The 288,358-nt window shown below is 38.0% G+C and overlaps 5 protein-coding genes and 3 long non-coding RNA genes across 13 annotated transcripts; 4 read left to right on the forward strand and 4 right to left on the reverse strand.

The window, feature by feature from the left end:
- Window positions 1-257: 257 nt before the first annotated feature.
- On the reverse strand, window positions 258-10,192 carry PNN (pinin, desmosome associated protein). Its single transcript, XM_068683254.1, has 9 exons — window positions 10,003-10,192; window positions 9,673-9,744; window positions 8,807-8,875; window positions 7,207-7,279; window positions 7,022-7,116; window positions 4,900-4,975; window positions 3,024-3,179; window positions 2,799-2,937; window positions 258-1,777 (listed from the first exon to the last, which is right to left on the reverse strand). The coding sequence occupies exons 1-9, from the start codon at window positions 10,113-10,115 to the stop codon at window positions 495-497; spliced, it is 2,076 nt and encodes a 691-aa protein (XP_068539355.1). The 5' UTR covers window positions 10,116-10,192; the 3' UTR covers window positions 258-494.
- A 651-nt stretch (window positions 10,193-10,843) lies between these two features.
- TRAPPC6B (trafficking protein particle complex subunit 6B) lies at window positions 10,844-16,191 on the forward strand. Of its 2 annotated transcripts, XM_068683271.1 has the most exons (7): window positions 10,844-11,047; window positions 11,124-11,191; window positions 12,108-12,225; window positions 12,862-12,945; window positions 13,420-13,513; window positions 14,082-14,130; window positions 14,784-16,191. In XM_068683271.1, exons 1-6 carry the CDS (start codon window positions 10,967-10,969, stop codon window positions 14,111-14,113), a joined length of 477 nt encoding a protein of 158 aa, XP_068539372.1. In that variant the 5' UTR covers window positions 10,844-10,966; the 3' UTR covers window positions 14,114-14,130; window positions 14,784-16,191. The 2 variants fall into 2 exon arrangements, with proteins under 2 accessions (XP_068539372.1, XP_068539370.1); XM_068683269.1 differs by having other exon boundaries at window positions 10,845-11,047; window positions 14,082-15,894.
- A 241-nt stretch (window positions 16,192-16,432) lies between these two features.
- Window positions 16,433-24,210, reverse strand: GEMIN2 (gem nuclear organelle associated protein 2). The gene is made up of 10 exons (XM_068683272.1): window positions 24,020-24,210; window positions 23,596-23,680; window positions 22,312-22,401; window positions 20,652-20,711; window positions 20,368-20,478; window positions 19,731-19,775; window positions 18,922-18,990; window positions 17,489-17,599; window positions 17,225-17,283; window positions 16,433-16,897 (listed from the first exon to the last, which is right to left on the reverse strand). The coding sequence occupies exons 1-10, from the start codon at window positions 24,139-24,141 to the stop codon at window positions 16,858-16,860; spliced, it is 792 nt and encodes a 263-aa protein (XP_068539373.1). The 5' UTR covers window positions 24,142-24,210; the 3' UTR covers window positions 16,433-16,857.
- A 929-nt stretch (window positions 24,211-25,139) lies between these two features.
- SEC23A (SEC23 homolog A, COPII coat complex component) lies at window positions 25,140-54,180 on the forward strand. 4 transcript variants are annotated; one of them, XM_068683251.1, is made up of 23 exons: window positions 25,140-25,276; window positions 25,517-25,684; window positions 26,912-27,280; window positions 27,803-27,855; window positions 31,032-31,273; window positions 32,546-32,603; window positions 32,848-32,934; window positions 33,586-33,822; window positions 33,925-34,004; window positions 34,709-34,853; window positions 35,185-35,343; window positions 36,275-36,390; window positions 38,129-38,252; window positions 39,367-39,447; window positions 41,540-41,629; window positions 42,636-42,742; window positions 43,798-43,951; window positions 44,760-44,837; window positions 45,083-45,244; window positions 46,820-46,906; window positions 48,269-48,424; window positions 49,016-49,081; window positions 52,820-54,180. In XM_068683251.1, the coding sequence occupies exons 5-23, from the start codon at window positions 31,053-31,055 to the stop codon at window positions 52,907-52,909; spliced, it is 2,298 nt and encodes a 765-aa protein (XP_068539352.1). In that variant the 5' UTR covers window positions 25,140-25,276; window positions 25,517-25,684; window positions 26,912-27,280; window positions 27,803-27,855; window positions 31,032-31,052; the 3' UTR covers window positions 52,910-54,180. The 4 variants fall into 4 exon arrangements, with proteins under 4 accessions (XP_068539352.1, XP_068539353.1, XP_068539350.1 ...); XM_068683252.1 differs by lacking the exon at window positions 27,803-27,855; XM_068683250.1 differs by lacking the exons at window positions 25,140-25,276; window positions 25,517-25,684; window positions 26,912-27,280 and adding an exon at window positions 27,432-27,529.
- Window positions 54,181-64,999: 10,819 nt separating this feature from the next.
- Window positions 65,000-66,824, reverse strand: LOC137858167 (uncharacterized). The gene is made up of 2 exons (XR_011097541.1): window positions 66,793-66,824; window positions 65,000-66,043 (listed from the first exon to the last, which is right to left on the reverse strand). It is a non-coding gene; the product is annotated as an uncharacterized lncRNA (long non-coding RNA).
- Window positions 66,825-66,903: 79 nt separating this feature from the next.
- LOC137857132 (uncharacterized) lies at window positions 66,904-217,260 on the forward strand. The gene is made up of 4 exons (XR_011096982.1): window positions 66,904-67,027; window positions 114,748-114,828; window positions 196,181-196,260; window positions 215,129-217,260. It is a non-coding gene; the product is annotated as an uncharacterized lncRNA (long non-coding RNA).
- Window positions 217,261-260,133: 42,873 nt separating this feature from the next.
- Window positions 260,134-277,066, reverse strand: LOC137857133 (uncharacterized). Of its 2 annotated transcripts, XR_011096983.1 has the most exons (5): window positions 276,910-277,066; window positions 274,699-274,781; window positions 272,906-273,031; window positions 271,789-271,826; window positions 260,134-260,691 (listed from the first exon to the last, which is right to left on the reverse strand). It is a non-coding gene; the product is annotated as an uncharacterized lncRNA (long non-coding RNA). The 2 variants fall into 2 exon arrangements; XR_011096984.1 differs by lacking the exon at window positions 274,699-274,781.
- A 6,184-nt stretch (window positions 277,067-283,250) lies between these two features.
- CLEC14A (C-type lectin domain containing 14A) lies at window positions 283,251-285,709 on the forward strand. Its single transcript, XM_068683281.1, is given in 2 exon segments — window positions 283,251-284,008; window positions 284,010-285,709. Coding segments are annotated over 2 exon segments (1,587 nt in total). The 5' UTR covers window positions 283,251-283,687; the 3' UTR covers window positions 285,276-285,709.
- Window positions 285,710-288,358: the final 2,649 nt, after the last annotated feature.

Below are 288,358 nucleotides of genomic sequence, written 5' to 3' on the forward strand. Positions count from 1 at the left end.
AAGATTCCCATTCTTGCAAGGAATAGAGGGGAAAAGCAAAATTTTAAGTTTCCTGCAACACTGCCTCCTTACATATGATCTAAAAGGGGAATTTAAGTGTCAACAGGACATCTCAATTTATTTAAAATGCACATTTATTTCTACAAAAAAACAGTTTATGATACAGAAGAAGTGATCACACCAACTTAAAGATTTACCTATTAAAATATACAGAGGATCTTAATGAGTACAGGATATTTAAAAAAAAAGATGCAAAGGAGTGTTAATCTTTTATTTTTACATTTTCAGGAACTTCACATAATTTTGGTAGGTAACCTTTTACAAAATTATGTAAAAAGTACAAGAATGCCTGGTAAACAGTCTGCATTTTTCCAAAAGATTTTTTACAGCATGCAATTCTTAAGGCAGCCTTCTCCTCCTCCTTACAAGGAATCCTTTCAACTCAAATAATCTTCTGCTGCAAAGATTAGGCTAAGGAAGCTTGGTCTCTTCTGTTAACGCCTTTTGTCTTTCCTGTCTGATTTACGGTCTCTTTCACTCCGTGAAGTTCTCTTGCCTGACCGACTACTTTCTGATATAGATCTCTTTCGGTCAGATCTTGAACTTTTATCCTTTGAGCTTTTTGCATCTCTACTCCCACCTTTTGAGGACTTGTGACTTCTATCTACTCCTGAAGCATCCCTTCGCTTCCTATCTGCACTCCTCCTGCGTTTTCTGTCTCTGTTATGACCTCTTCCTCTGCTCCGACTTCTACTTTCACTACTGCTAGAACTACTGGTGCTACTGTCCCTACTAGTACTTCCACTTGTAGTGCTGCTGCTGCTGGAACTACTCCGACTGGTAGTGCTGCCAGTGCTGGAACTACTCCCACTAGTAGTACTGCTTGAAGTACTACTGCTACTACTGCTGCTACTACTACGACTATGACTCTTAGTTTTGTTCCCTGCCCTACCCCTGCTTCTACTCCTAGTCTTAGTTTTAATTTCTATGCTCAGTGTCTGACTCTGCTCTGTCTGTGCCTCGACCACCTTTACAGACATGACAGAATTTTCATCCTTGTCTACCTGGGGCTCTGCATCCTGAACGGACTGAGACAACTGAGGTGACTGTGGCAGTGGCACAGACTGCGGCTGGCATGGGGCCTCAGCCACAGATTCTGGCTGAGCTTCAGATGCCTTCTCCTGTTTTTCTTCAGTTTCAGCTTCAGTTTCAGCTTTGATACCTTTCTCCTTCTCAGGAGAAAGAGCATTACCCGATTTTTCTGGCTGAGCATCACACTCCATTTCTGGTTCCACTTTGCCATTTTCATTTTCTACAGGTTCTACACTATCTGCCTCATTGATTTCAACCATATCCTGCTCATTATCCACTGGCTGAGTATTTTCATTTTCCTCCTTTACAGCTGTGACCTCTTCATGCTGACCATCCTGTTGCTTGTCATTTTCCCTCACCTCAGCAGCCTCTTCTACTTTAATCTCCATTTCATGTTTCTGCTCTTCCTCCTCCTGTTCTTTCTCTGCATCACTATGCCCTGAACCTGTTTTTCCCTTTTCCTCCCCTACCTCCTCCATTTCTACATCATTGTGCTGATTACCTGTCTCCAACTCTTCCACCTGCTGAGCCACCTTACCCTCTTCCTGCTCCTTGTTCTGTTCTTGCTTCTTTTCTTCGTTCTGCACCTCCTGCTGTTCTTTTTCCTTCACAGATTGTCTTCTGGGCCTGGCCTCCATTTTGTTAATCTGCTCTGCAAATTCATTGCGCCTGCTTTCAAAGAGTGCTGGGGGATAAAATAACAGTTTCAGACAGGTAACTGGAGAAGCTGAAGTCTATTTTCTCCTTAACTATAAGCTAATATGTTATCAAATTGTTTTAACTTAAGAACTGCATCGTTATTCATTCTGCAAGCCATTCATGCATAATGAAGAAGACCACTGGTTAACTTAATAAAACAAAGCAAGTTGAATAATCGGCTTAGCTGAGAATCAGAACAGTAAAATCCTAAATCTAAGCTAACAGAGTTTTTAAACTTCATTAAAATCACTCCAACCAACAGTGTGTCAAAACAATACCTACATTCCCTGGTATATAAAAAGGTTATTCTTCCTAAGGTGATCAAAGGACACTAAAAATCAGCAGAAAGCAGATTAGACATTCAGAAAGTTTTAATAATGTAAGCTATTCAGACAGGTGAGTTAGCTTCTTTTATCCCCCACCCCAGACAATGTAGAAAACTTCTTTAAAGAAAAAAAAAAAAAAAAGATAAGCTCCATTTAATCAAAAGAACAACAGGACTACCATCACCCGCAGTGTTTTAAATTGTTTTGCAAAAGGAAAATATAGTCGTCCTGTGAAACAAAGAAATGAACACACATTAAAGGTAAAAAAAAAAAAATCATCATAAACTTCTAGTACTGTGCTCAAGACAAAACTTCCCAGCCCTCTATAAAGAAACCTGCATTTCCTCGGGTCTCCAATCCATAAAAACAGCCTTTTTAAAATGGAAGTTGTTGCACTGGCATACACCTAGATACTAAAGTTAACAATAAGGACATTTTAAACACATACTTCTGAGTTTATGTATATTCCTCTTGACTTTTTGTAAGAGAGTCAGAGCACGACCAACAAAATTAAGTCACTGAAGAAGTTATATTGTTATTTATGATGAACATCCATGCAAGAATATATACTTTGTCCTGAGCATGAAATTACTGTATCTAAGCACAAAGACTTAAATTTGTGCAGCACACACCAAAAGAAAGCAAGAACAAAGGCAGTCTTGTATCATAAAGACCACTTACCATTCATCTTTTTCTGTGAATCTTCCATCAACTTCTGTGTAGCAGGACACATTCTGCCAGGTATGTAGAATAAGTGAGGTTTTGTCTTTGTCCTTATGTATTTAATTATTTTGGCGTTATGTTCATTCCATTCTTCTTGCTGAGAAGTTAAAGGAAAGACCTTAAGACACCCAAGAAAACACATTCTAAACAAGAGAAAGATTTGAGAGCAAAACTAGGACTTACCAACTGAGCAAGCTCAACCTTTTGTTCCAGTAACCGCAGCTCTGTCTGTTTAGCACGTCTTTCTTCAAACAGTTCTCGCCTCTCATTTTCAACTTGCTTTCTTTCTTCCTCTGCTTGCACTTCAAGTTTTTGTTCAATTTCTTGTCGTCTTTTTTGCTAAGATAAATAAAGAACTATCTTAATATTTTTCCTAAATCAAGAAAAGCATTCTAGTTTGGTCTAACTAAAATTATTTAAGGGCATTCCAAGAAAAAAAAAAAAAAACAACAAATAAGGAAGTCTACTAAATTACATGTAATGGAGGAAGAGCACCATCGTTTGCTGGCATATAATTTTTTGTGGTGGTTAACTATAAATTAATGTGCACCTATGGCTATCTGTCTTTCTATCACTCACTGTGGATTTGAATTTTCAACATGACCTGTAAGATTTTTTTTTTCAAATGGTAGAGAAAAATAGATTTCAGGAACTCTGCCTGGAGGGAAGAAAGACAATAAGCAAATGGAGAGCTAAAGGCTGATGTTTGTGACCAACAAAATAAATGACACTGCAAATACTCTGAGTACTGTTGTCATTAATTAGAGGATATTAATTATATTATTGTAATGCAGGAGGAGTGTCCTGTCTGTATGTCCTAGACAGCCATATGTCCAGATTATAAAATAATTGCCTAAAAATTTATATATAGTTTAGTGCCTGGACAAAAAACAGCTGTGTCATAAAATTCCTTGGGCTTCCACTTTGACTTATAGCAAGATTTTATGTATGAAGAAAGTAACACATTCTCAGAAATATGCTGCAATGAAGAGGAACTCCTCAAAATCTTTTTATGCAAACAAACTAATATAAAGTATACCGGGACTCCGTATTTCCAGACCATCTCTTGCAATAGCTTCCTATTATAAGGCAAACAGGCAACAAAGAACTTTGGTCTTCTTCAAGCACTACAGTGCTAGTTAGATAAAGCAGTCAGATATCCAAATACTGAATCTGGGGGTAATCAATATCAACACTGCAAGTCAGCTATACTAAAGCCACACAGAAGAGATTTTAAACAGATTTGTGTCTGCTTCCACAAGACTGCTGAAAGCATTTTTTTTTTTTCCATAAACATTTAAAACACTGTTTATAATCTATAGGTTACTGTTAATTGAATAATCCATTTAGTTTAACTGTAAGAAATACCATGACCTTCACAATTCAAAAGGTCATACTAAGAATAAAGTTACCACCATCCCAGATGTAAGTTTTTTTTTTTTTTTTTTTTTGAAGTTACCACTAAGCTATGCAAAACCTTTGCTTCTGTACAATTATATATTCATTTATAAAAAGAGTAATGCTTATTATCTGTACTATGGGGCAAACAGCCACTTGTAGTCAAACAGAAGGCATAACAATGCCATGCCTTTCTGTATACTTGGCTATAATTTAAACACCCAGAACACATCAGGGTGGGCATTGATTCAGCAATACCATTAGTCACAGAAATAGCCTACGAACAATAGTCTACCTGATTAAATTCCAGGTTATTTTGAAATGTTCCAAAAATAATGTCAATAAAAAAGAAAATCTATTTTGTATTTTAAATACTTTAAAGATGAACTGAAATAAATAAAACCCAAAGCATTGCCTTACCACTTCTGCAATGGTCAGAAGGCGTTGTAAGGTCATGAAATTACGTTAAGAGTGCCTTTCCTCCTTTCCCACCCCTAATTCCACTAAATTAAAGAAAAGAAAAACCCTTTTGCATTCTTAGCAATTTGCTACACCTGCGACCCACACCACAGGAATTTTCATTCCTATTTAAAGCAGCTTAATCACACCACTTTGCTTTATTATTTACAATCAGAAATTTGATGAAATTAAGATTAAGTACCCTCTCAGTAGCAACTGTGGACTCCTGCTTAAATTTTTGAAGAGTGCCCATCAACAAGCCAAATATACGTCGATTCCTGAGGGGGGAAAAAAAAAAAAAAGAAGTTTGAGTTTCAGTTCAAGTACCAAGATTTTTTTTTGTATACACAATCAAAGAAACTTTCCCACCTCAGAGATGTTTATTTTTAAAGGCCTAGTACCAGTCAAGGCTGCTAGCAATAGAACACAAACTGACTGTGCCAACAGTTGAAGATATAATTTACACTGACATATCATGTTTTGCTTAAGAGCAAGACACAGCTCTTATTCATAACGCAGCACGCTTAGTACTGGGAAAATCAGGAGCCTGCACATTTCACATATGAGAAAAACAACACTAAGTAAATATAAAAAAAATCCAAAACACGAGAACTGACAAAAAGACTGAGTAAATACAGTGTGAGGAAGAACACTCCCACCCCACTAAGAGGATTAAGGAGAAAAGGAGCCACAAGGGAGCGAAAGATTATCTGCCACAGTCTACCTAATAATATCTTATACAACGAGACATTGAACTGTTGGATGAAACCACAATTGCTCTCATCAAGTTATCAGTTGTTTTGAGAAAATTTGAAGTAAAATTCTTAAGGAATTCCTTTCTTTCAAACAACTGATTTCCTGAATTTCACCTTCTCTTTCTTTCCATTTAACCTCAAGTAGTGCTTTAACAGCAAGAAGCTGACTTTCTTAGTAGTTGCCTTGACCTTTCACACAGTTAGAAAAACGAAAAGTGTACTCTTCTCTCAGTACCACAAAGCTCAACTGCAGTGGCACATACCTAGCATGGAGAGGGAAAGGTACTTTAATAGAAACAAAAATAAGAATGGATAAAGAACAGAAAGCTATGGATTACTTGGTCAAGAGTATGACATCCCAGATGGACCTGAGCAAAACCAGAGTCCACTGGATGCTGTCCCCCTGAAGAACCTCTTTCTACCGTAAGTCATACACAGAGCAAGTGGTTATTTTTTACCCTTATCTACCCAGAAGACTACTGAAATGGAAAATGCTAAAACCTGCCATTCCAAACAGACAAACTTTGTGTGCCAGAAACTCTATGAAGTCCACTAAGGATTCTGAAATCCTTCTGTAAGGAAAGCATTTGGGAGTAGGTGATGGAAGCAACAGCAGTCTGTTATGTTGTAAACTGCAAAAAATCAACTTAAATGCCATTTTTCATACAAATTAATCTCTGGTCCTTATCAGAGAAGCTTGCTATAGTTCATTACTCCAGCCCTCACTATATTTGAGGCATAAGGTAATATGGTACAAGGTGAGCTGCAGACTGAAGCAGGCAGAGTCCAAGATGTTAGATACAATTGCAAGCTTGCTTCTCCAGCACCTCTTCCCAACACAACTACATCTCAACAAGAACTTTAGCAGTGAGCTACCTTAACACACACACACAAAAAAAAATCTAAGAAAAATTATATAAGTAGGAAGAATCTAAAGAAAAGGAGGCAAAAGGAAAGCCAGACTGTATGCACAGAAACAAGCCTGAAAGTATTAAGAGAAAAGAAACACATGGTAGAACTACTCTGCAAAAAGGAAAACCCCACATCCCAAAGCTGACATCTTCAGTCAACAAAATAAGTACTGAAGAATCACCTGTCCTGACTTTATAACTGGTCTTGTAAGATGCATCTTCACTAGGTTCTCTAGGTACTTGAGGAACAATTGGTTACTTCCAAGACACTTACAGAATTTTCTACAGTGCAAAGCACAACAGAGTGGATGTCCCCAGATTCAAATTTCAGTTTTGTTTCCTATTATAGCTCTCCAAAATGTTAAGTTGCTAATGAAGTTGTCTTAAAGATGACCCATTACAATAACACTAGCAAACTTACATGTATTCCTTTAGAGATTCTGCTCCTCAGGCTATCTGCCAACTACGTGAAATGAATGATACGTTGTTACTATTTTTTTTTTTAAATTGAAACCAAATTTATACCATTTTGGTTCCTCTTCAACCCCATATTTTGATATATGACACCATTTGTATATTTCTTTTCAAATCTAAAACTATTTTCTAGACTACCACTTAGAAGCACCACCATTAGTTCTTACAAGAAATTTCTACATACCTTTGTTTTCCTTTTTCATCCATATTTTGATCTTGTATTAGGTCTCGACGTGTTCTCTCTTTGGAGGTAGCAACAACAGAAGATGGCAACGCAGGCTACAACAGCAACAACAAAAACTACTTAGTTCATGTTCCAGGTAAGCATGTTTTTTTTTCTTTTCTGTACAGCCCCCTGTCACCTATTACCTTTTTAATATCATCATCCTCTGCGTCGCTTTCTTGGCGTGATTCTCGTCTTGTCCGGCGTTCTCCGCCCAGCCTTGGGAAGAAAAAGCATTAGTCGTCATTGGAAAACATATTTTAAGGACAGCACCTATTCTAACAGTAGAAAATACAAGTCAGCATGTATAGTTAGTACAACCAATGATTCCAGTAAAATCTGTCATTGGAGCAGCGAGGAGGTAAGTAGAGCTTTTGCAGACAGAATCTATTGCTGGTGTTAAAAAAAAAAAAAAAGATTGTGACAAATGAGAAAAAATGGTTTAACTCTTGATCTAATTTGCATAGTAAAGTTAAAAAAAGGAAGAGCCCACATTATGACCGTATTTAACTTTTGAATAGTTCCCTTTTTCTTTTTTTCCAGAATCTCTAAAATGGTTATTTGTGTAAGGAAAATGTAAGAAGTTTTTAAATGCATTAAGATAAAGAGGTAAGTATGATTTTTTTCAAATTCAAAATGCTACTGAAATTATCTAGCTGAATACCTGGAAAATGGGTTAGGGCAGACAGAGAACTTAGTTGGGAATTGAGTACTTGGAAAAGCTGAAGTTTTTAAACAAAGAACAACAAGACAATCTGTAAGTAAAAGTTATTTTCAGCCTTCATTCTCATCTTTGTGGCATAGCCCTTTATTACTGGTAAAGCCACTTCAAAATATTCATTTTGTATAACTCAAATTCAAAAGCAAGCCTTGCTTTTTCAAGAACTACCATTGCATGTAAGTGGTCTGAGAATGCAATTCACTATAATCAAAGCCACAGTCGATGGATTTGCATCCAGTTTTGAAAGCTTGAAATCTGAGTCTGTTGTCAAACTGTATGCATTAAGGTTAGCAAAAGGGAAACCTCAGTAATGATTCGATTTGTGTCTACTGTACAACAAATCCAGGCTACTAAGCAAAATGTAAGCAGATGGTACACCAAGTAAAACAGAATTCCATAAGTTTTTGATCACGCTGTTAGAATCTGGCACTTAGTTCCATAAGTATATTCAGAAAACTCTACCCAATACACCACAGCCTGCAACAAAAAGGTCTAGTTAAAGGGGGAGTTATCTGTAGGAAGGACAAGGGACAAAAACTGCTTTACCACTGCATTAGAGAAAGTACACAAGAGAAAAGCACTCTTCATTAAAGCAAGTGGAAGATTTTAACACCTTTGAATTTTGAATCTATTATAAACACACAAAGCTCTTGAACTCCCCACACGGTTCCCTCCCCCAGTGATTCTAAAGACAGCACAAAGCCTTGAAGCTGGTGCAAACTAAATTGTGCATTTACGTCTCATCTCCATTGTGCAAGAATATTTTAATTATTATATCTGTATATTGACACTCTAATCTCTACATTACTAAGAATCTTTATAGTGCCATAGGATTTGGAAAGATTTCACCATAGACAATTGCTATAATCAAAAAACATTTCTCACACGTCTTTTACTGTCTTCAAAGATCACGTGTTAAAGTCAGCAGTTATAAAATATTTAGAATTAAGAACTGCTATTTAAGTTTACTGCTATAAACTCTCATTCTAATAACACAAGTTCTCTACATCAGTTTTTGCACCTACCTACTGGATGCGCCTTCAAGATCCCTCTGTTTGGCTGGGGGTCCTCCTCCACTGTCCGAGAATCCACGCCTAAAAAAAACCACTCCTGATCTCAGAACAAGCCATAAGTTTTACTCAGCTCTGTAATCACGTGGCAATTACTACAATAAAGTATTTAAACATAATGTTTGTTGATAAACTAATTTTAATTTGAATTTCTACACTTATTCAAATGAGCAGCTACCCTCAGAGAAGCAGCTCCATTAGATTCAAGTATTCCCATTTGTAAAATTTCACAATTATGACCTATACAACAATCCAACGATGAAATTTAACAAAAAAAAAATCCACCACATAAAGCATTAAGTAGGCATCCCTGACCAAAAATCCATCCTTCATTCTCACTCTCCTGGGGGTGGAGAGGGAGAAGGAAAAAATGGAAAATCCACAACAAAACACAAGTGCTTTTACCGTCACTGCTTTAAAATTTCTGTTGATTTTAACTCTTTCTATTCTTCCTAGAAAACCTACCAGTTCCTTCATTACAGAAATGCATCAAACAGACAATGTCCCAGATACCCCACACAATGCCCCCCTTCATTTCGAAGTTCCACCCCAATTTTCAGGTAAAGGGCTGAAAGCTTAGGGAAAAACAGGCGTTCAGAACTGGTACTGGTGCAACTCAGAATGAGAGGATCCCTTAAATTTCAGTGCATGATACAAAACTCCAAATGCCCTTGGAGGCCTCCCACTCAGCTTTCATGCCCGCTTGCTAAAACACCGACTCTTCAGAGCTCACAACGAGCAAAGGGAACAGGGGAAGAGAGCAAACCATCGCCGCAGGGAAGGATAAAGGAACCCGGCGGCCGCCTCCCGCGGCTCCTTACCTTAGCAATAAGCTCCCTCGCCCTCTACCTCCACCAGGGCCTGAGAGGGCCAGCAGTCTGTTCTGAGGGGGCCTGTGGGAGACAGCACCGTCAGCGGGCTCTGCCCGGGAGCCCCCCGGAGACCCTCCCTCCACAGAACCCGGGGGGAGCGGGCACCGGGGCCTCCCCGGGACCCCTCCTCAGGCACCCCCCGGGCGGCCCCTCACGGAATCCCCCCTCCCCCGCCCCCCCCCTCCCAACCGGGGGACCCATCAGCCCCCCCCCCCCCCTTACCGGGCCGCCCCTCAGGGACCCCCCACACACACCGGGCCACCCCCAGGCCCCGCTCACCTCACATCGTTGGGGTCCCTGCCCGTGAGCTTGCGGATGTTCTCATCGACGTGCTTGAGGCTCTCCTTGGCCTTCTCGAGCTGCTCCTGCAGCGCGCGCACCGCCACCGCCATCCCGCCCGCAGCGCGTCGCGGCCTAACCGGGGCCCAGCGCGAGGCACCGCTGGGTAACGGGGAGGCCCCGCCCAGGCCGCAGGGCCCGCCCGCAGCCAATAGGAAGGCGCAAGGGGAAAGGGAACGCCCCTCGGGGAAGGCCCGCCGCACGCGCGCACCAATCAAAGGGCTCGGAGGCGGATTGACGGAGCGGTGAGCCAATCGAAGGAAGGCTCATCTCGCCAGCTCGACGAATCACCGAGCGGGGCCCGCCAGAGCGACGTCGCTCCCGGCTAACGAGAAGCACCAACGTCACTTTCCCGTGGCGGGGGCCAATCGCCTCTCCCCTTGAGAGGCCGCTGTGCCGGGCGAACCAATAGGGGCGGGCGTTACTGAAGGGCGGCCGCGGGCGGGCTGGGGCGCAAGCCCTGGCAATGGCGCTGCGGTGCGGGCTGCGTGTCCGCGGCTCGGCCCGGCCTCAGCGCCCCGTGGGCCTCGAGAATCCATTTTTGAGCAAACCACCCCAAATCACACACAAAAATAATAAAAAACATAAACATAAACTTTTTAAATTTAATAATAAAAAGCGGTCTCTGTCTCTGACTCCCGATCCCGTCAGCAGCGGGTTCCCCCCGGGGCTCCGCGCCCCGCTCGCTGCCCCCTCACAGCCCCGTGCCCTGAGGCGATGCCGGCGGCGGGCGATCGGCTCCGCTTGGGTCCGGTCCGGCCGCGGGGCGGCGCTGGGGAGGCCGGGCGGCAGCCGGAAAGGGCAGGGCAGGGCGGCTCGGCTCGGCTCGGAGGGGCCCGGCAGCGGCGGTGGCGGCGGCGGAGCCGTTGCCGTGGCGCCGGGTGCGTGTGAGGGGGGAGCGGAGATGGCGGACGAGACGCTGTTCCTGCTGCTGCACAGCGAGATGGTGGCGGGGCTGTACCGCGCCGCCGAGCAGGGCGAAGGGGTGAGCGGGGACGGGGACCGCCTGAAGGGACCGGCCGGCGGCGGGGAGCCCGGGGCTGACGCCTTGTGTCTTGCAGGAGAACGGGCGCTGCACCACCAAGCTGGAGAGCATGGGCTTCCGCGTCGGGCAGGGGCTGATCGAGAGGTGAGCGAGGCCCCCGCCTGCTTTCTGCCCTGTCCCCCCTCAGCCTGCAAGGGCCAGGAGCTGCCCGCTCCCTGCGACACAGCGAGGGTTGGGCTGTGCGCCTCCTGACACCTCGCTCCTGCTGGCGCCCCTGCTCGTACACCACGTTTTTTATGTATTTCTGTCATGAAAGCAATCACACAGGGTTCACGGTTATTTATAATCCTTTATAAGTGCAGTTTTTCTTTGTAGGCCTAGTTATTCGGCGTGTTTCCTACTTCTGGTAGGATTTTTTCATGATTTTCTCTCTTTTTAACATAATTTAATGAATGGCTACACCAGGATTTTCTTTTCCTAAAGCACTCGGTCCTTGGAGCTTTGTGACAACCTCCTCAGCTCCCTGGGCCCTTTTGGGGTGCATGGTGACTTGCTGCACACCTCACGTCAGTGCCCTTGGTCAGGGGTTGTGTAGAGGATCCCGAGCTCCTGAAGTCATTTTTTCCTTGACCAAAGTGAAGCTTTAGTGCCACATGAAGATCCTCAAGGAGGATGCAGGGGGTAAATTCTGAAATGAACAAGGGAAAGGGATTGTTTTTTAGGAAACTGGAACAGGTTTTACTTGTTTGTTCCTATGTCTTAGTGCTTCTTTTGGTATTGAAGGAGCCCTTCCACACAGTAGTGGAGGCCTGAGCTGCATATTTCGATAGTTAGTTGAAGGTAAACATTATGAAGTGTTCTCCGTCTTTCTGCACTTCAGCTGTCTTTAATGATCATGTAATTCAAACACATCTTTTCTGTTGTATTGCTGCAGATATTAAGATAACACCTTGTTACTCTTAAGTTATTATACATGATGAAAGCTGAGCAATGCTAGAATGACACTGTCAAGTTGTTGAGTGTACCTTTATTACTGATATGTTTCTTGCTTCTCTCTTAGGTTTACAAAAGATACTGCCAGATTCAAAGATGAATTAGATATTATGAAGTTCATTTGCAAAGATTTTTGGACAACTGTATTCAAAAAACAAATAGATAACCTCAGGACCAATCATCAGGTACAAGTAATATAGAATATTTCAGTGACAAAATCAGTAAGGCTGTTTTGAGTTACTACGGCATTTTGTGTTTGTCTTGCTCTAAAACTAATTACCTGATAAGAAACCCCAAATGTTCTTTATTTATATAGATTTTTAAAAAGCATTTGTTAAGGTTCATGTTGGTGTATAGTTGGAGAATACAATTTAATAATTGCTTATGATTTAGTTATTGCCACTGTTTGAAAAGACTAAATGCTGTCAATTTCATATGTACCTTGTGGAGTTAGAAACTGACAGGACAGTAATGCTTACAGTTAATTAACACATACAGGAACTTTTTCATGCATCTCCCAATACACTTCAGTAGAAAACCAGTGTGGGAAAATGATATTGCTGCCTCAACATGCATTTAAATAGGATGGATTGCATTTAAATGCATTTAAATGGCCACCTTTAAGTCATTTTTATTTTGAAGAATATTTTCATTTTTCAGTGGTTAAGATACTTAGTTATACACTGCTGAATATGCTGAATATAACTGTATACAAAACAGCTGAAAAACTTTCCAAGGTTTGCTTGTTGGTGATGTTGATTGGAAAAATGCAGAGTACACATTACTGGATATTCTACTAAATTTTTTTTTTTTTTTAACAGGGTATTTATGTCCTTCAGGATAATAAATTTCGACTCCTGACACAAATGTCTGCAGGAAAGCAGTATTTAGAACACGCACCAAAGGTACCCTTTATTTTTATCCTTAGGATCTATGAGTTTAATTTGAATAATCTTGATTTATTAGCTTGAAATTTTGTAGTTGGATGGATACAAACTCTCCAAAAGGGAGGCTGAAATTAAATCTTCAAAAATCTTCAAAAATGTGTTAATTTTAGAAATGCACCTTGTTTCAGAACAGTGTTTTTGATCTATGGTTCAGTAATAGCGATTTTGAAACTTGCTGTTTTCATGTTTGAGTTACTTGATGGTGGGAGCTGGCTTGACTGCAAGTGGAAAGTCAGTGAACTGGTGTTTGTATTTTGCATGCAGTTAGGGGAGAAACTTCTGCCACTGTCACAATGCACTGCTAGAGGATAGCAAAACCGCCATAATTTTATATGTCAAAATGTTAAATCTTCAGTTAATCATTACTTAGTTCCAACCTTTTGCAACAAGCTTCACCCTTCAAACTTCTTTAAAATGTGACTTTTTATTTAGTTTTTAGCATTTACCTGTGGACTAATCAGAGGCGGCCTATCGAATTTGGGAATAAAGAGTATTGTAACAGCTGAAGTTTCATCAATGCCTGCATGTAAGTAGTTCTCAGTATTCAGGTTATTAGCTCACTTGGTAACTTTCCTTACTGACTTGATGGCTGTGCTCTACTGTTACAATAACACTGATGGATGGTGAACCTCCATGACACTAAGTGGAAAACCAAATTTAAAAGTTGTGTTCGCATTTGGAAGCATCAGATACGTAAGGGTACTGGAGGCTACTGGAGTAATTGAAGAGAAAAACAACTAGATACGTGCTTTTTATTTACAGAAATCATTAAGAAGGGTAGTAACTGAAATCTGTTGTGACTACACAAGCTGATTAAGATGGATTTGAAAATTTCTATAGGCTTAGCAAAAAAGATATAAACTTAGCTGACAAAACTGCTGTAGTGTGGGACATGCAACAACTTAAAAAAAAATTGTTCAATAAGAGCTGATTTTAAATGTTAAATTTGAATCATGGCTAGATATTTCACAACTGAGCTGTAAGAATTAAATGTTCTGTAGTATTTTTTTAACAAAATTGTTATAAGGTATTAATCACTTGGAAAAATAAATCTAATGTTGATACTTTGATCCAACTTGGCTTTTTCTTTGCAGGTAAATTCCAGGTGATGATACAGAAGATGTAGGGCACATTCAAATCTGGGTATCTACTTTAAAAATCCTTTGTCTGTGGTTTTGGTATCTTGGTTCAGCTTTGTACATAGCTTGTAAATTATAGCAATGTGCAGGAGAATTCCCAAGTATATAATAAATGTTCATCAAAATAATTTAATGCTATCCTCGTATCTTGGTATGAAATCGATTTTATACCAAGGTATTAATGTCTATCTGGGTAAAAACTGTCTACTCAAAAGTTTTCAACAAAAGATTTCTGTTACCAGAACAGACCATGGGCACGTTTTAAGAACTGAGTAAGAAAAACAATCAAGACTCAATTGGAAAAAGAAACTGTGTTTTGTGTCACCTTACATGAATGCCAAACTGCTGCCTTTGCACATGCACTCCTAACTGTGAGGCAGTGATTGCTTTTTTATTATTATTCTGAGGAAGCAGTTATTGTTACAGCCTTCATTAATGGTGCTCAATGGAGGATTAGTTCTTTTATAGGACTTACATAGGGCAGTAGGAAAGAACACTTATTTCAACAAAAATAACAGCATATCCCCCCTACCTAAAAATCTGTTTTTTGCATCAGAACTTTACAGACAAGGTCATCTACTACTCAGCAAAGACGGCAATTTGTTTTAGCCTGTTGTGCCTAAATTCAATATTAACATAATTGTTTTTAATTGCTAGCTACAACTCACTTCTGTAATGAGTGTGTACAGGAAGATGATTAGGCCTGCAAGAAGCTGTAAAGACATCACCAAGACTCTTGAGGATATTGGGTTTGCTAGATACTACTTGTTACAAGATTTGTATAACAATACGTATCTTGCTGTAGGTAAGCATGAAAACATCTTGTTTAAACTTTTTAATGAATTTTGCTGTAAGGCTTTTCTGCTGGCAGGGTCAGGACTTACACTTTCAGAAATGTGAGAATGCCTCATGATACTGAATCAGTTTCTGCTTTGAGACCAGTAATTAACAGGATAATTATAAAATAATATATTTGAACAACACTTTTGTCTGTTTTAACTACCTTCTGTGTTGGAATAAGTGTATGTTGTCCAATTGCATGGTTGGGCAGGAACAGTGGAAGCTGTTCTTCCTTAATCTCTAAGGGAGATCTAAAGTTTATAATGGATCGAGCTTTTTCCAGATAGCTGTTACAAGCTGTGTATTATAAACATGATAATCAGGGGCTTATTATACTTGAGCTTAATATGTGACCAAGTTCTGATCTTTTCATGTACTGTGAATGCTAGTTCAGAATAGTTATAACTGAAAAATTTGACAGTTCAGAAACATCTGAAGGACAACTCAGTCTGTCCCACTGTTTATAGACCTAGCAAAGATAACAGTAACCAGGGATCAGCCGTGTGACTGAAAATACTGGGCTCTGATAGGGGTGGTTTACAGGAAGGCTGTGGTTGTTGTCCACCTGAATGTTGTCCACATTCAGATTTGTTTGAAATTATAAGGCTTGAGAATTAGCTAATTCTTGCTGAGTGCATTTAATGGGTTCTTCAGTTGCCAACTCACCCTGCTTTTAACATGCTACAACTATTACTAAAGGGACTAACTTGCACTGTGCCTAATAGATGGACACTTCAAAGGCCCATTTTAGGCCTATGCAACATGGTAGATATTCAGTATCAACACACAGAATCATTTTGTAATTTGCTTCTCCAGAATTAAAACTCCTATAGTTGCTATTAATGCACTTCAATTTTTCACTTGATAGTTGAGATTACTGTGAACAATGCCAATAATTTCAAGATGCATTAAAGGTTTATCAATAACATGTTGTGCTTAATGATCTGTCTTTTTTAAATAGTCAGGGACTTAATTGACATCTGCTTCCTGTATATTGTGAAATTCAATTCTGTATAGTGTCTGCTGTTACCAGCAGAATTCAGAGTTCTTTTACCTTGGATTTTACCAGAAGCAGATACTGATATTCTTGGCAAATCACTCCATGTTAAGTATATATGAAGTCAAGTCAAAATGGTGAGCTAGTATATTTGTCAAGATACTAGACAGAAAATAAATTTGTTCCTTCTGTTTAATAAATGCTTCTATTAAAGAGCATTGAATATAACTGTGCTGTTTTCCCAGGTTTCTGTAGCTGTTTACTAAGAAGTAATGAGTATTATTACTCAAGAAGTCTTTCATATTTTACTAAAATAATTGTTTCAGTAAGTCACTGGCTATAGTTGAACTGCTTAGCAGAACTTAAGCTCAGGAATTGATGCCTGAAAAATCACATTTAGTCCCAGTTGTGTAGGTTTTTATACTAAGGCAGTTTTTAAATACTATGAAGAATGAGAACAGCCACAATATTTAAGAACACTTAAAATATGCTTCAGTTTTATTAAAAAAGCCCTTGAGGGGAGTGTGTTAGATAAAGAACATTAATCTGTAATGTAACATCTTTTTTTTTTTAAACTTAGAAGTCTTTATCTAAGGCAGTGTCCACAGGAACACTCAGATGGTAGAAAATTCTAATGGAGAATGCAGTTTACTGAGACAGTAGCTTGAGAGATGACGACAAACACTTCACTGACCATTTTATGATGATGATACTGGAGATACAAACAATCTCATGCTAAAGATCAGCTTAAGTTATTCTTAGCTGTGCCAAATATGTTGTTACATTGAGGGTGTTCTGAAGGGTATGTATTGTACTTCAGGTCTGATCTGCACAATGTCTGGTAATGCTCTTTATACCACAGCAACACAAAATAGTTGGTATTCCAAAAACAGTCTAGGAAGGTTCATCAGCTAAATCACGTTGATCAAAATACCTAGTGGAGAGAAATGGAATATGGTGAGAACCTCTAATGCAACTTACTCCTTACTTTGCTTTGAGTTGTTAGACTGCTTGCTTTCTAGGTCTTATTTTCCTGTCATATTCATAGCTTCATGGTTCAGGGAGCTCATCCAAGGAAACTGACCATTTTACTTAGCTTCATTTTACCCTCAGGTTTAGCCTAAGTCCTTTTAGCTAAGTATATTTGCTACGTACACCCAGAGAACTTTGATCGACTTCCACTTTAAAGGAATCTAGGTTAGGCCAAGGGTAATCACACATTCATTATGGACATACATTTTAGATCTGTAACTTGCATTACCTGCTAACTAAGCAGATTATCAAGTTCAGAGCAGATACTTGCTCTTCGTTCTTGTTCTCCTGAAAGAGAAACAAATACCAAAACAGTTCTGCTGATAACCATGTCCAATAGAAAAACAGTTATCCGCTGTGTTATGTGCTTGTAGTCATCCCTTCATTCTCAAGCAGGTTTCAGATGTGAGAAATTACTTACCAAGACTTGAAAAATCATTTTCTTAACAGTTTGCTAAGTTGAAACAGTCCTCTGCACAACATTAAATCTTACCTCTAGTACTCTGACTTCTGAGCACCGTCTTGCCAGCTGTCGAATAAGGGAGTGAGCTTCAGGTAGCAAAGGCTTTTCAAGGCATGCCAACAACGCATAAAACCACCTACCCTGTGTAAATTTAAATACGAAATTTTTAATTACAGGTATTTTCTTAAGTTCTACAAAAGGAAACTTGTTATACATAGCAGGTCTGGACTGTAGATCTCAAAAATCTGAGTCTGAAGATTCCTTTAAATGTTGCCAGAACTGAAGAGTTTGAAAGCCAAATTAGAGACTGCAGAGTAGTGTCTTGTGTCTGTAGATAAGCTTCTTGTGAACAGTAGTCCTGGATTTCCTTCTATTTTTCTGGAGTAAGATATAAATTAATACAGCTTCCACTATTAATCTAAAGGAAGCATTTAGTAATATCTAAAGATTATTGCATAGCTATTAAATTTTAACTTCACAAACTATAGAAAAATATTCCTGAAGAGTGAACATATAAAGTTAGATCTTTACGGTATTAATGCTGTTGGGTCAGACTTAAGATTTATACCACTGTGAAAATGTATTCTTTGCTTTTTACTTGACTGAATTTTACCACATCCCTGCAAATCTAAATTCTGCCAGTCTAACTTCTTAAACTAATTCTAGTGTCTAGTGGCTCTCATTATGAGAATAAACTAAGAATCAATGTGTGCATCCTCTGCAGCATATTGGTCACTAAAGACAGGACATGAAAAGTTTTTAAGTAACTCAAATTAGTGAAACAGTGTTTAGTATTATCAAAGTAATTTTTTATTACTCATTTACTTTGTGGTACTGAATGAGATGCACCTACCAAGGTCTTTTGTGGGTAAGATGACGTTACACAGCTAGTTAATCTAGTTTTGGCCAACTACATGGTACTATACCCCAGCATTCTTTTCTTTTTTTTTTTTTTTTTAAATTAGATTTTAGATTGGATCTGTTTCCACGCTAACACAGATAAGCTTTCTGGTCTGTGCTGCACATGGGAAGACTAAATGCATCTCTTCCTGCAGACTACCATGCATCTCCCAACTGTAAAATGGAGGTGTTGGCAAATACAGCGTGCAGCACACTGACAACTTAAATTGGTCAGACCCAAAGCTGCTAGACTCTGGCCCTCTTCTCTCCACAGCACTAATACTCCTCTGACCTTGAAGATTAGGCTAGTGTGGAAAACAGATGAAAAGGAGTGGTTTTAGCAATACCTAAAACATCCGAATCTGTTGTGTTTTGAATTAGCCTTCCAAAAAGTTGTGTGAATGTTCAATCTAGTATCAAGTGAGTTTTGAAAGCAACTGAATACAGTACATTCATCTAGAGATCTCTTTAGAAAATAAAACAACTTCAAGGAAAACAATGCACAATTTATCCCTTGTTTAAAGCAATCACATGCAAGTAGTTAGAATAAATTAAATAGTTACCAGTTCAGGAGTAAATTTTTTCTCTCCAAACCAGATTATCAGGTATTCTAAGACGCTGGTTACTGTTGCCTTCAAAAGAGGAACAGAAAGAGACAATCTAATACCTGCAAAGTTTTGTTTTGCTATCCTTCTACCTAATGGATTATACTATATAAAAACAACCATGATTTTTGTCTTTAAATATGGACATAACACATTTCCACTTAAATGTAATTCTATATGGTATTTAGTTCAGGTTGAAATTAGACATAAGGGTGAAGCAAGTGTTATAGCAGCAGTTCCTGAAAAAAGCTTTTTGAAAAATAAAGACCTTTATATAAAGCAATTTTCCGTATTAATAAAAAGTTATGGATAAATAACTACAAATTAGAAAAAAAAAGACAGACTGACTGTTTCTCTGTAAGGGTGACTAGTGAGCAACACAGTAAATGTGTTTCTTCTAGTCTTGCAATGTATGTTAGAGTTGACAATCAGCATGAAGAACTGCACTTAAAACACTAAAGGAGAAATCTTAAAATACTGTAAGCCCCTAAAGGGGCATTCAGCAGCAGTTCAAACACTAAAATGCTCTATAGAGCAATTACAGCAAGAAAATAGACTTACAACCATTCATGATACATGTTCACTAGTAAAATTGTTTGTGGTTAAAGGTGAGATCAAGTGTTTTCATTGCAAGTGTACATTGAATAGCAGTTATAATAAACAATTACTTCCTCTAACACCGGAAAAAATAGGTAAGATTTATGCAACAGATGGAACATAGGAAGTAATAATTTAGGCCACTACGCTATTCTAAGAGGGAGCCTTACCTGATTCATTCTGCTTACAATACTTAGCAAAGGAGGAAAGCCCACCTGAAAAATAGTCAGGTTGGAAACCATTTATAAGAACATTTCTGTGTTTTAGTTCTAAATTAAAACAAAAATAACAATTTAATGTGACATTCAGACATTTGTAAAGATTTTGAATTCTATTCTGAGCTTTGATATTTATGAAAAAAATATTCAAGCAAGTTGCAAGTTTAAGATAAGGTCCAATCAAATTTGATATCAAAACACTGCTTTTGCTGTTATTTCTAAAGCTTTTTTTTTTTTTTTTTTTTTTTTTTTTTTTTGTTTATAGAGTAGCATGTCTGAGGACAGGAACCACACTCATAAAACACTAAAGCAGACTGTGGAAAAAGCTTTCCATTCATGTCAGTTAGCAAGAAAGTGTGTTTTAGCTGGGAACAGATGAGGGAACTCTTCCTACATCTTGACTGAAGGGATAGACTTTTTCTCTGCTTCACTCTGCTGCCACTTAAAAGGGAAGAAAAATGGGTCTTAACTGGGCTCGCAGGATGGTCTGCCTTTTACTTAGCACAAGTTGGTAACAAGCAGTAGCATTGTTCCTGGTAGTTATTTGTGAAAGTAGCAGCTGAAAATTAGATGGAACTCCTATACTCACCTTCATGTAATCAATTCCTAGATTTTCATTATCAGATAGTGACTCTACTTCTGAGTAGACTCTTTCACCCAGGCAAAACTTCTTCCATCCTTCTTCATCTTCTAATTTTGGCTGAAGTAAATAAAAATAAATTAAAACTGTGAAATATTGTTGACTTGAAGACACCGAAGAACTAACATGGTAATACTCACAAGCTGTTGCATTAAACAGTACAGCAAGATTAACCAAACACAATTAAATTTAATGACTAGAAAAAACACAGAACTGTTAGGAATTCTACTCACCATATTAACATTGCTGTCCAAATGTTGTGACCGCCAGTGACTTCGGTGCTTGTTCAGACTCTGAGTAATTAAAACAAAGCCAAATCACAGTTTAACTTTACAGTTACTATCTCCTAGCCATAATTGCTCTTCATTGTTCTTAATCTTCATAAAGAAGTATTTTTATGGTGTTCTATACATCATTAAAGGCAGTACTGGCTAAATATTCCTCAATCTTCTTAATATAAATGTAATTGTTACTTGTACAGGCTTTTTTGAAGTAATGTTAAAGCTGAAGGATTTTTTTAAGACTACTGCATAAAGCTTTAAATTGAAGTAGTAAGCTCTACTAGTCTAACAGATTTTTCTTATGCTTGTTATTACCAAAAGAAAAAAAAATGGATAGTCAAAGAGCAAACAAAGCTAATAGCCTGTTTCGAACAGTGCTCTGTATCTGATGCCTACTGAACTGCGAACTATATTCCTTGTATATTTCCACTGACAGGGATGCCATATAAAACAAATTCGGATGTTGAAATTGGCCTGCCTGATGGTTTTCTGTATTGCAGAGCGAACTTTTAATACTGGAAATATTTTTACCCAACCCAACTTTTACTCTAGCAGTAAAAATGACCTCTAAAAATGCTGTAACAACACCTGATGCATTATGTGACAAGTGACTTTTGATGCCCTTTTCTCTTAAGTATTTTCTAGGATAGTCTCATATTTCATCTTAATTTTGGTACAGGTGAGAGGACAACTTGTGTATAAAAGAAATATCTGTAGTGTGAATGTCCTTAAATGTCCATTTCTTTAGCTCTGCTAAACTCTAAGATTGTGCCTAATACACAGTATGCAATGTAACACCTTGTAGAAATAGGAGTTAGTTCAGTTAGTGTTTGCAATATAGATGCAGTAGCACACATCTCCACCTTCACTGATTTACCTCCCTGAAAAAAACGGTAAATGAGCTCATACAAAGCTCAATGCCATAGCAGCTTCAGTGCAATTCAGTATCAATGCATTATAAACATTCCTTCAGCAGTACTGGAGATGTACTTTACATGTTGTTATTATCTTTTGCATTTCACCCTGTTTGAACTGTGGATAAAGCAAGGTACAAACGCAACAGGAAAGATTAAGTCTGCGCTAATACTGCAACCTTACAAATAACATTTTACCAACTCGGTATTTCTCCCCATAACAGGTCCCCCAAATTCCAACAGGATCCCAAACGAACTGTGTGTTCTACATACACAAATCTCACAGTGCATTAGAATCCACTTGTTATTCAGTTGATGTTGAGTTTTACAGAACATTCCTGATAGTGCTTAGGTTTTAATGTAACTGCAAAACATCAGTGATTTCTTTCCTCCCTCAACTACTCTGTATCATTCAGTCTAAACACAAACATTTATGCTGTGTTTGAAGATTTTTTTTTTTAAATCTTTAAACATGACACTCAGGAAGAAGTTTCATCAGAAATTTAAAAGTCTCATAGTAGATACTCATATTTTTTTTTTCAGAAGTTAATACAGTTGCCTAACAACTTTAGTATAGAAATGTTACGATTTGTGTTAGATAAGAGATAAGGTCGTTCCCCAAAAAGCACACGTGCTCTATCTAGACAGTGCAAGTTGAAAACATCCCCCCACTCTCCCTCACACACACCATTTTGTACCTGACGAACGGCTGAGAAATTGGCTACTTGCTGCTGCTGCCACTTGAGTGTTGGAGAGTATCCTTCAGGAGCAGGCTGACATCCAGTAATCTAAGGAAACACTGGCAATAATTACAGTGTAAAGAAAGCTTTATAAAAAGAATTCTTAAGAACAAGAGAATTAGTCAAGTTTACCAGCAGATAAAAATAGGATTTAAGTACTCACTTAAAAAAGGTAATTTTTTACAACATGCAAGACTGATCTGACAGTTGGTCTAGACAAAATTTCTCCTGTTTGACTCCTCTTCATATGCAAAAGAAGGAAAACCAAGCATTCAAAGTGTGCTGTCAAAGAATTACTTAAGGTCATCTTTTTAGCACTTGTTCTACCTTAATTTCCCTGTAAATAAAAAGAAGGGTGCTGTTTCCTTATCTTGGGTAGATGCTACAAATCTTAGAAGTTCTACTTGCTCATATAATAAGTTGAGCAAGACAAAATGCTGAAAAAATATGTTTTAGGAAATTAACTCTGACAGCTGAGTAGATACACCCTCTTTAAAGATTAGCACAAGAGAATTACTGTAAAGAAGTCTTTTTACAAATTTTTAGAGATGCCATTACAAAGAGAGGAGAAAAATGATGAGAATGGTTGCAAGTTACATAGTCATACACCAGTATTAAAACCTTTTATTTAGCAATTTAATAGTTAAATTTCAGATGACACAGTTTTTATTAAAGACAGACACACTTGGTCACTCAAACTATTTGAAAGCAGATTAAAAAAAGACAAACAGGTCAACATGACAACAGAAACCTACTTGTAATGGTAAATCTCAATAAAATATTCTACTAAAAAGGAAAAATTGGTGCTAGAATTTCACCTTCAGTAAATCTTAGGTGTATTTACTATCCTTACTACCTCACCCTAGATATATATTAGAATTCAAATACAGGCTTTCTTCCAAACCTTATGCTGATTGTATGATAAAGTTTTTGTAAAATGTAATGCAATATCTGATTTCTTCGGGCTGTAAGTGTCTGCTGTGCATCAAGTGGTATGGATGGATATTACCAGTTTAAAATCAGTTACAAAGACTGTTGTCATCCAGGTTCAACTTCAATCAACTTCAAACCCAGAAATTCAATTTCATTCAGTTTAATTCTGTGGGTGTTTTAAAAATCTAGCAGTGCTATTGGTTTACTTATGCCAACAATTTCCCCAAATTAATACACACATCTAATATTAACAAATTCCCTCTACTTGTTCCTAAAAACAGCAAAAGGAGTAGAAGAGCCCAGACTTACTGAAATGTTCACCGTCTGCTTCTTCCTCAGTTTTTTGGGGTCTATTTGCGCCACGACCACATCTGGGCACCGAGCCGCTTCAATCCTACAAAATCAAATTGTAGTGCTGCATTTTTTTCCGTCATTGCAACAGGTGGTTAGATACTGAATACCCCCGAGATATGGCTCCTGCACAGATCTTAAAGTTTGTGGAAAAAAAAACAAAAACAAACGAGCTACTGGCTGTACAGGCGACAGCACTAGCGTCCTTGAAGCGTGCTTACTCCTCAGCCGCCCCGAAGCGGGACCGCGCATCCCACGGGGAGATTTTGGGATGCCAGCGGTCAGGCAGCGGCACTTGCCTGCCTGCGGCCAGCCGAGCACCGCCGGCTGCAGCCCCCCACAGCCGCCCAGCCCCGCCGCCCCCCGAGGCGCCGCCACTCACTGCACCCGCCGCAGGTACTCCTGCGGGGTCCTGGGCGGCACGCTGGGGTCGAAGTCCTCGGGCAGGTCGCAGTCGCCCACGGGCAGCAGCCGCGGCATCAGCTCCTCCACCGCCGACTCCATGGCTGCGGCCGCCCGCGCTCCGCTCCGCTCGGCTCCTCCTCAGCGGCCGCTCTCGCGAGAGAGCCGCGGCTCGGCGCCCTCAGGGAGGCGGAGCGGCGGCGGGGCCTCAGCCTGCCCGGGGCCGGCGGCGTGGGGCCGGGGCCGGCCGTCAGGAGCCGCCCCCAGCCGCTGGCCCCTCGGGGCTGCTCGCTGAGGAGACCCCGGCTTGCGCGGCCCCAGCAGCACACTGAGGGAGTTCAGCCCCAAAGCACTGTAGAAAATAGCAGTGCCAGCTCACTGCCCGTCAAATCTTCCTGTGCTACCTTGTAAACCTGTAGCAACCCCTTTCAGGCGCTATGCTTTCATTCTCAAATACCTTACTTTTGGCAAGTGGTTCCGTCAAACTCACCCGTTAATACTTAGTCCATCTGTGGACAAGTGGTAGTAATAAGAATTAACCCTTCCTTGAAATGCTTTGCAATCTATGGTTGAAATTATTTGTCTAACTGTTAACTGTAATTGTAACAGTTAATTGTAATTGTAAATGTAGGCTGAGTTTTGGAAGACTCAGGCAAACTTTCATTTTGTTGCTGTAAGGGTTTATCCAAATACTATTGCCTGGCAGTGTCCATATCCCAAGTGAAAGTTGAGGTACCATTAGCACAACAGTGGCTTACTCTGTGCAAACCAGATGAAAAGCAGAAGAATAATGCTGTAACTGTTTAAATAATTTTGACTGTGTATTATCAAATTCTGATATGCAAAATTTCAAATTGTATATTATTTTTCCTTAATAATTCTTAATAATGTGCCAGATCAGTTTAGTGCTACCCACCACCCATATAGTAGATCAGAGTAGCTCTAAATAGTTCTAAGTTTTAAGAAGCAGTAACTTTTTTTTTTTTTTCTCCTTTGTATTAACATAGTTCTGAACAATCATCAACCTTAACTCCTCCTCTCCGATGACTTTTGTTTGTTTTAAGGTGTTTCCAAAACCACATACGTGTAACAAAGAGATTTAATGCTGAATTCCGGATCTAACATCCTGGTGGAGTATGTGACCATTGTAGCCATCACTTGAAATAAAACCTGCTAACCTAAAGCCACGGTGATTTCTCTTTGGGAAGGTTGATCAATAGTCAAGAAAAAATCTTTGGTGAGTCAAGCTGTAAAAAATTATCTTCTAAAACTTTGGTAATATTTAGAACTTATTTCTTTTTATTTGTTGTGAAGTCAAGAACTATGAACAGAACAAGATGCCAGAGATACAAATGTACTTTAAATATACTTCCTGTATTGAGTTTTTTTTCTTTCTTTTTTTTTTTTTTTTCTTTTTTTTTTTTTTTCTGGACCTTTTGATACTGTTTAAGCCAAATAACAATTTAAATTATTACAGATAGTCTTCCAAGATCAACAAAATTGTTACTTACAAGTTTTACCACAATGTTGATGCAATGGCTAGTCAATATGATTCACTGGAAGAAGAGGAAAAAGAAACTGGAATGGAATACTGTTTCTTCTCAGCTGCCTAGGCATTATTGAAGAATACTTTCCCAAAGAAAAGGTGAGTTGCCGTCAGTGGATATGCACTGCTGACTAAAAAATCTGACTCATAAACTAAAAAATCTTCATTATGAAAAATAAAATACTATTACTGTACAAACTAATAATGGGATATAATATATTTTCTCAGAATGTGTACATACAGTATTAGGACCCAATTTTCTGCTCTATTTTATTGCCTCTTTACTTTTTTGTGGTTTGTGCCATCATGGCAGCTGCAAGACTTAAAGGTAATTTAAAACATTGGATTGAGTCACTATATAATGAAATTTAATTGCACTAATGACTGATTAAAAATACTGTATACCTTTTATATGTACTCTAAATTTTCCAGTTCTTCCTTCTTTCCTTTTAAGCATTTTCAAATGTTTCAGCTGTCTCTTTTTTTCTTGTTGTTCTTAGACCTCCTAAAGTTCTGACTTTGGGAATTGTGTCTTTTCATTGCATTTTTCTGAAAACGTTCAACACAGTACTTGATTACTCTTGAAATTAAAACACTGAATTACTTTCAGTGCATCTGTTTGAAAGTCATCCTGTTGTTACTGTTTTTCCAAACTGAGGAGGTTACATGTCCTTGGCGGTCTTCAGTTTATCAGTTTAATACTCCCACAGCTGGGAGTGAGATTCAAGGACATGGAAATTTAAGTTTTAAGTTTTCTTAAAGTTTTCTTTAAGAAAAGTTTTGCTTTTTTTTTTTTTTTTTTTTTTTTTTTTTTTTTTTTATCTGCTCATGTTTCTAGGCTAAAGAGGATGGGCGAACAATATCAGAGATGGGAATGGCATAGAAATTCTACATAAAAATGTTTGACGTAATAAGTTAGGATAAAGATGTTTTAGTTGTTATTTGGTTGATGGCCATAGCATTTTCAGAGTCACAGTGAGGGAGGACATGGTATATACAGGAGGATGTTTCTCAGTCCTCCCCCTTGTCTGTATCACTGGCACTAGGATTTCTCAGGAAAGACAGAAGCTGCTGTTTCAGCCTTTTGTGGCTGGCTTGTTTAAAAAGCCCTGAGACCTAGATATCACTGTAACTTGGGTTTTGTGGGGAAAAAAGAAAAAAAAAGACAGAGCCAAGTTAAGGCTACATGAAGCTTTCTGTGAAGATATTAAATAAATACGTTCTCTTTCTAAATATTTCAAAATGTCAGATAGAAATATTATCTCAGGATGAAAAACACCAGAAATACGTATATTTTTAATTAATATTTTTTTTTTTTTTCCTCAGGGAATCTGATAAAAAAACCCTTCCAGATTAAGAAGTTGACACAAACACATGGACAATGGGTGTCACGCAGAGTGAATTCAGGGACTCTCAGCAGCTCGGCTGGCTCAGTCCTGAGGATTTATGCCAGACCCTAGCAAAAAAAAGAAGACGAGCAGGGCGAGGTAACGGAGAGGTAGATCCACACGCAGGTGGAGGTGCGGACAGGAGGTGCCTCAGCCAGCCGGTGCCACGCGTGAAAGGGAGAGAAGGCGAAACTCCCTCTGGCGGATGGGTGCATGGATACAGCATTTCCCACACGCACTTCAGAGGAAGATCTTTAAAAGAAAGCTGCAAGCCGAATACTTGGAAAACAAGCAGCCCCTGAGGCCGGTAAGGCGCAGCACAGCCGGTGCGGGCTGACTACCACCCTCCCCGGGCTGCTGGCCCGCTGCGGGCAGAGCCTGCCCGGCCCGGCCGGGCACAGCCCGGGGCTGGGGAGCGGCGGGGCTCAGCCCGCCCCCGTCACGGCCCGGCCCGCCGCTCTCTGCCCCTTGACGTGGCGGGGACCCTCCCGTCAGCCATGTTGGCTGCGTCGGCAGCGCTGCCGCGGCTGCGTGAGGGAGGCGGCCGGGACGCGGGGTGAGCGGGCACGGCGGGGCTGGGGCTGGAGCCGGGCGGTGGGAGCGGGGGCGCCTCTGTGGGGCTGGGGGGCACCCCCGGCCGGCTGCTGGGCCGGGAGCCCCCCGGCGTCCTCTGGGGAAGGGTCCCGGCACCCGCTGAGGTGGAAGGTGGGGGAAGACGCTGCCCGGGGACTGACCGTGGTGCCCTGAGAGACGGCTGAAGATACACAGACGTCGTGCTCAGGCTGGCCCTGGTGCATTCGGATCTCTTTATTATTTTATTATTTTTCAGGTGTGTTGTTATGTGCTCAGATTGCTTATAAAAAGTCGGACAGAACTGGGAAGGTAGGTTTGGCTGATGACCCTGTGTGAGTAAATATGTGACAACTAGATACTTATGTTGTCACTTTGACCGCTTGTGGTTGCTTTCGATACGTATTAAATCATTCTCCTCATACAGACCTCTTGGAACTGGAATAGATTTGTATCTGAAGTGCTAATGGCTGTAGAGAGAAATATTTTGGTTTTGTATGTGCTTCTAAGGATTAGTGGATATTATTTTGGTATTGGGACATGTTTATAAGTGGTGGGTAAAGGTGCTGAGCTTGAAGCAGGAGCATTTAGAATAACCTGTTTTGAAGAAACTGCATCATTAGTGTTTGTACTTCTAGAACAGCTATTTAAAATAATGTGATTTCAAAGTAAGGTATTTCAAAACTGTTCATCCGTCTATAAGGTAGTTTTATCCTTGCTGAGTGGTGTGTCAAGCATGTTTGATCTGTATAGTGGTTAGAAAGTCCTAACTGCACTCTTGCATCCAGTCAGAGTAATTGCATCAATACTATTACTTACCTGAGAATGAAACCTTTATACTCAGCTTGTGACTTTTTATGCAATTCAGGTGTGGCTTCTTCAAGTGTGATACAGGGTGAACTTGCTGTGGTGCAGGAGTGGGAGGTGAACAGCCTCAGCAGTGGGAAGAAACAAGCCAGGAAGGACTGCTGGTCTCTGCTGGGTGTCTTATCCTGCAGCCCAGCTGGAGCAGTGACACCCCAACACAGAGCTTTTGCTGTTCAGCTGCTTTGAAAATCAGTTCTCTGTGGTTTTCCGAGGTGGGCAGTATGTGTTTTGTGATTGTCAGGCGGATGCAGCCTTTGTTAGGTAGATCAGGAGGGTTTGGTCTTCTGGTCTCATATCACGCATCCTCGTAGCTATCCCAGAAAATGTAAGATCAAATATGTAAGTTTTCATGGCTTTTGGAAAGGAAGAAAAGGATGGAAGAAAAGGTGGAGGAAGACTTGATTATTAGGAGGTTCTGCCTTCTGAATAGGTAGTGCCTGTTAGAAAGTAACAGTATTTAACTCATTAAATCCAATAACTCTTTTCTGTATATGTACGTGTACTTCATTAGTCACTGCACAGTGGTGTTTGTACGTTGCCCTCTGTGGTGCAGTGACTGATTAGTAAAAATAACATTCATGTAAAGCCATTTCAGATGAAGCTGGATTAACATGCGGAGAAAAGACTTCAAAGTCTAGCACAGGAATTGGGAATTCATGTTGGAGCTGGTGGACTTTGTAGCAGATTCATATGAAACTGCTGAAGTGGTCTCTTAAGTTGCAATTTTCTCAGTGGTTTTAGGAGATAATTTTAAAAGGAGAGATGATTCAGTTATTTGGCTTGTGCTTATAGCTAAAGCTGTTTCCTCATACGTAGTGTTGTACCACTATCCCATTTTTCAGGGATAATGTTCTTTCACCTGTTGCATAGAACAGTGATGGATTTTGATGTATTAGGAAACCTATTACATTCTGCATCTGTTTCAGATACCAGACTGTCTTTTCTACCTTAGTGGAGTTATTTTCATTCTCTGATCCCTCTGTTCTAATTCTGGCTTCTGGGTATTACTCTCTCCTTGTTTTTGTTCAGTTTTGTTCCTTGCCTGATGGCCTTGCAGCTCTGTGAGTAACAGTGGTGGTGGAAAAGCTCCTGTGCACAAATGCTCTGGCTTCCAGTGTTGTAGTACTGTGACATAGGATCTTCTGCTAGCATCAGTGAGGTGACCTGCTCATGGAAGTGTTGACAGACAATATTATCATAATATTTCTGTTACAGCATGGAGACTAGTGGAAAACTACAAGAGAGGAGATACTTTGTAGTTAAGTTTGCCTGTTTGTTGCGTTTTGTAGCTTTTTGATTGCTCTTTGTATCTTTCATGACATGCTAACAGCTGATTAATTCCCTGTTGTTTTAACTGTGGAATGTAGGGTTTCTCTTTGTTTTATGGATGGCAATAATCTGTTTGGTTACAAGTCATCATTAGATTGAAGCTCTTAAGTTTTTAGATTGAAGTTTTACTTGATTTTTTTTTTTTAATTATTGTGGAAACTAAAGGTCCAATGGTCTAATGCCATTATATTGTTTTTGCAAAGAGAGCTAGGTCTTTAGAAGTGGAGAGTTTTACAGGAGTCTGCCACAGCTCGTGTAATTGCTGGGCTAAGCAGGTCAGTGTGCTTGTGATTCCTGATTTACATCCCCATGCAGGAGGATGCCTGCCTGTCTAAAGCTGTTCGTTAACTTAGTGCAGTCTAAATTGAGACCTAGGAGTATTTTCCCAGGCTGTCTGTTAGGTGGCTCATGTAGACTTTTAGAGTAAATTCTTAATGATTTGGTAGTGGAGGTTTAAATATAGTTGCTGGAAAAGAAACTGTACAACTTAAGTATCCTAAAATGTACCGTGAAACAAGCAGCAGAAATTCAGAGATGGTGTGAGCATAGCTGAGTTTTTTAAGGGGGTCACTTCTTGCTGGCCTCCGCATATGCTCACAGGTTCCTGTTGAACTTTTCAGATGTATCTCTGTTCCCCAGTGCTCCAGCTTGTGAGTTACTGTTGCTGAAAGTCTTGAAAATCTTAGGCTGCTGCCCAAAATGTTAAGTTTGAGTTCAAAAAATTGCTGAAGGCACATCTTGATAAATAGTGTAGTGGGATATGGTACATGTACTTCTTGTAGAGCTATTTCCCAGCATTGCTACAGGAATGTACCCTTGTGGAGTATGATGTTTTTATTCCTTTATATTTACAAATGTGTTGCTTATTGAAAATGGCTAAGTATGGTTATGAAATTCTTACAAAATTTGCTACAGCAGGAAACAATGTAGTAACACTGAGTAGAAATACTTTTTTTTGCTATTTGATTTCTAAAAGAAATTAGAGGAGTAGTTTGCAAGAATGAAAGATTCTTCAAGAATGAGCAGAATTAATAATTAAATGGATTAGCAAAAGGTCTAAAGCACTGTGGTTTTTTTTTTTCCCCTATGTCTTTTTTATAGCATGTTAAAGTTTTGTATATTCTCTGCTCTGACCTACCCGAGAATTATTGCTTTAGTTATAACATTTCTTGCCCGTTTGTTGCTTATATCAAGAACTGATCAAAAGATCACTGCCATCAAGTACATTCACTATTTAGTATTTGCAATGCTTGTATTTCCACATTCTGCTTATGGTTATCTTTTTATTTTAGTGCTAAACAGAGAAGCTGACCATGACAACCTTCCTGGAATTTATCCAGCAGAATGAGGACAGAGATGGAGTTAGATTCAGCTGGAATGTGTGGCCTTCAAGTCGTCTTGAAGCCACAAGAATGGTAGTCCCAGTGGCTGCCCTCTTCACACCACTGAAAGAGCGGCCAGATTTGCCTCCTATTCAGTATGAGCCAGTTTTGTGCAGTAGGACCACGTGTCGAGCTGTTCTGAATCCCTTATGGTAAACCTAATGTATTTATGTTATGTCAATATCTTTCCAATAACAAACCAATATTTAGAGTAGTGCCAGTTGAACTGTGCAAAAGATGCGGTTTGCTGGAGTTCAAATATTTCTCACATCTGTATACAGTTCAGACTTCTGGATGTGAAAATCTATAAGCATAAACTTTTAAGGTGTAACGTAATTTAAACATGGTTTTCACTTAACTAATTGTTTCAGTGTACTTCAGTACATTATTTTTTTCTGGAAATGTGTGTCTTGTGAGTTAGTATATTACTGCGTTTCACCTCCAGGAAATCACTTGGGTGAAAAGTTGTGCTATCTACTTGTAATTATTGGGCCCTGGTATAGTTTAATTTGCAAGTAAAATAAATGACGTTTGTTACTAACCTTAATTTGTAGACCCAAGCAGGTTGGGTGATTTAACTTACCAAAACAGAAGCTAAAATAAGATGTAATAGATAAATAAATAAATAAATACACCAGAAGCAGGCCTGAAAGAGGGTAAAATCAGAGTGTATCAGGCTAGCTAGTCTGCAGCCCCTAGAATTAGCATAGCTCATTTGATCTTAATAGAGCTGTGTGTGTTTACAGCATGCTTGGATTTATGGAAAGATGTAATGATAGGTTTAAAAACCTTTGCTATTTTAGACAGAAGATGCTTCCTGTCTCCTAGCAAGAAGTGTACCTCGAAAACATATAAAATTTTCTTTCCCATAAGATGTGAATAGGACTTCGTAAGATATCTGTATGGCATGAAGATACAAGTTGCATTTTTTAAAGCTATGTGAATGCAAACAAAGATGTAGCTGAAAGGGGCTCACCCTTTGGAAAAAAAATCTTTTTTGCACAAGGGAAATAGCTGTCAAGTTGGAACCTTTTTTATTAGGGCATAATATATATGCCCTAATATACAGCGGAGTCCCAGACTCTTAACGGGAATAAACTCAGAAAAGAGAAAAATGCAAAAACAGAGAGGCTTAGAATGATTTCCCTAACAACGTGCAGAAAAGGTCTAATAAAAGTGCTGACTGTGTATTTGTAAATTTCTTACTTGCTCCCTTTTCTTGAAGATTGTCATTCCTCTCTAAAGACAACGATTTGCCTCATATGTGTGTAAGACTGAATTTTATTTTGAATTTTTAATGGGGGTATTTAGGAAGAAGCTTTTTCAAAGCCAGTATGTTTTTGAAAAATTAAATGTATTCTAAGGTCATTGGAGAAAAACAAATTTTTCATACAGTCTAAACTTTTCTTACTGTATTTTTACAGCCAAGTGGATTATCGAGCAAAACTCTGGGCTTGCAACTTCTGTTACCAGAGAAATCAGGTAAGAAAATGAAACATTCATTTTGTAAGGTAAAAGTGAAAAATTCTCATTTTTCAAATAATAGCTGTGAACTGAAATTGATAGTGATAACACAAGTATGTAACTATATCATCAGAGATGTTGTTAAAAAAAATCTCAATGCAAACAATAGTGAGCTTCTTTTGTAGAGGGAAGTAGCCCATACATATGTTTTTGCTGAAGTTCTAATCTTCTATTTATGCTTAATACTTGTTTTTATTTGCAGTTTCCTCCTACCTATGCTGGCATATCTGAAATGAATCAGCCGGCTGAACTTTTGCCTCAGTTCTCTAGCATTGAATATGTAGTACAGGTAAAGTCATTAAATAAAATCTTTAATATTATCTATAAGCTAACAGTGTACAAAATGAATTAATTTTGATTTTATTTCTTCACTGCATTTTAATGACTGAGTATATGTGCTTGTTAGTAGATTGAAAATTTATGTCATCAATTGGAAATGGAAAACAAGTTTTTTGTCAGAACACAAAGATAGCTAATAAGACTGCTGTTTTTTAAAAAAATGTAAAAAAAAAACAAACAGAAACAAAACAAACAAACAAAAAAAACACCAAAAACTGTTTTCTTTTAAAGACAGTATTTCTCTTAGGTCTATTGCTTTAAGTTTCTTCTTAAACTAGGAGTTTAATTTGTGTTTGTGCTAAGGGTTTTCTTACTGCTGCTGCTATCTTGAACAATTTCAACACAAAGGATTTTTTTTTTTTCATAGTAAGCATTTAGTTTTTGTGCAGAGTTTATTATGATTTGGATTTTGTTCCCCTTCAGCCTTGGATACTGATTATTACTTGAGAGGGAGGAGGGAGGTAAATTAGATGGTACACTGACATTATTGGTATGAATAAAATAACAAAACTTACTTATTGTGTACTTTATTTGTTCATTTTTGATCCTGTAAATATTTCAAGATTTGTTTTTCATGTGATGATATTTTTATTTCTTACAGCGAGGTCCTCAGATGCCTTTGATATTTCTTTATGTTGTGGACACATGCATGGAAGACGAAGACTTGCAAGCTCTGAAAGAATCCATGCAAATGTCGCTTAGTCTTCTGCCACCAACTGCATTAGTGGGTCTCATTACCTTCGGGCGAATGGTGCAGGTTCATGAGCTTGGCTGTGAAGGAATTTCCAAAAGCTATGTCTTCAGAGGAACAAAGGACCTTTCTGCAAAGCAGCTTCAGGTAACACACAAAAGCAAAGGAAAAGAAGTTATTGAGATGATGATGAACTTCAAATAGTCTGCGAACAAATTTTTTACTGAAATCTTATGTATTTGACTGCAGGAAATGCTGGGACTGACAAAAGTAGCTGTTTCACAAGTCGGCCGGGGTCCTCAGGTGCAACAGCCACCACCTTCTAACAGGTAATGTGCTTAAAACATTTAAAAACTCATCTTGGCTACACTGATTGGAGAATTTATGTTATGTGATAATGGAAAAAATCAACCAAGAGTTGAACCTTCTGGTTGGTCACAAATTCACTTGGAAACCTGTGGCTGTAGCCTGTTTCTGTTCTGGCAGTTTGTACTGGGAAGAAAAGACATAAGGTGTGGTAGTCAAATTATCTAGATGACATTTTGGAAATGTTCTGTGTTACGTAGTTATTTACAGATCTATAGTAATCCTGTGTCCCTGTTGATTGGTATGCTGGAAGGTGTTAATGGCTGCTTTAATGCCTGTCTTTTATGTCAATGTCCAGTTTTCTCTTTTGTTTTTCTGTATTCTGCTCCTTGCCCCTCCCTTGTTGTCTCTCATCTGGAAATTGTCCTCTGATGTTTGATTCTCGTGAGAGAAAGTCTTTTTGAGATTCTTAGGTGATTATCTGCTGTGTTCTTTTGGCTAGGCATGGTTCTTTCTGGATAGTGGCTACATTTCTAAGTCAGAAAATCTTTGTTTTACAAACTCTGTGTTGAAAACTGCATTTTCTTGGTGAAGCAGAGGCATTGCTCTGAATCCAGACTAGAATGTCTCATATTGTAATATGTGTCTTCTTTGTTGCAGGTGAGCAACTGGTATCGTTTTTATCTTAAAATTACAATCTAAATCAATGCCATCTGTTTCTTGCCAGATTCTTGCAACCAGTGCAGAAGATTGATATGAATCTTACTGATCTTTTGGGTGAACTGCAGCGGGATCCTTGGCCTGTTCCACAAGGGAAAAGGCCCTTACGTTCTTCTGGAGTGGCTCTTTCTATAGCTGTAGGACTCCTTGAGGTAATAGCTTTAACTACAGTTGAGCTAATATGTAAATAGATATCTTGTAGAAAAGCTGTCCCAGTCAATATGTAAAAACTATAGTAATCGATGCATATTAGATTTGTGTGATGATTCTGTTGAATATCATCCCACACATGCATAGCATATTGCAGGTGTTTAAATATACATTTTAATGAGGCAAGTTTGAGGCTGAATTAGTAAAGAATGTACGGTTCTGGAGGAAAAAAAATACAATTATTTTTAGAATCCTATTAGTGTGGTAAAGACCTGCATAGCTATTTTTTCAGTTCAAAAACTGATGGTTTAATTTGTCTGTTATTTCCTGCAGTGCACTTTCCCTAACACCGGCGCACGTATAATGATGTTCATTGGAGGACCAGCTACACAAGGACCTGGGATGGTTGTAGGGGATGAACTGAAGTTACCTATAAGATCCTGGCATGACATTGAAAAAGACAATGCTAAATATGTTAAAAAGGGCACGAAGGTAAGAGAAGATAATGGGTGATGTTTTATGTAGCTACTTTTAAGTAAACATTTGTTGCCTGGCACTGTAAGATACTGTTAGTAGTGGTAGCAAAGGTGGGAGTTGTGTGTTTTTGTCAAAATGTCTCTGGATGTCAACAGAAACTTCTCCAAAAATTTCAGTATATTGACTTAGAACTTTGTCCAGCTCTTATTAAAGTTCTTTGGAGTAGTTCCCTGATTTACATTGGAGCAGATTCATATTACTAAATCTAGAGTGAGGCTGTCTGCTTCTAAGACAGCCTCAAGAGCATCTCTGTAGTTTCAAGGACAGTTAGTCAGTAGTGTTTAGGCCAATTCCACTTCATCCTAAAGGTACATTTGGGCAGGTGAACTTCATCCAAAACCTATTGAATTAATCTTGACTGATTATAATGAAAGCCAAATTATTACCTCAGTCATGGGCGCCTGCCATTGTAAATGCTTGAGATTAGAGAGGTAAATTTAGATCCAAATCACAGAACTGGTCATTAATGCACAGTTGAAAATGAAAAAATCAAGGTCATTTTTTACTTTAAGTAGCAACGATTGGTCTTCTAGGGTGTGTCATATTCTCAGCCGGTCAGAAAATAAAACACAGATGTTGAAAATTCCAGACTAAAATTCAGGAAAAAAAAGTCCCTTCCAACTCAGGATATTCTATGATTCTATGTGTACTTAGTCACATGGTCTGAACTTTTGGGTAGACCTGTGCGGTGTCAAGAGTTGGACTTGATGATCCTTAAGGGTCCCTTCCAACTCAGGATATTCTATTCTAAGTCTTTTATTAGAATATGATGCGAGTAAAGTCAGATAATGATGTTTTAGAAAAAAATGTGGAGTCTAGGATTTAATGTAAAGATGAGCGTTCATGTCATAAATTGCTATGAACTGTATTTTCATCTTGGATTTAGCATTTTGAAGCCCTGGCTAATCGGGCTGCAACAAATGGTCATGTTGTTGACATATATGCATGTGCATTGGATCAGACTGGTCTTCTGGAGATGAAGTGTTGTCCCAACTACACTGGGTATGTGCCTGTTCATTTTTAAGTAGCATATGAAGATGTTTTTACTTTTTTGAACTATTTAACAGGAAAACTTAGCAAAACCATCCTACTTTTTTTTTTTTTTTCCTCCAAACTCCGTTTTACTGTGACGGTTGCATTTGTGCTGAAATTTGTCACCATAATTGTGTGTTTATCAGCAGGCTTTGTACTGTTTTTCTTTTGTATGATCTTCTTGAGGCTTAAATAACGTGACTATCCTAAACGCTTTATCTGATGTACTTGTGTGTGTGTGTGTATGTAAGTCTTAGGTTTCAGTAAAGATAAGGACCTGTTATGCTTTTTCTTGCTGTTCAGAGTGGTACAAAACTCCGTGTTATTCCTTCTGTCTTGTTTATACCCTTCTTCTAGATACTGTTGCACACAACTTCAGCTGATGTCTCAGGTGATTATCAGGTTGCATAACTGATAAATCTTGTTGCTCCTGAATTTTGCTCATCTATCCAGTTCTGTGTTTTACACATGCTCTTATATTCCTCCAGCGTGTCTTGCCATCTGTTCATTTTAATCTGATCAAAGCAATTCAAGTCTTTCTCCTGACCCACTCCTCTGTTTCCTGTCATTGTGGATGACACACTCTCCCTTTCTGTTATGCAGATCTACAGCCTGGGATAGCTTTTGACCATTGGTTGTATTCTAACCACCTCATTCATTTTGTAAATCCTGCAAATTCTTCTTCCATATTTTTTTTCCACACTGAGTTTCAGGCCAGCTTGACCATGCAAGCCAGTGCTGAATAGTTTCTTTTCAGAGCTGTATGTATAGCCTTCACATGGGAGTTTCCACTGTTCAGGAGCTCTATGTTAACTCTACCTGTACATATGACTTATTTTTTGCGTTGACTTTTCTGCATTAAATTCAAGCTATATTTTTCTGTATATTAGTGTAATTTTGCTCTTATTTTTTGCTCTTGTGACTTACCATACCCTGTTTCTGCTCTTACAGCAAAACTAGGCTTCATGTGTAGTTTGCCTATTCCTTCTATAGCTGTTCCAATTTTCTATTTGGTTACGTTCTATCTACAGGGAGGGGTTTCTGATTCTGCCCATGTCCGTTGTCTTCCATCTTCAAGTAAGATGAAGAAAAATTTGTGAAAACTTCTTTAACTTCTTTCAGAGTTCTTTTGACCTATTAACAGATTTTAAGAATGTTATTCATTAATATTCTTGAATAATAGTAGTATCTCCCATTATTATTTCCTGAATGCAGTATATGATATTTCAGGATGAGCAGCAATCATTGCAATATCCACAGAAGACTGCTAAACATAAAAACAAATCATGCTTTTTAGGCATAGATTTAAGCCTGAATGAGTGCATATACAAAATAAAATGGTGTGGAAATATGTTCGGAATATTTAATGTTAGAATTAGGTAGCTGACTGCATGAGAAGGTTATGAGATATTTGTAGTGCTCAAGTCCAATGTAGTATTTTCCCAGTGAAAGATTTTATTATATATTATAATCACAGTGACCTTAATTTGCTGTTTGGATGAGAAGCTCACTTAAATTCATCCCTAACATTTAGCAGAGCGTTAACTTCATGATAGTCAAGAAGACAAAAACATACCTCACCATGAACTGTCCTTAGTTTTAGGCTTTAATAGAAATAAGCTATATAAATCCTAAGTAAAAATAGATGAGTTATCATGCAATTATTTTGCACATAAGTTCTTGTTTTTTGTTTTATGTTTTTGTCTAGAGGCTACATGGTAATGGGAGACTCTTTCAATACGTCTTTATTCAAACAGACCTTTCAGAGAGTATTCACAAAAGATATGCAAGGACAATTTAAAATGGGATTTGGTGGCACATTAGAAATAAAGGTAAGAATAAAAAATGCAACGTGTTAGGGAAATACTGGCGTAGAATGGCTGTGAACTTCAGAATCTGTCCTTTAAGGAATTTTTAGGAACACAATTAAGAGATTACTTATGGTTGGCTTGGACACAGCTGTTACTACCTCGTTACCTCTTTGCAGTTTCATGATTCTGTAAATGTGAGTTAGATAAAACGTTAATTCCTTTTTACCCTGCATTCAGTGACAGCTGAAAGGAAGACTGAACTAAAATTAATCTGTGTTAGAAACTCACAGTGCTATGTGCTTAGATTTTGGTATCAATAGTGAGCATTTCTTGGATTAGATCCAGGTTCTTTATATAGTGCAGGAAAACTTTCTTTTAATTTTCCATCCTTATCAGAATCCATTTGGGCACTTCAACAATGTTCATTTTTATCTTCTCTCTTGGGAGAAGGTTAGAACTGAATGTGCTCTAGGTTGAGATGTAGGCTGCCGTTATCTTTCTTGTATTGCAACAGTGCCTTGTAGAAGAATATGGGACTATTTTCTTGTTCAGCAAAAGTCCGTTTAATTTTTAACTACCTGGACAAATAATAAAATTCTTTTTCATATGAGTGTTATTGTGAAATTTGTTGGATGATCCTGGGAAATGTGGTAACAGAGCCTTGGTTATAGAGGAATGTTCAAACAGGAAAATTACACTGGAAGAATGTAAATAAGTGGATTTTGTTTTAAGATATATATGTTTAGAAGATCCACGCGTTCTGTGTATTAATTCACTGTGGGATATGTACAGGCTTATCCTACAAGTCTCAAGTTTTAATCTCTTTTGAATATTGTAATGACTTTGCTAGAAAATGAACATTATGCGTTTTAGGTTCTCAGAGAAGAACTTCTGTTATTTATAAGCATATATTTTAATATACATTCATGCTGTTATTTCATGTTAAAGCAAACATACATAATTCAGTGTTCAGTGTGAGCACGTGAAAAATTTCTCTAAATGTATCAAGCATTATGTGTATAATCTTTTCTAAAGGTATAAAAAGTCTGATATGCATTGAGGTTTTTAATTAATTAATGTAAATCTGAGTTCTTAGTGTGGCGTATTAATGTATGTTTTTCTTTAAAATTTGAAGACTTCAAGAGAAGTAAAGATTTCTGGAGCTATTGGGCCCTGTGTCTCTCTCAATTCTAAAGGACCTTGTGTCTCAGAAAACGTAAGTGAATTTTGCTGAAATTGAAGGTAATGTTCCATTGTGGACAAGTCGGATTTAGGACTTTTAGATCTGAGGAGAGAGAGGCTGAGCTTCTTCCATAAGTGGAATAAATTGTGTTCATGTTTTAGAATTTTAAATTAAATGCACTCAAGGGCTGCTCTTTGGGTAAGCTCATGTTCACTGCTAGATTAGATTTGAGTTGTATTAGACCTTGCAGGTCCCTTGTTACTTGGTTATGTTTGTCAGTTGATTGGTTGCTTTAAAATGGGTATGGATATGCTGTTACAGCAGGAACCAAATAAAAAGTGAGTGATTTTATTGTTAAAATGAAAGCTTATCCTTTTATCCAAACAGAGAGCCATAAAATATTTTCTTTAGAAAGACTGAGAGAACAGGAGGAGACAAGTATGGGAACATCCCCTTTATCTTACTCCCCACTCCTATTTATATAGCTATGTCACCAAATATTCATTTAATGAATTGCTCGGAGTATCCGGCTATTACAGGCTCCTGAAGTAACTCCCCTAAATTTACAACAGACTTAAATAATCACTTATTTTCTTATCAAATAATATTATAGCAGTTTAGTTGTATATTTGATTAGCAATCAAAAAAAAAATCCTACAAGTAAACAGATGTCTTAAATTTCAAAAGTCTCAGTTTTTGTTCCTAAAAATCTGCGTAATAGAGCACTTGACAGTGTGCAAGTGCTTACAAGTGGCCTACTCTCAAGCATTTTTCATAGCTGATTTTTTTTCTTGTATTTATGGTTACATCTTCTTGAATTTAAAAATCTCAATATAATTAACCATTTTTTCTCTCAGTGGTCTGGCACAGATTTTCTTGCATCATCCTCTGAATGATTGTGTATGTTGCAATAAAAGTTATAATGCCTCCCCAAAGCAATTCCAAAGTCCTCCCCAAAGTACATCTCAATATTTAAACCACATACTTAAATTATAGGGGGTAATAGAAAATTTAATTGTGAATTTGTATGTGTTGCTTTGCAGTTACATCATAATTAATGTCTATTTCAAAAACCTTGTGTTGAAGTTATCTGAATTAATATTCAGAGGTAAAGTGTATGAATAAAATATAAGTATATGCAGCTCATTTAAGATGGTAACTGGACAACTGATTTAGCCCTAATACTTTGAGTACAAGCACATTGATAACTGTTGACAATATAATTTTCCTTGAATGTATATTTTGTTTATTTTTGATTGTTCGCATATGAATGACTGATTTGGCTTTCTAAAATTGGTTTCTCTGGATGTTTGTATTGTTTTGATGACAAAAAGGAAATGTCATTTCAAATAGGTCACTATGTATACAGATACCCCATTAGTTACTAGAGACTATGTGACTATATACTTAAAATGTAAACTACCTACTACAAGTTCATGATGGTGTGCATTGGAAATGGTGTTTCACTTGAGCACATTTTTTGTTGTTAATGTTGTAATTTAAAGTGATTCACTAAATGGAAAGCTGCCATTTTTTTTTTTTTTTTTTTAATATAAAATACAAATCCTGTTTCAGCCAAGTACTAAGAAAAAAATAACTGTGAATGAGACATTCAGTCTCTCTGATCTCTACCATAACGGAAGTTGAAGCAGGGATGTAAGAATTCCTGAAATACATGCTGCTTCTTCTCTAATCTTTGTATGATAGTATGATGATACGTATCACTCTTTTTAATTCTTTCAAAATGTATACAATTTTAAAGATTGTTGATTTTACTGGGGGTTGTCACTTACTTTCAGGACAGCCTTGATGTACAAGTATTTCTCCTTGTTTTAGGATTTTTATCAGATACACTCTTAAAGTTTCTTTCAGCATAGATATCTCTGCCTTGCTTAATCCTCAATTCCCAGCACAAGCGCTCTATGATTTTCTTGCTTCTGACAATTTTCCCATTCTCTCTCTCTCCACTGTTGCAAGTGTTCTCTGTCTGAGAAGATGGCAGAATGAGCAGGGAGGAAACTTGTGACAGAACAGTTGTAAAGCATCACCTGTACTAGCCAGATGCTGTGGTGTAAACACAACAATAATTCTGTTTTATAAAGTATTGTATAAAATCTATTTACAGGAGATTGGAACAGGAGGTACGTGTCAGTGGAAGATTTGTGGACTTAATCCTACTACAACACTTGCACTTTACTTTGAGGTGGTCAACCAGGTATTACATGTTTGTCTACTTCTCTTGTAAGCACAATAATTAGATTTTTATGTGACTTCTGAAGCCTATGAGTAGGGTTTTTTTGTCATTCTATCAACCACAGCAGCAGGGATACGACTGATATTGCTATTCTGTGTTGCTGATAATCCAAGCCCAAATCTTTCTTTTCAGAGTATTATTTAATGAAATATGTCAGTTGGAACATATGAAAGTACTGTAATCCATTTATTTTAAAGTATTTTTCAATATTTCTCTAGTGTTTCAGTTACAAAGTAATTGTTCCATAATGTTACATTTTAATTAAGCTTTTATTGCTCAATTTGTAAGTAAAGTAAGTAAAGATTGTCCCTGATGTGTTTCAGCGAAGCCATGCAGTCAGGTTTCCTCTCTCCCATGGGGGTTACTGGGAAACAGGATAAAAAACAGGACAAGAAAATGTACTGTTCCCTTCTAGTATTGTCCCTTCTTCCAAATGTTTGCAGCCAGGGAAGTAGTATATTGATTGTGATCTCCATATATTTAGTATACCCTATTGTGTACTTTATTGGAAGGGTGTAGGTTTTAAAACTTCAGCTTACCTTAGCCAATTCTTACTTTGCTTTTCATATATTTATTTTAGTCTTATTTATTACTAACTCTCAAACTGGTCTGGTCATGGTATGTCATATTTGATTTCAACTGTCCTTATTTGAAATTACTTACCTTGTTGACAGTATACAGACCTGCATTTCTACTGATTGATAGACTTTTGAAGTTTCAGTTTACACCTGGATCCCAGTGCACAAGTTTTGATGTTGCTTTACGGAAATAATTTGTCAATTTTTTAGAATAGTATCAATTTTGTTGTCAGTCAACTGACAACAGCATCAGTCAACTCATATACAGAATTTCAGCTGCCTTTTGTTAAGAACTTTATCATTTTATAATAATGTGTTTATGAATTTTCAAATTATGCTGCAAGATCTTTAAAGTCTCCTCCATGTATTTTTTTTCCTTCCACTCTTAGCACAATGCTCCAATTCCTCAAGGAGGACGTGGTGCAATCCAGTTTGTGACTCAGTACCAGCATTCCAGTGGACAGAGACGTATCAGAGTGACCACAGTTGCCAGAAAGTATGTTTTTTGTTTTTTTTTTTTTCCTGTGATGAATCATATCTGAAAAAGAGGATACGTGTTTGCCTTTTAATCTTTAGATTTTATAAACAGTCGACTGTTTCGATTATGTAGTGCCATAGGTGGTGAAGGTATGATCATACCTTCGGGACAATTGCCTGTATTGTTCTGTGGGCTGCTTATTTTCCAAGAGCTTGCAGTGGCTGTGTAATCGTGCTATGGGAGAGCTCTGGAGTAATCCAAATGATTTGGGGTAACATGAAGAGGAAACATTGGGTGAAATTCTGTGGCCTAAACTGAGGAAATGGTTAGACTGAAGGAATGATAAATGTCACCTCATACCTTAGTTTGTGAGTGCTAGTTGCAGTTCAGGGGCTTTGAATATACCTGTTCTTCTGTGTGAATTTACCTGGTGTTTACCTGCAGCTTCCTTGAGTCAATTTACTTAATTTTGGAAAGTGATCTTTAATATTATAGAGGCATTTTGCAGTGTCAAATGATGTTCCCTTTAAGATGAAGGGGATTATTAATTGGTAAGTTGTTGGAAAACTCAGTTTATTAAAAAGCAATACCCTTGATGTTAATAGGAGTATCACATTAATGTTCGTTGTATTAGCAAAATCATCTTGATGAAAGGTAAAAGAACAGAGTAACGGTACACCTTGTAATCTGAGAAGAACAAAAAGTAGATTCCAGAACATGTATACAAGAAAGCTGTTAGTGTGGAAATGTGTGATTAGCTTTGCAGTGTTTTCTGTAACTTAACTTTTTACAATTTGTCAATTTTTCAATACAATAACTGTTTTATAATTGGCATTGCTTTCTCTCACATAGCATTTCTGCAGATAAGGGACATCTCTAGTTTAAATAAAAAAAAAAAATAAAAAAAATAACTGAGAACTGCTCATTGATACTTGGTGGATTTTTGAAGATACAGCATCAGTTTACACGTTAAACTGCTAACACTTTTCATTGCCTTAATTTTGAAGGGATATTTTGAAGATGGTCAGCTTTCCTTTCATTGTGATGCAAATATATGTATTTTAATTTTGCAGCTGGGCAGATGCACAGACACAGATTCAAAACATTGCAGCATCTTTTGACCAGGAGGCTGCTGCAATTCTCATGGCTAGATTGGCAGTGTATAGAGCAGAAACAGAAGAGGGACCTGACGTTCTTAGATGGCTGGACAGACAACTTATACGACTGGTAAAAAGGACTCAATTAAAATAATTAAATTGGTTTCTCATCTCTAGACAATATAATTCTTAAATGACTTGTGTTCAGTGGTTGTTTCTTAAAAGTAGGACTGGGGCTGGGAGGGGCAGTGGGACTGAATGCTACATTTCCCCAAGAGTTAACTGAGAGTTTCTATTTTAAATGATGCAATAACATCTCTGGTTTTAGTCCATTTATTAATATTCCTCAGTCATCAGCAGCTGGTCACTGCCAGCAACTGAGGGAAAAGCTAGCATGACACTAGCAGCAATTAAAGTTTTCTGTACTTTCTGGTGCCTCTAGTGATATTGTACATTAAGTATTTTAAGCAAAAAACAAAACAACAAAAAAACAACCCCTCCCCCCAAAACCAAACCAAACAAACCAAACAAAACCAACCAACCAAACAAAAAAACACTAGAAAACCATTTATTTATTTTCAAAAGTTCAATTATTTTTTTAAATGGTAGTTATTATAACTAAGTTATTAATAAATAATTAGTTGCTTTTTTATTAATAAGTTATTAGTTTAATTTCCAACATTCTTCAGGGGTGTTTAATCATCTAACTCTCCTTGATGATTTAAATAAAAAACAGAAAAAAAAAGATTGAAGCTTCATGTGCAAGGAAATCACTGCTTGATAAGAAAAGAACTGATGTCATTTTTTTTTTTGCCAGGTTTCCTTACAAAGTGTAGGCACCTCAAATCATATGTCTATTAAAAACCAAAAGCTTACAATAATGGCATGATCAAGCTACTGTGTTTCTTAGCTTAGATACATTTTTCTTTTTACTCCAGTGTCAGAAATTCGGAGAGTATCACAAGGATGATCCAAGCTCTTTCAGATTTTCAGAAACCTTTTCACTTTACCCACAGGTGAGTAGAAAGAAGGTCCTGGTCATGGGCAACCTGCTCTAGGTGTCCATGCTTTAGCAGGGGGTTGGACCAGGGGATTTCTAAAGATTCCTGCCAGCCTTAACCATTCTGTGTTTCTGTGACTTGGAATTCAAATTTACTGTGGTACTTGGAATTCAAAAGTACTTTGTTTTGTGGGAAAAAAAAATCTCTCCTTGTACAACTGTATTTTGTGAACGTTCAAATAAATTATTTTTGTTTTGCAGTTCATGTTTCACTTGAGAAGATCTCCTTTCTTACAAGTTTTTAACAACAGTCCAGATGAGAGCTCGTACTATCGTCACCATTTTATGCGTCAAGATCTAACCCAGTCACTTATCATGGTTCAGCCAATTCTCTATGCCTACTCCTTCAATGGACCTCCAGAGGTATCCATTATGTGTAGACTAAAAGATCCTGTTTTGAGAGAGACGTGTTGTCCTTATTGTTATACATGTTATAAAATGTATTGTTTTACAATTTATTACTTGAGAAACAATATTCATTTTATAAAGAACAAACTATGAATGAAGTATAGCTAAGACTTCTGATATAGCAGTCTTTAGAGGATAAGTCATTTAGTTAAGAGATCATGTCTTATACTAAGGGATAATTTTTTTGTCAGTTTTTGAGAGCAGTTCTTGTTTTTTGTGGTGCCAGAATGTAAACATTGACAAAAATGATTTTATTTCAAAATGTAGTTTTACAGTAGATTTTGAAAGAAGAGTTGTTTAATTTGAAATGTATAAAAACTCCCTCCACCTTAATGCTCTCATCCAAAGCTTCTAATTTTGATGTGGCTACCATATTTGGTACAGAACCTCCCAGTTGACCATATCATGGCATATTCTGTATAAACCTAAAATAAAAAGATGATCTTTAAAGAAACTTGTGAAAGAAGGGTAAGATAGGAGACAACAAAAGTAGTTGGGTAGTAGTAGTAGAGTGAGAGGAAACTGTGAGACAGTAAAAATAAACAGTAGATAAGGATCTTGACAGGCTGGGACTCCAACTTTTGTTAGGATTTTTTTTAGATTATGTTGTGCAGATGAAGACTTTGAATAGTGGCATATAAATTAAAGTATTGAGATGGTTTATGAAGAAATACTCAAAAGTGTGAGATCATTCTCCCATGTATAAATAAAAGTTACTCACATGGGTGATGCAAAAAGGAAGCATGATCAAGCTCCCACTTGATTAAAGGTGTAGCTGACTCCTCAGTGTACAATATGTAATAAATCTATTTTTTCTTTTTGTTGGAATAATGAATATTTTTGTTGTGCCTAATATGATTGATACAACTGAATCACATGGTATTGATTCAATAAAGTCATATAATGCCAACATAGTAACACAGCCCTTAAGAACATGGATTAAAACCTTCAGATGCTAAATCAGATCTCATAAACCATCAATATTTACTGTATATAGCATTGGAAGATACATGTATGTATACACAGTAATAATAGCTGCAAAGACAAGACTAAAAACAAAAAGCCAAAATCTACCCCCAATTCCATATGTGAATAACCACTGAAAATTTACACACTGAAATATCATTAAAGTTAATGGCATTGCATGGGCAAACGTGGAGGTACTTAGACTAGTAAAATGCTTAATAATGAGAGAAGTCTCAGTTTATGAATTCTGTTTTTATTACTTTAATGAAGTTATATATTCAGAATCAAGGTGGATAACTTTACAATGAGATTGTGTGGGTTGCAGATGCGTAACATGAAAATGAGCAAATAGGGAGCTTTAGTAAGTGATTGAAAAGGTTCCTAAGATTAGTGGAGGACTTGTTAGTGTTAGGTCAGAGGTTGGACTCGACGATCTAGAGGTTTCGAGGTCTCTTCCAACCTAGAAATTCTGTGATTCAGTGACTTACTCATAGAGCTTGTAATGCCATCTGATTGCTCAGTTTTGCATCAGTTGGTAATTTGTTATTTATTTTTAAATCTTAGCCTGTTCTTCTGGATAGCAGCAGCATTTTACCAGATCGCATTCTTCTTATGGACACCTTTTTCCAGATCCTTATTTATCACGGAGAGGTAAGATTAGTCACTTTTACATAAATATTCCTTTTTCTGTAGGAGTGCTAAATTGTGCAAGTCAAGCCCCAGTTTTAAAGCACTTCAATGCTTGACTTCATCTGTGAAGTACCAAAATCATGATTATTGTTTGTAGTTTGGTGGTCTGCCAATGTGCCTGTATGTAGATACCTGGCATTACTTGCTGTTTTGGTCTAGTCCTGTTTCTTGTGACAGGTTTAAGGTGAATTCAGTATGCAGATTATTTGTTCTAGATCAATATTTTTCAAGCTTTTGAGAATGTTACTTCTCCCTATCCCTGCTTTTTCACTTACTTTACACCTCTGAAGTATTCAGTGATAAGGAGACAGAACGCCGTGTTTTAGGGACTCCCTTCATCTGTGCTGTCCTAGAGGAATGAAATTGCTCCTGGCAGCTGAGTAGATACACATTCCCTAGTAACATAGCTGCACTTCTTAAAACAGTAACTAAACTTCAACACTTTTTAGGTAGAAAAATGTTCTTTGCATTTTTGTAAGATAGTGTCAGAAAGCAGCAAGTGTTTCTTTCCCTCAGGTGAGCTGCTCCCTGAGGGAAGGGGAGCTAGAAGCTGAGCACGATCACACGGCAGGCTGAGGCCTTACCAGTGAGGTCCTGGCCCCACAGTTCCTAAGCAAGGCAGCAGAGCAAATTGCGGACAATAGCAAGGTTCAGCCATCATGCCAGATCATCACAAGTTGATGGGCATGAGGCAGGTCAGAGTTCAGGTCAGGAAGTCAAGTCCCCAAGCAGGAGTCTGGATAAGTGGGGTACCTGGCCAGGTACAGGCACGGCTGCAGTGTAGTTTAGTTAGGAGCCAGGAGTAAGAGCCTTACCTTAAAACAGCTGCCAAGCAGATTAGGGGAACCCCTAGAGATTCCCTCCAAGTTTTCCTTAATAACAGCTGAGTTAATCTTGAGCAGCCAGTTTTACTGCTAAAAGGTTGGGAGGCTGCACTACAGGCCATGAAAGATAAATATCAGTATAAATATTTATTTCTTATGTGTCATAGATATACATATTAGAGAACTATAAATAATACCACGTCCTCATGGAGTAAGTGCTTAGTGTACAAAGAATGGAAAAAAAAAAAAAAGGAAGTATAGATAGACCACATGTTTTTAGAGTTTTAAAAAAATAAAAGAACTAGTAGTATATTATTTGCACACCTTATTAGAGCCAATATTTATTGAGGCTTTTAAAAAAATGACCTTATATACTTTTAAGGCAGAAAGTAATAAGCAATGGAATAGAGGCCAGCAATGGCACATTCTCTGAAGAACCCTGTTTATTCTCTAAGAAAGATTGGTGAATCAGTTCTAAACTTCCTCCTCTTATTCCTAGACCATAGCTCAGTGGAGGAAATCAGGTTACCAAGATATGCCAGAATATGAAAACTTTCATCATTTGCTTCAAGCTCCAATAGATGACGCCCAAGAAATTCTTCACTCTAGATTTCCAATGCCCAGATATATTGATACAGAGCATGGAGGAAGCCAGGTATAGTAAAGTGTATATTATATAATCTAGAAAGTGATGTGTTAATAATGTTTTTATTTTTTTATTTTTTATAGCAGGCATGCATTTTTCTGCTAATAATACGTATACATTGCAAATGAACATCTGAAATTTTAAAACTATCAAAGCCAGATATTAAATATCTTTTCATCTAATTTGTGAATCCTGTTATTTTGTACTGGTTTTGCCATACTGTCTTAGACTCTCAGATTCCTTGTGTAATATGTGTAGGAGAAAAAATACTGCTTGTGAGGGTCTTTGGATTAATAACAGAAGTATTCTTTGAGTTATTTTTGATACTTTTAATTAATATTTTATTGAAGTTCAGATTTGTTTAGCTAGTGCTTAGAAAAAGAAAAATTATTTCCTGCTGCTTTGAGAAGCTGTTAGCAATTCTGCAATATGGTGGAATTGGAATCTGGAGAATGACTTTTATTAAGAGGCTACTTGCTCTTCTAGCTAGGCTAGGCTTGCGCTTGTTTTTATTGACAGATAAGAACTGGTATGTGTAAGAAATGTTTGCTTGAAAAGATTAATCTATTGCCTGTGCTTTTTTTTTTTTTTTTTTTAAAGGCTCGTTTCCTGCTCTCGAAAGTAAATCCCTCTCAGACTCATAACAATATGTATGCATGGGGACAGGTAAGTATGAATCTGCTGATGAAGCTTGTAGACATAATTTGATGTTCCTTCTCCATGTTTCAGAAATCAAGTGAGACATTGCTTACATAGTAGTAATAATGCCAAGTTTTCAAACTGAAAGAAAATGCAGTTACGGCCTAATGCCACCAGATTTCCGAAGAAGAAAGGATTTCATTTCTTCACACACAAATGATCTGTTTTTCTCTTTTAAGCTTTTGTTAGGCTACTTTCATGTCCAGCCATCTTTCTTAGATATGGTCCTTAGAATGAGGGCGCTTACCACAAATGAAGACTGAAGAACTTTTTTGCAGTAGAAGAAATAAATGTCGAACTTATTTTTAAGAACTGAAAAATACACCAGTACCTACGTACTGACATTTCCTAGAATTTGTGTGGACCAGTTGACCAGGCTTTTCAGATTTTTGTCTCGGGGAAGAAAGTTACATATAAGCTCAAAAATTAAACTTTCTATGGCAGCTTGTGTTCTTAAATGTTGCATCCCATTTCATGTACTCCTTCCAAATTTAGCTTTTATAGTGGGAAGAGAAACACTGCTGTGGGTGAATACTGGTGCAGTGTCATTTTCTCATGAAAATATAATGGCTTCAAACAGTTGGATCTACGTATTAGCTGCACTTTTAAAGTATTTTTGTAAAGGGCATGCAGTGTTCAAGTCATGAATAAAAGGGCTCTGCAGCAATTCTATGGCAGTGATTTTTGTCAGTTCAGTTTTATCAGGGTACATTTTCATAGAAATGTATTGGTTCTAATGAAACTTCTGGTGCGATAGAGCACTAAGATCCAGAGTGAAAACGCTTGAAAACCTTGCCAGGTCACGGACAGCCCCATTTAAAACTCTTTTGCCTTCAAAGATGATAATGTAGCCAGCAATCTGTTGCTCTTTGTGTACCTACCACAACAGACACACAAACCATGTAGTTTGAAAGGTTTTTGCCTGTTCCCTGAAAATTTCTGAAGTTTAATTATTAAGCAAATGAAATGGTATTCCAAATATAAATGCAAATTCAAAATAATTACTGATCTCTAAGAAAACTGTTTATGCTGGACAAGTCTCAGTGAGACTTTTAGAAGCATATTAGAAAAAGCAGGTTTCCCTTTAATGTTGGAAATAATGCAGTTCAGGCTAACATAAAGAATTGTGTGTTAATCTCCCCAGAGGCATTGTAATGTGTTTTCTACATAATAACCTGCTGCTTTTATTTTATTTTATTTTATTTTTTTGAAGAAAGATGAGCTAAGTAAAAATCAATGAGAAATGAAAAATGTAACTGCTGGGAGAAAATTTTAAAATGAGTTGGCTTTGCTCTTATTTTTGTCCTGAGCTTCCTGAATTATTTCATGTAGTTTTATGTGTTCTGCTCATAACTGTCTACAGAAAAAAGATGTTAGTCCCCATTCACCTGAAGAGGGCACTCACATGCTATTGAAACCATGTTTCAGGAGGTGATGAATTGACTAGTTTAGTTTATAATATTGTAAGTAAAGATTTTTTTTTTAAGCTTTAGCAGATGGATGCCTTATATGATATTTAAACCATTTTCAGAAAATAATGGTAAACTAATTTCATACAGCTCTATTTTGTTTACTCTGAAAGTGTGTATTGATCAGTCTTTGAAAATGCAGTTGAAATTTTCAGATTATATTGGATATGGCATTTATTTGAGCATACCTTTATTTTCAGCTCTATTTTTTTTCCCTTTAATCTTTGTGTCGGTAACTATGGGGAATTTTTAATTTGAAGTGAAAGAGGAGGTCAGTGGCACAAATCTTACAGATGCCCAGCTAGCTGTCACTAAATCGCTATTAATTACATTTAAATTCTCACTATATGCCTTAGCTGAAATTTTTAAATGAACAGAAAACTAACTTTAAAGTTATCTGTGTGAAATCAAAGCTAATTTTTCTGCCTTTCAGACTCGTACATTGTACAGTGAGCCCTTGCTGGTTTTCTTTGAATTCCACGTGCAAATAAAACACTCTTTCCTTACTTACTAGAATAAAGGGCTCCTAGTTTTTCAGAGCAAAGCTACTGCTGTTGGCAGTGGTGATGGCAGCAGCCTGTGTGCATGTATTGAATAAGGTGTTAAGCTTCAGGATCAGAGTTTGTGTGTTTTAAGTATCTTGGATTACCACCAGCAGTCACTGTGGGAAAAATTTCTTAGATATTGAACAGCTCCATTGGCTGTTTTTTTTTTTTATTCTGGAAGATGGTGCAATCTGCTTCCACGCATAAGACAAAAGGTGGCAAATCATATCCTGCCACAGAATAAACTATTTGTAATTCCCTTGTGGCTTCTTAAACAAGGAGGAGAGCTCAGGCTTAGCATGTGGCAGGATTGGAAGCATAACATCCTTTCTTCGTATCGTGCCTCCAGACGTTGATAGACAATTTAGTGGGTCTTTCCTCAGAGTTGCTATGTAGTGTATCAAGTGTAATGTAGTGAAGTAAAAAATCCTACTGCTCCTGGATTTGTCCCTTGGCCATTAAGTGAAAAATAGCTTTAGCCAGTTCTCATTAAGAAGCTCATCCTCATTAAGAATTTCCTGTCTTTGTTTTGAAGCACTTAGTAAAAGTTTAGATAGTTGTGATTTCATTTGGAATTATGGGTGTCTATTACCTTTGAAAAGGTTGGTTTGTTGAGATTTATAGGAATTCTTCATACACCTGTAAATGGGAGTAATGACAATCTGTTTCAAATGACTGAAGAGAGTTACTATGTAATAATTTTACTCTTGTATTTAGATTGGAAATTTGCTTAAAGAAAATTAAAAAAAAATGAACATTTTGAACTTTGTGGAGTTCTGGGGAGAAAAATTAAGTTACAAAAATACCTCCAAAATGGCTTTCATCTTTTGTGCTCAGATTTTGCAGTGGCATGACCTTCAGATGTGTGTGTGCCTCTTCAGATTGCACAGAGCTGTAGGAAAGGATTAACCCAGATTTCCTCGGAAAAAAAGCTGGTTGGCCCTCACTCAGTATCAGATCAGATTCTCAGTGGACTTTTTTTTTCTTTCCCCATTTTGATGTGTCTGAGTTTCAGTGGCAAATGCTGATTTGCTAGTTGTGATGCTTGCACGTTTCTGTTTGTCACCTTTGCTCCATTGTGATAGGAATGACAGGGGAGCTGTGGTACAGAAGTTTTTATTTACTTTTACAAATTTGTAAGTTAGGATTTGGAGCTGTCAAAAACACTGAGTTTTGTATGATTGATGTAAATATTTTTCCTCTCTGCATTAATATGGGAAGGGTGTAGTCATAAAATCATTTAGGCTGGAAAAAGTCATCATTTGACCATCAACTGCCACTACTAAGTCCACCACTAAACCATTTTCCTAAGTGCCAAATCTTGTAAATACCTTAAGGGATGGCAGCTCCACCACTTCCCTGGGCAGCCTGTTCCAAGGCCTGAACACCCTTTCTGTAAAGAAATTCTTCCTGATATCCAATCCAAACCTCACCTGGTATGACTTGAGGCCATTTCCTCATGTCCTAGCTGTGGTTTATGCCTGAATTATGTAAACATATGAAAATTTATTTAAATATGTACTTATTTTTGTCAGAGAACTTCAGCAATGATCTGCTTTGAAGGTCATTCTAAACTGCAGTATGCAGTTAAATAAACACTGCAGAGGTGTTTATTTAATGGAACATACTGTACCTTAAAATACTTTTTCTTCACAATGTGTATAACCCATTCTCCTTGTTTTCTTTTATAGGAGTCTGGAGCACCCATTCTTACTGATGATGTCAGCTTGCAAGTATTTATGGATCATCTGAAGAAACTTGCTGTCTCTAGTGCTGCCTGAGATTCTGTAGTGTATGAAAGGCACAGATAAGCTGTAGCCATATTTCAGCTTTTTCTCCTTTGCCCTTTTCCATGTCTCTCTTGACAGAATGCTCTGATATGCACAAGCTGCCTGACTAGATGTAAAACAGTGTTGTTTTCAAAGAAAAGCTTTTGTTATTGGCAAATGTTTTAATGTGAACTGCAGTTTGTAAAAATGACAAGTAGTAGATTAAGTTATAATTACAGGAAAAAAAAACAGTCATTTTGATTACCATGATCCTATAATTACTTTGAGATCAATTATAACAACTTTGAAATGTGTTTTCTCTTTTTTTCTTAAATGGTTGAGGTTGATTCTGCTTTGCACTACAAAGGCACGTTGAACAATAAAGGAAATCTTTGGTGATGTCAGGCTTTCCAGACTGCCATATGATATTGTTCCTTACTCAATCTGAGCACGAAGTGAACAAAGAAGCAACAAAAAGGTTATAAAAATAGTATTAACTCAGTCTTAGACTGCTGAACTTTTCTGCAGTGATCTTATTTTTCACGTTAGTTATTTTAGGAGTATTTAACTTCAAATATTTCCTTTCTCCATTTTTACTATAGTTGATTCTTTGGGAACAGAATTTTTCTTACTTTCCACATGAATGATTTCAACTGAAAAAATAAAAATAATAATAAAAAAATAAATCTGTTATTGCACAAAATCTAAAGCTTGAGCTAAGAAGAAATCCTACACTACCAAAATAAACTGACTCAGCCTTGATTTTTGTCTTGGCAAATATACTTTAAAAAAAAAGTTATCTTTTTTATTATTGCCTTATAATGTTATTACATTAATGCATGACACTGCACATCTGCTTTCTGTTTCTGCACCCTTTTTCTTATGAGTTCAACAGGCTGTAGTTCTTGTTGAAACAAAACTCTATAGAATATGCTGCAAATAATTCAATATTTAGTTAATACTTTATTTTTGTGCGTGGGGAAATAAATTAGTAGGCTTTCCCATTTACTTTATGAAGTTTACACAAAACAGATGTTTACATAGGTAATATGATGTTTTGACAAGTGAAGACATGAAATATTGTACCGGGTAATAAAAATGGTGCCAAGTCTGAAGGAAGGGAGTTTTGACATAGGAAATTCAATCATACGTTGGTGTGATAAGCATGATTTTTTTCCGTTTGTCTGTAAATTCTCAAAAACTTGATTAAACCATTTGCTCTATTTTACCTGACTGAGATGAGCTCTTTTTGCCTCAATGCAAATAAAATGTTTTTCTCTCAATTTCTGTATTTATTGTGCTGGTTTGCTGTCAGTGCTTAAAATTAATTGTGGAAATAAACTTAGTAATGATAAAATATAGAATAACTTCATAATTTATTTCAATAATAATTGGTATCAAACTTATTTAACTTCAAGTGATACTGAACTGCTTACATCACATCAGTTAGAGATAAAGATTCAGAAGCCCTCTTTGCTTTGCTTTATCTAAGAAACAGCTTTTAAAGAAATTTTGTAACACTAGGTCTGCCCAATTTATTTGGCAATTAAATTTCATTTGATTAATGAAATTTATTTGCCATCATGTCATGATAATGGATTTTTTTTTGAGTTTCTCATGAGTCTAGTAAGTTCTATGCTTTCCTTCCTGCCCTTTAGCCAGCTTTCAGTCTACAGTAGGTTCTTTTAGCAGTCCCTTGGCAACTTTAGCTGTTTCTGTAACTTAGATATCTAACATTGTCAAAGACTTCTTGAAAATCCAGTTGTCTGATGTATTACTTTCATCCTGCTGCTTACAGGCCCTTTCCAAAGACAATGTGGTTAGTGAGACAGGATTTCCCTTGGTAGGAAGCAAGCTGTCCCTTTCCCAAGAGCCCATGTCTATCTATAGGCTCATAAATCTTACTCTTTATTATAGCCTCTGCCATCTTACCGAGGACAGAGATCAGTCTAAGTGGCAGGATTTTCAGAACAACCCTTTTGTTGTTCTGAAAATGTGGGCAGCAGTCTGCCACTCCTGGGCACAGTGACAGTGTGTAAAGACAATTAGACAAGTTTGCTTGCATTTTTGCCCTTCTGTGTTTGACTTCCTTCAAAACTCTTGCATGAACGTTGTCCTGTACTGATAACTTACTAACATCTTATTTATCTACTTGGTCTAATACCTCTTGCACACTTTTACATAGGTCAGGTTACCTACATCTATTTTATCTCCTGGAAAGAACGTCTAGGGAACAGTAACCCCCTCAATACATTCAACTGGGAAGATGACTTCACTGAGCTTTATGCCTTTACTGCTCTTAGAATCACAGAATGGTTTGGGTTGGAAGCGACCTTGAAGATCATCTAGTTCTAACACCCCTGTCATGGTCAGGGCCACCTTCTTATATGTTGCCCCAAATCCCATCCAACCTTGCCTTAAACATGTCCACAGCTCCTCCGGGCAACCTGTTCTAGTGCCTCACCACCCTAATTGTAAAGAATTTCCTCCTTTTATTGATTTAGCAGCCCTTTTATTACTCTGCTAACAAGCAGTTTCACTGATTCCCCAGAAGCTGTGCTTCTTGTTGTATTTAAAGAACTTTTCATTTTCAGGTTCAACATCTGTTGCAAGGTGTTTTTCAAGTTCAGTTTTAGCTCGATTAACTTCCCTTGTGTGTTTGACCAGAACGTATACTGGATGCAGCTGTTTCAGGGCTTGTACCTGCAGGAAATGGCAGCAACCACCAGTTGTTTTCTGAATGCAAGAGTTCTATTATGATTCCTGCAGTGAGGACCAATTCAATTTTGCTATGGAACGGGCAAAGATGACATTTTTCAAATACAGTTTCTGCAGCATTGATGTGCCCCTGAAGAGCACTATGATACTGTGAGTATTGTTAAATTCTTGTGCAGGGAATTTAAAAACCAAGAATGGGTAAAACACCCATAATGATGCCTTGTTTACATATATCTTGTGTATGATTGCTGAAATTTTGTGTTGGACATTTAAAATGGATGTATCTTAAAATTGATACTGTAACTGATGGGCAGAACTGTAAATAACCTGGACAATTTTGTATGTTTAAGTCCTCAGTCTCTTCACAGCAAGAATTGTTGGGGTGCATGCTAAAAATTTCATGTTCAGAAGCTACCTGGGTTTAACACAGATGATTGTATCATCTAAAGACATTTTAAATACATTTTCCAGCTGCTTGGGGAAGTAAGCTGTTATGGCTGAGAATTCATCAATATTTAAAATCGAAATAATATGTGTTAGGGCTGCATTATAGGACAAAATGGTCTAAGAAGATAAATTGCTGCTATTTACTGTTCTTGCTAGCCCATGTATTACTAGGTTTCAGGTGAAGAGATGTACTAAGATGCAGTGTCTATGACAGTCCTTGCAATGATTTCTTTAAATCCTTGGTTTTGGTTGAACACAGATTGGAAATCAGAGGAGGAGTCAGTCAAATCTCCTTGGGAAAAACACCTGGAGATTTTTAATGCTCAGCGTCAGACTTGAAGAATTGGCCTTCTGCAGGACAAGGGGTAAAACTGAGCTGCTGGCTGTTCTGTTAAGGACTGGGAAGGTGAAGACTGAAAATTATCAGTGTGCAGTCAGGTAGGGGAGCAAGCAATCAGGTGCCTCCTTCCTTACCCTGCTAGGCATGCTGTGCATTTTTGCACAGCGCAACATCTGTTCTTGATATAAGCTTCCCCACTGGATATGTACATGCCTGAAGCCTTGCCATCTGGGAAGTGTATTTGTCTCAGAGGCAACATGGGTGAATTTGCAGTTAATGGGTTGCCAGGATCATGAAATCAGATGGAGGCTCATAACAATCTAACAGCTGTTCATGTTCTTGCATGTTCTTGTCGCCAGTGTTTGAACGTTGAATGAAAAAGCACGCTGTGACTGGAAGTCCTTGCGTAGTATCTGGCCTACCTGGCGCATATTTCTAGCCTGCTGCCTTTTTCTCAGGACTTTTCATGCTGTATGTGCTACACAAGCATCTGATTTTTTCTTCTCTTTTCATTACCTTAATTCCCATACTTACAGCCCCTTTACTGTGTCCCCACGCCCTCACTGAAATGAGGTGTGGGTTCATGCAGTTTGGATTATGCTGAGTTATAAAATTGTGCCGATGTTTGCCTAGATGCGCATTCTTTGTAAGGCCAGTTGTAACCCTCCAGTGATGGTACTCACATCTTCCCTCAATTTGTAGCATGGGAAAATTAACAAGGCCTTACCTATGGTGCAAAAGCTTCTTGTAGCATCATTGTGGGAGCCACAACAAATGTTTTTTAGGCAGTCAGCACTCATGCGACCCCCTGATGCTATAATCTGTGACCGCTTTCTCTTTGCTCCAGCCATAGGGAGCCATGGTTCTACCTTTCCATTGCTGCCTTTCTTTTAGCTGCTAACAGGGAACATATTTTTCTCATTGTACAGGATTTTAGCTTTTTTTTTTTGCTTTTTTTTTTTTTTTTAATTAAAAAAATGCAAGTTATTTTTTAGCTACTTTGAGTTTGTTTATTTATTTGTTTGTTTTATACCACCTGTCAATAATTTACTTCCACCTTGCTTGGGAAAAGGTAGTGGACTGTTAACTTTAGGCTGTCATCTCCTGTTTGGATGGGATACCTCACAAGGTAACAAATTCACCCCAAAAGTTACCGTTAAACTGCTTAAAGTCAGGTGTACTTGACTAGAAACAGAAACACTGTCAGGTAGGTACCAGGAGCCCCATAGCTTGGTCTGTGAGGCTGTGACAGAGGTTAGTGGTCTCATGACTGCCTCCAACACATAGCAGCATGTTTGGAAAGTCAAATTTCCCAATATTCCCTCTTTTCCACAGTTAAAAACAATAGTTGATAAACAGTGACTGGGAGCCTATCCCATTCTTCTACCAAATCTGAGGCAAACAATTTCATTATCCCCCTGTCAGGTGGTAAAGCGCAGAAGAATTGAGCTCAGTTTAGCTTCTGGCATTTTGGGTTTGTACAAAAGTTAAATGTTACATGAAAACCAATGAGCCTGAACAGAACAGATGGAAAAATTAATGAAGCTGTTGCTCTGCTCTGAATTTAATGTAAAATCTTGTTTAAAATAGCAGATTGAGCCTAATAGTGCAAGCTTTTATCCAAAGAAAGGACTGCAATGCTAAAAGATAAACAATGAAATCATTGTCCATATATTGATTTTGGCAAAACTGAAGCAAAATAACCACTGCGTACTTAAATAGTGGAGGCTGTCACCAACACCTGCAGATTGTCCATCACGTGTGCCTTCCCATCCTATTCCATGGCTGCCTGGAGGTATCCAGCTGTGCGGTATGCTTGCCTTGAAATGAGGTAAGAGTTTGCCTGGAAGCTAATGCATGTGGAATGAGCAATAGGCTGTCCTGTGCCCTTCTCAGAGAAAAATGTACATGTGTGTTGTGTCCTGTGTCTACAGCCATGCATTGGGACTGTGCACATTCAGGGGTGTTTGACTCAAGAGTGGCCAAACGCCAGTATTCCTTATTAGAAAAAGAGTACGTGTTGCAAAGCCCAGGTATGGCAGCTTTCTTCTTTTCTCCTGAAGATAACCACTTGGGATTAGCCACCTTCAAAGTGTGCATGTCAAGGTGACAGGGAGCCACAATGGCTGTGAGGCGGTGTTGAAATAATGTGAGGGTAACCTCTGAGGTCCCTGAAGACGTAGTTCCTTCTAGGTTTGAAGTTACTCACGTCTACGTGGTTGCTGGTTTTTCAGCTTTGGGACAGATGACAGTGACTCACGGGCCAGAGTTCGCAGTCTGCAAATAGCACACGGAGCCAGAATGATTTTATATGGTTATTGATGAAAGTTTAGCAAGGGAGCACAGCCGTGTCTGGAAAACTGAAGGTAGGTGGAGACTCAGGAAGGTTTGGTGACTTTAGATAGCTATGAAGTAACCCATGAAATGAGCTCAGTCCCAAAGAAGAGGAGATTACATTTCTGGGATTCAGCTGTGAGCTCCTTTTTGGCTGCAGAGTGGGCCTGGCACGTGTTTCACTGTTTTGTGTAGTAGCATGGAGAAGTCTGAGCCTTGGCTCTACATTGATATGAACCTTGGAAGACCCTAACTACCCTGTATGTCCTGATGAGAGTGACCTTTTATCCTGCAGGGAAGCCCAGCTGCTGAACCCTCCTTCTGTGTGTCCAGGAGTAGACAGGAAGGAGAGGCCATGAGGAGAAGCGCTGGCTGGCAGTCAGAGGGCCGAGTGGGACTGTTCACTGCCGAGGAACAATTTCAAGCAATTCTGCCAGTCTAGTTAAGATCAAAACATCGCTCTCCCATAGCACTTTCCATAACATGTTCTCCCACTCTAAATATTTGCACACTGTGCCAAGGGAAAGATAGTCCAGATGGGCCCAGCACCATGGCATGAGCAGTGCTGCACCATGAAAGGTCACAGATTCTCGTTGCAGACTTGCTCCGGCTTCCCTGCAGGAGGAGGAGGTACATGAAGATGACACTTTTTAAATGATAACGTCCAACAAACCAATGGAAGTGTACTTCATTTTTGTACTTAATTTTTGTCCCTGATATAGCAGACAACAAGAGAGTTAACTTGTTCTAGAGTTCAACAAAATGTATATTTTCTGCTTTAGAGACTGAGATTTTTATCACAGACTCATTTTGGCTCAAACTACTCCACCTGCAGAGGGTAGAATGTTTTTAAGCTAGAGTAAAGGCAGGTGTGGAAAGAGAGGCTGTCATCAGAGCCAATCCCCCCACCCCCCCCGGTACTGATGTAACAGGCACTTCACTCAGCTGGGTCTACTTTGTGCCATTCCCTCTGTGAATGAACTGTCAGTCACACAAAACCTCAAATATCTAGGATAGAACCAACAGTTTTCTTACAAAAATGCAGGATACAGCTTGCACTGTCAGGGGAGAAAAAGCAGCAGAGATCAATAGTATATGACAATGTTTGGGGTGCTCTGCAACAGCAAAGAACATTAAATAAAATGCCCAGGTGATGGGAGGAAGTCAGCCACATGAAATGTGGTACCTTGGTAGTCCCTGTCAATCTAACAGGCAGAAAAATCCTTGCCAGCTTCCAAATAGGAACTTAATTTAACCCTAAATACCAACAAGACACTCTAGAGCTTTCATTTGATTATGAGCACCAGTTTGGCATCCCAGAGCAAGCTGTGGTTAGCGGCTGTTTCCAAGGAAGGCAAAAAAGCCCCGTTAGCCAAGCTGTGCAATCCATGGGTGGAGGAAGAGATTACTGCAGCCTTTGCAGGCTGTTATGCAGCATATGCATGGCAAACAGATCTTTACTTATTCTATTTTCTGATTTTTGGCCCATCAAAAGATAAATCAAGCCAAGTACACTCTGATTGCTATTTTTGTAATTTGGCTGACTAAAAGGAAAAAGATGGTTGTGGTGAAATTTTAGCACATAACTGTTCTGCTCTTACTTCCCTTCCTTTGGGAATAACTGAAATTGCTTTTCTTTGTGCTTTTCAGATATGTTAGTCGTACCTTGACAGGATGCTTTTGAACACAGGTGCACAAACTGTGATGGCTGCGCCATCCAGACAGAAGTGATAGCTTAAGTGACTTAATAACCTAGTAACATCCCCCTGACTAAAAGAGCTAAAAGATATGAATGGGCTTTCCTGAGAAGGCAAGAATACAACCCTAACAGGTAACTGTGGAAAATGAGGTGGATTTGGCAATTGCATGTCAACTACTAAGACTTCAGGATAAAGAGTCCCATTACTGTGCCAGTTACTTTTGACTTTAAAATGAGTTGAAAATTTACAAAATCAAAGACAGGTCCTTGCACAGGCTGCTTGCTATCCAGCATAATTGTAGCCCAAATGGCAACTGTTCCATAGGCTGCAGGAGATGGACTAAGACCTCTGCTCCCTGTTCAAGTCTGAGTCTTTGTGGTGCTGTGCAAAACTACATGTATAAACGCAGAATATTTTCTGAGAGCTGATTTTTACTGAAAAAATAACACAAGGGTAGAACACTTTCAAAGGCTAAATCCATCTTAATCAGAGTGGAATGAATGCAGATTAAAAAAATGCAAAAAAGTATCTGAAATGCATTAAGTGACAGGTCACATTAAGTCACATTAAGTGACTAGACCTCTTAGTGGTCAGTTGCATCTGAATGAAAAATATCCTTTGTCCTGGTTAAGTAATGTGTATAAATAAATCTGGATTTATTTTTGAGATGATATAATTGGTAACGTGTGATATAATGACACTCTAAGCAGAGCTTGAAATAACTTTGCTTTAAGCTGACCAGCATAAGTAGGACATCTGTTTTAGTCATATTTCTGCAATGTGTTAATCTTGGACACAACTATCTTCTTTTTGCTAGTAGAAATATATGTTAAAAATATGTATTATTCAAAATACTGTTACACATTACAATTGACAATTTCCATGTCCTCACAGTAAGAAAAGACTACTTTTAAAGATTCTGTCTGCAATTTCACAAAGAAATGGGGCCATTTACTTTTGCGCAGTGATCCCAGTGGTATAAGTGGTGACTTTGCTGTATGCGGAATCGAATGTGCATGCTAAGCCTCTGCAGGATCAGAGCTGTGGCTAAAGGAAGACATTATCTTCTGAGAAGAGATTTAGTACTTAATGTTAACAGATAAGCCCTGCCACATTTTGACTGCAATTTCATGTTTTTATATAATTTCAGGAACAGGTCTGCTTCAGAGGAAACAGCAGTAAGGCTTTGCATCTTCCCAGTGAGTGGGAATATTTTAATTGCTAGCGTTACCTTTGGCAAACCTTAAGAGGGCAGTAGCTGCATAAGGTTTCTGGTCTGATTTGGGTTCCAATTATGCTAGTTACTGGTGTAATCAAGTGTCTTTTATTTCTCTTTCTCACTGGTGCAAGTGTGAATCAAAACAGTGTGTAATATCAGTTAAATTAAATTTTCCTTTGAAAAACACAGAAGTGTTTTGTTTCTCTCTTCTGTCATTGTTTAAACATTTATGATAAAAATTAGAATCTTTTAAAGTAAACCACCTGTCCCAACCATTTTTGACGTTTTAAGAAATAGTCTAGAAAGAAGAGCTACAAAGGAATGATTTAAAATATTTTAATGGAATAATCAGAAACTCCCCTAGGTGTAACTAAACATCTTCTTTTAAAAGGCTGGAAGAAAAAAAGTGCAAAAATAGCATAGAAGAGGAAATTCAGCTGAATGATCATTTTTTGATTCCTGTTTTCAAAGAAGAATGCAAAATAAGCGGAAATTAAATACATGGGCACAGATTTGCGTGGTTTTTTTTTTTTTTTTTTTTTTTTTTTTTCCCTAAAAAGAGGAAAATAGGATGTGAGTGACTAAAAGAAATTAGATGTGTTATATCTACATGCCTGAACAAAGACTTGCCCAACACATTCAGCAGACTGGAACTAATGTAAGAAAACAATTATCTTAGAGGTGTAAAATGCCTAGAATAAAACTTGTTGGTCTGGGAATTTTAGTGTTAAATGAATGCTTCTGATAACTTAACTTTAATTGAAAAAAATAATAATCATGGAATATACAAGGAATTATTAGTTTAGAGAACAAGAGGATACTCACATGCAATCACTGCCCTAGATGCTGTGAATTAAACAGCTCTGCAGACATCTGAGCTGGGAATTGTAGTAAGACATGAAATACCTAAAACAGGCAATCCTGAGTGAGGAGGTCCACATTTTTTGGAAAGAGAATGGTCTTGGAAGGCTGGAGCAGTCACGAGTGTCTTCACAGCTGAGGAAAGGTGCTTATGGATTGTAGGCATTGCAGAAGTTTTTACAACGATAAAGATGGTTGCTTTGATGTGTGGAATTACTGAGAGCTACATACATGTATTACATGCACTGCTCTCTCCTTGTCCACATAGCAAGTCATTTCATTATAGAAAGCAGTCAGATCGGCCAGGTCTGATCTACTCTTAGTAAATCCGGACTTTTTCTCACTACCTTCTTGTTCTTCGTTTGTTTGGAAACATTCTAAGAAGACATGCTGCATGATCTTTCTAGGTACTAAGTGGAAGTTGGCCAATGCTTAGTTCTTCAGATCCTCCTCTGTACCCTTCTTAAAGATGAGTGTAACTTTAGCCCTTTTCCGTGGATCATCATCATGATCTGAGGATGATGTGGCTTCACAGTCACAGTTTTTTTCACCCAGTTTTTTCACCATCCTTGTGTGGATCCTACCTATCCCCCAAAATATGAATATACCCAGTTTCTTAAAATAGTCCCCAGCTCTCATGCCTTTCCTTGTCCTTCTTTCTCAAACTCTGCAGGTATGTGCAGGGATCTGGGAACTTTGTGAAGACTGAAGCAAAAGAAAGACATTGAGTATTTCAACCTTTGCTATGTTGTCTGACACCAGGTTGTCTCCTCCACTGAGCAACAGCTTCATGTTTTCTTTGAACTTCAGTTTGCTACTAGTGTACTTACAGAATTGCTTTCCTTTGACCTTTTATACCCCTCAGTAGCCTAAGATCTAAGTGAGCTCTGTCTTTCCTGATACCATCCCTAATTGCCCAAGCAGTGCTTTTATACTCCTGTTTTGTCACCAGTCCACGTTTCTGCTTCTTGCATGTTGTCTTTTTTTTTTTTTTTCATTTTAATTCATTAACAGTTCCTTGATTTGCTGATTGGGCCCTCTGCCCAAATTTCTGGTTGTATACAAAATTAGTGCAGTCTTTAATAAGAATTAGAGGGTATTCTGTTAGAACATTGATCTTTTTGTTATTTTTAGAATAAGTTCTGGCACTGGCCAAATTTAAGATCTTGCGACACAGTTTTTTATGACAATTCTGCCCTCTAGAAACCCCTTTAAATCTGAGCGATTGCCCTCTGATTCTTCTTTCAGTAACTAATTTGCAGTTTTTCCTTAATGGAATGCAGATATAGTTAAGAAGACATTCAGTTCTAACCTTTGCAAGAAGCAAATGTAACTCGGATTCATCTGACCTATCTTTATTCAGATCACTAATGTATACCTGCAATATTTCTAAGCCTGTAATATCATATATCATGGAATGTGTTTATTGTACATGTATATGACATAAAGGCACAACTTTTGGTGGACTCAGCTTTTGATAAACCAATACTTTTCTCTTTGAACATGATACTAGAAGTAGGTTTTATATATGTGAGGAATTTGGAGACCTCCTGATGTTCTTTCTGTGTCAAATGGAATTAGAAGTTTTTTTTTTTTTTTTTTTTTTTTTTTTTTTTTTTTTTTTTGGGGGGGGGGGAATGGAGGTATTGAAAGTAAGGTTCTTTTCCAGCATGAAGGCAAGATTTGGATGTTGTTCCATACCATATAGTTGATGGGGAGAGTGGGCTTAGCAATGAAAAAAAACAGCTGTGGTTTTGTCTGAAGGAAAAAATGACATAAACAAGCTGATAGTGGCAACTTGTGATCACCAAAAGAAATTTCAGATTCATCAGTAGCGGTACCAATATGTTCATTATCTGTTCTGTGGTGGCAGGAAATAGATTGAAATATTGCTTGTTTTGTTTTTATTTATTTTTAAAGGATTATTCAAAACAGATGAATTATGTGGTTTAAATAAATTGAATAACCAAAACCAGGCAATGTACAAGTACCTTCTACTAACATCCAATGATGACTCTGATAAGGGCATGATTCAATTTCAATTCCCAAACAGCTTCTGCATGCTGAAGTTAGACTGCGGAAGTTGCTGTAGCCATGAAGCAGCAGTTCTGACTGTGCAATTGAATTAGCTCATTTCATAAACTCTTGATGCAGAGGCAGAGGCTCAAGCCTGACTTACAGCATGAAACATCTGTTAGAGGGAGTTAGCAGTGAAGAGCTAACAGAGCTATGGGAACAGGCAGTAAGACAGTCGCTTTGTGTAATATTCCACTTCTGTTTCTTGTATTGCATCAAGACCTCACTTTGAAATAAAGCTGTTTAGATGTCATTTGTAAGTCTATGGTAAGTAAGATGAAGTAGGAAATTTTGAGACAGTTACAAGATTTTTTTCTCATCAAGTACAGGCAACTACAGTGACAGACAACTGGAGATTTAGTGTGTATTTAATCCAAAAAAAAAAAAAAAAGAAAAAAAGATTGTCATTGAAGATTGTCATTTTTAGGAGCCCCGCTGTTTGCTAGCTAGTGCTCTACTGTGCCTGCTACAAGATAGAGTGACCATGTAATGAGGTGGCACTGGGATGAAATTACAGAGCAATGCCAGTGCTGTCTGGATGAAAGTTATAGCGTGAATGACTTCTAGGGATAACACCACGGAGACCAGACCTGGACCCGCAACTTCTCTCTGGTTGGCTGAGACTCAAAGACAAAGCAGGCTGTGAGTGAGAGGTCTGGAAAAGATGGAGGCCATATGAAGTCTGTGAAGGATTTCAGGCTGCAGAGTCAGACAGGGGAGCACCCTCACCCCACGGAGCTTGGAGACATACAATTTGAACGGAGTGGTGGAGTCGTTCAAAAATTTTGTTCACCGGCATCAGGCCATAGGCACCTCAAACAGCTTGCTGCAGTCATGGCCGCTCAATGGCCTCTGCCTTTGGTCTCTCAGCTCAGGCTGAGGCATACGCATGTCCCTGGGCACACAGCCTTGGGAATGCCACCCCTACAGCTGCTGCCCTCCAGCCTTCACTCCCTGTGCTGTGCCCAGCCTGACCCGCTGCACCTCCATAGGCTGGCTGCACTGCCCACTCTGCCCGGCGTGAGGGTGGTGGAGGCCTGGCTGTTCTAGCTTCAGTGTTGGGTTGAAAAAGAATTTGTTGGGGCCTCTTGGTGTTTGGCTTTTTCTCACGAAACACAAGAACCCAGGTCCCCCCACATGTGGATGCATTCAATCCTTCCCCAGCTCAGTGGATGGGTCCTAAGGTGCGCTGTAGATATCACAAACACAACAAAGCCCTTCATGTTTGCAGGCAGTTGTGTAGCCATGTGAGGGGCTAAATGCCAGGCCTTCTGCTGTCTGGCTGTGGAGGTGCCAGCGTAGCCATTTCCTCCATTGTGCAAAGTCACTGAAGAAACGCTCTGCCTAGGCCTCACGTTGTGGCGACATGACCAAGTCCAAGTGTGTGAGGGAACACAAGATGGCTGCACACTTGTGGTGAATTCAGACCTCCCCACAGGTACCAGCAGGACCTGAGAGAAGTTACCATTTAAAATTGCCCTTTGATTTTACGGTGAGGGAGAGGTTAGAAAGCACATTTTGAGAGGTTTGGGTATGGTGCTGCTCCTATGCTACCACTGCCATTGCTTATCCTAGAATTGGACAGAACGTAGCCCAGCTCTTTTGAGTCATTTTTTGAAGAATGGTTCAGTAGGTCACTACAGAACTTGGGAAAGAGCATTCAATTGGGTATTTGGAAATTTGGAAAAAAGATTTCCCTGCTTTCTTCAGTGTAGCTTCCTTATTTAATGTGACTGCATCCCCAAATGGAATTAGGTAACTGTGTTCAAAGCACAACACTGATTAAAATCAAAGCCATCTATTTTGTTGTATATTAAGTATAAGGCTTTGAAAAGTAGCCCAACTTTTATTTAAATTAAATAAAAACCATAGCCATCCAATGGAAGTTTGCATTGCTATTATCTAGGATGTTCACCAATCATAAACAACAAGAATTAAAATGCTTTTGAAATAAAGGGGACAAAACATGTAAAAAGAGATGATAACATTTGGCCTAGAGCCTGGGAACACAGACCTTTTACCTGCCTAGAGCTACTGCTCTAATCAGGCTACTAGCAAGACATAGAGAAGGTTAGCAAAGGTAATAGAGATAAATTATTTTATGTTACTACACTCTTTTATAGTAGAAAGATAAACATTAACTGAAAACTCCTGAGGTCTCACATACAGGAGGGTCAGGGCAACTGGAAGCTAGCTTTACCTTTCTTTCTTGAGGCAGTTCAAGTAATTGGGGATTAGGACCACATGGTTGATGTATTTATTATTCCTTCTGCTTTTCCAGGTGTATGACATCTAGTGGCAGCTGTAGCTTGTAAGACATTGGCAACAGTGTCAGCTTTGTTGGGCAACACCAGGAAGGTAAATTTTCAGTGGCAGTTTGCAGATTTGTGTTGGGCAAAGCAGTTAGCAGTCTCGCTTTCGTGATCTGACAAAAGGTAAACTTTATTTATTTATTTTTCCTAGGGAGAGTTGGAAGATGTTTTTATGAGTTGGAGCCCTTATTTCCCATGAGACTAAAGTCTATTACCTTGACTTTTAGTTGCTGAATGTCATAGTAGTTTGGCATTGTAGTGTCTAGGCTTAATCTGGATATTTATTTGTTCTGGTGGTGTAGTGCTTTACTGAAATGGTGAAAGGATTACAGTCCTGCAGTACAGGCTTAGTTTGTTGGATATACAGCCACAAGTTGGTCAGAAAGATTTCTGGAGAAATTTCTAGTAAATGTTCTTTGATGAAGTAGAAACTTTAAATGGACTTTCTGTTTTAGGGAGAGATGCCAATCCTTTAATTAAGAATAGCTGAATAATCAAGGGTACTACATTGTCATTGGGGATCTGCTAATACTCTGATGACCCAATTTTTGCTTTAGTAGGGAGTAGAAGCTAACTTCAAAAGGGATGTCCTTGTACTGATTTTCTTTTTTTAATTACATGGATTTTTCTGTCCAGATTCAAATTGTTAGATGTTGTAAAGCGCTTTCACATAGGAAAAAGTACTCAGATGGATTTTTTTTTATGTTTTTGTTTTCTTTAGTCTTACTGGTAGGAGTTGAAACTGTTGAGATCTTTAAAGTGTGTCCCTCATGATTATTGAATCAATTGCTCTACTGATCTGTAGATGAAAGTGTTTTATATGCTTAAACAACAGAACAATAGAGCTTCCAGTATTGCCCTCTGTGTTCTTTCCGTCCAGTCTTTTTTCTTACCTTCTACATTCACACAATAACTATCATAGAGTTTTGTTAAATGTATCACTATTATTGCACTATTGTTGTGTGTGTGTAATATAAACTATTGTAGAAGAAGAAAAACCCAACCCTACATTTGATTAGGACAAAAACTCGTTATATAAAGTCTTAATTTACATTTTGTTTTCCCAGTAGATTGTGCAAGCTGGCAGTAGCCCAGTCATTTTTGTAATGTAGTTATTCTATGCTTGGACAGCAAAACCCATAAATCTAGGCGAATCTAAATAAGATCATGAAAAGGTAGAGATATTAAGAAAAACTACAGTTATTTTCTGCGTAGTTTCTACTGCTTTCTGTCTAGCTGAGAGCTCACGGAAACAGCTTTTTCCAAGAGACTGAGTGCTAGATGGTTTGCACCACCACCCCTTTTGCCCAAGGAATCCCTCTGAATTAAATAAAGTTACAAGATAGTAAGATTAGTTCAAACACTAGGAGAATAGACATGTGAAATAGCAGATTAGATGCTGCTATGCTCAGTACTTTTGTATTTGCAGTTTTGTTTTCACTTGCAAATACCACGTGGTTACAGCACTTTTGAGATTTTCTTAGTTACCAAATGGCACAGTAGAGACGAAGAGGAGACTCCTGAGCTGTCTCACTTGTTCAATACCCAAATGAAAGGGGTAGTTGCTGAAACTGTGTTTGAAACCACAATTTACACTTTTGGTTGGACAGTGAACAGAAAATAATCAGTTATAATCTCATCTCTAAAAATGCTAAGGGAAGGAAAATATTTCAAAATCTTTCTTCAGACCACTGAATGCCTGCCACTAAAAGCCTTCAAGCCTTCAGGACGCTAACTTCTCAAGGGTATAATCTTAAGTGTGAAGGCTTCTTTCACAGTCAGTGGAAAATGAGGAAGCTGCTATCTTCAGCAAGGCCTTCAGGTTTCAACAGTATCAGCATGTACTATGCAGGAGATTCTAGTGATGACTGTAGTCCACACACTTTAATGTCTTGATTAGAGCAGTTTCTTGGCACAATCAGATAAAAATACCCGGACAACTGAGATTCTTACTCTGAAACAATGTTGAAAGGTCTCTTGAAATAAAGTCTTCAAAAAGAGATTAAACTTAACTTTTATTTGTTTATAAATGAGGTATAAACTTGTGAGTTAACGATCTCATTCACATTACACAAGTATTTTTTATGGTGCCTTCTTAGACTGAATCTTCATTAACTATTTAGTAGGTAACTTTTTTGAACCACATTGAATGTGTGTTCCTTTCATCTCCTCTGTTAGCAGTGACTTGTTCCTAATTTATTCAGAGCCTATTGACTGTGTATGCTATGTTGAAAATAATGTGGCACAGGCAGTTTTCCATTAAGTCATGGAATAACAAGTTGTGAGAGCTTCACTAAATGAAATGTAAAAAAGCAAGGTGGAAGCTACACAGCCAGGCTGCCTTTTGTAGTGTTTTGTAAGTGTTAAGTGAATTCCTTGGATACAGATATAGTATTCTTGTCATTATAATTTTTAATTGGTATGTTTTCATCAGCCCTTTCTCCTAGGTCATTCAAATGAAAAAGACTCTAAAGCAGGGAGTGACACTTTTTATTTTTGGTGACTTGATAACTAAGTTATTGTATTAGTATTAGAAAATCTAATGATCTTCATACAATAAGAGAGGAACAAGCCTAAATAAATGGCCTGCTCATATGAATTAGCTAAAAGGATTTGTAATCTATTTACATAAAGAAAGCATTTGAAAAGCTTTCTGGAAAAAGATACCCGTAGTAATATGCGTGATGCTAAAACCATATAATGAAAAGATGGTGATGTAAAGGGCAAAAGTAGTCACTGACAATAGTGGGAGATGTACTGGCCTCAAATCCTCTTGCAGAGATTGAAGCATGAAGCTGAATTCAGCTTTCTTGAGTTGCCGACCACATCAGGAGCATAAAAAACCTTAACTCTAGTGGCTCCTCCACCTTTGGACAAGGAGTCTAAAGAATATAGTAGCTACCTGTGATGTTAAGAGCCTACTTTCAACTGCTGCAGTCAGCAGCCTTGGTGTATGTCTGCTCAGACCACCTCTGGCAGTTCAGGAGCATTTATTCTCTTTCAAGATCTCTGTTTTAGACTCCCTGAGGGCATCCTGTTAACTACTAAGGGTAAGAGAAAGCACCTCTTTCATCTTGTCTCCATTTAAAATGTATGGAAGGGCCTTCAGCACGTAGCAAAATGTTATAAAGAGCTTCAAGTTATCAGCTTGTGTGGAGGAATTGGAAAGGAGAGGTAACTTGTCAAGTGAAGAGAGCTCTGAATACTAATCGTGATGGTGATATACAGCAGGTTTCTTTGGGCTGTTCTGGAAACACACTAAGAGGTCTACTTAGAGAAGAAGTGAAGAGGTCTAAATCCTATTGGATTTGGGAGGTCAAGGGTTTGTCAACAGCCAACCACAGCTTACTTGAGGTCGAAAGCCATGGGTACATTAAGTTGTGTGTCTGTGGCAAGGAAGCTTGAAGATACAAAATTGGTAGACGTAAGGTCTGCTTTCTGTTTTCAAAAAGTTCTGTTGTTTCTTCTCAGACCATGGATGCTATTATTGCTGTTTCCAATTGATATGTTTAGCTTCTGGCAAATTTGAAAAAAACACAACTAATTAGATACAACTTTAAGTGCATACCACCTGTTTTACACTCATGATCTTAGGTAGAATTTGAACGTTTCATGTGTCACTGAAGAAGACAGCTGGCAAAATGAAAATGAAATCTGAGTCTTTATGGTTGCTACAGTGTGCATCATGGCTGTGCTTCAAATATTGTTCCTAAATTGGTTAACCTGTAATTAAATCTGACCAAGTGTACCCTAAACCTGATTCCAATGTGGTTGTGGGTGTTATGCCACAGAAAGTCTTTTTAAAGCAACAGCACAGATTAGTATAGGATGTCTAGGCTTGTGATAATCTGTTGCTGTATATCAAGCCCTTTCATCATATTTCTTTTGCTGCTAGGAATTCCAGTAGTCTATCGAACCAAACAGAGCCAGTGTGCAATCATGCTGATCGACAATAAATGCAAATCATTGTTCCTGAAGTGTTGTCCAATTACTGGTTTTAACTATATGGTTAATGACCCATCTCAGCAAAGTCTCAGCCCTAATTGTAGCTACGTGTTGCAGCTGGAACCAATGTGAGAGCCTGTCTAACAGCTAAGGGCACTGCCTGGACTTGTCTGGTGTTTTGAAGTTGGACCGTGCTAAGTAACTACTCCTTGGTAACTACTTCTTGGTAAAACCAGGGTAGATCTTAATTTATACCTGAGGTCTTCATTGAAAATTTACCTGGGAGACTGTGCAAGAATACTGAAATCTTGCTAAGGCTGGCTTTTCTGTTTGGTAAAGCTGGCATTTATCATAAGAGAGGGCTCTGGTGAACTAGAGAAACTGGTTAAATGAGAAATCTGGTAAGAAACTTGGTCAAGTGTAAATCTGTGTGCTGACAGAAGGCACTGTTCAAAGCAGTCTTAAATCCCTTCCTGCCTAAAACATAGAAATGCGCCTTTGAGAAGTAGGTGGTCTTTGAATGTGTCTTGAACAACTTGATAACTGTGAAAGATCTTTAATTTTCCAGCAGCTTTATCAGCCCTAGTTTCTACTGAAAATTAGCTAACAGTATCCTCCAAGTCCTTGACCCGCATTATCTTTCTGTTTTTGATAACACTTGGTTTATCTGTGTCTTAAGCCTAATCTCCTAAAGCAGGAAAACTGGCAGGGCTGTGTGTTAGCTTTTGCTCATTGAGAGTGTCTTTCTCCTGGAAAAGTATGCAGGCATTTAACTCCTCCAAGCACTGGATCAACCAAAAACTGAATGGGGAATCTGGAAATCTGTTCCTAAATCTATGCTGCTACTTTCTGCTGGCTCCTCTATGAGACTAATAATGGTACTGGAATGCATCCAATGCTGTGAGGCCCAGCACTCTCCATGCAGATCAGGATTAAGAATGTGTTGCAACAATGAGTTCCAGGTGTTAAAGCCATGTGGCAAAGTCCTTGGAGCTCTAACTATGCATGCATGTGTGGTCGAAGACTGCGTGCATTTCAATGTAGAAAATGATTTTTTTTTTTCTTCTTCAGAGTAGCAGGACACATGGATACCTGAAGACAGCTGTATACTTGAATTTTGAGTGGCAAGTTGCACCTTGGATGTAGCTACTATGTAAACCTTAACACTTGGTATGCCTTTTATCCTCCTTATAGCAATCTGTCTTCATAACTCTTCTGAGCAGTTGTGCATTCAGGGGTCTCACCTACAGAGGCTTTTGATATCTCATTTTCCCATGAGCTACATGTTCTCTTTTACGATCAACATGTGAAAACAAGCCTTTTTTTCTCATTATCTGCTTTGGATACTAACAGAAAGAACAACTGTCACAGGACTTTTGTAACTAAGAGAACAGGCTAGAACATCACATTAAGCCTCTAGAATCAGGTTGTTGAGGAAATACTTGTCCCTCTTGCACCACCTTGTCCCTTCCTGTCTGCTCCCTCCTCCTCCCCAATCTTCTTTGCTTTTCTGTTTTAAAAGTTTTCTGAGAGTTTTATCCTAGCTGAAATCTTCAAACAAGATTTAAACACCCCCTGCCCCTTAAATTGTCAGCTGTGTTGACTTTTTTTAGAATCCATTGTGGATGTTTCCTCTCACAGCATTTTTGTGGCACAACATTTAGACACTATGGAGTTCATTTCTCTAATAATCTGTTCATACAACCGTATTATAAAATGTATCCCAGACTGAGAAAGCAAACTCAGAGAGAAAAATGGAGAAACCTTAGAGCACTAATTGACTGGGTAATGGATTATCTCCTTTAAGAGGAAGCAAACTACTGGCATTTGCTTTATTAAAAAAGCTGTTGTTCGGAGATGTTGATATCCTCTGCAAAAACAGGCAGCCTCTTTGTCCTGCAAACTGATGAACACATTCAGGGAGCAGTTCCTGCTTGTTTTTGTTCAGGTTATACTTGATCCCATGTGGACTGTGCTCTGAAAAAGCCCTTTGGCTCCTACAGTCAATCAAATCTAGCTTCAACACTAACCTAAGCTAGAAAAGATTATTGAATCTACTCATCTATAGCATGAGCTTGTTCATGGTGCACTCCTCTGTTACAATCCCTCTCATTCTGCACACCTTTAAAAGAATATGAGTTTGGAGCTGATGTCTTGTAATTACAGAAGAAAAAAGGGCAAATTTTTCTTTCCAAAAAGTTTTGACTCCATTAGCCACTATATTGTGATATCCACCTAAGATGGTCTCTTTCTGTGTGTGTGTTTGGGTGTGATACTACTTCATCCACTCTTTGTTTTCAGAGAACAGTGAACATATTAACAGGGATATGTATAAGGTTCTGGTAAAAATGATAAAATTCTCCTGAGCTGTGGCTTTTTTGCCATTAAAAATTTATCTGTTTCTATTGTAAAAACTAATGATAAAATATGAACTTCCAGACAGGTTGATTCAAGTCACCAGAGAGGTAAAGCTTGGATCTCAGTTGTTTTTGCATGCTGAATCCACTATTACTGCATCTTCCTAACAAAGTTTTGTGAACCTAGGTGAGTTCAGCTCTCACTCTGCATGCCCCTGACTGTAGTGCATCTCCCCTTTGGAATTTGCTAGTGAAATACCAGTTAGTTTCTGGTAATGAGCACAGGTTTTTATTTCAAATAATATTGGCTCAAGTTTACATTGGAAACTTTCAGCAGTTTATCTAGACAATCCTTGGCATTTGGTTCATTCAGGAGGGCATTGTGCTTTCCAGAAACTCCCAAATCCTGCATGGTTTACCCAGAGAGGTGTCAGGAAGATGCTCTAATTCCTTTTCACCTTGGGCACAAAATGATGTGGAGGCAGTTGGATGCGAATGTAAATGAGCACATAAATTCAACTAGTTTTACTGGGAATAGGCTTTGACAGCAGTGTTTTTGAATATTCTTCTTATCAGGTGAGTTGTTTATATGCACAAATTCTATTCATCATCAAATCTTAAGTGTGATGGCTCTGAAATACATTCCTTCCTTCCTGTAGAAAATGACTACAAATTTTAACACATTAAAACAATTCCTAGAAGTGTGCTATTTTAAACGTGCTTTTTAAATGTGCAAGTGAATCCAGTGACATCTAGACACCTACTTAGTGTTCTTTGAAGCTCCCTTTAACTTAGGGGTACATGGAATCACAAACACCCAGAGAACAGAATGCTTCAAAACATTTCACTGTTTCATAAGAAGATACTTTGCTGGCAAACAGTGTTCCCTGTGATATATTCTCCTGGCCAAATACTTGGAATACACTCCAGAGACCAACTCCTATTACAAAAGCAATATATGCACCTTACACTTGTATTGTGACTCCTGTGGCAGATTTATAGGTACCAGCCAGTTGTGTGTACTCATAACTTTTGGGAACTTTGGGATGAAATCAGACCTTTGGATTCTTGGAGCCTTCCAAAATTCTGGAATGCTCTTAAAGATGATTAGGAAGAGGACAAATAAAATGACTAGGTGGCATCACATAATATAGGGAAATAATATTATTTGTCAGCTAAAGTGTAGAACAGCAAGTGGTAGATGCTGTTAATGACCACAGAAACAAAACCAACTTGATGAAATACTCTGTAACTTTGTGTTAAGGAAATGTACTGCACTGAAAATCTTTGATTATATAATGAAGAGACTATTATCCTGCTGCATGTTAGAAATATACCGCATGTGCTTTGTGCAAATTGCCTCCAGCTTGGTGGTGCAGACGAGGCAGGCGGGAAGGAGGATTTTGCCTCTGTCACTGCAGATACTCCCTGAATCAAGGGAAGGATGGTGTGTGAGAACAGACCAGGAAAAATTGTCAGCACGAGATGGCAATTGCTCCCATATAATCTTCCTTGAGGAATCTCTGGTATGATTGCATGGTCTTTATGCTTGACAGGACAAAAAGAAAGATGCTCATCAGGTGCTCTTGCCATCTTATTGGTGCTGCCTTGGAGAAAGTAGTAAAATCAAAACAAATTGGTAGAAAAGTAAACTTCCTTTCCTAATGTAGTGGTCTCATATTTTACATTACTTCTCAGACCTACAGAAATTTATCTATTTATTTATTGAGAATGGACTAAATTTTTTGAAAAGGTACAGTTTAGAGTCTGACCATTGCAGTTGGGGATGTACCTTACCTGGTGTCACTGAACTCACTGAAAATGGAGTGAATGTACACAGAGTTTGCTCATCTGTCTGTAGTTTGCTCTTAGGCCATAAACATCCTTGTGGCCTAACCAGTTTGGTTTGGCTAGGTGCTAGTAATAGGTTTTGTGACAATAATTTAGCCTTATCAGGCCTCAAGCTGTAAACTTACTTTAGTGTTTTCTTTTTTCTTTTTCTTTTTTTTTTTTTTTTTCTTCCTTTTAAATGTATTTTTCTGTTTAAAACAAACAAACACAAAACTTTTGATTTAACTGCAGTTTGCTTGTTAATTAGGTGACTACTGCCTTCATTGTAGTAGTAAAATTACCCAGTATGTTTGTTGCCTACAAAGTGGTTTCAGTGAGCTGGCTCACAAGCTTTAGTTACGCAGGGATTGCTTAAATTTATTAGTCATTTTCCATGCATAGAATAATGTCTTGAACTGCCTCGTAGTGTAGTGCTGGAGATGTGTGAAATCTTCAAATGCCTCTTAGATCCTAGAAATATCCTGTTGTACCTGCATAGGCTTTGCAGCTAAAAAAAATAAATAAAAAAATAGGGTAGTTTCAAATAACAGAGCAGTTCTGGAGAGAGTTTTTTGAGGAAGCCTGTGGCCTTCAACAGAAAATGGATTAAAAAAATTGTTTTCCAGAACACACCAGCATAAACACATTTTGTTTCTTTATTTTTAATTAAACTTTTACAGTTGTACACTAGCATACCCAGTGGTCATGAAACATTTTTTGAATGTAAGGGGATATTAAATTAGCTCTACAGAAATTCTATCCACTTTTTTGTTTTCAACATACTGATTTCATCTTTCAGAGGAGTTGAATTTTCTGCAGTGTGGGCGAATGTCCAGGTTTGCTATACTATGCTCCAGGCAAGGATCCTGAACTAAAATCCCATCCACTGGTACTAGTTAAAATAATCCTAAAATCACTTGAACTGGTGCTGGAAGTCAGCTTGGACTCTCCCTTTTGCTATCTGTCAGGGATAAGGTAAAATATGTGTTATCACTCATACCTACAAATCCTCCAGGACCACTACTGCCATGTTCCTGAAGACCTCTTCTCAGTCTATTATGCAAGAGTTTAACTTGCTGAAACTCTTTAGTGCTGATAAACCGAAGAGTTGCAATTACTGTGTTCAAATATAGCCTACTTCTCTCAAGCTCACCAGCCTCAACTCCTTTCCTGCCCGGGCTTAGTTTGTTGGATATTTAACATTTTTATTACTGCTCAGTAACCATAAAGGGTTTTCAGTGATATGACATATAAATAGATAGCTTTGCTTGACTCCCAGCTCTTATTCCAAATTTTAGGCTGTGACTTAAAATATTCAGATAAGTTCTGAAACTGCACTTATAATAGCGACACTGAGCCCTAACCGTGGCTCTGCCATATAAGCTGTTCTGTGAAGTTTTCAGCCTAGAGCTTTAGTGAGTGAAGCAGACCTGTTTATTAACTAATCCTATGATAAACTGCAATACAGACAGGAAATATTCATGGATGGATTCACAGAAAATTTTAATGTAAATGCAATATTTTGGAACTTCCCTTATAAATATGCATTTAGAGCTAGGACCATCTTGTTATAATGAAAAACAGTAAATTATTTCTATCCTTATCAGTATTTCAGCCTTCAACTAAGCCCCTGTAAAACTTTTTTTTTTTTTTTTTTTTTGTCTTCAGGTTGACTTATGCCAGACAGATTTCTGACCATTTTAGTAGCCTGAACTGATTCCCTTACATGGAGAATGTAGGAAAGTCCCTTTTTCCTTAGATGATGGTAATAAAACAACACTACCAGAGAAGACTAATTCTAGAGTAGTTGCCTGTGTGCAAGTTCCCACAGGAAAAAAGGGCATCAATTTTCCCCATGGTCTGATCAAAGAATACCATCTAATAGATTATGTCTTAAGGTTACTATATTGACAGAACTGTTTTAATATTGTTCTTTTAACTCTTTTTTCTCTTCCTCTGTTTTCTTCTTTGTATCATTAGTAATGGGAGAGTGTTTCTAGTGAACAAAGAACACAGATTCAGAAATTTCTGAAGTATGCTGTTGAATTGGGGCTACAATGTTTGGATTGGGAGCCGATTGGGGCTCCCAAGGGTGGGAGATTGCTCAGTGATAGGCCCAGAGCTAGAGGAGTTGTTTTGTAAAGTAGATCAGTGTTGTAAGAGATGGCATATCTTTGTTAATTAATTTACAAATGATGTATGCTAGAATGAATTGCATTCTGGTAATAGGAAGGATTTTAATTCTCCAATTCATTGTGCTAGCCAAAAGGAAATTGTGTGTTTTGTCTGGCACTAGATAAGGACACATTCATGAAGAATTAAATAAAAGATTAATCTTGTTCTTGGAAGTGTTCTGTAACATTTATAAATATTATATAAAATTTTATTTCAATAACCTAATTTTAGATATAATGGTGTGGTGTATCAAGTTAAATAATGAAAGTGATGCATTGTTGTTCCATCAGTTTTCAGTGAATATGAACGGAGTGTTACACAGCTTCTTAAAGAACAAGCCCTGTGCTATGTTCTTGATGCAACTTGGATGTTTTTGTTTTGACTGACTGCTCTTCAGGAGGTTTCTGGACAGCCATCTATGGGCTGACTCAGAAAAAGGAAGGCTTCCAGACAGTGAGGTCAGACTTGGCACCTTCCTCTACTTCAGCTTCTTCGTGGATGTTATGTTGTCCACCTTAGGTTTTTAAATTAATGCTTTCTCATCCACCTCAACAAAAGAGACCAGTTGGCCCTGCTTATCTGCATGACTGATAATTTTATTTAATTTTATTTTTTCAGTTCCAATACCTTCTCCTGTTATGGAAAATGATTTTTTTTCATTCTTAATTTCTCTTCTTCTATTAGAATTAACCCTCTCAACATTTTTGACATGATTGCATTGGGTATAATTTCATTATATCCAATGTCTGTTTTGCCATTTTGAGATGGAAGATGGAATTCTATATTTATTTCACTTACATAAATATGCAAAGCATAAGTGGTTTATTTATAGCTTAGTAACCTTCAGGACAGTTATAGATTTTGTCTTCTGCCAAGATGGAAGATGGTTGCACTTAACTATGCAAAGTGTTGTTAGCATTTTTGTGAGCAGTAAGTAGCAAGGGGGAAGTGGAAAGAGCAGAAATAATCTTGTTGTGCAGGTTAAACTTCAAAATAGCTTGTAAGGTAGCTGGCACAAGTTGAGAGAAACCTCTTGAATTGCACTGAAGAAAGGGAAGATGGAAGTTTTCTCTGTGCTGTTTATATATACTCACCTTTTGAAACTATCTGTATTTTATTATTATTATTATTTTTTAAATTTATTTTCATGATAACCTCTCTTTGTAAGAGTGAGTTAGATTACTAAGAAAGCAAAAACTGAAATTTGCAGCCTCCTAGATAACAAGCTTGATCTGTGACCTCCATTGGCTAGCTGGGAATTTCTAAATGAAGTAAAGGGAGAAATTGTAAGGGAATTTTGCTTCATTGACACTTTTACTGAAATATTTAGGTTTCTCTGTAGAAAACTCAAAAAATAAATTTTTAATTGAACAACCTAATTTCTCAGCTGGAGTCCAGCTCCTGAGAAAGACAGGGGAATCAATGGAGTTTGCTCATCCAAATCTTTTTGACTACAGCAATTGTGGCACAGCTCTTCATGGAAAGGCAAGGGGCAAGGAACTTAATCACTGACAACAGGTAATTCATCAGGACTGCAAAAGCCTGTGGAAAACCTCAGCTTCAGGTTCAAGGAAAGAATAAAAACCCAAACTCACTTCCCTATCACCAGTGGAAAAGGCACTTTGGTGTAATTCAAAGATTTTGTTGCTATGGTGTCAACAGATAGGAAAGCCAGACTGATGTTCCTGCTTGTGCCAGATTGGATTGCAATTTAACACTAAAATGGGATGGTCTGTCTATAAATTTGTGGCTATTTACGATCTTCCCATAAGAAAAGCAGGGAAAAGTGATCCATAAATCATGCAGTTACAAATGTCTTCTGTTTTCCCGGTTGGTTTTAGGAGCAGAAAAGGTGTATTTGTTTCTTCATTTCCCCTCACTTATGCTTAAAATACAGCTTTGGTTTTATCTTTGCTAAACAGAAACGACCTTTCTGCTAGCAACCAGGCTGATAATGCGCAGGCTTTTGGCAACGGCTGTGCAGGCTGTCAGGCGCGGGTAGGTCCATCCTTTCCAACTAGAAATGTAATTGCACGCTTGCGTGGCACCATGCACAAGTGAGCACGTAGGTCTACGTGCTCTGCCTGGCGCAGCACTGAGGACTTTGTGCTGCTGCCAGGGAGCTCAGGGCTGGGCTTTCTGGGCTGTTAGGCAGGGCGGGTATTTGCCTCCCTTTCCAGATGCCCTCCCCATTTTCCAGTAAGATGATTCTTCTCCATGCACTTAGTAGCATGTGATTCCTCACACCTTTTACATCAATTTGTGTTGAGAAGAACCAGTATTATTGTGGCATAGTGTTATTATACTGCTTAATTTAGAAAGCAGAGCTGTGCATTTTATGGAACCTAAGTAAGCAAGACCTTGAGTGAAGCAGTGAAAAATGTAATACAATCAATATTCATTTGTTTACATTTACTCTATACTCTAGTGATGCTGAGCTGTGGTAGGTTCAGTCAGATGTGCTAGAAGAGATGGAGAGAGTACAACACCTTTCCACCTTCTGCCGTAAGCACTTTGAGCGTCTGGAGCCAGGAAACCCCACACTGCTGGATAGTGCTAGGTAGAGGAGAGCTGCTCAGAGACTTTTTAAGCCAACGCCAAGGATGTTTTCAGCTAAACATGTTCCACAAAAGTGTTTGCTTTAACTTGCAAACTTCATTTATGATTTTTGAAGAAGATTGCCAGATATTTTTTTTTTTTTAATTCTTCAGGAAGTTTTCAGGTACTGGTGGGAGGAAAAAGGAAAACATTTCCATCTAAAACTCCTATTAAGAGAAGTACTCTAAATTTTGTATGCAGTTTCCATGCTGGCATTTTAATATATTTTTCTGGCCAGCAGCAGTGTTTAATCTCAGTAGAAGACTGTAACTAGAGTTTGCTGTGTTTTTTCTTGTGTGCAATAAATCCTTTTGTTTTGGCAATGTCCTTGCCTCTTTTGCAAGTGGTGAATCCATTTACTTATAGGCAGCCCCACACAGGGTTGTGTGTACTGAAATTGTGCCCTAAGGCTTTTAGTAAATTAATTCAGTTTGAGTTATGTGTGGTTTTAGGAGTGCTTCAACAGCCAAAAATCAAATCCATGCAGAAAAGGACAAAAGGAACATACAAGCTTATTTCTTTAGGGGATGAAGAGCTGCTCTCATGACAATTATAAAGGTAATTGCACCAATCAGTGCAGAACTGCAAAAGTTTGTGTGAGACCTGACAAAGGCATTTGTGACAGAGGTGGAGCAGGAGGGAACATGAGTGACCACAGGATGTGCAGTCTGCTGTCCTTCACATACATTGGAGGAGTTGATGAAAACTGATATGGGGGAACAAGGGCAGCACCTCTGAGAGAAGGGAAAATCCTGCTGACTTGGAGGATGTAGTACTTGCCATGAATCTCTTGCAAGGCCCATGCAGTGTGTCTGTCACTAAAGCATAATCCAGGGCAGGAGTGCTGAATTCAAAGCTGCTTAAATCACCTGTGTTATTCTCTGTAGCATGAAAACCTGTGGCTTGGCATGAGGGGACGCAGGCACACTTCAGGGCTGGAGGAAGCCAAGCCCAGTGCAGCCTGTTCACGATGACTCTTGGGGATGCATCCTGACATGGACATGCCAGCTCTGACCTACGCCTGCATGTTGTACTGAGGAGCAGTCACAACTGTGTCAGGGTAACAGCAAAACACCAGGGGCAAGCTGCAGTCCTGTACAAGAGCGTGTCCTCTGGACTTATCTTCTACAGGACTCAGTTTCCCTGCTGCTCACACAGACTCTCAGAACATCCTGTGTGAGGTCAGGCCATCAGAAGCAGTCCATAACTCCTCAGGCTTTTATCTGGTCTGTGAAATAGTAAACAGCTCTGCTACAGTGCAGAAGAAATGCGGTGTGGTTGCTGAAAGCTAACCTCATGTTGAGTAACACAGGCTTTGATCAGGTTTTTGGGGAGTGCTGCCTGTAGATCTTTTTATATAGAAAGAAACATTTGACATCCCTAGAAGGGAACTGGTAAAATATCAATAAAAATCTAGTGGCAGTGACATGCAAAATCGGTCTGCACCATCGGTGGGGAGGTCATCTTTTCAGAGGTGTGATTTGCCTTTTGCTCTTTAGAAATCCAGTCACAGACAATACAGGATATATAAAAGTCTGTAGCAAACTGGGTTATCTTGAGTATTGTTGCCCAGAAGTTTCTTGGATTTCTGTGACATTGCAGTGTTTTTCTTCTAAATTAGTCCCCTGTGGAATCTGGTGATTTTTTTTTTTTTTTTTTTTTTTTTTTTTTTTAATCAGTGTTCCATGTTGCTTGGTTTACTGTTAGTTTATATAAAAATTTTAGACACTTTTGCAACTTGGAAATACAGCCTTGTATTATAAACAGAAGTGCAATGAAGCAGAAGCAATTCAGTGAGGCACTGTGAGGGTTTCAACTTACAACAGATGTTAAAAGAACTTGTCAGTGCAAGAATGTTTAATAAGCTAATAAGTTCCTAGTAGTTCTCGTATGACCTTCTCAGGAACAAGTGAGTTCTGATTTCTGCAGCTTCTGCAAAAAAATTTGCAATTCTGCAAAAGCTTCCTAGGAGAAACTCAGAGAGGTAACAGACATAATGGGCTTGTTACTGAGAACAGGACTGGAGGCAGAGGTGTTCTAAAACCAGGCAGGGAGGTGTCCATTCTCCAGCCTGGCTCCCCAAAAGCTGACGGCTTTGACTTGTAGTCAGTCTCCAGCCCACTTGGCTTTCTTTTTTTTTTTTTTTTTCCTCCCAGTTAGTGTTGTTAGCTCTGTGTGTGTGTGTGTATGTGTGTGTTGGTGGAAAAAACACAGGAGCTATGTGCAGCCAGATTTTTTTTCCCCAGTATGATGAATAGGAGAGTAAGTAAGTCTGTAAGATCATGCCTTAAATTCATAGCACACATTTAAATTGCCCAGGGGCCTATGAAAAATTTGAAAATCTCACTGAATGCATCAGAAACTGAGGAACTGGGGACTTGTTATTGCCCTAGTCTGGATTCCCTACAGTCTTCTTGCATCCCATTCTCTTTCTCTCCAGGCTTTGAGTGCCTGTATCTTTCAATCAAATTTCTTTTACTTGGGGAGGAAATAGTTTTTAAATAAATCCTTGTACAGACATGAAAGGGGGAAAAAGCTTGATGACCTCTAACCCTGCATATTTCTAAGTTACACAATGAGGCCCATGATGAAAAATATGTGCAAAGCCAGATAAGTTTACAGTAAATGAAATTGCACAAAATCAGAATGTGAACAAAAAGCAACAGAACTTCTGAAATTGAATCTCATCTGTGATAGTATTTGGCATTTAAGGAACAAATACTCTAGGAAAGTTTTGTTTTATTACTTTACCTCCGGATTTTTCTTTCAGTCTTGTTGCTTCTCTATCTCTGGAAAGATTGGTAAATGCATGACTTGGAATACTTCATTCTTATGACATGATGACTGAACTGTCAAATAGCTAGCTGCATTCTGGCAAGTCATGTCATTCTGATTTCCTTTCAGGGAAGAACTAGGAAGAACTTTGCAAGGTTGAACAAGCATAGGATATACTAATTAGTATCATCCTCTTCTCAGATCTCCTTCAAATTGGTTTAGAGTGTCTTCCGAAGCTTGATAACTGAAAGTCTGGGAGTAGAACTAAATTTAACATTTTATTGTTCAAACAGGGTATTCTGAGTTTGTATTGGATTGAACTGATATTTTCAGAACCCACTCAGATTGCACATGTACTTTTCTTTTTCCTTACACACAGTGCTGCTAAAACAATTAAATCTGCTTTTCTGGAAGAAATAGTGCTTGTCAATAATCTCATCTGAAATAAACTAAAGGTTAGACTGATGTTGTATTTCTTCCATTAGCCCAGGGCCAGGCACTGAAAACTCTTGATCTTTTGTGTTCTCAAGACCTAATGGTTGGATGGAAGAAGACAAGTGTGTCCTGTGTGTCACCGGTAAAAGGAGCTGTAATTTAACATCTGGCAAGTTTTTGACTTGCAGTTTAATGCATAAAACATCCACTATTGCTCTTGAACTGATGAATAGACATTTATATCTGTTTTGCTAATGATTGCAATAAAGAGGAAACCATAAACATTTGTTAAGTGAGTTCGAAGTATTTTGCTAAAAGAAACTATAAATATCTTGAAAAACCTTAGGTAGTTAATCCCAGATTTGCACTTAGGTACAATGAAACCCAGACTGAGAGCAGAGACTCATCAGCAGAAGCAGGAGCAGGCTGTGGAGCTGTGGCTGTGAGTGGTGCACTGGGCAGCTCCATTGGCACTTCAACTGTGTTGAACCATCTGAACCTACAGTGTCCCTTAGCAAAGGTCTGTGGTCCTAAATCAAATTGCTAAGAAATAAACGTGGCTAACACAATTTGAGCAGATAATGCTCAGGCGGTGTCACATGGCATATTCTGGAAAAAGGCTAACTTACTCTGCCTGCCCTTCAAGGTCTCTCAGAGTTGCAAGATTGTGTAACAAGAGTCTTGTGGCTGAACTAATAAATCCCATTGGGAATGCATTAGGTGAAAGGACAAAACTGATAATGTGATAATCTGATTTGAAGCTAAAGAAGTTCTGCATTTTGAATATCACTCCTAATACAGAGAGCTCTGTTTATGTAATCTGCTTTTGGTTTCATTTGTCATCAGCATAACTACTAATGTAGAAGGAGTAGAAATACCCACATTTCTAAGAATATAAATACATATTTTTTACCATGTCAGACTATACAGATGTGATCTTGAAGTGTCATGAAGAGTAGTTGCAGACCCAAGTTCTGCTTTCCTTCTCCACAGCTATGATTTCACTGCATTTATGTCATGGATTTGTTTCAAGAAAACGTTGCCTCTCGTAACCTTCGGCCCTTTCAATTCAAACCGTTCTTTGGTCTATGGTTCCTTGACTGTATGATTCAACCATAAGTAGCTAAAAAGGCCTTACTGGCAAAGAGGTTGAAAAGCTGGCAGCTGAAACAATGATTGATTGGGTTAAAATTGTTACACCAATCTTCTATCTTATAAAAGCAACAAACCTGGTGATACCAAACACAAACAACTTTTTAACATGAGTTGCAGCTCCAGAAGTCTGTATTTGGTTAACGCAGGGTTCTGAACATTGATCTTGTAGTCCTTGAACTGAGAAAATAAAGGGTCGTACTAGCTAACCTTACAAAATACTTAACAATTTTTTCTGTGAGTTAGTGTAGCAGTTGTGCTCCCATTACTTGGTGCTGGCAGAAGAAGGTCGGTGCTACTACTGCAGTGGAAACAGCACGTCTGTTGCTAGCTTTCATATGCTGATGGACTAATGATGGCTAATGATGAGTTTGTTACTAGAGCAACTGACAGAGGATGCAGCAGTGTTTGTTTATCTTCCCACACTTACACTCATTCATGCCAAGCCTAAAAAGCTTTCATATAAATCTAGTGTAGGAGTTCCAGTTTTTTGTTGCTGTTTTGTTTCAGGTAAAAGAGTGTTAAAGTCAGCATAGGTACATGCTGTCCTTTGCCTGCTTAAATTACATGTGTCACCCCTTAGGAATCGTATGTTCAGGCCTTTCAGAAACTGCAGCTGTACAGTCAGAGGACTTTGCTCTAGAGGTGTAAGGATGTGTGGGTCACCGAGCCAGAAGGAATAACACAGGAAAGGAGAAAATTTAATATTCAGCTGCAGAATTCAGAACATCAGAGAGAAATTTTCAGGTTAGCTATTGAGGGTTATCTATTGACTGATAGGAAAAAAGCTGAAGATGTGAGGAAAGACATTTTGCTTCCTTTTGATTCCTTCTGTACTCTGAGAAAACAGGATTCTGTGTGTTCCTTGTAAACAAAGATACCAGGCTCCGTTACGAATGTCTTCTCTTAAGTGAAATCAACCTTTATATCTCTGGCCAGCCTTTCAGATCAAACAGGGGTTACAATAATTCTGGATATTTACTTAGAAAAGCTCCCTTCTTTACAGCTGTACTACTACTTTAGTGTGTCCCCATGTTATTCTGGAAGGCATAAACAGAAACAATTAGGGACTTCTAGCAGGTCTATTACTTCATTCTCTAAACATGAAATGAACAGTGATACTCAACCTGACAAACCTAAACAAATATTCTCCAGAAGTCAAGTCAACTGCATTATGAAATACTGCGATAAATGTATTATCTCAGTGGAAAATATGAATAATGGTCCCAGTCTGCAGCTATATTAAAAGCAAAAATGGATTAGGACAAAGGCAGATCAGCTACCATCAACAGAAAATGTAACCAGGAACCTGTTTATGTTTAGTTCAAATAGGAATTTGCAGTCATTACCTGGAAAAGTTAAAAATCAATGAATCACAGAAAAAAAGGATTTTTATGCCATAGTGAATGAGATAGCTATGTGAAGGAGGCTGTAGGATGACAGAAAAAATATATAAAGGAAGGAGAAAAGCAAATGTCACAGAGAACAAGAAAATCAACACATACAAATTACACTGCAACAACAGATTGAATGGCTAAGTGTATTGACTATGTGTTGAAAGATGAAAGCCCTGAAAGCAGATGGAAAACTGGCTGGCAGTACCGGTACCAGTTTGTATGACTTTTGTCCTCAGGTATCCATTGCCATATGCAGATACAACATTTTATGTCTGCTAGAAATCACAAAACCGGGGGATTATGTGGGTGGTTTTCAAGAGTTGTCAAATAATATTTTTCATGTTTAGACCTTCCGACAGCCTTTCAAAGAAATGCAATAGTCCTTGCCACTGCTGTTGCTCTGAGGAAGACTTCCTTTTCTGAAGAATGGTTTAGGCTAGATGTGTTTAGAAAGAAAAAATATTACAGCAGTATCATGGGGCCTCCTAAATAAGCTCATCCATTTACTTCTGCTAGTTTTCAAATGTCCCACCATGTAGCAGGCTTTTTAAAGGAAATTATAAATACAGAATAAACCTTGAGCTGAAAATTCAGTTTAAAAAAATATACATTTTTTTTCTACATCCGCACATCATCAGATGATCAAAATATCAGCTCAGTGCTTCTTTAGGCTTATATTTAATGCACTTGCTTTTCCTGTTGCTTTATAAAACTGCAGTTAATGGCTCTGTCATGTTGCCATTCTCCCTCCAGATATCTGAAAATCCTTGACCGAGAAAGCAAGAGGTACTCCATAAAGCTGCGTGTGCCCAACGTGAGCCAGCCAGTATTCATGATTACCTGTCCTGTCACAGCACCTGTGTAGGAACACGTTGTTCCAACAGGGCAAGCACAGGGCTGAAGGTGGGCAGCCCAGGTTTCTGTTTTGAAACCTGCGACCCCAGACCTGTGAGCCTGGGCTTCCAGTGCCTCAGGATATGCCGCTGTGGTGTGCCAAATGGGTTCTGTCCAGCTGCAGGGTTTGAGCATGGGAAATTGCTGTCCTTGCTGCAGGCTCTATTATTTGTTACTGAAACACATGAGAGAAGTCATCTGTTTGGCTAATAGAAGAAACAAGCTTGAATTGCTCTTTATCTATTTGCCACACTCTTTCCTATGATGGTACAGTGACAGTGCTTCGATACTGCTGCAGTTTGCACTACAAGATGTTCAAATTAAGGGCTCTGTCTCCTGTCTTTTCCATGTGTTGTTTCATGTACTTGTCCTGGAGATGCTGGCATACTTAACACTTTAGGCTTCTGGCATACTTTTCTAATATTATATCTTTACAAAATGTTTACCTGCTTGGTCTGCATAATGGCAGCTAGAAAGGCTGAAATGTCACTTCCTAGCAAATTGCAGGAGTGGTGGTTTTCGGCAATTTTGTGTGTGACACACACACATTTATTTTCCTGGGATGAGGGTGGAATTATAATCAATTTTTGTTTCTTTTTCAGTAACATGAAGAACGGGCCCAAGTTGGTTGTGTTGAGTGCAAGTATTTGAAATTGCCGGAACTGAACACCGGGCTGTAGAATTTCTCTCTTGAATATAAGTAGTTCAGTACAGAGCATGGTGGTAGGAAATGAACAGTGAAATAAGTGAGCAGGAGTCATAATGGCAGATGAAGGTAGGATGATGGCAAATGGATGAAAGTGCACCAAATGATGCCTCATGAAAGCAGTCAAACAGGAATAGAAGAAGTAAGGGGCTGTCTAGAAACCTGGATTTTGTCTGAGTTCACCATGGTCACCTAGGCCACGGTGACCCTCCTCACCCACGTCCTGCTCCCCAGAGGACTCTGCAGAGGCCATGTGCTTCTTGGGGGCAGCCCCAGGGCAAGGGCACAGGATAAAAGCCTGTAGATAAAAGGTTTCTGGACAGGAAATGTTCCCTGTTCCAGAAGAAATCAGAGGCACTCCTAAGAAATACAGAGAAGCTCTGTTCTCTTCTATCCAGCTCAGTCACTAGAAGAAGCCCCTGCTGCAGTCCTGAATTCCTCTAATTTTCCTCTAGCACTGTGTTTCTTGTTCCCTGGTTGGTAGTTGTTGTTTGAAACTTTTGTTTACTGCCTGCTATGTTCTCAGTCTCTGCAGAGTTCAAAAAACATCTATGTGCTTTTTAATCACTTAGAACAACTTCATTGACTGATTATGTGAGCTGAACTGTATGGTTTTCTTAAAGAAAAGAAATTTCACTTTGTAAAAGTGAATTATGTTGTTTATCTGTTCATTCAGTTTATGAAATGGACTGGAGAGATACGTATATTTTTAGATCAGTCAGACAGTAAAATTGAACTTGTGGGTAACCCTCTCATATAACATAAGAAAAGAAGTAATTGGACTGAATAAATCAATCTGCAGCAAACAGCTGCCCCAAGCTGTCATTTACAGATATTTAGAAGCTTAGAAAAACAACAAAGAAGTTAATCTAGTTTAAAGAAAACAAAATAACACCTACATAAATCCCATTGGGAGACCAGGGCTCGCAATCTTTAGACATCACAAGCTTTCTTAACATTCCTGATGTGCTGAGATATATGAAGCGTGATTTCCAGGAGGTCTGTGTTTAGAAAATGTGCCTGAAGGTAGAATCTTATGCACATCAGAAATCCATTTTTTATGGAAGTAACTTCAGTCTAGCTGCATTCTTGGGTTGCATAGTAACTAATTAACATCTGAGTTGTATTTTAATCTATGAAATGTTAGCATTTGCTTTGTATTTTATAGGAGAATTTATCTTAAAGCTGTTTCATGCCCTTGCCCTCACAGATGCTAAGGATAAAACACTTGGTATGTTGGCATCAAAGCTGTGTGGGAGGAAATATCATCCCACCTCAGCCTTTCAAAGATGCAATTTGCTGCCATTCAGCTGCTGGCTGGAGCACAATTGCATTTTTAATATGGTCCTTTGCTTATTTCTTTGGTGCAGTCTCCGTCTGCAGAAGGGATTGATGGTGCTCCTCATCTTGAACTTAATCACTCATCTACCGCTCATCTGGTTTAGGGTATTTACATCACAGTGCTTGAGTTAGGTAACTGGAGGCAGGGAACATTTTGGTCTTTCTGTGCTTTGGTTCTCTGATGGTTCTCAGAACTGAGATGGGCAAAATGGGAAAAGGACGGGTGCTTCTGGGGGAAGAGGCAGTCTCATACTGGAAGTTGCGTTGTTCACTTCTGGCAACTAAGACAGGTGCCAAGGCAGAACAGGCTCGTGTCTGTCAGTGCCTCAGCTGGGAAATCTGGACCTGCGTGACCCCCTCCACAGCCTCGGCAAAATCTCATGTAAAAGACAAACACTCCATGAGCTATGAAAGACTGCCTCTCAACAAATCATTTTATCACAATATAAAATGCATTTGAACAGTTGCTGTAAATATTATAAATGGGTGCAGACAGCAAACCTCAAATCCTGACCTTTATGATCTGTGAGCAACCTGGTTTGGCACCATCTCTTGAGAGCAGTGGTAATGTTTGAATCTAAAAGTGACCGTGTCTGGTGAATTGAGGCCAATTGTGAAGCTGCAGCCTAAACTCTTCTCGCAATCTTTTCAACTCCCCCCAGAAGGTAACCAACCAGCTGACCAGAACCAGAAGTCATTCTTGTTCTCTGACCCTGTAATTTCTTTTTAATTGAAATAAATGTTTTGTTTATAATAATTTTTTACACTGCATACAATTTCAATTATAATAATAACTCTGCTTTTAATTTTCATGCTCTGATTACTTCTGTGGATATCAAATACAAGAAAATGCCATTTCTTTTTTTTTTCTGCAGCAGGTAGCTGATAGGGCTTTCAACTGCCTTTTAACAATACCAACTAAACACAAAATATTTCAGAGGTTTCTGTTAAAAAATCAGTCATTACATGTCTACATCCTTCTTCTGAGATCAATAACTTCTCAGTACTTTTTCATTCATATGGCTCACCATGATTTGCTATTCAGATAACTGGAGTGTACCTGCTGTAAGTGAAAGCAAATATTAACACTAGTGCGGTAGTTTTCTTTTAAAATAGCAAACAGAGACTCGAACTCCCTTTTGTCTGTGACCTTTTCCATAGCCTTAAATAGAATCCAACTCTTCCACTGAGTAATCAGCATGAAGAAATAATGAGGCATACATGAAAAAGTTAATATAATAAAGAAAAAGACTTCTTATCGTAGCAACTGGCAGTGATACCATACAAAAACCAGAGGTCTCTTGGAGATGTGTTTGTTTCTGTGAACTTGTTGTTGTGTGCTTACACAGGGCATTTGCTGCCAGTCAAGTTAAGTGACCCGAAGAACATAGCATTAATGAAGACTTAATTGCATATAATTAGCTATCCTGTAATACATTATTATTATTATTGCTTTTACAAAAGGGAAGTTGTATACAGGGATATCAAAAAATTAAATCCACCACAATTTCCTTCAACAGGTGTTGTGGGAACACCCTGCCCTGCTGAGCTCCCCTCCCACCCCAAATATTACTGTGATTCTTTTACAGCCGTAGTCCATTGTAAGGACATTTCTTCCTGGCTGGGAAGAACCAGTGTAAATCCTTCAAAGGAAGACAGGAGAGCAAAACTAGTGGAGGAAACACAAAGTTACGAATAAAGTGCTGTGCTGGGAGAACATGTAGGAGATGGCTCCTTTTCTGTACGTAGGAAAATACACCCCTCTACTTATACAAGAGGCTAAGCTTGTTGAGATGGCCTGCTGTCGCTGCAGAGGCAGCTTTCACAGAGCACAATCCATTCATCATTCCTTGTGCCTTGTTTTCCTATTTTGAGAGTCTTTTAGGCTGTCTGGGGCAGGTCATATGTTCCTGCACAGAAAGGGCCAATTTTCACTTTTCTCACTAAGGTTGATAACAACTGCCTTCACAGGGCTTCCTGCCGATAAGCAGAGGAATGCGACTTGTGCCAAAGGGAGTAATGAGAATGTGATTGAACCCAGGGGAGATGCATTTAAATCTAGGTTTGAATCTAAGCAAAATGACTCAAATTCCTGCTGCTATCTTTAACATGAAAACTTCTTTTGTCAGAGTGCTTTCAAAAGTCATCAAAGCAAACATTATTCCAGGTTTATTTTGATGTGTTTCCATAGTTAATTCCAAAATAAGTAAGAAGACTAATTACTTTGATTTTTTTTTTTTTTTTTTTTTAAATTTGATTTCATTCTCTGAAAAGTTATACTTTGCCAGATCTTGTCACTTCATTTTTGACTGGCTTTATCCCTTCCTACTTTTTCATAGTAATATAAGACATTGTAAGTTCCATATAGCCAAAGTATTTATCATCAGTAAACAAAAGAAAGAAAATGCTTTTGATAATGAGATTGATGTATTCAGTAACTCTTTCTTTATTCTGTTTTCTTTTAACTTGCAGAACTTATTTATTGTGTTTCTTTATCTCTCTTTCTTGCAATGAATGGTCTTAAAAGATTTTTTATCTTCTTATTGTTTATTTTCATAGGAAATTTTGATCAAAATCTCGTACCTGTTATCCGAGAGAGCCAGTGGGAGATATGCAGGGCTTATTTTGCCTCAGGCTACTTAATGTACACGGCACGTCATAACACATTCTATTAACCTCAGTTTGGAGTATATCATTCTTCTGTAAATATGAATCTATATGTCTGAAATCACTTAAAAAAATGAGAATACTTTAGCTTCAGCAGCTTGAGGTTTGCCTGGATTATCTGTGACAGAGACTTCAGAAGCTGAATTGCGCTAACCATAGGATCTATATCTATCTTCATGCATGAGCACATTTTAGTTTATCAGTTTGTTTTTTTTTTTTAAAAAAAAAAAAAAGAGAGAGGGAGAAGTGCTGTGGAAAACCATTTATTAACACACATTTATTGTGATTCATCATTTGCAGTAAACTCAGATTATTAAGGGCCACTTATGGATGGCGGAGTACAGTTCTCACATTTCTGAGAGCCTTACTTCCTTTAGAGGGATGGCATTTTGCACTGTGGAGATGCACAGGAGTTGTCTGGGAATATAGTTTGCTTTGTGTGACTGGGATAAATGTAGAAACAGTGCTGCCACATGCAAAAGAGACATCTTTTTTTCCTCTCCAAAACACATAGTTTGCTCAAACGTGGCAGATTATATAGTACATTTTGTCATAAACATACTACTGTAAACCAGAGGACCATGTGGATAGCTTTCTTTCTTCAAAACTAGCATTCGTTCAACTAAAGGGAAGAAAGCATTCAAGTTACATGTTGCACTACCTTTTCAGTCCCAGTTTCTTCTCAGAACGGAGGAATGGTTTTAATTGAAAACTTGCATATGCTATTCCAAGGCACATGGCACAGGAAATTTCTGTCCAGACTCCTAAAGGTCAGGCAGCTTATCTGCAATGGAGGCAGGACCTTTGGTTGGAAGTCCTGAGGCAAGTTTTGCTAGAAGTTCCCATCTCTGCAATACCCAGATGGGAACACAGGAATGTAAGTGTGTGGTGTCTGCTAAGGTGTTCTGTGTCTTTGAACTGTGACTCTGATGGGAATATTCCAAGTAAAATATAATTTTCTATTCAATCTGTGAATGCCATATTACCAACAAACTGCTTTAATTATGTATTCAGGGCTTCCTGGGACCTTTATAGCTGTCTTGATATGTTCCAGTAGAATATTATCAAGTGCTGCTAATTATCCTTTCTGCTATATTCCTCTTTGCTGTGAAGCAGAAATTTAATGTTAGTGTGCCACAGAAGACAACTTTCTTTTGATGTCTGTTTTAGGATTTTCAGTTGTGAGTTGAATGTGTATGCCAAATTACTTATTATTTTACTCCTGTGATTCCTAAAAAGGTCAATGACAGAGCAAGACATAACAGAGTTAGTTGGGGATAAGAAAATGCTTCTTAAATGTAGAAATAAAAGGAAAATGTACTCCCATTAATATTTTTGCAGTTATATACTTGTTGCTATGAAAAGTGTTGTACTCACTAGCAAAGCCTCAAATGTGTACTCATCAGGAAGGGCAACAGGGATCATTTACTCTTGATTATTTTGTAGTGATTGGCAATGAAAATGCAAAGGAAATGGCTGGTATCCATTTCAGGAGGGAAGAAAAAAAAAAGGAAAGAGCAGAAAATATCAGGAAATATGGAAGGAAAACAGGAAATTAACAGAAGAGTCACCTAAAGAGGGATAACAGAAAGAATGAAAGAAAGGAAGCACAGCAGAAGGTTTTTGTGGGTTCGAGTGTTTGGGCGTGCTTTTGATGAAGGGCTAGAACTAAGAAAGCTAACAGTTGAAATCCCAGTGCACAGAAGAGATTCAGATCTTTGCAGCAGAAAGTTCCAGCCACTTATTTCAGTGCTACTTTGCCTTTTTCTTATCCAGCTCTTATTCTGTGAGAAGGCTTTGCCTCTTGTTCTATAGCATCTTTAAATTCTTTAAGAGACTTATGGAAAAAAATAATAAAGGATGGAAAAGAGAGGAATAAAGAGACTTTCTTAACAATATAGGAGAAAATACCAGCAGAACCCGGGAAGGATCTGTGCACAGACACAGTCACTTCATTGTACTTATATATAATCCTGGAAGCTGAGCAGGGATGTAGCAAAACTTACCAGTGACGCAAAGTTTTCAAAGTAGTCAGGCAAAAGGTAACTGGCTAAAGTCTGAGAGGTTTTGCATTAGCATCACTCTCTGTGCATGGGTGAGGAGCTTTCAATTATCTATTACTACCCAGCAAAGATCTTGGCATTGCTATTGTTTGCCCTATTAAACGATTCACTTCAAGGCTTTGTGATAACAAAATAATAATAATTAGTACTGCAGAATAGTAGGAGAGAAACAAACAGAAAATCACAGGTTATCATTATGTCATTTTCTAAAAGTGGATCTCATCCATCACCCAGTTTGAGTCCCCTAAGGAGAACCATTCAGACAGTGTAGAGGTCTTCAATGAAGAAGAGAGAAGGCAAATACCAGAAGGGAAGATAAAGTTCTGAATGCTGTGAAGGTGAATAAACAGTAATCACCTACTGCTTGTCAGAGTACACGCACTATCCAGCAGCAAGTTGAGCAAAAGCAACGTAGAATTTTTACATTCAATGTCTTAGTAACAGTTTCCATAGGACACCAGAAATGAAGAGAGGTGAGGACAATAATGCAAATTAACATTGGAAAGATTTCTCAAATGCCATTAAACACTGTATTTCTTGGTCATCTGTAGCTTTCTGCACTGTCACCAAAATCCTTTTATGGAGGGAGGGTTTTGATCTTTGCAGTAATATAGCAACTTTATGTGTGTGTGTGTTTTTTTTTTTTTTTTTTTTTTTTTTTCTTAATAAGAATAATCTTTTTCTGTGCTGGTTCTCTGCATATACTCTCCATTAGTGCTGTGAAGACTGGTGACCACCCAACAGAACGTACTCAGGATTTTGCTTTTTTAGTGAAATTCACAGCGCAAACTTGAAATAACTTCTTAAAAAGTCTTAAGTAGTAAAAGCTGTTGTCAAGCTGAAAAAGAAATAGAATTGGAGGCAATGCATTTCTTTAGCTTTCACAGAGGAGAAAAGGACATGAAAAATAATCAATAATATGTAAACTTCTTTAGTGTTTTATTTTTCTTCAGCAAAAGCCAAATAGTGGCTCTTATAATGTGTGAATATGCTCAATCACTTATCCTCTGGGTTGTGTGCTGTGTGTGCCACCTGATGCAAAGAGAAACAAGCTGACGGAGCATTAGGTAGCATGGAGAAGCTTCTCTTGGGTCAGCACCTGTAGTGTGCTTCATCATGGTGTTCATGTGTTTTCTCCAGTCATGTTTCTGCTTTCCTAACTGTGATTAGCCTGAGGAACTGGAATTAAATCCCTGACATCGTGGACTGCTGAAAGAGGACAGCAGCTGAGCTGTTGTAGTCCTCTATGTGGTCACAGAGGGCTTCATTTCCCACCTCTCTTCTATTTCCAGACCGCTCCCTTATGTGTGGCAAGAGCTGTCTCTGTGAGCTGTCAGTTAAGTTTGCCCTGTGCTGGCCAGTGGCCTTCTCCCCTGCCTGCCAGGGCTTTCTGGCAGCCACCCAGGTTCTGCTGCAGCCTCTTCAGTGGCATTTTTATTCCTCTTGCCTACAGGGCATTTTGGATGGTTTCGAGGGAGGAATGTGACTAGAGAAATGAATACTGAGCTGGTTACAGGGAGTTTGTGTCAAAGTGAAGCCTCCTTGGAGCAGAAAATTTCCACTGGCCTTGTATTAAGAAGGGGAGACTTTGACATTTTATGTGTGTGGATGCTATAGAAAACTGATGGTGATACTCTCTGTTGAAAAACAGCTTGGATTTGGTCCAGAGCATATGTGGATATACTGTTTCTCAGCAATTAAATCAGTGTTATATGCTCTTTTTTATGACAAGCAAATTTGTAAATATTAGTAGTTTATTAAGAAACAGTTTTAGGGAAGAAAGACAGGCTGACATTACAGTTTTGTACTGTTTCACTGGCAGAAATAATTACACATTAATTTTAATTTAAATTATTCATAGTTATAGTTTCTACAGAATTGCTCTGGGCAGTATTTAACCTTTTAAAATGTTTAATGTTTTCTGCTTTATTTGGTATAAGATTCAAATATTACTATAAAACAATGAATAATTAGTTTTGCTCATGTGTTCTTTAAACATTGTATTTGAAACTAATGTTGCTTAGCGTTGCAGCAGTGCATGGCTACAGTACTACATGCAAATTGCACAACACTCTAGCTAAACTGACTAAAATTAATAAATATAAAGTCTGATAATCTTTGGTGGCATTTAAAAGCCAACACAGATATAAGCAACTTTTTCTGTATATCTGGCATCAACATCAAGTTTGATAAAACCTCAACAACTGAGCATGTTTTTATCCTCAAGCAAGGTTACTCAGCCATGCCAAACTGGTGTGAAGAACCTCCAGGCTGGGGGGATGCTGATGCTGATGCTGGTCTGCAGTCATTCTGATCCAGGTTGATGCATTTGTCTGGGTGCAGTGCAAGGTAGCAGTTCCATGTACATGTTGCTGGTGATAATTTTGAGATGAGACATACTGTCTTAATAAAATTTTGCTATTGAAATGCCTTTGAATATTTTTGTGTGATGGAAGAAGTGAAATTCCCTTCTTCTGATTGTGCAGATTTGAAAATTGGAACAGGGCAGAAGTGAGTATGCCAGGCATTGGAAAAAGAAAACAAGCCTGATAGTCATGAAGCAATTTTATCCAAGAGCTGCTGATGGATAACTATCTTCATTAGTGAAGAAAAATGCTAATTTCATTGGTAGTTAGTTATGATTAACTCTTTTAAAAAATTTCTATTCTTCCTGTCCAAGTTCACACTTTTGCTGTTTCCCCATCACACTGTCCCAGCTGTGTCCTGAGCTGACAGGTACCCTGGCAATTTCACCTAATGTCTTTCTTTACTTTATACTTATCCTTTATCCTCTCCTTTTCCTGTCCTTTGGGCATAGACCTCTGGGATCCTCTTCACATGTGCAGTTCCTACCTGGCAAAGGATCTTTGTTCCCTTGGTTCTCCTCTGTGATATTCCGGAGGTTCGTGCTGCCAGCCACTGGTATTGGGAATTTCACCAGTGGCGCTTTCTGCTCTGTTATGCTTGAGTTGGCAGGTGCTGTTTAAAGTTTGCTATAAGTCTGAGGCATCAGCTAGCTTTTGAAAATAGAGCTTATTAATATTTCAAAACTTCTTGATATTTTGGAATTATTATTAGCATCCCATGGCATCTTTAGAGACTGGCCCAGAGGAATGATTTGTTACAATTTGACTGCAGTCCCTTCCCCATTCTCTCTCTTCAAACTGACAAAACAACTTTTATAAAGAAATTCTTCATTGAACTTTTTTGCTATGTTGAGTCACACTATATAGCTGTTAACACATCAGGCTATAAATCTGTGATACTTTTCAGCCTTCAGTTTTCCCAGGAATAGTCTCATTCTTATCCAGATGAGTGTGTCCTATTTTACTGAAATCTTTGATGTACTGAGAGACAGTAAATCACAGGGGTCAAATTAGGAATATTAAAGGGGTTACTGAATACAAAGAGAAACGTGTCTGTTCTTTAAATGGATTTCAATGGAAGGAAAAAAATCAATATTCTCTTTAGTTTTGTAGGAACAGTGAAAGATAATAAAATATGTAAGAATGCAACATATATTGCAGTCTTTTAAGTATTTAACTTACTGTCGTTACTCCCTCTATTTTTAGATGTTCCATGTATTAATTGACAATTGGCCTGTTATCAGATTCTTTTGTATTTTAATCTATGATTGTCCATTGGAAGCTTACTACTTCAGTGAAAATGGCAATAAAAAGCAGATCTTACAACTTCTTATGCCATTTTTCTTTAGGACTAGTAAAGGAAGAGGATACACTTTTCATGGGTGAAAGCTGATACAATTTTCCCATTTTTTTTTTTTTTGACTTGGATTTCTAAAGGTTGTGAAATGCATTCTGATATTATCCTGAATTGGAAAATACTAAAAATAATAATAGTAATAAAGGTAACACATTGAGCAATAATATCTAAAATAAATAATAATAAAAAAGAAATAAACCAACAAAAAAACAAAACACAACAAAACCAGTGATGTGTCTCTTTCAAAGCAAACTTCCTGGCCTTCTTGAACTTATTTTCAAATACTATTCTTTCCTGTTTTTGCTGCTACTTAGGAGAGAAAGATGGTATTTTATACTTGATCTAGCTATATGAGCTAGTTTTGGGAATATGAAATGCTCATAATAAATTTAAATGCATAGCTAAAGCTTATAACATTAAGATACTGACTGTTCAATGTTATAAACATGTGACCTAACTATTCTTAGGAAAAAAAAGTGAAAATCTCTAAGGTAGTGGAAGTTGCAAACTAATTTATAGAACTGGGTCTTGCTTCACATAAGTCACTTTTAAGAAGCATTGGCTAAATGGAAGCAAGTTGCACTTAAATAATTTTCTGCCCTGGGGAGAACAGAAACATTTCTATCTGCAACTTAATTTGAATTTTTTAAACTACATTTTATGTACTATTCCACCACAGAATCGTTGCTTAAATTCTGAAAGCCAGTGCATAGGAAGCTAACTCCATAATAAAAATTGAATTTTATATAAACTGGAAAGGCAACATTAAGGTTACCTTAAACTTTTTCACTAGTGTAGATTTGGATATATTGAGATGTTTTTCTGCCCAAATGTTTAGATAGGACTATCTTGGAAAAGGGAAATGAAATTGAGCCCTTCCTCACCTTGGTAATCATATGCTGTTGTCCTTTATTTCTCAAGTGTTTTTATGGGGAGAATGATTTAACACATTGAACATATCCAGTTTTTAGGGGCATTTGAGGCAATTTATTGCATTGTCATTATAATGCATGCTGTAACAGAACCAACAACTGTGTACTGTATAGGGAGTTGCCTTTGTCACTGAACTGCGTGGGGACAAAAACCATCTGGTATAGGCAACACCTCTGCTTGTGCAGCATTGGGGCAACTGCTGCTCTTGCTGAAGCATGTGGGAAGGTGAATAATTCTTCGTCAAACTGCAACAGCAACATGCTCCAGCTCCCCAGTGCTTTCCTGTTACTCCCTGTCATGCTCCCACCCTTTCCCAAGGCAGAATTAGGCTGCTTTAATCTGCTCCTTGAGGAGGATTCTTGTTCTGGACACACAGCTATGGAAAAATATTGACAAAAATCTATAAGAAATTGCAGTCTGAATGCCTGGAAAAGTTGAGTGTGAGAAATGGCTAGTGAATAGAAACCCCACATCTGACACAGACTTCTGAGTCTGCTGGGACTTCTCCATCTCTCAGCTTCCCTCTTCATGAGGGCAGGCAGGCTCACATGAGGAATCACATAATAGCCTTCACAGAATTAACTGCTGATGCTTCTTGGTATAGGGATGAAGTTTAAAAGGTGTTTTCCTTACCAGCATCCTAGCAGGTCCTTGTATGACACCAGGATGTGGCAGCCTCGAAATTGTGAATTAGTCTCCCACATCCAGTATCTGCATAAACCAAAGATTTCACCACAGTATGAAGAATCTCACTAGATTCTTCTTCCTTGCGTATTCTCATTTTTACTCTTTGACCTTAGGAAAAGGTTTCTTACCTTTTGCCACTCTGTGTAAATATGTTGTGACTGTTGGTAAAACAAAACCTGACCACAAAATCTTGTCATCTTGGTAGAAATGGCTAATATGGAAAGAACAGAATTAAGCAGGATTCTGCTAAACAGCCCCCCTGCAACCTAGCAAAGATATTAAACGTAGCCCAGGTAGCACACACTATTCTAATATTGCCATCATTTGAAAATAAGGTGCAGCAATATAAGGGATGGCAGGTGACTGCAGGAACCTTTACAGAGAGAAATTGAGTCAGGTCACTGCCTTTGGCCTCAGTACTCTTTCGTACACCTTTGCCATAGATGAATAGAATGAGCTGTTCTGTGGCACACATTGCCTTTCGTCAGAAATATGCACGATTGTCCTCTGTGATGCTGTCTTTTAAGGTATCTGTCCTGCTGTCTGAAAGAATTCACTTCTCCGATCCTCGCCCAATCTTTTTCCTTCTTGTTTGAGGAGTTTGGGCTTATAGCAGTAATATTCAAAGCAAACTAGATCCTTTATAGACCAATAAACTATGATATGAGGTGAAATGAGGATTATATTAATTGCACAGGCTTTAGTTATTTTCTGTGTACTTATGTGGGAGGTGTGCCTCTAACTAATACCAGTAAGTATTGTGGTGTGGGTAGTATAATCCACATCTTGATCCTTTTCACAATTCATTATTTCAATGTTTTTGGGCAAGATTCCTTAACTTGTTAATATTTACTCTTTCTCTGTTTTTTCCTCTACTCAAATATTTACTTGAGTGATTTAGTGTGATTTTTGTTGGAACACTGCACATGGAATCTTATTTATTAAGTAGGCTAAAAAAATGAATATCTTAACATTTTCTTTCCTCAGTTTAACTAGATAGAACTTACTGGGATCTCGAGCAGCTCAATGACTAAATATTAGGTCCGTGTTTATTCTCAAATGGCACGGCCATGTAGGATGTAAGTCTTGCTTCTGTAATGAATACAGAGAATGTGCAGGGCAGCAGAATCAGCCAGCAGCTATTTGCATCAGGTAAGAAAATGCTAATTTGCTAGAGTTTTGCAATCACACATAATCAGATATCTTGCTACAAATAAAAGCTTCTTAATTAAGTGTATTTTAGAAACAGAGCCTTTGAAATTGAGTAGTCTAGTGCAGTTGCTTAGAAGTGTCATGAGAAAAAAACCAAGACATTAACTTCATACTGTCAAATAGCATGGCATTTTTATCACCAGAGGGCACTATCCTTCTAGGTTAAAACTGAACTATTAGATGGTTTTGCATCTTGGGAGCTTTTTTAATTTGAGTAAAAGGATTACAGGCAACAGTTAGCTTTTATTTTTTCTTACTTATATATCCATTTAAATATGGTCTGGCCTCCTACTCATTTCCTCTATGTTTTTCATGTTTATATAGGAAGTGTCTAGTTTGGTGTTAGGCTAATTTTTAGAAATGCCAAAAAATTGTGGAAAATGCAAAAAGTAAATGTTGTTGTACTTCGTCAGCTGCCTCTATTCAACTTCTGTTATAGGAACAGATCTGCTTTTGAAAAACTGCAGAGTATTCCTTCCTGTCTCCCTCCCGAGGGATTCTTTAAGTTGTTTCACTGCGTTCCTTCTCTGCTACCAACCAGTGCTTCATCAGCTGATAGAAAAGGTGGCTTGAAGGCCCTACTGACCACAGCCCAGTGTGAAGCATTCCTCTTTGCTGGTGGCTCCTGCTGGGATTTGTCCCTTGCTAACTGCTTTGTCACAGTGACCAATTCTAGCACTGCAGAGGCTATTTGCAACAGTATGAGAGAGAGTAGAAGTCTCATTTGATACAGAGGTGTCCATGCAGCAACAAAAGGTTCCAGCAACATGAATCCAAGTTGTCATTTCCTCATAGTATATAATGATATTTTGGCTTTTTATACCTGATACTATGTGCTAGCAGTAGTTTTTGTTCATGCTACATCTATATAACACATCTTTAAATGCTGTATTGTCTGTTTCCCTATTTTCATGTAATTCTTTTAATAACCAGAAAAGATCTTAATTAATCCTTTGGACCCCCAGAGTTGTCTTTGTTTATGTCACAACTGGTTGTGTGTCAGTCCATCTCAAATTCCATTAATTCAAGTAGCATGGGTATGGCAATGAGACATCACATTTCTTGGTTTTGCCTGCCTGTAACACATGATATATTATGCACCAGACTAAATTTCTTTCTGAAATATCACAAAGATGATGATCTTCAACAGAAGACATGAAAACTTGCCCTACTTCTAGCAGTGATGAACACCCACAGCCCTTTCCTGTTAGCAGGCTGCTTGGAACTGCCAAGTCATCGATTCAAATTTGTGACTGATGGTAAGAGATGTGGAGTGCAAATGCTTCAATGTTCTTCATTGCCTTCCCTTTCATTGTTGAGTGAAATCCAGGTAGTGACAATAAACTCTTCAAATGACTAAGACACCCCAACTCTCCCATACTGTTCATTTGTGTTTTGTCCCTCACAGTGGGCTACTTGTTTGGAAGGAGTGCTTGGTATGGGGTGAGCTCCCATCAGGGAGGTGCCACTTGTGGGTTGGTTGCCTTGGTTTCCAGTCGTGCTGTGTTTATTCTTATGCTGGATATCTGTAGCTTCGAATGAGAGGCAAAGAAACCTTGGAGATTGCTGTAACTTAGTTGATTTAGAAATTTGGTCCTTCATAAAAGAGCGAAAGAGTTATGTGCATTGTGAGAACTCTCTTAAGGAATCATCTGAAAGGCAAAATCCTGAACAAAACAAAAGATTAGAAAACTAGAATGCAATTAACCTCTGCTGCCCCATGAAGGTTCCCATGGTGCTGATGGTTGTGCATTTCAGTAAAGTGGCGGTACCACAAGTGATTTTTATCCTTTTCCATAGGAACAAAACCTTTGAAGCCTAGTTTAAGTAGGGTAATGGTTGTTTTGTTTATTAAACCAAAAAAAAAGTATGTTCCCTCAGTAAAAGCAAACACCTCACTTGCATTTGAGATGGTTCTCGTGAATCAGGTAAAACTACCTCTAATCTCTCTTTTGAGTATTTTCTGTCAGCATCAGGCCCTTTTTTTTCCTGTGGGTTTTTGTAACTGAACCCTTCTTCCTTGACCTGCTTGATTCCCTTTTGACTGATCAGAGCAATAGTTCTGGATCCTGCTGCAAGAGCTGCCGTGAGCCATCATGTACAGTCACAGGGAGCTGCTAGCACAGAGCAGCATATGATTTGGTTTTCCATAGGATTTTTGCAAGCAAAAAGATTAAAATAACAAATCCTTAGACACACAGTCGTATCTAAATTTGGCTATTCTTTGCAAGCTTAGGCAAGTCCTTGCTGCCCAGTTACAATCTGCTTCTCTGCAGACTCTCTCTTTTCCATGCTGTGGCTTTTCAACTGTTTCCAAGTTCCATTTGTAAGTTTCTGCCTAAGAGTTCCTCTCGAGGAGTTTATCTCCCTGCCTTTAATCTCCTTGAAGAAGTTTCAAAGGAGAAAGTTTCAAAGAATACATAACCTCAGTTTGCTGCATGATTACAGCCTCTTCATCCAGTGGCTTTTTGCTCCAGCTCTCCACAGGTAATTTATGCTGATGCAACTCTTTGGTTAACTCATCTGTTATTGCAGTCACCAAACCATGAGAGCTGCAATATTTATTGAAAAAAAATAATCTTACATTTGTCTTTGACTAGCATATAGCAAAAACAGGAGGATGTTTTTGTGAGTATTTCAAGCTAGAATGTAATGGAATGATTGTGGGGATTCTAACCTATATTGTCAGCATTAAATGTCAAAATTATAGTAAGTTTTTGTTCAAGCGAGGCTTTAAAGGATTCTCCAGAGGGCTCAGTATCCACTATGAACAAAGTCAGTGCTATAGTTAATTTCCTTTGGAAAGCTCAGAGTTAAGCGAACCTAAATCGCTTTTGAAAATACCACTCAGTTTCTGAAGACCTCAATAATAACAGATGCAAATATTACTTTACCTTGCATAATACCTTACAGTGTTAACGTCCCAAAAATTTAGCAGTGACTGTTTTTTCCTTCAGTGAAGATGATACTGTCTTCTGAAAAATAACTTCTAGTTGGTGATGTGGGTATTTAGTATTTTGCAAATGTATCCTTTCAAATAGATAGTAGAACTTGCAAGATCTTACCAAGCTGAGGAAAGAACTCTGTGGTTTAAAAACAAAACAAAAAAAAAAAAAGACAAAAAGAAACAAAACCCTTGTACAAATGTACTCTTGAATTCTGGCAGAAAAGTGTAGCTAGCTGCTCACTTTTTTATCACAATTTGTGCCATTTTTAGTATTTGTCACTGCCTTCTGCAGCCATAGGCTTCTATGGATGCAGCTGCAGTTTCTTTTGTTTTATAAATATCTGTGTGTTTATGTGTATATATATGTGCAGGTATGTAATTACATAAAAAAAAAAAAACAACCAACAAACTCATTTACTGAATGTAGTAAGGTACAGATGCATGATTGAAAAAGTTGTTTGGTGAAAGTCCTTTTGTTGGTTAAAAGTCACATTGAGTTGGGCAGACTTTAGAAAGCCTGTTCAGTCCTCAAAGACAAAGTAAATCGATTAAGCAGAATCACTATTTTTCCTCCCTGACAAGACACCAGTGTTGAAGCCTGCTTGCAGTTTTGGTGTTTAACTACTGCTTTGTGTTTAACAGCTCAACAGTAAAATTTCAGTTTGCGACATGTGAGTTGTTGGCCTGGTTTGAGCATGCCACTGAATTGTGAGGGATTTGGGTATTTAACAATGGAAGTTTTCTTCTTTCTTTGTGTTTTCCTGTGGCAATTAGGTATTGTTGGTATATAATCTATCCAAGGAAAAAGAAGCTGAGTCTGAGGCTTTGCAACCTTCAGTATTGTTTCTAGATGCTCGTGCTAGCTTTAAATGAGGTAACCTGGGTATTTGTAGAAATCTTGCTGCAGCAGCATAAGGCTTACCACGGCTAATTTCCACTGCTGAGCTTCATATGGCTACAGCTAGGCAGGTTCTGACACTCATGCTTTCTCATTTAAGGCTTGCTCAGATCCCTACATCACGCTCTATTTTCTAGGATAACTACAGCCCTTTGACCTGTATTTTTAGTGGAACCAAAATTTAATACTTGAAACATTTTTCAGTGATAAGTCAGAAAGCAGAGCAGTAGAACTGAGGGGTTATTGGCAATGGGTAGATGTGGGGGGAAGCTTCTCTGGTTTTATAGAGAGGAGCTGTTCTCTCTCTGTTGGACCTTTACCTGGAATAGCTACTCTGTGTGCAAAAGGCATACTGTAAAACAAACCTCTGGCCAATCTAGGTCCATTAGACGAACGTTTGGCTGAAATCTGTCATTTTTGCCTACCTGGCAGTTTAATTTATGCAACCTTAGGGAAGATGGCTTAGGTCAGAACTTCAGCTTGAAGTAAACAGTTTATGTTATGGAAACTGAAAAAGAAGAGAAAAAAGCAGTGAAATATTGCATGCTGCTGCTGGTGTGGAATTCTAGCCTGCAACCTACCCACTTGGGGATTAGCGTTCAGATCTAATACTTTCCATATCTTGATGTTATTCTCTCCTGTGCATATTCTTGTTTATGGAATTGTAAGTATTAAATGTGGCCTGCACAGCTGCATAATCGACAGCTTAACTGTATTTGTCCTACTACTAAAGAACAGGTTCCTGTGCAAATGTGCATACTGTCCTACACCTGTTCCTGTGGTGTCAGCAATTACTGTGTTGTTGTGTTTTGGGTAGCCTCTGTTTAAAAGATAAGCATTGAAAGAGGTGATTTAAGGTCTGAAGTAAAAGTTCTGGTGTTCTTCACAGGACCATGTGGTCCAACATGCTGTTATTTACTGCTTCTTTAACAGCCTACACAAAAGAAAAAGTGACACCTACTCTTCAGAACATGATGGTTCTTATATCTGCAATGTCTGCATGGCATCAAGAATTACATTAGGATTTTCAGCTCTCTTGGAAGGGATCTTGAAATGAAATTCTTGAAATGGATCTTGAAAACGAAATGAAATAGAACCCGAGAGCACAAGCAGTTCTGGATGTGTTCTCTAACAGAGACATTCAGGTTGCCTCTGGTCCACTCAGTGGACCTCTGTATGTGAGGAGATGTATGTATTCACGTCTGTATGTGAGGAGAGCATCCAGTACTGGGCAGCATTTAGCTGAACACCCATCTAAATGATTACAGTATGTGAGGCTGCAGAGAGTCAAGCTTGTGTTACTTAGATGGAAACCTAAAATTTTGGAATATTTCTATGACTCATTTCTCCACCTGCACGGCTGTCAGGTTGTGACATACAGGAGGCGTTTCTTGACTGCCTCTAAAATTATAAAAGAATATGTGCCTAGTGTCAAAAGGTTAAGAATAACTCCACTAAAAGGTTCGGGAAGAGATGCACAATTCTTCAGCTTTGACATGTTACCTCTAGTCTAAGGGTTTGTCTACATGATGGAATTTATCCTCCACTGAATTGCTTTGAATGAAGAAAGAAAAGAATGAAGAAAAACTGCATTTATTGAGCAGGAATCACTGAGCGTTAAAGAATGAGTTTGAGACTCGTGAAGGGCTTAGTTTGGGCCTAACTGCTCAAGCCCACAGTGATTTCCTTCTTGCCTCAGTGAAACTGGCTTCTCCTCCAGAAAGTTGGGTGAGGAACACGTCAGTGACTTATCGCAGCTGACCTCAGTCTTGCTCATTTACTTGGGAGAGTCATGCAATTTTTTTTTGTTGCTATTCGTGGTCTTAACCTGTCACAGACGACCTATATGTTATGTCCAGTCACTGAGATTTTGTAGGTAGGCACTTTCTTTGCTTTGCTGACTGAGCACTGAGGCCAGGGATGTGCCCTTTAGTATTTATGGATCTGCACACAATTAATTACTCGTTTGCCTGTCTTCAGCATCTATGTCACTCCCAATAGCACTATCAATAAATATCTTGGCTATGTGCTCTTTATGGCTGTGGTAACAGACCCATTAAAGTGAAATAGGGTTTAAAAGTGTAGCCATCCAACAAGTCCCAAGTTCAGCATGACAGCTACCAATCCTACTAATAGCATGTGAACTAGAAAAGTTCTTATTTTGGACACTAGCAAGCCTAAGTGTTAAAGAAATTGCCCATTTCAGCCTCTTAAAATATGATATTCTGAGACTCAAAAAGAGATGGCATTCAGTGAGCCTCTGAAGTGCTACATAGCTCAAGGTACAAGATGGTTTATCGCAGCTGCCTGAGACTGATGAATTGATAAGGAAGACCTTTTCTGTGAATGGGGAGACGAGGAGTAGCTCCCAGTGACCAGGCAAACACTGGAGACAGTAGGGAACACAGAGGCAAACATTGGAGATAACAGGCAGACGGTATTGCTAGAAAACATATTTTGGGGAATGAAAGTGAGCTTTTATTTGGACATAGCCCCATTCTGAGCCCCAATGCCCCTTAACCAGAACCTTGGCTTTTTTGTGCAGTGTCTGTTTGCTGAAGATGTGTCACTGCACAGCCTTGTACACAGCTCTCCTGGGCAAAGCTGCTTGGGGCAGTTTATTACCATCACCAGTTTGCAGATGAGTCTACTTCTGCGTCAGTTTTCTTTCAGGTAAAACCTTTAACTCCTTTAACTGCAAGCTTTTGTGAAGGTATTTTGACATCTGTAGTAGTGGTTGAATGACAAAGGTCATGTGGAAAGTCTGGGATTTGGCACACTAAACACCAAACCTCCTAAGTCTTATGTTCCTGTCCCACTGGCTGCTCTCAGTCCCTTTGCAGTGCACTAAGGAGCTGCAAGACTAAGGCACATGTTCTGGGTGCCAAAGGGATACTTGAATGGCACAGAAACTCTGTAGCTCCTATCTCACACCTCATCTGATCCCTGCAGCTATTATTATTATTTATTTTTCATTAGCCTTAATCTTCCTAAGTATCTGGGACTTCCTATCCAACACAAACTTGCTATGAGCCATGAGCTGAGTGCACAAGTGCAGCAAGCCACAAGCTGTAGGATTGTATTGTAGGTACCTGGATCAATAAAGGCTGGATACACCTTGATCTCCACGTTTGCAAAGCAGAGCCTAGCTGCCCAAATGATGGAGCTGGCTTTCTGTGGGGCTTTTCCCATGTGCTTGCTCTGTTCCTTGTTTGGAGGTGTTGATCTCTTACTTTGGTGGAGTGAGGTTTGCCTTGGATTCTCTGAACTCACACCTGGCATCGATGACCTCCTCAGTTTTGGATTAAGTAAGACTGGAAGTTTTTTGTTTGAGCTACATTGAGGAAAACACTGTGTAACCTTTTCCATCTGAGCTATTACTAACTTAATTCTGGCTAATCACAGCAATAGTTAGCAAGGTGTTTTTTTTTTTTTTTTTTTTTTTTTCCTCCTGGGGAAAATCTCACGTCTGATAAAGAGGTCATTTAATAAATGGGTTAATGGTTAATGAGTTCTGACTTGCATTAGGTAAGAGATAAGGATTGCAAACAAAACATAAAACCTACCAATTTCATAACTGTTAATAAAACTCCACAGTCATTCAGTAAGCTGTATTACAAGTCATAGATGATCTTTTTTCAGTTCTTTATGATTTTTACTGACTGAGCAATTTATTTTGTTTTCATCAACCTAGACAAACATCAAACAGCAATAAAGCATTAATTCAGTGTTTAATTTAAACATGGCAGAAATATATGCAGCTTCAGTTGTCAAAGAAGCCCATGGGAGTGACAGGTCAATTAGCCTGGTAGTACTCCCTGTTATTATGGGGATCGAATTTTCAAGATTGCCGTATATCACACATAGTGTGTCCTAGGACTGAGCAAACACTACTGAACAGCATAGCCAGAAACTGAGCAAGGGACAGAATCTGAAACTTGTTGAAAGCCGTTCCTTCATCTTTATTTCTGTTTTTATCTAAAGATCTGTCCATGCGAGGAAGCTGAGATGAAACCAGCTTTTTTTAAAGGTGTTGGTTCTGGAAGTTGCAGCATCTCCAAATACTCAAATCTGACGAGTAAGCCTGTCCTGGCTTATCACACTTTCACCTTCCTATTTTAACAGCATGGAATGCTACAGAGATCTTTGTTATTGTTGTACTAGGATCATTTTGTTGCCTGGAAATCTTTTTAATGCTCTTCAACTTGCTTGCTCCCTGACACTTGTAAGTTTTTCAAGAAATGGAAAATTTGCCTACCATAATTGCATCTTTCTGGTTGTTTAGTCTGAATGAAAAAATATCAGATATATCAAAATGCATAGTTTCAGTACAACTGTTAACCTCTGTGTAATAGTTTACCCTAACATACTTACTGTAGTACAACACCTGAAAGCCATTACAATAAGGTGTCTGACTTGAGGGTGAGGAAAGAGAAAAAAAATCTGAATTGAGTTTCCCTAAGGAAGTTTGATATCTGATTTTTGTTGCTTGCTGTTTATGTTACTGGTGTCACTGTATGCCATATGAGTTAGGATTTGTTATGATGCTGAAAATACAAACCAGGTTAAAATAAAATGATCTATCAGTGACATGTCCAATAGCAGGATTTTTTAATGTTATTTGCTGCCTCATTCTTGTTTTTGTTTTAAATATGATTGAAGGTTCCTATCATTTTTTTTTTTTAATAGAATTTTATACCTTTGAGACTTGACTTTGCAGTCCTGTGATGCCGCAGCCCTGGTGCTGAGTGAAGAAGGGTAACAAGCCAAGCAGAGTCATTCTAGTTTTCCCGTGTGCTGCCCAAGGGCAATTGATTTAGGATGTCCAAACAAAGATGATTGAGTTTTACTGCATTGTAAAGGTCTTTTGACCTCTATTTTTCTTGTTGTCCAGCTACTCCAGGGTCATCCTACCTCGGACATGACTTTCAAGGTGCTTGGGCTATACTGGAAGTCAATGATAAGATATAACACTACTGACTGTTCTTGTCACATGAGACAAAAGGGACATATAGCACAACTGGGATATAACTGACACATCCATGCAGTTATGTTACAAGCCCTATGGACGTAAAATATCCTGTCTGATTTCTTCGTAAAACAAAATAGTGGGGACCCCAGCTAGAGTGAGGCATATTCAGTCTTGGGCTCTGTTTTCTTTCTTTTTGTGTGTATGTGAATGTTGTGCTTGTCTATCTGTCTGTCTACCGGAATGCACACGGCACTGAATAAAACATGCAACTCAGTCCTGTGCCAGAATACTGAAATCTGGTTTGCTCAATACAATTCAAAGAAAATGGATTTGTGGATTTATTTCTCCATTTTAGGAGATGAATTATTTTCATTATTGGAGGGCTCTGTGCCCTTCAGGGAGGAGGATGACAATGTGGTAGAGAGGATGGGCAAGCCAAGCCATGAATGCATAACTTTATTTGCATGGTGAGGCGTTTTTCTCCTGATACAAGTTGCAGTATCTCTTATGGGATGAGCTGCTCTGCTGCTGCTGCTCTTTTTATAGCATCCTTCACTCACATGCCTTTCCCACTTGAGAAGAATGTCTGTTCCCTTCCCTTGCTCCCTGCCAATAATAAATATGTCAGTGCTTAAGACAGTTTCACCAGAGCAATTAAAGTCCAGATGAAGTCAGTCAAAGTCAAACATATGCCTAAAGGCTTGAATGCAAAAGAAAATTTATAAAAATTATTTGGGATTACTAAAGATGTTAACTGAAAAAGGGGTAACTAAAATCACCTTTAATTCCTGTGTAGATGATGCTACTCAGAAATAATAAAGCTTGTGTGTTAATTCACCTTCAGCCTAAATAAGGATAGATCTTTAGGTGTTTGATTCTAAGGATTGTGGTTCAGTGCCATTTTTGTTAGATGGCAGTGGTAAAAGCTGTGCATTCCCCCCAGGGTGGTTCTGAGGCTTCCTCCTGAAGCAATCCAGTGGGAAGTGATAGCCCAGATGTGCTGAGCATGCCAACTGGGGTGAGGTACGGTCTTAAAAAGTCTTGAGCCTACTAGTCCTTAGGATGGCTCGGTTTTAGGGTACTGTAGAGCAGTTCTGAGTATATTAGCAGTTAGTCATAGCTGCTTATGACATTTCAGGCATGTAGTCTGTGACCCTGTATGGGCAGAGGGAACAGATGCTTTCTAAATATCTCTGTCTGCTAACTGACAGTTGTCTTCCAAAGGAGGACTCCTGTGAATTTTTCTAGCTTCTTTTCAGTACAAAAATAATACAAAGGTGCAGTGTTCATCCATCTTGACAAAATGTAGTTGTACAATCTTTAAAAGGAATACAACCGGAGGTTGAAAAACTGCTCCTGGGACTCCTTCATATCTCTTCAGCTAGACCTAAAGTTCAAAAAAAATACCATCCCTCCCTCCCCATTGTGATTTATCATTGCAGCTCTAGCTAGCAGTTTTGGGGAATAATCTAGAAAATCAAAACTATAAATGCAGAAGGAAAAAGTTTTCTCTTGCCCGTCCCTTGTGTAATTCCTAACTAAATAAGAGGAAAATAAACTTTGAAGCCAGCTTTTGAAGTGTTCTGATGATGTCAGATGCAAGCCACTACACCAGATGCCTCTAAAGATATATTTATTGGCAGGCACTCAAGTGAATCATAAAACTGGATTAGTAAAGCATAACAACCAAATAAAGCTGAAAGTAGCAACTCTCAGGGTAAGATACACTTAAAAAATCTTAATTTGGATCAGTAGGATCCAAAAGAAGCCATACAGTGGCTGCCTGCAAACGCATACATCTTTATTGTCCACTAGAAACAGAGATTTCTGGTGTTGTGCAAGTGGTAGCACTCTGTGTTGGTTTTCCCCATTTGTTACCTACTTTGGCTGCTGTATCCCTGTTTCATGGGGAGGTTTCATTCTCAGTTTGTCCAACTTTTATAACATACATGCTTACGTATGTCAAAGTATTGTTAGATTGAAGTCAAAGCTGAATAGGATCCTGCTGGTTGTCTCATCTTTTGCACACTTAAAGGGATGCTAAGCCAAGATGAATGAAATTATGTTAAAGAGTGGAGAGAGTGCACATTGCCCTCCTTCTGTGAGAGATAGTGCAGAGCAGAAGATGAGATGCAGCAAAGGGAACCAAGTCTAATGTGGGTCTGGCATGGCTGAGAAGATGGATGAGACTTCCCCCTCAGGACTGAACACACCACTCCCTGCCTTGCCTACACCACGTCTGGTGTTCAAGGAAAATGCCAAAGGTGGTTTAAACAGATCCCTTTGCTCTGGGTCTGAGACAGAGTAAATGTGCTCACAGTACTGCCTGCAGCTGCTAAGTGTTTTTGGGAAACGGCTTTTTACTGCTTTCCAGCAGAAACACAATACCTGATTGTATCAGTGTGTATGGATTCAGCACATACTAATGCATCAAATGCTGGTGCAAAATTACTGGTTTGGGAGGTATGCCATGAAGGAGCTTAATTATACAGACAGCATAATTATACAGCTGTTACAGATATGCCTGTAAAGTGCAGTTTAAAACAGAGAGCTTTCAAATACATGCTGCAATTCTTTTTCTCTTTATACCTTCTGAATGGGAGGCAGTATGGGCTAATCTTGCAAATTTAAATGTTGGGGAAAGTATTTGTCTCTTTTATTTGTCCATTTCTGTGGCTTGTACGCTTACCCATTTAACCAATTTCAGTGGAAAGGAGACATCCAGAGTGGCAGATAAAACATTTATTAAAGTATATTTCCACAGCATGGTGCACAGAGGCCTTAAGCGAAGGCTATAAAAAGTTAAGTACCAGTTTGTAGTATAAGTCTTATGGCCTTTGCTTCCTTTCTGATGCAGACTGCCTGCAGTCAGAGAAGGCTCAGGCAATGCTATTAAACAGTGATAATCTGAGATTTTGGAAGCAAAAATGCTGGGTTCCTGTAATTTAAACTCTTGCAAGTTAAGGAAAAATGTCTACTAACTGTAAGAGTAATTGGGCTTATTTCATTTGGAGGTCTGGTTCTGAGAAGCCATTTATCTGCAGGTCTGCTACTCCTTCCACATGGGATAGGAGAAAAGCACTCTTCCAATACAACTTCCACCTCTTCTAGAGAGTTGTGTGATGGACGTGTGTATCAGGCTAAAGAGCAGACCATGTGTTGTAACCAGGAACGTGCTCGAGGAAGGGGTTAAGATGATGGGGTATGTTTCTATGGATGTTTCTACATGGATGTTTCTATAATTCAAGCTACCTCCTTAAAACAAGGATATCCGATCCCAATGGACCAGCTGCAAATTAGGGAAAAGAAAAGGTGGGGGGAAGGAGTGGGGGAAAATCTCTGATCTCATAGGAGTGATTCACAGTAGTGTTTAAAAGGGTATTACTGAATGCAGTTGACACTGTATCCACGTGTATATAAGCAAAACCATTACATTTCTCAAGCTTTATTCCCTCCTTCACTCCCTCAGCTAAAGCATCTGAGGGCAATCAGCTTGATCAGCCTGCCTAGGAGAACGCAGCATTTAATCATTATGCTGAAGGGACAAATGCAGTAAGAACACACAATTAGATGAAAAAGGGTTGAAATTCTGGCAGAGAAGCTCAGATATTCTTTGCTACGGATAAAGATTCCAGCTGCCATTAATTTCGTTGCATTATCTTTTCATTGCAGATGTTTAGGGATTGGTTTTCTAAATTATAGAGAATAAAAGCATTTCTACCAGAGAAAAACAAATGTTATCGTAAGAAATATAATTGGTAGTGTAATAAAAGCTTTTGATACTCAAATATGTGAGAGAGGTATGGGAAAAGTAGAAAAAATTGCAAAAGCATTTAACTGAATAAAAGCATGAACACGGTGACACAAAGCACTGTGTTTGCAGTTATGGTGCTTCTGAACTGAAAATGCTTAAGAATAAGTGATGGAGTTGAGCAAATTTTGTCTGGTGATGTACTGATACTCAGTCACGAGCTGTTCATTAGCTGTGTTGCCACCGCTACTGAGAGCTAGTTAGCACTGGGGACGCTGTAACAAGACAGTTTGGCTAATGCATGCAGCTCCTGATAGTTTTATAAGTTATTCTTGCAAACAGATTAAAGCCAATAAAAGAGTAATGTGACCATGCATAACTTCATGATGGCTTTTCCTGTCTCTTAGTTATTGGCAATGTGACCTTCAGCAGTGGTAAAATCCCTGATGGCTTTAAAACCTATTTTTTTTTTATTTTTTGTTTGTTTGCTGTTTTGGTTATTTACATGGTCTTAAAAAAATATCAGAGCCTACACTGAAAATTTATTATCCTTTGAAAAAACAACAGCAATCCAGGTACAAATGGAAAGCACAAGTGTTAAACTAGGGGTAAGTCTACAGGTATACTCGAGCCCATACTAAGTAGAAGCACAGAGCTGCTGGGGGCTCATTTGTTCTGCTTCAAGGTGCTTAGGCTGTAGCTGGGACTGACTGAACTAGCTTACTTAGAGCTGGTGTGATGATCTTGAACAACATGCTAGCATGCAGTATAAATAAACCATTAGTTTAAGATTAATAGAGGCTTGTAACCAGACATAGAGTGTTGAGCTTGACAGCTTACCCCTGGCAAAAGGGAATGCTAATGCAATGGGGCTTTTGTGACTGTCTCCACATGGTGTGTGCTGTGCCATGGAGGCACGTGAGTTCTCGTCGGGCAAGAGCGCAGATTTCCATCATTTTCCGTGTAGTACAATGTTGACATAGCTCAGCAGAGGAATAACTGGAGATTTCTGAAAAACAAAAACTGAAAGAGCTAATCCACCTCTTTGGACCTTTGGACCTCCAGCTGGAAAATTTTAAATGGAAACAGCACCAAGGAGGGCTGTGTCTGTTTGGATCATATGTGGTACAGAGAAATATTTGCTCAGTACACTCCGGAGAGTGTACTAAACCTTCTGTTCAGAGCTGATCGCACTTTACAAACAGCTTGTTTTTGTTTTCCTTCCTGAAACTCCCTGTAAGGGGAAAAACAGAATCAGTTTCATAGGTATTTTTTTAATTCCTTTTGCTTTTTTCCTCCTTACTAAATTGAATAGACAACTAAGTTCCAGATGTTTTCTCTTCTTCCTCTGTCTTTTTACCTCTACAGTTTAAAACAGCTCTCTGACAATATTGTCAATATAGTAGAATGCAACTGCTGAGAAAGCTATGAAGTTACATAATCAGTTTGTCTTTTATTTTTCCTCTTATACTTGAAATTCTTCCGTAGGCAAAGAAATCTTGACAAAACACGGTGACAACAACAAAGTGCACTCCACTGTGTTTGGTGGAAAACAACCAGTCTGACTTGGAAAATATTCAGTTTTTAAAAACTGAATTAGGATGAAAGTTTTATTTTTAAGTAAATAGAATGCCATAGTTTAATTACAATTTTCTCTTAATTAATCAAGATAGATAAACAAACCTGTTCCTGGGGGAAAGAAAGAGAGTGAAGGCAAATTTATTTTATCAGTTCTAATCTTACAAGAACATGACTTTGAGATGATGGCTCTCCTTTTCTCCTTGAATGCTGTGTTGGTGTTCTACAAGGTTACTGATACATTGACAGTGCATTTGTTTCTTGGAGTACATAATGCAAATAATGAAGAAATAAAATCCATGATGAGCCACTAGAGGGTAACTGGTGGTGTCTGTTAGTTGATTTGTGCAAGTCTTTCGGCAGAGTAAAATCTATAGCGAGAGTGCAATCTGCCATGCAAACAGAGCAAAGAGCTTTGTTATGAAAATATGCATGCATTTACCTATTTTGATCTGGTTAAGTTTCCTGCTTAAATCCCTCTATGAGATTCTGGCTGCTGTTGTGCTTCTGTCTGCTTCATGCTAGGTTTTACCAAGCAGGAGGCAAACTAATCCTCAAAAGGAGATGTGGGAATAACAAACTAATACTCAGGTAAATATGGGCTAGGACTTATCCCCAACACATGCATTAAGGAGTCTGTAACTTGTGGAATTTAACTGAAATATTTCTTCAAACATCAGAAGGGCACTCCAAACCAGCTTGAGTGCCTTTTTTCACCCAACAACAAGACAAATTTGTTATGCATCTAAAAATAAGGATTTTAAAATTTTATTTAATATTATTTTTCTGTATTATGCTTTACTGCAGGTTGCTTACACCTTAATCTTCCACCGAGAGAAAGAAATAATCTTTCTGATTTTCACACGAATTGCCAGCAAACTTCATGAGGTACAGTAACATTTTATTTTTCTTCAAAGGCAATCAGTAAAACTTAGATGACTGAAAAAGGTCACATTTTATTCTCAGGAGAACAGAAGTATCTTTGTTTTACAATGCAAGGAGAACAACAACTAGCTCCACACAATGAGACATATACATGTTTTATGTCATTTTCAGGCAAAATGTTAATTTCAATGACATTAGAGTTCAATAATTCAAAGTGTGTATTCCCTAATGATTAATATATAGTATCTTTTATATATTTTTTAAGCTTTTATGTCTGTGATTATTTTCTGTCATTGAATCTTTATGTTTGTGACAAAATTAAAAACAACTGATTATTGATGTCATTAAAAAAAAAGATTAATTTGAAAAGGAACAAACATAACAGCTGGTGATCAGAGGTACATAAAATAAAAAACCATAATATGATACTTTCCTGTATGCAGACAATTTTTTTTACAGTTTTACTGTTCTATCAGCAGAAGGATCTACTTTGTGAGAGATCCGGGAAACAAATGGTGGACGTTCTTAAATGTCTTTGCATTATCTTGCTCTAGTCAGCCTAGCCTTCAGTGAGCATTTTTGTTTGGAGAAAATTCCTTTGCTATTTTAGAATATGTAAATCTAAAGTTATTTACTAATTTTCCATGTTTAGGGATTTAGTTGCTCCTCGTTTAGGATTTGATTTTATAAACACTTGAATATAAGATTGGCTTTAGAGATTCAGAACTGCTACCTTGGATTATTAACATACAGAAGTTATTAACATACAGAGATTATTTGAGATACAGAGATTAACATTGCTGCATGAGGAATATTTTCATTAACTTCAAGATAGCAAACACCACAAAACTGGTAGGAAAACCAGTTAGGTTATGGTGACCTCATAACGTTGTCTCCTACAAGCAGAAACTTCATGCTAATTGTTTGTTACATAGAAATGACATAGTTTGCCTTGAGATATATATATGTGTATATATATATATATATATATGAATATAGAAATATATATATATATATATGTATATAGAAATATATTTTATTTGTTGGAATAGGGTGATAGTTCTGATGGGGCCTCCTGTAGGCCTGGGAATTTTTAAGATTGAAATCGTTTCTTTGGTTATTTACAGAAAGTTCATTTATAATGGTTAAGGCAGATGAGATATTCAAGTTGTTTCTTATCATGTCTTGTGGGATAGCCTAGGGCTGGACAGAGACTGCTTGTGTAAGCTCCAAGAACAAGACAGCACATAAATGTACCACTTTGAGAGAAACCAGGAAAAACAGAATTGTGGATGGATCCTATGCACTCTTGGGGAGCTAGGTGTTTGCTAGATACCATCCAGCTCCGTGGATTCAAATAATTGAATGATTCAGAATGAAATGGGAGAAGAGAAAGGCAAGGAACAAGTATTCTTAGGGGTGTATGAGTATATGGATTCATACTCTCCAAGCATATGAGACTTGGAGAGAAGTGAGGCAAATGATGTAACGAGGTACAGTTAGGTTGCTCCAGATGGGAAGAGACACGGAATAAATGAGCCTTGCCAGAACTGAGAGAAATAGAAAAGGCCTCACAGGCACTACTGCAGAGCAACTGGCTTTCCTCCTACTGACTTAGTGCTTTTTATGCTGGCATGGTACAAGAGCAGTTGGTTGTCTAAAGCGCAGAGACATGGCAAATCTGGTCTGTGTGGAAGGATTTGAGCACCCATTGAGAAGAAGAATTTTTTTAAAATGGTGGGAGTGGGAGAACGAGGCAAATAACTTCTTCCTTCTCCTGGAACTCAATTTATTGGTGGGACCAGGAAGAAGTGGGATGAAATGTACTTATTCTCCCGCTGCATTCCTGTGCATATCTTTTTTTATTTTATTTTATTATTTTTTTTTTTTCCCCTGGGTGACTGGCTGATATATCTAATCCCTTCATTATGCACAGGCTGAAAGCTGTATGCATCTGATGTTCAGATTCAGCTATAACTGTACTTTTGCTGGTGATTCCTCTGAAATCTCCACATTTTCATAAACATTATTTCTGTAGAGATAAGCATATTTTGTTGAGCTGCCTGACTTAGTTAGAGATAATCACTTCTACATGTCGATTAAAAAAAGAATTTGAAGTGTGGTTTGAAAACCTTAGTGAGAAATAATTTTGTTACTGAGATGTATGTGGTTGGTGAGTGTGTGATGTTCTTTGTAGCCTGACAATTTGGTAAGTAAAATGCCCACACAAGTTAGCTACTTGGCAAAATGATCTGCCTTTACAGCTGGCAAATTTAGCTCATTTACTTCCCTCTTCTCCTAATTCCATTTTTCCCCCATAGATTGTAGTTTCATCATTTATTCTCTCTATTTCAGATGTTTGATATATCATCATTTTATCTTTTTATTACTATTATTATTTTATTACACTCTGTTTTAAAGGAAAGCTTTTCTATTTTATGGCCAAATTCTACATGTAACAATAGGCAGGACATATACAGTAGCATATAAATGAGTGTAGACTTAACATTTTGGTCCTAAATCTATTTTGCTGATTACAGTAGGAGACCTCATGAGTATGTAAGCTCCATAGTCTGGCTTGCTGCCTTATTTTGATGGGAAAGATAGTAACAATATATTTGTTCTGTTTGCATTTCTGTAGCACAATTCTCCACATCTTTTGCATAGACTGATCCATTCCTTTGCATTCCCAGTCTAGAGCCTACTCTGTTCTCTCACAATAAATTGGAGTTGGGGAATGAGAAGGGAGGGGATGTTCAAAGCATTTTATTTCTTTTTCTCAAAGAATAATTGAGAGTGTGTATAAGAACAAAAGTTGAAGAACTTGCCCTGAATTCAAGAGGTGCATAGCTACCTTCTTTGTTAGAAGGAATTCAAATCATACCCTCTTGAAAAGACAGATTCCCTTCGCATCAATCTAGTTTAAGTCTTGTTTAAAGCTTTTTAAATTTTAAGACTTTAAATTTTAAGACTATGTTCTATGGATTTCACTAGATTGTGCGGAGGGAATAGGCTGCAGAACGTGATTTTAGGGCACAGGGCAGCCAGGTTTCTAAATAAAAGCTCTAAATTGAACTAGATGAAACTAGGCCTGGAGTTTAAATAATAAAAGTGAGGACAGATTTGCTTTCAGTACACCAGTGCATCCTTCTTCTAAATTCTTTCACAGCTGGTTATGAGTTTATTAACCATTCATCAGTACAATTAAGAGTATGCTTCTTGTCATCTGCCCCTGCTGTGCTGTGCAGATTGCAACATTGAGCATCATCGTTGCACAGCCCCATAAGCAAAACCAGCATTGATCTGGGATAATGTATAAGGGGTTAAACTCTGCAGTGCAACAGTGATGCAGATGTGCAGACATGGGAAGGTTCTCTGTGGAAATGCATTTCAAAAGGCAAGTACGCAGCCTATTTAATGAAAATACCATGATCTTGTGGGCTACCATGCTTTGAGCAGGCACTCTCTAGAGCAGTGCTGTACTGGAATGTGATGAACCTACTCTTCTCACAGCATGTTTGTACTCTACGTACATTCTCTTATAGCATTGTGAGCTTAACTCTTGTTACTTCTGAATTAGAGCATGAAGAGCTTTTTAGTAGTCACAACAAAATCTGAAGATATGCTGATCAAATGCAGTTCCCTTAATTCAGCTTGAGGATTAGATCACCAGCATCATTTTGATTCTGGTTTCTGTGTAAAGAAAAGTTTGGTAATTTCAGAGGGCACATATCTCAAACTTTTTCTTCTTTTGGACCTGAATCAGTCGTAAACAGCTCCATTTTGACACTTTGCCCAAGCTGAAAATCCTTTAAACTCACTAGATGACTGGATGTAAGATTTCTGTGTGAACCCTACCACAGGACCTAACAAAATACAATTACTTATGCTTATTTAACTTCTTTAATTTGCAATCTGACATTTCTTAACTGTGCTTGGAGCCAAGATTTTTTCACAGTCTTAAAGCACATCCTTCTATGTTTTTGTATGAGTATGTTATTTTATGGAATGCTTTGAGCTTTTGCAGATTTTTTTTGGTATTAAAACCAATAAATTATTCAGAAAAGGGGATTTACTGTAAAAATTCCCACTGGAGGGAAAACTTATTGGGCTTTAAATATTAGCTAATTTTGCTCAAGCATTTGAATTGCCTTTTATTTGTCCTAAAATTGTTTTTTCCTATAGATGCTGATAAATCCCCTAGTACTTTATTTGGCACAAGCAAAACCCCTCTGTGCAATCCCCCAAACCCATTCTCAAAACTCAGAGACTTAAATGGGTCTGTGCCATCTGTTCCTCTTCACATTGGCAGCTCTGGCTTGACATCTGGTAGTTACAGAACTAAGCGTGAGCTTGTAATTGGAATTCAGGGATCATGACAGAGATCTCATGTTCCTTGTTCTAATAAAACTTCCCTATGCTATGTGATGTTGCAGGGATGCCGTCTGAATACTGGTGTATCCAACATGCTTGTGTTTTTGATGACTCATCTGGAGTATGTAGAAGGAAGTAGTTTCATGATGATTTTTGATGTACTTTTTCAGGTAGTGAATAGGACACGCTTTAATGCTGATACAAGTATTATTTTATTTGGTGTTATAACCTCACTATTTCTATAATCTTTCTCTGGATAAACATGGGCAATATGACTTCTTCCACTGGGAGAGCTTTTAGCTGAAGGATGGCAGGATTAATCCCTGATGAGGTACTTTGTTCATTGGTAAAATGAACATAAAATGGCTGAGAGCCTCTAAGGAGTAAAGCACATAGTATTTGGGGATTGGCAGTGTTATGAACTATGAAACTGAACCAGTTGTCAGTGAAGGGAGAGACAAATAATGACAGTAAGAAATTGATTCAAAGATTAAGTTGGCTGATAGAAGGAGGAGGAAAGAGACAGCATGTAAGAGAGACCTGGGAATCAATTAAGGAGTTGTGCTTCATTTCTTCTTCTTTTTTTTTTTTTTTTTTTTTTTTTTCCTAGAGGTACGCTTCACCTCTCCAGTCAGGATTTCTGTCCTGATCACATTCTTTTCATTCATTTTCCCTTATTTTTCTTTGCTTCATCAGTGGAAATCATTTGGGGAGTATACCCTTACTTCAGTGAAGAAACAGAGATTTGGCTTTTTGCTTTGGGTAGCAGCTTGAGCTCAGCTCTGCAGGGGATCCTGAGGGTAAACTTCAGCAGTTGAATTTCACTGAAAATCCAGGTTAATGCAGTTCTGCTGCCATTTAAACCCACTCTATTTAAGATGGTTAAGAATTTCTAAGAAATTCTCCTCACCTGCTAACCCCCTAGTCCTCATGTCCCCATGTCCCTCTGTTGTCAGTGAAGCAGAATTAAATTGCTCTCTTGCATATGCTTTTAGAGAACGATGTTCATTTTCCCCAAATTTGTCATGATGCTGCTTTTATGAAAACGATGCTCTTTCTTTTTTGAAGAGCTTTTCCTTTAATTCAGACTTGGATTTGTTTGTATCTGTTGTGGTCTGTTTCCCCCTACGTTTCTTATGCATCTCTAAATTTGAAAGAGCCATTATCTTGACATTTTGTTTGGACTGGATTTTGAATAAATGTAATTAGGCTTTGTCACACTTCTGTTAGTCAGTCAACACAAAGTTATTTCTTTTCTCTTTGATATAAAAAGCTCCTTTAAAATGGTTCCCTTTTAATTACTCCTGAAGATGTTCATATTTGAATAAGGCTGTAAATGTCAAGTCTCGATGAGTCAGACCTAAAATCATTAGATAGCAAACTATCTCCTAGTGTTTTTGCTGTGGCCTGATTCTTGTGAAGTGCCAAGAAGTTCCTATTAGGTTCTGAGCACTTTTTTCAGCATCAAAGACAGGGAGCTGAAATTGCCTCGCACCTCACATCCCAATCCCATATCAAACAGCTTGATTTAACCTCCGCTATGCTTGATCTCCAAACAAACGAAGCTATGGCGCTTTTTCAAGAATTAAATATCATCTTATAATTGATGGCATGCCAGGTTGCCTTTCATATGTCAGTCCCACATTATTGTATATTTGGAAATAAAAATTAAATTAGCAAGATGTACCTGTGTAGGCAGATGCCTGCATAGAGAGGGGTCAGTGAAATGCACATGGAAATAGAGCTATAGGGCTCTGAAGATGTCCTTAGACATGTGTACCTATACTAGCTCTGTTCAATATTTTCTGCTGCCTCCCATCTCTTCTGCCTGGAGCTGCACTGTGGTATGTTAATTAGAACTTATTTTTACATGGAAAACAGATGTAGCAATCTATGGTAAGTGGGAAAAAGCAGCAGAGCACAGACCTGGTATTATAAACCACTTTAGTTTCTAATGCTTCAGTATTTCCAGAAAGTGATGGTATTATTTAGACTCAGGGAGGCAAGTTGATTTTTCCTTGAAATCTTTAATTCTTCCTTCTTTTGTCCTTTTTCTTTTTCTAACACCAAGGGTACTGAGAAAGGTCTCTTTTTTTTTTTTCTTTTTTTTTTTTTTTTTTTTTTCCCCTCTGGCACCTGCCTCTCATGCTCTGCTGTGGATCTTCTGAGGGAGAAAACCCTCAGAGCCATTCGTCTTCCATAAGTATCTGGTGATGAAGGGAATACTGACACTCTGCTAGCTTGCACAATTCTACCAGATTGTTCTTCACAGAGAAAAAGCTTGAGCCTTATAAACTGCTAGTGCAGTCTTTTTGTTGCTTTTCCTCGAGATTCCTATTTTTTTATTTATGTTTGTCTTGGATTGACAGACAGTGAAGGGTTAGGACGGTGGGATTAAGATGGGGTTCCTGACAAAGGAAAATAACCTTTCATTCCACTTGCACCCATCCTTCCACATGTCCCTGATATTTTTCATGGCTTCTTGGCAAATTCAGAAGGTTAAGCTCATACAAGGTCACTACAAGGTGAAGTAGAAAAATCCAGGTCAGTGCTAACCCAACTTGTTTCATAGCTACAAAGCTATTCATAGCAGAATTCAGAATTCAGCGCTAGCTTCCTCTCATTTGTTTTTGCTGCAGCCATGCATCCTCAGTGAGTTTAGCATGATGAGACGGCTGGTTGGGGTTTTCTCCATCCCCTGGGCCTTTGCTAATGCTTTGCATTAACTTCTCAGCTACCGTCTACTGATTTCCAGTCAGAGGCTGTGTTGATGTCCCTGTGCCAGCATCTTTAGTTTGCTGCTGTGCCAGCTATGAGAAGTTTTTATGACCAGCACTTTTAGTATTGCAGTGGGTGATAAGAAACAAACCTGTGGGTTTAATGGATAGGCAACATATATAACATTCCCATGCACATAGTGAAAGAACACATTGTTTGTCTTCCCCATGCTTCGTATGCAACTGTGCTTGTCTTCTGTGTTGTCCTTTTACAGTGGCAGCCCAGCTTCAAGGTGCTGTTCGCAGGAACTCTTGCTGAACAATTGTTTTCCGGGTGACAGCCATTCGATAGCTTCACTTTGTGCTGCAGCTCTCGCTGTTCTAACATTCTGTCCAAGGTGACTCATGTTGTACTGCAAATTCTCTGTCTCACTTTATTCTCCGAAACAGTTGCAGCTAGTCATCCCTTTTAGCAGACCTGTGATAGTGAATGACAGACTTTCTGTTCCGTATGTTTCATTTAGTTTATCAACATTAGCAAATTAACGGTTTTCCCAGAGTCAGGGGCACCTCCCACCAGCTTAATATAAATGCTCAGTATCCATTTACTGCTTCATCCATTTTGTTAATGGCTTCTGACTGTCTATTATCAAATTCATTTGAACCAGTTTTGTGACCAAGTTTTCATGATGTACCACATAATTCACTAAAATTGAAGTGTATGTCTAGCCTTGTCTTCCATCTATTGCTCTCGCAATTTTACCAAAAATCATCTGGGATGAAATATTTCTCTGTCAAGTGTTTCTACAGTGGGAGAAATAAAGTACTGCCATATTAAAATGAGCATTTTCCAAGGATGATAAATTCAAACCTCACAAAAGTAACAAGAAGAGAAGTGTAGCATGTCTTTTAGTGCCAAGAAAATGAACTGAGGTGCAGAGAGCTGATGCTTTATTTAGAGAAAATGACACTGTTAAAAAGCAACAACAACAAACAGACAAAAGTGCCCATGTTTAGGGGGTGCTTTTCTTTTTTAAAAGAAAGATATGATGTCTTGCATAAAGGGAGAGGCAAAAATTGTACAATAGTACAAATATTGTACAAAATGGTGCTGTTTGCCACTTTGTACTGCGAAGGAAAGGTAACCTGTCTTTAAAAGGTAATAAGACTTCAATAATTGGGATGGGAATTGTGAAGACAGAAACTTCTGGAAAAAATGAGTCAACATTCTTCACACAGTAAAGTGACTGGAGTTGGTGGAAATGTTAGAGTTCAGATTGTTAAACTAGGTGCTCTAAGACAGTAGATGCAGACAACCTCTGAGACATTCTGGGATGCTGAGTGAGATAGCAATAACATTCAACAGAGAAAAGAGAAAACTTTGCTAATCTTGCTTAGCACTTCCTGATATAAACCGTCTTCAATTATTTACAGTTTTAGCAAAGGATAATCCTTCTGGCTGAAACATTTCATTTTTTTTTTTTTTCCCCTTAAATTTTAATTTTTATATCAAAGCTTTCTTACATAGGAAAAAAAAATTACCTTTTTAGGTTGAAGGAATTAAAGATAAATAGTGTTGCTGATGTTAAAAGCTCTGTTTGGTTTGATGTCATGTAGTTTAACTTGGTCAGTACCTTGCTTCACATTTATCTACATTACATTTCATCAGGCCATATGTTTGTTACCGTAAGGTCTTTCCTTGGCAGTCAGCCCTCACCTTTCATGGCTTGGATTGTTCATTTCATCAGCAAACCATCTCACATGAGGCTTCACCTTCTCTTCCAGACTGTTTATGAATAAATAGAAAACAATAGGCTCAGTACACATCCCTGTGAGATTTCATTAATGATTTCTTTCATTAGAAAAACTGAACATTTATTTCTGTCTTGTTTTTTAAGGAGTTTTCCTTTCCTTTTTGGTTATTTATTTTTAACCCATGTGAGAACATCTACCTCATTGCTTAGCTTTTTGGGGGTTGTATGGAGAGGGTGATTTTGCAAGTTCAAACATTTTGCATGGCCCATTCAGATGCTGACTGGAGTTGTTGAATTGTTTTGTTTGCCTGCGGGACAATTTTAACATTGCATTGTGTTCTCTGAACCATTATTTTGGAAAATAAAAAATAAAAACAAAAGCAAAGCAAAAACCAAATGTGACTCTCTGGACAGATTAATCTGTTTGTGTAAAATTTTCCTGTGGTTCTCTGAACCAGTTCTCTGTCCTTGTTACCTAACTCAACCAGACATTAGGGGTTGGAATTGCTCCATCTTTGCTGCCATCTCAGATGGGAGGTACCTCAGGAGTTCTGAAGCCAGTGCTAAATCTTGGTTGTGCATATGGGTGGACTTCAAGACTGAACAAAGATTTTTCTGATCAAGAATGTTGTTTGATACCATGCAATCTTGCTGGTTGTCTGGATAACCTTTTTTTTTTTTTTTTGTGTGTGTGTGTGTTTACACATTTATGTATGTATCTCAGCAAAGAGGGATAGGCATGACTGCGTTTGAGTCATTTGAAACTCCTGTAGAGGTGTTGTTCCTGTCCCAGTATTTGGACAAACTTGTTTTAGCATTACCTTTATTCTGAGCATGGTTACCATTTCTTTGAGATTATCTGCCATAAAAATGTTTCCTAAACATGTCATTATTTTTGTTTTGCAAGTGCTTGAATTGTAAATGAGTGTGATGATGGTGTATGTTATTATTTCTTAGTAGTTTACCAAACACTGGAGCATCTACACTTTTGTTGAAAGTAGCTGTAAGTCTACATTTGAATCTTAATTACTGTATTGAGTATCATCAAACCTGAAAACAAGCCCTGGAGAATGCTACTCATAACAAAACTAGCTACTTTCTGATTTCTAATGATTGAATAATTCTCAGTTTATTTTATGTATGAGAGATTGATATTCTGTAGTGCTAATTTTAAATGAGGTCATTGACAGTTAGTGGAGGTTCAAATACCTTTCCAAATTATTTTGTCTACCCAACTCTCTTTATCACTCCTGTAATCTCATACAAAATTTATTGGCTTGTTTGATGAGACCTATCTTCCGTAAAATCATGTTGGCTGGCATAAATTATTATTCTGCATTTATTAATTGAATCTTATATTAACTTTTCTTTATTTTTCCTTGGTTTAATGTCAGGCTAGCAAGCATATAATTACCAGAGCGAGTGCTGTTGCCGTTGTTAAGTGTCAGCATAGCACTAGCATCCCTTCAGGCTTCTTGAATGTCCCTGCAATTCTGAAATTAGAAATACACTCATCCAGCTCTTTTTGGGTATAAATTTCCAAGGTCTCTGCTTTTAAAACTGAACTCTGTTCAACATCTTCAGTTACTAATGTACTATAGATCATTTCAGCATCTTATTTAGAATACCTCATTCTGCTTCGTTTTAAAGACCTAACAGAAAATTAAATCAACATTTTTCCACATTTTTATAAATACTGAAAATCTATTGAGTAGTGGGGCTATGCCATTATTAATGTTTTTTTTTTTTTTTACAGGTTTTTGTTTAAAAAGCTTTTGTTCTTGCTTCCTTTAGCTACCTATGAGTATTCCCAGATTATCTTTCTTTAATATTTTTTTTTTTACTCTCATTTACTCTGTTTTTGTTTGATATATAAATATATATACAAATGTTTAAATATTTAAACAATTCCTACCTTCAATGAATGTACGTCTTAAGCACCTGCCTACATTTAGTCACATCTTTGCTTGATTTTTTTTTTTTTTTTTTTCCCCTCAAAGTAACAGTCTTCAGTTTTAGAAAACTATTTCCGTGGAAGAATGCAGTGTTTTCATTAAAACTGGGATCTGCCTTCTGTTATGCAATTTAAATCATGTAGTGATTGCTGTTTCTTAGATAACCCCAAAGTTTCAGTCCAACAATTAATTCATCTGCATGTATTATGTGATGCTGATAACAATTACATCATGCCTGGTGCAATGCCATTTGCATTAGAAAATTATCATCTGTATTGTTTAGCTAAAACAGTTTCAGATTTCAGATTTAATTACTGAACATGGTTAAATTAGTCATGCAGAAATGTTTTTGACAGAAAAAAACACAGGCTGGAGGTCTGATCCAGGCTCAGATGGAAATTTGAATTCTGTGCCATAAATCCTTTTTGGATTTTGAGTTAGTGAGTTTACAAGGTAGCAAACAGAATGGAATTTTTGCTTATGTCTATAAGTGTCTGAACTCCATAAACCGAAATTTGATTGTGTTTTAAAAAATATTATTTGTGCGTTTTTGTCTTCAGTTAAAATTATATGAAAACAATTGTGTATAAGTGCTTTTGAAAGTTACAAGAGTCAAAAAAAAGTGAAAAATTAAATAAAAATGTCATAAAAAGGACAATGTTAAAACACATTTTTAAAGTATTCTTTAATTTTTATATGTTCTCTTAGAAGAATCAATTTGGTTGCTTCTTGTTGCCATAATATGCAGATGCAGATTTGAATTTTTTGAATTTGTTTATACAGCTGAGCTCAGCTGTGCTCTTTGGTTGTGACCTCCACATACGGCCCCATCCCAGCTCTGTGAAGCCAAGTAAGGTGAACACAACCGGGTAGCTGCCAAGTCACTGAAAGATGCTTCTGACATTGGGTAAAGATGACAGCTTTGTAAGGCTTTGTCTGTATGGGTGCATTTATTGAAGCATATGACATGTCTGAAGAATGTGAATCTTTGACAGCACATCAGTGCCTTCATGTCCCCAAACACTGCAGTGTACTTAACATCTCAATTATATACAAAGTGACAGTTAAATAAGCCATTACATTCTCTTGGCCTTTTATGTAAATGAAGCAAAGACCGTAACTGGTTATTGTGTAGGCAGAACGAGTTGCCCATCCATAATAAACTTCATTGGTTTACATAGGAAGTTCCAAAAGAAAACTACTTGATAACACTGAATTTACTGAATTTAATAAATTTAATAAATTTTACAAACCATTCTACATTCCATCTGCATGAAAAACGTCATCTACATCAAATACCTTCAACTCATTCAAGTCTGTTTCTTTAGTGCCTTTTTTTTTTTTTTTTTAATTAAATAATTCTGTATTTCACTGGGGTCCTCTGTTTAATGCAAAGTGGACATTAGGTTACATTAAAAAAACTTGTGTAGTGAAGGAAAAGCTCAAGACTCTATCAAATGATGGTTGATAATTAAGAACTTTTTAAGCAACAACCTTGAGTGGTCTCTGTCTTCTTGACTATTGTCGCCAGCGGTTGCCAATGTCAAAATATGACTGGCAAGGTAAGAATGTCACTAGAGTTATGTTGGTAGATTTTATTTGTAGTTACATCTTTTTAAAGTTTTTAAAATCTTTGTTTTTCTCTTGTTAAAAGTAATGATAATAAAAATAATAGCTACTTAGGAAGTTTGTTCTTGCCTATTGCTGTTTATGTTCTGGACGTAAAAAACAGTCGTGGCAGCATGCATAGAAGTCCAGGAGCTGATTTGAGAAGGGGAGGACCCAACAATGGTAAAAGCATGAGGCCTAACTCATGAGTGAGTGAACTCTGGGAGACCAGGCAAAATGTCAATAGGTTTGAAAGACACACACTGTGTTATATGCTATGCCCCAAAGGGTGATAAGATTTGGATTACTCCACAAGACTTTGCTATCTGTAAAGCTCACTCTCTTCTCAGATGGTAAGGAAGGAATAAAAATAAGTTATGCCTTAAAAAAGAGTATGAATAGAACAAATCCTAATTTTTCTCCAAGTACACTACCCCCCCTTAAAATCTTTTAAAATAAACTGATATTTTTTTTTCTCCAAAATGTCACCCATCTGCTGGATTTGGCAAACCTGTCTGAATTCACTACTTCTAAATTGCACAAGAAAATAATGAAATAAACTTAAGCCATTTCTGATACATTTGGGAAAGTTGGTGCAGCGTGCCTGGATTTCCTTGAGTAAGAACTTCACTACTAAATATGGACCACAAAATATGTTACTAACACAAATGGGACAAAATTATAAAGACAGAGAAAACTGCAGTAGTTGAGTACATATGTGCAGCTAAAACACATAGCAGCTCTTCTCTCAGCAACTTTGGCAGAAATCCACCCACTCCTTTCTCATCACCCAGCAAGGATGCCCCACAGAATGGAGTTCCCCAGCTTCACATCTGTGTCTGCAGAACAATCCCTTCTCTCTAGGATGGTTGGGTAGGAGTAGACCAGCTCCTGCAGTGCCTGCCCATCCCGAGGTCTAAAGGAAATTTTCTCTCAATCCCTCTCGTGAAAAGAAGGGGCAGAAATTTGTTATTATAGCTGTGGGAATAATATGATTAATAGTGAATTTCTTTGTAAAGATATAATTCCAAGGCATAACCCATTTCTGTGTTTGTAGCAAAAATGGCTGGTTGTACAGAGGCCCCTGAACGCTCCTAATACACCGGTATTTGTTAGAAAGGGAGCACGCTGGGCTCTTCTCCCTTTGCTTTATCCCCCTTCATGGAGCTGCAATCCCCATTTGTTAACCCCCAGGCAGGGGCTGGGGTAGACACAAGCCTCCTTGCTAAGGAGAAAATCCATTAAAGACCAAGAAGGTCATATTTTCTCTAAGCACTGCAAGCACAGGAACAGTGCTTGTGGTGCAGACACGCTGTGATACCTAGCTTTTATTACCACTTGGTAACATCTTATGGGATTATAAAATGTCAGGGCACAAACCCATAATCTCTTGCACTGGAAGGTTTATTTTTGGCACAAATCTTGGTTCTCTACTTTAGCTAAATCAAAGATGTTTTAGATGGCAGCAGTTTCCAACTGCCAACAATTAACACGCAAGTACACCTAGGGGGTACATGAGTGGTAACACCCCTAATACACCATACTGGCAAACCCTGTCTCAAAAGATGGTTGACTATTGTTCTTGTAAAAGCAGACATCTAAGCTCCTCCAGAGAGTTTTCCAAAGCATTTAAATCAGTCTTCTGTTTTGGATTGTCCTTCAGAGGAATTCACATCTACATGGGGAGCTGAAGGAGCTAAATACAAGGAAACATTGAAACTTACTGCACCCCATTAATTAGCAAATGGTTTTTGATTGTAGTACTAACTTCAGTGTGTCTTTTTCATTATACAGCTCTTGTCACAGAAACGGGGTTTTGTATTCTTGCAGATTATTTTCTCCCAGGGAAATTAGTACTTTATACTATTGAGTTGGGTTTTTGAATTCCTTTGGCAACTATTTTAACAAAGGAATTTGATTCAAATTAGCTGAAAAGAAATGCTTTCATTTGAACATTTTGGTGCAGTTTTCTTAAAGCTGCATTCTTGGAGGCATTACCTTAACAGGGGTTAAGCATTTACAGTACATAGCTCAGAATTAGCATAGCTCAAGTGGGAGTCATTTTTCATTTTTATCACTCTCTGGCATGCCTCACTTACCTACTAAGTGCAGTCTGTTCAGTGCTGCCTTGATGGATGAAGCAACATACTTGTAAATAACAGATATATTTATATTGCTTGCTGATCAGGAAAGAAACATATAATTGCCACAGCCATATATCCATAGCAATTTTAGGACTCTGCCAGTCCTCTCAGATCAGTTTTTCAGTTTTTGTTTAGGATCAGAAGGTTTTCAATTTTCATACATGTACAACGTGATGGAAAATAACTGGGCTATAAAAGGGCTTCTTTATTACTGGTCTCTATTAAAACAATTTTCATCTTCTACACAACAATGTAGGAAAGTTTAATTAGGACTAGATGCATTTGCAAAAGCCAAAAGACTATGTGAGTAATTGCAGTTTACTAAAATGAAGATTTAGAAGTCCAAAGTTTGAGGGCTGCCTGTCAGGCATGCTAAACATCCTTGTATTTTCATTGATTGCTAAATAATGCAAAACTATTGACTGAAACTTTCGAACAGGTAATTAATTAAGAAGAAACAGCAAAATGTTACACAAAACTCTAACACTTTCAAACTGTAAATTAAGAAGTGGATAATCACAGAAGAAAAGTTAGTTTCGAAGCATACATACATAACATTTCACGTTGAGCAGATTTCTAATTGAAAAACTTGTCTGAGAGAAAGAAAAATAGATTTTTTTTTCAAGAGGGAAGGATGACCACTATTCTATTGCTCATTTTTTCCAACATCCAAATTTTATAATTTTCAAACAATGCTACAAAATCAGAATTTTCTCACATCATAGCAGGTTTTGACATCTTCAGATTCTGCTGATTTAATGGAATCATCAACTTTGGTCTTGGTACAAACTCTGGGTTTTATTCCGGTGGTATTGTGACAAAAATAGACATAGATGAGATAGTATTTAATCCAATATAATAGAAGAAAAACATTAAAATGTTTTCCAGGAATACTTGTTGATACAATTACAGAGGGAAAGGATAAATACAAGGGAATGATCACAATTATCAGAGAAACAGCTGTTTCTTTTGAAGTGTAAGGATATTTGTAAGCAAGCTTTTTCTCTGTGTACCTGGGAAGAAGTAACCATTTCCCAGCTTAGGAAAAGAAGGAAAAAATAAACTTTTCTAATAATGGAAGTAATACGAGCTCAGTAATGAGGGAAAAAAGGCTCTGAGTTGATCAAGCTGGTAGTGAGCCAAATGGAAAAACAGTGGACTCACTGTTGGCTTGCTCTGTAGTACTGAGACATGGACTGGATCAGAATCAGAGCCAAACCAGTGTTTATTTTTGACCCATTGGTCTACTTGATCTGACATTTCCATAGGCAATTTTCTTTATACCTGCTTGTGCCTCTTGTAAGCTCATGGTGTTTTTTCAGTGCATCTTTTTGTTTCCTCCTTCAAGGTAGTTTGGATGAAGAGCTTGCCTTGAAGGAAATCTGTTCACTCCCTCCTTATGCTTTGCTTCACACTTAGAAGTAGTCTCAGTTAATTGTTTCAGTAATGATTTTAGTTTTCTTTTGGCTGAAACTGAGTAGGGAGATGTGCTCTAGTAGTGGCTTCAGGTACAAATTGTCATTCAGCCCAAGGCACCAGGCCACAGTCAGACCAGAGTTTAAAAACCAAAAACCAAACAAACCACTCTTTACTCCCTCTGCAATGTGTGGGCATTAAATCCTTAGCACCAGCTCTTTGGCATTACAGATCCCCTCTGACTTGTCTGCATTATTTTCTAGCTGGATAGGGGTCTCATGAGACTGTGCTGAATAAACAGTGCTTGCACCACTGAAAGCAATATCCTGAGGATCCAGGTTTTTTTTTTTTTTTTTTTTTTTTATACTACAAATAGATTTCAAAGCCCCATGTACCTGCAAAAATTCAGCTACGTACCTGTATTAAAACATAGTTGTATTTGTACTGCAATGTAAAAGGAGCGAAGGTGCATTTAGCTAATATTTTATAGGAGTAGATGTTTAACAGGAACATGTTATTATGAACGTTGATATCTTTTCCTACATTACTCACTGTAGTCGTTTAAATTAGTGGTCCGTTGTGATGAGTTTTAAAGTAATGTGTCATTAGCAACAGAGCATCAGAAAACTTTAGGTTCATAAAAGGTTTATAATTAAGCCATGAAAATTAATTTGGTCATTTATAATGTATTGTTAATTAGTTTGGTAATAGGGCTGTCACTTCCAAACTCTCTGCAGAAGGTGAATAATAGGTCAGTTATGTCTCACGAGATTTCCGGAAGGTTTATGACATCCCTTATGAAAGGTATTACTGTCCAAATTTTTCTTGTGAAGACAACTCTTTCTTGCCAAACTTTTAGAGATTATTACTGTGGATGTTGATGATTTCTGTTCTGCCATGACTGCTTTTTGGCATTATTTCCTGGGTAATTGATGATTTTATTCCCCCATGTGACATTGATTACTGCAAATATTTGAACAAAATGAAAGTAACAGAAGATCCTATCAGAATGCTGCAATAGTTTTTACTGTACCCTGATACAGGAGTATACTACATAGCTTCTAAATGAAGATGAATTGATTCTCTTTGACAAGAATATATTCCAGACACAGTTGTTTTTATTATAGAGATATTTGATGTAGAATACTATGATATCAGCAATAAATACTCAAAATTATAGCGATCATTAATTCAGAGGTATTCTACAAAAAGGTCAGACTACATACATTGTAGCAGTAGTTTGCTACATGATCCATCCATAGCTAAGCTTTTCAAAATGACAAAATCGGATGCTACTTCTAAAAAAAAAATCCTTCTGGTCTTTGTATTATAAATATATCTCCCCTTTTCCTCCCATGTTTTTTGCTGAATTTCATGTATGGTAGCAATAAAGTGGTAGTATTATAAACAGTCATCACTTGGACTGAACAGAACTGAAGCAATTGACAATTTAAAGGATTCTCATTGATGATGTAGACATCTTCAGATGCAAGCTGCTACTATGCTGATTTCAGGTGCATTTGGATAAGTTAATTCTGCCACTGTAGCCTCTAGAAGCTTTATAAAATCTAGATTAAAGCAAGTACTGCAATTGCTAGTTACAGAGCAAGGAAGATTCTTTGTAGTTAACTTCATCTAGTTAAATCACATGAGCTAGCTTAATCCAAACCCGGGCTACGAGATAAACTCAGAGTTCCAGTAGTTCCAGATATGTTCAGGTACATAAGACGTATTTGCATTTTTAGTATAACGGCTTTGCCTTGTAATTTTGTCAAGATAACAGTTAAATAGTCTGTGACCACAGGGAATGACCACAGATTTCAGTTCCCCTACATGAGTTGATTTATTTAACCTTGCATTCACATAACCTAACATCAAAGACTGAGGTATAAATAGATCTGGTGTATAAGGGATGCGACTGAAGTGAAATGGGAGATTCTCCAGAGCAGTGGGAGTCATTCTAAATAACAAATAAACTGAGGAACAAAATGGATGTCATGGAGATGTCAGAGCTCAGAGCCTTTGTAATCTCCCCCCCCCATTTTTTTTTTTTTTAAATCCATATCCAAATTTCCCCACCCTTTCTCTTTTTCCCCCCATTAGGGTAAATTGGTGGACTGCCTTATAACAACAGAATTTCAAATGATGGCACCTACAGTTAGGTGAAATCCCATCTAACCAATCATTCCTCCTTATTTATTTGTTATTTTACTGGAAAATCATTCCTCGTTATTCATTCATGGTTATTTTACTGACACATCAATATGCCTTTCTTTCTGTTAAAAGTAGGCCTGGTGGCAGAATGGAGAAGGTCATTTCTCTTGCTTCTGTACTTAGTGTCAATGCTGGCCTATTCATAGTATTTGTACTTTTTTTTTCTTGTTGTGGCTGTGGGAAACCGGTGAAGTTCCTTTAGCATAAAATTCAGCAAATTTGATTTTTTTTTTCTTCTCCTAAAATCAAATACATTTATTCAAGGTAAATCAAATACATCAGGTTCTATAGAAGTCTCAGTGTAAACTTATTAACTTCATAGGGATTAATAAACATAAGGAGTGAAAAGCCTGGAAGTATTTTGAGTCTGCTTGCTTAGGCTACACCTGTTTTCATTTTGGATTCTTTCCATGATAGAAATATTATCATTTTAGAAATTTATTTTCTGTTCTGCCTTTATCTCGTGTGTATTATTGCTTTTTAAATTGCTTTTCCAAAGACTTGTGTGGTCTTCATAGGTGCTGTGTGCTTGAATGCTTTATGGGTTTCTGAAGAAATAACTTGAGAGGGAGACATTTCCTTCAATCTTTTTGTTAATAATAAATACAATTAAGTACAATGACATGCAGAGATGTAGAGCCATGGATTCAGGGATATAAACTTGCTATAAAGTTCACTTACAAATGAAAATAAATGGAGGCCTCAGTGACTCTGGTTTTCAAGGATGATTCTGGGGACAGCTGGAGAAAAGGAACATATTAGCATAATTCCATTATAACGTGCAATAGAACTAAGCTTGTGTTTGTTTTTAAATGAAGGTTTGTTAAAATGTATGGGATAGGATTGCTTATTTTATGATTTGACTGAAATCCTTATAAAAAAAAAAGCTGATAGAAATAGAAGTTAATGAAAGATCTGATATCCTTCCACCTTACTGTGAATAAAAAATCTACCATCTCCAGACTGTGGGCTATTCAGAGCCAATAAGTCAGCTGGGTGGTTATATTATTGATATTCAGGATGGAACCCTTAATCCTCTTTATTTTCTGGTCTAATAAAGAAATGATACTAAGACACAAATTCAGGTTTGCTAGAATTGTTAAAAAGCTTCATTTAGCTATTAGCATAGGTCTGCTTTTAATTTATCCATTCAGAAAACTTTAGGAGTGTTAAATAAATAAAACAGATAAGTAAAAACTGTTATAGCAACGCTCGGTTGAGATGATGTGGGAAGAAAGAAAATAGTTATGTAAATGAACAAGAATTCTAGAAAGCAAATCACAATCAATTGTCTGATACACTTTGGATTCTTTCTGGATTATTTATTTATTTATTTATTTATTTTTAGCCATGTAAAGTTAATTCTCTGATAAGAAGGCTAAAACAAAGAATTGTTTACTCCACCAAAAAAAAAAAAAAAAAGACATGCATATTATACATGCAGACTTTAATGTACATATACACTTGGTTGTATTATACATTTATACCTTGCTGTAGCTGGAAGGATAACCTCAATGTTCTTAACATTCCCGTTTTTAAAATTAAGGTGCAGTGCATTTGTGAGAAAGTGAACATATTGCAGTGTGGCAGAGGGACTTTCTGCTTGGCTTTTGACACTGACGTTCCTTATTTGCAACCTCACTGTTAGAAAATTCTGTTTAATAATTAAGATAGCCGCCTTGCTACTATGAGGGGAATGTGTGATTAGAAAGGGGTGAAGGAATGAAAAACTGGGGCATGGAAGGCAGAAAGGTTAAACAGCTCTTTGTTGTTTTGCCATTAATTTCTTTCTTGTACCTGCTTTTATTTCTACCATTACTTTGCTTACTACTGCCAGATATTTATACTGTTTTTGCACCTCCATGCTTCATGTTCTCTACAGCCTCTTAAATATGAGAAATCAGTAGCCTTTGTGTGTCCTTTTTTTTTTCTTTTTTTTTTTTTTTCCCGTGGAAATACTTGGTTGCCAACAGGTTCTTCTCCTCTGCAGTAATCCACCTCATAATGCCTGTGATTTCTGTACACAAGCATCAATGCAGCTACAGATAGGTATTTTGCTTTCACGTCCAAGTGTTTTTACCAAATACCCACGTGCCAGCATTCATACTCTGCCCCAGAGATGTCTCTCTTCCCATACAGCTTGTGTGGTGGCTGTGCTGTAGTCAGTGGCTCCTACTGCCTCAATTCTTTTGCTCCAAAAAATGAGTTTATCTGCCTCTTACATCTGAGGTGACTGCACTAACACTTTCAATGAAGTTTCACCTAATCCCCAAATAACAATATTTTCTTCCAGTGGAAGGAAACATAATATGAAAAACACTTTAAAGTATTAGGCATTAAACTGAAATTAAGTACAGCATACTGAGTCTTCTATGTTTATATCCAACAGCAAATTTAAATGCTGTGTATTTTAAGGCCTTGGATTAAGAGCCTTGCTGAGGACCCAGAGGCTGAATGCAGCTCTGCAGCAATCCTTCAGACAATGTCAGCAGCAGAGGGGGAAAAGTTAAATCCTGCTTTGTTTAGGCTAAAACTTACTGTTTTTTTTTTTTTTTTTTTTTTTTTTTTTTTTTTTTTTTTCTTTCTTTCTTTCTGGTTACTTAGTCGTAATTGTATTAACAATAAGAAAATTAGCTTCTCCTGTCTTGTCATCTACCACACAGTTTCTGCAGGAAAAGGACAGCACACTGCATTGTCTAAATGAATTTTATTATTTGGTTATTATAAAAATTGAAAATAGCTGTTTTCTTTGTCACCTAAATAAATAATTATGTAACATTTTAGGCTGCTAGAATGGAAAAACATTTATCCCTGTTATATGTCACTGAAAAGATGATGAAAAATTACTATATAGATTTAAAGATTTGAGGGTATCAGGCTATTTAGGAAGAAGACTAAGAAGGCGTTTAGAAAACTTTACTTTCTCTGCAAGTGCAAAAACGTGCCTCAGATACTCCTCAACCTTATGAGGGGGCTTGGTAGCTGCATAACTCCTTTTAAGTCTGAAGATATGTCGGTGTCAGAATATAAAATTGACTCTGCATTTTCAGGGTGAACTGAACAGAAGAGGACAGTGGCAAATGGTAAAAACAAAACAAAAAGTCACAAAAAATGAGATGTATATGAGACTTGGATGTAGGTAGGTAAGAACACAAGGAGACAAGATATCAGACTAACTTCTTGAACTCACATTGAGAATGAGTGGGAGACTAGGTAGGGTTTGTTAGAGGATCAGGACTCCAGAGAATGAGCTGTAATGGACTTTGTAAGGTCAATCACTGTGTTATCATACAGAGCATTAAGCGAAGTAAATGGTTTATATTATCTTATTCATTATTCTTTGTCACACTACTTCAACACCAGGCACCCAATTTCTCTCAAATATTTTCAGAACTCTACTGCAAGGTCAAAAAGCATCTGCATCAGTTCTTCAGAGGTCATCTTTTATGGGGTAGGACATAAACAAGGCATTTCTCGCTATCTGGGCCGTCTCTTTTCAAATCCTGTCTAGTAAGTCTTCTACATTTTTCTTATCCATATGCAATTTGACAGAAGGATGCTTTCAGCCCTTTTACATCTCTCTGCACTTTGTTAACCAAGATTCTCCTGTGACATTCTCTGGTTTTGCACTTTCTATTTTTCTCAGATATTTTCATCTTCACTTTCAGACAATATTGGTAGGGGGCTCTGAACTGTCTAGAATATCTCTGTACTTGTTACTAAATCAGTCTAATTCAAAACCTTTTTCTTCAGTCACTTGCTTTTGGTAGGTATTTTAGATATGCTTACACCATACTAGACCATAAAAATCTTATTTTCACTGGTAAAGATTAGCTTTCCCTCTGCTATAACAATGAGATGGGCAACATTACTCACTAAACTGAACAACCTTGTCTCTGCAATTCTCTCACTAATTCACCTCTCTTCACTACATCGTCTGTGTCTGGAGAGGATGGGGCATGATGACCTTAGGTTTTGCTCCTTCCTTGCCCTACTTAGAAAAACCGGCAGTGAGAGGGAAGGGAAGAAAGCTGTTCTCAGTGTGGCCTTTGTTGGATTGGCTGTAAGTGGAATGAAGAAGTGTTTATGAAGGTTTTTTTTTTTTTTTTTTTCTTTTCTTTTTTTCTTTCCTCTGAATTATTAATTTCTGAAGTCATTGAATTGTCTAACATTTCTATCTTCTAACAAAGGAAACAATAGCATGTAATGAGGATATTTAGAGTAATCCATCTGTAAATACAGCATGTGTATGGTATAATCCATTTGGATTTAGAAGGAAAAGATGGATTATCTTCATGCTTCATTTACTCATGGGATGTTATGCAGCCATATTCTTTTTGTGTATCACTGACAATACAGACATGGGGTCCTTTTGTATAAACACTTATTAGTAAGACTTTCCTAAGTTGAGATATTCATGTGAGAAATGGCAGATTCTGGACTCCATTGGCTTTGGCTGATTTATTTTACTTTGGGAAAAGGGATGCTGGATAGGGAAGTTATGAAGTAAATTAGTTTGGTGAGTCAATGAGGCCAGTGTCTTGCATTAGCTTACAGCAGGTTTGAAGGACAGCTCCATTACAAAGTCAAATATGGAGTCAAAGAAGAAAAATTCAATAAGCATGTCAACTGCAGTCTAATTTGAGTTGCTGACTTAAAATATCCATGGAAACTCCAGTAGCTGAATTTTTATAGTTGTTGAAAATGCAGTTAGATTTCTTTGTCAATGAAATTCCTTCCTTCACAATGTTACTGCCATGCCAGAAGAGTGTTCTGTTCATATTTTTGTCTTGTACACTGTTCATATAGCAATTGCCCTTTAGAAAGTTTTAAGTTGTCTTTGTACCTTACTCTAATGATCCTTGTAAAGTTACTAGAGACAAAAAGTATGGCAACACTCCTCTTAAATAGCACAGAAATAATGATCGAAGATTATAATGTGTCATTTCCATAGGGATCTAATTTTGGGTCCAGATGGCAAATGCTGTTGAAACTCTTTCATGAATTAAACAGAAGAGGCCGATTCTGGTTCTTTCAAACAAGCTGTCTCTCAGCTTAAAAAGAAAGTAAAATGAGGCTGTATTTTTCTTAATATCTGCTCTGAAATACTTATTAGCAAATACTTGAAATTTCTAAGAGGGAAGGTTCTCTATCCTACCCCCTGAGAGACAATACAACTTCTTTATCCATAGAAAGCAGAGTTAATATAGTCCCCACTGTGATTTACCCTGGAGTAGGGTCACCACAAAGGCAAAGGCTACAACAGAAGATCATATTTATTAGTATGCCTCTTTGTTTCCTGGGCCAAAATGAGAGGCTTATAAGATTTGCCTTCAGCCATGTTGACATCTCACCTCGGACGAAGCATGGAAATGCTCTATTTTTCTTAGAGCCTTCTCTCAGAGTTCATTTGTCTGTCCAGGCTTAACAGAAGGATATCTAATGGTTTCTTTCTTTCCTGTTGTGAATACAGTATATGACTTTTTATTACCAAACAAGTATCAGTACTAGTATAAGTGAGTTCATTAAAATTTATGTATATAGCAAACTCTACAGTTTCTTTTAGATATGCATATTTTTACAGAGCAGTCACAACAACAACAGCTTGTCTGAGTTAATATAGCTTTTTATTATGTTTTGAAGTAGGTGGAAGCAGGAACTCTTTGACCTACTGGAATAATACTACTAATAGTTTTAGACATATTTCCATCATTAGCAAAAAGCTATCTCCAGTGAAGAGCCCTGAAACATCAATAAGTAATGCCAACCAGACAAATGAGAAATGATATTATCTAAAATGTCTTTCAGAATCAAAAGTATACCATAAATGACACCAGAATTGTATACACTAGAATCCATTTAATTTGCTTTTAAGGTTCTTTTTTAAACAACAACAAAAAAAATCATCTACTAAGAATTGTTCAATTTCGTGCTGGATTATACTTGTTTTATCAATGCCTTTCTCAGTTCTTGGTCTGAGTGCAGTTGATAACAAAAAAGTATTTTAATCAGCATAAAATTCCTGCTGAACTCATATGTACAATACAAATGCTTTCATTAGGTCCAGAAATATGTTCTTTTTTAGAATAAGGAAAATGAGCAGTAGTATTGAGCTTGCTCACACATTAAAATATAATTTATTTAATTTAAATGGTCTTTCTTTTATTATATATATATATATATATATATATATATATAAATACTGGGAAAATTTGTGACTTTTTTTTTGTGTGTGTGTGTAGGTTTTTGTTTCCCCTTCTTTCAGTCAGACTTTAAACGTCTTGATGTTTTCAAGTAACAACTTTGGCTAGACCAAGACTATAACTTTTATGTAGACAACTGCCATTGAAAGACATCCAGCCAAATTAAGAAAGGTGTGTTCTGCCTTTAGAAATCAAAAGATACATAAGTGGCTGCTATGACACACCCACTTAACAGCTGCTTTTTATTCTTAGTAACTGAAAGGAGAGCTAGAGAAAAACATAAAAATAGCTGCTACTTCTACTAAAGCTCCACTTTTAAAGTATCTGCTCCACCCTGCCATCCCTTTAAGGATTGGAGCTGATCAATTTTGAGATTTAAGATGAGATAATTCTCTCTGAAAATATTGTTACTGATTAATGTTGTCTTTTAAAATTGATTTTCTATTTAAACTTTCTGAAATGTTTGTATTGTCTATTCATGTTTACCATGTTTATCATGAGATACGCATACCGTTAATTATACCTTGCTACGTTCACCATTGTACAAGTTATTTCTGCATGTTCCTGCAAGTTGTTGTTTCATAAAGAAGTAATTCAATTCCTGACAGTGTCACAGATTTTCTATTTAGTTTTCCCTTCTTGCTACAATTCAAGACAGATAACCACCAGATTTTTTTTTTTTTTTTAACTGATTGATAAAAACACAGTGTATGTTAAATTCATCAATCCTGTCTCAGAGAAGCATATCTCAAATTCTCTGAAAGATACTCTCAGAGGACCCTTCAGTGCTATTGCTATTCATGGAAAACTTCCACATTTTAAGTATATTTGAAAATCCAGGTCAAACCTAAGTCCTTGACTATGTAAACCAAAAGTCCTTGACTTTGTAAACCTAAGTCCTTGACTATCTCTAAATTCCTCATTTGTCTCATTTATAGGATGCTTCTTTTTTCATTCATATCTCTTTGTCTGTGATAGAGCCACTAACTGCACTGGCTTCTGAACTTGTCTTGGATTGATTTTGTGTATTGTATTGGGAGTTAAGTTCTCATATTTTTTTTTTTCCTCCTCCCCCCCCCTTTTTTTTTTCTTGCTTTCACCTTCAGAATACAGTAAAAGAGTCAAGTCTTCAGAATGGGTCTATAGGTATTGATCTCTTAGTATTTTAAAATACTTGTATATAGATGTTCTTTTGGCAGAGTGAAACAATCTGCCATTGTGAGACAATCTACATGCAAGCTATAGTCTTCATATAGCTTTAACTCTCTGTGAATTATTCCTGCAAAGCAAAGTTTCTGCTGTGAGGATCTTGTTCCGTCCACTGTTGGAGGATGTTGTTGGAGGTTCAAAGTCTGCAAATTCACTCTTATTTCTCAAACTAAAAATATCCTATACTCTTTTCTAGTGAGGAGGCAATTCCAGTTTAATTAGCCAAACTGGGACAGTTTTTTTTTTTCTTTTTTTTTTTTTCTTTTTTTCTTTCTCCTCCCATGAAACGCAGTAGTCTTGGTTTTACACTACAAAGGCAATGGAGTAGAGAATCAAATTATGTATACAGCGAGAGTGAAGCTGGATTATAATTTGTTTTTTAGTTTACATTTCATATTGTCTCCTGCCACGTTGCTTTCCAAACTATATGCCTCTTTTGATGTCTCACAACTTGATAATATGATGCTTAGCATAAGAAAGAATGGATCAAAAAATTTGTGTATGGCATTTACCTGGCATTTAACTCTGACCTGACCTGTGCAATAAGAAGTCAATGGCCCAGAAAATCATTTAGCATATTTTACAGAGCAGTCAATGGTAGCAAATACAATGTCGATGTGCAAAGGATGATAAAGCCAAAAACTAATTCTGACTAGTTGTGTCTTTGCTTGTGGGGTTATCACAGCTGGGTTTGCAAGCACAACAGCTGCTCAAAAAAATTAGCAGGGAGAGACCAGGAGCGACTTCTATAATTAATTGATTTAACTGTTTCTGTGAAGCAGATTGTAGTCGTTCTGCTAGTAACTCCAGCATCCAGTGTCTTCTCACTTGTCTACAGCACGTCTTTTGAAAGTGTGGCTTGTCTTGGTTTATGTAACTAAATGCAATGCATACTCAATGTATTGTACAGTTAGAAGAGCAGACAAGGAAATGAAGAAGGGAATTAGTGGGGAAGACTCCAATCTTGGCACAATTTTTGAGGAGGGAGTAAAAGCTAGGTGGAAGACAGAACAGCTGAAGTTTTTGAGATCTAACTAGTATATTAGCAGACTACATATTTGCCTACCATTTTAATTTTGGCATAAAGAAAACCTTACATTGGATGCACTTTTGAAAAGGCTTACTTCTCTTTATTGAGAAAAATCCATCCTTTAAAACCTGTTATACTTAAATACTGAGCACATCAATTGGAGAAAAGAAGTAAGTCTTTAGCAGAAAATGCCTCTCTTTTATAAAAAAGATGGCCTTTGGAATTTTTTGTTCAGCTTAGATCGTAACAGTAATATTTTTTTTCCTTAAAACAAGTGCAAAGAACAAGATAGGCTGATTCAAGTTAGAATGTATGAAGTGAATGCTTGTTGATGGATATAAATTCTGAATCTATCTGAAGAATGGATGAAATGGGCTTCGGGGTTTGTGTCACCTCATGAAAAGAAGAATGGACAACTGACTTTGCCTCACTGATGTATATTGCTGAATTTCAACGTGTCCTTTTTTTGGGTTATAATTCATAAACCGGAGAGGCACAGGTGATTTCACATCTCCAAGTGATGTGAAATTTCACATCTCCAAGTGATGTGAAATCACTTGCAGTTAAACAAAACTGTCAGGAGATGTCTGTTATTTAGCCAGTAGACCCTTCCAAGTTCTGTGCTTTGTTTTATGCTTTTTGACATACACCTGTGTATCTATTGAAGTAGCAGCTGCAGTTTTGTCTGCAAATGAAACTTCTTTTTGTTAGGCTCTGCACAAACATGTAGCTAAAGATGACCTAAACTCCCAATGGTTTGCAGATCCCAAATAGTACATGAATAGTTTTTTTTTCTTTAAAAAGGCTTCAGCTACAGAGATGCAATTTCCTTAAGCAATCACCGGATCACAGAGTGTTTGAGTCTGAAAGGGACCTCTGGAGATCATCTGGTCCCACCGCCTGCCAAGCAGGGTCACATCTAGGTGGGTTATGAGTATCTCTAGTGAAGGAGACTCTGCAGCCTCTCTGGGCAACCTGTTCCAGTGCTCTGTCACCCTCACAGTAAGAAATTTTTCCTCACAGAATCGTGTAGGTTGGAAGAGACCTCTAAGGTCACCCAGTCCAACCTCTGACCTAACACTGACCAGTCCTCAACTAAACCATATCACTGAGCTCCACATCTAAATGTCTTTTAAAGGCCTCCAGGGATGGTGACTCCACCACTTCCCTGGGCAGCCCATTCCAATGCCTAATACTCCTTTCAGTAAAGAAGTTTTTCCTAATATCCAACCTAAACCTTCCCTGTCACAACTTTAGCCCATTCCCCCTCATCCTGTCACCAGGCACATGGGAGAATAGACCAACCCCCACCTCACTACAGCCTCCTTTAATGTACCTATAGAGACCAATAACGTCACCCCTGAGCCTCCTTTTCTCCAGGCTGAACAATTCCAGCTCCCTCAGCCACTCCTCATAATCCTTGTTCTCCAGACCCCTCACCAGGTTCATTGTCCTTCTCTGGACTCTCTCAAGCACCTCCACGTCCTTCTTGTAGTGAGGGGCCCAAAACTGAACACAGTACTCGAGGTGTGGCCTCATCAGAGCCAAGTACAGGGGGACAATCACTTCCCTAGCCCTGCTGGCCACACTGCTTCTTATACAAGCCAGGATGCTGTTGGCCTTCTTGGCCACCTGAGCACACTGCTTGCTTATATTCAGCCGACTATCAACCAATACTCCCAGGTACTTTCTCTGCCAGGAAGCTTTCTAACCACTCATCTCCCAGCCTGTAGTGCTGCTTGGGGTTGTTGTGCCCCAAGTGCAGGACCCGGCACTTGGCCTTGTTGAACTTCATACAATTGGCCTCAGCCCATTGGCCCAGCCTATCCAGATCCTCCTGCAGAGCCTTCCTACCCTTGAGCAGATCGACACACGCACCTAACTTGGTGTCCTCTGCGAACTTACTGAGGGTGCACTTGATCCTCTCATCCAGATCATTGATAAAGATATTAAAGAGGACTGGCCCCAGCACCGAGCCCTGGGGGACGCCCCTAGTGACCGGCCTCCCACTGGATTTGACGCCATTCACCACAACTCTTTGGGCCCGGCTATCCAGCCAGTTTTTAATCCAACGAAGCGTGCGCCAGTCCAAGCCACGAGCAGCCAGTTTCTTGAGGAGAATGCTGTGGGGAACGGTGTCAAAGGCCTTACTGAAGTCAAGGTAGACCACATCCACAGCCTTTCCCTCATCCACCCAGCGTGTTACTTCATCATAGAAGGAGATCAGGTTCATCAAGCAGGACCTGCCTTTCATAAACCCATGCTGACTGGGCCTGGTTGCCTTGCAAGTGCCGCGTGATGATACTCAAGATAATCTGCTCCATGAGCTTCCCTGGCACTGGTCAAACTAACAGGCCTAGAGCTCCCTGGTCTACCGGCCGGCCCTTCTTGTAGATGGATGTCATGTTTGCTAGCTTCAAGTCGACTGGGACCCCGATAGCCAGGAGTGCCGCTAAATGATGGGAAGTGGCTTGGCCAGCTCCTCTGACAGTTCTCTTAGTACCTGCGGGTGGATCCCATCTGGCCCCATTGACTTGTGTACATCCAAGTGCTGTAGTAGGTTGCCAAACGTTTCCTGGTGGATTATGAGGGCCACATTTTGCTCCCCATCCCATTCCACCAGCTCAGGGAGCTGAGTAGCCAGAGAACAACTGCTTTTGCCCCTAAAGACTAAGGCAAATAAGGCATTAAGTACCTCAGCCTTTTCCTCATCTCTTGTAACTAAGTTTCCCCCTGCATCCAGTAAAGGATGGAGATTCCCCTTAGTCCTCCTAAAAAGGACTAAGGAGGACTAAATGTTTATAAAAACATTTTTTGTTATCTTTCACGGCAGTAGCCAGTTTGAGCCCCAGATGAGCCTTTCTAATTTTGTCCCTGCACAGCCTTGCAACACCCTTATAGTCCTCCTGCATGGCCTGCCCTCTTTTCCAAAGATTATAAACCCTCTTTTTTCTCCTAAACTCAAGCCACAACTCTGTTCAGCCAGGCCGGTCTTCTTCCTATAAGGGTAGGGTCAGGCCAACAAATAGGGCCCTCTGTTCCCCTGAGAAGGGAGTTGCCTACAATGATCACCCTTCTGTCTTTCTTGGTGGAGGCAGTCTTGAGGCGTGGAGTCCACTTCCTCACCCTAGGCATCCTCCTGAGTACACTTTCTACTTCAACCTCACCCACCAGTCTCTCAAGCTCCAGGGCCTCAAATCTGTTATTTAAGGGCACCTGGGGAGGTGGGGCTGGTAGAGCCCCTAGGGGGGAAATTGCTTGTGAGGTTGAGCAGGGATATGTCTCCATTCCTTCTCAACTCCAAGGTCCCCTCTCTCTGCCCAGCTGTGACAGGGCCTGGGGTCTGCCCCCATTTGGGGTGTCTCAGCCTGGTGCCTCTCCTTCAGGCCTGTCAGGGAGTTGCTCCACAAGTCTATCTCCTGCTCACACTCCCTGATGGCCCTCAACCTCTCCACCTCCTCCTTGAGCTCTGCCACCAGGCTGACCAGGTCATCCACCTGCTCACACCTCACACACACGGTGTCTCTGCTGCCTTCTGAGGGCAGCAACAGGCTCAGGCACTCCCTGCGCCTGGAGACCTGAACTGCCACGTTTTTGAGCGGGCAGCCAGTCTGGTTGGATACAGACTTCCTAGGGAGAGCTCTCTGTCTGGTGGAGACTATTGCAGCCTAGAAGACAGCCATTACAGGATATGTTCTTATGGTCGGGGGGCCCCCGTGCTCGCCCTGCCCACACGAATTGGCGCGCAAACTGCCGCGCCCCGCCCTGTTTGCCCGCTCCTTAGGGGCTGGTTTTGACCGACAGCCGACAGGGGCGCTGCTGGCTCCGCCTATGTCTCGTCAGCCTTCCTCAAGAGGGCTGCAGGGCCCTGGCGGCTCCCTCTGCCGGTTCGGGTGGCCTCGGTGCCGAAAACAAAGCCCTGCCTGTCCTGATCCCCCGCTCCGCTGCAGAACGCGACTGCCCCGGAGCCGATCGCCTTGGTGATCGCCTCCTCATACTCAGCTGCAGCTTCCTGTGTTTCAGTTTCTGAAAAATACACTGAAAAGGAGTCTGTCCCCATCCACTTGACACCGTCCCTTCAGATATTTATACACATTGATAAGATCCCCTCTCAGTTTTCTCTTCTCCAAGCTAAGCAGGTCCAGCTCTCAGGCTCTCCTCACATGAGAGATGCTCCACTCCCCCCATCATTTTAGAAGTCCTCTGCTAGACTCAATCCAGTAGCTCCATGTCCCTCTGAAGGCCACTTCTTCCTCTGGATTAGCCACAGCCAGTCTTGTAATGGAAGAACACTGGACAGCAATTCCAAATAGTGCAAGTTGTGGTTACCTTAATATTCAGGTGTTACATTGATTTGTATGAAATGTACCTTCTCTATTCTCTGTGAGCATACCAATCCAATGCTAAACAATGCCAAAGGAATTTTCATTTGAATTCAAGTTACTTTGAATGAAGTCTGTCTAGTAAGCTCTATCAAAACACAAAGTACATGTTATTTATCCAAGTGAGGGCTGGATGTGGCAGTATTTCTTGAGGAGATAGACTCAACAGCAAATAAATGTTACAGTGGGAGACCTGAGAATGAGCAAAATGTTATTTGCTGGTACTTGTTCTTGTGTTCTTTGGCACCATGTTTCCATTCAGAAAGGTTCTCCAGATCTCCATATTCTTTCTTCAATGTAACTGCATGAAGTTCAACAAGGCCAAGTGCCGGGTCCTGCACCTGGGGCGCAATAACCCCAAGCAGAGCTACAGGCTGGGAGATGAGTGGTTGGAGAGCTGCCAGGCAGAGAAGGACCTGGGAGTGATGGTGGACAGTCGGCTGAATATGAGCCAGCAGTGTGCTCAGGTGGCCAAGAAGGCCAACGGCATCCTGGCTTGTATAAGAAGCAGTGTGACCAGCAGGGCTAGGGAGGTGATCGTCCCCCTGTACTCGGCTCTGGTGAGGCCGCACCTCGAGTACTGTGTTCAGTTTTGGGCCCCTCGCTACAAGAAGGACATCGAGGTGCTTGAGCGGGTCCAAAGAAAGGCGACGAAGCTGGTGAGGGGCCTGGAGAACAAGTCCTACAAGGAGCAGCTGAGGGAGCTGGGCTTGTTCAGCCTGGAGAAGAGGAGGCTCAGGGGCGACCTTATCGCTCTCTACAGATACCTTAAAGGAGGCTGTAGAGAGGTGGGGGTTGGCCTGTTCTCCCACGTGCCTGGTGACAGGACGAGGGGGAACGGGCTAAAGTTGCACCAGGGGAGTTTTAGGTTAGATGTTAGGAAGGACTTCTTTACTGAAAGGGTTGTGAGGCATTGGAACAGGCTGCCCAGGAAGGTGGTGGAGTCGCCATCCCTGGAAGTCTTCAAAAGACGTTTAGATGTAGAGCTTAAGGATATGGTTTAGTGGGTACTGTTAGTGTTAGGTTAGAGGTTGGACTCGATGATCTTGAGGTCTCTTCCAACCTAGAAATTCTGTGATTCTGTGATATCTTAGAATGCTAGAAAATCAACTTTGACAAGAAGTGGATTTTATACTGGTCCAGAGTTTGTCTTTCATTCTAGAGCCAAAACAGGAAGGAATTGCTAGACCTTTTAGTGGAAGACCTTTGAGCATGAGAACCTAAAAATAAAAGGTGTTATTTTGTTCTGAAAACTTGAGAGATATCTTGTCCTAGTTTATTAATGGACACTGACATCCATGACAGTTTTAGTTTTGGGCACACTGAAAATACCTGCCCTCCTGCTCTCTCTGTTGTCAAGTTATGAGCGAATTTAGGTAGAAATGTTTGTAACTAAAATGTCAGTTTTTGGCAGTAATTGCAGGAATATCCCCTGTGTCCTCTCAAGCTATCAGGCTGGATATTTCCTTGTGCATATGGTTTTGTTCACAGCACTGGAAACCAAGCCTATGCTGATTGCCTCCAGTTTTCTTTCTGCTGTGTGTCAGTTCACTTAGAGATTGTGTACTGCACCTTTATGTGAAAAATTCAATTATACCTAGTTAGGTAATGGCCACTTGATCCAATTGGGGCCTAGCTGAATTCAGAACCTTGTCATCTGTCTCAGCAAGAGTCAAGAGTTTACCAAGGCTTAGAGTAGCTTCTATTAGCATAGCACCATCAATGTCATACATGAAAGAAAAAGAATTAAAAAAAAATATAAATATGTGGTTTTGCTGAGTGTTCCCTCTCCTCTGTATGTGGTGGCTGAGAACAGTTATTTTTGAAGGGAATGCAATATGTATCTTAATGTGAAGAGAATGTAGCCTTATGATTGTGACTGCATCACTTGAAATAGCATTCCACCCTGGACAGGGACAATTAGAACTGGAGAGATGGAAGCCTTTGGCAGATAAACTGAAACTGTGTCTGGCATTTCTTTATCAAAGTCTGAGTCTAAAAACTAAACATCAGAGGGGATGTATTATTAGGCAGAAAGGACAATTCAGAATCAGCTTTTCAGTAAACCTTGGAAGATACTGGTTTTCTGAAAGTCTAGCCCTCTGAAAAAAAAAAAATCTTTTCCCTGAGGCTTCAAAAATTTGTTGTACGATAAATTGAGTTATTTTGGCCTGAATCATGATTACTGGTGCTTAAATTATGTCATTTCATTCAAACTAAATGTTTTTTAAGCATGCTTTATCATTTCAGATTAGAAGCTCAGAGACATCTGGGATGCTGATCAAAGTCTCAGCATGAATATGCAGTTACAATTATATATTTTACAATATATAAACTATGAAATTGTCAAATTCTATAATCAATAGGAAAATTTTAAGATAGTTAAGTATTTTATAGCTCTGTTATCTTCTTCCTTTAATTTAAACCTAACAGATGGCACAATCAGCCCTTACTTTAAAAGTTCTGTTGATCTGAGATTACCTTTCCATACAAAGCTGCTCTGGCTTTCTTGTATCCTTTGAATATGACAGCTACTATTTCTTACTATTTCTTACTATTTCAGTTCCTAATTGGAAGATGAATGAGCATTTCATTTCTGGCCTGACTTCTTTAGCCTTGCTTTTGTGAATATGCTTTTCAGGAACTGAGGCTGAAAACAGTGAAATGATAAAAATTTCTGTATCACGTGCCCTACTGGAAAAAAACAGCTGCCTTACTATGGTTACTGAAACCAAAGGTAGTGAACATTTAAGTTTAAACTGTCATAATATTTTATGATAGTATCATCAATACCAAAAAGAGAGAGTACTAAAGGAATAAACCAGAAACCATGGTTGCAGCAATTTAACATGTTTTGGAAAGAGTCTTTGAAAATGCAAAGATTCTAATCTTTTACTAGAAACAATATGATAACTTTAGAAGATTGAACAAAATTGTACCACAAAAAATGGAGTTAAAAGGTAAATAACTGGATTATTATTGTAAGAAAGACTTCCAGTCCATTTCCCCAGACTTCGATTGACAACTGCTCTGTCAGAATTGTGAAATCACTCTTTAGGTACTCAGGCAACATTTTAACATTTACTCTACTGAAAATATCTTGCAACCATTCCTGCCTTATTTGTATTAATATTTCAGTATGCTATTTGGAGTAGAAATGTTCTCCCCCCCTTCCCAATATATGTATAGTATGTGCTTGTTAATCTTTCCTCAGGATGTGTATAAAATATGAAAATAAATTAATTGCATAATAAATCAACAAACAAAGTACATTTATTTCAAATTCCTATTTTGAGAAAAAAAATCTCATTAGGCTAATGAGGGTTTAAATCTTCATTGAAAACATGAAATGGTCTGCAAGTCAGTTAGTGAAAATAAATCACATACTAAGAAGCAGAAAAACAAATAAAATGATAAAACCCCATCTGAATTAGAGATTCATTCTAGAGACTCAATTCTAAAGACGAAAATGTATAGAAAAACAGTAATAATTTAGAAGAATGTAGTATCATTTCAATGGTGAGAATATTTATTTTGGTATAGGATTCGTATAAAATCTACAGGTAGTAAAGGATGTGGAGAAGACAAGAAAGATATCTTTTTTTTTGGACTTTGCATATGTGTATACCTATAACAATATACATATGTATGCATCCAGATATTAAACAGGGAAGGACAGACCAGATCCCATACCCCAGAATTCAACACAACACTATAGGCAAGATATTTCCTACCTCTGACTTGCTGGAGAAACCTACAATTCCTTTGGCTGGGCTGATGCCCCAGTTGCATCTTGACTCTGAACTGGGGTGAGATGTGTCATGGAATCGTAGGATCATTCAGTTTGGAAAAGACCTCTGAGATCATCCAGTCCAACCTTTAACCTAGTGCTAAAAAGTCCACCACTAACCCATGCTACTAAGTTCTAAATCTACAGTTTGTCTGAAGACCTCCAGGGATGGTGACTCAACCACTTCCCTGGGTAGCTAAGAAGCCCTCAACCGTTTCAGGAAAGAAATTTCTCCTCATATCCAACCTTAACCTCCCCTGGTGCAACTTCAGGCCATTTCCCCTCATCATTCGGTGCTTGGGAGAAGAGCCCAATCCCCACCTCGCTATAGGCTCCTTTAGGGTAATTGTAGAGCGAATGTATGTAAGTGTCATCCTCTCCTTGTGCCCTGATTTTAATCGAGGTTAATCCAAGGGCAAGGCCTGGGGACTTGCTGCTGACCTTGCTGGATTGGGATGACTGGAGGACTTTCATGTACTTTGTAGACTGTATTTTCCCTATCATCCATTAATACAATTGGCTGCAATTTAACTGATGCATGATGAAGCAGAACACGCATGCATGACTTGTTCTGTCTTGAATCTGTTAGAAAGTACAGCTCTGAAGTGTGGGTGGAAGGGAGGTATGGTAGTGAGCTGAGATAGGGCTCCAGCTTCGTTTCAGAGCCCCTAAGCAACTCTTTTATCTTGGCAGCTCTAGATTTGAGCCACCATAGGTGGAGTATTTGGTTTATATATATATTAATGTGCTATTTAAAACATTTTTTTTAAATTTAAATTTACCTTCTGTTGTTTGAACCTTTTAAATGTGTATTTTCACACTTTAATCTTTAACCACAGAAGATGTCTTTTTCTCTCTCTTGGGACTCTCACATTATCACAAAGCTCTGAGGTTTAAGACTCTCAAGACAAGTGCCAAGTCTCTGAGGCTCACATCAATACAGAGAATTAGCAGCAGTAGAAACCCTGTGTACAGAAGGTCAGGTGTGCAGTTTGCCACGGATGACATATGGCTAGGATTATGTGCTGCTTTGCAAACTTCATATTCTGCTGTATTTTAGTCATAGTGTCTGTTGCTGTTGACTCCCCCATTTTTGTGTTTGTCACTCGGATATATAAGACATACCTTTCTTGTATCTAAGCTTTAGGATTTTGTAAAGATGCAGTAACTTGAACGTTTTCATCTGCACTGTAATTGGATGTTGTCAGTCTAATGACATGGCTCAGGTGTGCTTGAATCTGTGCTAGGTGCTTATCTGTAAAGGGAGCAAAGAAAAAAATGGAGAATATGTAATACTCTAGTCATTTTATAACTCATGAAGTTCAGTGAGTGAATCATGCATATTAGAATTTGTTTTCTTATTTTATCAAGATGCTTAAAAGGAGACAAACATTTCTGTACCCCTATACATATACATCACCTGTAATCCTTTTCTCTCTCTATATATATGCTGAGATCAAAAACTTGCAGAAGCTCTCATGATCTTGAGATGTCAACTTGTCTTTGAGATCTATGTTAAGCGACACTGAAGTAAATGATGTAATGGTGTTCTGCATTGCTAGGCTAGGTTCAAAAACTAATTAGGATGCAAACAAGAATGAATGTGTAATGGTTTAATTCTAGAGCTGGGTAGAAATTTTACTGCAGCAGAGTTAAGCAAATAATCTCCAATGAATAATTGATTTCAATGTCACCTTTACTGTTTATGAATTATCCACTAGCCTCATGCAAATTTCACTGCTTTGTTCATTTTATCCAATTTGTGCATTTTTTAAAGATTGGTCATTTCTTGAACAGTGTATGTGAACACAGGCAGATAATCTGTGCATGTTTCTTTTATCTGATGACTCATGTAACCGAACAGTTCTGTGGAAAGTAGAAATTCTGTAAATGAGTGCAAAATGTATGTTTGGCAGATATTTCTGGATTTTAGCTTCAGAGCCAAGAAAAAATGAATAGTTAAAATACTGGTAAAACTCAAGTGCTCTCGAGAAACTGTTCACAAGAAGGTCACAAACAGAAATGAAGAATTTTGTATCTGGGGAGATTTGGCTTCTTGTCTTTCTGCTTCTTTCTCTGTGCTAATTGATACCTCAAGACATCAAAACATCCTCCAGTGGTTTTCCGTTTGAGACAAGAACAACAAAGAAGCATTGCATGAGGAGATTATAATAATCACTTAATATACAAAACATTTTCATCAACTCTCTCCTTATGTACTCAAAAATGGCATTGCAGCTGGCTCCCCAATGGATTTTATAGGATAAATGAGGCTTGGGAAAAGGCCTAGCTGCTTTGTGTACATCCACCATCAGGGATGGGCTCTCCTCTAATCCTTACTGCATATCAGGTCTCTCTATGGGATGTATACTTAAGGATGGTTTCTCTCATTCAGAAGGAATTGGTTCACACTGGCCCCAGGAGTGTAGACCTCTGCTGTGTGCATTGCCAAAATCAGACAGCTTTTCAGTGATCATGAAGAGTAGTCACAGGGTATCATGACCTTAAATTAACATAGCAGCTGGTGCAGAGTGCTGCTGCTGCCCTGTTTGCTTTCATGGAGGTGCTAATCCAAATCTGTAAGACAGTGCAGACTTTTTTCTTTCCTTTCTTCCTTTGACTTCCCATTTGTGTGTATGTATCAGGTTGTTGACACTCTTTCCTCCTGCCTGAAAAAATACTTGAAAATACAGGATTGGAGCAAATGCCTCTTCCTTTGGTGGCTCAATATTAATCTAACCAATCTTGGATTTAAAACTAGTACAGCTTCATAGATTTCAGGAAGTAATTCAGTTTCACATGAGTGAAAAGGAAGAGTCCTTTATACCTTCCAGAGAACTATGTTATTATATTCAAAACAAATGCTGTGGGTGGAATAACATTTGCTGAGGAAAGTTCTAAATTTGAAACTCATGTCTATCACTACTTCTCTTTTTAAAAATCTTCACAGTGAAGCTATAAAACTGTCAGAATAATTGAAATTTTTGCATAAGATTACATTTTGGGCCACAGAATATAGAGTCAGCTGCCAAACTTCTGGATGCACATGCTAAATACAAATAATTCATGGGGCTTTTAAATCCAGTTAGTTAGGCACTAGAGTAGCACCTTTTCCCTGTATTGCTTTTCAAGCAATGTTTTGTTATATTTAGCTGCTAGTTGATAAGAAATGTTGATTGGCAGACGGCATCTCTATCTCTTTCCTCACTGTTAATGGCTTTAACAAAATGAAAAATGGACTTGTATTGGCTAACAACCTACACTTTCTAATTCTAAAGCAAGCAGGGACAAGATGCATTAGCATGTTAATAGAACTTTGCACCCTAAGGTTCTGGTTTATCAGATATTAAGAATGCATTAGTGATTCACAAACAGTGATGGACAGGATTCGTTAGCATGCTAATGCTACCTGAGAATATACAGCTATTGTATCAAGCATCAAGTGAGAATCATTGAAATAATGTTATAAATATGAGCTTCTTATTTTAGTAAGATTTACCTGTAACCATGCTTGATAAAACATGTTGCAACATTTTCAAAGATAATTGATAATTTTAAGCATCGTAAAATCGAGATATTATTTTAAGACACTTTCTGAAATGTCCAGATTTTTAGAGAAGCTCATCTTTAGATTGTGCCATCATCTCTAATCTATTGATTAGATTTTGATATATAATCTAGATACCAGCTGATTGGTATCATGTATCCATAATGAGGACACCTGAAATCACTAGCCATTTCTGAATGTCTATCAGGCTATAGAAAGTGAGTCAAGATATGTGAATTTGAGTTAAATTATATTTTGTGTTCAAAGCCTACTCAAAATACAATATTTTTGATAGCTTCAACCTTGTATGAGCTCAGTTTTACTTAGTGTTTCGCTTTGTTCCATCTAATTGAGCGAGGGAGTTTGAATATACATACATAAGAGCCAGACAACACATTTCAATGAAACTGGGTGAGATCTGAAAGTTCAGTCTCACAACAATGTAATGGATAATAGTTCCATTTAATTTATCTAAGTGCTTGAAGTGAAATTAATAGATATCTTAGGTAGAAACAGCCAGATTTATCACTATGCCTTTGGTATTTGCTCTTTATCTTTTTTCTTCTCACTCCACTTTTGATTCATAGCGCACCTAAAGCTAGAAGCTGACAGCCTTTAACTTGCACAGACACCTGCTACTCTGAAATACTTTTGATAAGTTCAAGTTAAGGTGACAGGGAGAAATGACAATATAATATGAGCCCTAGCATAATTGTTGATATAAATATAACAGTGGATGTGTGAAGATATACAAGCCTAGCAAGAAAGCTGCAAGGAGCCTTTCTAGAGCTATAGCTGATTGAACACATCTTAATATTATGATTTTCTTTAAGAATAATAATGTAGTCTTGACACTGTTTATGTAGATTAATAATTTCTCTTGGCACCTCTCCCATAATTGAAAGGCAGAAAAATTCCCAGTCCTCAAGAGCAGCGACGCAATTAAACATGACATTGCCAATGAACCAGACAGATTAGATCACAATTTAGTCAATTCCAGGTACTTTATAACAAGCCTCCATTTTTCAGTCACCATCTTAATATCTTCAAGTATGGGTTTATCATCATCTTCTTCCGCAAGTTCCCACTCCCTCCCCTCAACCCATGTCTCCAAGTAAAGGCTCCTGGCATTTTCTAAAGCTTCAGGTCTATATAGTTAGGGATTGTACTTCTTATTTTATTTTATTATTATTATTTTTTAATCTGGGTATTACTTTTGGGTAGGCTTCAGACTATGAGCCCCTCAGCTTGTGCTGACCGGGTATGTCTGGGTTAACGTGGCTTGAATGATGACAACATGGCAATATCTCACAGACATTCCAGCTCCTTGTGGAGCTTCCTCTGGTCTTCACCTACCCAGTTACTCACTAGAGAGAGCTGTTCCACACCCAGAAGTAGTATAGTTGCATTGGGAAGGAACAGTAACAATACTATTTCTAGGACCTGTGGATTTTTAGGATCAGTTTTCACAGTCCTGTAGGCTTATCAGCTCCACCTGTTCTAGCAGAGCTATCCCTAAGGCAATATAGATTTGAGTTGCCTAGTACACCTGCAACTGGAGGGGTTTTTCTGAAGTCCTCCTTAACTCTTCTGTGAAGAAAATCAGGGAAATTTATTACTGATTTTTCCCCAGTGAACTAAGAGAACAATTTAGGATAGGGGCAAAGGTGAAACATATGTATTGTATGGCATATGAGGATGGTTTGATTCTGGAGTATAAGCAGCACCTCTGGATATTAACCAGCACAAATCACTTCTTCCAGAGCCCAGTAATTTACTGTGTTTGCTGCAATGTCTATACCACATGGACTAGCAAGGAGGAATCATGAGGAAGAGTACAGGTAATTTACTATTTACATGTGCAGTTGGGGAAAGAAAAGGATCACTGCTATCTCAAGATGTTATTTAATAGTGCACTTGTATATCACAAATCAGTGTTCTCCACAGGATAGGGTATCCTATATAGTCCTCCAGAGCTAACTGTAAACATACAATAGATCAGTGAAATTAGGGCCTTTTGTTTTTGTTACAACACTATTGGCACCCATGCTTAGGAATCCTCTTGTGATCACTGAGTCTTCCTAATACATTCCTAGAGATAAATTAATGTGAAAGTAATACAAACGTAAAGTCCAGACAAGAAATAATATATATAATACGCATATATATAAAGCACATATATATTATGTTATTTAAAATATATTAAGATCTTGTTTTTTCTTTCAACACTTGTATGTTGAAATGCCCAGCATTTCTAGTCAGAATAGCAGTCCTGTCATTTCATGCACCTTACAAACTCCTAGTAAGAAACATTTTATTTCATCAGAAGGATCTAAAAGTCATACCTTGCTCTTACTCAGCACTTCTCATCCACCAATTTGAAAACACTGTACAAGAAGTTTAAATGTTGTTTTAAAAAATGGATTGGAAATAGTTTGCTCTTCTACAAGATTTAAAATTTCCTTTCCTTCTTTCATTTGAAACTTTTGACACTTTTCCCACTCGAACAAAAAAACAAGTGGAGATACATGACCCTGAATATCAGGTGACTCAGTGGTTGGGACACTCAGTTAAGATGTAGTTCAGAGCTTGTTCAAGTTTCTTCAGGCTTTGACTCAAAGCAGAGAATTAAATCTCATTCTCTTAAGTGGCTGTTCAGGAGTTTGGGGGTTCTGTTTTTAATCAGAATCTCAGACTCATTTCAGTGAAGCCTTTTTTGGAGACATAGGTACATTTTCACAAAGCTTCAGGTCTACTATTTTCCAGTGCTTTGGAATATTTCAGTATTTCAATATTTCAGTTTTTCAGCCATCACCTCTGTTTACAAATAGGAAACCTGATGCAAAGTATCTTGTTCAAAGCAATGCTAGGAAGTGAACTAAACTTCAGGTGCACTGCAAGCTGTATGTTGTATTTGTATATAGGTTAACCAATAATTTCAGGCAGGCAGCTGCCTTTTGTGCATTTTTAGTGGGCTATTTTCAAATCATTCAGTGTTAAATATAGTGAAACTCCTAGCTGCAAATAATTAATATGATCAGTTTCAGTCTTTTTGTTTTGTTTGTGCTTTGTAAATAGACCTTGGATCTCATTAATTTGTTTGCTATTCATTATTGATTGGATGTATCACAAGAACAAATTTCAATCTATGTGAACAGTGTTTATTGGCTGCATCTTCAACTGAATATTACTGCTCTCACTGATGTGTGGGATTGGTCACTAGCTCTGCAGCTTTGTTTTTCTTCCTTGGCTGGTTCTGTGGTCAAAACATGAGGCCAATTGCTGCCCTGGGGAAGGGAAGGTAGCATTTGTGGTCCTGTAATGTTAGAATCAAGGAACTCTTAATCACAGGATCACAGAATGTTTGAGGTTGGCAGGAACCTCTGAAGATCATCTAGTCCAAACCCCCTGAGAAGCCGGATCACCTAGAGCATATTGCACAGGGTAAGCAATAACAAAAATTGCTAGAGGACCTCCAAATGCCAAATCTGGATGTAGACTTTCCAGACTTCAGCACCAGAGTCCACTGGCAACAAATGTCTACTGCCATTGAATGTGGGGTAGGCTGATGTTCATGCTTCCATTTGCTCCATTTCATACAGATGGACCCTGCATGGATCGCTGAAACAAAATACAATAAGCCTGCAAACAGAGCATGACATTTCTATTGAAGGAGGAAGGGAAGAGAAGGGATAGAAAGAATAAGAGAAACAGGAAAAAGCAATAGAAGTAGAAAACTAAATGCAATGGAGGAAGATTTAGCAGATTTTTCCCTTCTCAGAACTCTCCTGTGCAATCCCTTTCTTTTCCTTTCCCCTTTCCCTCTGTAGTCCTGTAGACTTGTTCCAACACTTTTAATCCACCAAAGTAGGTAGGTTTTGGGTGTTTGGGAATTCCAGACTGATTCTCTTAGCACTTAAACAATTGGCATTTATGTTCCCATTGCGTATATGGCACATCATCATAAATGATATACATGTAGTCTCTCTAAAGTCTCTTACCAATGAGATAGGGAATAAAATATAAGGGGAATTGACTGAGTTTGTTTGCACCAAAGCGTAACCAATGTTATTCAGGTTATTTTTCAACTTAATTTGAAACCATTTTTATTGTAAATGTATGCCAAGCCTATGATTGCACCAGACCTCTTCATCTTTAAAACAAGCAAACCAATCTAGATAATATCCAATCTCTCTTTTCTATGGCATCACAAAAGTGCATTAAGTATTTCATTTTCAAAATTATGCAGGCAGATTTCTGGAAATGGTTGATTAGGTCTGTTTTGGCAGACTTACTACCAACATTGTTGCACTCTTGCATAAATATCTGGATATTTATATATCCAGACTAGTTTAAGTGCTGTTGAACTAGTTTGTGGTATCCATTTGCTTCTCACTAAATAAAATAATGAATTTACAGAAATTGTACTGGAAGAGTACTTGAGAAATAAGGTTGTTAAACTCTGCAAACATCTATTTTCTTAGATTATCTTTGCAGCTGAACTTCTTGCATGCTTGAAGGTGGCCAACAACACTAGGATTTCTGTAGCCGAAGGAAGAAAGATTATTTTCTCGTGCAGTTAGAGTTCTACACCCAGTGTTTAGTTACCTCCAGAAAGAGATTATGAGTCCAGTAACTCTGTCCCAGTTGCAGTGATACTGCCACTGCTACTTTCTTTGGTCCCTTGCCTTTTATTAGGGTAATCAAGTATCAATCAGAGTGCATGGGCTTGCCCAGAAGATGTATTGATCATATATGCCTTGCTATGAAAAGTTTTCTTCCTATTGTGTTTTTGACATTACACGATTTCCTTCTTTAAGAGGAAACGGTTAGATTAAAGATGATATACTGTTTGGTATGTTGTTGTGCCAAGCAGAAATTGGCTAATATAAAGGTAAAGGTTGTTCACAAAAGCAGAAATGAATTGCTTGTCGCTTTGATGGCAGCCTGTCTTCTAGTACCACCTCCATGTGGCATTTTGGGTTCAATTTTCTGTATTACTCTGAGTCACCAGTGACAATCCTTTCTTTTAAGCACTTTCAATTGTGAAAAGCATCTTTACTAAAGAAAATAAGAGAACGACAGCAGAAAAAAAAAAAAAAAACACAAACAAAACATAAGTTAACATGAGAAACTCTTGGAAAATGGCAGCAGTTTGGAAGTATACCTCATTAAGACTTTGAAGATTAAATCCTCAACTGCCATATGTAGAGTAACAGCTAACTAAAGGAGAATCACATTACTTACCCAAGCCAAAGAGGTGGCCCTGTATTCTAGAAGGAAAGTGTGTCAGCAAATCTCAGCAAAATGTATTTCAGCAAGCACTGCAATTCCATTAACTACACCCTTTGCAGTTTAGCAAATATTCAAAGTCATGCTAAAATGACATTGGGTTGGCTGTGTCCTAGGGGATGGCATTATTCAGTTTGAGGGGAAAAAATAAATTAAAAAAAATAATTTTCAGTATTCACAAGTCATTTTCACCTCTAGCAGATAAATCTAAATCTCGGTTTTGGAGCAAAAGTGCTAATGTACTAGAAGGATGAAGAGAACTGTATAAAGATACATGATATCATAATTATTTTATATATTTAAATGCTTCAAATTTATTTAAAGCAGCGGAAATTTATTTAAATTTCTGCTGCCTCAGCAGCAGAACTGTAGTAACTGGCAATGTTTAGAAAAAGTTTAAACTACTGTGAAGTGGGCTGCCTTCAGTTGCTTTTCCATATTAAACAGAAATTTTATGGTTTTTGAAAACTGACAGTACAATGTGCTGCACTATTTCATTCAAGGTGTGGAGGTTCAAAGCAGTGCCTTCTGAAAATGTTACAATTTTTGCAGAAAATGGGCTTTCTGGAGAATAGTATTAGTCGCTCTATTTTTGAAGTTCATTGTCTATTTTTCCTATTTCACATGAAATTATTTGTTTTGGGTTAGTATGATAGAGTTTCTTTTACACTCTTTTCCTCACAAACATAGGGACTACAGTGAGCATTTGTCCTCTTGTTTTTTTTTTTTTTTTTTTTTCTTGGCTAATATTCCATTATTCCATTTCTGATTTCCAATTGAAAAAATAGCTATCACACTTCATGCTTCATTTATTTATAGTTACTGATATGATGCTTAGTTTGCGCTAATTTTGTAGCAATGTCTAGACTTCAGCAAATAATCTTGTTCCTTGAAAGGAATAAGGGTCTGAATGAGGACAGTACAATAACATGTATGTGCACAGCACCCCAATAGTCAGTATCTTATAACCATACAAACAAATATGTAGACAACATTATGTTTCCATCCAACACAGGCATAACATTAAAAAGATGGAATTTGTTTGTATTATCTTAATAAGCACTTCAGAGTACATAGTAGAAACATTCAATAACTTGAAGAATGAACATCTGTGAAATATCCAAGGCTTAGCCTCTTCTGAACTTTAAAAGGAATGAAGTTATTGAAGGAGTGTTTGAAAGAAGCCTGAAATGCTCAAATATCCATGATTCTTCAATGGGAATTAGGTAAATATCTCCTGTAAATTCCATTCGCAGCATCTTTCCCTGTACTGTTTTGATTAGACAGTCTCTCTAGCTATAGTGAAATCCCAAAGTAGTCTCTTATTTGAATAAGCCCCAAATATGTCTCTTATTTCCCTTGCCACTCCCTTATGACCTTTGAAACCTGAGTAGGAAGTGACAGATTGGCTAGTTACAGAGGAGAAAATAATTAAGCTGACCACCTGCAGGACTGTCAAATGTACAGATAAACTGAAGAAAAAAATGGAGAAAAATAATACCTTTTCTTTTGATCTTTTCCCATGAGAGTTCTTCCAGACTATATAAAAAGATCACTCTCTAAAAACATTTTTAAATTAAAAAAAATTAAGCATTTTATTTTCATCATCAATGGCACGTTATATAATACATTCTTAAGCCAGGATGGATGTAGTAAAGTTCTGAATCATTTTGATGCATTGCCAGAAAGAATCTGCAGTGCCACTTAACAAATTTGCTTTAGAGAGAGTGTTGATAAAGTATTCAGTGTATTGTACTGTCCTGCCATGCATTTTAAATATCTGCAAAACCTATTTAAATAATCTGGTACCTGTGCAATTAACTATAGCTGCTACATTATGCATGATTCTTGGCTGCTACTAGTAAGAATCAGCTGCAGTGTTCCATTAGTGATTTTCAATTTGCTGCTAAATTTTCTGCAATTGATTGATGCTACATGAGTTAATCTACAAAACTGCAAAGACAAAAATAGTGTACCTCCCATCTCAAAGAAAACCCGTCCCCAAGGAAATGAATCTTTCCTTCACAGCCAGAATGACAGTGGGCTGGAGATACTGAGCAGAAATAATCTCCCAGTCTTTATTGTGTGTGGTGATAGAAAGCTGTTTGCTGGCTGCCCAGCAAGTCATGACTTTCAGCTCCTCCAGCTAGTTCTGTTTGCAGGACAGGAGCTTGCCCTGTATGACATAGCATGGTCAGAAGGAAGTTGACTGTACTTATTGCTTATCCTGATGGCAGCAGGTTTAATCTGGACTACAGAGTTGTACCATTTAATCCAAGACACCACTTCACACCACACACACAGCATGGCACACCAAAGTGCGAAGACCATGAGGAAATGGCAGGAAGAGCTGGAAGTCTAACTTCAGCTCAAGGGTGCTTCTATTGGTTTTATCAATATGGTTTATGGGTAACAGGTGTGAATGTGGCTCAACTTTATAGCTGGTATCATAGGGGATTTGTGGGGCTAGCCCATATCCATCTCTGTCAGGCTGTGTTCTGTGTGCCTCTACTGAACTCCATGAAATCCAGCTGTACCCTATCAAGATAAAAGGGTCCACATGAACCAAGGAGTGCAAAGTCTTGATGCAGCTTTGGGAAGCCTGAGGTAACAACATCTCCATGTTAAGCCATGTTTAAATACAACCCCCAGCTCTGAAGACGTGCCTTGACACTTTGCTGGCCTGGGCTGTGGGGCCTGCCTGGAGCGTGGCAGCTTCCATAAACAGATGGACATGTGCTGGAAAATCCTCTTCAGGAATTCCTGAATACTACCTTCACAAGACTTGCAATAGCATTTCTACTATCATATTTATACCTGGTACCTGTAGAAAATGCAGACTCCTGACAGGCATGCCCCATTTGCAAGAAGATCTGTGGGATACTGTGTAGGTCTGCTTGCCGAGCTGGCATGCTCCCAGCTGTGGGATCATAGCCCAGGCACACTGCCAGACACATAATGATGGAGGGAGGGGATGGAGAATGCAGAAAGGAAAGAGGAACCTAGGATCAAATGTCTGTGAAAATATTATCTGGAACAGGGCCTTTTCAAAATGGACGTTGCACAACACTCTTCCCCCTGGGAACTGGCTCATTACGGCTGGTTTCTGAGGGAGTGCCTCTGTTAGCAAGTGAACATCAGCTCTCCTGGGTGCAGCCTTGGGAAAAAGCTTTCTTGTATGCCTCTGAGAAGCTTGAGAAGCTTGATAGTATTCAGCACATAAAACAATGCTAAATTTGGCATGCTGGTGATACGTGATCTTTCACTACCAGTGATAGCTGACAGAATTCCTACCGACTTGCTGTTGTTTCAAGTCAGATTCTAATTCTGTGGGCAAACTCTTTTGCACAGCCAAGCGTTTCTTCGATGTCAACTGTGTGTTGCCATAGCATTTGGGAGCATGGAAGTAATGCATCCATTAGCATTGCGTGCTTAGCGTAGCAAAACAATCTCTGCCCAGGCTATGAGTGCTGATATGCAGAGTACAGAATTCCTCAAGCCTGAACTCCTCACAGCATGAATCAAAGGTTGCAGTTACATGTAAGCCACCAAGAATGGGAATCTGATTTCTCAGGAACAAGAGTCAGTTGAAGACCAGCAAGTGGCAAGCTGCTAAAACCATTAGGCAGTAAGGTCGACTGCTGAGAGAGTAGCCTGAGACCATTCTGATATTACAGAAATGTTGCCAGTATGCTGCTTCCATCCACACTCACAAATACAACATGTGGCTCAGTTATTTTACATATTTGACAGTATAATGGAGCATTAAGATATCTGGTAGTTAAATATCCCATTATTCTGCCTATTTTGCTTCTTCTGCAGGGTGCTCAGGGTAATTCACAATGTCTTTGTGTTCTGTAGATCCATAGAGGTAATGTATTTTTCTCTGCATTTCCTGAGCTGGCTAAATTTGTATCTTGATTTTTTTCTTTTCCTTCTGTATTGTGCTTTTACATACTTTAAATACTTTAAACCACGTATGAAATGGTTGCATAGATTGAACAGTGCTTACTGTACCCTGATTTATCACTTTCCATTTCTGCTATGGGTGGCTCAGTTTTAGCCTCCTGTGGTATCAGGAGCAAATGCTCTTAAGCACATGTACAACGTGTAACTGATTTTCAGGGACCTGATCTTTGATCATTTCATTTACTATACTTCTAAATTTAAATATGATGATTATTTCCTTTAAAGCAGCACTGTATTTTACAGTTAATTACTTGATTTCTGTCCACGCTGGCAAAATGTGTTTGGACAAAAAATGTTCTTTAATGCCAAAACTGCAGTCTCATATTTATCTTCAGTAAAGGCAACGAGAATGTGCAAACAATTTTGCTCTAAAGTGTCTAAGAAAAAGGTATATTCCATCCTCAGCAAAATCTTTGGCATTCATTGCAACTACAGACTTCTAAGCAGTCTCATACAAGTGTATTAAAGGAAACAGGTTTGTGGGGGTTTTGCCTACTGGTGTAGGAGAGATTTCAGGTTTGCAAGCACATTCTTGTCACCACCTTACAGGGCAGTTCAGTGGAAACAGCTGAGTACAATGGAAAGAAATCTGTAGCACGTCTGGGCTCTTCAGCTGGACTGCAGCTGTCATTTAAAACACACGACAAGCTTGTAGATCACAATAAGAGCAGGCATGCAATATGCGAGAGATAATGCCTCTTCCCTACAGCCCCTGAAGGTGCAGCTGGCAAGCCCAGTACACTGCAGAGGTTAAGCAATGAGGAAAGGTGTGGTGAGTGCAAGGGCAGAGCCTGGGTTTGGTGGGGCTCTGTTCAGCGGGGAGTCCTTTGGAGACACAGCACAGCAGCCCTCTGGGCAGCATTGTTCCTGTGGGGTTTGTGTTGAGAGGGAAAAGAGATCTGGTGTTATTGTCTAGGACATTGATGCTGTGGAGAAGAGGGGCATTTTTTATACTTCAGAGCTGCAGAAGGGAGACTGTGTTCTGGCTAGCACTGATTTCCACTAGGAGCAACAATCTGGTGTCCCAGAGCTGCTGTATCTGGCAGATCCTCAATCTCACACAGTGGTGGAGCAAACCCTGTTCTACCTGTACCTAAAGCTTGATGATCTGGGTGGAATAAGGCAAAGATTGGCACAAAACATTTCGGTAACTGACGTACCTGCATTTGCTCCAAGAGGCAGGTGAGACAAGGACAAGCAGGAGATACGATGTGGCTTACAGTTTGGACATGTGTGGGTCAAGACAAGGGGAGAACAACACATGAGCACGTCCTTGGATGTGGGGTCATGAAAAGCTATGCAGGCATACCCACAGGGAGACTACCTTTGTATTTTAATAGAAAAGCTCCAGGCAGAAGCCTTTTAGATTGGTGTCACTCACAATGAAAAGTTACATAGCAAGAATCTTCTTCACTCTCTGTTAAAAGATACAGTAACTCTCGCTTTGGTATATGGAGTCATATTTATGGATGGGTGGCTGTGAGTATCTAAAAGCAAGAAATTAAAATGTCTGTTTAAGTACAAAATATGATCTAAAGGAAAGGGCTGAGACACTGCTAATTATCCGTATGTGTGTGTGTGTGTGTATACACATATATATTCCCACATATACTTTCTCTCTGACCACTCTTTATAATTTGCAGCAATACTTTGAGAGCCAAACAGTCTCAAGGGAAAAACACAGGCAAGTGGCTTCTGTCCCTGCAGGAAGCTATTGCACATATAACTGCAGCACAGGCACAGGACGTGGATATGAGCCATGGCCCCTGTTCTGGACAACGTTCCTGATGCCAGGAACACATCTGACAGCTGCTGTTCACCTGCTGATCTGATGTGTATACGGTACATAATGAATTTACAGCAGGCACTGACTGATAATGACTTGTCCTTACAGTAGGTTCCTTGTGTTCAGAAAGCACTGGAGGTCTGCTACAAGTATGTTGTTTGTCAGTGTGCCATGCACAAGTAACCTGCACTGTACAGAATGGTTCAGGTTCACAGCGTGTGCTACACAAGGTGTGGGCAGCTACTTGCACACAGGAGTTCCTGGAACTGAGACTCCGAGGTCCAGCTTCTACTGTTCTCTTTCTCCTTCAGTCTGGTAAAACACCCCCAAGCTGCAACTCTGGTTTTACTTATGCAAATTATTTTAACACTTTGAATTTACTTGGAAGTTATGTACTGTACAAAACAAACATACTTTCACACTAGTGAAAGTAGCTAGCGTATAATAAGATCATAGAGCTTGTCAACATAGTTGCTTTAATTGGGACTAACATATTCTTCATGTGCTGATGTGTTTTGTAGTTCTCACAACTTTTGTCTGGCATCAACATAAGTGTACAAAGTGTTGTGTTAATGAAAGGGGTTGGTACATCAGAAAATATTTACTCACTATCCAGCATTCCTCCTATTCCGTCCTGAAGTAAACAGTGAGGAAGTGTTTAATGGAATAGAAAATTCATTGCAAAATATATAAATTTAATGGGAGATACTGAAAGTCATTGCAAAGAGAAGATCTACAGAAGACAATTTTAAAACAAACTGTAGAAGAGGGATGCTGTTTGGGAGATATAGCATCCAAATAATATCTGATACTTTCTTTCAAAGCAAAACCAGAAAAATAACAGACAAAACAAAAAAAATATTTAATCACATTGAAATACTCTCTTTTATTTTTCAGAAAATAATTTACAGAAAGATGATAAATGATCATAAAGACAGGCAGTGCTTTCTCCTGCATCCCTGCTGCTGGGTAGTGATGTTGCTTAGCAACACTCGAAGCATCCTCCTGGACTGGCTTGTGCAAAATGTCAGAGCAGGTTATAATGTGCAGCCAGAGAAGACACATACTGGGCTCATGAGCCATCTCTTAGCTCTTTCCTTGAAATTTCATTTTCTGTTTAAATAGGTATTTTGATTTCCTGCTTTATTTAGCTACTCATCCGTGCTAGGCGCGTCTGTATTTCATATGCATAAGAAACTCTGTAACTGATCAAAACACAGTTAGAGGAGTTTTGAAGCTACAAAGCTAATGGTCTATATTTTCTAACGGCTTTACTGCCTATTTATATGATATTTACATATATCCACTCAGCAATGCAAAATCTCACATTTCTGTTCTCTACTTACACTGCCCACACTATACATGTATTATTTGGTTTAGTGGGATAGAAGCTTACCTTTTAAGGTACTTAATGTTAGGTATTTTATTTTATTTTATTTTTATTTTTATTTTTTATTTTATTTATTTTATTTTATTTTATTTTTTCTTCCCATGTAGTTCTATTTGACCATTCCTATTCACATGTAGAACTAGTTCGATGTGCTTATCTAAGTGCAAAACCAGTTCTGAAAAACTGTCTTGCCTTTTGTAACCTATCACAGCTGCAATGGTGAACAGGAAAGTGCTTGTTGTTAGGACTTAAGTACTAGTGCTTGGTTCAATTTAGTAACAGTTTGTGCTTGTAATTTATATCTCTGCAAAACTGATAGAGAGAGCTGTTATTCTGATTCCATGGCACCTTGTACCTGTTTTTGTAATTTATACCTTACAAAGTATCTGCTGAGTGCTATCAAACCAAGAGTCACATTTTAAGTCCATTTTGTGGAGATATAAATTTCAACAGAAATTGCAGAGCAGTGTTGAATTGGACATGAAATATCTTAACGGAGAGCGATATGTAACATAGATATCAATGCCATAGTCCTTAAATGGATAAAACTTCTACCAAAATTATGGTTACATAAAGACTGTAGGGTGTAGCTTCCACTATGCCCGTGTAATACTTTGAAAGTTTAGTTACAGTCTCTACACAGAAGACTTCTATATATGTACCACTCAATTCCACACCTATTGACCTTAATCCAAATTAAACCAGGGCTTATTGTTTGACAGAGGTCGTGGTAGATGTGTAGCTAATAAACACAAGATGTCTAAAACAGAACTCTCAAATATCTTCCTAAAATCCCATCTACTTCCTGTTTTCGCATTCACTATACATAATAGTGACTGACTACTTGTCATGTAGGTCCATTAATTGAGATTTAGATGTCTTTCTTGGTCCCTATGTCCATCTTACAGCTAAGCCTTTTCTCTCTGAAATACCAACTTTCATGCCCTCCATCCTAAAAAAACTTGTTCAAAATATTTGTGTTCTGAATACTGAGGTGTCTCTTTTGAGGCTTGACAAGTGTGGTCGAGTCCTCCCCTTGCTCATTCGGAGAGTTATTATGGAGATCATCTCTTCTCTAGTCTTCACTGGCTGTCTCTGCCACATCAAACATAGGGTCTCCTTCCTGATTCCTCCTTCATGTTTGTTCTTGTGTTGTTGATTTCCAACTCTATTTAACTGTCATTTCATCAAATTCTTTAGGACACGTTTAAGTCTGGGACAGGAGCCCTAGCAGCTGTGAAGTTTCCAAACTTGTCAGGCTGGCCCATTCATTTTACGTCTCCTTAAAAAACAACTAATCCTGTGTTTGTTCTCCATGTTTGCTGCCTTCAGAGCTGATAATAAGGAAAGCATTTCCTCTGTGGATTTTAAAGACTCTACAAGTAAAACAGCTGTTGCACTCTGTGGTGTAGGTGGTAGTGTAGCTTTCATTTCTCTTTTACTCTCAATTCAGAAAATTATGTCAGCTTCTTCTCTCTTGATGGTTTCTGACCTGATGAATAAGGGATTGGAGCATCTGACATTTGAGGGGAAGCTGACATATGAAGAGAGAGCTGGGATTGTTTAGCCTCAAGAAGAGAAGGCTCTGAGGGAATCAATTTATATAAATACCTGACAACAGAGAAAACAGAGCCAGACTATCCTCAGTGCCATCCAGCAAAATGAAAAAAATGAAAAAGGGCCAAAGGGGAAAAAATAAAGTACAAGAAATTCCATTTAAACAGAAGAAATGAACATTTTTCTTGTCAGAGTAATTAACATGGGAACAGGTTGCTCAGAGGCTGTGGAGTACTTGGAGAGCAACTTATTCTAGCTGGGTTGCTTTGATGAGGGGGTCGGATGAGATGATCTCCAGAGGTCCCTTCTGAGCTCAGTGACCTTCTGGTCAGCCATGACCGGAGGCATTTCTGAACCAGGCTGACAGCTTAGTGCTCCTGCTCACAGGTGCAGCCTCTGGAGATTAAAAAACAAACCACCTAGGTGGAGGGTGGTTCTAGGAAAGAATCCTTTTCTGGGAGGTCTTTGCCCGTATTCCCTCTCTGTGAGTGGAGAACAATGTAGAAACCATGGTTTACTGATGGGATAAGTAAGGTACCTTCCAGAAGGGATCACAGAACAGCTGCAGTGTTCAGTTACAGAGACAAAAAAGCCAATATTAGACATGGGTGAGCGAAGCTTTTTAGGGGCAGGGCAGCGACCGTGTTATCAGTAGGAGGCTGGAAAGTCTAAACCCTCATATGGATGTTGAGCTAGTAGCTGACCTCCACTAGGACATGGAAGCAGAAGAGAGGCTGCATCCTAGCGTAAGGCAGGGAGAAAAAGGTAATCAACCTTAAAGTGAAGTGCTTGTTACAGGGTGAGGGCTTACCGGTCATGGGGCTTTGATCCTGTGTTATTCTCACAGTGTCTGTGACACTGGCAATGCGGTAGCTACTTATTTTACCCAGCCAAAATTATCCCACTGAAAGAGGCAATAGTAGAGATTCAGTTTTGTAATGATCACTTTTATGAAATACTTTGTTCAAGTGACTGCTTGTGTAGGTTATGGTTCATAGGACATAACTGCAATCACAAATTCTCCTTCAGTGTTTTCTTCAAAGATATTGCCTCTGTCATTTAATTCCTAAACCATATATATTGCATAAAGCTAGTAGGTCTTCTTCTACACTAGCAAACTTCATGTAGCTTTCTTCCCAGGATATAGTACGTGAGTTTCTTCATTCTTCAGTTTCTTCTTGTATTGGGTTTACATGGCAAGGTGTTGGTAGAGGGGGGGTGCAGGGGTGGCCTCTGTGAGCAGAGCCCAGAAGCTGCCCCGTGTTAGATAAGGGTCTGTTTCAGCTGGATCCAAAAGGACCTGCTGCTGGCCAGAGCCAAGCCAATAAGCAATGTTTACATCTCTGTGAGTGCAGATTTAAGAAAGGGGAAAAAAAACAACTGCTGTGACACAGCAGCTGGGAGAGCAAGGAGTGAGAAATAGGCCTGCAGGCCCAAGCTCAGTGCAGCAGGAGGGCAGGAGGTGCTCTAGGCGGGCAGCAGCAGTTCTGCAGCCCTGTGGAGGCCCCTGGTGGAGCAGGCTGTTCCCCTGCAGCCCATGGGTCCCACATGGAGCAGATCTCCACGTTGCACCCCGTGGAGGAGCCCCTGGTGGAGCAGGTGGATGTGGCGTGGAGGAGGCTGCGGCCCATGCAGCCTGCAGGAGCAGGCCCTGGGCTGGAGCTGCAGCCCGTGGAGAGGAGCCCCCGCAGGAGCAGGGAGTCTGGGGGGAGCTGCCGCCCGTGGGAGACCCATGCCGGAGCAGTTTGCTCCTGGGGGATGGACCCTGTGGTATGGAGCCATGTGGGAGCAATGCTTGAAGAGCTGCTGCCTGTGGGCAGCCACTGCAGGCTCAGTTGGGAAGGATGGCCATGGGGAGCAGGGGTACAGAGTGACTGTGAAGGAGCAGCAGAGACAAAGCATTAGGGATCGACTGCAGCCCCTATTCTCATTCCCCTCCACTGCTTGGTGGGAGGACATGGAAGAGGGTGGAGGGACAGGAAGGTGGTTTTTTTTTTTTTTTTTTTTTTTTTTTTTTTGTTGTTGTTGTTGTTGTTTTGTTTTGTTTTGTTTTGTCCTCCCCCCCCACTCCTGAAAGCTCTCAGTGTTATTTCTTGAGAGATAATGTGGAAACTTCAGTGCTATTTTGGCCTTCAATATCTTTAAAAGATCAGTTCATTATTTTCAGCTAAGCTTTGACAGCATTTAAACAGGAATGCCAGATTTTTATTTTCTTGTGTATAAAACCCTTTAAAAGGTGTAACAATGTTGAGGAGAGATTAGAATCGACATTTCCAAGATCACGACTCTGGCTGCAGAGGCTTCTGCTACCTCTATGGGTTTGCTTGTGATAGAGGTTGGTACAACTCCAACCTTAAAATTTTCTTTGTCCTGACTGAGTGGGTACAGAAATGCATACTATGGTACATTCATAGAATAGATGTGAGTCTTTTGAAAATATTGGTCTGAAAGTCTATGGAGCACATATTTTATTTGATTGCTCTCTTTATGCAGATAACTGATAGCCATCTCAAATCAGATGATAGCCATCTCATAGTTCCTTAGCTGAAATTATTATACCTTGGGCATGTATTAGAGATGGATGAAAAAAGAATGCGTAAAATAATAAAACAGCAAATTAGAGGTTCTTATATATTTTTGGACTATGCTAGGAATGTTCAAGAATTCACAGCTAGCTGGTTCTAGCTGGTTTCTAACTATACCCATTATCATCATTATTGTCCAAGCACATTATTTATGTGTAGCCACAAAGCAGCAAATGCATGAGTTTTGCATAGAATGCTAAAACTCCTATTTCTCTTAACTGTTTTTTTTTTTTTTTTTTTTTTTCTTTTAAACCTTTCTCTTCCAAATAAATGTTGTGATGCAGCTCTTAAATCACTAATGCAAACCAAAGGAGAGCTATAATTGCACAGGGAATTTGAGGAAGTGTTCTTATATGTTGCTATATTGCTAATAGTTAGCATCTCTGGCACTGGGTTGTCTTTATTACACTGCAAAGTATCTCAATTATAGCAAAAATCTTTTTTTTTTTTCTTTTTTTTTTTTTTTCCCAGTGATGTATGTCTTCTGTTTTTATGTATGCCATACAGCGTGAGATGCTGTTTCTAAACTGATGAAATGTTTTCCACAGCCTAGGGGAAAATTCTTTTAATAACCATTCTCCCAAAAATCCTCAGGGGAAAAAGCAGCAGTGTGATTCAGTTTTGGAAGTTTAGTTATTAGAACAAAGGAGACTAATATGTTTTAGGTGTGTATATAGATATTATCAATGAATTACTGCATAAGAAATCTGCAACTGTATTGAAGAAATGTTGAAAATGAGAGCATAATTTTTCTCGTGTGACATCTTGAAACCAATTCTCCCTCAATGTTATTGTTAGCTGCAAGCCTGACCACCATCAGAAGGATTTTGATTCATTTGATTCAGAACTCCCATCTACCAAAACCCTTCTTCATTTTCTAAATGAAAACCTTCATTTTCTATCAATTGATAATGGTAAATTTTTACATTTTACACATTTAATACTTTTACACTACCTATATGTCATATACGTTTATATATAATCACCAGAACTTCTGTTTATCAAAAGAGATCTGACTTAATACACAAACCGAGAAAAGCCATACAAAATATTTTGTTTATTAGGCCTTTATTATTCATTTTCAGCAGCATTACCCACCAAATGGTATTGTAACATGATTGCTGTATATGACAACAACAGAGAACTGTGGGTTAAACACTTTAACAGAAATAGGGTAGGCTGATGACCCTTCCATAAATGTGATTGGGAGCAGAAATTACTGTATTTGTCTACTGATTTTGGTTAGTAAAATTTTTTTAAAAATTGATTCCTATCACTTTTCAGTTGGAGGTTTCTGAGTAGAAGAGGTGATAATATTTTTTTCCATTTCTTTTCCTAAAAATATACATATATCTTTTTGGATACCATGATACTATATTAAAAAACAAACAAACAAAAACCATGAAAAAAAAATACAGAAAAATAAAAATCAAGAGTGAGAAGAACGTTGCAAGGAATAATGTGTAAAAGTCAAATAGGTATTGATCACATATTGATCACAGCTAGTGACATTTGTATTTAAGGTACCAACATGGCACAACTTGTCAACTTGGGGAATTTTATACTATGTGATTCAGCAAAATATTAGCCTTTCAGAGTTTGTTTCTTTATCTTTCCCTTCCAGATACTCTATAAGTCCTTTGAATTTCAGAGAGTGGTTCTGGCAGTGTGGTAAGACAAATGAGAAAAATCCATCCGTGATGGAACCATGATAAATCAAAAGTTATTTCTATCTGCTTGCAAACAAAACAAACAAACAAAACCACGAGAAAATCCCCAAACCTCAAGTTACAAACAGTCCCACAGATAATCTGTCATGGAATTTGCCCATGTAACTAAAGACAACTATTATCTAACTCACTTGTAAACATCAGCAGGATCAGTCTTCAGTTTATAAAACTTACCTTTCAGATGATTCATGGCTTCAAATTCACATTGCATTATTGTTTCTGATCATCCTTGAATACACAATAAACTAAAAATAGCACAGATTGGCAGTTACTCAACAGATGTACACTGTGTATTATGCTTGAAGGAAGGATTTATGAAAACTCTCAGCGGTGGCCTGTCTTTACTCCAACTCAAGCCAGTGGGCACTTTGCCATTCATTTCAATAGAACATCTGGGTAAATACTATGCACTTCTAAAACTCCAATATTCATGTATAAAAAGAATCAGATAACTGAAGCATTTATTACCATATGCTATCATATTCAGAAATAAGGCCATTTTAATCATGGACAGAAGATAGTCAAAATGTCAGTGAGCATCATTCTAGATGCTTAGTTCCAAATAATAATTCAACTAGAGAAGTATCACCTCCAAGGTCTTCTATGAAAATATGGTATAAAATTAAAAGTAAAATCATAATAATAAAAACATTAAAAAGAGCTAAAGCTGGTATTGAAGTGGGAAAGAGTTTTAGTGGTCAGAAATAGGAGCATGCATGTTAAGAATGTTTTTTTATCATCTGACCTTCAATAATACTTAAATGCTCATAAAAATTTTTGCTTACTCACCTCATTATTGTTAGCTCTTACTGTGGCCTTGAGAAGCTCACACAGTGTTCTGGGACCTTTGCCATATCTGTGCTGAATAGGGTGTGTAAATCACGGAGTGTGACATATATTTCTTTTGCTTTCAGCAGTTCTTATTGTATACTTTGATTCATTTCTAAAATTTGGACGCAAACTAGGGTGAAAAAAACACATACTTGTATCCCTAGCAAGCCTGACAATTCTGATAATGCAGTGGAGATTTATCAACATTTTTTTTTGTCAAATAGATTTTGACTACAATCTGTTAGGTACCTTAAAAGGAGAGGCAATAATCACCCCAATCTGAAATTAGTTATTTGTGTCATCTTTCATTTAAACGTTTTGCCTGGTGGGGGAATTTGACTGGTATCTGATAGTATATAATCTAAGGATAAAAATGCAATTTCCAGGTTATTAAAATGTAAAAAGGTCATACTTCAATAGCTGAATATCTATTAAAAGATTCCTGAGAGGACACTGTATATCAGTGCTGCTGACAACAAAAGAGACAGAACAATTTGGAAGAAGAATGCTCTTTGCCCTCCTAAAATCCAAAGCTCCTGCCTTTAATCTTGCCATACATCAATTCAGTAGTGTTGTGCTTGTGTATTTCCTGCTTGGGAGTGAAATTGCTGTTGTACTTTTTTTAATCCAATTGTTTTACTCAGTTGAGAAATGTATGTTTTCAACTTGTTAATGATTCCTTTAAATGTAAAGCCTTTGGCAGCAAAGGCAAATTTTCAGATTACTAATAGCCATCCGAGTTTATTTGTTCAAACAACTTCTTATAAATCATATTTATATTTCTAAAGAAGGCAGTTTAATTTCTTGGCTACTAAAATGAAATTAAAAAATTAAATAGAATATGAAATGTTTTAATAGAAGTCATCACAGCTTGCACTGAAAGGCAAAGACACATTGCTATATTCTGTATCTATTACAATTAATGCCTTAATTTTCTTAGAGCAAATACTGCGAGGTGCTAGATAAGAATATCTTACAAAGATGGCCTGTGTAGTGCAGAGAAGAAGTACACATCTAGGGTTTGTATTAGGATTTGATAAAACATTACTCTGAGGTTTTGGCTGTAACTGACCCAGAATGTGAAAATGCTCCTTCTCTATGACGGATTGAAGAGCAGCAAGCCAACATAAAAGATTAGTTAGGAACCCTGGGTATTGCAGTTGGCCTAACCTTCAGTCAAGAGCATTCATGGAATGGCTGCCCCTTTCCTGCTCAGGGCATCAGCAGGAGGTTGTGGTGGGTCTCCACAGTGATATGCCATTTTCAAGTCTGTGCATCCAAACCACACCGGCTGGATATCACATGTCAAGCGATTTTCTAGTGCTAAACTGTTGAGCATGAGGCCACCTAACTGAAGTTTGTAGACAAGTACCTCCATCTGTGTGTGGGGTGGGGGATTCAGAATACTCTCTTCAAGGTGGGTACCTCCATTTATCATTTCCAAGATGCAAGCAAAGATCACAAGCCACATTTAGAAGAGGCATTGGTGCCTGCCTACGGATCACTCAGTCATGAAAGGGGACTGTAGCTTCTGTCTCTTCTCTGACTACGAAAAAGATTTATTTATTTATTTATTTATTTTTTTCTGGGCACACAAATGATTATTAAAAATTTAAGAAGTAAATGTAGCAGTGTTAACTTTCAGTGAAGTGAATTTTCCATTTTAAATATACTGAGAGTTAAAAAAAAGAAAGAAAATTTAATGTTCTTAGAATATAAAAGTTAAAAAATTGGAATCAGATTTTATAAGGGTATTTTCTTTATACTAAATATTTTAGGCTATACTTACAAGAAAAAAAAAACACAAAAAACCCATTATTTTATAAATGGCTATTAAATCCTGTGCTTATCAGGTCAATTTTTCAATACTTTATAACTAAAAAGAATATTGGTTCAAAGAATCAAAGGTATGACTGAGAAACAGTAGGTATACTTACAAAAAGTTTTCATCCCATTGGTATAGGAAACAGAGGAATCCATCCTATAAATGACTTTGTCTTTGATCTTGAGAATATATTGAAATTGATAACCTGCACTGCACGTCAGTTGGCTCTGGTTTGGTTTCCGTTAGTACTCATCTTGGATTGAAGAGAACATGGGATTTGCTTAGAGGAACAGTTGTTGAAGATAGATAGGAGCTCGTCTTGCTTGTCATGTGTAATTGTTAAAGTGAAGCTGGGCAAGCTGGGTAAGCTTTGGACTTGAAATAGAAGGAGAGGTCTTCAAAATTCTTGCTAGAATTGTATTTTAACATCTCATTTCCCTGAAGGAAATGAAGAATGGGAGAAACTACTCACTTTTTGAATTTATTTCCTGAGTGTGTTTTGTTTTATTTTAGTGGATAAGATTGTTACCTCCTCTTTCCCGAGGTCTTTCATGCAATAACAATGCAGCACATGGAGTCTGGAAGGTTTTCCCCCTTCAGCTGCTGTCTCACACATGTCTAGGAATTCAGTATGATTACACTTTTTTCATTGTTTTAATCAGATCAAGCCAGCAGAGAATAGTCAGGTTGTATCATAATCTCAGCCAGATCTGGCTAAATAATGAACAATTTCATGAATTATTTTCTTTACAGCAGTTTTCTTTCATATTTAACTTCTTTATCTGTCTGTCTCATTCCTTCTTTATAGGAATCTGGATTACCTGGTAGGACAGCACTAACACAGAGTCATAAAAGTTGTTAAAATGGGTACTTCAAAGAACAGTAGTAGCTGATATCTGTCTATTATATCTGGAAAGGATATGATAGAGTTAAGGTGCATTGTGGCTATACATAAGAAATTGCACAAGATAAAATGTTGCATCTTCTTACCTTTTGCTTTTCTATGCTGATGTATTGCTTCAAAGAAAGCAAGCAGTAACAACAGTATGAGATACTTTAATATTTTTTCTACCCCCAAAGGTACAGATAGTGGTTTTTCCCAACTAAAGGCTGTTAAATTGGAAGTATTTTCTATGCAAATTTCCATGCAATCAAAGAAAATGGGGAATCATTTTAAAATGAAATCATAATATTTTACAGTTCACAGATTTTTATATTTAAAAAGGTTAGGATATTTTAAATTATATTATCATCAAAGCTAAACCAGAAACAATTTGACACAGGGCCCTGATGCATTTAACTATTTAATGTGGTAGCAGAATTCTTCTTTGTTTCTAAGTTTTTTGCTTCTAGGATGTCTCAAGACAGATCATACAGTTAATCAATTTCTCTCTTTTAACAGTTAGGAGGGCTAATACATGTTGTGGTCATGCCTGTATTGGCTTTCATTGCTGCTGTGCAGCTTTCCATGCACGTCTACACTTTTGCTAATTCAAGATTAATATATTAAAAAAGAAAGTTATTCAACTTCAACATGTTTCTCATGAGGACTCTGCTGTCAGGCTGTGGACTTAGCCAGAGCCTTGAAGTGCTGCTTACAAATGGTAATGTCTTTAGGAGTCTTTGTATGAGGACTGCTTATTAGTCATAGCTTTAATGAGTTTGGAAGAGGCCTCCTGAGGTAATCTATTGCAGACTGCTTTCACAATGCTCATGTTAAAAAAGCTCAATAACAACCAAACAAAAAATTGTTTCCTTATATCCAGTTGAAATTTCCCATCTTGGGTCTGTTGTCTCTTATCCTTTCACAGTGCCCACTTAAGAAGGGTTTAGCTCCGTAGCTTCACATTAGGTAGCAGTAGACTGAAATATATTCTTCCTTGAGCTTTCTGTTTTTAAAGAAGAAGAAACTCATCTCTCAGCTTCTCTTCACATCTTGCACACCAGCCCCCTAAATCAGCCTAGTGGCATCCTGTACTTCACTGTGTGATGGTCTTCAGAGTAGCAGGCTCACAAATGTCACACTGCCTTGACCTGCTCTCAGAGTCCAGGCACCAATTGACCTTCTTGGCTGTGAGGGTGCAGTTCTGACTCATGTTTGGCTTGCTGTTTTCCAAGCCCTCCCTGATTCATCAGCTAAGGTACCTCACAGCCTGTGCTGTTACATGGGGTTATTCCATTCCAGACACAATATTCTGCCTTTATTGAACTTCATGAGATTCCTGTCAGCTCATTTCTCCAGTCTGTGTAGGTCACACTTAATATCAGCCTTGGCCTCCTGTGTATTGACAGCTCCCTCTCAGTTTGGTGTCGTCAGTGAAGTTTCTGAGAGCACACTTTCTCCCATCATCCAAAACTAGTCTGTACTTCTCAGCAGCATGGCATGATAACACTGAAGTGACACAGAAGTATGAAAATAATTGCTTTGTTGCCATTTTTTGTAGTAAAATAAAGCATTCCAGTGCCTATCACATTGCAAGCCTTTTCATTTTAAAGCTAAACTACAAATTACAAGGATTTTTACATACAAATATTATAATATTATAAAAGAGGCAACTGAGAAATAATTCTCTGCATGGATGAAGGGAACAATTCTAAATATTTATAATGTCATGAAGGCATTGGCAACTTTAATCCATTTTGGAGTGAATTTACTTTTCCTATATGTATGAGCCATTGACCTTAATGATAGCACTTGTTAAATATAACGATCTCTCTGAGCTATCAAACAGTATATCACTATAGTGTTATTTTAAAAGCACATCCAGTTCTTTGTGTTTGATTCAATTTAATGTGATTGTGTGCTTAATGTATATTCCAGCATCCCTAACTTTCTTTTATTCAACATGTGAAACACTTGGCCTCTTGGTTGGATCCTAACAGGAAACTGTGCAAACTTGGTGATGCAGCAGTAATCCTCAGAGGAACAGCGCGTATTAGCTGGAATACAGCCATATTTTAACATGGTTGTAAGGTTTCTGTTCTCCTAGGGCAGAGATTCATTTAGGTCTTTACATTCCAACCTGTGTGTTAATAGATCATGACACAGAGAAGTAATGACAGAAACAATATACCCCATTGTACAACAGCAACTTTGGTGAGAGATCCTTAGGAGAAAGGAAAAACTTTCTACAAGTCAGACCAGCTCCCTAATAACTAGTAGCTTTAATAGGTGGCATAACAATCTCTTGGTTCATCTGAGTAGGGGCTTTAAAAACAACTTCAAAGAAAATAAGAGTTGCAATTATAACATAAATGCAATGAAGTAATGTGGTAGCAACAAATAGGGAAATATTACGTATAAAATATTCTATAAAGCCAGACAAACCTGGTGTTTTAGTGAAAAGATAAAAGACTTCTTCTCGCAACCTCAAATAGTGTCATGAGCCCCATCTCTCTGAATTTCCAGCCAGCATTTGATATGTTTCTATTTAGGAAGTGTACTTACCAGGGAGATTAGGCCCAGAGATGTAAGGCTTGTAACAAACTGTCTTGAGGGAGAATTACTGTCTGGAGGGAAGTTATCAAAAAAGCTCTTTAAGATCAATTTTAGAATAGATTTTTTTTCTACTACTTCTTGAAATATCCAAGAATTATACTCATGTTCTTCATACTAACTTTTGGCACAGTCCTTCCTCCAGGGAAGAAATTATTGAAGATTTAATTCATTATTAGAGAGTAGGGAAGCATAGTCTTTCAAAACTGTATTTTTTAAATTTTTATTTCATCCTATGTTACTTAAAGCTCTGCAAATTCTATAAGGACTGATTGTTCCATGCAGCAACTTGTAGAAGACTTACTTGGATCAAACCCACATGTTTAAGAACTCTCACTTTCCGTATTCATGTATGTAAACATGTAAACATGTAATATGAATTACATTCATATTGAACACATACATACATATAATACATGCAATGCTTGTATATATTCAATTATATTTGTAAGTGGTAAGAATAATGTGTTAACAATCTTACTCTGAACGAGTATTAGCAAAAGAGTCCTGATCTGTAGTTAGGACTTCCCTAGCACTAGCACAGATCATGAGGAGGTCTCTAGTTTCTCTAGTTTTTTTCCTTTTCAAGGTCCAGTTACAGTTGTCCATTCTTGCCAATAGCTTCTGTTGGCTTTGACCAGCTTAAGGTCCTTTGTGATAAAGACCGTGTAAAAGTTAGATAAGGCAGCTGAGGTTCTAGTTTGAGGTCCTGCATTATGATTTGCAACAGGTTGTCCTGTGGATCAAGGTGCGTAATTAGGGCTTAGGAAAGCAATAAGGAATAGTTCTTATTATAAGGTTTCAATTCTGCATTGCTGCTTTAGAACCTCTGAATCTTTACCCCATGTTCATACATTATTGCAGAAGGCAACCTGACATTAAGCTTCATCAACATACTCTGAGTTTCAGAAATTTCTATACACTATGTGCAAAGACTGTCTGCCATTAAACTCTAAAAGCAATCACATTATCTGAGTGCCAAAATTGGTTGAAGAACATGCTTTTAGGTTTTTACAGGCCTGGGATGAAATATTTGGAAGAAAAACATGTTGAAATCTAAAACCTTGAATTAGCTATAGCTGTCAGTCAGATGTATGAATACAGCGTATACACCTTAATATAAATCTCTAGCCTCTGGCTTTAAAACAATTTATACTACATTTCAGTGCTCAAAAGCTGCAAGCTGCAATGGTAACAAAACAAACAACAATAAGACAGGACAACTTGTTCTCTTTTGTACAAAAGATGAAAATAAAAGGTTTGCAAATTGACTGGTGTTAGTTTGCTCAGAGTCCACACTTTAGGGAAAAAAAAAAAAAAGCACTTCTGAAAGAGCAAAGACTCAAGCTTTACTAAAGGGATATCTCATCATATGGGTAAATATACATGTGGGTAAATACACAGGTTCTGTCAGCCTGAGATGAATTGTTTCTTCAGCTTGCTTTTGGCTGTAGTAATTTTTCATCAACAGACAGCTGTTGACACTATAGGAAAAGATAGTAGAACCTTACATAAAAATATATGTGTTTTATAGCATTGGAATGCTTTGCTACATTTCAACATCTGCCATAAGCATAACAGGGTTTCTGTTATTATTATTTTAATCAGACTCTCTTGGAATTATAACAGTAGGTACTTACATACTGTACATCAAAGGCCTCATTTATCATTTATCAGGAAACAGAAGGGAAAATCTAATTTTTATTTAAATGCAGAAAAAATATTAATAAAAAGTGCTTAGTGAAACTTTCTGTGTTGCTGTAGGGTTATTATTACTAGTTTGACTCCTTTTTTTTAACTGTTTGCAGTATATTAGTTAGGAAATTCTGACAAGTATTAGGTGTTAAAATCTGATTAAAGGCTAGCTGGACAAACAGATTTTTTGTTTTGACATGGAATAAAAATGAGACCTGTCACTGGACTGCAGCAAAGCAGAAGAGAATATATGAGGATTTTTAAGTGTATAAAGTAGAACTGCTGAAGAATAATCATGTATTTCAATTTGTGAGTCAGGAAGGGGCAAGGACAAGAGATGTTCAGAACAGTGGTTCCTTGAATCTAAATCACGGAAGACTCATGCTCTGTGTCGGGCAAAACAGGAATATGAACTTGAATGTTTAAAACAGTCTGTTGTTAGCTAATGTGGCATAAATATTTTCTCCCTGAAATTTTGAATGGTTTCATTTTTATTTCAGAGTGGAACAAGTTATTGTTTTCTAACTAGTCATTATATTACTAGTCTTTTTTTTTTTTTTTTTTTCTTTTTTTCCTCCAGTGATATATTCAACAGTACAGTAAGGATTGCTCTGTCAGGTAGTATATTATTTTTGTGTTCATAAACCATACTTGTAGCCTCTGGTTCAAATAAGGCACAATGCAATTCTTTAAATATGGGGAGACAGAATTTAATGAGCATTAAATTCAGAGACCTGCTATTCAGGTAGGTGAAAAGCAAGCTATCACTCTACCTCTGTTTCAACATGGATGGTAAAAGCACTTGATATCCCAGTTGCTGCTCAAGAAAAGAGATGATGAGCTGAGTTCATGAAATGGGTTGTATTTATGATAATATCGTAAAAATTTCTAAACTGCAAAAGAATTAGTGGAACCTTCCCTCACTAGGCACAGCACTCAACTGGTGTGAAAGGAAGCTGATAATAGTCTTATACAGGGTTCCTGTGCTTTGTTTCTGATTAATCTTTATTTATTTATTTATTTATTTTTTCAAACTAAGGGTCCTTTGGCATCTTTTGAAACAGAAACTAGTACTGAAACTACTTATGGTCTAACACTGTGACTGAAGCAGCAAGTTCCTAATTGTGTATGGTGGTGAATATTTGTTCTTTTGCTGTAGGTTAAACTCCTAGTACTTCTCTGCTGTGGTTGTGCAGTCAATACCTTCTACCTGATTTAATTGAAAACTGTTAAAATCACCAAATGTTTCATAACCAGTTGATGAAAAAGTCTGAATTTGGTTGCACTGTCTGCATATACAGAGGTTGAAACAGCCTGTACAAATTTCTCTGACTGGGTTTTTGATTAAGTTTTAGGTAAGAATCAAGCACTGCCTAGAGCTGAGAGGCTAAGATGTTCTGTTACACAACATGCAGCAAACCTATGTACTAAAGCACTATTTTTTTTTCTTCACTGAATATTGGGAAAAGGAGGAGAACAAGGTAGACAGGAAAATTTTGAAGAATATATTCTGGAAAAATCCTCTTTCTCCTATAATTTTTCCCAAGGATTTTTGGTAACTCTTAGTATTGGCATTGGTTGAAGTTCATAGTGGGACAGACTTGCTCTGTATTTCGTCAATCCTTTTGTCTCCTAATAAGAGAGAAGCCTTAATCTTATCAGTTTCTCAGGCACTAGAATCTGCCCAGGATTTATCCTTTTCCCATTCCAAATTGGATATAGCTGTCCTCAACCAATTTCTCAGGGAAGAATATCACAGATGATAGGATGCGAAGAAATGGTCTCAAGTTGTGCCAGGGGAGGTTTAGATTGTATGACTGTATGATAGGAAGAATATCTTTGTGGAGAGGGTGCTCAGGCATTGGAATGGGCTGCCAAGGGAAGTGGTGGAGTCTCCAGACTTGATCAGTCAGGCTAATGGTTGGGCTTGATGATCTTGGAGGTTTTTTCCAACCTAGATGGTTCTATGAGTCTATGACTTCATTGAAACTTTTCAATTCACATGAAAAAATATCAGTCCTAAAACGTACCTATCCAGACTGTTGCAATGCCCTGCAAACAGTATAGTTTAAATGAGATAATATTTTGTATGTTTCAATCGCAGACTGAATTAGAAGCTTTTAGCTAGCTGGGTCTGACTAGGCAGTCAGGAAGTAACTACTTGGAGACTTTGAATATATATTAAGCTGTGCTATCTTCATACTATTTAAACAGTGCTATTTTGCCAGTCTGTACTGTCCTTTTCAAATGACCTTTTTAATAGAACATGTTGTATTCCTTTAAAGATCCAATTTAATTTGAAGACTTGTCTGTGCACATTGAACATATTGCCATTTTTTTTTCTTAAGGAAAACTACCTTTTCTTTTGTTAATTTATGCCCCATGCTGTAAGGAGGTACAGACCTATATATAAATCAGTGTATAATATTAAGAATATGCATAAGTCTTTATAGGATCATATTTCAAATCAGGATTATACCTAACTCTACAACACTCAGTGACAGTGACTAGCTCCTGAAGAATCAGACTCTGCAAAAATAGTGGGATTTATTGTGTAGGAGGTAGAAGTCATCTTAATAATTAATATTTGAGGATCCTGAAGAATTAAGCTAAAAAGTTCTTTTAAAAATAAGGTAATTGGAAGACTACAGTAATGCACCATGATATTATGATTTATTTTAAGTGTTCTAAAACAGGCAAAAACTTTGTATTGAAAAAAAATAATAATATTAGGATCAATCTAAAAGACCCTTACCTAAAAAAGTAATACAAATTAAATCAGTGCAGCACTTTTTATGCGTAAGTGCTCATCACTGGGTATAAGGTATTAAAATATAAATCACAATAAGACACACTTTACTGACATCAGTATGTTAGTTTCTTTTCCTGTAGAAATTCATGGAAGGAAAGTTACTATGGTGACAGAATGATTGTGTCTCAGTTACTAGGGATTCTTATGCCTGGCTTCTCCAGTACACCTTTCAGTCTCAAACTGGAAGCTTCTAGGAAATGTATTAAATTATTCTCCAAGAAAATCATGGCCAAAACATAAGAAGTGCTTGTAATACATAAATAAAAAGGAGCGAGAAGGAAACAAAAAAAAAAAAAAAAAAAAGAAAGAGAGAGAAGAGGAAAGAAAAAGGGATTAAACTTTTGAAAATGGTATCCAAACCTTCTTCGGTCCATGTGGGTTAGCTTAACAAGCTTAAACTGAAGTGCTTTGCTAATTCCGCTCTTTGTGACTGAGGTACCTTTAATAGGGATTTTCCGTAGAAGGATATAAGTGTTGGTTCATTTTGAATGAAATAATCTGCTCACTTATATGAGCAGATCTTTTGTGGGAAGGTAACAACCATATGGAGGTATGCAAGGAACCTCTTCTATCTCACAGCTATTTGGAGAGTGCACATCTGTCTACACCTTCAGAACCGTCCTCATGACTTGCAGTCACAGCCTAGGCCAGAGCCCCTCACTTTATACTTCAGTAGAATTGCTTGTGAATAGTTTTATTCAGTCGAGTTGCATGACTGTGTACGCTGTGTTTGTACCTTGTTTATCTTCAAATGTCTCAAATGCCATGCTTTCCAAGATCCTAGGGAACTCTAATCAGCATTTCATTAGCATGTCTACAGCAACAGATGAGTGAACCTCCATCCTGCAATTTGGATAAGTCTTAATTTTAGAGGCGTCTTTCCAAGAATAAAACATCTTGGCTGATATGTCTTTCCACATGCATGATTCACAAAGCTAAATATGCTTCTTATAATCACAGTGCTGAAACTGTGAAATGCTGAGTGCTTAAAACTGTACACCAAGCTGAGTGCTACAGACTGAGAATCTCAGAGCAGCTGCTCTAACATAATATTGGTGACTAAAGGAGAAAAGCAAGAGGTGGAAGAAGTGATGTATTTGAGCTGTTCCAATTTTTAATGACCTAACATGTTTTATTTAAAAAAAAGCAAAAAATAGAAATATGTCTTTTGCAAGGAGAGGCTGGAAATTATTGTATCAAAAATTAATATGGCAGAGTTGTCTGGTACTAAATGATGCTCATGACATACCATCATAGTGTCACTAGGTGGTCAAGGAAGGTAATTATTCCCCTCTTTTCAGTAAAGGGCAGATCATACCTGACACGCTAGGACAAGTTCTGGGCTCCCCGGCCCACAAGAGACATGGACAAATAGGAGTGAACCCAGTGAAAGGACACTAGATTAGTGGCTGGAGTCTGTTGTCATATGAGGAAAGCTTGAGAGAGCACAGACTGTTCAGCCTGAAGAAGCCTCAAGAGGGACCTTATCAATGTGTATGAATTGATGGGGGAGTAAAGAAGACAGGCTCAGTCTCTTCTCAGTGGTGCCCACTGACAGGACAAGAGGCAATGGAAGCAAACAGAAATATAGGAAATCACATCAAACATAAGAAAAAAAAATCTTTTTTACTCTGAGTGGTCAAATGCAGGAACAATCTGTGCAAAGAGGTGAAATTTCTATCCTTGGAGAAAGTGAAAACCCAACAGCACATCTCTGAGCCAGATGCTGTGGCTGACCCTGCTTCTAGCAATGAAATTGGCCTAGATAATTTCCAGAGTTTCCTTTTGACCTCACTGTTTCCGTAATTTATTTAAATAATCCCTTGAAAGAATAATAAAATTGATAACTGTTTTGCAGACATAGTTGTTCCACAAAGAATGTTATGGAGACAAGTAATAAAGCCCTAGTTTTAGAACTCTTCAAAGTATGAAAGGCTACATTCAAACTGGTTTTCCACCTGGATCGAGAGGTGAGAATGAGATTTGGTTCCCATTGTCCCTTGGCACAGGTTGTCAGCCAGGTGACAAACTTACATTTTGAGGTTGGTTGCAGTAAACTGGACACTACTTAGGAAGCACAACTGGCACTTAACTAAATAATTACAAATGATAAATTGTCATATTGGTTATTTGTAATATGTCACTATGAGAAGATGCTATAGTGTAAAGATATTTTTTTCCATAAGAAGATGCTAAAGTGTAAAGATATTTTTCCATAACTAGAGTCAAAACCTATTTTATTATTATTATTATTATTATTATTATTATTATTATTATTATTATTATTATTATTTTATTTTTTTATTTGTAGCAGCAGACTAAAATTATTATTTGGAATATGGCTGCCTAATGCATGTTCTGAACTTCTCCTGTTGCTGATAGTGGCTGTAAGATGCATGTTGTCATGCATGAATGATCGGCTGGGAAACTAGGGTAGGAGAATTAGGCTTTTAGTTGCGTTTTAAGAAACCTGCTTCACCAGCCCAGCTTCACCAAGGGATGAATGACCAGGGTCACATCGTTTGCTCTTTGGCATCACACACGACTGGAAGAGGTCTGTGGTCAATTGTCAACATGCTGTTTTCCAGTGATTTTTTTTAGTGAAAAATGTGGCCTTTCTCTGCCACACAGAGGAGAGCCAGAGCTTGCAGCCGTGTCATGTCCCACTCTCATCCACACTGTTTAACTGCTAGCACAATTTCTGGTGAGGTTTTGGCTCAGGTTAAGCAGTTGTCTCTCTCCTACAGTGCCAGGGAATGGCTCAGTGCTGGTTAACAAAAGCCAGGGACCTTTCCCAGAGCAGTCTGCCTGCAGCTACATTGATTTGCCAGTGGACAGGCTTCAGCTGATCAGATGCTTTTCCTGCTACTTGCTCACAAGCGCAGAGCATGATCCCCAGCTCCATTTATTTAGTATAAGTGTATATCTCACAGCACTGCAAGGTACTGGAGGCATCCAAGGATTCCTGCATAAGCATATATCTGAATTTGGCTAGAGCTGGCTAGATCACTCATTGTAAGCCTGTAATGAATAAATTTTTATTATTTTATTTTATTTTATTTTATTTTATTTTATTTTATTTTATTTTATTTTATTTTATTTTATTTTATTTTATTTTATTTTATTTTATTATTATTTTATTTTATTATTATTTTATTTTATTATTATTTTATTTTAATGTGGTATATTGTCTTATTCTAAGAAGCAATGTTGGTTGGCATCCTTTTGTAGTCATAACTACTTGCTAAATGATTTTACAGATACAATCTGCTGAGAGACGATGCAGGTGCTGAGTCCTAAAATGTTTTTGTTCCAGGCTGATATTTTAAGAGTTAAAAAAGAGTATGTATTTTATATTATTGTATAAATTTGGCCCAAATAATTAATTGGCATTAACACTTATGGCACTTAGACTGATCACTGTTTTGATGAATAAACTGGAGTCTGTCCAAAACATTGCCAAAACAGTGTGTATGTGACCTTGGGAGTTAACAGTGGGGAGAAGCTACCCCACTTAATTGCAAAAAATGTTCATGAATCCGCCTTTGACTGTTCAGATCTGCTGTAATTACTGCAGTGGTTTGAATCTTCTGTTCTTATAGTAATGTCTGTTTCGTTTCATGCCTGCAACATTAATTTTATATGATGGAATGCACCACTGGTGCCCACTGGGATTTTATCTGGCCTCTAATTGGCAGTTGATGAGGTTTCTGAGTCCTGAAAAACCTTGATGCCAATTTTATAGTGTGGATTTATAGTGCTTCCTGCAATTTGGCCACAGTTTGATTAAATTATTTTCTTTAATTTAGATTTACTATTATCTTGTATGCTCATTTTTCTTTCAGAAGGTACCAGCCAGACATTAATATGGAATAAAATTAATGAAGAACTATGTATAAATATTTTATAGTGCATCTAAAATGTGCACTATTTCTTTTACTGATGAAACAGCACTTCTGAGAATTTCCTGAGACATCCCAGATTAGTAGGCACCACTTTAATCTTCAAGTGTATTAACACAGAAATTTTTAGAGGCAAATGTTGGTGGAATTAGAAAATATATGTATTTGGCTTGCATTGCAGAAACAATGCCAAGCTTCTGTGCCAGAAAATGTATTCAATGCTCAATCAAACAAAGAGGATGTTGGTGGAGAAAGGACATGGATATTCATCACTGATCATGTTCCTGCTTTGTGAATGTGCTCTGCAAGTTGCCATGCTATGACAAGCCCTATTGAACCATAGGCTGTATTTCCTGAATACAAATCTAGAGCTCCGTGAAACTCTGTTTTCAATTGTTCTGTCAAATTTATTCTCAACCAGAAGAAATGTTTTCATCTGATGGCCATTTCCCAGCAAAATGAATAGATGTAACATAATAGACAGGATGTATATTTATCAAACACATCACGCACGTGCACTTGTGTATGCTTCATACATATTTCTGTAATACTGGTTATGCAAGCATTCTAAAATAAAGTTTCCCCTGTTAAAATGACACTTTCTAGGAGGTACTCATCTTGTGCGTATGTCTAGAAAGCTGTTAGGGGTAATATTAGTACATTAATTAACTGATTGTACTGTCTGAATTGCTAAATTTCTTATTTTCTAAGGATAGATTCAGATTGTTGATCAAGATTCATCTTGGTCCACTAACACAATTGTTGGTCTCTGTGATAGATGGGGATTTCCCAGCCCCTTGAAAAATGTAAGATTAATGAATGGTATGAGCAAATGTGAGACAGCAGTTGTGTTCTTGATTTGGTCTTATACAGAACATTTCCTTGAAAGTGTTACTGTTTTTATTTTATTTTATTTATTTATTCATTTTTTATTTTTATTTTAAAATTAGGAGGTTATTATCAGTCCTTTTCTATGGTTCCATGCTTGGAGATTGTTATTTCTGTGTAAGAGATGGAGTTACCAAAATTACTTACTTACAAAGGAGAAGTATAAGATTCTTAAGCTATAGCTATGTGGGAAAAACAAACAAACAAAAAGCTCATTGGCATCTGCAGAATTTAGTTGCTCAAAACTTTATGGTTATAGAAAATCAGAATTGATTTAAGCTCCCTTCTGTGGGCAGTTTGGAAGTTTAGTTTTACGTCTGTTTAAAGAATTTATGCTTAGTCTTTGTTATGCTTCTGTTGACAAGTATTAGAGGTTTTGCTCATCCTAAGCAGACAGAAACATTGTAGAGAAACAATTCTAATCTTTGGGGTATTTCTTTCTACATCAAGGAGAAAACAGAATGTGTGGACATGCTGTAGACCAGGCTGTTGTGAATGTGCTTTGGGAAGCTGTCTGTGCTTTGGGGTGGAGGGAAGTTCAGAGAATGGTATATTTTTTTTTCTTTTTCCTTATTTAGTTTTGGTTAGGTAGGCAGGTATTTGAAAAGGTCTTTACAGACTATCAAAACATAAGTGACTAAATTTGTTTGTCTATAAATTTCAAGTGTCCCTCACTGATGCATCCTTTCTGACTTCTGTGTTGTAAAAAGACTTTTTAACCAAATTTGATATCTTGGGATTCCCAGGACTTAAATCAGCTTAAGAGGGGTGGGAAGGAGTAGTAGCACAGACTGGAGAAATGTAGGAAAGGAAACATCAGTTCCTGGAGCATGATGTCAATGCTTATAGCCTCAGATTTCTGAGCAACTTATTTCTCATTTAATATTGAGCTTCAAAGTAAACATAAAATAAAATAGTGCTTCTTCTTCAGCTCAGAGATCAATTTGCATAGTACATATGTGTAAACAGAATAGATAGCAGTACAGAGAAGTGGGACATTTGCAAGCAATACCACCAGTACTTCAGCTGGGAAGCCTCTACCATCATGAAATCATCATTCATTTCTCTCCTCCCCTTCTTGACAATCAGCGAAAATATGGTAGAGAAGTTTTGCTTCTGATTTGCCCATTCCCACTTAGAATTCTGTTGGGAATTACTTATAATAGGTATCAGGCTCCAGCTCCTTGATGCTCTTTAAGACTCAACCAGACTTTTAGGAGAACAGTGGAATTTCTTTTCCTCTTTTTGTGCTTGCTAAGAAATTCACTCCATCAGGCCATTGTATTTCTGGTACTCTTGCCTTTGATAATATTAAAATAATAAAAAAAAAATAATAAAAAGGTTAATGGAAAGTGACAGTACTGTGCTCTGACCAGACTGCTTCAAAATTTCTACATGATGTAACAAGATGTTAGAGCACCAAATGATGCAATGCCAAAATCTGTCTTGAAAAGCACCTAGAAGTCTCCAAAATAACTGTGCAACCTGTTCTCTACTCATCCAATCTGTTTGCTCGTAACACTGAAAAGATAAAATGTAGTGTATTTCATATTAAAGAGTATTTCTAGTAAAACATCGGACTACAGTATTTGATAAGGCCCTTTGAATTAGTCTAACCTTCCATGTATTTATTTTAAACTTCTCACTAAGCATTGCATTGAAGTGTTACACTGGAGCCCTTGAAATAATTCTCAAATTCACCACTTCTTGATGATTATAAAGAAAAGGTTATTTTATTTTATTTTATTTTATTTTATTTTATTTTAAAGAGAGAGAGAAATCAGAAGCAGTGTTGTATTTTCATATTTTAAAAAAAATAAATTGTATTAAAACGTATCCTGACTGAGCCAGAAAATTCCAGGAAAAAGAGATCAAAGCAAAAGAATAGCGTAGGATCACAGATGTGAGGAAATTCATTTTAAATGGAGATTTTTCCGTGAACAGCAGCTTACTGTCTAAAAATGTCTAAATTAGTGGAACAAAAATAACTTAACTCCCTCCCCCCCCTTACAATCTGCAAAGATGGTCGTTTTGCAGATTATACACAGCATTTGCATATATTATTGTGTATATTAGCAGGAGAGGTTATCTACTCTACCCTGTCTGAATTAGACTAAATTCTATACAATTTTTATTCCTTACATATCACTGAACATGTCAGTAAAATACAGAATGGGAGCACATTTCTGATTTTTTTCCTAATTACATGTTCTTCTGACCATGAATTAATCTCTTGGCTTTGGAGGTGAATTTAATTTTTGCACATATGAACTATTCTAATAATTAAAGTTTTTAATTTTTCTATATTGCAAATAAAATGCTGTTAATAGCTAAACCTCATAATCATGTGAGAGAATTAAGAAAAAGAGGAACACTGTCAGATCTGGGCAGAAAGCAGTCTTCAATCCTGCAAAAATGATAAATCTAAAATATTTTCTAATTTCATAGCATGAACTATCTATCTTTTCAAGATTTTTGTGAGTAAAAAAAAGCATTTCCCACCCTCTAACCTTTAGCATATTTCTGTAGTAACTCCCTGGAATTTAAGACAATTGCCTGAGCTGTGATTTTGATTAACTTATTTATGTGTTGAATACAAAAAGGCTAAGATCTGCATTAAATTGAGCTTCAAAAAGTTGGAGTGGTACTCTTGGACTCCTCTTTTCCCAAGCTGTAGCAGAGAAAAACAGAAGTTAATGCAGTCATTTTGCCAGAAACACAGAATGTTTTCCTAGGGAAGACCCTTTCTCTCTCCCCAGAAAATCCCAAAGAAAACAAATCCAAAGCAAGCCACTAGAAATCTTTCCGTTAACTTAAGCAAAATTTGTATCAAAATAGAAAGCAGAAATATCATCTAGCTGAGACTGGAGGGTTAATTACTGTAGGCTGGAAATACTCAAGTAGGAATTTTAAGAAAAACAAAGTTTAATATTGCTGCTCTTGGTGCAAGTGTTTTTTAATTACTGAAGTGTAAAAGGAACTTGGCATTCCTTTATCTACCAGGATTTTTGCTAACAGAATATGTGCCACAAAGATTTATGTGGCAAGTTGGGCACATCTCTTTTTTTTTTTTTTTCTTTTGTTTTTAATGACTTTAGTATCAGGTTTACTACTCAACCTACTCAATTGCTTTGGCACATATATTCCCTTCAGGAAAGCAAACCAAGGAATCACCTGAGTGTGATGCACAGTTTATCATGCATGCCTGTAAAAGATGTTGGAAGTAGCTCCATGGTAGCTGAGCAGCCCACAGCCACAGCGAGAACAAAACTGCTCATAAGGGGAAGGTCTTTTGTTACTGTGCACTCTGGTAGAAAAATATCGCTTTCTATAGCCTACTTCCTTATAGTTTGATCAGGTGCTGATTTCTTATGGAACCATCTGTACTACTTAATGTGTAATGGAAATGGAAAATTAACTTATAATGTTTTGGATCTTTAAAAGTATTTGTTGTGCTCGATGCACTATTTGAGCTGAATGGATCCTCAGACAATTCAGTGTTTCTATGATTATGCAACATCCCTTTGCTTCTGAGAACAACCAGCCACCTTCAAAGCCATTTCTATTTTGCAGAAATAAAAATGTCTAGGTTTTAAACATGCCTTTATGCAGTAGATCGTATAGGATAATAGGTAAATGTCTTGTGGGTGATGAAGTAAAGAAAATGCTCTTGTTAAGGAAGTATTGCTCAGAAACAATGAGACTGTCAGTCCATTATTTGAATAGACAGCAATAGAAATATGCTGGAGATGTCAACCTCTAATAAACACGTTTCAGCATATTTGAATTTTTTTCTTTGATACAGGAAATAAATATCTTAGGCAAGACTCAATATTCTGAGGCGATGTGAAAGTTGCTAACAGTGCAGAACTTGCTGCCAGTTTGCTTAAGGAAGAAGAAAATGTCACTTCTCTGCATCTCATAAGGCCATGACTTTTGGAAGTTAGTTTTAGTACTGCCACAAGTTAAATCTGTCAAAATCATGATGGCATCTTTCCGTACATACGCCAGTTTAGGGGAACCAGATTAAATTTCTTCTTTCATTTTATAGATGCAACATTCAGCCTGTCAGTAGAGGCAGTCCACTGAGGTGTCTGCCTTATGCTGCAGAGAGGAAGAATTTAGTTTTAGTTTCCAGCTTTTTGTTCAGATGGACACTGAGGTTTTGACAGTGTTTTCTAATGAGATATGGTAGCAAAAAAAACACAACAGTTGCCATTATAGGTGTAGTTTGTGTGGTGGTAGTCTGAAAATCATCTTTTATTACTATTTTGGTCCTGCTGTAATATCTTGCTTGCATTAGGAGCTCCTGTTCTGTTGGCAGGATGTGGGATGTAGGAATTCCATGGCTCTACATCAGCCATGCCTAAATCACGAAGGGCTGTATTTATTGCTGTATTTATTTTTTGTGCCTGTGTAAAGAACATTTTGTAGATACTGGTGCTAACACAGAGTAATCTGCACACAGAGTCACATCTCAGCATGCCAGCTGTATTCCAGACAGAAAAAATAAAAAAGAACTTGTGTGGTGGGATTGCGAGTCTGCTTTTGAATTGTTGAGTGACACTTCATTTTATAAACTATTTACGAAGGAAACTATAAATGTTGGGCATTCATCTACAGCCCTGCCTCAGCCTGTTAAAAGCTATCAGAGGTGCACACATTCACTTGTCTAAATTGTTCAGTTTTGAAAAACAGCACATGTAGTTATGCCAAAAGCAATCAGAAGAAAACTTACAAGAGAAGCAGTTCTGACAGGTAAACTCATTCCTGAGGTGCTTATCACTAGAGAGTTATAATACAAAACTTGATCTCTGGTCTTCATTTTGGAAATCTAGATCTTGCAGGTCTGGAATGCCACCTGAGAGATGCTGTGGAGCTTCAGTTCTGGGGTAAAAACAAAACAAAACAAACAAACAAAAAACCATAAAACAAAAACAGAACAGTGTGCTTAAACCTGTGTAGGAGAAACATAAAAACATACATCGCAATCTTGTGTAGTTCTGCTTCTCTGGCTGTAATAAAGTAGTGACTGAAATGAGGCATCCACTCATTAGCATTTTTTGGAGAATCATTTCCACATGATTCTGTTTCTAATGCAGGAGCAGCCTGTAATTTTGAAGCAAGCAGTGCAAACCTATTTCTGGCTCACTGGGCCAAAATTACTTTGACAATGAGTAGGATGCATATCTGGGCAGATACTCTAAAAAAAGGGAATTATTCAATCAATAGCATTGAGTCACTTTACTGTGGCTGCATGTTTTAGTTTATTTTTGTCTGGATCTCTAGGGATGGTACTGCATTTGCTGAACTGGTGCTCAGTGACTAGGCTGACCTATATTCATTCTTGCAATGGCTTGGGTGTTGAGTACCTGCAGCTTGGTCACTAATTTCAACAGATGAACTGTAGCTTTTCTTTAGTAAAAACAAACAAACAAACACAAAACCTTATATTTGACTATGCAGTTCTTATATTCAAGGTTCATTCTACAGACCAAGAACAGTTAAAACACAAAACTGGGAACCATAGGATCTGGAATCACTTCCAGACTAAGCCTTTAGCTTGCTTTGTAGCGGACCCTCTTTAGTTTCATCAGCTGGTTTTATGCATCTACCTATGTGTTTCAGGGAGATGTCAGAGTATTTCAAGCTCTTGAAATCATCAGCCTCTTCTGCCACCTCATGCCATTGACACTAGAGGCACCCTGGAATAACAGGATCAGGTACTCAGGTCACTCGGCTTACCACCAGTTCTGTCCAGTGTTTCTGTGAATGAGCTTTCCTTTTTCCCTGTTGGCACTGAATCTGGCTCTCTGATATTCTAGTTTGTCTTTGTCCTTGCCATTGTATTGGTTTTGCTTAAAGATTCATAATGCACAGGAGGAAAATTCTGAGTCATTTTAGCAGTCTCACCTCAGCTATATCTCAGGGGAAAAAATGAAAAATTAAATCATTGTACCTTAGTTGCCAACACTGTCACTCCAAACATTTGTCAACAGACCTCAGTGTTACTTACTGCTGCAAGTTTAAGGTCAATTTGTGTCATAAAATACAACTATGTGTTTACTGCCAGTAAATTTGGCTTAATAACGATTGTTATGTGATATACATTGTGCTTTAAACAGTTTAACATATAAATGCCGCTGTGGCTTATTGATCTCTTTTCATTAGAGAAGAAGTTTGGCAAGCAAAGGGAGGTTTATTACAGATATACTCAGTGTTTCTTTTAAGTAGTTCATAGGATAAAACAGAGAACTTGCTGAGGAAGTAATTATAAGTAAGACATTTTAATGAGGCTATGAATATGTATAGCTTCTTCAAACATTCACAAGTACAAAAAAGTAAGTTCAACTTGTCATAGAATTAGTTCTCTAGTAGGACAAATGCATAGGCATGTCTCAATATCGACTTTGGAATTGTTAAACAGTTTGGCAATTGGTTTATAGAAGCACAGGATGCTCAAAGATTTGCACATTTCAGTACACATGAAGAGCAGTTCCTGAGTCTAAACAAAAGGAATAATTAGCAAATGCGTAGTAGGGAAGAAAACAACACAATTTATACTTCATGTGGCCAAAATGCTTGGAATTTGGGATGGGAATGGTAGTTGACTGAAAAAATAACTGGTTTCAAATCTTTGGTTTGATGTTATGTTGGTGTTGTGTTCTTAGACTCTTGTTTTGAGGGAGCAAGCAGATTGTCTATAAGAGACAGAAGAATCAGTATTTGATGTCCATCACTGACTTTTTCAACCTTACTGATTTCATGTTATTTTTATGAATAGGTTAGAAATATAATAGTAATTAGTGTGAAAGAAGTTTCTCTCTCACAATAGAAGCATGCTCTGTGGTTTAGTATATGTATTAATCTCTTTTGAAGACAATAAAATAGGTATTTTGTAACAACTACATTTTTATGTGAAATCCATTGCAATTGTGCAAAATTGGAATTGGCCTCTTATAGGCATATAAAATTACAGATTAACGATTTCTCACATTATTGCCTGCTCTATCCTTGTCATTGTTTATAATAGAAAAAATATTTCTCTGAAGGTTGAATAGAAGTTAAAGCATTTTTCAGTTGAAATTACACTTTATTCTGTCCACTACTTTTTTTTTTTTTTTTTTTTTTTTTTTTTTTGTCCTGGATAAATACAGTTTTCTTACTCAATGTCAAAAGATTTTTTATTTTCTTTGTAACAGTAAAATAGCTGGTTAATACCAAAGAATTTTGAAACTTTGCTTTTTGCTGTTACATCCTCTGGAATTTCATCATTTTTCTTAAAATAAATCTAATTTTACTTTTATAAAAATACTTAGAGATGGTAAGATAGATGGCAAGAAAATATAGTCTTTTTCACAGTGAGGGGTGAATGTCACAAGTGGTAGTATATGATTTCTGATTTATAATATGCTTTTGCCTACTCTAACAGATTGATCATCTAGTCTTTCCCAACATGTTTGCTACATGGAACCAAATGATTTGACGCCTTGATCACACACCTTTGACCTCAAATGCTTCCACCAAGAAAGAAAACAGATTTTCTAAGGCTCCTGAAAATGAATTGATCATTTGTTCTTTGTATATGCTTTCTCCTTATGCACACATGCACACACACACAAATTTACATAAACAGCAAGGAAAACATTATTATAAATGCTGTACATGAAAAATGTATTCCACAAAGTTCCCATTAACTTAAAATGAATCAGTATTTTGCCTGGAAAAAAATGTTAGAGTAACAGCAGTGCTAAAGATTAGAGCCTTTAATGACTTTCTCATTTTATATAGATGACATTAAAAAGCAATTTAAGCTATTATGCAACAGTTAAAATAGAAATTGCTGAATTTTTGTGAAAATACTGAGACAAATTCTCTGCATACGTGATAGAGAACTTCAATGTACTTATATGCACTTTAAAATAGAAGAAGACAGTCTTGTATTCGAAGCAGGATTTCTATCATAGAAGGAAATTCAAAAGCACCTCCTAAAGAATGCTGCCTTTGGCCTGATATCTGTAGATTGTTTTTTGAAATATTCACGTAACATCACTGTGGGTCATTTTAGATTGAATACCTTTCTCTATAGCGGTATCACACAGTACTGCCAAAAGATGGATGTGTCTGCATACGTTAATATGTTCACTAATGAATGGAATTAAAAAATCACTTAATTCTTAGTTCAAGAGAGGAATTCTGATGTGACTGAAATTGAATTCAGTTATTCTACTGACTGTGGTAGATCCAAGAATTGATTTAAATTTCAAGAATTTGTGTAACAACCAGAGGGGCAGATGTAACCAAACTGACAGCAAGTGGCTAGAAGTTCATAGAAATGCATCAGATGGCGTTTAAAAGACACTAACCAGAGGCAAGATCCTTAGCCTCCCTCTCAGCTTAGTATGCTCATACTTCACAGAAGTTACTTGTCCTTGCATTAAATTGGGAAGGCAGAAGAGTGTCACCCACCTGAGTCTTCCTGATTTTGCTTGTGACCAAAGTTCTGATAAAGATGCAGAATGTGTTGGTTTTATTAATGGTTTTGTGCTTCATTCAGTGCTAAAAAGTATTAATCATTTTCTGTGGAAATTTGAGTAATTTACTGCTTGAACATCTCTGTAATTAGAAAAGTAATTATTTTCATGAGTTTTGCTATGTGGCAACTTCAGCATAAATTGAAGAAGGTAGAGAAGAAATTCTCTTCACTTTGCTTTAAGTGTTTGTAAGGTAGTAATTGCCCTGACTAACTACATACTTCAACCCCCACCCACCCAGTATCTCTTGTAACCTAAAATTCATTAAGAAGTTATTAGTGGTTAAAATAATCACAAAAATGGTGTACATTTAAAAGGTCTAATTCTTAGTATTTTATGCAGAAATGCAGCTATTTTTGTTTTAGTCTTGCTTTGAAACACGTGTTTTGTTATTAAACATAATAAAGGGCTTGCTGAAAAAGTGATCACGTAGCGCACCCAGTGTAACAAGGTATAACCATACCCCAAAATAAAGTACGAAAGTATGTACCTTTAGCATAGGGAATGTTTTAATTAAACTGTTATTTATTTATTTATTTATTTATTTATTTATTTATTTATTTATTTATTTATTTTAACACTGGGTGCTGAGTTTTAAACCTTCGGCTACCTCCCTTTGTGCTCCTTATACAGAGATTTAACAAGGTTGTGATACATTGCATCTCCAAAAGCATGCACTACATCATTTGCCCTGACTGGCAAATAGCTCTATAAATACAGGTCGGAGGTGCAGGAAGAGCCAAAACGGAGGGTGGGAGCAAAGAATGCTTAGCCACAGGCAGAACTTAGTTCACACAAAGGTAAGTGACAGTTGTTATTCCTCTGATAATGCAGCTTCTGCCATGCTGTGCAAGTGGCAGCTCTGGGCAGCATTTCACTTAATCTCTGTCTTGCCCTGGTCCATCTCCCTACCACAGGCAGGAAATTCCAGCCCTCAATGAATCCTTTTTGTACAGCTCATCAGTTCTGTACTGTCTGAAGATCAGCTTTCTCAAAATTACCTTCCTGTGAGAAAAATAATGCTATTTTTTTTTCCTTAAAAGAGAAAAAGGCAAAAAGAAGAAAATGTTTTCCTGTAGTCCCTGAATTCCATTAGGCTGAGGCTGTGATTACTAACAATACTACCAGCTGACCTCACCACATGCTGTCAAAATGCTTCCAGCTGATGTACCATTAGGTTATGATATTTTGGACAGAATCTTAATGCCATTTCCTGAGTTGAAAGGTTCTTTATCCTATTCTTTGTATAGCTAATTGTCTAGTTCTTTTACACTTTGATGTTTTCTGTAGCCACTGCTTCATTGCCACAATATCCTGATGAGTCAGTTGAAAGCTGTTCTTGCCAATGGGATTTAACACTTCACATAATTCTTTTCCTTTTTACTTCATAGGCAAACCATGCAGGATTTTTCTGAAAACTTTTTTGTGTCATTTGGTTTACCCAACATGATATGTGAAGGAATAAAACCAAAACCCAACACCACAAGACAACCTGTGTAGATTTCAGGAGGAAAGATCTAAATGATCGATATCATACACTATAACTGGCATCTGACATGTTGTTCAATAATTCTTTGGCTAAGGGCTTGAGTAGATATGGAGTTCTCCCCATGTAACATCGGAAACTGTCTCAGAAATGTTCTCAGAAAGAGAAAGTGATTTTACTTACCAAAAAATCAATATCATGTTGTCACATATCTTTTAAGAAAAAAAATCTACCTTCTACCCCTGTCTAGCTTTAGATCATATCTTCATAACAGTCATAACTAGGATTAGAAACAACTGTATTTAAAACTGAGTCTTTATTACTTGTTCATTTACTTTTTTTTTTTTGTCTTATTGGATTTGGACTCAGGGTTGATATGATGAGTTTCAATTTTATTTTATTTTTTTATTGTCAGTTTACATCCTATTTTAGGGCATGTAACTTGAAATGGATTATTTTTTCTTCTTAGTCTGTGTAATGAATGAACTGTTGGATTTGAGATCTTTCAAAATGATCTTTCTTAAACATGCAGCGTTTTTAGAGGTAGGACTAGGTGATCTTGGAGGTCTCTTCCAATCTAGATGCTTCTGAGATTCTGTCAGTAATTTTTATAATACAGTTGTAGAGACAAAGTAAACACTGTTGATTTAACTTTACAAGCTTACCTTGGTTTCTTCCTGGAAGTTCATAGGTGCCATGAGTTTCACAATGTACAAACAAACAAACAAATAAACAAAAATCAGAGAATCCTATGCATATAATTAACTTGCTACTTTGTGGTTATAGTCAAGGTCAATTTTTTTACCTCTGTCAACTGATAATTATAGTCATTCCTTAAAGAACTTGGCCAAAAAAAACATACAACATCTGCGGGGAATTGCTTTCTTCAGAGACCAAATAATTGTGTTTTATGTACCTGGAAACTAAGGTGTAGAATGGGTTATTACTCACATCCAACTGAAAATATGTTTGGTCCAGGTGTGAGTATCTCTAGCTCCTTGTGTTTTCTAGCTCCCATCCTTTATCCAAAGTTTTACAGGGTCTATCTTGTCACTGAAAACAGTGTTGTTCTGTTATTAGAGTTCCTATTTTTCCTACTTAGTATCAGGAATTATTGTGTTCTTTAGCTTGGCAGGAGACAAGAAGAAATACTTGATGCTTAGCAGCTGTGCTTTGGAGGAGAGATGAGTTTGGGAAGGGAACAAAATGCCTTCTTTTCCTTCTCCTCAAAACAACCTGGCAGATGGGAAAGTGTTTATTGTCAGTCACTGTAGTGGCCAGTCTGTTATTAAAATGAGTAATTAAAATGGTCGTCCCGCTGCAATATGTCACAACGTGTTTGCACCTCACAGTGATGATGACAGTGCACCATGAGGCACACTAAGAGCTTTCTGTGAGCAAACATTGTAACAGTTATGAGGAAGAAAGTTCTAATAATTTTGTGTATTTTACAAACCTGTATCGAGGGGTCTTTTCATAGAGATTTTTTTTTTTTTTTTTCTAGTGATTGCTCCTTTTTTTCTGTAATGTCTCCTGAAACTTTAGATGGAGAATCTTTTTAACCTTATGCATGTTAGAAACAATTAGTTGAAAATTTCCTAACGTTCCATCTTCCTTTATCAAGGTTAATAGCAAGACTTCAAAGTTCAATCCATATTTCTGTGTTCTGACCCTCATGAAACCTGTACTTTTGTCTCTTCATACACAGTTCTTTGCAGGGACAGTTAATGACAAAAATTGTATCCACAATACATTGCAGAGGTTATTTCAGTGTCTATGATATTGATTGATGTATGTGAGGGATAGTTTTGTGAACTCTAAAGAAATAAAAGCTTGAGGTTTTACAATTTGGGATAAAGAAAAATGGACAGTAGCTCTCTCTCCAATTCCATGAATCATGCGCAAAAAAGACACATTGCACAAATTCATGGGAAAATGGATGTGTAAGAAGCTCTGGCTTAGAGTGATGGCTGCTTCAGAAATAATGTGTGAAAATATTCTGGATGAGGAGAAGAGCAGTCAAAAATCTGGAATTGTAATGAATAAATGAAGAAACTCAGCTGAAGACTAGTGTTTTGGATGGCTACCTCATGAAGAAGCTAACCTCATTAGCTTCAAGTATTGGTGCCAATAAAATATGACCATGGTAAGGATTATTTTTGGCAATAGCTAATCTAAAAATTTGGATTGTTTTAATAGACTGTTCTATGAGTTGCTGCAAAACATGGTATACCTTTATACCTTCATTTACTTCAAATACCAATGATTATTAGGAAATATTAATCAAGTGTGTGTTTCCACGTTTGTAATGAAACTTCACCCCATTTTGTAAAGCACCTTCCCTGTTTAGAATTCATAAACTTCAAGCTAAATAATCTCCTCTTACAATATGGGGGGAAGAAAACAACGTCACATATAACTTGACTTTCAGTAGAATTTGGTAGTCTTGCACAGCATTCCCACAAAAGAATTATAGAAACATTGTGGAACTAGTGTAGAGTGGGCAAACAAGCAGCCAAGATGTCATGCTGAGTGTCACTATCTGTTGTTCACACACTGAAATATGAGTGAAGTTTCTCAAGGTCAGTATTACTTGTTGCTTTCATTAAGGATTTGGACAGTGGAATAGAGAATGAGCTTATTAAATTTTCATGCAAAAACAAGCAAGGGCAGGACACCTACAAGCACTTGGAAAGATTACAATGAGAAATGTTGATTGATTGGAGCAATAGCATGTGGTAGACAGGATGTAAATCAGAGAAAGAGCGAAGTCCTCCCGCACGTGAGAATAATCAGCTATATGATACAAGATAGGGAATGCTAGGAACGCCGTTCTACAGAAGAGAACCTTCAGCTTGTAGAGGTTAAAAAGCTAAGCCAGAGACAACAGGGACCTGGCACCTTGTCTTGTGATAAAAAGTATGAGGTTTAAACTGAATCAAGGAAGATCTTTGCTACACTGTAGAAAAAATGTCTCCAAACACTAAGGACAGTTAAGCTCTAAAACAGGATGGTTGCCACTGGAGATTTTTTGATATCCACTGACAAATAAAGTACAGGAGTAGCTTAAAGGCTTATTAACTGTTCCTATTTTCTGTGGTTCTCAAGCTGGTATTTCTCTGTAAGTGCTGTTCATATCATAAACATACTTTCTCCTGGATTGTTTGTTTACCGTTATTTTACATATAACAAATGAAATTGCAGTGTATGCAGTAATATATGTGGAACAAATGTTTTGTTGTTATTTTAAAGATAACAGCCAACATGCTTTGACTGATTTGACATTTCAGGTATTTCTGAAATTTCTTGGTATAAAGACAAAATGCTGGGAGAGGTAAAACTGGGTCATAATGTCTCTAGGTACTTGGCCCCGTTGTTGTTGCACCTGAAGATGTTGTATACAATAGAGTATAACAGAGTAGAGTCTATCTGTATGGAACCTATGAAACAGGTGAATGAATTGTAAGGATAGATTCAGTTAGACATATATATATATATATATATATATATTATTATTATTTTTTTTTTTTAAAGTGAAATCTCTTTCTTTTTTTATTATTGGAACTAAAGGTTGCCTTCTGGCATGGACAGATGATGCTCAAGTGTTAACAATCTAGACACTGTCAAAAAAATTCTGGATATCTGAGATATGGTTGCTGAGAACTCTTGATGTTATTTGCAGGGATATTTTCAGTCTTCACTTTCGATTATCAACTTTAGATATTGGTTTTCTTGGTCTGATGATGTTTGCTTTGGTCCCAGTCCTGAAAAAGTTAAAGCATAAGTTTACTTGTTCACATACTGAGTGCAATGTGTAGAGTTAAAGTAATTTGCTCATTGTTTTCAGTAAGAATAAAGCTGGGCATTGGAAGTGGTCCCATTTTCTTTGTGTATACATGTACATGAAATTAAGCATGCACATAAGTCAGCCAAAATTGTCTCCTGTGTTCATTATTGTGAAAGGAGAATGGAGAATGCTTGTACAGTTATTTTAACATCTTATTTCCAGGGTTTAGACAGTTGTGAAAAACATGGAGTAGCAGATCAATAAGTGCAGTTATACATAGGTATTACATTCACATGTAAAATTGATGGGACTTTTTTCTTTCAAAAGGAACACCATCTTTCTAGCTACCCTACTGCTTTTTACTTTGTTCTATTTGCTTCAGTTGCCAAATGGCTTAGCTACTGCTATAGGTTAAGAAAAAGGCATCTGGAGTCATTCCACATGTGACTGTATGCACTAAACACTAAAGTACTTTACACTATTAAGCAAACTTACCTAATAGGCTTACAACACAATATGGGTGTAGTGATATGTCCCACCTCTGGCCAATACAAGAAGAGGTTAATTAACTGCTCTGGGAATAGGAAAGAAGACCAACCTTTTCCTGTAAAAACTATGCAGTACTCATGTTCTAAAGGGAAGGCATTATTGTCTTGGTTAATTAGGAACAAGAAACAAAAGAAGGAAGCCAGTTAAATTTGTGTTTCCATGGGAATGGGCTGCAAAATCTCTGTAACTAATGATGGAAGATGGAAATGTTGCCCTCTTTAGCTATAAAGTTTAAATTTGTCAAGAGATGTAATTTGGTCATAAAGAGTAATGGCCTGGGAAAAAAGGAGGGGAAAAAAAAAAAAAAAGAGCTTATAATCAGATCTTAGAAAAGAAAATGTCTGTGTTTTCATTTGCCCCTGGAGTAAAGACCTGAGGTTGGTTGAACTTTTTATTTTTTTTTCAGTGTTGTATCTTTCTCTTCAAACTACATTTGTGTGTAAGGAACACAACTAATTTTCATCTCTGTAACTCAAAAGGTCCTTTTGCCGAAGTACACAGTGTGTTTTACTGACATTGCTGGCATGTGTATTAATGCAGAAATATTTGAGGGATTTATGCAGTTGCTGGGCAGATGAAGACAAGTGTTTTGGATGGCTACCTACTGCTGTACACTGCAATTCCTGTGCTGCTTCCTTTTGTTTTATTCCATTGAATAAATCCTTAATATATGTTTCAGTCTTCATACTTTGAATAAGATGGAACAGCAGGATTAAATGCATCTTTCCATTACCACTCCCAGGTTATGTCAGAGTCTGGTGACATTATTATTAGGTCAATGAATTGACTGACCTATCAAGTCTTTATCTCAAAACTTTTGGTGGCCTACTCTTAACACTTGCAGATGGAGTCCTGCCCAGCTGTAGACATCCTGGTGGATCTGGTGGACTTGATGGAACTAGGCCAGCAAACGAGGGGAAATTGTATCTCAGGGGGCTCTACTATGTTTTGCAGGAGTGTCTGGATGTTGAGAACATGCTGTTACAAAATACCTAGGAAGCTGCAGCTTAGTTCTTTAGATGGGGCTGGAGAGGAGAGATACAGAAGCCTTCCTGAAAGGCTAGTGGACTGAAGTCAGTGGACTGAAGTCAGAACATGGCTCTCCTGCACAACGGATTTATTTTAATGGTCAAATCTGATAGGCTGGTAAAGACTGTGGTCTGTTTGCCAATGACACATAGCAATCTTTGGTCTTCTGCAAGTTATATTCTGCACATTGTGCATAGCTCTTGAAAATACTCTCCTTTGGTCTGCAATAGACAATGTGAAAGTAAAGAAATCGAGTGAATTAGTAACAGGTGTTTTAGAAGGAGCCTGTAAACATTTAAAATGGTGGCAAAGAAACCTTCCTTGTCTCTCCTGATACATGAGGTCCAATGGCTGCCTGCAGAGGAGTCATCATATTAAGTGGTCCCTTACAGAACTTTACTTTTTGGGAAGAATCTCAGATGTAATCTCTTTTCCTCTTGCTAATTAGTTTGTTTTTATGTAAAACTGGCAAAACATCCTAAGTGTGTGGGATGGGGAAAACAAATTAAGACTCATACATGTTTACAAATAGGCAAAATCAGATCTGATGATGAGAAAAGTATGATTACAAATAGGCAAAATCAGATCTGATGATGAGAAAAGTATGATTCTGTTTATTAACAGTCCTACTTCCATTCTGTTAACTGGCCTGTTTTCTCAAGCTGTCATAGCTGAGATGAGGTCTTTGATGAAGGTTTCTCTTCTGGACCTGTTTAAAAGATTTCTGTGTTTGAAGATCATATTTAGCCTAAGTGGTACAAAAAGAAAAACAGCTAACTGAGAGAAAGTTGCTTCAGATCCATAGCCTGTAAAGAAAAAAATAAAAACAGCTGGCTGACGTGAAGTGCAAAGAATCCAGTTGATGAATGAATGATTCAATTAATTGGGCAGTTTAGCATTAGTATCTGCCTTCAGTGAAAATATTATGTAGCAATCACTGTACAGAACTAGCAGATGGTAACTCTGGAGTAAGGTTGCCCAGAAAATAAGTCAGTTTTCTTAAACATGGTAAGGCTTTGACATTTCTTTGGTCCATTGGAATGAAAACGATACTTTCAAAACATGAATTTAAAGACCCAAGGGACTGTGTGAAAGTGTATTTGTAGTGTATGCAAGGGAAAAATTAGGTGTAGTATTAAGACAGGCAGTGTATCTCAATTGCTGTTGAAAGTTGTCCACTTTTATAAATTAACCATTAATTTTCTCATAGAGAAAATGATTTTATAGCCCATCTTCAGCCTAAAGAGAAAGCAGGTCAGAGTCTGGGTCTCCCTGGTTTGGGGGATTTACCTGCTGAAACGAACAAGTCTTTATTTTTGAAGAGAACACTAACTGGGGATCTGAAATCCTCCTAACAAAAATTTAGCTATTGCTGGTACTGCACTTTGAAATGTTGCATTAGTTTGTCTGTAGAGATGGGTTCAAAACTATGAACAACGCTGTGAACAGGTATTTTTGAAAGCTTATTGAAGGCTGTAAAATTTAACAACTATAGTAAAATTTTTCTATTCTATTCCTTGCAAATGCTTTGATTTTACTTATGAGTCTCCAGATAAGGACTACAACCCCTCTGAAAACAAACAAACAAACAAAACAAACCAACCAAACAAACAAAAACAAACAAACAAAAAACATCAAAGTGAAACAACATTGGAACATTGGTTGTCCCAGAAGCAGTTTCTGCAAGGACCACCAAGTGCTCCACAGATGTACTTTTCTGGTGCAGCTAATTTCATGGATTTTTTTTTTTTAATGTTTTATATCTCTTTTTGGACTTAAAAGTAATCTCTGTTCCAATTGCTGTTGGATTCCACAGTGCCAAGTTGTCACTAGTGCATGTTTTCTTTGTCTTGCTGGATGAGCGCAATACTACATATTCAGTGCCAAATGAATGGGAGCCACTAGTGGTGACTCAGAACGTCTACGATTAATTGCACTAGCTTTCCATTTTGAGCTAAAGACTTTATGTTGTATTTTAAAGGTAGTAGCGGACTAATGTAGCACTGTTAATGACTTTTTACAGGCATGTCTACCTTCCAAGCGAAGATTCCTTTCTGTCAGACTTATGACCACCAAACATAAGCAATTTAATATATATCTGAATTGCAAACACATGTGACTGTTGAGACATATTGTTTATGAAATGCTACTTTCTCTTATCCATGATAAATGAATAGTAAAGCAGCTGAAACTTACTGGTACTCAACATCTAAATTCTGAGGTGAATTCTCATGTTTGTACCTTTAGTTTGATCCTGGTAGTTTGTGCTACATGCAAAGACGTTTTCTGGATAAAGGTCTTAAAATATGTGAATATTCTCCAGCAATAGCTTAAGATCCAATATTTATCAGTATGGAGCAGTCATTAATGTATTTATGAAAAACCAGTTAATTATGGAGCGAGCACAGAATGAGATAGTTTAGTGTCTCATATGTTGAGTATGTGTTTTGCAATATTTATTTAGCGCTAATAATGATCCGTATTTCAAACCATGCTTTACAGGTCACTCCATAAGTTTGCATGGTTGGTTGGATCTACCTATTTATTCTTTCAGTGTTGTTGTTGATGTCTCTAGTACCAAGGTGACCACTCACCCCACTTTGATTAGATCCACACAGCACTTTTAATAATGTCCTATTACCCTGGCAGGAGTAAGCACTGCTATATTTTTTCACATTTCTAATAGTAAACATTGTTCTTAGCTGAATACTCAGGATTGAGACTGGCACAGGAAAATGAGTTACAGGGCTGAAGTATGTTATGGGTTTTCTCTGACAATTTATCCATCTGTTTTGGCTTTTCAAGGAGAAAATCTCCAAGGATCTGTTTGGCATTGGAAATTATTATAGGATCTAATCTTACAGTTTTCAGTTGCTAATTTAGCAATTATTTTACATCACAAGATAATTTAAAATGCTATTAAAATAGTATATCAAAATTTGAATTACTGGAGTTTAATTAGACATTTAGAAATTGTACTTCTCTATCAGTAAAAGCTACCGAATATGATTTGTTTCCTTGGATTTTTAGATGTTTTATTTTTCTTCATTATTTAACATTCTGAGGAATATATTCTGCTTTCCCAGACTTTCAAAGCATTTCTGTGCTAGTTGTACTCTTAAAAACTAGTCTACCAGGTGGCTCTGATTTGTCCTTTGGAAATTCTTTACAGAGGGAAAGGGCTTTGAACGGTATTCATAGAAAATAGTACATGCTGAAAAATCCTGCTTTGAGAGCACAATGGTACTGATTCTTTCTTGAATTTACAGTTTGAATGAAAGCACAACTTTGACTTGTAAAAGGCTTTATTTATGAAATGCATTTCTCTGAGTTAAATATTATTTTGCAGTGTGGTGTATTCTCAGCCATTCAAGTTCAGAATAAAGTTTTTTACAGAAAAATTTCAAAAGGCACAAGAGACAATACATCTAATTTATTCTGAAATACAGTAGCATTTCAATACTTTCTTACCACTGAAGGAAAAAAAAATCCAAGCCCAAATCAAGAACTCGTTATTTAGTCTGTATTTTCACAGTGTTGCGTTTTGGAGTTATGTCTCCAAACATAACTCCAACATTAAAACAGTGATTGAAAGGGCAGCTAAAGTCTCACAAGTAATTTTAGGGAAGAAAGAAGGATATGTGATGGACAACCAGGCACAAGGACCTTGTACAGAGATGTAGAGCTATTTTGTTCACGTCTGAATTAAGAATGGGAGAGGGGCCATGAAAGGTCAATCTGTTCAATCAATCTAGCCCAGTATCCTGTCTCCAGTGCCCAAAAACATCTACCCAGGGAAGAGTCAAAGAACAAGGCAAATATGCTCCCCACAAGCATTCTCCTACCATCCAGTCATTTGCTGCACTAGGACTACACGGGCCATCTGTAGTTTCTATTTATTCTGTAGTTACTCAGGAGATATCTCTTTTATGAACTTTGCTAACCTCTTCTGGAAATTCTGTAAACTTTTCCACTCTACAGCATCTCATGGCCAGCAGGACCATAGCTTTTGGAAGACCATAGGTTTTGGAAGGCGGATGTTGCTTCAGACTTCGTTGACTATCTTGTAGTTTTTCTTTCAAATCTAAGCAGGTTCATTACTTTTGTCTTAATTTTTATGGCTGCATTACAGCATGCTGACACTTCCCCCTCCCCCTGGCCCCTCCCCCCCCCCGCAACTGCTTTTTCTGCTAATACTGAATTAATTTCATTTAATTGTTTTTTGTTTTTTTTTTTTTTAATGAGTTGAGTTTTTATGATTTTATGAGATGAATTCATACAAATTCACATGATTTCTAGAGACAAAAGAAGTAGAAAGTGAGAACAAGGAAAATGTAAACATCCCAGGAACCTAAATTCTTAATAATGAATACCACAATTGTTTTTTTTTTTTTTTTTTTTTTTTTTTTTTTTGACACTCCACTTGCTAGGGCAGAATTTCTAACAAAATCATATCTCATAGTCACAGAAAGTTCATCTGAGTGTCTGAGATTCATTTTCCCTTCACAGTTCCTTCCTATGATATTTTTATTTATGTATTTTTTTTTTTTTTTTACAGCAGGAGATGATCCAGCTCATAAAGAACGTGATTGCCTGTATAGAAAGACTGATTATATAGCTATTAAAATTTTTTGGAATTTGCATAATTTTGGGTATGCTGTGACTATATGGTTCACAGTAAAAAAAAAAAAAAAAATCATTTATATTTTTGCAATAATCATATATGAGGACAGTGTGGAAATTTAAATGTAAATGTTAGGAATATCATTATGGGAGAACAGTGTTAATCTTATTTTTAAATTTGCAAGATATTATAAACATGTGTTTGAGCATCATTTTATAGGGGTGCATTTTATCATTAAGTAATAGTCTTTTTTCCTCCTTATCTGGAAAAAAATCACTTTGAGCTCATCTTAACAAAGTTTTAATGTAACTTTTGTGACCTGAAATAATGTTGGGACTTTACTGAAGAGAATGCCCTCTTCCTTGCACTGTGATACCTTCTGGCAAGAGTAAACTTAGGCTTAAATACCAGAATCTTGAGTCGAGCTAAATCCCACAAAATCTCATGTTATTCAATGAAGTGGGTCAAATTAAATACAACACAAAATCTACAGCCTCATAGTAAATCTTCTGGTGCAGAACTTTCCATGCAAAACTTTCCATGCAGTGCCCTAATGGTAGAAACTCATTCCTTTCAATTGTGCTGTATGGTAAATTGTAAGGTACATTTCCTTCAGACACTGTACATTCCTGCTACACTTAATCAGTTACCATGGTTAGTATGCCAGGAGTAAAACAGCTCAGCCTTTCTGCTCTTGTCAGTTGCATCTTGCTCTTTGTATCAGGTGAGTGGCTCCTCTAGCACTTCATAATTTCATATAATTTAATATGAAAAAGAAAATTGGCACTACCGCCTCCTCTGCCACTGGCAGTGTTTTTTAAAGGAAGAGGGATCACTTTTTCTTTTCATGTCCTACATTGGGTTGGAAATACAATGGTCTCATGATGAAAAATTTTGATACAGTCAAAACTCACTCTGCCAGCTGAATTATGCTCTGAAGCCATGGTATGTTAAGGTGGCGTTGTCAGGGATTATGATGGATCATGCATAGTCCATCCTCTTGCAGCCAGCATGAAATCAACGGAATCTTAGTTTTCTCCATTCAGTCCCAAACAGGGAGAGGATTTAGGATGCACAGCTGTCTCAATATGTATCCATTGGCAAAGAAGACTTTACTCAGAATACTGTTTCCTATACGCAGTCCTTCACATTGGAGACACATAAGAGCAGAAACATAAGCATGCAATTTACATTGTAAGCATGCAATAAAAACACATTTGCTTGGAGTTCCAGGTACTCTCATTAGCCAGCCCTATTAACTTCAAAATGCCAGTCAAGCAGCTTGTTTTGTTAAGTCATCCAAACATATTCAACAAATTATTTTGGAAGGGAGAATTAGCTTATTGTTAGTGAAAACTGCAAACAGACTAAATGTAGGATAGTTAAAAATGTTTATATATTCACTGTCTGTGGAGAAATCTAAGTTAAAAAAAATGCAATAACCTATGAAGATGGTAAATGCTATTTGCACTGTTTGAACTGGCTGCTTGCTCCTTTGCCTCCAAGATCTTGGAGAAAGCATCCAAGCAAGATCTTGGAGGTGAGTCTAATTTGAATAATGTGTTTTATATTACAGTTCTGAAAAAGACCATACTTATATAAATTCAAATCTATCATGATATGGCATTATGTGGTGCACAGTCACAAGGACAAAACACTGTCATGAGAAAGACAGATAAATACAACCCTATTGAATGAATAATATTTGTACCGAAATTAAATGACAAGTTTTTGACTTATTAGAACTTAATGTCCTCCACCACAAGGGAAAAATGAAGAAAGCCCAAAGAAAAATTGACACCAAAAACATCAAAAGGTTACAAAAGAGGAACAGAAAGAAGAATGTCTCTTAGTTGAGGTGGGAAAGAGAACTGTGACTGATGACCTTGCTTTCAAATCTCTGATTATGAGAATGCTTCCCTGCAGCAGTCTATGCCAATATTGGTGACTGTGTCATACTGAATAATAAATCTAGCTGACATTATAGGCAGTTGTTTTAGTTTACAGCTTTAACAGAATTGCAACATCAACAACAACAACAACAATCTGTTGTATGATATTTTTTCTATCTATCTGTTTGTCTATCTATCTATCTATTGCAATTGGGGGCTTCAGCTGCTGACTACCAATTCATTGACCATGTTTGATTTATGCTCTGTGGAGGTAGGAAGGAAAGGTTCAGCTTTATTTCTTATGGGCAGTTGACAGTTTAACAAATGTCCCTGTGTCAGAAGTGATTAGTTTCTCTTCCCTGAAATGTGTGTGTCTTGAAGACACAGACCCTGAGTGCACTTCAGGATGCTTTGATTTTCTACTGAAAATTGTTCTTACTCCTTGGAACAATGTTATATGTTTATCTGTTTCCAGCTGAAATACTAAACTCTTATGAAAAATTTCCTGCATGCCTTAACAGCTGCTTTCTTCTAGTTAACCAAAGACCCAAGTCATTTATTTTTAGTTTATTTTTACATTTTGTTTGTTAGCTGTGCTTATCCACCATGAAACGTTACTCGGGCATGTATTTAGTATTTACTCATTAAATAAAGTTGCGATATTCATCTTGATTAAACTTAGGTGTCTAAAAGTTAGGATGTTAGCAATCTTGCCACCTAGGCAAACATTTTATATGGTAGGAGACAAGTGAACAGCTAAGTATGGTGAGAGGTGCCAGTCTTGTCCCTGTAGCTGTAGGAGATGTCTAAATACTTCTTAGAACATTAAGCTTATATGAAGCTTGCTAAAGATGTGTCAAAAAGATATATTAAAAGTTGTTTGAAATGCGGAACTTTTAAAATGTCTAAAAACAAAATTAGAACATTAACAAAACTCAGTTAATCCTTTCATTTTCTATCTGTAAAAACACCTTGAAATTATCTAGGACTTTTTTCTCTAAAAGGTACAGCTGCATGGTCCATTATCAGGCAACATGAATTTATGGGATAATGGTCATGGAAATCTAAATTGTAGAAGTTGTATCTGGCTATAATCAAAACGAAACTTAATTTTCTCTTTCAGAAGAATTTTGTCTATCTGGTTTTACTTTGGTCTTTTGTGAATACTGCAGTTTAATTTCATCCTCTAGACGTAGCTACTGTTACTGCTGCGATTGCTCTATGTTCTCTCGGTGCTGTAGTAAATGATAAGGGAGATCATAATGGACTGACTGCTACATCAGATAAGCAGCAGACCCAAATGTCAGGGAAAAATGTGTCAGGTCCTAGAAAGTACAAATATGAGAACATCTCTAAGTGCTATGAATTATTTTGCATTGGAAGTCACAGTGGGTGATTGCAGTGGTCCTAGCTGTAACTTGTTCTTTTCACAGACAAATGTCAAAACAAACTTAGGGAATATAGAAGAACATTGCTCTGGCTTACTACTGTGCAAAAAAATTTTGCCCTTTTTGATCTGTGGATCTTTTGTTAAAAATCAGAATTGAATTCGAATGTCAGATTAGCGAGGCCACACAGTCATGACCTAAGAAATTTCATACCCATGATAGGATTTCAGTGTGTCTTGTCAGGAACAAAGTGTTGAGCCAGCATGCAAAGTTATTGAATTAATCTCCTTCTTAACTGTTATGGAACTATAAAGCACAGTGAACCTATTCAAGTGAATCCAGACCTCAAGTTTTGACTGAGTAGCTCTTGATTCATTTGGATTATTGTCAAACTAGACATAACGCTCAAGAAATTAAAGACTCTTAATAACATAATTATTCTGTAAAGGGAACCCAGCAAATTAACCCAGTTTAGTTTTGGTATGTGTATATATAAAAGTATGTTTTAAACACTTGGTTTGAAGTAGAAGTCTTCTATTCATTTTAAAACTAGAGCGAAGTTTACAGCCAAGTTATAAATCAGTGTAGAAACCAGATGGTACTATCATGGCTGCAGTTTTCATGCAATGAGAATCACATTACAACCACTGCACATCTTGATGTTTATTAAGGGTGAAAAACTGAGGCCATTTTAAATGTGAATTTAAATTTGATAAGCAAGGAAGCAACAAAAAATGCAGCTCCAAAATAATTTTAAAAGTTTTCCCATGTGCTATACAACAGATTGGTCTTGTTGTTTACCTAAAAGTGGGACAAAATATGCCCAATCTGATTTTGATGCCTGTTTGAGAAGTCTCTAAAAGCCACAGACAAGTGGGCAGTTCCTTTGGACTCAGTGGCACTATATATGTACTACTTGGTGTGTGTAGCTACCTATCTGGCTTTGCAGGAGCTGTACATCTCTGCATCTATTGGGGAGACATGAATGCTAGTAAACTCCTTGCACGCCAGAGCGGTAGACTGAATTCAGTAAGATTTTGTAGGGCAAAAAGGGAAAGCCCAGTCTGTAGCCCCTACTGCCTGATCCCTCGAGCATAATCAGAAGATGCTGAAAGTACTTGGCCAGCCCAGGTCAGTGTGAGGCAGAACAAGCATTGTCATCTTATCCAGAAACACAGGTGCAGGAGGGGAATATCTGGCTTTCAGCACTTAGTGCGACAGATTACTGGTTAAACTCTCTGCAAAGTGGAAGGCATAGGTCCCAGTCTATGCTGCAAATAAGGGAACTGAATCACATTTTCTTGCAGCATCACCCCATGCCAGAATAAGCTGGGTGGAAGAGACAACCCCCCTAACTTCCTCTCTATGTGTCAGGTGTTTATAAACAATGAATTATGTTGATGCATATTTCTATCCACTGGCCAGATAAAGAACCTAAAATCTAACATCCTGTCAGGTGCTAGCCTGAGTAGGTTACATGCCTATTTCACTCCTGAGCCCTTATGCTATGGGGCTAATCATTTACTTTTTTATTGGTAGAATGGGTTTGATTTTGTTCATCCATCAGTCTCCTAGTATAATTAGGTGTTTTAAACACATAGGCATGATGCAAACATCTCAAACGTTGTGAGTGAAACTTCAGACCTCTTCAAAAGTTCCCATTATACAGCTCCTGAGAATAGAGGACTGACTACAGAAAGGGGAAACATTAGGCAGAAGCAATACTGGTGATTTCATGCCTTGGCTAGGAATTGCAGAAATTGCAGCTGGAAATCATGTTTTCTCAGTTGTGATCTTTATTCCCAGTCTGCAAGCTGACTCTCAGTTGTGATGTTTTTTTGAGCAATGGATGGTTTCCTTTTGAGAAGTGGAATGCCATCAGCTTTAGCCTCCTGGTGTTTACCAAATGATGCCTGTAAATAGCTATCAACCACAGGCTTGAAGCAAATACGTAATAGAATTTTCTGACAGATTTAACAGTATTCCTTTGCACTTTAAATCTCAGGCACTACAACAAATCTATAAGGAACCTGAATTGCTTAATAGTATATGAATGCAGCTGTTGCGTTTTCTTCGAATATTAGTCGTTACCATTTCTTACGTCATGGTGCTTCAGGAGGAAGCCTACAATTTCAGTCACCTGACAGCATGTTGTAAAATATGAATTTGTCCTGTCCTGCATGTTTCATTCTTCCTCCTTCTAACATAATTTACAGCATGAAATGCTGTATTTAATATGTAAAGGAAAATTGACATTTTACCTTGAGTAGGACTGTTGAAGTAGACGGTTCTCTGATTCAGTCCAGCCATCAGTTCCAGTATTTTTAAGGGAAACTCAGGAATGTTAACCTCTGATTCTAGAACTAAGCCTTCATTAATATTAAGTGTTCAAAATCCAAGTGAGAACTTGGTTTTGCAGCATGTTTAAGGATATGTGTAGTATGATGATGGAAGCAGAAAGTTAGACACTCCTTAGGGGTTTCCTTACATAACGGTAAGCAGTGTCTTTTTCTATGAATGTGAACACATCACACACTGTATTTATTATGATTTTTTTTTTTTTTTTGGTCAATATTGCTAGCTTAATCTTTAAAATGCCAAAGATCCTTGAAAGCAATGTCTTGAGGATAAATTATGCTCGAATTTGAAGGCTCAGTTCTGGCCATCCTTCCTACTCTGCCCAGCTCTCTAATCTCCCTGTTTGCTTCAGCCTTTCAATGAGGTCTGCATGGACTGAGCCATGTGCCTGTGAACTCTTTGAATGATCACAGTTTTGATGGTTGTGGATTTTATGCAGATGTTTCTTGTGGAGAATACTGTGTCATTTGAAATACTTCATTTGTTTGTGATGTTCACCAAAATGATATTGTATTCCTGTAAAATCAGTAAACATGAGATTCCGGTGCTTTAATAAAAAATAATAGTGTAAGCAATGTTGAATTTCATGGGTATAATTTAAGTACCCAGCTGCATAATGTGGCTATTTAATTAATATAATATATTCTTTTCTGTATGCTGCTGTATGATTAACCATCCCTGCTGAGACATCTACCGTAGGTACAATTGAAATGGATGAGCCTAATGAACAAGGATATTTGCATTTCATTAATATGTTGTATAATTTCACTCATAAAGTTGTATGGAATTAATTTAGCATTATTTTCTGCAGATGATCATAACAATAACATTTTGTACTCATTATGAGAGAAGTTGATTCAAAACACAAGCAAAACCATTCAAGTTCTTCAACTCACAAAAGCTTCAGATTTCCTGTGAAGCTCAGATTTTTATGCCTAAATTCTGATCAAGTATGGCCCTAACTTAATGCAGCTGAAGTGAAAGGCAAGATTCTTGTCAACGTTATTCTCTCATCTCTCTAATCTCTAATGACTTGCTAGGAGGTAAGGGGAATTCAATTCTCAAAGCAGCCATTAGGCTGATGGAAAAGCTCCCTGGAAGATTAATTATTTCTTGTGTGGAAAATGATCCAGACATGTGTTGGATATAAATGCAGAGTTAGCATAATTTTCAGTTCTGTTGCTTGCAATTATGCATGTGATGTGCTGAGGTATAGGATATAAATTCTGATTTCAGAAGCAGCCCTTAGGGACAAGGTCAGAAATAAGGAGGAGGAGGCTTGGGAGCAAATCAACTTTGTATCTAGACTAGGCTACAAGTGGTTAGACTCTGCAGACAATTGTGCACTTTGTTGCAGACTGAGAAAAGTATTAAAGCAGCAAAACAACTCACTGAATATTTCTCTGTTTCTCTAGTATGAGTGCATAAAGTTTTATTTTGTATTTTGGCAGGATGTTTACACCTGGTTTGATGAGTTGCCCACTAGTGAAACTCCTCTTGGAGGTCTCTTCCAACCTAGATGATTCTGTGATTCCTCCTTTGCTATCAGCTCCCCAGAAGTGGCATTCACAGGCAAAGCCACAGTGCTGGCACTCAGGACTTACCTCTCAGTGTAGCCTCCTCCAGGTCTATGTCAGTTGCTCAGTTGGCTGCTTGCACCTCTGGACAGTGGGTAGAGCAAGCAGTGAACCTTATGCAGCATATGCTCACGGGTGGCACCCCCTCAAAGTACATGCTGATTTTGCTGCAGGTTTACTTACAGGCTATGAGCATGTAGATGTGCACATTTCCCTGCAAGTAAACTTCTTGCTAGGGCCAGCTATATGACAGCTTGCAGATCTGGGTGAGGACAAGGAAAGCAGCAGCAACAGAGCAACAGCACTAGTGTGGAGAAGAGAACTGCCTCTTAACTTCACCTGTCAGCATATTTTCTAGTGAGAATGAGGGAAAAGCTAGGGATTACTTATCCTGACATTTTCCACTACTTCTGAAGAAAACCTCCCTGCCTTGCTGGGAAAGATTCTTTCATGGTGCTGTTTTGGTGGCACTACGATACGGTTAGGATTTGTCTGCACTGCAGAAGTAAAATACAGGTAAATTTTATTCTCTAGTACATACGTATATGTTGCACCTAACTTGTCCTCCCCTCAAGCCAAAATTAAAGGGTACCAAAGCCTACACAGTGGGTTGGCTTCTCTGTGGGAAATAGCCTATAGATAACTCCCCAGCTACTACCACTAGCACCTGTAACTTCATACTGTTTTCTAACTCAATTTAAACTAGCTTGTGTGCAGTTAACGTGAACAAGCACAACTCAAGCTAATTCCACAGTGATGATTTATTATTAGACAGTAGTAGAAATTCTCCTATACAATATAAAATCTCTTTGTGTGAATAAGTGAAGGCAGTGTCTTTCAGAGTTTAAGACCAAATGAGACATTATCGTATTTTTCTTCCATGAGCTAATTCTTAAATCAAACTCCACATCCTTTGAATGAACTGGAACATAGATATATTTCAGACAGATGATCTTCATGTAAATTTTTATCTTACAGAAGGAGAAAGAAGCCAGAGAGACTGAAGGCTTTGAGGGGGAACAGAAATCATAAGGATGGACTACTCTTACTTTCTATTATGTTTTCTAGTTGCCGTTCTTAACAAAAAATGACATTTATATTTTAAGAAGATAGTATAGCAAAATAATTTCTCAAAATACTTGAAATTGTTAAAGATTTTCTATGATATTTTTCTTATTGAAGCAGAAGTATTACTTTTTCATGTTATTTTATCTATAGCTGGTAGTTATATGCGTGCTGGAAAAATGTAATCCCTTCCTTTTTCCTGCTGCTATGACTCCTATGCCTAACCTCCAGAGTTGACTGAGAGGAAAGGCTTTGAAGTTGGAGTGGTTTCATGTTTGACGTTTTTTGTTCCAAATATCTAAACTTAGTATTTATTCTGTCCTGAACAGAAAGTCCTAGCAGGTGTAGATGATTGAAAGCAATAGCAGAGCAGTCCATTTCATAGATGTGCTAAGGCTTGTAAAACTTTCTGCCTGCATTTAGCTGTCAGTAAGATATAACAGTACTGACATGAGATCTCATTTTAACATGAATTTTGATTGACGGGGATGTTTGTTGTACTTAACTCATGTCATGTCTGTGTATAACAAGACTTTTGACTGACTCTTTCTATTATGTTGGTAGCATTGCACTGTATCTCAGAAGAATGCTTAAAAGACTACAAAGATTTGAAGAGCATTCAGGGGATACAAAATCTTGCATTTCAAAGGAGTCACCACTTAAAAAAAAAAAAGTGTGAAGCAGAGGCAGTGCATGAAAGCACTTAATCTAAAGCAACTTCTCAGAGTCATCTGTAAGAGAACATACTCTGACTGTGGCTATGGTAGAGTAGCATGATTTTACAGAAGAGTAAATGTTTTCTACCTTAACAGCTTTAGACACTTTACTCTTTTAAAAAATTAATCTAAACTTATGCTTCCTAAATGTCAAAAGCCAAGAAGCAAATGCGTGGTAGGTGTTTCCCGTCCTGAGCTATATAACATGACTGGTACCATGAAACAACATCACTTGCTCCAGGATGCATGCTTGGTGACAAGGATCTGCACAAGCATCAGCAGTTTTGGGTCCTAATGGAATTCCTTTCCTCAGATAACAGAAGAGAGCTGAGTCATTTCTTCCACAATGTCCTGGCCTTTCTGGATAACAGTTGTTCTGGCTTCCCCTCCCACGAGAAGTCAGTCATGACTGCCTCCTGTATTGCTGGCCTTTACATTCTGCCCATTGTCTTTTTAAAATGTGCTCATTTCCTCTGTGTAAACTGAATGAAGATCTTACTAATAGTGTTTGCCAGAGTTTTGGAGGGTATTCTTTTTGGCTAATGAACACATCCGCCAAACAACAGGGCAAAAACATCAACAAACCAAACACATTAGGGAGAGATTTCTTTTCTTGGATTTATTATTTTTTTCCTGTTGCTTTGTTTATTTGATTTTCATTTATAACTGTTGCTTTAACTGAATTGAGGAATATGCTTTCTAGTTTATAAAGTTGGAATGACAGGAATGACAAACAAAGGGATATGTACAGTATGAGACAAAAAAAAAGAAAAAGTGTCAGCTACCAAGGCTATATTTTACCTTTCTTGATTTCTACGAATGTTTTAATAATTGAAATTCAAGTTCTGGATTTCTAGTTTTTGGAAATGATGGTGGAAAGAAGCTCTTGTAGTAACCCATGCCCTTCATTAAGGTTTGCAGAATGTACAGGAAATGTAACTGTACAGGTGATTCTTCCTAGTGAACTCATCCAGAAATAACATGAGCTAGTGGCTACAGTACTAATCCTAAATAGATGTAACATGGATTCCTTTACTGATTTTACCAGAGAAGAATTATAGCGTGCAGTCTTGCACACATCACCTCTCTGTCTCATTTTCACTCTCAGGAAAATAGAGATTTTACTACACTTTTCTCTGAAAACAGCAGATTGAAATACTTACAGAAGTTGCATAGTTATTGGTACTGACACATGGAGACACTGTTGCTGGTCTGTTAGCCTTAAATCTAACTCTCAAAGTTGCTTCACTTCTCTGAGGTTTTAAGACCACCTTCTTTTCCCTCTGACATCCACAGAACATGGGATATCATGCAAGCTTGTCTTGCAGATTTGGGGGGGAAACCATCACAGAGCCACCAGTAACCACAGCAATGCGGCTGAAGACAAATTTGAGAAGCTAGTGGTAGATATGAGGTGAGAAAGTCAGACAGCTCAGAGGTAACAAATGCTAAATATCTGTATGTAAATTTTCTGTTAAATCATGCTTCGTAAGCCTTTTTTTTTTCTTCCCAAACAACTAATTTACTCTATATTTCTCAGATCCAAAGACCACAGTAACCAATTACAGCATACACATGGCAAAAGAGCATGCTTGACTATGCCACTGCTCCAAAAGAACCAACTCATTTAATAAAGTCACTCACATTATAAAGTATTACTGTAGCCAGTGGCACAGAAATTCATAGAATCTGTGTCTCAAAAGAAAGATTTCTATTAGCTGTACTTGTAGTTGTGATGAGAAGGTAGAAATCAATATCAGTGCAGTCATATTCAGAAGGTTCTGAAGTCTTCCAAAATCTCTCTGAGATGAAACTGAAATCACCACTTGCCCTCTTGTTTCATCTTTGTTTTCTTTTGTGATTCACTTTGGTGTTTTCAACTGGTGAGCATATATTTTACTTAACTGCAAACATCACCTACCCATTAACTGTAGAACACAGCATATTTCTGCTTTCTAGCTAATGATGGCATTTGAACAACATATTATAGGATAATTATTTAGTTTGTTATCTAAATTATTTATGTAGAGTAGATAAGTAGCAAAACACATGGTTGTGCTTCCCGAGGAACTCTTGTGCCTGCTTTAATTGCTTCTCCTCATTTTTAATTAAATTTATTTTCTGGATTTTCATGGCAGTTATATATTCATCTTGTTCCCCTTCATCTAATTTTCTCTTAGCACAATAAAAATGCTTTTCTTTGAAGAAGTCATTAATGAGTCTAAAGCTTATTGCTTGTCACATGTCCAGTAATCACACAGTTTGCAATGTGTGTCTGTATTTTGCAGATGTTGCTGAAGATAAATTATCCATATGTTGGAAATCTTATTTTTAGAGATTGCAGTATCACATCCATTGACTGTCAATACTTATTTTGCACATTCTTGTGTTTAAGATATCTCATAGCTTTATGTTTTTATATTTGACCCTTCTCCTAAATTTCATACAATCCTATCTCTATTTAAACTTTTACAAAACTGTTGGAGATTTTCAATTTACATATGCAGGACTCCTTTCTTTTCTGGGAGTTTGCATTTGATATGTTAACATCATTTTATATCTTATTAATGAATCTCCACTGCTACTAGCCAAAGAGGTTTGATAAGGCCTTTACAACTCTTCTTTTCAATAATTAGCATTTTTTTCCTAATGACTTTTAAGCAATAGCAATTGTCTGATAGATTATATCAGTGGTTCTACACATTACCAATTGCTATTTCCATTGTAGCTGTTACCAAAATGTCTTTTTCACTCATTGTGTAAATATTTGTATAACACTACAAAAGGAAAAAAATACAAGGAAAGGTGAGAACTGTGAGGGAGATAAGAACAAAGAAACTCAAATCTGATACAGCCAAAGACAGAAAGCCAAGGAAATAATTCAGACAGGTGCTATTTTTTCATAAGCGGCATTTTGATTAGACAGAGAGAGAGCTGTGAAGAGCAAAACCCAAGAGATGGGACTATTCAATTTGAAGTTTCAGGGTGTGGGGAAGAGTTTTACAGAATGATCATTTTTTAAGTGATATATGAAATATTTTTCTCATACACTTGAGATTGGCACAGAAGTGAATATTTCACTCCCTCCCTCCCTTCCTTCCTCCCTTTCTTCCTTCCTTCCTTCTTTCCTTCCTCTTGCTTCCCTCATTCTCTCCTTCCTTCTTTCATGCTTAAAGCTGATCTTGAATAGCTTGATTTTCTAACTTTAGTTAGAAATAATTGTCTCAAAAGTTGCTGTTTTCTGCTACTTCCCTACTGCCTCTTGTATTAGGTTAGTGGGTGCACTGATAGGTGCCATGAAGTTAAGTCATAAAGAATTTCCCCTGCTCTTGACTGAAGTTCTGCAAAAGTGGGATCAACAGGTTATGGCCATATATTTGTGCAGTAAACAGCTTTTCAAATAGCAAGTGATGTGATCCACCTTTGGTGTAAACCCATTACAACACAGGTGAATTTGCCAAATCTTTTGGTTTTATATGTAATATATTACTTACTGGTACATATTGCAGAGTGGCTTTCATATTGACATAATTTACTAAATGTAATTATACTAATTTGTATTTGACCATAACATATGTTTTATATCCTGCCTGACCTTTTTGAAAAACTGGCATAGAGGGAATTGTAAAAGAAATCAAGTACCCCTTAACTACTGCTAGCTGAAAAATACTTCCTCAGTCATGTAAGAGTTTGGTTATTTATGTTTAGGTTTTATGAGGATTATGTCTGTTTGCTGATCTAGAACTGCTGTTAAAAGCTGGTTCGGAGATGCTCTTTCTTCTCACAGTAGAATTTGTGAAGAGTGAAGTGGGCCAGGGTAATTTATTTAAGAAGGACAAGAATCTGGAAACATTTAAGACCAGTAATTTTTAGGAGGTAATTTAAACAAAAAAAGCAGTTATGTATATGGATGAGAAGACCAAAAGGAAACAAAAAGAATAAATGGCAGAAAAACAAGAGTTAAAAGAAATAATGCAGGTAAAAGAAAAGTGAAATACAATGGATAACAGAACTTTCATTGAAAGGAGACGTTGCTATTGTTTGGGACCTTCTTCTAGTGTTGCATCAAAAGAGGTTTACCTTAGTAATGGGGATAGGTAGGGGTACTTTATGAAATTTTGGTGTTTTGTGTACCCCATCAAAGTGGCTTGGTAATCTCTAGGAGTTTGGTAGGAACAAAGAGAAATCAAACAGTGGCTTTTTGTGTTGTGTCACTGTAATGGAAATCTATGCAGCAAGTAGAAGCCCTACCACTGAAAGTACATGAAGCAAAGAGGAAGCATAAATTTTATAATTATTAAATTTGCAAAATAAATGAAGAAAACCAAGCAATACCATTTACTATATTTTACAAGCATTCTAAAAAAGAAGATGCAAATATAATGTATCTGGGATAACACAGGTGAGAAGGACAGCAGTCTGAGAAAAGCCCATGGACACAGCACTGCTGACAGGCAGGAATAAGAAGCAAGAGCTCTGAGAGGACAGAACCACAAATACTTTTATGTATTGTGTCTAAGGCATCAGTCTTAATGCTTTTTATTTTGATTTAAGTTTTTATCCTATTTATACGTTATTGGTTTTGATTCTAATGATGTTTATTCAATTATAGTACCAATACTTATCAAGAAAAAAAAAACAAACAAAAAACCCCTAGCTATTAATTTGAATTAAAAAAGCTTTCCTCTTTTCTTGAAATTCAGGAGAAAAAGTGATCTTCCAATCTTCATACAATGTGTATTTCAGGATATTCAGAGTTATCAAATTAAACTTCATGAGTGTCAGAGCACCAACTCACAATCAGGCAAGGAAAGGCAGGAAACACTTGTATTTGAAAATAATAGAAGTGCTCTAACAATGCAGCTGTGCAGAAAGAAAGCTTCAGAAGCACAACTAAAGCAAATCAATGCTGTATTTTGACAGGGAAAAACTATTATGAAAAGAGCTTGTGCAGAGGAGAAATTTATCTTTTTATTAGATCTCACTTCTAACTAAAGATAGATTCAAATCATAGATCTGAGCAATCTTGAATTACTCTGGTTCTAGAAATAAAAATCTAACATTTGGAATTCTGCCAAACTAAATGATGAATGCAAACGCTTATATTAATCTTTATTTCTCCACAATAGGAAAGAACCCTCAGGGAATAAAATAGTTTGTATGTATGTAGGAGAAAGAAGGAAGGAATCTGTGTACACCCAAGAACACTCACCTAAACTTAAAAGAAAGGAAGCATATTTTTAATGATTGAATTTCCAATAACAATTTTTGTCTCCAGATTACGTGTTATTTTTAAATTATTAATATTTATTATTATTTCAGATGTGAAACTTTTGATTATTAGAATTCATAAGATTACCTTCCTACAAAATTAATATACTATTAAATATGGGCTACCTAAAATTCAATAAACACAAATTAACCAAGGACTTCACCTTAAAGCTTTGCAAGAATGTGGTGTCTTGCAATATGTTTTATACTGGAACACAATAATGTATCAGTAAAATAACATCACAGATTAAGGTTGGTTAAGGTTGGCAGGGACCACTGAAGGGCACCTGGTCCAACTCCCTGTTCAAGCAGGGCAATCCAGAGCAGGGTGCCCAGGCCCATCTCCAGGTGGCTTTTGAATATATCTCCAAGGAGGAGACTCTACAACCTTACTGTGCAACCTACATCAGTGCTCCATCACCTGTACAGCACAGAAGTGCTTCCTGATATTCAGAGGGAACCTCTTGTGTTCTGGTTTGTGCCCAGCTCTTGTCCTGGCACTGGGCACCACTGAAAAGAGCCTGGCTCTTACATCTGTGTACCATCCCGTGAGGCATTTAGACTCATTGATAAGATCCCCCTGAAACTCCTCCTCTCAAGACTGAACAGTCCCAACATAACCAAGTACCCAGCTTTATATATGCCTTTTTCTCCATCTTACAGCATTGTGGTCCGGATGTGTTGCCAGGATATGTAATGTGTGTCAAGTCTCCCCCAGACAGAGAAAAAGCTATCATTCAGATGACTTTTTTTTTTTTTTCCCCAGGGGGAATATTAACGAACTATCCAGCTACCTTCCTCTTCCTCTTCTATTCAGTCTGCACTTTATAAGGGAAAGCATGAGAAAGACTGAAATACTAAGTTCTCTCAAAGACAATTTTAGGTGCCTGGTCTCTAGGGAGGATTTGGATGCTAAACAGATGGGGGTGTTTACCCACAGCCCTGATTTAGAAGCGTAATCTCTGCAAAGGATTGGGTTGATATTTTTTCTCTTGCTCTTTTCTTTCCCTGATTGCTAGCAGTATGTCTTCCCCACACTCAGTATGCTGCTTGTTTGGCTTGTCCTTGTGAGGCATTGGTTTAGCTGCCTGGACACTGAATTCTGGCATTTTGCTTCTCAGTGAGGGACCAGGCACTGAAAACCTAAGTGCTACAGCCCCAGCAGAATTTCCTAGGCGGGGTTGTGAGACTGGCAGTGGAGCTCAAAGACCTTCAAGGTCAGTACAAAATGATCCTTCTCTAACACATCCTTCCTGCCCAGGGGTGGGGTCATGTGGAAGTATGAGCATCTGCCCTAATAGTGAGGTGCCTGAGTCTTTTATGAGGTCTGGCTTGAACAGTATTATCTAAAAATTTTTCTAGTGGACGTGAATCCTATCAACTCTTAGTCAAAGTAACACACTGTTAAACTATTTTCCTACTATTACCACCAAGGTGGTACTCAGTCAATAACACCCAAGGAGTATATTCAACTTGCTTTTTTATATAATGCAATAATGACTGCAACATGTCACAAGAAAATGGTCATTTATAAAGTGGACAGTTTACCATTTGAACTGATCTATTATATCTTTGTCTGCCTATGATTTCTGTACTGCAATGTCCTCAGATCCATAAATGGAACACAAATCTATTGTGTGTGTGTGGAGGCAGTTGAAAGCAATTGACTTTAATTAGGCATTATGAAAAAAATCATAATTGTATGTTACAGGTGAGAATTTCCATTCTTGGATAAAAGCCTATTGTTGCCATCGTCTCAGCAATTAGGGTATAAAATGGTCCTTTGAGATATTGCTTCTATTAACTAGGCCTGAGAAGCAAAATCACAGTAAGCAGAGGCTAGAATAGCAGGGTATTAAGTATTGCTGTGAATGAGGATTTGAATTTTATTCCACATTAGCTTGACTTCCAAGGGAAATTAGGTTTATGGGATTGAGTTGTCCCCGTCCCACTATCTGCAGATCTGTCATTCTCTATCTGCTTCAGTACTGTTTGAACCTGCCATCCACTTTCAAGCAATCCTGACAGAGATGTAGTCAGTCTCAGCTATATTAAATTCCTTCAAGCTGCAGAAAAACAAGCTGCTGAGAACAGGAGGAAGAGTTAAATGAGCATCCTACTGGTGGGGTCCCTACAGAGTGAGATCAGTTACGTTATTAGACATCAAAGAATCCCCAGGACAGTGGCATTATGAACACTCCAGTCACTGCAAAGCTTAAAGCAGAACTTTATCAGACATTAAATAATGCAAGCGAATGCCCCATAAAACCAGACTTAATTTCTACTCCCTTAAATTTATTTCTTTAGGTATCAAACTGTGACTTTAACATCTAATCAAGGAGAGAAAGAGTTTATCCCATGGTATGTACCCATTCTCTTCTCTACATGCAGTGGTAGTACTGACCAGCAGACTGTCTTTAAAATATTTCTAAGGATCCATCAGAGAAACCACTTCTTTTAGAGCTGTGTGAGAAATAAAAATAAAATGCAGTATATAAGTAGAATATCCTCAAAAACAACATTTAAAATGGAATTCCAATACTGCAAAACACACAAATAAACAAACCAAAACCCTTTCATGGCAATTTTCATAAAAAAATCACTGTTTTTAAAATGTGACCGACCTAAACAGACAAAATCTAATTGAATATAGGATCTTGGGCTTCAACCTTACAGAATTTGAAAGATCTCAGGTATTCCTTCTAAATTCCTTCTAAATCTTTACAAATATATTTGTCTCTTGGACTGCTAGAAATGTGAGAGAATATTTACAAGGACTGTCCTATGTCAAGGTAAATGAACAGACATGGGACAAGATATTCTAGTAATAATAGATCTTTATTTTGTATTTCATCCTCCTATCTTTTCATTTTTTGCAATAAGTCTATATAGGAAAAGTGAGATTCTTCTTTCATTTATATAAGCTCATAATGAACTAAGAGCAGAGTGTTAATAGAGTCCTAAAATGTAAATTCTCCGTATTTCAGAAGCAGCACATTTCAATTCTCTATTTTCTTTTTTTATAGCTAAAAATTGCTGGTTAAGGTAAATATTTATTTATTTATTTAATGTGCTTCATTGTATTTCCCAGTTCTACCTGCATGCTATGAATATCATAAATTTGCTAAAACAAATAGAAAATAACATATCTGGTGGCCAGGAAATCATTAAATGTAAGTGCTCCCAGTAGCTGCACTGGGGAAAGCATGGGGATCTGTCAAGTTTGTGACACAAGTTTTCAGGCAGAGCTCTGTGCAGCAGAATAAGATCTACGGAACTGGAGGTTTCAATACACATTTCCCATTCTTGCAGCTCTGCTTTTTCTTCTAGAATCGATGAATATTGGATGAATTTATTTAAATGAAAAAAACAGATGTTAAATTTTGCCCTTCACTGTTATGTTAAAGGAATCTTTACCCATGCCTTTGTGATGTTTTTTAAGCACGCATTACTGAGGTAAACTGGAGTGAGGTGGACACCAAATGTAGAATATGCAGAATATGTCTTTCAGCTGATTTGAATTCATTTCTGTGAGTACTGTGTAGCTTTTGACATAAAAGACCTGCTCTGTTTTGAAGTTTGATTTCTATGTGCTCAGGCTCCCAAAGGGGATAGGCTGCAAAAGCCCAAGATACTGTGTTTACTGATGAATGCACTTTGGTAGCAAAGTGCAGACACTGAAGCTGACTGAATTATGGCATTGCATTACCAGGGGATGTTGGGCTTGCAAGCCTGTCACTTGAAAGGCAGTGCATAGAAATCTAGAAAGGTTTTCAAAAGGGTGAACTGTGACAGAAGTAATAGTAGAGATCTGTGGAAGCTAAAGATAGGCTATTTTATTTTATTTTATTTTATTTTATTTTATTTTATTTTATTTTATTTTATTTTATTTTATTTTATTTTATTTTATTTTATTTAATTATTTTATTTTATTTTATTTTATTTTTCTTTCAAGTTACTTTCTTCGTCAGATATTTACTTCTGACCACTAACTAAGAAGTAAAAGCTAATTATGACTGCAATATTGTATTTAGGGGAAACTCAGAAGTGTTTGTATTCTGATTGTGCTTCATTAAATCATGGCTGAAACATTCTGCTTCTTACAGCTCAGACTAGGAATATTTCATTTTCTTCAGTTGTTTTTGTTCAGTATTCTTCATTTAATGGTACCTGTTAAGCAGCAGTTTTTCTGTTCACTTTTTATTGCTATTCCTATGGTTACATAGAACAACCTTTAGTTCAAAAAAGTATTAGGACTTGGCAGAACAGAGAGATAGGGGACAGTTTGATGTGGTGCCTGTCTTCTGAATAACTCTGTATGATGAATACATCTGTACTCAGACACATGGGTCCAGGAGAAATAATTTCATATTTTCTTTGAGTTATTTGCTTCCTTTTCAAACGTTCTGTGCCTTTTTTATTATTAATATTCCACTTATTAAAAATATCCACAATCTAAAATTAGCTTTTAAAATTTGTATGGCTTCACCTAACCAAATCTGTTTGGAATCTCATATCAAGTGTAAAGAGAGGTTAGCAAATTTTCTCTTGACAACATGGCACCTGTATTGAAGGAAGTTTAACTTATGAGTGTTGATTCCCTATGCTTAAAATCAGAAACATGTCTACCTTATCAAATTTAAAAAAAACAGTCAAGGCAGACCAACATAGGACATTTAACGTATGTTAATCTGTCAAAACACAAAAGAGTTCTTGTATTTTTAAATAACAGATTTATTTTTTCACATTTATCTCCTTCTACTGTTATTGTAAATAAATTGTGTTCTTACTTTCATCATCCTTTTACAACTTTAGATCTTTAGATCTTTACAGCTTTAGAACTTGCTTGGATTCAGCCTCCTGTAAGAACAGTTTAGAATTAGCCTCTTTTCATATACTTTTATAATAATCATCAATAACCAGAAACTTTACTCAGAGGCTCACCAAAATTAGCAGCATTTGCATCTAATTTTATGCAAGTCTTTCACTTTTCTGCCTGATGAAAAATATTCAATTTCTTTGTCAAGTTTTATGGTTAACATAAACAAAATATACCATGTTCCCCATTGATCTGCTGGTTGGTGTTGCTCTCTGAATAATTCCTTCTAGTGACAATAGTAACCTATTACACTCACAGTGTCATAGCTTCATATGAATATATTCATCCTGAATACTGTTCATCACCTAAACAAATCACAATATCCACAGCTTTGTGGTAAGAATTGGTGTATTTGGCAAGAACAGGGCTCACGTGAGATGCAAAGGGAATAGAGTCAAAATGCTTTTTATCAAATCATCTGTTCTGTTTTATATGATAGAGAATCCCATCTGACTACTGCAAACAAAAGCAGAATGGTACCTTAGAGACGTGATTATTTTTCACTGTTATATATATATATATTTTTTTTTTTACCTGTAATTTAACATCAGTTCTTATTCCCAGTGGTGTAATACTAATGGACTTGTTTAATTTACCTTGCTCCATGTTTTACTGTTGATGTTTTGTCCTGAAGTATGTGTTAGCACATACTTCATTAGGATGTTTTTTTTTTTGTTTTTTTTTTTTTTGTCCCATTCTGGAAATAGAAAGCAGAAAACTATTTTAGAACATGGGTTTAAATGCTGATTTCCCAAAATGCAAATCACATCAATTAATCTTTCATTCTTTGCTCTTATATCAGTCTTTGATATAAGCCCAAGACCTCAGCCCAAGCTATTCTGAAGGGATCTAGATAGAGAGTCCAGATGCTCCGTTTCTACATCTATACTGCAGTCAGTCCTATTTCACTTAAACTAGAAAAATCTGATCCCTACTCTTTATTTTCTGACAAATTATTATAAATATACCTACCACTTGCATTGAAAGAAATATACCTACCACTTGCATTGAACTGTTTAACTGTACTATTTGTTTAGATCCCACCATGATAGGATCATATCAAAAACTATAAACTGAAAAATCTATCTGAGAAACAGGATAGACCAGCTTGTGCTGAGCTACTGCTATCCACTGAACAAGCTAGCATAAAGGTGGGTGGTGTATAGCTATTCTATGCAGCAGTGTTCACTTTGTCTTCAAACACTTAGTAACAGGCTTATGAAATAAATATTAGGAACTTGATTCTTTTTCTAAGATAAAAAAAATAGATTCTACTGCAGTATAGACATACTGACAATCATGTTTGAATCATCCAGCTGTCCACTTCTGTAATACCATGTCTTTGCCAACTGTGGAGTTAATAAAAAAAGTAAGGAAGGGCCAATTTTGTGGATTGTTAAAGCAAAAGTGATCATTTACTCACTTGTTTGCACAGCGGCTGGTTTGTCTATGCAGTTATGGCAATCCTGTGGGAAAATTTTAGTAAGAAATTTTCCTGTTGTTTGAGAACTGATCAAAGCTTTACATGTTCCTGGCTTACTTAATGAACAATGGACTGATGGAAGTATGTAGATAGGGGCTCTGAATATTGTTGTGTTGTGGTGAAAACATAGAGGAAGCAGAGCAAGACAAAAATATCCTACAATCCTAGAGGGATTTTGAATGCAATTATGTATAGTGCATTAAATCATTGTCTTACAACTTGCTCTTCAAGGGAAAGAAATGTTAAAGGAAAGTACATAGAGAAGGCTCATCGAGCCTGAAAAGACATTGCAGGGTTTCTTGGGTCTTTCAATTATTTTCAGTGGAAAACACATTTCATTTTATATACTGTTGAGGATTACAGTAGATAGAGTATCAATCTACTGCCTGAAAGGAGTTACACTTCAGAGCAAGTTCCTGGCTTGGAGTTTGTGCCCTGGCTCCCTGGGGCTGATTATCAGAAATGCACGTGTGAAGTTTCCACTGAATTCTTTTTTAAGAAATGGAGATACTACCTATTCAATGAAGCCCTTATGGGAATGTGCTTTGTGCAAGAGCTATGAGAATGGCTGGAGCTGCGAGCAGGTCCATGCTCTGGGAGATTGTTGTACTCAGCAAGGACAGGGGAAGGCTTTTTGTGCACCTCTTGTTGCAAACTCCACAGAAATGTATTGTGGAATCCAGCCTTAGGTGTACTATTTTACCAGAACTATGTTCAGCTCAGCCTTCTCTCAAATCAAAAGCAATGGCTTGCTCAGGAAAATAAGGGAAGGGTGTTGTGCTTTGGCACAACTCCAGACAATCTGCCTTAAAGATGATATAATAGGAAACTCAGTGGTCCAGTCCAAAACACCTAACCTGCTCTGTGCTTGGGATCATTAATCAGCCTCTAAAGTTCAGTGTTTTCACATCTCTCACATTTTAGGTATAAGCTTTATCTCCAGGAAATAACACTAGATACCATTCTTCTCCCATTTCCTCCAGCCCCAAACTTATAAAGTTTGAACTGAGGAAAACAAAAGGGAGGAGAATTCATAACCCCTGAAGTATGAAATGAATTTGGAAAGTGATGACTTTATTTTTCTGTTTCAAACTGAGTCTATTTTCAGTCCTACTTGGATATGCTGAGAAAGCTGAGGTTAGTAAACCAAGTGCCGAGTAGCTGAGCGCAAATGAATACGCCAGCTTTTATCCATCTCTACCTGCTATTCCTCTTTTGACTGCAATTTCCAAACTTTTCATACAGTAACTTCCTGGGCAGCTCTCCTTAGTGCTAGAGGTCCTTGTAGAGCAGATATATATTATCCATAAGCTTTCTGTTACGGGCTTCATGCAACAATATAAACAGATGAGCTGCCTGTATGGTGCACTTCAGAACATCATTATCACTGATGTTTCATTCTTTCCTTGTGCCCTTGGTCTACTTGAATATGTCTGCTTTCTTTCAGCTCAAACTGCAAGGTTCTTTGGGGCAGAAGCCACCTTTTCATTCTGTGTTTGTGCTCACAGAAGCTTTGTGGTACTGCACATAAATGAAGGAAGATCAGGTGTGCTATTTCAGGCTGTGAATCCTGTTGAATTTGAACAGCACAAAATTTACTACATTATAGTATTGTAACAAGTGCTTCTAGATGAGAAGGAAGTACATGTCATGTTTTTCATGTCAAGTGCTAGCTGTGTTTAGAGAGGGAAGAAATGATATTGAAGAAGAAGATAAATACCTCCTGTAATAAAGACTGCAGTGTTCCCAGTAACTGTACTGTAACAACACTTGCAAGCCCATGCAGTCATCCAGGGTCATTTTCTGCAAGCCCACACTGGAACAGGTGGATGTGGCCTGGAGGAGGCTGTGGCCCATGGAGAGCCCTTGCAGGAGCAGGCCCCAGGCCGGAGCTGCCATCCCTGGGGGACCCGTGCTGGAGCAGTTTGCTCCTGGGGGATGGACCCTGTGGTATGGAGCCATGTGGGAGCAGTTCTTGAAGAGTTGCTGCCTGCAGGATCAGTTCAGGAAGGATGGCATCCCATGGGAGGGACCCCATGTGGAGCAGGGGCAGAGAGTGACCATGAAGGAGTAGTGGAGACGAAGCATCAGGGACTGACCACAGCCCCCATTCCCCATTCTTCTGTGCCACTCAGGGGGAGGAATTAAAAGAAAGTCAATGGGGAGAAGGTGTTTTAAGTTTGCTTTTAGTTTTTCACTACTCTAGCCTGTTCATAATAGGTAATAAATTTAATTAATCTCCCTAAGCTGAATCTGTTTTGCCCATGACAGTAATTGTTGAGTGATCTCCCTGTCCTTAATCTTAGCCCTTGAGCTCTTTTTCATCATATTTTCTTTTCTTCCTTTGAGGAAGGGGAATAAGAGGGTGGGTGTAGTGGTGTTTAGATGCTATCAGGGTGAAACCACTGCAAGAGCAAAAGTTTCTTTGTGTTATCAATATTTTATTTAAAATTATGATTCCCATAAATATTCTGTGGGCAAGAGAAAGGGAAGTGTACATAATAGGGATGTTGCTATATGTAAAACTCAAATACTTTCTAAAAACCCTTTTAACCTGCAAAAATTGAAAGAAAAAGCTTGAAAACATGATTTGGATAGGGGAAGAACATCAGTTCTTATTTGTTTTCTGTGTTGTATCACTTGGGTTGATAATCAACCTCATGAAGCCCGATGGAGGGAGGCATAGCATCAGCAAGTTTGTTTGGCATCAGCAAACTTGAATCCCTGACAAGCAGCAATAAAGCCAGCCTGGGATATGCCTCATCGAGTTCTGTTAGAAATGGCCATCCATGGTAGAGAGCAAAATAATTGGACAAACACTTCTTTACAATACCCTCATTCCCTGCCAACTCCTAAGGTTGTCTTTTTATATAAGTAATTCCCAGAGTGCATTTCTGGAAATTAGGCCTGTGAAAATTATGTCTTTAAGTTAACAGTGCTCCTAAGAGTGTTTTTCAGCTTGCTATTATTGTTGCACTCTTGTTACTAGGTGCTACCACCTTAACTTTATTGCATCTTCCCTTCTTATTTCTGAAGAGATAATGCAGCCTCAGCTTGGAGAAGGAGTGTTCTGTGCCACCCCTTCCCCCATTACGCTTTATTCCTCATATACTGGAACTGAGCAGTAAGGTGACATTTACCATACACAGGAAGAACTCATTATGCTACAGATTTGAAGCATTGATCCAGTCCCCTTTCTACTACAGGTCATCGCTATTCCTTTTGCTAGCTTGCCCCCAATGGCAACACAAATGTTTCCTGCAAAGCAATTCTTTTCTAGGGTTTGTTCACTGTCACTGCTGCAAATTGCTGGGTTGTTCAGGAGAGTCCAGGCTGCTGTATGAGTCAGAATGAACATGGCCACAAGAAAATGGTAAGTACTAATAAACCTAGCTGTAGGTCTTTACTTCAGAATGGCAGTAAGCTTGCACCTTTCAGAAGCAGTTCAGAAATAAAATGGCAAGGCAGATACTTCATTATCACAGATTCTCAGAATCACTGAATTGCTGAGATTAGAAGGGACCTCTGGAGGTCGTCTAGGCCAACTCCATTGCTCAGAGCAGTATCACCTGGAGCAGCTTGCTCAGGGATGTGCCCAGTAAGATTTTCACTGTCTCCCAGGATGGCAACTCCACAATATCTCTGGGTAATCTGTTCCAACTGGAACCCTCAGAGTAAAAAAGTTTTTTCATACATTACAGTGGAATTTCTTATATTTCTGTTTGTGCCCATTGCCCCTTGTCTGTCATTGGGCACCACTGAGAAGAGTCTGGGTCTGTCATATTCACTCCCCCTGTTAGGTATTTATACACATCAATAAAATCCCCTCTGTGCCTTCTCTTCTCCTGGATGAACAGTCCATGCTCTGTCAGTGTCTCCTCATACAACACATGTTCCAGTCCCTTAATCATCCTAGTGTCCCTTTGCTGGACTTCAACTTTTCCATGTCTCTCCTGGACCTGGCACTCCAGGTGTGATCTCTCCAGTGCAGGATAAAAGAGAAATATCACATCCCTTGGAACTGCTGCTGGCAAAGCACTACCATTTGTAGCCCAGGACACTGCTGGTCATTTTTGGCACAGGGGCATGCTGCTCACCTTCAGCTTGTTGTCCACCAGGACCTGTAGGTGGATCAGGCTGTCAACGCCCAGCCTGCTGAGGTGCAGGACTTACGGTTTTGATTACTGAACTTGATGAGATTCCTGTTGGCTTATTTCTTCATCCTGTTGAGATCTCTGTGAATGGCTGCATGACCACCTGGTGCATCTGTCACTCCTCTGTGGTTATTAGGCAACTTATATTCTGATACATGTATATATCTGATATGTATATTTACCATACAGAGGTAAGTCAGTGGATACTGTACACTCTTCATATGTCAGAAAACTGGGTCAGCAGAGTGTAGTAACATATAACGTATATAACATATAATACACACATTTTTATTTATTTATTTATTCTTTTTTCTGATTCTCTCCCTGACCCCACTCAGGGAGAGGGGAGTGAGCTGCCAGGTTAAAACACTACAATGCGTCTTTACCAAAAAAATGAAAAATGTCATTGAATATTGAAAATAGTCATTTAGGTTTCCTTTTCTTTACCTTTTATTTTTCAGCCATCTTTTTCTACATCCTTCTTGCTGTGATCTAAACAGACCTTTCTGTTTGGCCTGCTCCTCTGACTGCTATCTAGGAATATAAGGCATCTGGTAAAATTTAATTACTCACTTTGCACTTTTTCACATTATTTTCTCTTCCAATGCTTTATTAACCTCTAGTCTGCTACTGTGGGTGTCATCAATAGGCAACGTAGAAACCAGGATGTCAAGCAATAAAGACCCCTACAAACTTCAAACAGTTCTTACAACGTCATAAAAGCAATTTCTGTGCAGACATTCTGTAAATCATAACAAATAATTCATTTTTGAAAATATCATTCATGTATTGCACTATCCCGTTTAACACAAGCATTTTTATTATTTCTTCAGTTCATCTGGTGCTTATTACTCGAATGCTTTTTCTTATTATTTCACTCTCAAGTGGTGTCTAGGTGTGTATTTCAATGAACATATGTGTGTGGTGGCGTTGCCTTCACGGAAAATGGCAAAGAGTATATCATGTCTGAATTATCTTTTTTTGTGTTGCTAGGTTGAAGGTAGCAAGTTCTGGTCCTTGTTTGTGAAAAGGGCTTATGTTGCCCAGACTATCCTAATAAATTCAGTGCATTTGCAAAGAGCTTCTGTCATTGGTAACATACATGCATATTAAAGTTCTCTGAGCACTAGAAGTATGTATTACATAGACATATGGACAATAGTTGTCCTGTTGGAAGACATACAAATTCACATAATCGAAGACTGGTAATTCCACAGAGGATTTTTTTTTTCAATGGTATATCTTGCTTAACTATTGAAATGCAAACTATTAAAATAAGACTAAAAATGATATCTCATTTTCTTATTTTTTGAAAATGGTGATATTATTTTTTTTGTCCCTTCAAGAACAAAATCTTGCTTGGAAAGCTTTTGAAATGCAGAAATCCAGTGTATAATAATATGGCTTATTAAAATAGGGCTTATAATAGTAATGTCTGGAACTACAGACATTTTTAATAAACTCAATCCACAGTGAAACAAATTGTTAATAGTATGCCTGTGTGCTGTGTGAGAAGATGGAAGGTTAGTTTTCTGTCATGACTAATCATGAAAGGATGCTATGATCAAAAGAGTTATTTTTGGTGCTGGAACCAGATGGTTTCTCTGATAAACTCTGCCATGGACTTTCAAAAAAATCTGAGAACCTTTTAATCTCATAATTGGAAAATACCTGTTGGGTGGCTCACTTCAGTAGATAGCTTTAGAATGTATCAAACCTACTGCATAAAGTGCTCATTATTATAATATTTGAGCGCAAGAACATCACTATTATCAGATTTTGATTGATCTTCTGTTATCTTTACAAGTAAGTCTCCTTGTAAATATCTTATCATTTTACAGATGCTACTGACTCAGCCTGATTGACCTGCCTAAATAGTATCCAACCTGTACTTTTGACATTAAACTTTTGTGGTTACATATGCATGTCAGGCAGTGGTCTTTCATGTCAGAAGTGCTGGAACTGTTGTGCAGGTGAAGTAAAATAGATCAACTCCTTAGCAAAAAAGCCAGTGCATGTGAATTCCTCCTTTACATATAACATAAAATTGTTGCATAAATACCTTTCTTTGTTCTAGAGGCACAGGCAAATGTCTGAAACCAGTTGGGCTGTATACAGTGTGTAAAAGTAAACAATGCTGTGCACAGGCAGATTTGCATTGTTGTCATAGAAAGGTTATGCCATTTGTTCCCTTCAGATTTTGTGGCTTTTACCTCACTAGATGTACTCCAGAGGTATTTTCTGTGGTTTTCTGGGAGCTGTGCATTACTTTTTGGTTTTGATTGTCATATCTTCCATGTCTTTTGTTGCTCTGTCAGTAACAAAAATAGTCTCAATAACCTCCATGCCAGCTCTCTGTGTCAGGATTTGAGGATATCACTTTCTGGGAGTAAAATTTGTCTCATAACAGTCTCCACATTTTAATGTTTATTTGCTTTTACTGTGGGAAGAGTGTGAATTTTATTGTTTTTCCTCTCCCTTCATTATTAATAATTAGTGATGGCACAAGACAAGATGGCATAATCCCAACAGGAAAGATAAGCTTTTTTAGAGAGAGGATGATTATGTCAGTAGTAATCAAAACGTGTAGTAGGTTTTTGGCATTTAAAGGAAACTTCTGTTTTCAGAGTACTAAAAATAACATCACATTATTAATTGTGAATGATTGTATCTGATGAAAGCAGTTCCATTTTTCTCATCTACAAATAGTTTTTGAACTGATCAATTTTCTTCTGAAATTTTTGGAACTAAGTTCTTGTCTGATAGAATGGATGAACAATCTTCAGCCTGTACTCACCCAAGCCTTGTTTGGCTTGCTTGTGAATTGATTGTGGAACCCAGGCAGTTACTTAAATCCCAAAACCTCTTTTTCTGTTTTCTCTGTTGTCATCAGATATGTTTAAAGCAAACAAACAAACAAACAAGAGAAATGGGTAAGAGTGAATAGTGAGGAATGAATAACACAGTCTCCTTCCTGCATAGATGAGTAAGAGCTCCTGAACAGCCTAAGCATGGTGCCATATGAGCAATTCAGAACCTGAATAGTAAATTGGAAAAACAGTGTTTGCAGTAATTAACCACACTGAGTATCATAACTCACACAGTTGGCCTATTTGGCAATTTGTTTCCTACTGCAACAAGTGGTAATACCTACAGAAGAATCAAATTTTAAATTCTACTTTTAATTTTGTTACAGTAATTGATAACATATTTAACACACTCGTAAGATGGCAGTTGATCAAGTTAACGAATTTTAACCAGTCACAGCCTGTTAAATTACTTACGCTAGCCCATTTTTTCACTGCTTTTAGCCCATCCCAATTGCTAAATAAGATTGCCAGCTCAGTCCACCTTTCTTTTTCCCAGTTCTCCAAGAGATATCCTATACATTAGGTCATCATTAAATGCAGTACATAAAGCGATGTGGGACTGGGAGCAAGCCCCACAGCTGTTTTTGTTTTTTTTTTTTTCCAGCAGAATGCTATTGTCACCAGGCCGAGTTAAGTTTCTTCTTTCTTTCTTTCTTGTTTTCCTTCAGTGCTAAAAATCTGACACTACTTCATATTTAGTGGCCTTACTTCAGCAGGCAGAATGGAGAGTGCTTCAGTTCAGGCTGTTTTATGGAGATAGGATGTACGATTTCCTGGGAGGCTGTAGATGTACTTTTGAATCTTGTCAAGCTGAAGAAGGAATTGAGCTGAAGTCTCTCTCTCCTTGGTGAAGTGCTCTAATCGCTTAACTATTATACAATAAAATGGGCACTTGAGTTACTTTCTCTTTTCAAAGAAGGGTGCTTTGTTCTGAATACAATTCTGACATTGACAGGATGTTGCTGGCACATTCAGAGCGTACCTTCTTAATCCGGCCTTTCACCACACAAAGGTGTGGATGCCTAAAGTGTGTACATCATTTGGCCTTAGACATCATGCAGGTCATGGTTCCTCTCTGAACATAGCAGCTATGTAACATAGCAGGACTACTTTTGTCAAAGAAGCAGCATCTTAGTTTTCAGGAGGAGCAAGCCAACTGGAAGAGAAACTGGGAAGGTCAAGCAGCCTTTTTTTGATGTTGCAGTGGAGCAACAAAACAGTGTCAGCATACAGGATAGTCATGAAACAAGGCTGGGAAGAGAAACCAAGCTGGAAAAAGAAAATTATTTTCTCCTTTTTTTCCTCCTTCTTCTCCCCTTCCCGCCCCCCCCAGCATCTTAAGTAAAGAATGAAACATTAAAGATCAGGATCAAATAGGATAAAAACAACCACAAAACACCTGCAAATACATATTGTCATCTGTGCACCTCAGAAAGGAGTATTCAGAGAATCTAATTTTAGAAATTTAAATTAGGCTGGATAATTACCTGACTCCTCTGAGGAACCTTTGCTCTTAGCCCAGACTCAGCATGAATGCCTTATTTGGCCTACAGAAAATGTCAGGTAACGTGAGTTAGCTTGGCCCTCAGTTATGAAGAACCTAACTAATTTGCAGTATTTTGCATTTGCTAAGGGCATGCAGATAGCAATCGCAGATCAATTGACATAGGGCAACTTTTTACTTTGTGGTAGTTCATGTGGTTAATCGCTTTGATTCAGATTGATTCAGACTGATTTTCTCTTCTTTTTTTCTTTTTTTCTTCACAATATAACTATTTTTAAAGGCAGTCAAGACAGATTTGTCATATAATGTTTTAGATTTTCAGTGTCTATTTTTTGTGCTTTTGATGCCAATTTACATAAATACCTACATAATCTGCTTATATAAACATGGTATTTATGAATTGCATGAATAGAAAGAGCAATAAAATTTCTTGGCTTACACACAGATTAGATTACTTAGCTCATAATAAAAGGGAAATATTTTCAACATTAGAGTTGATGTTTGGTGGAACATCCTTCATTTAGATCTTACATCAGTGGTAGATGTTAAAACTCCTTCTGACAATTTTTGCTTTATATCCTAAATCCACCTTCCAGAAATACAAAAACCGTGACGATGAATTTAGTGTAACCCTTTAACAGCATCTACCAAAGCATAGGCTGGTTTTCCAGGTGTTTTAACAAGGGACTGCAAAATGGCAGAAACTAAATATAAAAAGGATATTTGCCTCCCATGTGTTTATATATTCCACATTACATTAAGACAGTGTTAGCTGAACACTGGCTGCTGCTGCTGAACAAATCATTAGAGATGCAGGTATTTGTGACTAACTAGCACTTTTACTTTTGCTGGGGCAAAGTAACTCATTACATTCTCTGTTATTTATTTATTTATTTATTTATTTATTTATTTATTGTTAATATGCCAAAAGACCCTGAAAGAATTCTTTATGGTTTTAAGAATTTAACCTCTATATTTGAAGTAAAATTGTATTTTTCAATAAAGTAAAAACAAACACATCTTGAGAACAATTCCTTATACTCAGAGCAGTTCAGGCAAAATTTGAGAGCAAAATAACTTTGCTAGTAGGATGTCAATCTGGCATCTTTTCTTAATTAAAAAGAGCCTGCTCTTTCTCTCTCCCATTAGGGCTGAGCAAACTTCTCCACTGTCTTTACATGTTTGCCATTCTCTGGGTGATGAACTCATTCTCTGGTTCAGCAGCTGGTAATAGCAAGAATTAGCAGCCAGCCCCTCCTCACTGCTTTCCAGCTCTGTGGGCAGCAAGCTCAGCGGTGGCTGCTCTGCTTGCTTGCTCACTGGCTTCTCCCCCATGCTGCTTCCCAGCAGCAAGCCAGCGGATGCTCAGCCAGCATGGAACTGGGCACAGAAGAAATCCTTGTGATGTTAGGGTTTGTAAGGCTGCTTGTAAGTGAGGCTGTCCCTAGCAGTCCTCTTCCCCACAGTCATTAACTAAACTCTTTGTTCCTTAAGCCCCCCGTGCTGAGTTTTGATGGACTGTGCTCAGTAAGCACCAGATCCAGGCAAGCCGGGAGGCATCTTTCCATGGCCTTCCTCAGCAGGTAGCACAGAGGCTCCAAGCACTGGTTCAGCTTCTCTATAGAGAAAGCAATGGCTTCTGCTGAACTTAGTATCTCTGGATCCAGACTGTGATTCATATTTCGTGTCTGCTAGAGGGATGCCAGAAGGCTGGGGGAGGCGGAGGGGGCAGTAGCTGCATCAACTATTCCGAGTTAATCTACCTGTAACAAGGAGCCAGCGCTGCAAACTAAAATAAAAACTCAAATAAAGCACTGCTAACACATCCAAGCTAGCCAAAATCCAAGATCCCATATGCTTTTTAAGAGAAACTGGTAATTGCTGGTTACAGGGTAGTGAAAATCCCACTATCTTGAAACAAACTTCCAGAAATCTCTTCTCTGATCCAGATATCAAACCTCTTTCAGCATCAACCTGTGCAATGACTTGTTTGGATTTCTGCCAGCTACACAGCAATGTGGCTCAGGTAGTGCTGAAATCTCTCTCTCTCTCATCTTGAACGTATTTTCATGCTTTTCCACCTGAGCTGTTGCTCATCTACCCACAAATCACAATCCTTTCCAAAACAATAATCAGCAGGGCTCTTCTGCTCAGATCATACAAGAAGATTTTGGGTAAAAATATAGGCTCAGGTCTTTTGTGACTATCACACTTAAAGGACAGTGACTTAGACCTATGAATGTAAAGCAACATGCAATGCATCTTTATTCATTGAAGAAAATATAGACTGGCTCATTTTTTAATGTCTAGATAATGTACGTACTCTAATAGTACCCAGTGATATGTTTTTAATGTTGGCATCTGTCTGTACCAAAAAAAGGACTTAGCAAGCACATAAAAAAGGCATCAGGTTCTGCCAAAATTACTTCTGTGAGCTGCACCATATGGTCAAAGATAAAATCTAATATTGGAATACCAGTTGTTTCATTGCTAGCTTGAATACACTGGGGAAAATAATATATTTACTCTGAAGAATTCATAATTTGACTTCATCTCTTCTAGTTTTATTACAAGGAATGTCAATGCTACCTTTTCTTATCATTCAGCTACCCAGTACTCCTTGACAGATGTAATACTACTATTCTCTTGCAGTTAAATTTTAATGACCACACTTTACCCCATCTATCACAGTCCTTGAGCAATTAATGCTATCAGAAGGAAAAGTAACTTGTCAGATAACTGCACCAGCCTCTCAGCTGAGCATTCTAAATAGTTTCTCCAGTAAAAAAAAAACACTTTTGTAGAGATCTCTGAATCTCTTCTGAGCTACACAAAAATTTTATATTCCCAAATCTATTTTACTACATAAACTTACTTGAAAATTTAGGCAAGTCTGTTTCAAAAATCAAAGAAACTCCATATTAGCTGCTGCCTTTTGTTCTCAATATTAAAAAAATAAAAATAAAAATAAAAACAATGGCTTTTGCTATTTTATATATATACATAAATAAAAATATATGGTGTATATATATATGTCATTTCACAAAACACAGACATATAAACACAGCTACTTAAGAGTTTTTATATGGCTGAGACACTCTAGAAAATTTTTACCTGAATTTCAGCTGCAAAAAAAGGATAATCTATTTTAGATCCCCGTTAATCAGTGTTTCAGTTTGTAGAGTCACTGCACAGGCTCGTGAAGAAGTGAAGCAGAAATGTTCCACCACATATATAGATACCACACAAGATAAGCTTTTTTTTTTTTTTTTTTTTTTTTTGACAAAATGTGATCTTTTCCACCCTTAGTTTGGGCATGTTATGTAATACTCAAAGTCTTGAATAGGGATTCTGCACCAAATTGGGATCTGACTTCACTGCCAATATCTAAAATCTTTTATTAGCAAAGTCATTCAAAACAGTCAGTTTGGAAAGTACTAGAGCTCTCATTATAATACTTATCTCTATTTTTATCTTGATCTGATCCAAATGCAATAAAAGCATGTTGTTCTTAAAGAGACTGACATCCTGTCACTCTAGAAGAGTACTTTTAAAAGCTATTTACTGATTCCAAAAAAAGCCTTGTAAATAATTGGATCGAGTCCGGTAGAAGGGTTGATTAAATATACTTATTCAAATTGTGGGATTTGGGTTTCTTTTTTTTTTTTTTCTTTCTTTTTTTTTTTTTTTAAACTTCTAAGTTAATCAAGATGATAATCACCTACTGCTGTAATTCTCTGTGAATTAAATATGAGATGAAAAATGCCTATAACTAGTTTGTGCCTATTGAGGAGCATTCTTTGAAATGTTATTTGCCATTGATTATAAAGAAATAATAGCTAGCTATATGGAGAGGTAATCTGCTTTTCAATCAGTGTCAAAGGGGGCACAGTACAAATTTTATACAATTGACCTTATCAGATCTTAGGATGCCAGTGTTTTCTAGTCTTTCCCTTGGTCTGCATGGGCTTTGAGCTACTCTTTAGAAACATTGCCAATATTTCTGTCAGTACAGCTCTGTGCTGAATCTAACAAGCAGGACATATGAACAGCTGAATTTCTCTGAGGTGGCAGTATTTGAGACAAAAATAACTTGGAGAATGCTTATGTAAAATATTAGAGTTCCTAATGTTCTTTGATGGCTTTATGTAGACAGAAAAACTGGCAGCCCATTATCAGACACAATTATACAATGATTTGGATTAGGACTGGTGGAGACAAGGAAAGGAAGCTCTTTGTCTACTTACGTGTACATACACATGCACAAATGGGGGCACACTACCTAAATTTTTCTACACTAAAACATGAAACATTTAGTGATCATTTACAAAATTTTTAACATCTTAAAAAAAAAAAAACAAAACAAAAATAAAACAAAATAAAACAAAACAAACAAAAAATAAAAAAAACCCACACAAAAACAGAACACTAAAACATCTCACTCATAAAGTCAAAAAAATTTTTGTTTCAGCCGTATCATAGTATTGGCTTTAGTCAAGTCCCAGTCCTTTGCTCCACCTTTATTTGGTTTCTAAGAAAACAGTGCAACATTTACCAAAGCTTATCTTATCTATTTTTTTTTAATTCTTCTTCTTACTATTTTATTTGGAAGCATATTAGGGAAGATTTTATTTATATTTTGTAATCTTGGCTTGTGATGGATTACCACCTACCTGTAATTTGCCTAGAGAAATCTGAAACAATCCAATTGTTTCAGCCTTGGTGACATCATCTATCTCTAGATATGGTGCCTGTCATCAGCTTTCTGGGGAGCCAGGAGGGCCAGAAGGCCAGGCATCCTGAGGCTGGCTGACAGGTTGCCTCGCTTACTGGAGAGAATCCTATCGGTTGCTTCCTTTTCTTCAGTTTGCTTCCTGTTGTGCATCAGGCTTGTCTCTTGTCTCGGCATCTCTTATTCATATCCTTGTTTGCATCTTGTGCTCCTCAGTCTTGGCTGCAAATCCCAGATCTTCTTCTTCCATTTGCTGTATCTTAATTTTTGGCTTTTGCCCTCTGTCTCCTTACACCTGGCAGAACTCAGCTCACTGATGGTGACCGGGTTGTCTGACATTGCTCAACCTTATTTCCCCCTGGCCCTGTCTTACTCAGACTGTCCAGCTTTCTGGCTTTTACTCAGTCTCTGGTGGTACTGTTATTTTGGCTCCTCAGCTCAGTATATCCCAGCTTGGCCAGTTTTCTGAACCCTGGTTATCTCCTGACCATGTTTTGTATTCTGCCACACTCAGTGGCTTGGCCCAGTTCTCTGATCCTCTACCAGACCTCAGATCCCATTTTTGTTGACACCCTGCCTCATTACCTTCCCATTCCATCCTGGCTCTAACCTGTAGGTCTAGTTGCAGATACACTTTTGGGAATCTTACAAAAAGATTAATTAATTCATTGATTGGAGATTATTCTTCTTATGAGCAGATTTTTTTCTCAAATTTAAAGAACTATGAAGATTTATTTATTTATTTTTTTTCTGTAGGTTTCCTTTTAGACTTAAAATAACTACCAGACATGAATCATTGACTGATGGTTCTTTAATGGCCCATTGTGGCAGTGAATAATTGATAGCTGTATAGAGCTACAGAAAATTGTATCCCAAATGGTTGTCTCATTGAAAAGAGACAGCTGGTAACCAGCTCAGCCATCCTGACTTCTACTGCAAATTGCAGGATGGAGACTTCAGGATTAACTTTCCTGTTTTAGCACTGGTGGTAAGTTAAAGGTTACAGGGAACTTTCTTTACTGAGTGTATCCAAGGGTTTGATATAAATGACCAAACCGTATTTATCAAGTGAAGATCAGTGTTGCAGTCACACTAGGATGGAAGAAAGAAACCCTCTGATGAAATTTCTAGCATAAGTAGATGTTCATTAGGATTTTAGAGTGCCAGATATGAGCATTTTCCATATAAATGAAAATGTTTATGGTTTTGGTAATATCTTCCCTTGAATACTCTTAATTGTTTTACAAGATTACACCAAATCCTCTCACCAAAATAGTTTAAAAAAAGTCTTAAAACTGATGTTTTAACAACATTAAAGCATGGTCATTAAAACACTTATAAGAAAATTGTAACACATCCTTCTCCACATGAGAAAAAAAAAAAAAAAGAAGCAGATACAAGGTTAAGGAAAAACCTCTAGCTTTACATCACGTTTAAACAATATAAAAGGCACGTTGGTTCATCCCATTGGTCTGGGGTGATGGGAATATGATAATCTTATTTTATTCCCCATATGGACATCTATAAATGGAATATTTAGATCAGGTATAAATATCCACCTCAACTTTGCCACATTATGGTGAAGAAATGTCTGAATTAGTCAAGTTTTCTGATGTGTCTGCTGTGAATGTTAGCTGTCTAGAGAAATATCCCGTAGAAGGATTCTCCCAAGAAATATCTTCATACCTAACCATATATCCTTGACATTTATTTGGCAAAGATTTTTTCCTCTTAGAAGAGAAATGCCACTCCAGCTTCTTAACATTCAAAAATAATTTGTCTCAGAAGAGAATGCTGTAAATTAGATCATAAAACTGAAGAAAGATGTAGGTGCCAGCTCACACAATTTAGAACACTACTCAGTTTCCTAAAAATGGCAAAGCTTGTATAGTTTGCAACCTTTATAGCAGTAGAATAAGTTAGTAGACTAAATTAGGTGATGATGATTGGGATTTATTGGGTAAAGTAGCCTATAACTTCTGGGACTACAAACTGATGTCTGACAGTTATTTGTGAGCTACAGGGTAGGTACACACATTCACATATACTTTATCGAGCTATTATGGCTTTGCAGTCAGAAAGCTATTTTGAAGAAATGGAAAAGCTTTGTTTTTTTTTATTGAAAACAGATCTTTGAAATATTCTTTCCTGAGGATCTAGTAAACAAAATTAACATCAAACATACAACTGTGGTAAGCATTTATTTGCCTCATGAAGTATATAATTATAAGCATATAGATTTACAGGATTTTTAAAATTTGAATTTAAAGTGAAAAATTTCAATTCAAGGATGTAAAGAAGAGCATTTCATGAGCCAATACTTGTGGAGATTTTGTTACACATTTAGCTGAGATCTTTTGAAGCTGTTAGGTTTTTCCCCCTGTGTCATATTTAAAGTGTGCCCTTGTTCATACTGACAGATTTTCAAATGCACGAAGAAAGTCAGGCATCCTACAGTGTGATAGCCAAAAGAATAACTTGTGTTAATCTTTATGCCTTGGGAAGGTTTCCACTTAAGATTTTTAAGTACCCTCATAACTCAATACAGTTTAATGGTTGTTATTAGTACCAGAAAAGTATTGGAGCTTGAGGCTATGTTTTTGCAGGCCTTAACCCTGGATTTTTGCACTGCCACTGAACCCATCAAAGTTGGGCACATCAGTGGGGCACATACAAAAAAATGGTTTATAGTAGCTTTAATACTAGATTTATGGTGGATGTGGAACAACATAGGTTAATTAAACCACCATAAAGCTTCTTGGTAAAAAGGTATTTGGTCAAATAGGTTCGAGCATACTTTAAATGGCAAACTGTGATTGTCTTTTATGTGTGTAATGGAGTTGCAGCATTTTTCATTCAGTTTGATTTTGTTACTGTAAATCAGTGAACCACTATCTTAACTAGCCTCTCAACTTCAGATTAGGACTGGAGTCTTCTCTGGGTGATACCCTTTTGTGTTATTTGGAGCTGTGCCTGTGAAAGGATTTCAACTGGATGAATTCACAAAAGTCAATCTGTTCTGGGAATCCCCTTGAAGTAGCCATCAGGTCTATTCCAAAAGATAATTAGCCGTTTTCTACACCCCGGGGTGAAGCTCACATGTGAAGAAAGAAAACAACTCTGACTTTTACCACAGGGCATTCCTAATGAAAATTTCCAATCAAAGACAGAGTTAAAGGCATGCTATAAGAGATAAAAAGATCAAAATCCAACCCAGTATTATAAAGATTTATGGAGGAACACCAGGATTACTCTGTTATACATCTGTCCTTGTTTTTGCTGTTCTTACAATGTCATGCAGTAGTTATATCTTTCCATGTTTTTACTTGCCCCAGAGCATAAATCAAGCTACACCAAGAGCTTCCCACTTTAGAGAGAAGCATGTCATGTACAGGTGCTGTTCTCATGTCCCACTCTGCTCATTTTAATTCTCAGCAGATTTTCCTTAGAGAGCCTGACAATGACAAACTGGATTCTAAAGGAAGACGTGCGTGAAGAAGGAAATCATGTTGCCTTGGTCCTCCTGCTCTGTTCAGCTGAAGAGCACAAGACCTGGGAAAATCATTCCAAACACATCTTGGAATTATGAAAATGAGGATCCTGTTGGGCGTATTTGTTTCATATGACTAGAGAATAGTTGTTAGTATTAGGACAGGAAAACAACAAGTTATAATGCATGCTGTTTTTCTTTAAGAGGTTTTATTTTGAGTTGAATTATAAACACAAGGACATCTGGATAATGATTTCACTCGAGTTTATAGATTGTGAGACACGGAGTTCTTGAGGCAGTCATTCTATTGATTTTACCCACCTGTATTTAAGGAGAATTTTCTGTTTTGAAAAAAAAAAGTTTGGATTCAGAATAAAAGTTCTGTTTTTATTTAACAAAAAAAGAGCTGCTTTTGCAAACAAGAATAGTTCTAAACAACCTTAAACTGAAACAACAATATACTAAATGCAGTAACATAAAAAAAGATGTAGAATGTAATTTGGTGCTAGCACCTTCCGTGGAATTATCCAGAAGAAAGCCATAGGGAATATATAGTGTTCCCAGACTCTTCTGCATGCCTTTTTTCACATAATCCACTTTCCATGTCACTGAGTATGTATTTACTTTATTCAGTACATCATATGCCTTCATAAGGAACTTTTTCATGGTAAAACCTATCTGGTTATGCACCTTGATAGACTCTCTGAAGCAAATAACTGCCATCAAATGAATCAGTTTCAAGTGGCAGAAGTCTGATTTTATCACAGACAGTAATTTTTCCACACTTGTAATCAATCTTCTAGTGTGCTACAGGCGATAAATACATTTCTATTTCTTCTAACCACAGGGGCTAAGTACCTTCTCATCTCTTCTTTTGCCAACATCTTCTGTTTCACAGCTACCAACCAGTTTTTTCTTCCCTGTAGATTTTGGTACTTCAGTTTCGGACCATAAAAATGGCTCATATGCCAGAAATCTTAGCTTTCAGCTGTATCTATCAGTCCTATAAGTTAATATGTTTACCTGCAAACTTTGCATCACAAACATTCTTAAGCCGTCATGATTTAAGCCATAATTTATAGCTTTCAGTTCCTTGACATACAGTGAAGGGACCGCTTGGCAGTAGAGGAAAAAGGAGTGTGTTTAATTTCCATCAGAATTCACCCCATTGCTTTCATTGGGTAGGTTTTGCTCAACACATGTGGGGCTTTGATGCTGACTGAACTGTTGCTGCATGGAGAGAGCAGCAGCAGATCTGAATGACCTCCTTTATACAGTAAAGAACTGCGATATTTTTGTGTAAGTACCAAGTGAAGAGAATATAGGATCCCTTGTACTAAACTTAGAAAGAATTAATTCATATAGGATGAATTCTGTCAGATGTGTATTTGCATATGCACATTTCTGGAACACTTGACTTTTTTCTTGTCATTATGTCTAATTAATTGTAAACAGGCAATATTTTTACATAATGTGCCATGCGATGTGTGCTTGGGAAACATTTTTTTTTAGCCAAACACGTCTGTAGAATTTTATATGGGGCAGCAAGGAGATGGAGTCCTTCCAAAGTAAAGCAATTACTGAAGACTTTGCTGTAAGAGAGACTGATAGTGGCTTATCTTGCCTATTATACTGGAACTGCAATTGCTGCACTAAGAAGCTGGGCTGGCCCAGAGCCAGCCTAAGAGAAAGGGGACACTGTTAAAGCAATCTGAGATGAGACACTTACTGTGTATGGAGCCACTTACAGATAGGCAGCTTCAGATGGATGCAGGTAATAGAAGATAAAAAAGTTGGAACAGATGTAAAATGACTGGGGTTTAATGAAGATGTTTGTGAGAGGAAATGATCCTTTTTTTTCCCTCTTTTTTTCTTTTCCTTTTTCTATTTTATTTATTTATTTTTAGTGTATTTTATTCCTAAAAAATGATGTTTTCTGAAAATAGAAACTTTCTTTGGAAATGTGTCAGACTTGAATAAGGAAACTGCAATGCTTTCTGAAAATAATGGGAAAGAGGGGGATAATAGCTAATGACCATCTGATATGTTTGTTGTTAGGACACTTGGGCTCTGAAAGACCTTGGAGGACTAATTCACAACAGTCCTTCTGTATTGCACAGGAGGTGTCTGACAGCCAAGTGAGTGCTGGGAGGGTTGCCTCCATGAACCAGCATTTATACAAAGCAGAGCAGATCCATGGAGACATACCTGTGTAGTGATATTAAACTAAAAGAGGGTAGATTTAGATTACATATCAGGAAGAAATTCTTTACTCTGAGGATGGTGGACACTAGAACAGGTTGCCCAGAGAAGCTGTGGATGCCCCATTCTTGGAGGTGTTCAAGGTCAGGTTGGATGGGGCTCTGAGCAAACTGGTCTGGTGGGAGATGTCCCTGCCCGTGGCAGGGGAGTTGGGACTGGGTGGTCTTTAAGGTCCCTCCCAACCCAAACTATTCTATGATTCTTTGAATAAACAGTAACAGGTCATTACCTTGTCTTGAGCTTTAATGAGGTTTTCAAACTCTGTCATCTACATGCACGATGGCATATATTGATGTGTACTTTGAGATCTGCCCTTCTCTGCAAGGGTCATTACTGGTTTGCCTTCAGGATTATGGGTGAGCTTAGCAGTGAATCTCATATGGTCCCTGAACACAGACATCTCCACACATAGCTGTGTAAAAGGTGCTTCTTATTGCTGCAGGGGGAAATTCAACAAACTCGTACCATAAAATTTTTGTTCCACCTAAAGAGCTTACTTCTTTGACCCTGCATTTACATGTGAAATCTCATAGCATTTCAGAACAAGGAGAAAACAGTTAATCTCCCAGCACCCTGCATTCCAGCCAGCCAAGGGAGTGCAGGAGACAGGGAAGGAACCACACCCAGTATTTGATAGGTTTATAGCTTAATGCATTATTTCAGATAGTGGGATAACTCTGTAATATATTTGGGTATAGGGACTTAAATGATGCTAAAACAATTTGATCAGGTTACTCTGAGATGCTGCTTGACAATTCAACCTAGGGTAAACTGCAAAAAATACCTTTAAATTACCAAAATATTTACTTGAGTTGCAGGTTCCAAAGGGTCTGGTAATATAATAGTAGTATATATCTAAAAACACATAATAAAGAAACTTGGTAAGAAGGTCCCTGACAGGACAATGGGGAAAGCAGAATGGAGTTAAACTTCCTAATAATATAGTTTCATTACAAAGCAAAGCATTAATAGTGTAAACTATATTGAGCCTGTGGGGCAGGGGGAGAAGGATGAGCTCCTGAAATGACTATTTTGTCTGTATTCTGTTAAAGTTATTGATCCTTAGTTTAAGTTAATTTTGGTCCTTAGTGCAAGTTAATTTCAGCAAAATAGGAGTGTACATGGGATGGAACCAGGAACTCTACCAAGAGAGGAAATATGGTATAGTATAGTCTCAATATAACTCTGACACTGTCAGCATGGGAAAATACTTTAGTAACTGCAGTGCAATCCTTTGCAATACCATAACTTAGAAAACAAATCTTTTTCCTGTTCATGGCAGAAGGTATGTTGAAGAAGCTTGTAAAATCCTAATGCATTATTTCTGTAAAGTAAATCCATTACTATGCAAGAAAACACTCCTATTTAACTTATCTAGTAGTTGCACACAGGGCTTATTCAGTTAATAAAATGCTGGCCTTCATTTTGTTCTTACATCCTCATTATCAAACCCATCAATCCTCATTCCTTTTAACCCCCTTGTGGCACTAACTGAACATTCAAGCTGTCCCTCTTGTATTTTCAGCACTGAGTATAGGTTAATAAATTATTAGTTCAATCTTTTATTTTAATCATATAGTTCAATACACTGTAAACTAAGGAAAACCATTGCCTAGAGCAGAAAAGTCATTTGATTTCCTTAATGGCTGGTAGAGCACTCTCAGATAAGCTTCTAGCTAGCAATGACCAGAACATACAAAAGGCTTGACCATATTTCATTATTGTTTCTCATTAGTTGCTAGATGAGATGTTGAAAAGTATTTTTTCAAATCATGTGGAATGTAATGATTTGTAGTTTAATTTACCCCAGTTTTGACTTGCATTGTTATTTTCTGGAGTACTTGAATACATTGGATTCTGTGGGGTGTAAAGGTATTTGAATTTTGTTTGGGTTTTGCTTTTTCTTGGTATTAAACAATAAAATAAGAGCAGTCCTCATCTACCTACATTATTTTTCCTAACCTAAGATATTGCGGAGGAATAGAACAGCAGTTAATGTTACACAGAAGCCGTAATGCTGTTTCTGAAGTAGTATCATGTTTTCAAAGTGTGCATTACTTTAAGAAGTATTACTATATCCATTCCTTTTACATTTCCTCTTGAACGTAAAAGCAATTTCACAAGTGAGTGATGAACCTGTCTGACTTCAAATTCAGTTTAGAGAAAGTCTCACCCAAAATTTCCCAACTATAGCCATTCCTGCTAGGGGGTAGGGGCCTCTAGAGTCTTTAACTCACATCTCAGCTCCACTTTTTCAGAAATAATCAAATATGTTATAAAAGAGGGAGCATCAGCTCCAGAGAGCTTCCAGACTAATTGATAGGAGGTAGGAAGGCAAGAAGGATTGCAAGTCTGTAGCAGTTACTAAATACACAGCTTTCCCATCCTCCCCATAGTCTGTCCACTTTTGCTGAAAGGAAAAGGAGGGCTTCCAACTGAATGCGCAGTACGTCCTTTTCAGAGACAAACTTGTTTTCATTTAACTAATTAATCCTTGATACAGTACACTACTGAAATGTAACTGTGAAAATTTTGCAGTGTTCTCAAGACAATCCTGCAGTAACATGATTTAAATGCAATAAATCACGTACAAATAAGCCCTACTATTTCATCATCTTCTTGCAAGGACACTTTTCCCTGGAGAAGGAACATGACCAGTATAAAAAAAAAGTCTGCTTCTTGCAATCTCAAGCGACAGAGCAAATAGAAATAATTCTGTTAAATACCTCTGAGCAAGACAGAGTCTTTCCTCAACGTGGCAGGAGACCTGTTGGCTCCAGTGATACTATTTGTAGGCACAGCCACACAAGCAGGGATTATACAACTCTGTGAGAGAGCTAACCGGGACTTTGTCAGAAATGTTTAACATCTATCACAGTGACTAATTTCTTTCCTACCCGCACTGCATAATAACACATGGGACATATCAGTTCAGAGGTCAAGAAGACCCAAGTGATTTTGCCAGTCGGGTACTATGTATTCTTTTTTTGTTCAGTACATCTTCCATTAGAAGAGATTAATATGTACTGTTTCTATATAAAATAAAATGAAAGAAGTGGCTTTTAAAGGCCCATTAGAGACCAAGAAAGCTAGTGATGGCCTGAATGCAGCATGAATCATTAGTGTCCCTGAACCTTCTGGCTCCTCCATAGTAAACAGCTACTTTTATAAGTGAAACAGAATATGTAACTTGAAAAAAACCTTACTAATGACAAGTGGTTTGTGCTTGTGTGTTTTTGTTCTTGGTAGTTTTGGTTTCTTTTTTACTATTTTAGTCCAGTACTCTTTTCTTGATGTTGTCAAATTACTTTCAGCTCAGAATTACTAAATGGGATTTTTTTTAATTGGTCAAGTAGCTTTGTGCTTTTTTATACAAGAAGGATCTCTTGTATGAAAGAAAGGTGCTCTGTGTGTGTGAGGTGGAAATGGATGAGAAATAGAGTTCTTGATACTTTTCTCTACGCTAGCTAATCTAGAAAGAGAACAGTAACAAAATTATGCTGGAGTTGTTTGATAATGCTTTAGTACTATCAGAAGTAGAGAGATTTTATGCTTTAGATGAGTGTTTGAGTTGTAGCAACCCTCTGCTCAGATCCTAGGGTTGTTCATTTTAAATGCTATGCCTTGCTTAGAGGTAATTTCATTGGAATTTACCTCTGATCTTTTTAGTTGTTTAGGGCTGTATTCTGAAACACGTGGACATTTCATCTGTGGGCTCACAAAAGCCAAAAACCTACAGGTAGAGCAGAGGTAGAGTTTAACATGAGGCAGACTTCTACAAAGCTGTAACATCAACAGGCAGCACGACACATGCAGTTCTGGCACTGTAAGAGGAGGTGAGAGTGTCATTGTTTAATTAAATTTAACTGAAAATTTTGTATGAATAAAAAAGCAGATGTACACTTGAGTTCTCTGAATATGAATAAGTAATGTCCAACTGTTTCCAAGTGTATTTCAAGGCATTGTTTGGCAGCACAAAGTTCATCTCAGGTGAACTGGAAAAAAAATATTTTCTGGTTTTCCCAAAGCTTCTGTGCCAGTTGATTCATTGATCCATATTTAAGTACACAAGCTTGAAAGCTAAACTGACATGTAAAAGACAAATACAGTGACTGCAGTTCACATTCAAGCCATTTATGCCTAGATTGACATTCTGATACTTTCTTTACACTACCTCTTTTGGCAACTCTGCTTCTGTCCCCAGGATGCTCTCAAACTTGTTAAGTTAATGCCTCATTGTCAGGATCTGTAGCTGTATCACAACAATACATGGGTATGTGAGTCAAGGATTGTTGTGGATTTGACTGTTGCCCAAAATTAAAATGGCACTGCATGAAGTTTTTCTTTATTAATTATATATATATAAATATATATACATATGGAGTTATTTGCAAGTACAAATGAAGCCTTACCCATGAGTGTTATTGGTATCTTATTTAGCTGAGCAATTTATAATACGGTCACCCCTAGTGCAAGAGGTTCTCCAAGATTAATTAAGTGGTCGTGGCAGAACTTATGCATTCATAGCAAGGTAGTTTGTTCTGTGCCTGTTTGATTGTGCTGCTTATTATGCATGTCACTGGATAGTGGTAAAATTGCATGTAATAATAAAGCCATAAGTTGTATATTACTGCAGAAGGAGCAAAGATTAGAGTGTCTGATGCATCTGGTCTCAAGGGGAGAAGGTGAAATTATTTTGTGAATTCTCTACACCAACAGCTTTGCAATAAACATTTAGTGCAATGTTGAAATAGTCCATTGTAAGCGTAACTCACTCTATAGGCAAGAAAGAAAGAGTGAAAAAAGAAGCACTAACAATTGTATTTAAGAGAGAAGAAAGAAAAATGATCAAAAGCAGACAGCCATGCACAAGGGACATCATGTCATTGTAGTCAGTAAAACTGAAGAGAATCACTATGATTAGAGGAGCATCAAGAAATCTGAATGTGATCTCATCCTGGTGCTGTGAGCTGCTGGGATTGCAGAGGAAGAATGAAATTTGAAGGCATTTGATTTTTGCAGAGAAATCTTTAAATTCATACTGCCAGTGTTTAAAATGTATTTTAGAGCAATTTAGTTTTGGTAAAGATCAGTTTTTCAACTGACGTTATTCATAGACTAATAACAGAGCATCTGTGAGATGTGACATACCCAGTTATTACATGCAATTGTGTGAAAAAGCTGAACGTCTAATTTGTATGAAATCAATGGAAGTTGTAAATGTTCTGCTTCTTACAGAACTGGGTTTTTATATGGAAAAAAACCCACGATGTTAAACAGTGTGACATTCGCCTTCCCTATCGTAAATGTTTGTGGAAGAAATCTATAGTCAGCTCTGAAGTGAACATCACATCTTTGTTAGGATTTGGGGGGATAACATGATAATTAAAATGGTTTATTATCCTAAGAGAAGAAACATATCATTATTAGCATGTAGGCTTATCATATCTACATGTTGCTGTTTGAAATGTTAGTGCAACACCATTATTCACTGTGAAACTTCAGGAATCATCTTGGTATCACCTGCTTCTTGCAGGAAGGGCACAAGCAATAGAGGAGGAAATCTACCTGGATTTTGTCACCTACAGCATGATCTCACAGTACCCTGCACTGCTGGCAGCTCTGGGTGAAAAGCTTGCCAAATGGAATTGACACAAAGATTATTGTTTAAGATTGGTGAAGCTAAAAAAAAAAAAAAAAAAAAAGTGGTAGTCATTTGTTAAAATTGAAGTGTTATGCTGGAATATCTTGATTTGTTTTCCTAAGATGAAGATTTTATTGAGGTTTGACACCATTTTGCATGGTTAGGCTTCTCAGAAGAAGAACCAGTCTAAGAAAATGTCATCTGAGATGGGCTTCAGTAAAGTTTAGATCAGATGAATTTGGCCTTTATAGATTGCATGTTAAATTGGAATGTTTCAGTTTTTTTTCATAACGTACTAATTTTGATTTGGAATGTATTTTCATCTTTGTGTTTTTCATGTTTTAGTGTTTTGTTTATTTTAATTATAACATCCAGAATATAAATTTAGGTCTCAACCTCATGACAGTAGGCATTAAATCTGTGATATAATTTTTGTAGATTTCTTATAAGTTCCTCTCTAAAACTTGGCTAATAGCTTTGCCACAATAATTAACTGTTTGAATTTCCTGGAGCTCATGTAGGGCAGTTGCAACCTACTGAGAAATGTTGAAAGAAATAGAATCAGAAATTATTGCGAGAATTATTGTGAGCATAATTAGTAAACAAAATGCACCTAGTCCATTTTATTTAATTCACTAACATGGCAAAATATTTGCACGGTGGCCATTGTAAGTTTTGATTCCAGTTTTGTAGAGAATTTTATTTCAGAGAAGCAAGCTAAAGGATGGCTACAGCCTGGTTCCACAGCATCTAACACATGTAATGGTAAAATCTAGGCAGCCTGGTATCTTTACAACAATCTTCTGTCCTTAGAAATATCACTTTTACCAAAGAGTAATATTACTCTTAATAAAGACTTGAGATCTCTTCCTAAAGTTATTCATAAAGTTATTCATATCCAGCTGTGTGATACAGTCACCTTTCATGTCCATTTTGGTGGCTTTTCTGTTTCTCAATGTGATCTAAGTATTTTCTAGTTTTTTAGGTAATTCAGACCCCTTCTGTTCCTAAAGGTGACAGTCTTGATTAGACTAGGTTAATTTAAAAGGCAAAACAAATCTAAGTATCTTCTTTAAATTTATGTGCTGGGTTATCATAAACTACGCCACTGTAACCTTCCAGACATATTATAAGCAAGTCATGCAACTCACTAGAAGCTAATACAGAAGACCTTCAGCTGAAAATGTCTTTAAAGGCTACATATTCTAAAATTACTTTTTTTACAAGATACTCTTAAAGTTAACTACTAATGATACCCAAGACCCAACAAAATACATTACAGAGCTATCATGGTAGCTTCTCAGCAACTGAGCATATACATACAAAATAGAACCACTGTATTATTAGGTAACTACATTTTTTTGATTTTACCTAATCTTTAGCTGGATTTTGAGATAGCCAGAAATGTTACAGTATGTAAAGGGGACTAATTTACTTTGTATAAAAGCATCCTGAGCATCAGGGGACCATGTTCATATTTTTGATTCATTAAATGAAACTCTTCTCTTAGCCGTATGGCTTTTGCAATGTTATGGAATTAACTAGATTTTCTCTTGGCTCCTAAATCAGCAACAAATGGCAGTCAGCATAGTCCTAATTACAGAGTGCTGTAGGAGAGAAAGCAAATGCAGATTCAGTTTGATTTACATATTGAATGAAGCTCATTTTGCGTTTCAATAGTTCTGTCTCCTAGATCTCTCTAGGCTTGTTTTATTTCTTGTTTTCTCCTTGGTGTTTCATGGTTTCAGTGTTCGTATGATTTTATTATCACCTGTTTGCTCCAGCACACTTCAGTTAAGGGGAGTGGCATCAACCTAGACAGCTTCTGAGGGGTTTTGTTTGCAGGCTCAGACTGCCTATCACCTCCACCTTGGGACAAGGCACAGCTGCACACACCTGCTCCCTGGTTTCCATGGGAAGAAAGCTCAGGTGCCCATTGGAGATGAGAGCTGCAGCATGCTTCAGCAGGTTCTGATATCACCACTTGGGGAACCACTTCTCCCAGAGGTGCTACTTCGTGTCTCATCACAAAGAACACAGAAAAGTGCACTGTTCCTATTTCCCTGCTTGTCAATGTCAACCAAACCCAGAAACTGTGAAATATCATGCAAGTAGTTGTTCTGCTCTTTGCAGTTCAAATTCTGAAACCAAGGCTATGCTCAGGAAAAGTTTGTGCAAGAGTGCTTCTGCATCTTTCATCTAAATAGGCTGAAAAGCAAAAATAAGCCATCCACATTGCTAATTATCTGTTAAGCTGCAAAGCACTTCCGAATGCTACAAACTGCCAGTTGATGTTTCTGTGAGAAACATAGTTTGAGTAAAGCACCAGGGCACTCTCTGTGTTGCCAAATACAGAGTGGTAGGCAAGCCATAACCCTTATGCTGTACACCAGCACACACGCAGGTTTCCTGCGGTTCTGAGATACAGAAGTCACAGACAGATGTTAGATCTCCCTCAAACTAGTAATAAAGGCATCTCACTCAACAGTCATATTTTGCGATCATCCTAGGGAACAGTTCCCCCAATAAACATAGAAAAATGCGTAGATAGTTTTGAGGTACCAATAGGAACGTTGTTTCTGCACAGAGAGAGTATGTTAAAAGCCTTCGCCATTTCCCCTACGTGGAACTCAGCTTCAGATGCTCGGCAAGTTTGCCAGCCAGCTGGGATGCAGGTTCTCCCACTGGTGTAGTGCTTGGCAGAAGCAGGAATATTACAGGCAAGTCTCAGCTAATTCATAGTCCCTTGGGTCCTGCAACCCTTTCACATCAAAGAATACAATGGCTTTTGGATCACAAGCTAAATCATCCTTAGATTTATTATTTCTTAACATCACATATGTTCATCCTTTACTGCAGTGTCCTTTGATGCATTCTTTGTGACTTAACATATTTTTATTATGAAATGAAAACTTATTCAGGAACAAATTCAGACACAACTTCTCATTTTTAAATGCTTTTCAGGTTCATTGTAATTGCGTTCCCTAGTAAGTTGTTACCATTCTTGCTTACTCCTTATAAAAATACATCAATACTATTAAAATTTAATATACCAGAATTACTATGGAATGCTTTAGGCTTTTATTATCATGCTTCCTCATTTCAAAAATGTTTTTAAAAAGCCTCCATGTAAGCATCAGTTTGGGGAAATGTTATTTATCAAAACTTGATTCACTGAGTGATGTCTGACAGCACCTGCCTTTCTGTGGTCCCTTCCCAAATTTCAGTCAGAGTTCTAGGCAAGGGGGACACTTTTTCATTTCCATTTCCAAAGACAGCATTTCAAAAACTCATTTAAGTCCCTGCCATCACAACTTCCATCCAAAATAACTGATATGTAGACGTAATAGATGAATAGATACTACTACCTGGACAGTAGTATACATGAAAGTTTGTATGGTCAGAGTGTCATTCAGTGTATGTGCAGATGTTACTTTATGGTAAAGTAGTATAAACTATCTTCCTAAAACATTTATTTCCACAAAACAATAACTTTGGTCAAAACACACGATCTGAGCTCACATTACTCTCAAGCCAGCTCCTCATCTTTCTGTGGTACCAGAGGACTTGTACATGTAATGTGATGCCTCAATTGTGTAAGCATCTGAAAAGCAGAGGTAACTCGAAGATACAGCTAGGGGTATATTGTACTAGTTCAAATACCAGAACTTTCTTATTTATAATTCTATTCACTAATGCATTGGGATTCATCCCCAAACCTCTGATTAGACATTTAAAAGCAATAATCACTTTGGATTCTTTCTTTAGGAGTTTGCATAATTAATTTACTCTTATTTAGTTGGAACCTAACTCACTTTTGGTCATCAATGGTCCTGGATGTGGAGACTTTACATGAGAAATGCTGTTGATCTGATGCAGACAAATCATTTTAATTCATGCCTATCTGGAATAGCACTGTGGAAAACTGCAAGTAGGAGTTAAGTGACAAGTGCATAATTAGGTTCAAATTGCTTGCACATTTATATGAAGTAAAACAGTCAAATATCAAATAATGAAATAAAAGCTTTTAAGGAAGACTATCAATATTTAAATGCCATGACTGCCAAATAATCATTAGTCATTTTATGTCAGCTAAAATATAGGAGTGAATTTTTGACAGTGTCTCCTGCATTAATTTAGATTCAGCCAGGATGTGAAAGTAATATTTCATGAAGACTAGAAGCAGCTTTTTCACAGAGTCTTACCCAGGGGTGCAATAAAATAGGATCTAGGGAGAATAAAAAACATCTTCCAGAAGTTCTCTGTTTTGGGGTGAAGCCAGGTGGAGCAAAGAGCCTTATGAAATATCATGCCTAGGCACATAACTCAGAGCTGTTAATGACACTATGAGGGCTAGACGCTTATGTGTTAGGAGGAGCGGTGCTGAGCTTTTCGGTTCCTAAATCCCCAGTCTGGATCTATCAGCTTAATAGAGTTGACTTTGAATGCCTCAAAATAGCTTTGAAAATGGAAGGAATCATTAGAACATCACCTGCATAGGAATGAATATATCTCTAAGATAGTATTTTGAACAGATGCCAACTTTTGCTGGTGAACAAAATATTTATTTTAATCCACCATGAAATTGAAAACACACAAGTAAAATGGTATGGTATAATAACATAGAAAAGGCAATCAATCATTGCAGCTATCTAAATTTATATTCCTTTATAATGAAATAGGCAATCTAGAAGAAGACATTAAAGATGCAGTGGGTAAGTATCCAGTGAAGATGTTTTTTGAACTATGTGGGGCACTGAAGATAGAAAGCAAAGACAATGACCCTGCAGCAAAGCCTTCACGAGACAGAAAGGTGTCAGAAACTTTTGCTCACTGAGTCCTCCCTCTGAAGTTAAGGCGTCTGCTTCTTTGCAAGTCCTTCCATGGAGAACCTTTACCAGATGCAAATATATACAGCCTCTGCAATGCCTGAGCAGCTAAAGCCCAGAAAGATAAATACTAAGAAGTTCAAAAGTGATTAATGAACCCCAAGAACTTCAAGCTTAAGGGTTTAAGTCAGGGCTTTTTCGAAGAGATTTTTTGTCAACTTTGAATTCTCAGCACTTGTAGCTACTCCCCTCACTATAAAAAACACTAACCATTGCATTAAAAAAACAGTAAGGATGGGAAGGAAAATGTAGTGTTTAAAAAGTATTTACTGCTTCCTGCATATTCTGAGCATCTTCTTTTGGAAAAACTGTTTAAAGTTTCTCAAGTAATGACACTTAAAAATGTGAGTCATGTTTTTAAATCTTGACCTAAGCTACTTGTATGAGACAACATGGGAAACCTGTGACAAGCAAAAAGAGACCGTATTTCCTGAGCCTACTCCAGCACCAGAGCTGAAAGATGACTGTGTAAATATCTGCAGGATTTTAAGTCGTTAAGGTGAAAACCAGAGCATGGTGCTTAGTGTGAAAGATCCTACCTTTCTCAAAGACTGGTATCATTCATTCTGTTCCATGAGTCTTTAGAAGAACAACTTAATAGTTTCACATAGCAAACTGAAGGGATTCCTTGCTTGGGCAATGCTGGATGTGTCTGCACAAAGGACTGAGGAAAAGAGTTGTGAAGGAGGGCAATCATTCTTTAGGTGTACAGCATGGGGCACTGTGCCTGCAATGAACAGAGCTGATGGGTGGCTGCAGCCCTTAAAATCTTCTTGTAAATTTTCTCCTGTTTCAAAGTGTGCTTTACTGACGTATATAATTGAGGGGCCTTTGAGTTTATGAAACATATATTTGCTGATTTTGTTCTTGACTTCATATTCCTTAAAGAACTGCTTTTACAAAGTGATGCATTAGGACTGACAACAGTGAGGAGGTGCTTTCTGTTTTGATTTAAATCAGCAATTAAACCCATCTAACACCTTTCTAATCATCAAGCAGCAATTTCATGTGCTGTAATAAAGGAACAATGACAACAGAAAGGACATGGCAACCAGCTTGCAGCCACCACAGTAGCAACTGAAAAATCATGGTATTTGTGGGGAAGGCAAAGCAGAGGCTCTTGCTTCCAAATCTGAAGGTATTATTCTGCCATGTTGCTCCATTTTAATGGGTTTGTCAGACCAAAAATAAGTTAATTTAACTATGTGGCAGTTCACCAGCTTATCCACAAAATAATATTGTCAGTGAGTAAATATGAAAATGATATGCTGTGTTAGTGAAGAGTTGGATTTATCAAGGAGGAGAAATTAAGGACATGCTTTAGCTAATCACAATTCATACCCATAAATATTTGTTACTGTTTTTCAGCAGATCTAAATATATCTTCCTGGATGAATATGTTCTATTAGCTGGAATTTTATTCTCCACTTCTATCCCCAGAGAATATTATCCTCATTCACATATCTGACTTGGAAAATAAAATCTTTAAGCTTTGCCTTTTCTATAAATGCCTTTGCTTCTCCTTGGCATTTTCTGCTGCAACAGCATACCCTGCTCCGTCACAGTGCTCTCTGCTGCTGACATTATTCCTTGAGCTCTCAGGGGCATGCACTGATGGTGTGGTTATATGTCTAATTAAGCAGACTTTCACGTGTGCAACTTTTCTTTTTTTTTTTTTTTTTTCTCCAACCAAGTGTCAAAAATTATTATACATAAAAGAAAACAAAGATGAATACGGCAATTTATTCCCACCGTGGCCTATTTTCACTGCTGGTGCCTGGCATAAAGACTTCTCAGGTGGTATCATCTCTGATGAAGCAGCACTGGGCTAGTTTATGAGCTCAAGGATGCAGTCAGTGTATCAAGTCAACTGAGAAAAATCCTAGCCCAAGAGTGCAGCAGGTGAGTATGCTCATGAACAGGGCTTGTCTGGGCTCAACAGACTGCCAGATGGCAAACCTTGATGGACAAGGTCTGGCACAATAGGTCATGGGGTGAGAAGAGACTGAGACAGTGCTGCAAACATGTGAGAGTTAGCTTCAAATATGTGACAGCAGAAGTCAAGGGTTAGGTATGCGAGAGCAGTTGCTAGACACAGTATGAGAGGGAACACAAAGACATACTCATAGGTAGTGACATACACAGCATATTAGAAAGACAGTTGCGCTACCCTCCCTTCCCCAGCCATTACCTCCACTTCATCCTCTTTCACAATGCCTACTCAGCATATTTATAATTAATATTTATTAATCAGTCTTCCAGAATTGAAGTAGATTAAAGAAGACTTAAACTACACACTGCAAGAACGTGGAAAGAAACCAGAGAGTAAATAAATGGTTTCCAAAGCTAAATCTGGGTGTTGATTAGTCATCTTATGTGATCAAGAGGCCATGAAAAAATTAACCTTGTAAAAGTGGAGAATAGTAATTTATTTTCCAAAAGTTCACATTTAAATTACAAAACACTCTGATTCATTTTAAAGGTATAGTGCACTCTTTGTTGTCTTGAGCACTGAGTGTGTGAAATTGGTCTGTTTTTCTCTACCAGTATGGAGCATCTTTGATCTGGATCTGTTTTTTTTTGTTTTTTTTTTTTTTTTTTCCCCTTTTTGGGCTTTGGTGATTCAGACTGTTCCGAGTAATCATTACATCTATACGCATTTCTACATGTGTAGAAGTTACATGGATTGGCACCTGTCTCTGGGAATATTGACTTTACATAGTGCCAGTCTGTGTAGAAGCACCAATACAGACACAATAGCCTCTGACTCTCCCTAAGACAAGGAGGAATTTTGACTAGCACAAACCAAGTACACCAATAAAAGATGATCCAGCATTATATATCTGACCTGGCTCATATCAGGACAGGTATTGCAGTGTGATAATGCGGTGTAGATTTACCCAAAGATAAGTTCAGACCACAATTTGGTATGAACCCTCTTTCCCCCCGCCCCCCCCCCCCCCCCCCCCAAAAAAAAAAAATATATATATATATATATATATATATATATATTCTATCTCTTCTAAACAGGTTTAGAGGTACAGCTGTCAGGCATCATTATAAATCTTCATGTCAGACATGTTGATAGCAGGTTGCACCCAAACCATAGTGATTAATTTGCACAAATTGCCAATTAGAAAGTGAGTGAACTGAGATTGTTCTATTGCAATGAAGATGTGGCATCAGTTCATCAGCTGTGATAAAAAAGAAATGTCTGCATAGAAAGAACCAGATACATTAGTAATCTAATTAGCAGCAGTCCTGTTAGCAACCTAGATGAACAACTCTGCCAGTAACTTCTGAACCCACCACCTAATTCCCACAACAATTGGAAGAAAGGTGGAGGTAATTAGGCTCCCATTAGCAGCACGCACACCAGTGGCTGAATGGATGAGAGATACCTTGTAATTGCTCTGAATAAAGGACGAGTTCAAACCTAGCCTTACCTTTTGAGATCAGAGACCCCTTCAGTATGCCCTGCTGGCAAAGACATACACTGGAGCTTGTTCTTGAGAGAAGTAGGAAGCTGAATGCGGGAAACCCAGCAGGCATCATCTTGTCTTTGTACCACTCAGCAGCTTTCTGCAACGCAGAGACAAGAAATGGGAGAGGATTTGGCATGTGGCCATGGGATTGCAAGGACCTACTAGAGCAAGCAGTTGTGTGAGTTTAACTGCAAAGTGACTCTTTCAGACGGAAACAAATATTTAACCGGGCCTTGACTGTTCAGATTAGGCTACTTTACTCAGGTGGTTGAGAATCCATATATGTGGCAAACACCATAAATGCCTTATTTTTGAATTAATTCTCCAGCCTCTTTTGGACAAGAGTTTTCTTCTGGTGACTTCACATGTCATAGTGGAGATGGCCCATGAAGAGACAAAGCAGGTGTGCAATTCAGAAAGCATATAAGTTGTCTCTTAGCCTCTAGAGATAAAAGGAATGGTTAACAGAGTAAAAATGCTTTAAGTAATTGGTCAAGATTTCTTTATGAAAATATTCAAACCAGTCATTGTAGTTTCAGTCTGACAGATACATCTGAATTTTTTTTCAGATTGACCTGAAAGTTTGATCAGGAATCCAGTTTTTCAATGACCTGAAATAAATTATGGTTGATTTTGTTTTATGCTTTGGTTGTGCTGTACTGTTGATGGCATTTATTTATTTATTTATAAACTTCAGGGAAAGCAGGTACTGTCACAAAAGCCCTGGCTAGATGTACTCAGCCATATCTTTATCTGTTCATGTACTGCATTAGGAACCTTTAAGCGAAATGCTGGTATATTGGGTTTACATGCCAAGGAGGTTTTGGTAGGAAGGAAATCTCTGGGAGGAGCCCCATTTCCCCCTCTTGTATGCTATGAAGATCTAATCCAACACCTATTAACTGGAAAGGGGAAGCCACCAATGAAAAAAAATAAATTAAATTTTATATACTTCATCAAGTCTTGCATCTTACTATGACTGAATTAATTTCATAATTCTTAACCAATTCAATGAAATGATATCACCTATTTTCCCCTTAGATATAAACAAACACAATTCCCAACTTTTCCTCCTATTCATCACTGCATCCTTGGCAAGAACTTTTTCCCCTTTTTACTCTTTGTTGGCAAGCTTTCAAGGACAGTCAAAACCAAGGCTGAGAAAAATTATGACCAACCCACTCATGACTGTTGTGGCAAAACTGCTGCATTGTAATTGTACGGGTAGGTGGGGGCCTTTATATGTTTCAACGGCCATTTACAGCTACTAACCTTGATGGCAATGACAGCCACTGACCCTAAAAGGTTGAGTCAGGTAATTGCTGAGCAGCAGAGTGGTGGGCTGAGCAGCTTTAACTACCAGCCAGGTCAGCAGCAGGAGGCTCAGCACCTCAAGGGTTTGGCCCCTGACTGTTGATATTTTAAAACTGCCTGGGCTGAAATGTCGATTCTAGCAAGGTTACTCGTTTGTGCAGCTTGTTTCAGTAGGAAGGTAAGGTTCCTCATGAGTATATGGCTGGTGACTCAGTTTAGGATCTGGCCTTTGAGGGTTCAAGGTGCTTCAGTTCTGCTGGGCTTCCCTGGGAGCTGATGACCTTTGGCACTCCGACAGGTCAATCCCTAGGAGCAGATATAAATGAAATACTCCCCACTTGACATCTCACAAGTCTATGCAGTGAAGATTGGCTAGCAGTATAATAGTTTGCATTTTGCTCGACAGATTGTTGTGATAAAACCAGTTAAGTTATGATGTAATATTGACATGATGTATTGTTGACACGCAGTATGTTATAGCTGCAATTACAAGGCAGCTGGTAAAACTCTGTCAGGGTAGGGACCACTCTATAAGGGTGACTAACTTCAAAGCTAATTTGGCTGAAGTAAGGTCTGCAAAGCCAAATTAATTCTGCTACAAAGCTGTGAAGATATTCGGTTTTTAAGACTTAAAGGTTTAATCTACACTTTTCTGTCCTTAACAGCTGATCGGTCCCTTAAACTAAACCTGCTGGAAAAAATGTCAGTGCTACAATTACTGAAACCTTTATAATTTGTTCTGAGTCTTTGTTATAGGCTGTCCTTGGAGCTTTCTTTACCTGATTTTAATTAAGAATATATCTGAGCTTGGGAAAGTAATAGCTGAAACCAAAAAGAGATTTGAAATAACAGTAGTACAGGAAATATTCATTTGTATTCAGAACATGGGTTATTGCTAGCTGATACCCTTGATACTGTAGCCATTTTGTTCAGCTCTGTACAATCCTATAGATGAGCTCAAGAACTGATATTATTATTTACACTTCTACACAAATACGTTTTGGAGTTTTAAATTAGGAATGTGTTTGAAGGTTTTATTGTTTTGTTCTTTGTCTTTTCCTGCTTTCCCTTGCTACTAATTCAATTCGACTCCAAAAATTTTGGGGTGGGGGATAACTGGGAGATTAAACACTGGCTCCAGGCCTCTCTGGATTGGAATTAGCACCCTGCCAGTCCTCTGCAAAGAGGATTTTCTTTGGCTGCTAACCAACACAGGACAATTTGGAAGCCTGCTTTCAGTTTTTAAGCCTGCAGCTTTAAGGGGACCTTAAAGGCCCCCTTACTCAATACTCTACCCACAAAACAGTTCTGCATAACACTGGGTTGTGATTTGGGTGGTCTGCACAACATTTCCAACATTTCAAAGATATTTTGTAATGGTGATGGGGGGGAAGGAGAGGATGACTTTATTCCTCATCTTGCTTTCAAGATGCCTTGTTTCTAACACTGACAGAGAAGAGGATGTACTGAACCTCGTGTGGTGTCAGATTCTGAATACCACACTTGTTCCTCATTAATTTTACCTCAGACCTATATATATTGTTATCACGGAATACATCAGCAGCCATTACAAACATCCAGTTCTCCTCAAATTAAATATGTGCTTTAAGCAATGATTGCTTTTCTAAATGTTCCTGGTGTTATTGGTGTAGCAAAGGAATTTGAAATAGCTACTGCAAAACATGTTAGTAGATTGTATCTACAGAATAAAAACAAAATGATTCCCTTAATTGTTTTTGTTATAGCATGAATGCTCAACATAATATAAACTGACTTTTTTAGCACAAACAAGAGTGGTGGTGTTCTCATACCCTCTTTCTCAGAAAATCTGTCAAATGAGCAAGTGTTAACAAGCCAGCTGAAAACACTAGTCAGTGCCTGCACTCACATGTTTAATTAAGCATCACATACAGTACTAAAACTAGGTACCCTGCATGAAGTACATCAGAACTGTTTGGAGACAAAAGCTTGAAAAATTACAGATCCAATTTGATCTAACTATGTTTTTACTATTAATTATGCTCATAAAAAGCTTTGCAGGAAGTTGAAATACAGGAGAACTTCCTTTGCTTATATCACTTCTGGTACTTTGTCTGGGAGATGTGCTCCAAAAAAATATGGGATGATTGTGCTGGTATCACAAATAGTGCTGCTGGAGTTCCTTTGCTCCCAGCTCAGTGTGTTAGACAGAGAATGGGAAACTGGGGCTCAGTTTTCTCTCGGGTTGCACTCCGTGTCATGTTTCCCCTGGTAGCCTACTATTTAAGCAAATTGCTCTTAGGCTACCATATAAGCAAAGAGTTAGGTGTTCTACCAGCTGAAGCTGGTTTACCTTCCCTGTAGGTACTCAAAGGTCAACAGAGGAAGATGATGTCCAAGAGCTGGGTACAAGACACAAGGCTGAAAGTTCAGAAGCTTATCAGGAAAGACATTGTGTTGGGAACTGACTCCTAAAAGTGATTGTGCATTATATTAACCAACCATTCAGTAAAATATTGAAATAGTCATTTCAAGTAAGGACTGCAGAAGAAATCTCTCTCAGGAGCTAGATTTCAGGAGAAGGCTAAGGACAGTGATCCCTCACCAAGAAAGTGAAAGCCTCTCTCCAAGGGTATGAGAGAGGCTGTTGCAGCTCCAAAGAGCGTTTAAATGTAAGATAGCATGTTCAGTACTGCCTACTGAGTAACACAGAGCTGTCTGCTAATCTCTGGCAATATCTCAGCATTTGTCAGAGTCATGATTTATTGAGCAGTGAGAGTGTTCCTCACCTTGCAAGATCAGGTCCCTAGATTGTAACACATTTTCTTGTTCACTAAAAAGGCTCATCCACAACTAAGAAATTAAAGAAACAGAGAGAGTTATTCTGTGACACCAGAAACAATGAAGGAAAAACTGTGTAAGCCTTGGCAAAACATCTCTAAACAGCACTTTGAACTTGCAGCATAGCTCCTTAAGGTCGTATAAACCCAGTGGGATCCTGCTGTGCTTGAGATGAAAGAGGGCTGAAATCTAAGTAATGGCCAAAGTCCAGATTTTGAAACAAAAAGGATTAATGAAGCCTGCAATAATAGTGTACCTCTGATAACATCATAATTAGAAATTAATAACAAGCACTTCATAAAGTCTGACACACTTTTCTGTTCCTTAGCACCATTGCTGTATCGTGTGAGCTTTCAATGCCTTAGAATAAAAGCGTATGTCAGAGTGAACTGGAACAGATTTCATGATACCATAAGTTAGCAAAGTCACTGACACTACAGACTTGGAATGACTCTCTGGGTCATACACTCAAATGGCCAATTTCTTATATAGAATAATGGAACTCTGAATGGATGCTACTGTGTTTTCCTGATCAGGCCAGACCATCATAAACCTCTCTGTGAGTTTAGGCTGCACAAGCTTATTTTTAAGCTCCTCTGAGAGCAGCAAGTTTGAAACTTCAGCTGATTTTTCTTTAAACCACTCCAACTGTTTTTTTCTTGTCTGATACCTCAAAGCGTCTGAAATTTTGCATTAATGCTTGTTTCTAAGCTTGTCAAGCATGAGAAGAAAGAAACACATATCAGTGGAGCAAAGCAGAGCCTTATCCTCTAGCTGTATCACTAGAGCATGATGAATTGGTGTTTAACAAAATTCTTTAATGCTACAGGCAATGACACAATTAAATCCTAATCTTGCTTTTTTCTGTTACTTTTTTTTTTTTTTTTTTTTTTTTTTTTTCCCCTGTACATGTAAGAAACTTAGAAATAGCTATAACTGTTATGTTGTTCCCAACCCCCATTGAACCTCGGTTCCCTAGTGAGGTATGACTATACATACATTTTGTGTTGAATTGTTCTGGGACAGTCTAAAGCTCTAAGGAGAAAAGTAACACCTCTAGTTTTCAAGGAAGTAATGAAGACATTAACTTCCTTTATATTGATGTGGCTGGGCTGAAATCTTCAGTAGACTCATGGGTTTTTAATTCAATTCTTCGCCCCTTTGAAGCATTTGGCATTGACTGCTCTTGGAAACAGGATATTGTACTAGATGAGCCACTGTCGCAGTCTCTGTGTTCCCAATTTTTTATTTTTTGAAGAGGATTTTGGGGTTGAATGTGACTTGTATTCAAATAAGAGTGATGTTTCTGCCTCCATAGATGGATTCAGGAAAAATCTATTAAAAGTAACAAACAAAATATGGCTTAGGTGCTACTGATGTGTAGATTATAAATGTGATATTTATCTCTAAAGAAAATAAGCACTTTCAAGTGATTTGATTTTGAAGGATATGAGAACAATAGTGAGTTACTAACCACAGAGTTTCTTATACTATCTGCCTGGTTACGAAATAGTGGTTTGACAAGATTGTCCAATTGTGTATACTTTCTAAAATTAAAACCATGGCTAAAATAAAATGAAACTTACACCAAGCAAAATAAAATGTCTCAGCATCCATTACTACACTTGCTAAAAATAGGGAATAAACAACAATTACTGCAAAATCTAAAGGCAGGATTGTTCATTTATTTATCAGCTACAAAAAAACATGGCAGTATCAAATCTAATACTAAACAATGTGTTTTCATACTCACTCTACTAATGTGAGAAGGATCACTGGAGCCATAGAGAGACAGATTTAAGTAAAATTTGGTGATGACCAGAAGCATTGCTCTAATTAAATTGACATTAATACTAGCAGTTGAGAAAGTCACACAGAATTACAACACTGGGTTATTTGGCTCTGTTACTTTCACTTTTTATAAGGATTCCTGTTAATTAGACACAATGTTTAGATAAACAGTCTAAGTGAAAGTGACAATATTTTGGGACTAAAACCTGGTACTCAGCCACTAATATGTATGTGCTTGCAGCTCTGCCAGACAGAAAACCTGCTTGCTTGTTGGAGATGCTATTACCTACAGATCATCCCCTGCGCTGGTGTTTCAGCCACAGATGTATTGTACATCTCTCTCTACTACGTATATACAGACTTTGTCTGGTTATGGAGGACTAAAAATAGGTTAAAATTCACTGGTGCAGGTGTACGTCTCTGATCCGAAGCAAAGTTTTTACTTAATGCAAGGCAGTTGTCTATTCTGTTTGGATTTTACATATATCATCAGAAAGCCTCCAGGAACACAATCTAAAATGGAACTTTTAAAGATTCATAGCTGTCTGATTTAAAAACAAAACAAAACTTTAAAAAGTCAAAAAATCTGTATTTTAAAGACAATATTAACCAATATTGTATAACCAGTATTCAGAGCATCCTACTTTATATTCTAACAGTGTTAATAAAACACACATTTCTCTCATCATTCTCCCCATTACTCCATACAGCTTAAATCTCCCAAACTAAACTTACTTTATAAATTTTGCCTTAAACTTACTTTATAAATTTTGTTTTAAAAGACAAGCAAATAAACCTAGAAATAAATTCTCAGTTCTTGAATGTTCATTTGACTTAAATTTTTAATATGCAGTATCTGCTGCTTATATGGAAAATTCAAATTAATAATACTTTGATAGAATTTTAAATTGCCCATTTTACTTCTAGTAAGAACTGTTGACTAGATGTTAAAGTTGTAATACATTTATACTGCTGGCTCAAAAGTTTTTTTTTTTTTTTTGTTTTTTTTTTTTTTGTCATGGTTGAAGGCAAGAGGAACATTCTAAAGAGATCCTTTAACACACTGGGTGTTTTAGTCTCTCTCCTCTGTCTCCCCTCACCCCCACCCCATTGCTGTTCCATCACCTGCTCTGATGTTAATCAGAATGACTGGGTCATCTGCTTTTATAAGCTTGCTGGATTAATTCTTTTTCAAGGTCATCTGTGAATTGACTTTCGTAACCAATTATAAATTGGATGGCATTTTAATATTCTACCCTTTCCCTGAGCTTTAATGTAGAAGTGATGAGAGACAAAAAGAAACCCAAAGGAGTTTGCATTTTAGGAAGTAAGATGATGAATGCCATTATCCAATACCTTTCTAATTTCTCCTACCCTGGACACCCTTATCTTTTCCACTAAGTTCAGAGGGAGCTGAAAAAATTAAACATCTTCCAGAAACAGTACTTTGCTCTTTTAGTTAATATAACTGCATGTGATCTCTGGAGAAATCTGTCAATATTGGTATTTGAGGCACTTAAATCTTGACATTCAGAGTTCTGCACTGTTATGAATGCATCTCTATTAAGGCAACAGAAGCAGCTCTCTCTTTCTCTCTTTGATATTGTCTTTTGAAATTTAGCATAAGAAGCAATATTTTCCTTCATTTTATTTTGAAAGACTTTGAAAAATTGAGGAAACAGCTTTTGAGGCCTCACACAGGCCTCAAAAATTTTAGTTGTGTAATCAAAGATATTTTCATTGATTTTTTTTTTCTTCAGACCCTATTAGATACCTTCAGGACATTGAATTCAAAGAACACAGCTTACAAAGACCTGTTGAAAAGGATTTCTGCTAGTCAAAGACTTCACAAACATTTTCTAGATGTACACTTCCCAGATGGCTGTGTTTAAGTGCAACCATAATATTTCCTCTTAAGCATCTTTTGACCTGATAATGCTAAAGCAATGGATTTTCCTAGACTGACTCTTTGGCATGTTTTCTAAGCATAGAAGACACGCTGTGGCTTTCTGTTTGACCTCTCAAAGACAGTGCAGCAGCCTCAGTTCTCCCAGACCAGTGCCTTCAAAGACCTCCAAGATATCTCCCTCATCTTTCTCCTACTCCATAATAATCAAATCAGCAAAAGAATTTCCCCAAAAGTTTAACCATACACTTGCACTCACTTAACTATTCACTTCTTCAACAGAGCCAACTAGTTTATTTTTTTAGTTAGTACAAGAAATAGATATCAGTTAAAATTAAACATTTCTTGTTTTTGTTTGTGTACCACCCTGCAGTATTCTTTAGGATAAATTCAGAAATAAAATGAGGATGTCAGGATCCTTCTCTACTTATTTAGGGATTTTATTCCCAAATATCAATGCTAATGTGTTATTCACAGTCTTTGTCAAGATTATTTTAAAGTATTTTTAAAAATTAAAAATGAAACAATAAATAGAATGAAAAATTGATAACATTGTTGCTATAGAATTTGTTTTTCAAGGAGAATGCTGATGTTTGCCTAAGAGGATTTTGTTAGGGATTTCAAACTGTGATGCAGAAAGAGGAGATATGGTGTTATCAGTATACCTGATCTACAAAGCCAACAGAAAGCCTGGAAGTAGAATTTGCCTACTTTGCTACAGTATTTTGGGAAAAGAGTGAGTTTTGTTCAGATAAGGACAGCCTTGAATTATGGTTTTGTTAGAGAACCATGCAAAACTCTAGGTTTTGTAGGGCTTTTGTTCTAAGGCACAAACAGGAGGTGACAGCTGCTTAGTGTTTCAATTTTGTATTCACAAGAATTGCAAACAAAGAACAAAATAAACAGCTTATACGATGAACCTTTCTTTGTGCTTGATTTCATTGCTTTTCAGTGCTGCCTGGGACTTATCCATATAAAATCAAGACAATAAATTCAGTTTTTGCCTGTCTCCTTTTTTTATACTTTCCTTTTGAAGCTACGTGGCAGGCAGATAGTGCTGGAAAAATAGCTGCTTGCTTCTTCTGCAAAACTTGTACAACACTGCATGTTACCCCATGGTCAACAAGTCTTTAGCCATTATCAGGCAGATGATTGCAGGAATGAGAATTAATCTGGACTCCTTGCCTAGACATAGAAGTGACAACTTGAGACTATTCAACTTAAAAATCAATGTGTTAAGGACAAAGAAGCAGAGGAGAGTCATGTCCTATCATCAGTAATCTCTACCAGCCTCCCACCAGATTGTGTACTTTTTTTTTTTTTTTAATGCTTATAATCTACACCTGCTTATAAACTATAGGAAATATAATATTATGCTACAATACTATATCAAATCTTTTTATCTTAAAAGCAGAAATCAGAATTAGTCTTGGACATGCTGAAATACTAATTCCCCAGTAATTTCAGTAACCTACTTCTTTACTGGATAATAGCCATTTTTCACTTCTGCTCTCTATAGTAACAAGACAATGTTAGACTGAAATAGATTTTTTAATGCATTCTTCTAAAATTGAAATGCTGTTTTCTCCTTTCTAAGAAAAATATTTTTGACATTCCCTTTTCAATGTCTTCTCCAGAAACTATTGATTTTTGCTTTCTGATATGCTTTAAATGGTATTCTAGCCTTTCCAAAACTAGTGAAAAAAATTCACACTGCTATAAATGGAAGTAAGGATTTTGTTTTCCAAGTATGCACATTTATGCACAGTTGTTCTTTTGTGCACACGCTTGGGTAGACCACTTTAGATCAGCTTTCAAGCACGTCTTTCACAGTTTTGCCATGATCCCTGCTCACTCAGCCTCTTTCGCTGTTTTTCAGGCACAGAAAGTTGTTTTAAATGGCACAAATTCCATGCAGGGAGACCTTGTGCATTCAGGCAGGGGATCTATTGTTTATGTGCACTAGGGATAATCTATAAAACACACTGCGGAGTACAAGTTGGAGTCAAATAGGTCACCTTAGAAAATATGGGAGACGGCTGCAAAAAATTTGTTGTTCCTACTGAGGTACAAAAATGATGCCATTTTACACACACTTTTGAATTTACTTTCTGTCAGCACAGGAGCAATTGGGTTTTATTCCTGCAAATGCGAATGACTTTTGAGGATGTTTGCAACATTACATGTTGCAGCTTGCCACAGGCATGGCATGGCACTTCCACCTCCCGAGGGGGTCACTGTGTCTCGCAGAGGAGCCACAGAAGTGAGCAGCACGTGCTGGGCATGGTTATACACACCACCAGGTACAGTGTTCATTTAACAATGCAATGTCCAAGAAAGGAAAGAGATGAAATGTCTGGGTGCACCAGGGGAATGACCAGAACCCCTTGATTTTTCCTGGCCCTCCTGATGTTATTGCCCTTGGCCAGTTGGGAAAGGAGAGGCTGAGCATGGCGGGTGGTAACGTTTCAGGCTAACACACATTCAGGCTTCCCGTAAATCCATCTGCAAATGCCTTAGCTTGCAGACACACAAACCAGGATGGGGAAGATGAGACGCAACCCACCTCTATCTCCTCTCTCCATGTCTTCTATCCAGGCCTGGAGCACAGGGAGAGGTCCAGCCTGGCAGGCTTCCTCCTCTGAGGCTTCTCCTCCTGAGCAGGAGGTGCACAACTGCTCTTGGCCACATAAGGAATGATTTGAAATGATTCCCAGCAGTCCCCGTGCCGTTCTCCTACCTCCCCTCACTCCTCTGCCCTCCCTTGAGTGTGGCAGATTTCAAAATTAAGGATGGATTGGGGGGATCGGGAAGGTCCATTTTCAGTCTGCTCCTTTTGTATAAGAGGTCTTAGCCAGTGATGCAGCTATGCTTCCCTGGCCTGGAACACATTTTGCACTGCAAAATAACTTCTTCTTACTTCGTAACATGATGTAAAGATGCCATGAATCTATAGAAAGTTATACCACAGACTGAGTGAGACTCAGAATGCCAAAAGCACAAAAAGGTCTTACAGACATTTGTTTTCCTGTCCCATTACTGGGCCCATGCGATCTAAGGCTGCAAGTCCCACATTTGTATTCAAGAGGTCATTTGTCACACACAGACAAATAAATTAGGAGGAACCTTAATGGTGACAAGCATACAAGACTACTGAACAGTAGAGGCAGTTCAGGCCCTCTGGGAACTATGAGAGCAAGGTTTCATGGTCCTCTCATCCAGTTGCCATAAATCCAGTGTATCAGCAATGAATGTATTTAAGTACATCTTTGAACTGGCATTGCATATACACATGCAGTTAATACGTGTGATTATACAAGTTTAAACTTAAAGTCTAAAGCTGTAGGTCTATATAAAGCCTACTTTTCAAGGAAAGATGTTTCATGTAACACTTGCTTGACCTAAAAAAAAAAAAAGTAATTTAAATTATTCTAAGATTTCTTAATCTTGTTTTACTTATTTGCCTGGGAGAAAACAGTGTCTCTTTCAGACTTTTTTCATAAGCATGGGAAATTCCCCTCACATTAAAAAAAAATTATATATATATATATACTGTGTATGTTGTACAACCAATTATAATTAAACCAGGAAGCTAATCTTTACAGTGTCAGAAGGACACGATAAATTCTCTCTGTAGTGATTAATATGGCTATTCTGGCAGAGGGGATTCAGAACTGGAAGCTTTATCTCTTCTGGCTGTCTCCCTTGTCTGTCTTCCACCAAAGAATTGGCTAAATTAAAAATACTGACCCAGCCCCCTTCCTGTTTCCCCTGGAAATGCTACCAATTGTGAGCAGTAACTTGAAGTCATAATTATTTCAGCATCTTTATTAAAGTATAATGTTGAGATTTTAGCTGAGATTAAGTGTATTCATTGCCCTAAATTTTATTAAAATGAAATATAAAGTCTGGGGGAATTACTGAAATTTTTTCTCCTCCTTGTCCCCCCCCCCCCTTTTTTTTTTTGAATATTTAAACTGTAAAGAATTAAAAATCCCTTTTTCATACATTGATGCAAAGATCAGCTAAGACCTAAAACCAATACATTTAAGAGGGAATGATTCTCACTGGCTTTACAGCAGCAAACATTGCCATCCTGATTCTGAAGTGGCAAGAGGCAAACACAACATTTCAGCAAAAAGTACTGTTTCTCTAGATGTTTTGGTGAGAGCTCTTTCCTTTGTAAAGCAATCTGAATATAGCAGACAGATCTCAGTTTAGGATTGACTTCAAAGGAACAATCTGTCAAATGCACTATGTTCCTAGCTCAGCTGAGGATGGAGACATACTTAAGGGCTTTCTGTCTGGAAGTATGAAGGAAAGGAGTTTTGCTGAGACCAAATCCCCAGTTAGTATACTTCCAGTAAATCAGAAAAGCGATATGTAGTCAGTCTATCTTAAAAAAATATATTAAAAAAAAAAGAAAGAAAATAAAGAAAAAGAAAAGAAAAAAAGACAGCTTAGTGATTAATATGCTTACTTGAATGTCAGATATATAAATTCAAATCCTTCCTCTGTCAGATTGTGGAGCAGGGATATGAAGCAAAAACCTCATGCTTCTGGAAAAGATGAGGCAATCTTAGGTAGGTTTCTGTATCAGTCTCTTCTGAAAAAAAAAATGTTACCACTGGATTTAAAATACAGAAATAATCACTGCAGCACAGCTCTGCTTCATTGTGAAAAATACTGTAATGTTCAGGCTACAGGACTTCCCTGGTGTGCCTTTCTACCATCCGACTGCATTCTGTGCAAGACTTCATGCAGTGGTGTGACTGGCTGTTTGACTGACCTGTGATCAGAGGATAAGAATAATACAGGAGGGATGGTTCTTAACTTTGATGTCAAGGTGTACATGGGGGTCTAGTGGGAAAAATGTAGATTGCTTTACAGGTAGGAAAAGGGGAGTGTAGGGGAATTGTCTCTGGATGGCTAATCACAGCACAGTGGGGATTTTGAAGATCCACTCTTGAACCAGAAATGGTAGATTGATGCCTAAAGTCCTAAGTAGATACATTTGGGTGCTCTCAGGGTAAAATATGCAGGATGGACACTACACAGTCAGAATGGAAAGGAATAAGATTCCCTCCATGTTGCCACAGTTGCAGTTCCAAGAACCTGCAACCTTATCACTAAGCAGTCTCCTCGTGTCCAACCTCCCTATCCAGGACAAGTCTCTATGGCATGCCCACACTGTCCTGCAGGAGCAGACATAAGCAGGATGTGCTCTATCAAATAAGCACATGGTATTTGTAGATGACACACAGTAACTATTGTTCTTAGTTTGTGTATGCTTTATTCCCTGTCACTCTGCTAATTTATTATTGGTCTGATCCTTATCTTTTACTGACAGACATCAGAATCATTTCTAGACCTCTGGGTGGGGAACGGTTTGACATTTCTTTTCCAGTTAAGATCGATATCAGATCAGCAGGAATAGGTCAAACATTTGTAGCTCTCATTCCTTTATTATTTATTAATATCCAATTGTCTCTAACCTCTTATTGACCCTTCCTATTCAACTAATACTAAACTAAGGCCCTTTGAACCAAGTGCCAAGTGTTGCAGCTGGATTGCAGGCTGTCAGCCTCAGTAATGGGCAGCTAGAGGGGCAGCATGCTTCCCTCAATGCTACGGTTTGCCTTACCTCAAAAAGTGTTACTGATAATGAGCACACCACCCAGGGAATTTGGTCTGCCCGTAGTGTTCATCACTGGCTAAAATAAACTGCAGTTTCTAACCTCTCCCCCGCCTTACACTACAGTTGATGAAGGCTGAGGAACAAATTGCTGTGACTGGGCTTTTGTACCACACAACATTTGACAAAGTATATGGTGGTTGAGGTCTGAAACTAGCAGAGCAGTGATGACAGACCTTCCCTTTAGGGAAATCCCATGCACATAAACAATCTTCAAGGGCAGCCTGCGGCTGGCATTACTCTAAATGAAGCCAGGAAGTGAGGCTACTGTTTGTTCTCATAGGTTATTATTCACGATTTATTTTAAATATGGTTTTATATATTTATTTATGTATTTATTTATTTTCAGCTAAACAATAGGTAGGACTTTATTTTATCATATGAATAGGTTATGTATTTTTCTCAATGATGCCCAGAAAAATAGGGGACAAATAATAACAAATGTTCATACATGGACAAAAGAGTCTGGATCTGCAGGTTGCGCATGTGCACTGCTGCTTTTACACACACACACACACACCAGCAAACAGCACACAACCCAATGGATTGGCTATACACTCAGGTGGAAGCCAGTATACCTCGTTCTACTGGAGATTGTTGCATGTTGTCTGCTGCTCTGTGATGTTAATATTAGTTAAATTTGAAGATATTTTCACAGGACCTGTGAAAATAAAAGGAATCCATGGCCTGTAACACAACCTAAACACAAAAATAACATTACAATAATCATAAGAAAAAAACCATGCTTGTGGATGAAAATTGCAAGATCAAGTCTACTTTGTGGGTACATAGCTGTTAATGATCTCCTGGAGAAGCTGGCAGCCAATGGCTTGGACAGGTACATGCTTTGCTGGGTTAAAAACTGGCTGGCTGGTCATGCCCAGAGTGTAGTGGTGAATGGAGTGAAGTCCAGCTGGCGACTGGTCACCAGTGGTGTTCCCCAGGGGTTGGTGTTGGGGCCCATTCTCTTTAATATCTCTATTGATGACTTGGATGAGGGAATTGAGTGCACCCTCAGTAAGTTTTCAGACAACATCAAGTTGGGGGGAAATGTTGATCTTCTGGAGGGTAGGCAGAGGGACCTGGACAGGTTGGATCGATGGGCAGAGGCCAATGGGATGAGGTTCAACATGGCGAAGTGCTGGGTCCTGCTCTTTGGCCACAACAACCCCATGCAGTGCTACAGGCCTGGGGCAGAGTGGCTGGAAAGCTGTGCAGAGGAAAAGGATCTGATTGATGCTCACCTGAACCCAGCCAGCACTGTGCCCAGGTTGCCAAGAAGGCCAATGGCATCCTGGCTTGTATCAGAAATAGTGTAGCCAGCAGGAGCAGGGAGGTGGTTGACCCCTGTACTCTGCTCTGGTGAGGCTGCACCTCAAGTACTTTGTTCAGCTTTGGGCCCCTCACTACAGGAAGGACATCAAGGCTCTGGAACGTGTCTAGAGAAGGGCTACGAAGGTGGTGAAGGGCCTGGAAGACAAGTCCTGTGAGGAGCAGCTGAGGTAACTGGGGTTGTTTAATCTGGAGAAGAGGAGGCTCAGGGGAGACTTCATTGCTCTCTGCAGCTACCTGAAAAGAAGGTGTGGGGAGCTGGGGGTTATCCTCTTCTCCCAGATAACTGATAGGACTCGAGGAAATGGTCTCACATTGTGCTGGGAGAGGTTTAGGTTGGAAATTAGGAGACATTACTTCTCAGAAAGAGTAGTCAGGCATTGGAAGGGGTTGCCCAGGGAGGTGTTGGAGTCACTGTCCCTGGGGATGTTTAAGGAAAGACTGGGCCTGGTGCTTAGGGACATGGTTTAGTGGGTGACATTGGTGGTAGAGGGCTGGTTGGACTAGATGATCGTGAAGGTCTTTTCCAACCTTAATGATTCTATGATTCTATGTATGGAATATGTGACTGTGTCTTCTGAACTGGGTTTGCTAAGCAGAAGCTTGTTTATTCTTTGTGGAAACAGTTGGTCTTTGGTTCCCAGCATTTATAGACCTTAACTGTTAAAAGGTTTTTTTTTGAAAACAACATTCTCATAATGTTATAACAGAGATGTTTTATTTATTTAATTTAAATTTAGAAAAACTGTCGCTACTGCTAGGATCTTAACTGCAGCATGAAAGAAATACAGCTATGACCCATCCATCATTTAGACATTAGACATTTCTGGCAAGTAAACACTTCCTTACTTAAAGTATAATTTTAATTTTTCTGCTTTAACTAGACATGGACTAACACCCCAATTCTGAACACTCCACATCCTGGAGCACGGAAAGTCCATGGGCTAATGCCAATTTTGTTTCTTGAGCTTATCTCTTTTCAAAATTCACTCCTTCCAGAGTATAACAATAACTTCCTTGTGATTTTTATGTAACATAAAATTTCAAGATCCTAGGTACCATTTTATGAGCATGGAGCCATTTAAGACAGCTAGAATAAGTGTCCCTGCACATATTTGAAATACAAGTACAAAGAACAGCACTTCTTGTCTTTTTAAATGGGAAAAACAAAACAAAACAAAACCAACCCCAACATCATGCTGTACAGCAAGATCTTCTGATATCTTCTCCTTCTATAGTACACAAGTAATTTAAAGTCTCTGCTTCTATCTTTTGCAAGCAAACAATGAGGCACATTTGAGACATCAGACCTTCTGGAGAAGGAAATGCTTCAAGAAAGGGGGTTATTTATAAAGGGAAAGGGGGAAAATGCATCAGTAAAGTGAGCTAAAACCTTTTAGACTGTCCAGTCTCACAAAACGAATGGCAATAGATATTTCTATAAAAGGCATGCTTACCTCTTATGACCTCCACAACAATTAATTCACTAGGCTCAGAATACTCTTCCTTCCTTTTATTTTTTTTCATTCTGAATTAACTGCTTGTGTAGACAAGCATCTGCTGCCTCTCCATCTCACAGCTGCTCTCTCTTGATTTTATTCTTACTAACTTGTATTTCTTGCCCATTTTCAAGCAAATACTTCAAGACTCTCTCTTAAATGGTCAGTCTAGGCAAAATGCCAGGAAGTGAAATCACCTCTTCACTACTAGATTTCCTTCTATTTTACTTTATTTCCCTAGGAAAGTTTGTCTCATTCCAAATAATCTGCAAGTCCTAAAAGCCTGTTAGATAATTGCAGTTCTACAAGAAGATACTAAAAGTATGGACTTTTTCACTTCAAATGAAAATTCATTAATTTTACAAAATGTTTTTAGCTTGGTAAAACTTGTTAGAAGATCAGAAACCTATAATAGGATATAGGTGAATTTGAGTTAATAGCTCATTCTTCGCTTTTTTTTTTTTTTTTTTTTTTTTTTTTTTTTTTTTAAATAGGATGTGAGGAAATCAGAACTGCACATATTTTCCCAGACCTTTGAAACCTATGACTTAAAAAGCCTGCTGATAACATCCCTATGGACCAGAAGGGAAATGGCATAAAGAAGGTGTCAAGCTCATTCTGACAATAATGCTTTTTGAGGATTGCCTTTGAGCCACAAAATTGCTTTAAGGCTTTGAAGACCCCTCGGTCCATAGTGTGTCTCCCACAGCTGCCTGTAGGAATATGGTTGAGGAACTGTATGCAGTCCTTACAGGGTAACTATCTTTTATTTTATCTGTTGTTCTTATCTTGACCACATGTTGACTGCGCTACATTGCCTGGAATCAGACTGCTCTGGGGGCTGCCCAGCTGTGCAAACATGCCTAAGGTCACCACCATATCACGTACCAGCACACATGCAGGGATACGGCCCCTTGGCTCCCTCTGCTTTTCCTAGTGCTTCCACACTAATGAGCGATATTAAATCTACTGTCTTTTCTTTTGATTCCTTCCCTATTCTCTACTTTTATCATGCCTACTCATTTTATTCTGTGCAGCAGCTCCCCATTCCTTCAGCTTAACCCTTCACTATACTCTCAGCCTTATTTTAACACCACACTGCTTGGGTATCACAGAGGTGGTGTCAAACATTATGAGATTAATGACAGGAGTAATATTTACATTCCTTCCCCCCTCTTTTAAACTCCTTATAGAGTTATGAAGACAAAGATGACAAACTTAATACCAGTTTACACTTAAAACAACTCATTGAAATCACAAGTACTTAAACTGTCTTTATTTTCATATATATTTATATGCAAATTTTACATACAAACATTTAAATACATGTACACACACATGAACACAATTGAAATCTTGAATCAATTGAAATTGAAAAGGATTTTTCAGCACGTAGACACTTCATGTGAACCACTAGAACATCAAATCAAAGCCCTGGCCTCTGCTGGCTGTTATTCAAGGTACAGAGAAAATGATGCATGGAAAGTTGATCATGCCATGACCCATCTCAGTGCTGTTAGTAGTTATGACACTGTTAGCCACAAACTAGAAGATATGGTTACACCCTCTCTGCAGTTCCTGTGGCCCCCCCTCACACCAATGTGTGCTCAATATGAACCTCAAAAGGGGCAACCAGACACTGCTACATAATATAGCAGATCTGAAGTCTTTGGAGATTGGGACAGAATAAGTTTGAATTATCCAGTCAACAAAAGGAAGGCTAGAGTGAGAATAAAAAATATTTATAGACTACAGTATTTTTGGAAAAGATTTAAAGTGTTTAATTTGAGAGTTCTGGAGTTCATTTCCCCTAGCTAATTACAGTATTGGATTTTTTTTAATAACTCATGGAAGTGTTAACAGAATACATTATTTTCTTGCGTAATTTGTAATAGAAACATGAACATCAAAACTAAAACAGGCTTTAAGGACAACATATGCATATTGGGTAACACTACAGTCACATCCTTTTTTTGTTTGTTTGTTTTTGTCAACACATTCCATCTATTAAATGCCACTTCAGAAGATCAGGATTAGTTAAATTTTATGTCCACATCATCAGCGTAACACATATATCACTGTGCTCATAACAGCAGTTAAACATTATTACTTAGTTTTTTTAAAGTCTCTTAGCTATGTGATAATGTCACTGGAAATTGTTATTACAGTAGACAGGAACTCGCATGACCCCTGCTGGGTTATCTTTTCCAAACTGTATAAGTGAACCTTGTTATCTGTACAGCCCTTTTTAGAGATGAATAATTAAATTCTTATGGTCGTGGAAGTTGTTGAAATAGGATAAAAAAAAGGCACACCAGATTTCACCTGGCATTTTTACTCCCTGTTGCAAGTTACTTAACTGAATGCAGTGAAATTCATGAGAAATCTTGGCACACTGATGAAATGAGACAGTTCTCACTGACTTCAAGAGTATCTGTTTTTTTTAACTTAGGCATTTTCTTAAAGAATATAACGTATTGTGAGAAAATATTTTGCTTAAACACCGCTTAAATGTGAGATGTAAGGCTGTCTTATTATTTGGTCAACCACTTCTTAAACACAGTTATCAATTTCATGAAGCACTGAGTGAGAGAGGGAGGATAATATCGGAGGTATGTCAAACAACTGTGATTCTCACTTGTTCAAAATACCTCTTTCCACTAGGACATTTAAATTATTACCTATCTCTTGGCAAAGCACTGAAAGACGGGGAATATGTTTTGACTTTGATCACAGTAAATTCAACAGGAAGATTTGTGGATCCAGTTAGGATGTTCGTTGGGATGAAGGAGAAGGAACAAGTTCACAGGGACAATGCAACCCCTTAGACTAAATAAAAGCTGCTTCTGCCTTTAGATATCATTTCCAGGTTTGTGGCAAAAAGGGCAAACAACATTTTCCAGACATTTTCCTGTATCCCCTTTGGTTATTGGAAATGTCAACAGCCAGTTGAGCTACTTTACTCCTAACAAACACATCACAGTGTAATGCAATCACTTTACTTGTCCCCTTCACAGCCAGGCAGATCTGTTACTGCACCATCCATCTCCTCTACTTTGGCAAAGCAAAATGCAGTTCTTAGTAAAAAAAAAGGGTACTGTACCTCTTTGCAATCCTACTTGCAATGAAAACGTATCCCCTTAAGCCCTAGCAGTTGTAAAGCATGTGCCTGAATATGGCTGACATATTTTCTGGTTACTCACAAAAAGAATAGTTTTAATTTACCACGTAAAAACGCAAGAAATAATCCACCATAAACAAACAAACAAACAAAACTAGTTTTATTAGTTTTATTAATTTGCTCATTACTCTTTAATCAAAGCATACCTATTATTATAAGGCAGACATGGTCACACAATGAAACAAAATAACTAATTGCTCTCAGTAAAATTGCAATTAAAGGAAGCTATTGTATCTTCAGAAGCTCAGATCTTACAGGCAGGAGTCTAAGAAACAACTATAGCTAAATAAAGCTTTTACTACTGAGCAAAACAGCTACATTAGGACTTAGACATCAATTGGTCATAAAGCAGTCCCATTCACACAGTAAAGTCTTCTTTATATATAGAATTTTAACTGCCTCACATGTTGACTGGTGTGTGAGCAGCTAATCCTCTCATTAAAGAAAGGAATTCTTCAGGAAAAGCCCTATGAAGGCACTTAATGAAAGGGTGTTTTCTTATTTGCCTAAAATGGAACCAAAAGAAAATTGAAAACCAGAGGGAGAGCTGCTGTCTGGAGATCTAGTAGACCCGGTATTTTTAAAATATTTTGCAGGACTCTTGGGTGCAGCTGCAGGAATACAGGCAGATCCAGCAGACAAACAGCTCCCATCTCTATTCCCTGCTGCAGAAAGCCTTCAGCATCGGCATGTAGTGTTTGCTGTTTCTGTTTGGTATGAATTCCTCAGATGAGACAAGACTGCCCAGGGCACTGGTGGATAACCTGTTATTTCTAAATGGCTGGTTCAAATGTAGCCTAGGAAATTAAACTCATGGCCTGTGTGAAATGAGCAGGTAGTACCTGCCAATTATCTGGTGGACAGGCCATCACAAACAGGTCACATCGTGCCCTTGCTGACAGTGGAAAAGAGAAGCAAGGGAGCAAATGTTTTTAGAGATTGAATTGCATTCTCCTCTCTAGGGACATGGCCTGAGGTCTGAAGCACAACAGGGAACTATTTTGTTCCTTCTATTTTATTCATCGTGTTTATAAAGGTTTGTTCCTATTCAGCTGCAATACATCAGCTCCATTTTGAAAGAGAAAAGAGATGAAGATGTAGGATTACAGGTGCATATTAGGCAAAGCCTTGTCAGCAGTCCTGAGCAAGATGGCAGCAGTAAATATAACTTATGGCCTCCAATATAACAAACTCTCCTCTCCCAAACCTATCATCAACTATATTTAGCTCAAGATACCAAGCTGACAGGTATTTCTAGAATTGTAGCCTTTGTGCATCATCAAGAGCCATCACTGGACCAGAGGAATGGTCCATTTAGTTTGTGTATGTTCAAGGCTGGATCCAGTGAAGAATTAGCGATCTGAATATGAGATGTTAACAGCTTCCAGATGCAAACTGTGCTGCATCTCCACAGCTGGGAGCACTGGCAGACTGCAGGGATCATCCTGTGCTCACCCACACAGACATGTGGCTGGGCACCTATGGCCTGGTGCACTGTAGAGAGGAGTGAGTGTGGGGCAACAGCTCCAGCAGGCACCAGAGCTCTTGAAACACTTCAGTGGCACCATCATCTATATGTCTTGATTAATCAAATTTCTTATTTCCTCTAGAATTCAATCAACAGGTTATTGTTTGGTTATAAAAACCTGCTTTCTATAAAACTAAGTCTACTGCCACCCAAATTTAATTACACTCCCAGCTGTATATAGTAAATTTAATGTAACTATTTTTACTTAAGCAGTTTGTGCTCTTGAAATATAATAATTGTAAGAATATAGGCAATATTTGACCTAGTTTCAGTTCTGCTGAATAGTATGAGAAAAAAAAAATACAAACTGAATGTAATTGTCTGCTTAAACACAGTTATGAACATGTGAATTCAGTTTAGCCCTAATCCGGTTTTTCTATTTCATGTATTTTGAAATGCTGCTTTGCTAACTCTTACAGTTGTGCTAAACAGAATTTCTGTATATGTGAGTGTCTAGCAGGACTGTAAAAGCAATTAGCAACGTTTGCCCAAAGTAAAAATTAAGTAACTAACAGATACATATTTTGGGGACAGACTCAATTATTGTATTTTCTATAGATCTCAAAAAGGTATTTAAATCATTCTACTTGAAAAGACATAAAGAACTTTTGAAAGTCTACTTTATTTGAAAATAAAAAGAAAATCTTGTTAATTATTGAGAATTAACCAAATGGAACAAAGGAAGGTAGGACATATATATTTTTATTTTTATTTTTTATTATTTTTTCTCTTTTTTCTTTTTTATTCTCTGTGCTCACCTTGAAAATAAGAATGCAAAGGCTATCCAAAATATTGGCAGAAAATGGAGGTTAAAAGCACCTTGCTGCAGTTTCTTGTCATTAAGTATTCAGGAAGAAGACAGACAAAATAAGGAATTGCTAGCATTGTCTCTTAAGCATTAACATCTTCCTGGGTAGATATACCCAGGAGCTAACATATCTACCATGGTAGATATACCATGGAGCTACATACTGGATACCATGAATGTATTTTTTACAGAACTGATAATAGATGTTTTTTTTTGCCCCTTTGCCCCTCATCTTCTTGTTGAAAAATTATAAAATAAAAAGAGAGATTTTGTGAATAGAGACCACTGTGTGCTTCCTGCATTCATTTTTGATTCAGGACACAGGGTCTGGGGCAAGTGGAACAGCCTGAATCTAAGCTTTTGATTTTTCTTCTGTATGGCTTACTGCAGTTCTGACATTGCATTGGTAGCAGCAGAAGCTACTGGGCTTCATGAGGACACCATCTCTAAAACAGTTTGTCACGACAGTTTCCTGCTGGAAAGCTTGTAAAATTTGCCAAATATTTAGAATATTTAGAAAATATGAAAATATACAGTGCTTCTGAGCTTCATCACATTGTATGTCTGTATGCTGGTCTTTCAACTCCTTCTTTGACGAAGCCAGAGAGAATAAGTGTCGGCCTAGAGTCAACGAGATCCATGCAGGTCAGTCTCAAACTAGTTGAATCAGGCTTATCATCCACATTTATTCCACCTGAGAAGCAACTAAATTCTTAAGAATGGGCTGTAGAGACACAGAGCCTACTAGCATGCTTGAGCAGGGAGGGGACTTTGTTCAGGACTGAATCCATGTGGAGCCTCAGTCCAAGACTGTAGAAGTCACTCCTCCAGAAACAGAAGCTACTGATGAACCTCACTTTTTAAAAATAACTCCATATAAATGACGCTTTTTCATTTTTCCTGCTAATTTATTTGCTTTTTCTGAGTATTCAGACTCTAGGAATGTGTATTGCATCACACTTGCTAAACTAAAAACATCGACATGGGTTCTTCCGGAGTGAAAGCTGGAAAATGAAATGCACGTGTATGTATTGGTTTTATGCCTGGGAATGAGATTCTGATGCACCTGAACGTTCATGTGAGGTAATGGTAGAGGGGTACCACAGTACGGAGTATGAACATGAAGCAGCCTGCAAACTGCCAGTGGAAGAACAGTTGCGGCAGCTCACTTAAGCTCACTTAAAAACAACCCACTGGACGTTGGCGCAGATGCCTCTAAATGCGTTCAGGCCAACTTTCTCAAAACATGAGTGTGCAATCGGTTCTGGCGAGTGTTTGCCTGTTGTTTTGGGTTCGGCAGGGCTGCCCTGCTTCACCTAACCCTCGTCCCCTCAGTTCTGAAGGCACGGCCATCGCCGCTGGGCCTCCGGGCCTCGCTGTCCCTCTCGGAGCCAGGGCGGGCACCGGGACTTTTCCACCCTCTCCCCGCCGCCGCTGGAGCCCCGCCAGCCGGGGCCGGGCCAACGCTTCCTCGCTGCCCGCCAACAAACGGAGGATGCCGAGGTCAAGCCCGGCTCTTGACACGCTTCCTCCGGCGGCCCCCGGGGGAGGGCCGTGGGCGCTGGGTGGGCCGAGCCGAGCCGGGCCGAGCCGAGCTCCGCCACAGCCGCCGGGGCAGCCCTCGCCCCTCGGCGACGATGAGGCGGGCCGGGCCCTGCTGCCTGCTCCTGGCCGCTGCCTGCGCCCTGGGGCGGCCCCAGCCGCCCACCGCCGTACGCTGCCAGGAGGCCGGCGCCTGCTTCAGCGCCCACCTCGCCAACGCCTCGTACGGCGAGGCCCGGAGCGCCTGCGGCCGCCGACGGGGCCACCTGGCCTGGGTGGGCAGCGAGCCGGAGCTGCAGCTGCTGCTGGCGCTGCTGGCGGAGGTGGCGGCGGGGCCCGGGCTCTTCTGGGTCGGGCTGAAGAGGAACGTGTCCGCCTGCACCGACGGGGAGCAGCCGCTCCGCGGCTTCTCCTGGGAGGGCTCCGTCGACGGGGCGGCCCCGCGGGAGGTGCCGGCGGCGCTCGGCCGCTGGGTGAAGGAGCCCGTGCGGAGCTGCATCTCCGCCCGCTGCGCCGGGCTGCGCCTGGCGGCGGCCGCCACGACCGGCCGGGACTGGGGCTGGCAGGAGCAGAACTGCCAGCGGCAGAGCCTGGGCTACGCCTGCAGGTACGAGGACGAGGGCGCCTGCCCCGACCTCCGCCCCGCCGCCGCCCTCGGCCTCGACTACCGCCTGCCCTTCGCCGTGCACAGCGCCGCCCCCGGCTTCAGCCCGCCGGGCACCGTGCTCTCCGTGGCGTGCCGCGGCGGCGAGGTGCTGCTCTCCTGCCAGCCCCAGCCCGGCGGCTTCGCTTGGAAGGGCACGGACGAGCCCGTCTGCCCCTGCCCCTTTGGCTACCTGCGGCCCGGCACCGGGCAGTGCGCCCCGGCCGCCGAGTGCCGCGATGCCAGCGGCGGCCTCGCCTGTGACTGTGCCCCGGGCGGCCCGGACGGGACGCCCTGTGCGGACCCGGGGGCGGCCCCCACAGCTGCGGGCGGCGGCCGTCTCTCCACAGCGGGCCCCGGCGGCTCCCCGGGGCCGCCCGTCACGCCGCCCGCCGTCCGGGAGCAGCCGGCAGCCCCGCCGCCTTCCTCCACCTCGTCCTCCGCCTATTCCTCATCCTCCAACTACGTCTTCATCCTGGTGACGGTGGCGGTGGTGGTGCTGGTGATCCTGGTCATGACCGTCCTGGGGGTCTTCAAGGTGTGTTTCAACAAGAAGCCGGAGGACGGCGGGGACAAGGAGGCGGCTGCGGGCGGCAGCAAGGCGGAGGCGGGCGGCGAGTAAGGGCGGCGGGCACCGACCCCTGTCCTGCGCCTGCCGGTCCCTGCCCCACGCCACCCACAGCCTCCAAAATCACCTCTCACCGGCAGCCGCAGCCGTCTGCGGGTTTCCCTTTTCCCCATAAAAACTTCCCCGGGGGCCTTGCTGGGAGCAGCTGAGAAGTGGACGCTTTGGACCGCTCGTGCCTTGAGATTTAGGCGTCGTTCCTCGACCGGAGGCTCTCCTTTTTGTGCTCATTGCTGGGACGTTTGGAGATGGGAACCGTCATAATTTTGGAGGAAACCGTGACCCATACTCTTTCAGACTGATAGTCTTACAAACAAAGAGCATTTCTATACCTTGAAGGTCACTAAGTTGCTAAGGAAAGGGGAGGTTAATGGGGTTTCAGTTTTATATTTCAGCTGGTGGAAAGAATAAAGGATTATTTAAAGCCTAAATCGCTGCTCTGGTTGTAACTTCATACAATATTCATTTTTATTGTAGCAGAACAACAAATTTTCCAGTTACAGCTTTGCTCCTAGGGTGTGTCGGTACGAAACTTGGTTTCCGCTTGCGGCATTGGGATCCCTTGCAATCAGACAAGGTTCCTGCACACTTCTCACACTGTGAGACGGGTTAACATGGGTCCACTGCATTCGAACCCCACTCTTTTCTGAAATCTTGTTTTCCACGGAGTCCCTTGAGAGCAAGGAAAGAAGGATTCACCCTTTGTGCCCCTTTCTAATCGAGGTAAACACTTCCTCTGTGATTTCCCATTGGAATTTCCCATAAAGCAGCTTTCCTCCTGACCACTCCACTCACTTTCAGTGCAGCTCAGAGTGCTGATGCTCAGTACCTATTGTTAGCGTTGATTTTCAATTAAAGTGGTAATGCTAAATATTGATTCAAAGTTTTCTGAGTGCAGTAAGACACAGGATCTCATCTAAACCTTTTGGGGTGCATGGAAGGGAGGGAAATATTTTCTTCCTTTAAGAGTACGTTAAAGTTGAATGTTTTTTTCTAAGCTTCCTTCCCTTCCCTTCCCTTCCCTTCCCTTCCCTTCCCTTCCCTTCCCTTCCCTTCCCTTCCCTTCCCTTCCCTTCCCTTCCCTTCCCTTCCCTTCCCTTCCCTTCCCTTCCCTTCCCTTCCCTTCCCTTCCCTTCCCTTCCCTTCCCTTCCCTTCCCTCCCTTCCCTTCCTTCCCTTCCCTTCCCTTCCCTTCCCTTCCCTTCCCTTCCCTTCCCTTCCCTTTCTTTTCTTTTCTTTTCTTTTCTTTTTTTCTCTTCTTTCTTCTCTTCCTCCCTTCAGAGCTGACCTGACCCTTTGACTTCTTTCATTTTGTGACTTTCCTTTTGAATTTGGAAACTCTGTTTCAAACAATAAAACGTATTATTGCCTATTTTTCCTGCAAGCAAAGACTTTATGATTTATCTGGTATAAACTTCTGCTAAGGATAAAGTTTGACATAGCATGTTTGTTTTTCCCTCTCTCTTGTTTTAATGATGATAGCCTGTAGCCTTCTGGGAGACAGCCTTTTGCTTTTCTTAAGGGTATCCCAGACATGTGTGAACCATTAGGCTGTCTATAGCTATAAATTCTACTTTATTATGACAGGAATTAAATGCAGCTAGGTCAGAATACTAGTCAGTACAAAGCTATCTCACAATTTGCATACTTTTCTAATCTGTTTATCTGACATTTGTGTTACAGAAGGCAAGCGTTTTTCAGCTTCAGTAAGAGGTTGATTCTACATTGCAATGTGCACAGATACGGAAAATGACTAAGCCACTAATGCCTTTCCTCTTAATACTGTTTCTGTTACCATCACTGTAAGTAATCTGTTCAGGGCACAGTGTCCTCCATGCTTCTACAAGGGGCTCCAAAAGCGAGCAGCAGTGAAACTAAGATGAGTGAGAGCCTCCCCAAGTTATTATTTCTATGCTTTCCCTTTTTCCCACATATCAGATAATGGAACTCCTAATTGGATGGTATGACTGCTCAGGTACATTTTTCTAAGCTCTAGAAATACTCTGATTCCATGTTTCAGGAGTCTTATCAAGCACATATCTAAGTGCTGACTTATATGCCTGTTACTACTTTTTTTTTTTTTCCACCTCAGGATTTGACTCAGTCCTCTCATTTAAAATGCACAAGTTCATGCTCTTACAAACCACTTGCCTATCTCATCATATTATTTTCATTCATTCTTTGCATTGGCTTCCTGTGGAATCAGATATGGATTTCAGAATTCTTTTTCTTACACTTGAGGTTCAGGATTAAACATTAGATCATCCTTTTAGACACATGTCTAAAGGGCAACACAAGGATTCTGTTGTTTTCCCTGGTCTGTAATTTGACTCAGTTGAAAGGAGATTATTTTGCATTATTTTCGTCTAGACTCACCTACTCTTCTAATGGAGAGAAATATGTACATGCAGATAACAATTAATCTCATTTTAGAATAGAAGCTGAAAACAGGACCAATGAATTGCATCCTAAAAGTACCATTTCTCTACATCAGCTGAAAAGACAGCCTAGGGAGCCTACTTGGATTTAAATGACCGTAAAACAGAGATCTAAAATTAAATCAGAAAAATCAGCAAAGCTAGGTCTCTAGCTGTGCAAGTCACTTTCCTAAAAACAAGCTCACAGTCTTGCATCTCTTCAAAGCTAGATGGTCATAATTTCACCATAGCCACTATTGTTTTTTCATTCTACAGATTCCTGTTTTCTCTCTGTGGGCTGCTTTACCTTCTTTTTGCAGCCAAGAGAATATAAAGCCGATAGCATTTGGATTTGGTTGACACCTGAATGAATTTGAAATGCCTGAGCTGGCAGAGTACAAATTTCTCTTCCTTTTCTGTAATGGTTCAGACCAAGAAGTAGAGGGATTGGGAGAAAGGATAAATCATTTTTACTTTCCACTCTCAATTTTAATTATGTCTTTCTTTGGTAGGAAACCAAAGCTGGCTTGTATCATGTACCGTTGGCTCATACCACAGTGATGAATCAGTTTTATGCTAGTCAGATTCATTGCGGGGTTTCCTATTTACATCCATATGAGGAGAATAAGGTCATAGTGAGTACAGATAACCATAACAACACTTA

This window comes from Anas acuta, chromosome 5 (genome assembly GCF_963932015.1).
Source record: "Anas acuta chromosome 5, bAnaAcu1.1, whole genome shotgun sequence".
NCBI lineage: Eukaryota > Metazoa > Chordata > Aves > Anseriformes > Anatidae > Anas > Anas acuta.

Coding starts and splice junctions, on each gene's coding strand:
- PNN (XM_068683254.1), bottom strand. CDS start 10,115: ATGGCGGTGGCGGTGCGCGCGCTGCAGGAGCAGCTCGAGAAGGCCAAG. Junction 8,876..9,672: donor CGAGGGAGCTTATTGCTAAG/GTAAGGAGCCGC, acceptor GGTTTTTTTTAG/GCGTGGATTCTCGGACAGTG. Junction 4,976..7,021: donor GATGAAAAAGGAAAACAAAG/GTATGTAGAAAT, acceptor TTCCCCCCTCAG/GAATCGACGTATATTTGGCT.
- TRAPPC6B (XM_068683271.1), top strand. CDS start 10,967: ATGGCGGACGAGACGCTGTTCCTGCTGCTGCACAGCGAGATGGTGGCG. Junction 12,226..12,861: donor ACCTCAGGACCAATCATCAG/GTACAAGTAATA, acceptor TTTTTTTAACAG/GGTATTTATGTCCTTCAGGA. Junction 13,514..14,081: donor AGTTTCATCAATGCCTGCAT/GTAAGTAGTTCT, acceptor TTTTCTTTGCAG/GTAAATTCCAGGTGATGATA.
- GEMIN2 (XM_068683272.1), bottom strand. CDS start 24,141: ATGGAGTCGGCGGTGGAGGAGCTGATGCCGCGGCTGCTGCCCGTGGGC. Junction 17,600..18,921: donor AAAAATTTACTCCTGAACTG/GTAACTATTTAA, acceptor AAATTTACACAG/GGTAGGTGGTTTTATGCGTT. Junction 17,284..17,488: donor CAGAAGTCAGAGTACTAGAG/GTAAGATTTAAT, acceptor TTTCTCTTTCAG/GAGAACAAGAACGAAGAGCA.
- SEC23A (XM_068683251.1), top strand. CDS start 31,053: ATGACAACCTTCCTGGAATTTATCCAGCAGAATGAGGACAGAGATGGA. Junction 48,425..49,015: donor CAGAGCATGGAGGAAGCCAG/GTATAGTAAAGT, acceptor TTTTTTTTAAAG/GCTCGTTTCCTGCTCTCGAA. Junction 49,082..52,819: donor ATATGTATGCATGGGGACAG/GTAAGTATGAAT, acceptor TTTCTTTTATAG/GAGTCTGGAGCACCCATTCT.